The sequence below is a fragment of the Protomyctophum bolini genome, assembly GCF_963924005.1.
Source record: "Protomyctophum bolini genome assembly, chromosome: 19".
Lineage (NCBI taxonomy): Eukaryota > Metazoa > Chordata > Actinopteri > Myctophiformes > Myctophidae > Protomyctophum > Protomyctophum bolini.
In genome coordinates, this window is record NC_137880.1 from 792,768 (window position 1) to 1,081,125 (window position 288,358).

The window sequence follows — 288,358 nt, forward strand, 5'->3', positions numbered from 1 at the left end:
TTTAACTATGTGTCATAAAGTATGCTTAGGTTTCATCTAAATTCTGGTAGTTGGTAACTATGTATCCTTAGATTAGCAATTAGTTATTTTGTATAGAGTTAAGCCTCGATAGCAAGGAGGGGCCATTTCCTGGTCCCGCCTCTCTCTAAACCGGAAAGCCAAAAGGCTGTTTTCCATGTCCGGAGGAGGCGGGACCCGAAATAAGTATATAAGCAGAGGAGCGGGGTTCAAATGGGGCTGATCTGGACCGGGCTCTCGACTTTGGGCATTAGAGAGCGGTGTGTGTTTTATCCAGGAAGTCCGGGAGAGTGTTTGTCTCTCTTTGTGTTGTTTGCTGTGAGCGGAGTGACTTTTCCTGCAAAATAAAGTCTATCCTTACAAATCCGATTGGAGCTGGTCAACGTGTCTTCCTGAACGAAAGTATACCACAAAATTGGAGCCTGGACACACTTGTTTTGGGACAGCGAGAAGCGTTGGTTTTGGTGAGTTTTGTTTTTTGAATTCACTACAAGCGTCTTGCTGTGTCAACTAATTGGACCGTGGCGTTCGGGTGGACATGTTGATAGTTCGTTGGATTTGGTCATGGCAAAATGGTCTGGGTGTTGGTTTACATTTCTACCCGGGGTCATTTTGTTTAGTTTCTGGTTCCGGGTTTTTTCATAGGCTTTGTTTACATTCTGGTTTGTTGGTATGTAGGTTTTTAAGTCGGACTTGCGCGCAAAGCCGTCTGTCGTAAAAACGCCTCGTAATGGGTGGACGTCTAGTTCACAGCTATAAGGTGTACATTAATGTTAGGGGCTTTGATAATAATTTACCGTTTACCTGCATAGATTTCAGTCTTCTGTTTACACATGGTGGAAGTTCTGGGTTTAACTGCGCGGAACGGCTGTTTGTTTTATTTTTTCCTTTGTCTTTTACGCACGGTGATGGGGTGGGTATTGTGTTCCGTCCTGTTGTGAAGCCGTGATTGCTTGAGGCCTGTGTCGGGGGTGCGGCCGTGTTTTGTGGTTGGTAGCGGTGGCTAGGGGGCTTATCCTTTCTAGCTGCAGTGTACGACGTGTTCCCGTTTTCTGAAGCCTTATTTGATGAAAATTCAAGTTCGTTTTGGGCGGTTTACACTGTGTGGCCTGGGGGGTGCGATATTGGTTTCTTGTTAATAAAGGGGTCAGTTTGGCACAGGGCTACGAGTAAAAGCGTCGGGGCTTGCAAGGCGCTTTGCAGAGGACCCTAAGATAATTGCGTTATGGTGGAGTGTCTAGTTCTTCCGTTTATGGGAGAGGCGGTGTAATATGGCGTGGCAATTACGCGTTTACTGTGGTTTGTTATGTGGCCTGAATCAGGCATTTTGTGTAGCTATATTGGTTTTGCGTTTGGTCGTGAGAAGAAGCGCTGGTTTTCTTTGTCTGTGTGGGGGTTGTGTTGGTAAACGACACGGCCTTTGTTCTTTGGTGCAGGTAAATGTTGGTGTGTTTGGGGGTCGGTCGACGGGCGGCGCCATTTTGAATTTGTCTGTGTTGTTTTGGGTGGTGGGAATGTTGGCCAGCGAGGGGGGATGGGGGTTTGGAAGTGGGGTAGTGGTTGAGGGGGTTGATTTTCTTTGTTTGCTGGTCTGGTGCGGTTTTCGGAGGTGTCTGTAGGTTGTTGTGTGTGTTTGTGTTTGTGGCCGTAACATGTTTATGTTCCGGTGGGGGGAAAGATATGGACAGGTATGAGGGGGACATTTAATGGAGGGGTTCAGGTTTAAATTTTAATTGGGTTAAATTGGGGTTAGCAGATTTAGAATAAGGTTTTAGCAGGATGTAGTGTGTATGAGGTGATGTGGTTTTGTGGTAGAGTTCTCAGATTTATAGGGACATGACGCTTTAGTAATGTACAAACTAAGGTGGTGGTAATAGTTTTTGGCTGGTCCAGGATTGTCGTCAGCGTGTCAGGTTTTCTTGTAGAAATGAGAGTACTCGGTCATGTAAACTACACCAGTGATGCATTTATATATTAAAAAAGGTAGGTGATTAAGGTGAGTAAATTTCTGGGGTTTTAGTGAGTGGGTGGGATGCAGTGTGGGTTTCAGATAAATACTTTATCTTTGTCCGAGGGGGTTGAAACACAGACTGAGAAACTATAGTCATTTCAAATTTAATGTGGAGGAGTCTCTTATAAGAGTTTAATAAAGAATTTGCTTATTGGTGGGGTGTATTTCATCACCTTACACTGACTAATTAATAGAGTTAAGGTTTGACTAACATGGTGTGGCCCAAGTCTACAGAAATACAGACTTTGGGTGATGTATGGTTATTAAGTTTCTTGGTCTGGGTGTTTTCTGGTCTATCTTACTCCCCATTCTGACTCCTTTGTTGTCTGTTGTCTGGGGCGTGAACTTTTTCCATGCCCTCTGTTTTATGTGTAGATGTATGTGTTTTTCCTTCAATTTTGTATCAACTTGGACTTCCCCTGGTAGGATAGTATAACCATGAGGGTTCCCCCATTGTTTCCTCATTGTGTGGTTAACATTTCATATTCCTTTCCTGTTTAAGGTTTCCTCTCCAGTTGGCCGCTGGAGGGAGTTATCATTTTTTTTCCTTCAAAAACGTTCTCTTTTAGGTACCCTGTGGGTAATATATTGCCTCACAGGTACACCAGAGGGTGCGGGTAACATACATTTAATGATAATTACAGTCACACATTTGCTTGCAGATTGTAAATATTCTGCTGAACTGCGATTGATTACTGCACTATAATACTAGAGGTGCACAAGTGTATAATCCTACAGACTCCATAGGGAGACACCTCAGTGAGAGGTAACTTGGACAAAGGTTACGATTCAGTGACTTAAGGTCACACATATTCTATTAATAATAATGATGATTATTATCCAATATCCACAAAGGGTGGGGAATGCAGAAGGGAGGATTCAATCTGCACGGGAAAGTTTTTCATCCTTTCTAAGATGGTTCACATAAAGGATGAGCAAAGTATCTAGGGGGGAGCCTTAGATATCAATATTTTACCTTTGATTGGTGTAACAGGACATCTGTTATCAGTATTTTGTGGTGTCAGCATGACTCATTATTAAAAAGCTATTAATAGTGAGCAGTGCATGATTCTCTCCGTTTAAACAGGTATTGTACGATAATAATGTGTTGAGTTATATCTTTCAGTTTAAAGGAGGACCAAGGAACTAGGTGAGTGAGTATCAATTCGTGTAAATATCAAGTCTTTTTTCACTATTCTTAATTAACAGTCGGGATAAATTAGGTGTGTCCCAAATTGGGAGTTGCTAATCGTCAGTGAATTACATTTGGTAAACATAAAGTGATATTGTTTTGACTTGTTTCATTGGTTTAATGTAAGTTAAAAGCCAACTGCCTGAAGGAACTCTTAGTAGTTATTATTGAACGAATGCTAGGTGGTGTTAGGCGTCACTATTCCGTTTGAGGGAAACCATTCGGTTGTTTAACTCTCGCATAAAGCTGTATAGTCTTTGGTGCATGCATTTCCTTGTACTAACGAACAAAACCGAACTGCATGTCGGATTTTTTATTGTCTAAATACTAACTCTGAGTGGACAGTGGATACTTGGGGGGTGTGGTTTTTTTTTAAATACCTGTGTTTCTTTTTCAGAAAGCAGGACAGGGTGAACAAGTGGAGTTATTTTTCTGCTCGATCAAGGGAGACGTGTCGTAAGGGTTTTCTAAATTTAGGTCAAACGCTGTATCTTTTACCTTCCAACTTGACATAGTCCATTTCGTTAGTTTTGTTTAAGCTTATAGTCAGTTATAAACGTCTCTCACACGTGTCTCTGGACTCGTGTATAACATATACAGTAGTTTGTTGCATTTCACATAATTTACAGGACATCTTACATTGTTTGATTACACATCTGCCTACAGTTCGCAAGCAAGTCTTCAGTCTGTAAGTGACTGGCAAGTTTGGAGTTTCTTGTATATTTCCTGTTTCAGTGAGGTGATATTCTTTAGGAGCATTGCAAGTAGGACTTTAAAGGTTAATTGGACGTGACATTTATTGTAATTTAATATCTCTGAACTCGATATTTAAAATACTGATTATGGCGACAGCTAGTCGGCAAGCTTCCTACCAACTTGATGAGTTTATCGACAAGTTATCATCAATTCTGGGGAGGTGGGAGTCACATGGTCCCATTAATAGTCAATGCTGGCCGCAGGACAGCATATTTCATCCAGGAAACAGTGAACGTCTGGTAGCCAGTGTGCACGATTACGAAAAAATGTTGAAGTCTAGGTTCAGGGAACAGCAGAAGATTGTGAAATTGTTCCTTAAAACAGGAAAGAAAATTGGCAAAGCCTATGACCTCATCACCAAGCAGAATCGCGCTAACATGTTGAAGCGAGGTGCCCATGATTTTGACAGCTCCAGTTCCAGCTCATCGGGGTCTTCTGAGGATGGGTGCACGGATGACGAGGACTTTGTGAACGCAGTGTTGGGGAAGGAGGCGCGGGAGACAGCTGAGGAGAAGGAGTTGAGTGCAAGTCAGCGTGGCGCTGGAGGTCGATCCGAGGCTGCATCCGCCCACGAGAGGGCAGGGGTTTATTTGGCTTCACTCAGGGAGCCAACCGCCAGGGAGACCAGGGGCCTCGCCAACATGATGCCGGTGACAGAGGCTCCACTGCAAGGGCTGGCGGAGGGTAGATGCAACCGTCCCCCACCTACAACTACAAGTACCGCCACTCGGTCCACATGTGCTGAGGGTCCTGTACGAAGAGGAGCTACGTCAGAGGTCACCGACGGGGGGTCGGGAGCGGGTCCAAGATCAGTGGACATTAACCCGGCTGACGTGTTCTTTTGTCCCTTAGCGGCAGTGGAACACCCACAGGGGTTCGTGACACGCGCATATCAGGCGTGGGCAGAAATTGCAGGCTGTGAACCATCCCAGGTCGACGAGGATGGCATGTCCAAAGCTGTCCTGAGAGACATGATTGTAAGGGGTTTGCCGGACAGTGTACAGCAGGGACTGAAGAAGGAGGTAGGCGTGGCACGTGTATCCTTGTCATCATTTACAGGCCTGGTGGTCCATCATGTCGGTGTAGTCCGTGCCAAGGAGGAAACCCAGCAGCGTAAGCATACAGAAACTGTCAGAAGGATCGCGAGACTCCAGTTACAGCATCTGGAACTGCAGCTGGCGAGCCTGGCCACACCGAAGCCTCAAGACACCAGGTATCAACTAATAAGGGGGGCAGGGGCCAGGGAAATGACACCAATTGAGGGCCCTGCGGTCAGGACACGAAACCTGCCGGTGGTGGTCCGTAGACAACATCTTTACTACGTACCATTGTTTGATGAACATGACCTGGAGGAGATCACAGCACAGCTGCCCCCACTCCAGGAAGGCGCATATCCCTGGTTTGCCAAATTCGATGCTTTGATGATGGGCTCTCTGGTGGCCGTGGGAGACATGAAGAGATTGTTGGCACACCTGGTAGGGATACAAGGGTTGAATGACATTTTTGCTCAAGCAGGCATGCAATCGTACGCAGACACGGCGAGGGGGGACGCAGATCTACTAGCAGAACACAAGGGATCCCTATACCAGGCAATGAGTGAGCTTTTTTCCCACCACAAACTCCAATCAAGGGTTCCGGGACAAGAAGGGGGGGAAGGCTGTACGACCACGTAATTTCACCGGCTGTTACAGATGTGGCAGCTTAGATCATTTTGTGAGGAGTTGTGACGAGGTCCGTAGATTTCCCTAGGTTCTAACCAGAACGACAGGTGCCGCCTGGCCCAAAGCAGCCAGCGTGGTGGCTCCAGTGGGGATCACATCACCACAACTAGACTATCATCACAATGAGTCCGTCCTACTTTTTCAAGGTGCTTCCGTTGACTTTGGAAATAGGAGGGGTCGTGGCAAAAGGAGAAGCCTTTTTCTTGACAGAATGTGGAAAAGAGAAGCCCCATTCTTGCAATTTGGTGAATTAAAAAAAAAAAAAAAAAAAACTGTGAGAGAGGCAACGACAATATTTCCCTGTTGGGGTGTGCAATTTCTAGAATACTTCCTGATTCCTTGCCTTCTGGTTCAACATTAGTAAGAGTGTTCACAATATATGCTATCAGGGGAACAGTGGGACAGCGGATGGTACGGTAAAAGGGAGGTGTGACAGAAAGCTATCATTGACATGTTGACACAATGAGTATATGGATATAATCTGTCACTCTTTTTGAGTGACAGAAGGGGGGGGGATATAATAAAATCGAGTTAATAGGGGAAATCGAGTTAATAGGGGGGGTATTTTTTATTTTTCAGAGTGCATTTTCCAATGCAATTGGACTAAATTCTTTAAAAATGTATAAACATCTTAGGAGGAGGAGTCAGAGTGTCACTTTTGTTTATTTAGAGGGAACATGCAATACATTTTGAACTTGTGACTTATAAATGCTTGGAGAAATGACTTTTCGTCAACAAATGTGCAGTCTAATTTAGGATACATTATTCACATATAGGAGTAATTTGGGTTGTGCTAAAAAACAACCATGGCATTAATAAGAGGAACGGAAAATGAGACTACATTGTTAAAGTTACTAGGAGTTGGCAAGATAAAAGATACATCACAATAAGAATAATTTGATTTTAATATGAGTGGATGATTTTCAGGACTTTGGGAGTAACACTGAACGGTCTGCTACTAACTAACTAATAGTTCAATGCATGGGTGTGTTTTTGCAAAAGGATGTTTAATCTTGTGTAGGAGTTGTTTCATATTTCCAACAGGAAGCTGATGGAGAAAAAGTTGCAGTTACAACAACATCTTGGCAGAGGCAAGGGTGTGCCAGTAGACATCTGAGATCGTGTCCTAGCAGAGGCTGTCTGTCTACTTCTGCGCTACTCCATGTCGAGTCGTGATTAGCAGCTCTACAACAGCTATCCCGAGGACAGTGGTCCACATCATCGACAGATGTCGTCAAAACTACATCATCAATGGGATATCAATCTTCAGTCCATCTTCAGGTCACGTCTACACGAAGGGCTCGGATACACTTCAGCTGTGTCATGATGACTGAGGCTGGTATACAGTCGTATAAGTCAAAACCGATTTCTGATTGCTCGGAAATAGGTGATCCTACATGGAAGAAGAGTATTCGATCCAATGCTGTACAGCTTCAGCCACCCATCCGTTGCGCAAAATGCCCTGGTGACCACAATGAAGATCATTGCCATTCCTGTTGAACTACTGGGATGTACAGGACAGTCCAAAACCAGGATTCATCTGCGTTTATATTTTAGTCGAAAAAAGAAGGAGTATGCGCGTGAACCGTCATCGCAGGAGAAAGAAAATATGTCGATACTGGATTGTGATGATTTTGTGTTTATGTTTTCATATGTTTCAAATTTGCGGGTACAAGGGATTATTGACTTTAGATATGTTTACTTTGAATGTATTGACTTTTCAAATCCACAGGTGTGACTTCGTGAATCAGGACGGATGTTGTGATTCTATTCGTCGAGGTTTTATTGTACTTCAGCTTTCAAGTAGATCTGGTAATTCTTGGTGTATCATTCGAGGTTAACTTTGATGGGATTTTCAGTCATCATTCAGGGGAGGGGGGTGCAATAACTGTTTAATTTTCATTTGTACATGTTCAGTTCGATAATTGTGTAGGTATTACAGGGGCCAAGGGAGGAGGCTAGGACTCGGGTACTGTTTACATATGACTTGGGATTCGGGGAAGATGTCTGATTCGGTATTTTTATTATTACTGTTATTACTACTACCATTAGTATTATTCTGTGGGTTCATACTTCATATAATTTGACAGTCAGTTGGTCGATATAAAAGGGAGGGGGGTAGGTCACATTCAATGTTTTCACATTCAGGTTTTTACTATTAAGGTATTTTTGGGGGGTTTTAAGGATAAAAGGGAGGACCTGTTTCTTGTGGGGGTTCATTTATGTAATAGTTTATGGAGCAATAAAGCTCCATAAAAGGGAGGTTATGTCGTGTAATTTCTATAAATGAACCAAGAGTATTATCAAGAGTAAACCACAGTCTGTGATTTTCCTTAGAGGGAGTTACATGGCGCATCTTAAAACCCAGGCCTTTGTCTTAAAACCGTTTGAAGCTCCCTCCGGGACAAAAGGTTTCACACGTCACAAGAGGCCACTGGATTAACATCACTATGAATGCATCTGCTATTTTCTATGCTAGATCACTCTAGAAGGTTCCATTGTGTAAATCTTGGTTAAGGACACTGAGGAAAAACTTAACTCTGAAATTTAAGGAAACCTTTAAAACTAGTTTATAATTATTAATAGTTATAATCATACTAGATATAAGCTATAACTATTAATAAGGAGTGCAATTGATGTATTGATTGAAAACGTACTAGGAGATTATAGTTATAGCTTTTACTCGGTTTAAATGGTTTTAATCACCTTCTAGAGAAATCTGTTCAGTCATGCATAGTTCCGTTTTTAAACATTGCTTAGATTTTTAAACTATGTGTCATAAAGTATGCTTAGGTTTCATCTAAATTCTGGTAGTTGGTAACTATGTATCCTTAGATTAGCAATTAGTTATTTTGTATAGAGTTAAGCCTCGATAGCAAGGAGGGGCCATTTCCTGGTCCCGCCTCTCTCTAAACCGGAAAGCCAAAAGGCTGTTTTCCATGTCCGGAGGAGGCGGGACCCGAAATAAGTATATAAGCAGAGGAGCGGGGTTCAAATGGGGCTGATCTGGACCGGGCTCTCGACTTTGGGCATTAGAGAGCGGTGTGTGTTTTATCCAGGAAGTCCGGGAGAGTGTTTGTCTCTCTTTGTGTTGTTTGCTGTGAGCGGAGTGACTTTTCCTGCAAAATAAAGTCTATCCTTACAAATCCGATTGGAGCTGGTCAACGTGTCTTCCTGAACGAAAGTATACCACATGTTCTTGTCAGTTTCTTTCCTATACAGGGTGGTAATAAGTGTGGTGTTGTCTTTGACGACCCACATGTCAAGAAATGAAACCTTTTCCGAGCTGTAATCACAAGTAAATTGTAGGTTGCTATTAAAGCTGTTCAAAAGTAGGTGAAACTCGTTAAGTTCATCACTGGTTCCTTGATATAGGCAAAAAACGTCATCTATATACCTATACCATTTTAAAATTTTGTGCAAATGTGCATTTCGTTCTGGGTTAAAAACATACTTTTCTTCAAAGAACCCAACATATAAATTTGCATAGTTGGGCGCACAAATGGAACCCATGCTAGTACCAGACACCTGTAAATAAAAATCGCCATTGAACTTGAAGTAATTCTTTTTCATTACCCATTTTGTAAGTTCAATGATGAAGTTATTAGGCGGATTAACAGTAGCGTCACGGTTATTGAGATAATAGCCTAAAGCCTCAACACCACCGTCATGGGGTATGTTTGTGTAGAGGCTGGCAACATCAAAAGTAACCAAAATAACATCATCCGGCAAATCAGTGATACCAGAAATATTGTTAATAAAATCAGTAGAGTCTCGAATGTATGCTGGTAAAGAATGTACATAGGGTTTGATGAAGTAGTCAACAAATTCAGATAGAGGAGCCAATAAAGAATTAGTTTGGGCAACAATAGGACGGCCCGGAGGATCAATAAGTGATTTATGTATTTTAGGCAGTGTATACATCACCGGGCGGACTGGGTGCTGACAATATAGGAAGCCATGTTCAGATTTAGTGATCCAGCCATTATTTTTGGCATCCTCTAAAAAAACACTAAGTTCTTGTTGCAACGAACTAGTGGGGTCACTTTTCATTTTCTGGTAGACAGTCGTTTTTGACAATTGAGACATAATCTCAGCTTCATATTTGTTTTTTTGTCTGAAAGAGGTGGAGGCAGGTGGGCCTGGCCCTATAGCAATAGCAGTAGCAGTAGCACTCCGGTCTGTGTTGTTGGAAAAGAAGTGTTTTAACTTAATCTGTCTGAAACATTTAAACAAGTCCACTTTTAAACCAAATGCATTAACACCACTCGTAGTTGGAACAAACGATAAGCCCTTGGAGAGGAGGGACAATTGATCATTGGACAGTTCTTTTGAAGAGATGTTGATTACCGTGTCCGTGTGGAGCTGCGGGTCCAAGGCCGGGTTTGTCGTTGCTGACCGCGTCCTCTTTCCCCTCCTGCATTTTTTCTTTTTCCTCTGTTGTTGTTCCTGTGTGTTTCTAAAAAAGGAGCAGGCTGGGCAGGATCACTTGAATCACTATCAAAAGTGAAGTCGCTGTCTCTGGAGGAATTCCCTCTGTTGATGGAGCCTCTCTGGTAGGACGACACTCCTGCAGGCGGTCGGAAACCCTGACTGGGTGCCGGAGCGCTAGTGCGTAATTGCGCACCAGTAGGCAGGGAGGACTGTGTGCCGTGTGTTGGCTCCGAGGGTGCAGGGTCGGCTTTCTTCTTTATTTGCCAGTCGTAGACTTCGTTGTTTAGATAGTCTTCAGTGTCACGTTTGTATTTCTTAATCTTGCGTCTTTGCAAAAAGTCTTTGTATTGCTTCACAACTTCTTTTATGGACTTGTCAATGGTTTCAAAGTCGACTCCAGGTGTTTGTTTAAGACTCTCTTCTAGAGCCTGGATTTCAGTTTTAAACTCACTTGCTAACGAAGCTGATTTTTCGATAGTTAGCAACATGAGGTCCAGGGAGCATTTGTTCAGGATTTCTCCCCATTTGTGAACAAAAGATTCATCCGATTTCCCTATAGTTGGGCCTTTTTGCAGTCGCAGACCTTGCGGGATCTTTTTATTTCTCCAGTATTCGCTTAGAGTTGAGGCATGCATGAGGTGATTTAATTCTTTTTTATATAGTTTCTGTAGTTTGGCCTTGAGGTCGTCTGTAGAGACAGAGGTTTCCATTAGGCCTGTAGTGTTCGGGATAAGAATCCTCTCTGCGTCCTCATTGGAGAATTCAAATGTAGTAGCGCAGTTTTGAGTCAGCGCATTCAGGTCTTGAAAGGAGCTCATCTTGACGAAAAAAGCTCCAAACTGCAAGCAAATGAGTAGGGTGCCAAAAGTGGAAGCCAAAAAATAGTTTGGCACGAATCAATGAAAAGCAAAGCTTTTGCACACCTACAAACGACAGGTGCGTAGGAGAAGGGAACGGTGTCCCAAAATTGAAAAAGGAAAAAACAACCGCACACTGTCTTCAAATGCAGTGACATTTATTAGGGAAATAGCAACGTTTCAGCCTATGCAGCCTTCATCAGGCTATCTTTATGAACACAAATGAGAAAGCATCCTTTTTGTAGGCGGTCAGCAACGACAAACCCGGCCTTGGACCCGCAGCTCCACACGGACACGGTAATCAACATCTCTTCAAAAGAACTGTCCAATGATCAATTGTCCCTCCTCTCCAAGGGCTTATCGTTTGTTCCAACTACGAGTGGTGTTAATGCATTTGGTTTAAAAGTGGACTTGTTTAAATGTTTCAGACAGATTAAGTTAAAACACTTCTTTTCCAACAACACAGACCGGAGTGCTACTGCTACTGCTATTGCTATAGGTCCAGGCCCACCTGCCTCCACCTCTTTCAGACAAAAAAGCACGTTTTGTCCAAACACACCCAATGCCTCTATCAACAAGTTTTGTAGATTGGTTGAACAAGACATCATGAAAGAGATTAATCAGCCTTTTCATGTTGAAAGAAATCTAACGGACAACGAAAAGACGGCATTGAATGAACTCATTAATGACAAAAACATAGTGATTAAACCTGCAGATAAGGGAGGTGGCATTTGCATTCAGGATAAAGACAAATATGAAGCTGAGATTATGTCTCAATTGTCAAAAACGACTGTCTACCAGAAAATGAAAAGTGACCCCACTAGTTCGTTGCAACAAGAACTTAGTGTTTTTTTAGAGGATGCCAAAAATAATGGCTGGATCACTAAATCTGAACATGGCTTCCTATATTGTCAGCACCCAGTCCGCCCGGTGATGTATACACTGCCTAAAATACATAAATCACTTATTGATCCTCCGGGCCGTCCTATTGTTGCCCAAACTAATTCTTTATTGGCTCCTCTATCTGAATTTGTTGACTACTTCATCAAACCCTATGTACATTCTTTACCAGCATACATTCGAGACTCTACTGATTTTATTAACAATATTTCTGGTATCACTGATTTGCCGGATGATGTTATTTTGGTTACTTTTGATGTTGCCAGCCTCTACACAAACATACCCCATGACGGTGGTGTTGAGGCTTTAGGCTATTATCTCAATAACCGTGACGCTACTGTTAATCCGCCTAATAACTTCATCATTGAACTTACAAAATGGGTAATGAAAAATAATTACTTCAAGTTCAATGGCGATTTTTATTTACAGGTGTCTGGTACTAGCATGGGTTCCATTTGTGCGCCCAACTATGCAAATTTATATGTTGGGTTCTTTGAAGAAAAGTATGTTTTTAACCCAGAACGAAATGCACATTTGCACAAAAATTTAAAATGGTATAGGTATATAGATGACGTTTTTTGCCTATATCAAGGAACCAGTGATGAACTTAACGAGTTTCACCTACTTTTGAACAGCTTTAATAGCAACCTACAATTTACTTGTGATTACAGCTCGGAAAAGGTTTCATTTCTTGACATGTGGGTCGTCAAAGACAACACCACACTTATTTAGTATAGTATATAGTATATAGTATAGGAAAGAAACTGACAAGAACACCCTCTTAATGGCTAACAGTTTCCATCCTACTCCTCTAAAAAGAGGGCTTCCTAAAAGCCAATTTTACCGACTCAGAAGAGTATGTTCCTCAACTGATGATTTTATTAAAAAAGCGGATGATATGACAGCTAGGTTCCTACAAAGGGGCTACCCGGCTGAGTGGATCCAAAAAGCCTATGACACGGCATTGAAACAATCTCGGGCAAACCTCCTCAAAAAGAGCGAGAGAAAAGAAAAAAAGTTTTCGGTCACCTGTATTACCACTTTCGCTCCCCACTCGGGCGTCATAAAGCCTGTTTTTAATAAACACTGGCATGTCCTGACATCCGATCCTGCTCTAGCGCCTATTTTCAAACACAAACCCCTGTTTGTAAACAAGCGAGGGCGCAATATAAAAGATATGCTTGTTCATGCAGACCAAAGGCATGCGCCTCTACCGGCCAGCCAGACACTGCTAGCCCCTTTACTGCTAGCCCCTTTACCCCTTTTACGGCAATTACCGCTGTGGCAGTTGCGCTCAATGCAATAATACATACAAAACTTATAATTTTGGCCACCCGCACTCTAGCAAATTGTTTCCCATCAACCGTGTCATTACTTGCGCTTCCACTCACGTCATTTACATGCTGCGCTGTCCTTGTGGTCTAGCCTATGTGGGCAAAACCACTAGGAAACTGAAGCTAAGGATAAGCGAGCACAAAAGCTCTATTAGAAGAAATGATAGAGACTACCCAGTGGCGGTACATTTCAATGATCAAAAGCATGACATATCTTCTTTACGTTTCTGTGGCATTGAACAAGTTGATCCGCCCCATAGAGGTGGCGATCATGATTTGCTGTTAAAGAGACGTGAAGCATTCTGGATCTTCACACTCCAAACATTGGCACCTAGAGGCCTTAATGATGAACTTTTATTAAATGTCATGCTGTGATCCTTGATTTTATCCTTTAGTTTGCTCCATATAGTTTTTAACTTATTGTATTGTTGATGATTTGATTTTGTACCTGGTTTTAACCTCTTGTAAACTGTTCCCTTTTCTCTTTCACAGGGACAGTTTTTCATGAAGTTTCAACCTGCAATATGTTTGCTTGATCATGATGTTTGTATACTATATTTAACAATATTACCATTTGTATACTGTCATGATTAATTTGGATTATAATGATTTTTTCTTATTACTTTTCATGGGTGTATTGAGCTCTTTATATGACTTTTTTGTTCTCATTTAACCACATGAGTACCTGTCACCTTAAGTTGAGTGATGTCATGTCATTTCGTTTGTTCTGATAGGCTTACCTTTAGGCCAGACAGCCTACAAAAAGGATGCTTTCTCATTTGTGTTCATAAAGATAGCCTGATGAAGGCCGCATAGGCTGAAACGTTGCTATTTCCCTAATAAATGTCACTGCATTTGAAGACAGTGTGCGGTTGTTTTTTTCCTTTTTCAATTTTGGGACACCGTTCCCTTCTCCTACGCACCTGTCGTTTGTAGGTGTGCAAAAGCTTTGCTTTTCATGAATTGGAATGCTGAAAATATACTGTATATATTTTTATTTCAAATGCCTTTCAAATGGCCTTTATTATAGTTAACTTTATGAAACTTGGAATTGTAACAACTGAAATAAATAATATATCAGTATTCTGATATTAACCTGAGGGCCACATTAAGTGAAGGTGGGGGCCGCATGTGGCACCCTGGCCGCCAGTTGCCCATGTATAGCCTAGTATGTCGTTGAGGACAAACTATAGTACAGTGGATGGACATCCGTGGCACAGTAAAGGTATCATAAAAAAAGAAGTCTGCACTCAGGTGATGGTGAAAAAGCTCTGTTGTATTTTTATTGCGTCGTCAACGTTTCAATAAATCAGATATTCATCAGGACATACGTATATGTCATATACTGTACATCAGCCACACACACCAAATTAAGTGAACTTAGTGAAGCTTTGAATGCACACACACACACACACAGATATCAAACTGAACTGTTTTTGCTCATTCACTGAGTTGAATACAGACCTACAAAGGAGTACATTCTGTAAGTGACATTACATTTGAAGGGTTGACATTGTCAATATTTGTTTTTTGAATGAAGATCTAAAATGAATATGTTTTGCCATGCATTACTCATCCAGAGTGACTTCAAATTTAGAGAGGCTTTTAGAGATGTGGGGAGAAAACAACAGATCATAATAAATAAGGGGGTAGACTACTAGACAGACAGATGTGACATATTTTAAATGATTCCACTGATCATCATACAAGCTGTGTTTCACCCACCATATATTTGATGGTCAGGCGACAACTGTCTGTAACACAACAGGCTCCTCAGCTCCAGTGTTTGTGGGACCCTGGAATATTACAACAATTGGTCACCACTCACCAACAACTGCATTGGAATATGTAATATGATATGCATAATCATAGGCTACTACCTGATGAATCACTGATGAAAGCCTATAACCTAATTGTCTATTTTGACTATGTTTTTCCCCCTGTCTGTCCGTCCGTGAACAGCTAATGTTTTGCAATATTGGCCCGTTTGACTTGAAACTGTGCACACACTCCTTGCTAGAGCAGAACCTCTGCTATTCTTTTCAACAATAGCACTAGCCACTCCAACGTCTGGCTTTCGGAAATACGTCATATGGCTGCCAAGTCTATGGACACCACGGCTGTGTAGCCTTGGTCAGTGTTGTATGATATATATTTTATTTTAATATATATTTCTTATCCCACGACTTTGTAACCCATTTTTCACCCCTGTGTCAATCATCTAATGTGATCCTGGGCTCTACACACCCTCCACCAACCTAGTCCCCATATATGGGAGACAAGGGGTGAGCAACGGACTTGAACTCATGCTTCCTTCATGCCTGAGTGTCCAAGTTGCTCCTTTACACCTGACAGGGGGGAGTTTCCTTGGTTGGACGTAGCCCGTGGAAGGAACACGTTATTCCAACCAGTTCTGTAGTGTTGTATGATATCATACCACTCTGACAAAGGCTACACACTGAAACGCGTACGTTGTGATCTCTGCTCTGCAGCATACCATGCCGATGATTAATTAATAAAATGCCTTTTTTTAAAGTTACTTTCCATGCACTCTCTGTAAAAAAAAAATGCTTAGAGAGATTGAGACAAATTGGAGTCGTGCGTGCTTAGTTGATTTACATTAGTAGTTATTTCACAAGTGATGAGCGGACTGGGCAAACATTCTATGTTCATATTTAAACTATGGTTGAAGACATTGATCATTCATTGCAGGCAAAAATGAAAACATATGAGCACACAGGAAACCTACCTTCTCTCCAGGGAAAATGATTCTGTTCTTGCCAAGCATGGCCCTGAATCTATGCGTTAAGTACCCCTTGAAACAGCCCTTAAAGGTAGAGTAAGTGATTTCACTTAATTCAAATATCACTTATTTTTTTGTTTTGTTGTGATAATCCTCTCTACTATAGAGTGTGCTGACCACATAAGGAGTTCCTCCCTGTCCCCAGTTAACCCCTGGGGGTCAAAAAACCTTAGGTTTCGTTTTTGACTCTCTATCCTGATTGGACGAAGGCTTAGGTCCCACAGCCAAAAACGAAACCTACAGTTTTTTGAGTGAAATCACTTACTCTACCTTTAATAACATAAAATAACATTATTATAAAAAAGGTTGATGTTTAATATACAAAGATTTCATAGAATATGGCTCCTTCATTGTGGTATCTTGTTAAATTTGTTAATATTGGAAAAATATGTATAAAACCAACAGAGACTTATCCACTTTCTTCTTCTTTTTGTTGTCAATAAGAACTTATTAAGAACAGGTTATCATGATTATATAATTGGTAGCCTACAGTATACATTTTTTTCCTTTTATGAAAAACAAAAGAGACTTATCCACATTCAACTGCAGGTGTTTCTGTGTTAGGCATGTCATTATAGAACACATTTTCCAAAAATAGCAGTTCTACAAGCTTAGAATTGTGAGCTTGCAAGATCAGTTAATATCACTATTTTTGTGTGAAGACTGTAGTAGTGATAGTACTGATATAGTACTGATAGTAGAAACACCATCTCTGCCCTACAGCGATGACTTCCTTCAATCATTGTACAGGCCCCAGAGCTTCTTACTCAAAGTCTTACCAGAAGGCATCTCCTGCCCTGATGACCAGAGCTGCTGGGTTTTCTTTGCATTTGACATATCTTGACAACACTGCAAAAAGACAGAATGTAAGCCATCAGGGAACCAGGGAGACTCACTCATGTGCGATTGTGCGTTTTATTTTCAACTTTGTCTTTGGGGTTTTTAACATGCAAATCTGTAACAAAATATTAAAATAAAAGATGCAATTGAAAAATGAAAGGACACCAACAAGCCCACCACCACATAGTCTGGGGGTTCTAATCCACTGTGGTGCATGTTCAGGAAAGGGAAGCCAGGCGGGGAGGGTGATCCTACGGGCAGAGCTGTGTCACCCCCATCAAGCAGGGAGTGTTGGCAGGAGGATTAGGAGTAGGACGGTCACAGAGGCACTACGAACGTCCCCCCGGTGGGGGCTCATCACTGGTAGGTGAGCTAGTAGGATACAACAGCAGTGACAACACACAAATATGTGGGGAGGAAGTGCAAACTTACCCCGGAACGTCTCGCACTTCCAGCTGACCACTGTATTCTTCATCACACATTCTGCAATCTGACTGAATTTAGTGGAAATCCAGTGACATAGAGATACAAAATATATTATAAGCAGGACTGTTGTGACAATTTCCTGTTAGTTTATTATGGACACCCGAACTCTTATAGAAGGTAAAGAAGCTACCAATAAGTCAAGCAATCACTGTCCTTGGACCTTTTAATATAAGCCCAGTGCAAGTTGCAGACCCGGGGTGCCTTTGGGGATAATTGTTACAACTAGTACAGTAGATGCACTGTGAATTGTGGTGGACTGGGCGTTAAGGGGAATGGAATAGTTCACACATAATATACACAAAGTGTGTAATGGATTCGTAGGGACCTATATAGAAGAAGGACATAAGACTACTGAAACAGCTATAGTGTGTGTCTCATGTGACAGTGACCAAGCATTATCCATGGCAAACTTATTTGCAGTTTTGGCTGCTTCTTTAATGTGTATTTTGTGTATTCCTGAAGCAAGGTGGAACAATAGCTGGAACAAGTGAACACGTCAGGGTATTAAGAGAGCAAATGACAACAAAAAAATGACAACAATCTTCATCATCATAACATTGCCGTGGCTGTTAAACGAGGCCAAGGCCACCTGACGAAGACCCATAAGGGGTCGAAACGTTGTCATCCTTATACCTAATACAATTCCTGTGGGAGCTACAAACAGTGTGCGGACTACTTCTCCTTCTCCTGTAGCCTACATATCCTTATGGAACCATGAGGGAGAGGGGGAAAAACACCACGAGAGTGACGCGTGATCAGTCAAACATGTGTTCTCTCCGCAGTAAATAAAACATCTGTCTGTATGCGATAATCTGACCATTATTATTTTGATTACACTGTCATGCTCGTTTGAGGACAGGTAGAGAGCAGAGCATAGTAAAGTTCGAGGTAACACACCAGTGAATCACTGATATCTGATAGGTTTGATGTATGTAATTTCCAGCAGAGCCACGCCCACGCTTCAACATCACCACGTGTTAAAATACCTTCTTCTACCACTGGTGAATAGTGAAGAAAAGTGGGGGGGGAAAGCAGAGCATGGTCTAAAGTGCAGCAGGTAGATATATTTAATTATGAGTGAATAAATAGATGTGCAGCAGAAGCTGTCCCTCAGTCTAGTCTGTTTAGCATGCATGTGATACTCAGAGTAATCTAGTAAGAGTGGCGACACGCTTTGATCTCGCCGTAAAGCCCGGGTGCCTATGCTATATAGTTCCAAACATTGCTCCTATGGCTGGAACTATCCCATTGAGATAGGATGAGCACTTCCGCATTCCATTGTTAAACTTACAATGGGAGTCAACAGAGTGTCATTACTCTCCTACTAGATTACTCTGGTGATACCAGATTGCGCCTGCCTCATGTTCATATTCTTCCTATTACTTATGTAAGGATGAGGATGTCTCTTGTTGCTTTGTCTGTTCACAGTTCATTATGGATTATATACTGCATGTCATGCTGTTTACAAGTTTGTCCACCAGGGGATGGTCATGTAACACACTTCTAGGTTTAGCTCATGATCAGTTTAGCTGTCATGTTAGCACTAGCAGTAGTCTCTCAACAGACTGTTGACTGGCAAAGAGGGCGCTGTTTTTCCTTTATTGTTTGATGATGGGTCCTCAGATTGTGTTAGCAGAGACAGTGGTGACCCTGCTGATGTTTAACTTATACATAAAATATAACCAGAACCTACTGTACATGCCAACGCATGCATAGGCTACTAACATTATAACATAGACACAAATAGCCCTGTCTATAGTCCAGAAGACTATATCTCATTTGGCCAGGGGGACTGAGAACAAAATGCATTTATTATCAGATAGAATGAACACATGTTTTGCATATATTTTCCAGTGGCCCTCGCCTCAGTGCCAGGAACCCCCCTGAAGATGATGGAGAGGTATTATGATTATTTATGATTCTTCGTTGTTATTTGCTCTGGTGTAACGTGTGCGCTATTGTGATGTCTTCACTCTGCATTCATTGTTTCCGTGTTGCTTTGAATGAAAAAAGTTTGACGAGGCTCTTTCATGGCCAAATCCCTCTTGAAAAGGGTTAGTTTTTTTGCCAATAAAGTATTTAATCTATGTTAAAATGTCAGTTTAGTTACCATAGCAGCTTGTCTTCTGCTGCTGCTGTTGGATGCGTTTGTGTTCATGGTAACCGATGGGAGCTTCCTCTACTACACACAACACATTGTGGAGAGAACATTCTTCATTTTCAGGACCTTTGTCTTTATTTCAAAAGGCACAAAGAAAAAAACATTACATTATCTCATCAATTCAACTGTTTAAAACTGTATGAATAGTTAAGTGACAGCCGTCGACTTTACAGTAATGAAGGTGCATTCAGTTCCAATGCGCTTTGAATGGGTTTCATGCCTTCATAATGGACTATATGTACAGTATACCAACTTCAATGAGGTGTTCATCCAACAATAGAGATAAGTAACACAAAGAAAAGGATACAATACAAAGTAAAGTTGCTTAACTGTGATTTAAAAAAATCTTTAAATCTTTAAATCTTAAAGAAAAAGAACAAAAACATGGTAATATATCACATACATAATTTTTTTTATCATGAATCATACGTAAGCAAACAACCTAACAGTGGAATATCTATATAATGAAGCTATGCGCATACACTATAGAGTGCTACTGTATGTCTACATAAAATGCTATCTAAGTTACATAAGTTGAGCCTATGCAAAGGAACAATAACCTCCTATTTACACTATGGCTTACTGCTCATAACAAACACTGTTCTGTAAAAAAGATATATAAACAAAACACATATCATAAAATGGAGGGATTACACATTAGCTTGAATGACAATGCAAGATTATTCATATTACCCTAATCGCGTAAAATATGTAAAAGTAACAATTGTATAGCAACCACTGACTATAGCCCTTCATCAAGTTGACTATTTTAATTATCCTACACGACTATTTACGTGTTGCTGTTGCCTGCTTGGGATATTAATTCTCGGGGCATGGTTCCATAGAGGAACCACAGAGAGCATCCTGACTGGATAGGCGGCGGTTGAGCCTGACGTTTGGGACGGCTAATATTTGAAGTATTATACAGCGCCAGCATGGATGACTGACCGTGACACTAAATACATTGATTTAACCATAACAAGCTAAATAAAAACGCAACAAGGCTTCCGTTTCAAAATCACATCTTCTGTCTGTCCTCGCTTAGCTTTGGTCTGTGTGGACTGGGAGGAATTATTTATATTTACAACCACAAACACCAGGTAAAGTACAGTACTTGTTCTTCTGTCTGTCTGTTCCTGTCAATCATTTTTTTCTTTATTTTCTTGCCCCCTTTTATCCCCAATTTCTATTTACAACCACAAACATCAGGTCAAGTACAGTACTTGTTCTTCTGTCTGTCTGTTCCTGTCAATCCTTTTTTCTTTTCTTTTTTCCCCCTTTTTTTGCCCCCCCCCACACACATTTCTGTACATTGTCACCTCACCTGGAGATCATACCGGGATGTAGAGCTTACTACTATTTAGGATTATGTGCAGTGACTATATACAGTATATATCACCCTCCCCGCCCGGCTTCTCTACCCCGAACATGGGCCAAATGTGTTTGTGTAGATGCTCGACAAAGCCAGATGAGGTGGATTCGAACCCCCCTAGACTCCGCAATGGTGGGCACAGCTACTTTACTGTGCCACCCGAGAGTGTCTATGGGGCCTGGACTCCTGTCTCAGCACTGGGTCCAGCTTCAACAACTCCTTGTTGATCTATCTCTTCATACTGGTGGTATTCTGTCTCCTCACTGGGTCCAGCAGCTTCAACAACTACTTGTTGATCTATCTCTTCATAGTCTGAGTCGTCTGCCTCTTCAATGGAGCCAGATTCAACAACTACTTGTTCATCTATCACTTCATACTCGATGCCAGCTTCAGAATCAGAACCAACAACATTATAATACTCGATATCAATGTTCTCATTTCCGACATTATAATGAACTGTTGCAGTGTCCCACACTCCTGCATTATGTCTTCTGCTGGCCTGGAGAAACACAGAAACACCCAACGTTAAGTCACTGAATCACATCTGGCTGAAAACCCTCCTATCTCTCTCCTAACTCTGGTTTAACTGTCATTTATACACATTCCAGTCTTGTGTTGTGTAAAGATGTATTACCTGCCAGAGACAATAGAGGGCATGGATGGGTACCAGCAGCACCAACAGCACCAACAGCAGCACCACCACAGTGACTGTAACTCTGCTGCTGTCGTCCTCAGGTGTCAGAGGGACTGTAGGAGGGACTGTGAAAAATAAAACATCATCAAATCATGTAAGAACATTTGATAAACCTTCATGTTTGATTGAATCATGCCTGACGGAGATTCATATTGTGAGTTTAACCCATTTAGACCTGAGGCCGATTCTAAATCAGTTTTCTGAAAAACCTGTGTTTCTATGTCAGTGGTGCTCAGCCTTTTTCATGTCAAGGACCCCCCTCCCCCTGCCACCAGAAGCAAAGATTTGAGTTAAAAACATTCACTCTGAAAGAATATATATTCAAAGAATTGAGCCACATTTTCAAGATTCATCAAAAATAGCAGACCTGCAAGCTCGTAGCGTGGCACTCGGTGACGCGCTACAAGCTTATAGGTCTACTATTTTTCAACAGCTAAAGTATAACATTAACGCTTAAAACACCAAAAGGGGTTCCCGCCCAGAATGGTTTAAAGGTAATTTCATTCAGGTTACCTGTGATGGTGAGAGAGAGGATGTTGCTCTCAGAGGAGACATTGTAAGAAAACACGTTGGTGTGATTTATAACAACGTCGACGTGATAAGCACAGCGGTAATTCCCTTGGTGGCCGGGGCCTGCTTCGAAGAACAGGAAGTTGGCAGAGTGATTGACAGCTGGCTGGGTGTGGCTGTGTGTGCTGTTGGCTCCAGTGAAGGTGAGGTGGAAGGAGCCGTCTGGGTACTGTGGCAGGATGGAGCAGCTGATGCTGAAGTTGGAACCTTCCAACACCTGCTGCCCCTGCTGCTGGCCCTCAGAAACCCTGTTTAGAGACACCTGATGCCCCTGCAGCTGGCCCTCAGAAACCCCGTTTAGAGTGGGGAAGACGCTGATGTTTGGCTTAAACAGAAGATCTGTAACAAGACACGAGTGATTGAATTATAGTACAGCAGATATTTACATAAACAGTATAGAGTAGCCAATGAGATGGAACCAAGATTAGAGATCCAACATATTGTATGGCTTTTGCTGAAATTAGACGATGCAAAAAAATTATTTTAAATTCATTCAGAAAAAGAAACATCCTGTTTCTATGCTGTAGATAGGTATAGGTTAAGAGAGTAGGCAAGTAGACGGACGTCACTGTTTGTGTTACCTGAACAGATCACCTCCAATGTGACAGTGGAATTCTCAGACAGTGTCATTCCACACTCCCTCAGTGAAGCCTCGGTTCCAACACAGTCAGCTGTGATCCACCACACAGGTTGAACCGTTGAAGCAGGACTCCTTTGTGTTGAAACGTCAGAGCCACAGTCCATCTGCCTACACACGACAGAGGATGACTTCAGGTTCCAGTCGGACTGACCATCCACAGCTCTCCAGTCTCCCTGGTGTTGCATCTCCAGTACACCACTACAGTTACTGCTTCCTCCCACCAGCCTGACGTCATCAGGCTCTGTACAGAGACAAGACCGTTACAAACCATTTAGAGCAGACATGCCTTGTGAGCCGAAAGTGTTCAGTTCTCCCACTCCATGTTAATGGATGGTGGTGTTCTGTTGGGACGCATACTTTGTTTAGACATAGCATTGGTTAAGGTTGGTGAGGGGTGCGTTAAGACGACCGGATTAAAGTTGGTGAGGGGGGCGTTAAGGGTTGGGAGAGGGTTAAGGTTAGGTTTAGGTGTGCTGCACCAGCTCAGTGGCCTTGTGGTTAGAGTGTCCGCCCTGAAACTGGGAGGTCGGGGTTCAATCCCCGGCCGGGTCATACCAAAGACTGTAAAAATGGGACCCAATGCCTCCCTGCTTGACACTCAGCATCAAGGGTTGGATTAGAGGGTAAGTCCCTGCGACATACTAGCGTCATGTCCAGGGGGTGTACATCAAGCTGCCTCACGCTACAGAAACAGGAGTTAAGCTCCTGCCCTATGGGCCTCATGGCTCGGCAAGGCTACTTACTAGGTGTGCTGCCCCGTGGGAGGTTAGGGTGAGGGTGAGTGTAAAGAACCCAAACATGTTTTCTACTGAACTTTTCTATATTCTGGGTGAACAGAAATTGTTATATGATCTTATTGTGAAACAAGTCGTTTTCCCTAGTTTTTGAGCCAAATGCTTTTATTTTGAAGGGAGTTTTGTGGGACATAGTTACCTGCGCACCGGAAAGAGGAAGTATATGACATAATAACCAGACATGGGAGAGAGAGGAGACGCGTCTTTTTGCTGCTACTACAAAGCAAATCGCGCCCCTTTTTCTGTTTGCCATTGATACTTTCAATGTTTGTTTTAGCACCCCCCGAAGAGGCATAAGGTTGGTACACATTGATTTGTTTACATTCTGTTCAGTTGAATGAAACGTATTTCTGCAGAAAAGGCACACAAGGATAACGCACTATTGCTAATGATAAATAATGCTACTCTTTCTGTAAAAGTGGGTTGTAATTAAATGAAAGGTTATAATTGTACATGCAAAGGAAGGCTTGCTATCACTGCAGTTCATACATTTTGGATAAAAAGGGTCTTTATTTCATTTCATTATATTATACTTAAAAGGGGTTAAAAAGAGGCATTTCATTACTTTTGGAGTTAAAAACAGCTGTTAAAAAGGAAAAGCGAGTTCTTTATAATAAGTGCTTGGTGAGTTAAAGTCTATTCATTAATTGTAATGTGTTTACAGTATTTCTGAATGATGCTCAAAAGCCATCTAAAAAAGGAATTGTACTGTTTTGAATATGCTAGTTAGCTTACATTTGAAGATTGTGAGCTACAGCAATTTTATGGGAAAATATGTGTAATATTAACAGACTATTTTGTTTTTGTGTTCTTTATTTTCTTGTCAGTTCTTACGGTGATTTATGGACTAAATAAATTCATTATCATCAGTCAAGTCTTGACCTTCTTTCGGCGGGGACCGCTACAGTGAGGGTTTGAGATATCAGACCAATGGTATGTCTAACCAAAAGCATGCACCCGTTCTGTTAAAAGATGGTGGGGATCTATTCAGATTTCAGATTTTTATTGAAGGGACAGCCTCTTGAGATGCAGCATCTAATTTTCAAGAGGGACCCATAAAACCAAATACAGAAAAGCATACTTTCCTAACACTGTCCAACACTAACACATGGTGAGCTGTCACTCCCAAGACGGCAAACGGGTGACTTCTTGTAACGGAAATGACCAAACGTCAAACTCAAAACTCAAAGTTTGAGCACGGAATATCATGCTCAGCCAATCACAGCGCATAATGGGAATAACGGCACAGCTTACAGCCAATCACAACAGCCAACCACATCGCCAATGTCGGCGCCATACATGGTTAATTTTGCTGCAATTCCGTCCTCAAATTCTGGCGGCATAGATGGTAATTTTCCCTCCTCATATTTTGAGGACATTACTAAAATGATTAGATTATACCTGAGCAGGTGAGTCCAACAGTCTTGTCAGGTGAACAGGTGGTGTTTCTAGTTGAGTCTGAGGTTCTACAGTCCAGGAGAACAGACTCGTTGCCTTGACACAGGAACTCTGTGGTCCACATTGAAGCATTCACTTCTCCATAGAGCGCCCCCTGGAGGACTGAAGGAGGCCCACAGTCAAGCTCCCTACAGACCACCTCTGCATCCTGCTGGTCAAAGTCATCTTCACACACTGAGACCCACGACTGGTTAGACTGCACCTCCACTCTGCCTGAACACACACTGGTCCCATTCACCAACCTCACAGACTCTGGAGAGAGAGAGAGAGAGAGAGAGAGAGAGAGAGATCATTTTAATCAAGAACATTAATGAGAATCATTTGAATAGAATGAAGACGTGAACGAAGTATGCCATTGTTACAGGAGGCTATTGATCTGTTATCAGCTAGGCAAAGCAGTAACCATGCAGTGGGAAATCAGCTTTTGATGGGCACAGTCTAAGATGAAATAAATATCACTTTTGTGAGGCAGGTTGTCGCAGACCCCTGCAGTGAATGGGATCCAATTTTGACAACCCGTGCCCTGCACGGTCCATAGACCGTCCATGCAGTCACCAGCGATTATATCAGAATACAAACCAGACCCGCCCCACCCGTCAAATTAGGGACCCGTTGTAAGCCCTCTTACCCGTGATTACATAAATAGCCTACAGCCAGTCACTCAATTTAAAACTGTGTTAAAATGCTTTTGACACAAGACAGCAGCCGTCAACAATAGCGGTACATTCAGTGGTCAAGTTCGTTCATAAATCTACACGTCAAGTGAAGAACGGAGGATTGAGCTTTCCATATAGCCACGCGCCAGAACGTGCATACATGCAGTACGAACGTGTCGGATTGCATTGTCAGATGATTTTTATTTGAAGGTTAAACAGGATGATAAATGTGTTTTTGTGAGTTAAGTCAACTGACCGGCGTGCTGTGTTAAGTTACGTGCTAGTGCTATGAGGATGATATCCCAAAGCGCCCTCCCGCTCATAAAACATATGTTGGACTCGGGCCGTAAATTAAAGCCCTTTATAAGTTTGCAGCATGTGTGTGTGTGTGTGTGTGTGTGTTGTGGTGTTCACTGTGTGCCAGTGTCTGGCCAGCAGCTACGATCCGAATCTCTGGTGTTTACACAGAAACGCTAATAAACAACTTAAATGTTAAAAACAGGCGTTGTGGTTGTGTGTATATGCTAATGGTCAATGCCCGTGTGCAGAGCAATTGCTCAAGCCACTGAGGAGAACCATCCAGAACAGACAGGAGTGACTGACTCAGTGACCGGTTTCCTTATTATAGTAGGATAGGGATAGGATAGTGAACGTAGCAGATCTACAAGCTCACAATATGTCACATCGCAACATGTTGTGAACTTGTAGATCTGCTATTTTCACTGTATTTGAAAGTGCATTTAAGTGGTTAAACTTTTCCCTTCCTAGAGATGTCTTTGAAATGTAGTGGAGTAAAAGTATACAAAAATAGAAGTACTTAAGTAATAGTACTCAATACAAGTAAACATACTTTGCTACTGTCCACCACTGTGCATAACAGACACGGACATGAGTTTCAACAAAGACACAGACAGACAGACAGACAGACAGACAGACAGACAGACAGACAGACAGACAGACCAATTAAATGAACTGTACAGATTACAGTCATTGCTGAAGTGATTGTTAGTGTTACCTGAACAGAATACCTCCAGGACCATTTGGGAAGTATCAGACGTCTTTGTTCCACACTCCCTCAGTGAAGATTCAGATCCATCACAGGACACTGTCATCTTCCATACCGGTTGAAGTGTTGAAGCATAACTCCATCGTGTTGAAACAGCAGAGCCACACTCCATCTGCCTACACACTACAGAGGACGACTGCAGGTTCCAGTCAGACCGACCATCCACAGGTTTCCAGTCTCCCTGGTGTTGCGTCTCAAGTCTACCAGTACACTTACTGCTTCCTCCCACCAGCCTGACAGGCTCTGTACAGAGACAAGGGAGTAAGTAGTACAACAACGTTTTATTTCATCAAAAACTAAAGGTGTCGTTATCTCAGAGAGTTCAGTGCCTTTTTGAATATCTTCAATATATTTAAGTTGATACTTTTTGAGTGGTGCAACCACTCCTACAACCAGCAATGTCCGTGTCCGCCTAACTATGTGTGTCTGTGACGTTAATGAGCACGAGCATGAGTACCAGTAGGGGCGCTGTTGTGCCAGAAACAGAGAGAGAGTGCTGCAGTTGCCTGCTAATGAGAGGGAGAGGGGGGGGGGGGGGGGGGGGATTTTTTTTCTCATTTATTTCGTTTGTGTTATATTATAGTAAAATGTGCATCTTGTTTTGTCAAGCCCAATATTTCATGACATGAAATAAATTGATTTAACCATAATAACAGTCACAAAAAGGCCAATATAACTGCATGAGGAACGCTTAAAACTATTTATTTATGAACGTGGAAACCTCTCCCTCTCTCTCATCTGTCTGTGCGTAGGCTGTGGGCCTGTGGGCTGTGTGTTATTTGCAGAGCCCTCCATACCTAGCGTAATGAACTGTGATGACAGTTGCAACCATTTTCTTTTTAACAGCCAATTATGAAGTGGTCATTGTGGCAATTTATGAACTTAACTAAGGTTTATTTCATGCATGGTCCTTTTTCCATTATAGATTACGAGAAGGGATGAGGGGAGAATATTAAAGCTGAATATATATACTGTATATATATAAATTTACCTGAGCAGGTGAGTCCAACAGTCTTGTCAGGTGAGCAGGTGGTGTTTCTAGTTGAGTCTGAGGTTCTACAGTCCAGGAGAACAGACTCACTGCCTTCACACTGGAACTCTTTGGTCCACATCGAAGCGTTCACTTCTCCATAGAGCGCCCCCTGGAGGACTGAAGGAGCCTCGCAGTCAAGCTCCCTACAGAGCACCTTTGCGTCCTTCTGGTCAAAGTCATCTTCACACACTGAGACCCACGACTGGTTAGACTGCACCTCCACTCTGCCTGAACACACACTGGTCCCGTTCACCAACCTCACAGACTCTGGAGAGAGAGAGAGAGAGAGAGAGAGAGAGAGAGAGAGAGATTTAATTAAAAGAAGCTCTTGGTCTATCTATAATCTATGATGATTTGTAATCTTTGTTTACCTGTTGTTGTTGTTGTTACTGTGTTGTGTGTTTGTTCAGCCTGGAGAGCTGAAGGGAAACAAATAACACAATCAATTAGCTTCACAACAGATAACGTGGATTGTCTCTATTACATTGTCTCCACCAGGTCGGGCGTTACATTTCGACCCGTAACTCTTGAATCAAAGGTTGTACAATCACTGACATTCCCTGGATTCCTTGGATCATGACAACTATCCACACAGTCAATGCCCACCTCAGAATGAGTATCAGAATCAGATGGGAACTCGATCGCCAGCTAGCTGGCCCTGGCACTTGAAAGAAGACGCCCAGCAGGGAAAACTTGAAAACTGATTGGCTAAGGAAATCTGCATCAGGAAAGTGCAAGGCCAGCAGAGAAGGCCTTGCTGGCCCTGACGGCCCACCACTAAAATACATGTGTTTCAATGCAGCGACGTTGTCCCACTCCCCAAACTATGTGTATATTCTATTCTATTTTAAGTAAGTTTCAAATAGTGGACGGACGACACATTTTGTTTCATTGCCGTGAACAATCCTCAAATATGAGGATCATATTTGAGGATTGTTCACGGTACATTACGGTATAGTATTACTTCATAGCATGTATAGCCTATAGTTCAAAACTTCAAACCAAACGGCCACCATCAAACAGTATAGGCTACAGTGAGTAAGAAAAATCTCTGCTGTGTGTCGTCAAAGGACATTTATTATCACCTGGCTTTCAGACAGAAGTATCCTACATGAACTGATGTCTTACCAGATAAACCATGATGGCATGAGGCCAGCTGCTGTGCTAGCTCACCACTGTTGTTGGACCAATCATCACTAAACTCGGTCGAAGCATGTCGGTTTAATAAAATTTTCCGCCTTTTTAACTATTAAGTGTTCCCGTATCTCCGCTTTTTTCTACAAATGTACTGACTATAATGAATTGTTTAGTCCAAACATTACAACTCACAGGACATGTTTCATAACACTGTGTGTAAAGTTATTTTGTAATTGCCCAACAGGGGAAGCCATCAGTTCTAAATGTGTGTGTGCACTGTGCATGGACTTGACCGAAATATGGCCTTAAACCCATTCAGGACGGGAACCCCTTTTGGTATTTCAAGCATTATGTTGTACTTTAGCTATTGAAAAATAGCATATCTACATAGCGCGGGCCGCGCGGCACCGAATGCTGGGCTATACGAGCTTGTAGATCTGCTAATTTTGAAAAATCGTGAAAATGTGGCGCAAATCTTTGAATATATATTCGTTCAGAGTGAACGTTTTTAACTAAAATCTTTGCTTCTGTGGGGTCCCTGGAAAGATGGGGGTACATGGCGAAATACAGATAATTCTGGGGGTCCTTGACCTGAAAAATGGTGAGCACTACTGACATAGAAACACAGGTTTTACAGAAAACTTTTAGGATTTAGAAGCCATTTGTTTTTAATTGTTTACATTAGTAGGCTATTTTATTAATTTGTTTTTTGTTTTTTTTACATTGTTTGTATGGTCTGTTGGATGTTGGTTGTTTTAAAATGGACCTCTATTTCATTTTTACCAATAGATTGTACTCAAAAAGGACTCATAGCACGACACAGAGTGCCGCGCTATGAGCTTGTAGATCTGCTATTTTTGAAAGATCGTGAAAATGTGGTGCAAATCTTTGACTATATATTCTTTCAAAGTGAACATTTTTAATTCAAATATTTGGAACAACATATTTTCAGATGGGGGTCCACGGCCAAATGCATATTATTCTGGGGGTTCTTGACATGAAAAGGTTTGAGCACCACTGACATGCAGAAACAGGATTTTAAGAAACTGTCATGAATTAGAAGACATTTGTAGTTATAATTTAATGCAGGCGTCAGAAACAGTTAAAGGACATTGGAGTACAAAGTAATAAGTGTAATCAGTGTAAACACATGTAGTAAGATGTGTTTCAGTCTCTGAGTCTCTACTCACAGCAGTCTGCAGGTTCGTCTGAGCCGTCCCCACAGTCATTTGCCGTGTCACACTTCCACCACAACGGAATGCACTTGTAGTTCTTACAAGCAAACTGACGGGAGAGACGACACACATCTTTAGAATGACTATCAACAGCAGACACGAGACCTATAAAGACATAAACGCGTTTAACACAAGTGAACTGGAGGTGAATCACCTGGCTGGCAGTGCAGCTGGACATGCACTGCTTGTTGTCCGCTGCCAAGTAGAAGTAGGTGGGACAGGAACACTTGTAGCCTCCTCCAGGTGAGAGCAGACACAGGTTACTGCATCCTCCATTGTTGGTCTGACACGGATGAGCAGACACTGCAGGAAAACATGTACACATGTAATGAATATGAGAGCCCTGAATACTACTACTGTACTACTATGATACAATACTACTACTACTACTATTATGTTACAATACTGTTTAGGGGTGCACAGTTATGAAATTATAATGACCGATATCCGATCTCCCATTATTTGCAGGGTCATATCTGCCGATACCAAATCTGACCAATTCCGATATTATACAGAGGGCCACAATGGAAACAAGCCTATAGGTCCTCTAGGGGCTTGGCCCCAGTGTTGTTTTTGGCAGCAAATTTCTATTTTAGTCTAGTCATAGTCTTTGGACTGAAACTTCATTTAGTTTTAGTCACATTTTAGTCACCTGGAATGTCTTAGTGTTAGTCTAGTTTTAGTCGACTAAATGTCATAAGATTTTAGTCGACTAAATATATAGTTGATTTAGTCGACTAAAATGTATTTTGGCGGGTCTTGATGGCGTCTTAATGAGTGTTTTTACACTTGAAAATAGCCGATCTACAAGCTCACAACGCGTCGCAACGCGACGCGCTGTGAGCTTGTAGATCGGCTATTTTCAGCATGCAGTGTAGTGTAAAATGACTTATACTGGATCTCTTGTCCACTAGTCCCTTCCTAACATTTTAGTCTAGTTTTTATTTGTCTACGAAATTGTCAGTATATTTAGTCTTAGTTTTAGTCATCGTAGCTTAGTTTTCATTTAGTTTCCATTTGTTTTTGTCAGTGAAAATAGGTAGTCGACGAACATTTTTCGTCTTAGTTTTAGTCGACGAAAACAACACTGCTTGGCCCAAAGCCAATCAATACATAGCCTATACTCTTTTTCCAAGTGTGAATGAATTCAATGTAGAATTTTTAATTTCTTTTGCTGGTGTAAACCGATGAAATAATCCTGATTCTTTTGAGACCGATCCGATACCAATATGGCATTTTTATGGCCGATGTGGCCAATTCCGATTATACTATACTAATACTATTACTACTACTATGTCACAATATGACTATTATTATTGTTGCTGTTGTTGTTGTTGTTGTTGTTATTATTATAGGGTGTATTTATACTGTATACGTAATGCTTTTCAAAACAGATCAAATAATAATACAATGATAGACAGTTAATAGAAGTCATAAAACATTATGCAGAGTCATAATGAGAGTGTTGTGTACAGTAGGTGGTACAGACCCTCAGGTTGTTGATATGGGTGGTAGATCTTGATGTCCCTTGGAGGATCGTACAGGTTTCTGATGAGTGTGGTGGGGTTGGTTCCCTGAGTCTTGTGAGCTCTGGAGATGGAGCCGTAGCCGGAGCCGGGGCTCCAGTAGATGTACTCCTCAAACAGGGTAATACCAACGATACCGTGTGCGTGCGTGCGTGCGTGTGCGTGCGTGCGTGCGTGTGTGTAACCTGTGTGTCTGTTGGTTCCATCCAGGTTGGCAAACTCAATGCTCTCCCCCATTCCGGTGCTCCAGTATATGTGATCATTGATGTAGTCTAACGTCAGGCCCCAGGGCACGGTGATCCCATCCTTCACTATGATGCTCCTGTTGGTGCCGTCCATCCCTATCCTCCCTATGTGGGGGTTGCCCCCGTCTGCCCAGTACAAGTAGCTGTCAGAGGAGACACTGTGTCAGGTCACTATTCACAACAAATCACACATACAGTACTGTCTGTACAGCAGTGGTTCTCAAACATTTTTGTCTCAGTGCACCTCGATCGGCAAAATAACGTTTTCGTCAACCGCACCCCTGAATTGCATTGTTACTTTATAGAACCTTTATGTCATTTCACGGTACGTAAACTAGTCATTTCCATGCAGATAACTTCATACTTGACGTTTACTTTAAACACTTGAACTTCAGCATCCCTATTCTGGGTGGAACATACAGTACACCAAAAATAGCTGATCTACAAGCTCACACATGTCTCTGTGAGACGCGTTGTGTGAGCTTGTAGATCGGATATATATATACTCATACTCATGTGATACATCCTAGTCTTATACAAAAAAAGAACTAATGTGATTGAACTAGATCTGCAAGACTGTTAATTATGTTGTGTAGTAAACTAAAATAGGACTCAGATGACTGAAATAGGACTAAAACAAAATGCTGTGTTGTTCAAAAGACTAAGACTAAATCTTTAAAAATGTACATGCATTAAGAGTAAGACTAAGATTAAAATAATAAAAGACCACAATATTTTGATATTTAGTCGACTAAGACTAAACAATTTCAGAAGGCTAAAATAGGACTAAAACTAAATGGTGTTATTCAAAAGACCAAGACTAAATCAGAATTTGCTGTCAAAATTAACAGTGCTGCAAGAGGTACAACAAATACATATGATGCAATGTCATCCGTTTAGCTTTTAGATGTAAATTCAGTCTTCTTGTATCTGTGGTGTTTCACAGGACGGTTGATAAAGTCAGTGTAAGGTTCATGATCACCACACCACAGTACACTTACCCGTAGCGTACATCCACAGCCATGGAGCGTGGCCAATCCAGGCCGGTGTTGACCAGGACTGTTCGGTACGCCCCGTTTAGTTTGGACACCTCTATGGTGGCCTGCTCATAGTCACTCCAGTAGAGGTTTCCTCCCACCCAATCAACAGCCAGACCCCATGGTGCACTGAGTGACGTGTGGAGGACCTGTCAATGAGACATACATTCACTCGGGATATACTCCACTGCGCAAAAAGCTTGGAATACGGATGTGTATATTACAGGAAACTCCCGTTAATCTTTCCAACAAACAAAACCATAAACTCCCGTATTGTACCATCACACCTGTATATTACCGTATATTACATGTATATGCCCGCTAAACTTGAGGTCTACGGGCAAAATACAGTTCCCGTAATTGCCCGTTAACTCCTCTTTTCACGCAGTGCTCACCACGTTTTATTGTTCTATTTGTAAGTCATTTGTTCACAGGATATTGTAAAAAGTGTTCTAACTGCCACTACTCAACCTTTCTGCTTGTTTGCACAACTCTCAGCACTTAAGCCTTATTTCATAATTTGGCTTTTTGAAAATAGCAGGTCTATAGCTCACAATGCATTGTGACATGATGTGTTGTGAGCTTGTAGATCTGCTATTTTCTAACTATGTTGAATATTTTCAATAATGAATGTTATTATTTATAACATCATAACAATCTAAATCTACAAAGTAACTAGTAAGCAGTGGTGGACAAAGTACTCAAGCCCAGTACTTGAGTCAAAGTATAGATACTCAACTACGTATACTATAGATACGTAGTTGAGTATATATTACTCAACTACGTATAGCAAGTATACATTTATCTATAAATGTGTACTTGAGCTAAAGTACTGGCGTACTTGTAGCCTATACTGTATAATGTGTACATAAATAATTTGTATCAATGCATTGCTGTATTTAGACCCCCCCCCCCACTCCCCCATCCGGCCCAATCTGGTAGTGAAAATAGCTGATCTACAAGCATCACAACGTGTCTTGATGCGACGCGGTGTGAGCTTATAGATCGTTAATTCAGAATGTACCTTTTACCTTCCTAGAAATGTAGTGGAGTAAAAATACTTAGTTACCACCACCACACTGTCTAACAACAGTGATATTACAAAGCATTTTGAATACAAGTATAACCATTTTCTGACATTATTTCACTTCCCATCTGTGTATTTGTCACACTGACCTGGACGTCACTGCCATTGATGTGCATACGACTGATCGTCTTGGTGGGGAGACCTGATGAGAGCTCTTCTGTCCAATAGACCATCTGCTGCTCGTAGTCAAAGTCCAGAGCCCACGCTCCATTCAAGTCCTGTCACAGCACAGCAGTTAGTTAGTTAGCAGTTAGTCTCTGACAGGTCGAATACATTCCGACATGTCAAAAGCAGTGTGTGAATTGTATCAAATCAAATCATCCTTTATTTATAGCACATTTAACACAACCGAAATTGACCAAAGTGCTTCACAGGAAAGAAAAAACATTTAGAGCAAATAACATTTAAAGCAATTTACATCAAGTAGAACCAGATACATGGCAAATGAGGCAAACATGATACATGGACAATATAGGAATATATAATATGAGCACATTAAAATCAGATTACATTAAAATCCAGGTACGTTTTAAGTAAGGATTTAATAATCTTGATGGATTGGGCGGCTCTAATAAAGGGGGGGAGGTTGTTCCACAGCTCTGGGGCCGCCACCGCTAAAGCGCGGTCACCTCTTGTTCTGAGGGTTCAGGTGGTTGGCACGGTCAGCAGTGATTGGTCAGCAGACCTCAGAGCTCTGGGCTGAACGCTGTATACGTTCAGCCATATAGGGCAAGAGATTTAACCCATTTAGACCTTATAGACCTCTCAGTGTCTCTCAGTGGTGCTCAACCTTTTTCATGGCAAGGACCCCATCTGAAAATATGTAGTTCCAGGGTCCTCCCAGAAGCAAAGGTATGAGTTAAAAACATTCACTGTGAAAGAATATATTGTGGGATGTCACATGACGGCGGGCCGTCAGAGCGCCACCCCAACGAGAGTCAGTGGCGCGTCAGAGGCGGAGCACAGCTCAGAAGACAGCGACCCGCCCTGGGTCACGTGATTGACCACACGTATCTACCCGTCTTCCTCCTCAATCAGAGCAATTACGCAACAGCCGCGCTGCGCGCGTAATGTTTGAATATAGGGCACAGATGAACGCTCCGCCTCATTCTCCACTGACTCACGGAGGGAGCACCGACGTGGCAATCTGGCGGTAGGTCTCCACAAACACACATCCCCTCACTGTTGTCACTTGTTCAGACTCTGTGCTAACACACATCCCCTCACTGTTGTCACTTGTTCAGACTCTGTGCTAACACACATCCCCTCACTGTTGCCACTTGTTCAGACTCTGTGCTAACACACATCCCCTCACTGTTGTCACTTGTTCAGACTCTGTGCTAACACACATCCCCTCACTGTTGCCACTTGTTCAGACTCTGTGCTAACACACATCCCCTCACTGTTGTCACTTGTTCAGACTCTGTGCTAACACACATCCCCTCACTGTTGCCACTTGTTCAGACTCTGTGCTAATAGTGTTTCTCATTACACAGTCAACCCCGGGATGGAGGAATCCTGAAGAGGATTAACCCAGATGGAAATAACACTCCTGAAGGAATAGGAGTGAGAGGAATTATAGACTGTTTTGCCCTGGAAATAGGAAGAACCCAAGTTAACCAAGTGTGTGTGCTGGATCTGATTTGAACTGTAACATAATCCTCTCAATAAATGCCCGAGTAGGCAAACCTTGCTGTGTCTCCTGCCTATCGTTGTTCAGTGGCGCCCACAATATATTCAAGATTTGTGCCACATTTTCTCAATTAAAAAAAAAATAGCAGATCTACAAGCTTGTAGCACGGCACTCGGTGCCGCACTATGAGCTTGTAGATCGGCTATTCAATAGCTAAAGTATAACATAATCCTTAGAAACACCAAAAGGGGTTCCTGTCCTGAATGGGTTAAAAGTAAAAAAGTAGGATCTTAAAATCAATTATTTGTTTTATCGGGAGCCAATGGCGTGATATCAGGACTGGTGTGATGTGGTCAAACTTTTTAGGTCCGGTGAGAAGGCGGACAGCAGCATTTTGGACTAATTGGAGTCTTCGGAGTGAGGATTGGTTGATGCCATAGTATTAGTACAATAGTCCAGCCTTGAGGAGATGAAGGAGTGAATGACCATTTCAAATTGTTTGAGGGGGAGGCAGGGTTTAACCTTGGTGAGGAGGCGTAGGTGATAAAAGCTTGTTTTGACAACAGAGCTTATCTGCTTGTCAAATTAAAAAATATTATCGAAAATAACAGCAAGATTCTTTTGCGCCTGTGTTGATATTGGAAGTGAGGGGGCCGAGGTTGTTGACAGGAGGGGTGGAGCCACAAGAGGTTTTCATCCATCCAGGTTTTAATATCGTCTATGCAGTTCATTAGGGGCTCAAATGTGTTATTGTTGGTGGGTGTAAGCGTGTATAGGATGTGTTGTTACAGTATATGTTCAATGGTTTTCACCTGTTTGAGCACAGTGTGTTTGTAGCCGTTCAAGTTCATCTTATTCAGTGAGTTGTCGGTGGTGAAGATGAGGAAGGGCTCCACATCTAGAGAAAATTTGACATCACATTTATTTAGCGTAAAATGCAATGCTTAATTTGTTTGTTTGGGAGAGACAGAACATATTCATGAACACAGAATCATTTATAAAACTACATACAGTAGAGATGAGAAAGCAATGTAAATATTAGAGTTACCAAGAATGATAATTTACAACCGTAGATTGTATTAGACCAATAACACAAAATATTAGTACAGAAAGAAACAGATACCTGTTCCTGCCATGTGACATCAGAAAAACAAACAATAAGCCAATACAACAATAGAAAATGCAAATAAAATCAAACTCTGTATCTATGTATGTTAACCCATTTAGGACTGAGACCAGATTATTTTAAATCATGACAGTTTTCTGGAAAAAATGGTTTCTATGTCAAATTACTTCATGTCAAGGACCCCAACAATTATATGTTATTGGCCGCCGAACCACATCTGAAAATATGTTGTTCCAGGGACACCCCCCCCCCCCCCAGAAGCAAAGATATGACTTCAAAATGTTCGCTCTCAAATAATATATATTCAAAGATGTGCGCCAGATTTTCATGATTTTTCAAAAATAGCAGATCTACAATGTCTTAGCGTGGCACTCGGTGCCGCGCTATGAGCTTATAGATCTGCTATTTTTCAATAGAAGTTCAAAATTATGCTTAAAACACCAAAAGGGGTTCTCGTTAAAATAGACAAAAATAACAGTTACAAAGAGATTGACAAAAAGAGACAACAAAAAGATTCATGAATGAATTAAAATAAACAACTCAGAGAGACGTCTGCGTACTGCGTTTAGCAGCAAACCCGTTTCCCCAAAAGGTTTTGAGTTCATGCAGTATCTTCAGTAGTATAGCAGCTGGTTCTCAAGTGCACAGCATTACGTGCTACCTAACTGCTTTCAGGAAGCACTACTTAACCCATTCTGAACGGGAACCCATTTTGGTGTCAGCATCATGTTATGCTTTAGCTATTGAAAAATAGCAGATCTACAAGCTCATAGCGCGCCACCGAGTGGCGCGCTACGAGCTTGTAGGTCTGCTATTTTTGAAGAAATCGAAGAACGACTGACATTTTTAGAATCTGATCTCAGGTCAGAATGGGTTAATCAGACCAGTGTGTGTCCAGTGGAAACCTCGTATGAATCTGATCTCAGGTCAGAATGGGTTAAGTTGGTTCTCAAGAGCACAGCATTACGAGTCTTCTTATCTGGCTTCGGGAAAACACCTCCTAGATGAATGAACTTATAAGCAAAACAATTTCCTGAAAGCCTTCTTAGCTTCAGTCTACTGTCGTACGCAGCAGTTTGTAAGAGGGATCTGGGACGATCTGGGACGCTACCCTTCGTAGCGAAGGGTGTTACCCACTGATACTGATGTCGACAGGTTATTGATCTGACAGAGACAGCAGCGCAACATGATTCAAGATTCAAGATTCAAGATTCAATAATTTATTTGCCATGTCAACAAGTTGATAGGAATTTGTCTTGGTTCATACTCAACATATACACAAACAAGAAGGACAGTACAATACAAAAACCAGCAGCATATGAAATTACATTCAGTTTTTTTAAAGTGCTATATACTGTACTAGGAGTTCAGATGTCTAATGGCTACTGGGTAAGTGCTATCCCTGAAGCGACATGTGGAGCTCTGGATACTTCTATATCTCCTGCCTGCATGGGAGGAGATTGAAGAGGTGATGTGCAGGATGGGAGTTGTCTGCAATGATTTTATTTGCCTTCCTAATTATTCTGGTGGAATAGAGTGAGGAAAGTGTAGGGAGGCTGCATCCTATGTTTTTTGATGCGCGACGTACTACTCTTTCCAGCTTTGATTTGTCTTGAGAGGTTGTGTGACCAAACCAGACAAGCATGGAGAAGGTGAGAACACTTTCAATAGTGGCCCTATAGAAGTGAGTCATGGCTGCTTGGCTGACTTTGAACTTCTTAAGCTGCCGCAGGAAATAGAGACGCTGGTGTGATTTGCTTATTATGAGACTGGTGTTAAGATCCCATGATAAGGATTCATGGATGGTGGTCCCTAGGAACCAGAAGGAGGAAACTCTATCTACCTCTTCCCCATTGATGAAGAGGGGGGAGAGGGGACACGATTTATTTTTCCTGAAATCTATGAACATCTCTTTGGTTTTAGAGATGTTTAGGATTAAGTTGTAACTCTCACACCATCTCACCAGCTCCTCTACTGCTCTGCGGTAGTCGGTTTCCACCTCGTTGGTAAGACCTACTAAGGATGTGTCATCAGCAAACTTATACATCATAACTGTACTAAAGTGAGATTGACAGAAATGAGTGTATAAAGAGTACAGAAGTGGAGAAAGGACGCACCCCTGGGGGGCCCCAGTGTTTAGGAGCCTCGACAGCGAGACGAGATCACCTATTTTGACCACCTGTTTCCTGTCACATAGAAAATTAAAGATCCATTTACATAGAGGTGTACTGACGCCTAGCTCCTGTAGGGTTGAAATCAGCTTCCCAGGCACTATTGTGTTAAATGCGGAGCTAAAATCAACAAAAAGTACACGAGCATAGGTGGATCTGGATTCTAGATGTTGAGTAATATTGTGCAGACAGAGGGACACTGCATCATCTACACTCCTATTTGCTCTGTAGGCAAATTGGTGGGGATCTAGTGCTATGCTGGACAGGTGTTTACATACCAGTCGCTCAAAGACTTTCATAATGACAGATGTTAGGGCAACAGGCCTATAGTCATTAAGACAGGTGATATTATTTTTCTTTGGGACAGGAATGATAACCGCAGATTTAAAGCAAGCAGGCACAGTACAGAGTTCAAGTGACCAGTTGAAAATGGAAGTGAGGACAGGTGCAAGTTGGTCGGCACAGTGCTTTAGTGTGGCAGATGACACGCCATCAGGCCCTGCCGCCTTTCTGGGGTTTTGCTGACGGAGCAACAGTCTGACATCATGTTCATGTATGTTGGGTGGAGAGTCACCCTGCTCTCTTGGAAAAGAGGGGGACTGATGGTCTTCACTGTCGAACCGACAATAAAAATCATTAAGCCTCCCAGGAAGGGAGGGGTCCAGATCTGGAACATGGTGCTTGGTTTTATAGTCAGTGATGTCCTGCAAACCCTGCCATACACCTTTGATGTCATTTGCTTGCAGTTTGTTTTCAAGCTTCACTTTGTAGGAGGCCTTAGCCTTAGACACAGCACGCTGAAATTCATATTTCAGTCTCTTATAATTCCCCATATCTCCACGTTTATAAGCAGCATGTTTCTCCCTACAAAGCGATCTCACTTCATTGTTGAACCAGGGCTTGCTGTTGTTAAAAACCGTAATGGTCCTTGTGGGAATACAAACACTTTCACAGAATTGAATATAGGATGTAACAGTGTCAGTGTACGTGTCAATATCCTGACCGTCAGCCCAGAGGTTAGTCCATTCTGTGGACTCCAAACAATCCTGTAATGTATCTATGGCTTGTGTAGACCATTTCCTACATAGTTTGACAGTTGGTTTTGCCACCTTTAGTTTCTGTCGATACTTAGGGACTAGTAGAATGGTGTTGTGGTCGGACTCACCGAGAGGAGCTCTAGCCACTGCATGGTATGCCTCTGGGATGGTCGAGTAGCACTGGTCCAGTGTTCTCTCCAACCTGGTGGCGATGTTGATCTGAGGTTTGTATCTAGGAAGAGCCTTCTTCAGGGATACGTGATTGAAGTCCCCCAGCGCGAGCACAACTGTGTCGGGATTGTTATTTTCCACCTCCGTGATGTTCACGGACAGCTGCTGCATGGCAGACTGGGCAGCGGCGCTCGGAGGGATGTAGACCACATATAGTGTGACAGAAGAAAACTCTCTCGGTAGATAGAAAGGTTTACACTCCACCGTGAGACTCTCTAACTCAGGAGAGCATGATTGTGACAGTATTCTGGTGTCTGTGCACCAGCTCCTGTTGATATAACAGCAAACACCGCCTCCGCGTTGTTTTAGTGAGTCGGTGGTGCGGTCCGCACGGTGAAGAGAAAAGCCGGCTTGCTGTAACGTAGAGTCCGGGATATCCTCATTTAGCCAGGTCTCGGTTAGACAGATGGCGGCAGCGTCTCTAAAGTCTCTCTGTGATCCGATGAGCATGGACAGCTCATCTCTCTTGTTTGCCAGAGAGCGGACGTTGGAGAGGATCAGGCTGGGTAAGGCTGGGCGGTGGATGCGGCGTCTTAGTCGGACTAGTACACCTCCTCTCGCCCCTCTCCTCCGTGGCCGCCCGCAGTGTTTCATCCGTTCTCTGTGTAGTAGTAGCTGGTAGTCCGGTGGCAGGTCGGGCAGAAAAACGGGCATGTATGCCCGAACGTGAAGGAGTTCAGTCCTGTCGTACTGAACGAGACCAACGCTGGGTTCCAAAAACAAACAAACAAAAAAAAAAAAAAAAAACAAGAGTAGAACCATGTCGCCATAGTGCGGCGCCATCTTGTCCGATCACACCCCCTGTCGGTGAACATGAAACCAATGCTTATAAAAAGTACTATCACGGATGATCCGATCATCTTATAAAAATGTTAATCACATGCCAAGTTAATTCAAGTTAGATGATGCTGAGCTAAACATGTTTGTTTCATTTAAAAGTTTCATCAGTATTTATTATTTAAACAAGATGAAGAAAGTCTGTGAAAGTATTTCACAGCGTTGGCCGCTCGGTGTAGTGCGGCCTCTCTCTCTCTCTCTCTCTCTCTCTCCTGAGGCCGATTCTACAAATGTCTTCTAAACCCAAACAGTTTTCTGAAAAATGTCGGTGCAGGTTATCAAAAGTATTCATGTCAAGGACCCCCAAAATTATCTGTAACTGGCCCCCATCTCGAAGTATTTTGTTACAGGGACCCTGGGACCCCCAGAAGCACAGATTTGAGTTAAAAATGTTCGCTTTAAAAAAGGATATTTATATTCAAAGATTTGTCATACTTTTTTTCAAACATAGCAGAGCTATACGAGCCGGATACCTTGCAGAGGGCACCCGGGCTGGAGCAAATTTGAGGGCCCCCCTTGGGGCGCGCGACGCAGCCCCGCGACCCGCGAAAATAAATTGTGCTATTTAGTTTTGTCTCTAAAAAGAGACAATTTTATAATAAAAACAAAATAATAATATATATATGAGCTTGTATAATGTACGTATATCTGCTATTCTTGGAATAGACAACCAATGTGCTTTCAGTGCTGTTTCCTACCAGATGTGGACCTGCAGATGGTGGGGTCTTCAGGGCTGAGCTGGTAACCCTCCACACAGAGACAGTGGAAGCTGCCCTGTGTGTTGTTGCAGTGCTGGGTGCAGGGATAGCTGCTACACTCATCTGCGTCCACACACGTCTTCCCATCGTCCTTCAGACGGAAGCCGCTGGGACATGTGCACTGTAAGGAGACAGGAACAGAGCGTGATGCTGACCAGGTGTTTCATCAGTGTCTTGGTGGAATCTGTGTCAAATGGCGCTGTTGATTCCATACCTTGAAGCCTATCTTGAGGTCTTTACAGCTGAGCTGGGAGGAGCAGCCACTCAGCTCGCTGTTCGGACACTCGTTAACAGAGCAGCTGCTGAGCTCATCAGAGCCGTCGCCACAGTCGTCCTTGCCGTCACACAGCAATGTCTCCTGGACACAGTTCCCGTTGTGACAAACATAGCATTTGTTCTTTGTCGCAGTGGAAACTTAGAGAAAGGAGGAGAGAGGGAAGAGCAATAGAAGCAGAGGAGGTTTAGATGAATGTGATTCTGATCGTGTAAAAGTAAAAAGTAAAAGTATTCCTGTAAAGTATTTAGAGGTGTTAGAGGTGCTCTCATAGCTGTGTGTGTGTGTGTGTGTGTGTGTGTGTGTGTGTGTGTGTGTGTGTGTGCGCGTGCGTGCGTGCGTGCGTGCGTGCGTGGGCGTGTCTTACCTGGGTTATTACAGTGAGCCTCATCTGAGTTGTCGCGACAGCTATTGACTCCGTCACACTCATAACTCTTGGGGATGCATCGTTTATTTTGACACATGAACTGGTCGCTGCGGCACGCTGAGACACAGGAAGTAGTTGTTTAGGTCAATCCATTATTATAGAATAAGAGCAAAAAGCCAGTTCTATAGTTATGTCTATGTTTGACGTTCTCTTATTAATGTATCTGTTTATTAATTTAATGTGTTACTGATATCTTCAATATCCTATACCTTGTAATATAGAATAGTGTATTCTCTATTGTTTACATAAGACCATCCAGTCCACTTTTTGTGTTTGACTGTACTCGTGCTGTTTGCATTTCTGTCTAATATCAATCAATCAATCAATCAATCAATCAATCAATCAATCAATCACTCAACCAATCAATCAATATTGATATATCTCTCCACAACGTATAATATGTATAGGGAATGACCCCATGCACCTCTTGGGGCCATGTCTTTGCAGCGAGTATTCTTGGGAGCTTCATCTGAGTGGTCGTGACAGTCGAGCTCTCCGTCACACTCCCACGCTCTCTGGATGAGACAGCGGCCGTTGGCACAGCGGAACTGGTTGGAGCCACATGGTGGATACTCTGGAACAGGAAGTATAGAGCTTGACATTGTGAATATGTTTGAAACGTTTTAACAAGATCTCGCATTAGGCACAACCTATTTTCCTATCCGTCTGAGACCAAATTAATTCATATCCATATTCATTCAGTATGAGAAGCGTCCACTCACCACACTCCTTGGGCTCATCTGAGCCGTCACCACAGTCGTCGTCATGGTCGCACACAAAGCTCTTGAGGACACATATTTTGTTTTGACACAGGAACTCTTCGCTGTCACACTTGAACACTGAGGCACAGGAAGTAGTTGTTGGGATATTATTACACAATAAGAGGAAAAAGCAACAGTGCTATCGACAGTTATGCGTGAAGTTCATTTATGAATGTCTGTGTTTATTATTGTCAATACCACACCTGGGATATAATATCGTTAACCTCTTGTAAGTTTTGGTCTCTGTAACGCATCGCAACATCGCATCGCATGTAGATCGGCTATTTTAGCTATTTAAAAATAAATCTAAATAAACATATAAGTGAAAGTTTTATGAATATCTAACCAACCAATGCAAATGTATTAACAATATATTGTGAATGAATAATAACTACAGTGGATTCATTGGACAACAACAACAACAACAACAACAACAACAACAACAACAACAATAATAATAATAATAATGTGTTCTTTGTTTACCTGTTGTGTTGTGTGATTCAGTCTGGAGAGCTGAGGAGACAAATATCAGAATCAATGAGTTCCACTGTAACAGAGAACATGGGTCGTCTCTACTAATACATTCTGCTTGGGTCTAGTTGTGGTTTTTCTGTTGCACCAAATGCACTGGAGAAAAGTAGTTCATTTGGCAGCCATTATGCAAGCGTAATGAAGTTGACCTACTTTTGAACCTTTTTCAGGTAAGATTTCAGTATTTGAATATTATATTAAGCATTGCAATTGATTTTTGTATACTGTATACTGTAAGGTTTGCCCTTACAGATCAAAATGTCCTCATTTAAGTCTGTTTTCTTTGTTTCCTAAAATTTTGAATTTTAGACTTGTTGTTTCCCAAATAGGGGGGTCGGGACCCATTTGTGGGTCATGGACACATTGTTAATATGGGTCCCTTTATGTTTTGTTTCCTACATTTTGTTTTTAATTATTACTATTTCAGGACATTACCATTCTGAACGGGGACCCATTTTGGTGTTAGCATCATGTTATGCTTTAGCTATTTAAAAATAGCAGACCTACAAGCTCATACTGCCACTCGGTGGCGCGCTACGAGCTTGTAGATCTGCTATTTTTGAAAAATCGAAGAACGACAGACATTTTTAGAATCTGATCTGAGGTCAGAATGGGTTCATCAGACCAGTGTGTGTCCAGTGGAAACCTTGTATGAATCTGATCTCAGGTCAGAATGGGTTAAAAAAAAAGAAAATCCCAAAAAAGCAAATAAAAAATGTTAAGTAATGTCATGAAGAAATCAAAGAAAGAATATCAAAGAAATTCCATAAATTAGAAAACAAGTGTTTAGGTAGTAGTGAAAATAGCCAATCTACAAGCTCACAATGCGGTGCGAAGCCACATGTTGTGAGCTTGCAGATCGGCTATTTTAACTAGGCTATAGTTTGGGTGTCGGGGAGGGGAGACATCATATTTTTATGTTTGGGTCACGGGCTAAAAAGGTTTGGGAAACACTGGTTTAGAAGAAAACCTCTTTATTGCATACGGACGGTAACTATTAATTAATTCCAGTAAGTGGACCCTGGCCATTTTAACCCATTTAGACCTGAGCTCGATTCTACAAAATATCTTCTAATCTAAATCATGACAGTTTTCTGAAAATCTATGTTTCTATGTCAGTGGTGCAACCTTTTTCATGTCAAGGACCCCCAGAATTAGCAACAGTTAAATAATAACATAATGCTTAACGCATTTAGACCTGAGGACGATTCTACAAATGCCTTCTAAATCCTGACATTTTTCTGCCAGTCGTTCTCAAACATTTTCATGTCAAGGACCACCAAAAATATATGTAACTGGCCGCTGAGCCCCATCTGAAAATATGTTGTTCCAGGGACCCCCCCAGTAGCAAAGATTTGAGTTAAAAAACGTTCGTTCTGAAAGAATATATATATTCAAAAATTTGCACCACATTTTCATGCGTCCCGTGCGTAAAGCTAAACCAGAAACAGGACAGTCACTGCATCAGTTTTTTTTTTTTAATAGTTTTCTAATAAATATGTCTGTACTCTTTCTGTAAAGCGACTTTGGGTACCTAGAAAAGCGCTATATAAATCGTATATATTATTATTATTATTTATTATTATCAGAAAGGAGGTGGGGGGGGGGGTCTATAGTCTGGGGATAAAGTTTGCGCACTTCTATCTGTTACTTCTCTGCCACAGTGCAGTTCAACATCAGCCATTCAGCCAGTCAATATAGGGACTTTAAGCAACGACTGTTTTCAGGACGAACACAGCATAAGAGAGGTGATGGTCGGGGTAAATGTATGACAGCTATAATTTCAATAAACATGGTTATGACATGGCGTTGTAGTGTAGGTTCTCCCGTAGTAAAAAGGACTGCGACGGAGAGCAGGTTTATGTATCGAGCACTGATCCATTTCCGGTCGCCGTAGCCGACTGCCGTATCCGTCGTTGCTTAAAGTCGCTAATAGTGGGACACCGCTGAGAGCCACACACAGATGCAGTTAGGTTCTTAATTAAGGACGCGTTCTGAGTGCGCTCCGGTACGCTATGCAAAGGGAATTAGGAATGACTTCTGTCCGTCACAATAACCAATCCTACAGTTTGAATTATGTAGGCTACACACGCACACAGAGCAAAAAATATGATATGGGGAAAACAATTGAAAATATATATATTTTTTCATTCTAATTCTAATTTGAATCGACTTGTGTTAATGAAATCGATGCAACAATGCATCGATTTTTTAATGAATGAGACGTTTTATTTGTATTTTACAAATGCGTGAGCTCGTGCATGCGTGCACAATTCAATTCAATTCAATTCAATTCGATTCGATTCGATTCGATTCGATTCAATTCAATTCAATTCAATTCAATTCAATTCAATTCAATTCAATTCATTGGCATGAGAGAAAAGTGAACACTGCAGGATGTTTAAAGGGATATTTCACTTTCAAACATAGGTCTACCCCAGACAGTATTTAACCTGTTAATGATTCATTCAATATTTTGATATTTGATTTGCATTTTATCCTTATTACTTCAAACAAGATAAAAAACAACAATTAATTGTCCCTTTAATTCTAGTTCATGAGGGGCTGTGTTTTTTTAATTATACCTTTTTATTTATTTATAGAAAGAAAATGCATGGCCCCTGACGTGTTACAGTATTCAGTCACCTGAACCAAGGACGGATGTTTTAGATGAATCCATCATGGTATTCAAATTTGTGTTTGAAATTACAATTAGTGTTTGTAATTGAGGGGGCGTGTCTGACAAAATCAAATTATGAATCGAGCATCTCACATCTTGAAATGCCCCTTTAATGAGTCATGCTAATGACTGCTAATGATTTGTGGCCATATTATTGTAAAGCGTTACCAAATAATGTATCTATCGTCACTGTCGCAAATACAATATATAAAGTCACAATATCAATTTTGATGAGGCAGTGTGCATTATTTAAATTTGTTTTTTTAATGAACATTTTGGAGTTGGTTTCTCCCCGACAGCAGAGATATCATAATAAATGTCCTATAGATCTAATATCTAGACGTCATGAACATGCGTCCTGCATACCCCAGGGACATGCAGAGAGTGTTAGAGGGGCAGGGGCTGAAATCCCGTAAGAGGGCACTTTTGGACAAAAATAGCGAAAATAGCAGATCTACAAGCTCACAACGCGTCGCACCGCGACACGTTGAGAGCTTGTAGATCAGCTTTTTTGGGGGCGCAACCCAGCACTCTTTAGCTAGTGGATTTCAAAACAAATATGTTCAAGTTCAGGAGACTTCGTAAAAGAAAAGCAATTCTCCTGAATGCGCTGCCTTCCAGTTCCAGCATGTTGGAAAGGAAAGGAGTTGCATTTGCATTTCTTTCACCACAGAAAGGGCAGTTATTTTACAGACGGGCAAAAGGGCAGGGGCTGAAGCCCCCTTTGATGTCTATGTGTGCACGTCCCATGCCAGACCCACCTGTGGTGTCCACCTGGCTGCTGAGTCCTGCCTCTTCTGTGGCTAAGGCTGGGTTAGTGGTCACAGCATCCTCCTTGGCCCTTCCACCTTAGGATATTGTCAATAGTATTGTCACTTTTCACACATCTAACATGATCTCGCACCGGTGTTCGGCATTTTTCTCTTCTTGACTCTTATCTTTTCTGATGTGTTTCTCACATGTGTTATTTGTAGATTAAACTACGGTCAAAATGAACATAAGAGGACGTCGTCTGGTACTAGAATGCTTGCATTTTATATAGGCAAAAAATGGTACAGAATAATGCAATAAATTAGTTTGGTTAGTCAATTTGGCACATATACGGCCATACTAGGCTGAGCCTTTCTTTTTCTCAATGTAAAAAACAGCAACAACAAAGCCCGCCTTGGTTCCCCGGATATCCGGTGCTAAACACAAATGCATCATGGGATATGCAGTTCAACTTATAATTCGTTTCTTAGTAAGCAATATCAATCAAATAAATCATACTGTGAATTAAATCGACTTCTTTTGTTTATAATCAATTCTCCTTTTAACTGTAATGACAATAACAATATGCAATGAGCACATTTGACTGTTATGCAATATAAATATTACACATTCTTTGTTTCCCTCAAATGATTAAAAGTAGAGGTCATTCTGACAGGCAGGAAAACTTGACAGAAAAAGACTACCGGTGTATATATAGCACTGATGAAGGTTTTAGGACCGAAATATTTGCTACTTTTAATGTACTTTTATAATAAAAAGTACATTAAAGAATTTTTTTTTTCTTAAGTCTCGGTCTGTTAGAGTTTTCTTTCATTTTTTATATATTAGTGAGCGAGTCTTTTTCTGTCAAGTTTTCCTCTATGTTTTTGAGACCACTGCTCCTGTAGTCAAGTTGGGAAAAAAAGGACGAAGACAAAAGGCGTAACAGTGCTTTCTCAGTGCTTCAGCATTCTGACAGACAGACAGGCAGCAGTCTATGCTTTGTCGTACAACGGTCAACGGCGTGACGCGGCGGACATGGCAGATCTGGAGGAACTGATAATGCATTTTGAGCTTGTAGATCAGCTATGTTTGCTATATTTTAATTGAAATCCTGATTTATTCATTTATTTTTGCTATTTCTGAATTGGAATCCTGAAAAGTAACCTTTTAATTAAAAAAAGACAATAGCATTTGAATTGTAGTAATTAGCTGAAATCAATAATATATGAGTATTCTGCTATTAACCTGCGGGCCGCATTAAGTGAAGGTGGGGGCCGCATGTGGCCCCTGGGCCGCCATTTACCATGTATGGTGTCACGGGGCAACCCGTGCCCTATAGACCGATTCCGTAGCGGTTTCATGGTCGCAGCCTACGTATTTCCTGTAGGCGGACTCGACGTAACTGCAGGTTTAAACCCTCACCAGGCGCATCTCTTCCACTACAGTGAACGGCAGAGTGACTGATGTTAGTTTGCCTCAAACTTTACTCTTTTACCTGCTTTTTTACTAACACTAACATTACAAAGATGTCCAGAACATCGAGATGAACCTGTGTAGTTTATGGCTGCTCCAACAGTAGTGGCAACATAAAAAATAAATAAATACGGAATGTCAAAATATCCACCGCGGTGGCTGAGACCAGAGCCATTGAGTAATGGTTGAGACAAAGCAGTGAAAGGTCCTGAAAGATACATAATTTCAGTCTTACCCAATACCCAATCTTTCTGTTTTATGAACACAAGGCTGCTGTATTTTATACCTCATACTAAGCATTTAAAGTATGAGGTATAAAGTACAGCAGTCTTGTGTTAATAAAACAGAAAGATTTGGTATTGGGTAAGACTGGCGTTATGTATCTTTCACTGCTTCGTCTCAACCATTACTCAATGGCTCTGGTCTCAGCCACCGCGGTGGATATTTTGACATTCCGTATTTATTTATTTTTTATGTTGCCACTACTGTTGGAGCAGCCATAAACTACACAGGTTCATTTCGATGTTCTGGGCATCTTTGTAATGTTAGTGTTAGTAAAAAAGCAGGTAAAGGAGTAAAGTTTGAGGCAAACTAACATCAGTCACTCTGCCGTTCACTGTAGTGGAAGAGGTGTGCCTGGTGAGGGTTTAAACCCCGCAGCTACGTCGAGTCCGCCTACAGGAAATACGTAGGCTGCGACCATGAGACCCGCTACGGAATCGGTCTATAGACACTAGAAGACTCCACAATGTGAAACTGAACATTACAAACACACACTGCACAGCTGCTTCCATTAATTGACTGTCTTCAAGCTCCTTGGATGTGTGGCTGTGTGTAGCATCATATACTACTTATCTGTGTTGCCTAATGCTATCATAATTGTTTTGTGTTTGATGTGATGCCTTGGAAAACATTCAGACTCTATGAAGGAAATGTGTAATTGTATAGTGGGTCTAACTCATGGGTCATGGTTTACCTTGTTTGAGTAGATTGGTCCAATTACTAATCATTGTGGGTGGGGTCTCACCTGGTATATAAGGGAGGCTTGTGGAAATATTTGGGAGGGAATCCTGAGTTTTGTTTGAGACTAACAAAGGAGACAACTCCAGGGGAGAGCTGTCAGTCGTTCTCAAACATTTTCATGTCAAGGACCTCCAAAAATATTATGTAACTGGCCGCTGACCCCCATCTGAAAATATGTTGTTCCAGGGACCCCCCCAGTAGCAAAGATTTGAGTTAAAAAAACGTTCGTTCTGAAAGAATATATATATTCAAAGATTTGCGCCACATTTTCACTATTGAAAGAAAATAGCAGATCTACAAGCTCGTAGCGCGGCACTCGGTGCTGTGCTATATGAGCTTGTAGATCTGCTATTTTTCAACAGCTTAAGAATAACATAATGCTTAATTCACCAAAAGGGGTTCCCGTCCAGAATGGGTTGCATGACACATACAGTATATGTACCCAGGCAGCGCGGCGCAGCGCAGCCGAGTACACAATACAAAATATAACATTAACAGTAGTGGCAGTACAGCAGCCTGACCTTCAGAACACAATAGAAGACATACAGTAGGTCTATTAACATTTATAGCAGCCAGCAGCACAATACCAGAATACAATCTGCTCCTATACAACTCGATAACGTTCTCATGTTACTTATTTTTTGACTGAGCCATGCAAACAACCCACTCTGACCGGAGAGGGAGAGATTCATGCGTCCCGTGCGTAAAGCTAGACCATAAACAGGACAGTCACTGCATCAGCAAGGAGGTGGGGGGGGGGGGGGGGGGATCTATAGTCTGGGGATAAAGTTTGCGCGCTTCTATCTGTTACTTCTCTGCCACAGTGCAGTTCAACATCAGCCATTCAGCCAGTCAATATAGGGACTTTAAGCAACGACTGTTTTCAGGACGGACACAGCATAAGAGAGGTGATGGAGCAATCGGCGTAAATGTATGACAGCTATAATTTCAATAAACATGGTTATGACATGGCGTTGTAGTGTAGGTTCTCCCGTAGTAAAAAGGGCTGCGACGGAGAACAGGTTTATGTATCGAGCACTGATCCATTTCCGGTTGCCGTAGCCGACTGCCGTATCCGTCGTTGCTTAAAGTCGCTAATAGTGGGACACCGCTGAGAGCCACACACAGATGCAGTTAGGTTCTTAATTAAGGGCGCGTTCTGAGTGCGCTCCGGTACGCTATGCAAAGGGAATTAGGAATGACTTCTGTCCGTCACAATAACCAATCCTACAGTTTGAATTATGTAGGCTACACACGCACACAGAGCAAAAAATATGATATGGGGAAAACAATTGAAAATATATATATTTTTTCATTCTAATTCTAATTTGAATCGACTTGTGTTAATGAAATCGATGCAACAATTCATCGATTTTTTAATGAATGAGACGTTTTATTTGTATTTTACAAATGCGTGCGCTCGTGCATGCGTGCACACGTGCACACACACACACACACACACACACATGCGTACAGGCACACACACACATGCATGCACATGCACACATGCACACACAATTCAATTCAATTAAATTCAATTCAATTCAATTCAATTCAATTCAATTCAATTCAATGGCATGAGAGAAAAGTGAACACTGCAGGATGTTTAAAGGGATATTTCACTTTCAAACATAGGTCTACCCAGTGCCGTATCCAGGGAATAATCAGCAGGGGGGCATTCATATTTCTAAGGGGGGCAGTTGATTTTTCAAGTTCACATCCATATATAGCAAAGCTCTCACATAGGCCTATACAATAAAACAACACAAAAGGCTTGGAGAAGGGCTACAAGTATAGGTTCCAATTATACACCAAAACAAATGATATAGCCTAATTATTGTAGCCAACAGAACAAACAAACAAACATAGCCTATATACTGTCATGTGGAAACACGATCGCATCGCACCAACAACACAATGAACACAATGAGCATCACCACGGCGGGAGGAAAGTAGAAAAAAAAGACTATAGCCTATGCACCAACCATTAATCACCAACAAATAGTTGAGCATTTAGGCCTATAGTGTCTTTTATATGTCGCCATCCCATCTCCACGGTAGGGGAATATGAGTAAAAGTTTATGCACCAACCAAAAACAACAAGTCTATTTAGTGTATTTATGTCGGGAGGCAAAGGGGGGGGGGGGGGGATCTGCGCGTCTGTCTGTCTCCCTCCAAATGTCGGCACACGTCAAATGCTCTTTAGAGAGCGCATGCTTATTTAAGCCTTTGTTTGATTCTGTTGCGTGCTTTCAATTACGAAATTCTTTCAACGTGAATGTAGTCTCAACATTGCCATTACATGCTGCACGGAATTTCCTGCATGGGAAACAAAATGCAACATCTGTCTCCAGCCAGTCCCTGCCCTGAAACCATGCACTCATAAATGAGCGTTTTTTGCCATTATGAAGGTGTTAAGGTCCCGCTCGCAGACCATAACAAAGAAGGGAAACAAGCATGGGATAAATGTAAAAATGTAATTTATTAAATAGAATAATTAAGTTTAAAGTAGAACGAACAAATGTTTCCAACAAAAACTTGGCAGGGAAACTGAACTGCCACCACAAACTGAGAACTGAACAGTCAAACAAACAATATGCTCTGTGTGGCCATGCTCGGGTGTGGCCCAGGTGGAAGAGAAAGAACCACTGGCAAGGTGGCTCTCTTATAGTGATTGGAGGCACTGGCCAGCTGCCTCCAATCCTTGATTGCCACAACTCTCCAACCAGGTCCCATCACACTGAAAGACAGATTACTATTAGTAAAGCACACACAAACCCTGACATAGGCCCTGGGGCCGTCACACTCCCCCCCTTCAAGACAGGGTCCCAAAGGAACACTGGACAAAATTACTGCAGTTTACCGATTACTGAAAGTATACTTTTAAACATACCAGTATAGTCATAGACCTACTTTCAAATAGCCCAGAACCCAACCTCCCTCTAGCCCCTGCTCACATCCACATTAAGCCGTAGCCCACACCCCTCTCAGCAACAGGTACCTTTGAAGCAATTTAAGACAGTGGTGAAAACACAGCAAAAAAAATAAATTATGAACAAGAACTAGTCATGGCTTTGGTCAAGGCAAATGTAAACTTTATCTAGACCTCCAATTTTGACTGTGAGTGTTACCAACACACACAGGCGTTTTCCTTCTCATTCCAAAGTAGTTAGTACGGCACTGAAACTTAGTTTGCACCGGTTGTGCTGGTTGATCGGGCCAAACACGTCCCCCGGCCAAATCATTTCCCAAAATCAGCGTAATGCCCTCAATAGGAAAAGCAGAAGACACCCCCATCCTAACTTCACGTTTACAGAACGCCGAGTGAAGCACAAATTTATGCACAGGCACATGGAACTTAGACATGCCCATGCCCAACACTGGAATACAGGAGCCTGTATCAGTCTTCTTGGAGAAAGGCAAAACAGACCCAAGTACAAATGAATGTGCAGAGCCTGTGTCCCGTAAAATGTTCACTGAAACCTTCTCCTTACTCCCTACCAGAGAGACCTGTCCTGTTGACAGAAATGGCACATATGACTCAAAACCAGATTTTTGCCTGAGAGGCGAGACTTTAGTCTTTAAACCAACAGTAGCACTGGAGATTGACACAGCTAATGCCGACGGCTTTACTTGGCCATCACTGTGCTTTTTCCTAGCCATGAGCAAGTCACAAGAATCTTTCCAATGGCCTTCCTTGTGGCAGTAGTGGCAAACATTCTCATTGTTACGTGCAGCACGATGGCCCTGTTCTGTAAGATTTGCACCAGAACAGTTAGAGAAATACATCCCGCCAGCAGGATCAGTTCCTCTATCGCCCGTAACTGAATAAGAGTAGGAGTTTCCACCTCTATGAGTCAACATGAAATCATCTGCCAGTGCAGCAGCCTCTGATACAGTCTTTACCTTTTTCTCACTTATGTACATTGCCACAGTCTCTGGAACAGAGTTCTTGAATTGTTCCAACACCAACAAGTTGCACAAGTCATGAAAGTCATCTACCTCTGATGCTGCACACCAACGGTTAAAATGAGTCCCTAGATCACGGGCAAACTCCATGTAGGACTTGTTACCACTAGTCCAGGTTCTAAATCTCTGGCGGTATTCCTCAGGTACACGTTCATATATCTTCAGTACTGCAGCCTTAACTTTTCCATAGTCAGTGCTGTCTTCTACAGACATTGAGGCAAATGCCTCCTGCGCACGTCCAGTTAAGACACATTGTAGAAGGACAGTGCAATCTGAATTGTCCCAGCCTCTCGCATCAGCAACACGCTCAAACAAGGTGAAAAACACCTCAACCTCCTGCTCATCAAACTTGGGAACCAGACGTAGGCTATTTACAATGTCAGTAGGCCCAGTTTGACCCACAGCAGACTCTTGCTTCAGTCTCTCATTCTCTATGTCCAGTTTAGCCATTTCAACTTTGTGTCTCAACCTCTCCATCTCCAAATCCTTTTCCTTTAATTTTATCTGTAAGTCAGCATCCATCTCTTTCAACTTCACCTGCTCCTCGAAGGTTAGCCCAGTGGCCCCCGCGGGCACCGAGTCTACAGCTACAGTGGACTGAGGTGCCGTCAAAACATCCATATCATATAGACATGCTTTAACAATAGCTTTTATATCCGTTTTTAGTCTTTGATCACTCACATCAATGTTATAATGTTCAGCTATTTTTATCAGCTGATCTCTATTGAAGGTATTTAACCCTTCCTCTGACGGAGCATCCACAAATGCCTTAACCTCTGCCATGACAAAAAAACAACAAAACAAAAAACCCAGGAACCAGGACAGAGTATTGGCCATCCAAATGGATTCTCAAGACAGTAAATTGAGCCTCCCCTCTTACCTGCCTATCCAAAAACTTCCCTTACACTGCACACTAGTCTTCAAGGGATACTTGGGCGGGTATTTATGCACTGTAAACGCTAGCGTGGAAAAGGCGACCAGCAAACTGGCAACCCCCCCAAGACTAGAGATGTGCCCCCGAGCATATAGCTCTAACCACTTTCTCCCCACACTACTTTTTAGAATGCTCACGAGTCCCAAGGGGAAACGCGCTTTACCTATAGGGTTAGCTCAAAATACTGCTAGAGATTAACAAAGGCCAATACTTACCCCAGTGCAAGCTTTGTCCATCCTGTGACTGACTAGTAACAAAACAAAAAAACTCTCAAAATCCCATTGCCGTTTCCCAATTTAGTGCCAACGAACTACTGCGCTCTTTAACCAAAATGTATTTTTTTTAACCACCAACTACAGGTAACTGTTTGAACGAGCCCCCATTTGTTAAGGTCCCGCTCGCAGACCATAACAAAGAAGGGAAACAAGCATGGGATAAATGTAAAAATGTAATTTATTAAATAGAATAATTAAGTTTAAAGTAGAACGAACAAATGTTTCCAACAAAAACTTGGCAGGGAAACTGAACTGCCACCACAAACTGAGAACTGAACAGTCAAACAAACAATATGCTCTGTGTGGCCATGCTCGGGTGTGGCCCAGGTGGAAGAGAAAGAACCACTGGCAAGTTGGCTCTCTTATAGTGATTGGAGGCACTGGCCAGCTGCCTCCAATCCTTGATTGCCACAACTCTCCAACCAGGTCCCATCACACTGAAAGACAGATTACTATTAGTAAAGCACACACAAACCCTGACATAGGCCCTGGGGCCGTCACAAAGGCTACTTGGGTATTTGTCCCGTTTTACCTGATTCGGTGTGCCAGAACCAAGAACCTCTGGTGGAGAAGCATGCGGTGGTGGTGGAGGTCCGAAAGTTGAGCTGCTGCTGTGGAAGTTGCTACAGCAGCCCTCTGCCTCACTGAAATAATGCTATCCGACACTCGCGAACCCCCAGTAATGTGATCCGACGACCGCATTTCGTTGTGCATTTAGTTGTGCTCGGTGCTCGAACGACTCCCCGCAATATTAACAACAACAGGCGACATGGCGGTGGTTTCAGTATAGTCATCAGTCTACCTTTCTGAAGGCGCTGGTGGGTTTATAGAGTTTGGTGTTTAGCCTTTGAGCCAGTTCCTAATATCCATGATTCAATTTTACCGGTTTGGGTTTGTTTTCACTGTGACTGAAGTCTGAAAATATTTGAATTGACCCGCCCTGCGTGGCAAAACTGGTAATGACGTAGCTTTTGGTGCGCTGAATCAAAACGAATCCGACTAGGTGCCAGTGTAGGCTACTTTTTATTATTGCATTTTTATTACTATGAATTCATTAGAAAATGTAAATTTATTATAAACACAAAGAACATGAAAATAACACATTATATATATATTTTAAACCTGTAAAACATTAAAAATAATGGTGGGGTAGGGTTCTGGACTGGGGGGCACAAAGTCTATCTGGGGGGGCAGCGCCCCCTAGTGCCCCCCCGTAGAAACGGCACTGGGTCTACCCCAGACAGTATTTAACCTGTTAATGATTCATTCAATATTTTGATATTTGATGTGCATTTTATCCTTATTACTTCAAACAAGATAAAAACAACAATTAATTGTCCCTCTAATTCTAGTTCATGAGGGGCTGTGTTTTTTCAATTATACCTTTTTATTTATTTATAGAAAGAAAATGCATGGCCCCTGACGTGTTACAGTATTCAGTCACCTGAACCAAGGACGGATGTTTTAGATGAATCCATCATGGTATTCAAATTTGAGTTTGAAATTACAATTAGTGTTTGTAATTGAGGGGGCGTGTCTGATAAAAATCTAATGTTTGAAATGCCCCTTTAATGAGTCATGCTAATGACTGCTAATGATTTGTGGCCATATTATTGTAAAGCGTTACCAAATAATGTATCTATCGTCACTGTCGGGAATACAATATATAAAGTCACAATATCAATTTTGATGAGGCAGTGTGCATTATTTAAAATTGTTTTATTAATGAACATTGTGGAGTTGGTTTCTCCCCGACAGCAGAGATATCATAATAAATGTCCTATAGATCTAATATCTAGACGTCATGAACATGCGTCCTGCATACCCCAGGGACATGCAGAGAGTGTTAGAGGGGCAGGGGCTGCAATCCCGTAAGAGGGCACTTTTGGACAAAAATAGCGAAAATAGCAGATCTACAAGCTCACAACGCGTCGCACCGCGACACGTTGAGAGCTTGTAGATCAGCTTTTTTTGGGGCGCAACCCAGCACTCTTTAGCTAGTGGATTTCACACATCTAACATGATCTCGCACCGGCATTTTTCTCTTATCTTTTCTGATGTGTTTCTCACATGTGTTCTTTGTTTCCCTCAAATGATTAAAAGTAGAGGTCATTCTGACAGGCAGGAAAACTTGACAGAAAAAGACTACCGGTATATATAGCACTGATAAAGGTCTTAGGACCGAAATGTTTGCTATACTTTTAATGTACTTTTATGTTAAAATAAAATAAGTCTCGGTCTGTTAGAGTTTTCCTCTAACTCATGGGTCATGGTTTACCTTGTGACGAAGCACATTTCAATGTTTTTCTGCTTTATTTTACCTATGCATGTTATTATTTATGTAAAGAAATGTAACATGTGATGCTGAGTGTTTAAATATTATTATCTTCTATTCATGTGTGAAAGGTAACGGGTCTGGTACAGGGGTGAGTGACAGCTGTCAGTGACTGGTTGATTGTCACCACCCAAGGTTACTAGTAGAGGAAGTGACACACGGGGAGGGGAGATCTCACAACAAACAGAGTGCAGGCCTGCATAGAGGAGGAGAGGAGCTCCAGGCGCCAGATAGCGTTTACATTGAGACAGCTATTTAATGTTTAAACGAGCGTATCTGCAGCCACAGTAACTATAAGGAACAGTCGGGCCAAGCGGATTGGGCATCTCGTATGTCGCTGCCGTCGGGGATCGGCGTTGGAACTGAGGATTACCTGCCGGTGTTCGGAGGCTAACAGGGCTACTGCTACCGGTGAGACCGTTCCAAAGTTGTTCATTGAGGATTATAAATATAGGGGTACCCCGAGCATTTTTATGTTTCCATTGGACCGTTTTTGAGCAGAGGAACTTTTCGTTGCGTTGGAAGTTTGGGACAGTTGCACACTTGCGTGCGCGCGCCTCTTTTGAGGGGAACGACGGACGCGGACATTATTCTCTGCTGACTTTGGGGGGGTTTGGGAAGTAATTATTGTTTGTGGGTTTAAGTTTGTATGCCTGTATATTGTATTTAATAGGGAAAGAGACAGGGAGAGGCGTCACTAGTGAAGTGTATTGTCTACTGTTGATTCGGTCAGTGGCTATGGCTGGCTATCTCTATATAAAGAATTCTGAATATAACTCTACGATCCCGCTTAATTTTTCCTTAAGTAATAGTTGCCTTGAATGAGTAAAGGGCGATTGTTACAACCTTGTTTGAGTAGATTGGTCCAATTACTAATCATTGTGGGTGGGGTCTCACCTGGTATATAAGGGAGGCTTGTGGAAATGTTTGGGAGGGAATCCTGAGTTTTGTTTGAGACTAACAAAGGAGACAACTCCAGGGGAGAGCTGTCAGTCGTTCTCAAACATTTTCATGTCAAGGACCCCCAAAAATATATGTAACTGGCCGCTGACCCCCATCTGAAAATATGTTGTTCCAGGGACACCCCCCCCCCCCCCCCCCCAGTAGCAAAGATTTGATATAAAAAACGTTCGTTCTGAAAGAATTTATATATTCAAAGATTTGCGCCACATTTTCACTATTAAAAGAAAATAGCAGATCTACAAGCTCGTAGCGCGGCACTCGGTGCTGTGCTATGAGCTTGTAGATCTGCTATTTTTCAACAGCTAAAGAATAACTTAATGCTTAATTCACCAAAAGGGGTTCCCGTCCAGAATGGGTTGCATGACACACACAGTATATGTACCCAGGCAGCGCGGCGCAGCGCAGCCGAGAACACAATACAAAATATAACATTAACACTAGTGGCAGTACAGCAGCCTGACCTTCAGAACACAATAGAAGACATAGGTCTATATTAACATTTATAGCAGCCAGCAGCACAACACCAGAATATACAATCTGCTGACCTTCCACGTTCACGACGTGAACATGTATTCCTTCTCCTCCTCCTATACAACTCGATAACGTTCTCATGTTACTTCTTTTCTGACTGAGCCATGCAAATATACAACAACCCACTCTGACCGGAGAGGGAGAGATTCATGCGTCCTGTGCGTAAAGCTAAACCAGAAACAGGACAGTCACTGCATCAGCAAGGAGGTGGGTGGGGGGGGGGGGTCTATAGTCTGGGGATAAAGTTTGCGCGCTTCTATCTGTTACTTCTCTGCCACAGTGCAGTTCAACATCAGCCATTCAGCCAGTCAATATAGGGACTTTAAGCAACAACTGTTTTCAGGACGGACACAGCATAAGAGAGGTGATGGAGCAATCGGCGTAAATGTATGACAGCTATAATTTCAATAAACATGGTTATGACATGGCGTTGTAGTGTAGGTTCTCCCGTAGTAAAAAGGGCTGCGACGGAGAGAAGGTTTATGCACAATTCATCATGACAATTCAATTCAGTTCAATTGGCTTCATTGGCATGAGAAAAGTGAACACTGCAGGATGTTTAAAGGGATATTTCACTTTCAAACATAGGTCTACCCCAGACAGTATTTAACCTATATTTTGATATTTGATGTGCATTTTATCCTTATTACTTCAATAAGACAAAAACAACAATTAATTGTCGCTCTAATTCTAGTTCATGAGGGGCTATGTTTTTTCAATTATACCTTTTTATTTATTTATAGAAAGAAAATGCATGGCCCCTGACGTGTTACAGTATTCAGTCACCTGAACCAAGGACGGATGTTTTAGATGAATCCATCATGGTATTCAAATTTGAGTTTGAAATTACAATTAGTGTTTGTAATTGAGGGGGCGTGTCTGATAAAAATCAAATTATGAATCGAGCATCTCACATGTTTGAAATGCCCCTTCAATGAGTCATGCTAATGACTGCTAATGATTTGTGGCCATATTATTGTAAAGTGTCACCAAATAATGTATCTATCGTCACTGTCGGGAATACAATATATAAAGTCACAATATCAATTTTGATGATGATTTGATTGTTTTTTTAATGAACATTTTGGAGTTGGTTTCTCCCCCCGACAGCAGAGATATCATAATAAATGTCCTATAGATCTAATATCTAGAAGTCATGAACATGCGTCCTGCATACCCCAGGGACATGCAGAGAGTGTTAGAGGGGCAGGGGCTGCAATCCCGTAAGAGGGCACTTTTGGACAAAAATTGCAAAAATAGCAGATCTACAAGCTCACAACGCGTCGCACCGCGACACGTTGAGAGCTTGTAGATCAGCTTTTTTTGGGCGCAACCCAGCACTCTTTAGCTAGTGGATTTCAAAACAAATATGTTCAACTTCAGGAGACTTCGTAAAAGAAAAGCAATTCTCATGCCTTCCAGCATGTTGGAAAGGAAAGGAGTTGCACTTCTTTCACCACAGAAATTGCAGTTCTTTTACAGATGCACTGTTTCACACACTTTTCACACATCTTTTTCACACATCTAACATTATCTCGCACCGGCATTTTTCTCTTCTTGACTCTTATCTTTTCTGATGTGTTTCTCACATGTGTTCTTTGTGTCCCTCAAATGATTAAAAGTAGAGGTCATTCTGACAGGCAGGAAAACTTGACAGAAAAAGACTACCGGTATATATAGCACTGAGGTCTTAGGACGGAAATATTTGCTACTTTTAATGTACTTTTATGTTATAATAAAAGAAAAAAATGTTTTCTTAAGTCTCGGTCTGTTTTTTTATATATTTCAGTCAGACAACTCACGAATAGATTAAACAATATTTATTGCAGCATGAGTAACAAGTGTGCATATGATATTTGACTTGGCGTTCGGCTCTGCTGGAATTCTCCCTGCTCGGCATGATAAAGCAACAACATAAAACATAAGAGCAGGGAGATAGATATACAATAACCCCCCCATGGGGAGCATAGATAGCAGAGCCCACCGGTGGTGCTGGGGTGGTGGTGGGAGAAAACATCACATGCAGCTGGGAACCATGAGCAGAGGAAGGCAGGAAGAGCAAGGAGTCTAGTGAGCTTAAGTAGCCTGCCCAGTTAGTCAGCTGACTGCCGCATCGGCGAATGACGTGTGAGACTTGTACACACGTATACTCCCACATAGTAATGCAGCATGTTAACCCCTTGAGCATAGTATGGGCCTTTGAGCATGGCAAGAACTTCCCTTGAGGTTGACTGACTGAACTGACTCCGCAAGCTGCGTTTGATTTCAGTCAGACAACTCACGAATAGATTAAACAATATTTATTGCAGCATGAGTAACAAGTGTGCATATGATATTTGACTTGGCGTTCGGCTCTGCTGGAATTCTCCCTGCTCGGCATGATAAAGCAACAACATAAAACATAAGAGCAGGGAGATAGATATACAATAACCCCCCAACACGCATACCTTCGGTGAACCTTCACCGTCAATCCGGGCAGGTGACCCACTATGAATGCACAGTGACGAAATGCGAATATGCATTTCTGGAACCTGCACGGATAACCCCCCAACAAGCAGAACCGAGAACGCCCTACGGGAAGACTCAACCGATACACATCCGGGCAGATATCCCACTCGATAGTGACGAAATGCAACGGCTATGCAATTTCTGGATCCTGCACGGATATTTTAACTTTATGTGAGCTATGTGTGCCATGACGCCACGCTGGTAATCGTGAGGCTTAGCTGAGAAAAATAATGTGTGGGGTGAGCGCCAAACTCAAAACCATTTTTGAGTATAAGCATGCTAGACTTTAAGCTTAAGCTGAATGAGGCCTGCATGGCTGCGCTAGCCGATAGGCCATTCCTCCATAACGCCATTATGGAGGAATATTCTACGCTGCTTCGCGGGGCTTACACTCACAGTGGACAGTCTCTGTATTGAGTTTGTGCTTAAAATGTACTGTATTCCTACATTGAAAATATTTCAATCTATCAAACCTACGGGAATTCTCAACCGATACCCATCCGGGCAGATATCCCACTCGATAGTGACGAAATGCAACGGCTATGCAATTTCTGGATCTGCACGGATATTTTAACTTTATGTGAGCTATGTGTGCCATGACGCCACGCTGGTAATCGTGAGGCTTATCTGGGAAAGTTATATGTGTGGGGTGAGCGCCGGACTCAAAACCATTTTTGAGAATAGGCATGCTAGACTTTAAGCTTAAGCTGAATGAGGCCTGCATGGCTGCGCTAGCCGATAGGCCATTCCTCCATAACGCCATTATGGAGGAATATTCTACGCTGCTGTCGCAGGGCTTACGTGTAGTGCAACCATTCACCGGTATTCCTCCACAGCATATGGAGGAATATTCTACGCTGCTTTCGCAGGGCTTACGTGTAGTGCAACCGTTCACCGGTATTCCTCCATAGCATATGGAGGAATATCCTATGCTGCTTTTGCAGGGCTTACGTGTAGTGCAACCATTCACCGGTATGCCGACGTCTTCTACGCCAGTATGAGGAAACGCCATCGGCATGCTCGCCGTTATGCCAACGTCCTCTACGCCAGTATGAGGAAACGCCATCGGCATGCTCGCCGTTATGCCAACGTCCTCTACGCCAGTATGAGGAAACGCCATCGGCATGCTCGCCGTTATGCCGACGTCCTCTATGCCATAATGAGGAAACTCCATCGGCATGCGCTGTTTCTCTAGAGCCACTATAAACATGAGCTTGAGGAGAAACTGAACTATAAGCCATTAGCTTATAACGACCTGTAGGAACTTCACCCAGCGAAACAGATCTTACATGTAGTGCGACCATTCATGTTACCCCAACATCCCTCTAACGCCAGAGTGAGGAAACCACCATTACCCCGATGTTCCTTTAAAGCCACTGTAGAGGAACATCAACGAACCATTATTAACATTAGCTTGTGAAATGCCACCAATTTAACTGCCCCCAGCGACCACCGTATATGCAAGGAAATAAGATTACCATCCCTGATCGAATACAGCACTTGCACTCATTACATTCTGAATAAACAACTGAAAGCTCTTCCGATTAGATGCACATGATGATTTATGGGCAGCTGAGGACCATTGGCCTGAGTTTCAGGTGGCGACTGATGCATCAGCGTGGCGGTAGAATCGGGAGTAGCCAGGGAATGAGCTGAGGAGACCGATAGCCGATTAAGCAGGGCTCACGCCACCTGAAGGAGTCCAGAACACAGCCAGAGCAGGTTGCCCGATGCAGAACTAAAGACACAAGCAGAGACAGAGTTACTTATACTTCATCCTGACTGAATGAATGAATTAAAGAGTGAATAGGGGATCCTAGCACGGATCGGAAAACAGAGATCATGCTGAGGGTCGAGATCAGCAGGAGAGACTTCCCACACCGCGCAAGCCGAGATACCAATACTTAAAGAGAGAAGCCTTAGATCTTAATCCTAAACTATTTAAACACCCAAGTGATAGAGGCCCTTTATGAATAACTTACATAAGCGGCATATGCTCTTCATGCAGCCTTTGAGCAATTGATTATGAGCTTTAAAGAAGTTAAAATAAGCTTCATGTCATACAGACCCGAGAACTGTTCGAGACCACCCTCGTCCAGAACTAAGATGAGATACACTACTATGTCCCATGCAAGAAATCTATAATGCTGCAGGATTGACAGCACTGCAGCCTGCACGTGGGTGATGGTGATGGACTTACTTCTTCGCTAGATACTAGAACCATCACTTTCGAAGAAACCCCAACGGGCCCACACCGGCTGAAGAAGTATTGGTGAATCTCCTGACTGAGCGACCCAGGACATCTGTGATTGTGCTGAAAGAAAGCTTAGGACCAGAAGATCATCTGGGGGTCATGACCTGATGAACGGATGAGCCACAGATAACAGATAAAACATATGCTTTGAGAGAAAGCATGCCTAGATATGTGCCTGTCCTGAATAGCCACTTTTGTATAAAATATTAATTAGTATTTCATAATTAATTAATATTATAAATTAATTTAACACAACGCTAAACAGCTTCTATGAAGAAGCAATGACAAAGGTTACGGTTGTTTGACAACATCTATGCAATTAACTATGAATTGATTACTGTCATGCCATTAGTTGCAATAACTAAGATGGGCAGAAAACAGCCTTGCCGAGTCATGAGGCCCGAGGGCAGGAGCCTAACTCTTGTTTCAGCAGAGTGAGCAGATTGATGTACACGTACAGCCCCTGGACGTGACACTAGTATGACGCAGGGACTTACTCCACTCCGACCATTGGTGCCGAGGATCGAAGGAGGCACTGGGTCCCATTTTATTTTTAGTCTTTGGAATGACCCAGCCGGTGATCGAGCCGCAACCTCCCAGTCCGGGTCTAACCACGAGGCCGCTGAGCTGGTACCAGAAAATGTAGGCTTACAGTAGGATTCCACCTGAAAAAGTAGCTACCAAGCAGCCACAAGAAAATCTGCCCCATCCCTACTAACTGCAACGTTGAATAGGTTAACAAGATATACTGGCCATCTTGCACTACTATAGACTACTTTAACGTTTAATGAGCACCATGAGCCAAACATTTGGATCCGTCGTCCTGATGACACGCTGCATGAGGTCACACAACTAACCAGGGGCAGCCTAGGAATCTGGAGGCTCGTTTCGAGACCAGATATGAGGCCTCCATGTATACCATGACATAATTATCCTGTTGGGTTAAGGTTAGGGTTAGGGTTAGGGTTACACTTGGTTACATTTGGTTACATTTTCCTAATGCTGTTACTCAATACTATAGTGGCACTGAGCGACATCAAATCGATTACTGATCTGAATACAACTGGCAGAGTACATTTCCCAGACTGCACCGGGGAAACCACAACCGATAGGTCGCACAAGCACTGCGACACAGAAGCCAAGCTTGCTGCGAACATAGACATAGTCTATGGCTGCCTTCCTTCAACCCAGATCCTCTCGCAGATAAGTGATGAATTAATGCTTAGGAGTTTCAATTTAGAGCTCCTGGCAGTGGATGTTAGCTGTGCAGAAATGAAGCGACACAGCAAGCTGCTAGCCTACCACCTTCTGAAACATCTTCAGTCCCACAAAGCAACTGCCATTACCTAATCTTACTCGAGGACTGATCAACAGAACATACAATATGAATCTGAGACATTTAAAGTGACGAATGGGCAATGGGACGCACGGTGACAGGACGCTATATACGTATACGTATATTTTAATCTGAACTTCTGACCTCAAAGAGAGTGAGGAGGGTATACGCTAGAGTGACTGGACCGACAGCGGCTTGGGGGGCGGACGGAGGCAGCAGTTTGTTAAGCTTTTAGCTCTTCTCCAAGACAGCTCAACCCGGATAGTGAAGCTGAGACATGATAGAACGACAAAGGAAGCACTAATTAAATGCCCATTAAGAAATACATCCAAAATAACAGCTAGAAACAAATCTACGGAAGTAAATAAACTAGACAGAAGGCTATGACACTTGACATGAGATTACTGCAAATGCAATTTGCAATCTTAACCTACTTTAATATGACACTGCGCATGACTGAAATCCATTGAGATGAATTAACAATAACGTATGATACTGTCCTTGGAAACATGGAAAAAACTTTAAGATTAATAACTATGCCACGTATGAATTAATTGACGGGCAGAAAGCTCTTATACAGCTGCTGCTGCATAGAAGTATTAGTGTTAGCCAGGCATAAACTGAAGCATGATACATCACAGGGTGAACAGGGTGCTAGCTTTAGCATTAGTTTAGCATGAACAACCCTCATGGCAATGAGGAACCTCAACAAACCACATGGCTACAAGCAGTATTAAAGCACCAAATCTATATAGAGATTGCCATTAAGGTAGTTAACTCACAGCAATACTTTCCAAGCACATATAGAAAGTGTTAGGTAATACTTGTTAATACTTTGGTAAGCAGAGTGTGACTGAAGTCTAGCTTCAAAATGAATGAAACTGTCAGGAGACACAACAGGCAGCTGAGTTGCTAGATCTTGAGAAAGAAAGCAACTAGGTGTAGAACCATCCCATGCCCGACTAGGACTCACCACATGAGAACTTAACTTACAATATATATACACCCCAATGACTATGCTGACTTGAACAACACATTTCATTGGACAAGGTCATTTGGGCCCCTGACCAAAACCAGAACAAACAATTGACTACAGAAAACAAGCCCAACGGTGCTTATAAAAGCGCACGTGGCAACCACTGCACATGATTTGAGAACCCATAGCTGGAGGGGACAAACACTGCGCCTGAGCTGGCTTGGCAAACATCAGCTAAATTAAAACGTGGCTTTGACTGTAGACACATATACCACATACAATAGAAGGTGCAGCACTGTCTGCGCATCCGGCTTAATAACCAGAACAGGCTATTATGAAGCTTGTTGAAGCCACATGATAGAACTCAGCATCAGCAGAATCATATCAAACTCAATATTTTGCATACAACCTGCTGCCTGCAGGCCCTTATCACAGCATGGACAGTAGCTGAGAAGCATAATTTAAGCAGCAGACGCAGTAGCTGCACCCGCAGACAGCAAAAGCAGTAGTAACAACCACGAGGAACAGAAAACATCACATGCAGCTGGGAACCATGAGCAGAGGAAGGCAGGAAGAGCAAGGAGTCTAGTGAGCTTAAGTAGCCTGCCCAGTTAGTCAGCTGACTGCCGCATCGGCGAATGACTTGTACACACGTATACTCCCACATAGTAATGCAGCATGTTAACCCCTTGAGCATAGTATGGGCCTTTGAGCATGGCAAGAACTTCCCTTGAGGTTGACTGACTGAACTGACTCCGCAAGCTGCGTTTGATTAGTGAGCGAGTCTTTTTCTGTCAAGTTTTCCTCTATGTTTTTGAGACCACTGCTCCTGTAGTCAAGTTGCGGAAAAAAGGACGAAGACAAAAGGCGTAACAGTGCTTTCTCAGTGCTTCAGCATTCTGACAGACAGACAGGCAGCAGTTTATGCTTTGTCGTACAACGGTCAACGGCGTGACGCGGCTAAGGTTGCCAACCGTCCCGTAAAATACGGGTTTGTATCGTATTTGACAACTAAAAGACCTGTCCCGTAATGAACCGATACGGGACGCACTTAATCCCGTATTTTGGGGTCGTGGAAGAATGACAGCGCGTTATGGTGATTCTCAGTCGCTCACATGCGGACACTCACACATACACACACAAGCAGAAGGGGCAGCCATCTGAGCTATGGGAACAGGAGGAATACATGGAACCTGCCGTCTAGAGAGGCGCTAGGCACAGCTCATTGGTCAGTACTCTTCATAGGCATGCAGCAGAGCCAATCACTATGCAGTGTCGTATCTTAGCAACTATTTCACCAGGCTCCCGGTCCAAAACATTGAAAAAACTAATGGATGCTGTTCACAGCCAAACATCTTATCTACCTCAGAGTCAGAAAGTTCTAGTAGTGACTAGTGAGATATAACTAAAAAAGAAGAAAAACTAAGTGCAGAGCTGAGTGGGAAAAAGATTCGGTGGATTTTTATGAAACAAAAGCTTTGCAGTTTGAAAGTGGATATTCAACCTTTCCCTACAGCTGCAATGTTGGTGAGTTTAATGTCGTTTAATACAAGCAGATGCAAATTGGATGAATGGGGAGTCAATGGATGGTTTATGGCAAGTCACTTCATATCATTAGGCTATAATAAATCTAGAGTTGCAAATTGCAAAGGACTGTGCTGTCATCATGTGCCAGTTAGCCCTGACAGGGACACATATAGGCTACTGTAGTTCCTTGTTCATCAAGCAACTCTAGAGCAGTGGTTCCCAAACTTTTTCATGTCAAGGACCCCCGCTGTAAGCACTGGACCAGGGCTAAAGGACCCTCAAATTGACACTAATGAGCCTGCGGACCCCCAATTGAAAACCTAATGCCATGGACCCCCATAAGAGAAGATAAGGCTCTAGCAGTGATTCTCAACCAGTTTAATTTCAAGGACCCCCAGTTTGTCATGCATTAGTCCACGGACCCCCATTTAATGGCATTTCTAGTTTTCTACCTCTGGAACCCCCAATTTATATTGTAAAATCTATGTTAATTTAACTCTGAGAGTATACAAATGGAACCAAATGGACCTGCACTCTCAGAGTTACAGACCCATAAGGATCCATTTGGTTCCAAAGTATCATTTAGCTGGAGACCCCTTGGAACTCACTCAAGGACCCCTGGGGGTCCCCGGACCCCATTTTGGGAACCACTGGCTTAGTAACTGTAAATGTGAATTTAAACCAGGTACTGAGAAGCCTGTATGCTTTCTAAAATGGTCTGAAATAAGGTCAAGTTTATGATTTGAACATTTGCCATTTAAGGCTTAATATTTTGTATGCTGTTTGTTAAACCTATAAAACCTTATGGCATGAACTATATGTTGGAAGGGTTAGGGTAGAGCAAAGTTTTAGGTCAGTGCAGACTGCAGATTCATTCAAGTCATGTATACTTTCCAAATCATACCTTTACTAACTTTTAGATTTCGTTTTTTGTCAATTTCATACCGCTAAATGGTCAATGTAATTACTAATTAAGTACCCCAACACTGATACACTGTTATATATATTTTTTAAACCATTAAAATCAACTAAATCATATTATAATGCAAGTAGATGTAATGACTAATATTTATTCATAATAAAAATAATGCATACTATATACTGTAGCACTTTTACACTCTCAAACAGCTCATATAGGCCTACATGTCAATACAGGTCAGGTAGTATTTGATATTAATTATATAATATTATATTACAATTACAATATTACAACTAGAAATATTGTTCCTGAAAAAACAATGTGGGGTCGCTGGAAGCCAAAAGATTGTACTGTGTTGTTTAATTTAATGTAATTGATTAACGTAATTTAGACCTGAAATTGGGGGGGGGGGGGTTTGACCGGAAATTACCCAATTTTTCTATAACATTTTCAAATAAGGGACACCAATTTTTAATAAGGGACACCAAAAGCCGCGCGCCTTACGCAGCGGACACGCGGCTTCGCCGCGTGCCCGAGAAATGTCCCTTATTTAAAAATCTAATAGTTGGCAACCCTAGACGCGGCGGACATGGCAGATCTGGAGGAACTGATAATGCATTTTGAGCTTGTAGATCAGCTATGTTTGCTATATTTTAATTGAAATCCTGATTTATTCATTTATTTTTGCTATTTCTGAATTGGAATCCTGAAAAGTAACCTTTTAATTTAAAAAAGACAATAGCATTTGAATTGTAGTAATTAGCTGAAATCAATAATATAGGAGTATTCTGCTATTAACCTGCGGGCCACATTAAGTGAAGGTGGGGGCCGCCATTTACCATGTATGGTTTAGTTAGTAGGACTCCTAATATGACATATTGTCGACTACAACCTATCTCAAACCCTCACCCTAACCCTAACCTCCCACAGGGCAGCACACCTAAACCTAACCTTAACCCATGTCTAACCAATAACTAGTCGCACCCCGACTGACTTTCAGTAATTGGGTCTTATGATAAAAATAAGAACATTATGTGTGTAAAAAGAAAAAAAAACTTTTGCCACTTCTGCTTTAATATAATATTGTAGCACAATTTGCGGAACAAAAGCATTCCACTGCTCCTACAAGTACAAGTTACTGGCAAATAAAAACTTGATTATTGATTCACAACAAATTCACAACAAAATTCAAACTAATTCACAACAAAACACAACAAATCCATGACATGTGGGGCTTGTAGATCTGCTACGTTCGTCGCGTGACACTGTCTTACGACTAAGTATAAACATGACTTGTGCTGCTGCCTGCAGGCCACGTAAACTGGCCGCTCTGCTTGTTACATCACAATCAAAAAATGGGACTCACCAAACCTGGTGAGATTTTTTAACATGAACGCATCTAGACTACGACCCTGACAGGAATAAACCTATATATTTCCCAGTACATATACAGGAATGTGTTCAAACTAGTCCTCGATGACAGGACACTTAAGGATTCACAATGTAAAAGCAAGTCAGCGGTATGCATTTTAGCCAAAAACCATTGAGTGAGTTTAGTAATCAATCAACACATTAAAACAATCAACAAGTTAAAACAGAGTCCTACCTGAGGTCCAGAAAAAGGTGAACAGCACCAACATTTGGTAAAAATTCATATCTGTTTCTAGCTGTCAAAACAGATACATGGACGTTCAATCAGACTTTAGTCTTTAAATGGGCATTCAGTCAACAAGAAGCAGTGTGGTCTGGTCTCTTTGGGGTCGGCACTTCGTGTTTTATCATGTTTTCTTCATCAGTCATGTGGTTTCATGACGTCGCTGCTCTTACTGACACTCTGACAGGAAATGCTTATCAATGCGGCAGTTGGAAAACTGCATGCATGTCATTTATTATATTATTGTCAAAAATAGCTCATGTTACAATGTGATCCATCAGCAATTTTCACGTTTTTTGAGCACTGCTAATGTGTGGCTTTGTGTGTATGTCTGTACTATACTCTCTCCCTCCCTGTTTCCTGTCTGCATGTCTCCACTATACATACAATCGAAAAAAGGCATGAAAGCCCAAAACATTTCTTTAAAAATTGTTTGTGAAATGAGGCCTCTGGTATAGCCACACAGGACTATAATAGTGAAATGAGGCCTCTGGTAGCAACACAGGACTATTATAGTCTATTTTACGTCATGAATGATGATGCACGACGATGAGAGCGCCCCTCACTTCACACAGGTGTGATTGCTATACTTTTGTACAGCCATTTAAAAGTAACCAGTCATCAAGCTCTATACAAGCACAAGCTGTGAAACAAGAACAAACTAATTAAATTTCAATTCAGCAAAAATGAATAAAATTTAAGTTGAAAAAAAAAAGAAATTTCAATTCAGCAATGCATTGATATAGAAAAAAAAGTTATACCAATTATGAATTATTTGGTGCTGACTGGGCCTCACACTGCTGCAGCTGGAACAGAGCTCACTTATTAATTGAGATATATTAAAGGTATTGTAGACAAGTTTCCAGTGTTTGTACACAGAATTGATCGAGTGTTTCAAAACAAATTAAAATCTAGCTCCACCCCCCTCCCCCCGTCATTCTATTGGCTGAGCCAGGTCACTTCAGGCTATGGGGTTGTTGTTGCTGCTGGGAGGGACGCTATGGATATTGCGCTCGTATGGCTAAATATGACATTAAAAAATTATGAATTTCTATCGATATCATAGTTACAACAATGACATTGAGTTGACATGTTTTTTTAAGGGTAACTGTAGCGTAATCACAATATCACAAGACTGACACGACGAGTCCCGCAAATGAGGAAGTAGGAAGTAGTGGAGCAGACTCACTGGCTCTCAATTCAATTATCTTTCATTTGTAATCGTGCATATAAAACATATTGCCCCTCAAATGCCCCAGCCACTACAGCATCGTTCATGTGAACTACTTTGTCCACGGTTATTCATCGCTATGATGATCAGCGACGGCTTGTCACCGTTGGCGAGCACGGGTTGAATGCAAGCTTCAAGCCGGCCGGACCACCAAACCATGCGCTATACATAGCGATTCTCATAATTTCAACAGGCTTACATATTCCATCATAAACATACTATTTCACATGAACAATGGTGAAACTAAGATATGGGGATAATATTATACTTGCAAATTGCAAGTATAATATTATCCCCATATCTTAGTTTCACCAATGCGATTTCATTGCAAGTTGCAATGAAATCGCATTGCGTTTTCATTATAATACTGCTGGGTCGAACACACAGTCACAGCCTCGCGCTGCAATTGGCTAAGACTCCGCGTCACCCCCCACACAGACCCTCCTCCCAACACGACGCTTCCGTCCCGCGACATAAACAACAGTGGATATAAACAGATACAAACACATAGAGGGAGACAAAGGGAGAGTGTATGTCTACAGGGCAGCAGCTCAGCATCAAAATATAGGGGAAGATAGAGGGAATAAGGCCACAAATATAGATAGATAAATATGTTGATTTTTGGCTGAAAACTTGCCTATATCACCTTTAATGAATGCCTTTAAGACAACTGGATGGTGAATATTAGGTCATTCAGGTTGAAGGACAAATTACTGTCAATCTCCAATGAATATAGCCTCGGGTTTGTCAAGACATTTGTTATTCAATCTTGATTTCAGACTCTGGGTCCATATATCACAAACACAATGGCAATGATACAGTCCAGTCTACCCTCTCTCTTCTGTAAAACACCTCTATCAGTGTCTATCCCTCGGTCCTCTTCCCTCAGTGTCAGACAGCCTGGCTGGCGTGCGTGCGTGTGTGTGCTGCGTGCCTGCGCGTGAATATGTGTGAATGTTTTTTTTTATTAATCAGATTTTAAGTCGACAAATAAAATATGTCAATCCATACCCATCATCTAGCGGCGGGGGATTTCAATCAAGCTGACTTAAAGACACTCTTTCCATCGTAATGTGAAATGTGCTACCAGAGGGCAGGCAGGCAGGCAGGCAGGCAGGCAGGCACACACACACACACACACACACACACACACACACACACACACACACCACTAACATGCACTATTGCTCATGTCTCATCAAAAACTTGTTTTCAAAAAGTGTTTACCTGAAAGGTTTAAACCACAGGATGTGCTTACAGTCTTTAAAAAAAGATCCCATGCAGTCAAACCCCACTGTGCGCGCGCGCCAGTGGTCCTTGAAGGGGCTTCCAGGGGGTCCACACATTTATTAACATGGCATCACAACCAGTATAACCACTTTGACCTCATGTTTTACTTGTTGTACATTTATACTTTTGTACAGCCATTTAAAAGTAAGCAATCGTCAATACAAGCACAAGCTGTGAAATTAGAACAAAACTAATCTCAATTTCAATACATCAATACATTGATATATAGGAAAAAGGTAGGCTATACCTTTTTAATTTTCACCTGACTGGATTGTGAATTTGAGGTAATTCAGGTTGATAGTGTTTATGTGAGCCCAGTGGAGGTGGAGGGAGGCTGGCCGGGACCTATTTCACGAATCTTGGATTAACTAATCCAGGATATAGGCCAAAGCGAGGCTTTTTAAATCCTGATCTTTACAGCCTGGTTTATTCCGTTCCACTAAAGCCAAGCGAGGCTCAGAATTGGCGGATTTGGCGAGCCGGGCTCAGCAAGCCTCGCTTACAAGCGCGTGCACGCATTCCTTGAAAAGCCATGATGCCGATCATAGATTTCTTGAGCGAGACCAATCATGAGCGAGGCGAGCAAATCTGCAGGGAGAGCTGCGGCTTTCACCGTTGAGGAGCAAGAAAATCTTATGATAATGATATACTACGAGGAAGCCAAGGAAATAATAAAAAATAAGGGAAATACAAGCGCCATTAACAAGGCGAGGGAGAGAGCGTGGCAAAATATTGCCGACAGATTGAACGCGTAAATTGTAAAGCATATTATATATATAGGCCTATAGTCGAAGTCCATAAATATATAATTCAGTGAACCTATAGCCCCGAGTTGTGGAGGGTGAGCTATAGTTCCAAACGAGCTTAAACTTTAAGGGCACTTTCTCGAAATAGCGCACTGAGCTCATTTGTGCAATGCAAACGCCAAACTAATAGGCGAGTGCGCTCCGGATTCGGTACGGTATGGAATTATATCCTACTAATCTACATGTATTGTGCGCCATGAAATGTTACATTACATTAAGTCTTTCTGTCTAACTGTCTGCATGCACTGTAGTGTCACGATTGCATGGCATGATGGCAATACCGATTTTTCAGAATGTATTATTCCATCATAATTTGAGCCTATAAATGTCTCAAATTTGAAAGCACTATATTTCTAAAACTATGAAACATTTCAAAGATTCCTTTTACACATGTCCACCGTAGGATGAACCTAAATAGGTTTGAATGGGGTGTCTAGGTGTAAGTATGTAGGACTAAACGTTATAATGGTAATATGTTGTAAAACAATGAGTAATGGTAATATTTAGTGGTTTTCACTTTTACAAAAAAATAAAAAAAATAATAAGTCTTCTTAACCGTGCACTTGCACGACAGCAAACCTATTCATGGGGAACATTCACCAAAAGCAGCTGATCTACAAGCTCACAAGCTGTCATGATGTTGCGCAGCCTATATATTTTGGTTATTTGATTTTATACAGTGCTTAAATTAGTCCTTTAATGCAGACCGATACAAATAAGGCAACATAAACCCATAATAATTGAATAAATCTGGAAAACATCATTGGTTTGTGATCAGTTTGACTGCTTAATGAACAGTAAAGACATCAGGATTAGGTTAAACCTGGCTGTTAGCCTGGTCCGGAGCAGGCTAAATCCAAAGCATAAGTTCCCATGGTAACTTATGTAGCATCCCTTTCATGAAACCGAATCAAGCCTCAACATATCCAGGTTAACTGGTTAAGTTAATCTGGCAAGATCAACCAGCTTTCATGAAACCGGTTAAGCACTGATCCAGGATATATTAAACCAGGATATGTGTTAAAGCCCGGCTTAATCTCTAATCCAAGTTTCGTGAAATAGGCCCCTGGTGGTGGTACAGTGTGAGTGTGGCTGCTTCCGCTGACAGCACGGCACAGAGAGACACACCTGATTGGACAGATGATAAAAAAGCATATACACGCATAGGCGGCGGCCCTGTCCAGAGCCTGGGCAGAGCTAGCCTTTAGTGGCGGTTCTGGAAAACTGTGGGTCAGACCGACTCAAGGCCGGGCACTGCACTTCCCGTGGTGGAGTGGAGGAACACGTGTGTCTAATTTGAAGCATTTATGGATAGATGGTCCACTTTTGACACATTGTTTGTTGCTCCTTATTAAACGACGTTTCGGTCGTCAGACCTTCATCAGGACGGAGTAAAGAGCAACATTTTTGCCAAGTTTCCGACAGTGTGCTTTTCTGCTTTTCAAAGATTCCCTAAATGCACTTTTGTCCTACGCAGTACACACCTGCAGTCAACAACCTTATGAGGTGTGCATTGGCCTTTATCTGTAGGATCTTATTTTTATTTTTAGGCCAACACAGAAGATAACATCTCTTCACTTACAGGAAAACACAGCAGATCTATGAGAAATTACGTCTCTAACCACATCCTGCAGTTGACAAGTTTCCATTTTTCCAAAACTAATGAACATAGCCTCGGGTTTGTCATTATAGGCAAGACATTTGTTATTCTATCTTTAGTACAGACTCGGAGTCCATATATCACAAACACAATGGCGATACAGTCTAGTAGTCTACCCTCTCTCTTCTGTATAAGCCCTCTACTCAGTGACTATCCCCCTCTCCTCTTCACTCAGTGTCAGACAGACAGCCTGGCCCCTCCCACTAATTTTACGATTCAATTAAATGGTCACATCACCCCTGAGATCGTGTAAGTATTTTGGTGGGGATTGTATTGAGCCCCCCAACATATTGTTTTTTCAACAAACGGTGAGATTTTTGGCATTTGTGGCGCCCCCATGGGTGAAAATGGAATTGCTTTTTGGCGCTACATTGATTTAACCACTCTCGATATGTGATTGAAATTCTGTGTGAATTGAACGTTCCGTTCATTATTTGTGGCATTCTTTGTAAAATAGGCCCCTCCTGCTAACTTCGGAAGCCGATTGCGGCCGAACGGTATGGACTATCATAATTCTGCCAGTGTTCAAGTAATCGGATAGTGCCAGAGATGTTGTGTACCAATTTGTGTGAGATTTGGACAAAATCTGTTGGAGGTGGAGCAAAAAGTGTGTTTTGAAGAAAATGCAAATTTGGTGCAATTTCATTCTAGACAGAAATGGCCGTGGTCTATCTCGGGAGATCCGTCATGATCCAAGGAAATTTAGATTTTATGACTTAAGGTTCTAGAGTTATAGGGAAAAACGTGAAGTGGGCTGTTATAGCATAATAGAAATAGAAATAGAAAGCATAATTAGAAAACTGAGGTTATCACCTACAACATCCCACCGGAACATCCACCTCTCACAACAACAGGAGGCACTGTGCTGAAGGAAGTCAAGGACTTCAAGTACCTGGGCTCATGGGTCAACTCAACCGAGCAATATCTGAAAGTGAGGAAGGCACTTGCATGGAGGGCCCTGAATGGCATGACCAGTGTATGGAACTCCAATCCCCCCCGACAAATCAAACTCAGCTTGTGGACTCAGTGGAGTCGGTTCTCCTATACGGCAGTGAATGCTGGACCCTGAAGCCAACGCTGCAGAAGTCCCTTGACGGGTGCTACACCAGAATGCTGCGTGCAGTACTTAACATCAGCAAGACTGTACATTGTCACTAACAAGACTCTGTGTGAGGGATTACCAAGGGTGAGCCAGAAAATAGCTGCCAGGAGAATGAGACTAGCAGGACACTGCCAAAGGCATCACGAACTGCCAGCTAGCAAACTGGTGCTCTGGGAACCAACACACGGGCATCGATCACGAGGACGCCCCACGCTAACATACGTGGATGTACTCAAGAACGATGCAGGAGTGCAAAGTACCAACGATCGAACTGGCCAGATGTATGGAGAATCTGGATGACTGGAAACGATGATGGAGGGCTCGTCTGAGGACGACCTAGAGAGAGATTATTATGAACCTCCCTCCTAAGTCTTGTAAATATGGCGCTTACCGTCTCCAAGGGAAAGAATACTTAAATTGGAGCCTTAATTACTCTTCGATCTTCCCATTATACGTCTATGGAGAACTAATTAATTAATATCAATTAAACTATACAACGTATCTCTTAGCAAAATGCAAGCACACCATTCCCGATGAAGCCGGTCGATTTGATATAGGGCCTATGGCTCTAGTGCTTGAGGCAAAAACTGTGGGAGGAGTAGCGAATCAAAGTATTCCAAATTAGGGGAACAATAGTATAGTCTCCATAGGCAAATACACTAACTACAAAAAGTACCAAGCAGTGTACATTATGTGGCGTGTGTATCACACTGAGACAGCGAGAGTGAGCGTGCATGCAGTGCAGGGCTCTATACTGCTCTCTTCTCTCCGTTCTCACATGCACTCTGAAAAGTCTGACCACTGGCAAAGTTCTCTTGAACCCTGTTGGGACCTGTTGGGTAAGTAGTGTGTTATGGTGCTCAGCTGTGCCACGCATCAAATGCCAATTTGGCCTCCGCACAAACATATCATGCACAGCAGGGCAACCACATGGTCAGCAGCGTCCCTGAATGAGTGCATTTGGACTGGGGCTTGAGGGCTTCTGACACTTTGAATGTGCCAGGGCCTTTAGTGTTGCTTTTCATGGGGATTTGTATGTATGTGTTGTATGTATATGTGCAACATTGTGGTTGTGTAGCATATCTCTGTTGTCGGGAAGAAACCACCCAACTCCAAAATGGTCATTTTTCAGTAAATGAAAAATATATAAATTTTTCAGGAAATTAAGAAAACCTTATATTTTGAAAACAAAGCAATACTGCCTCATCAATGTTGGTGGTGTGACTTTATATATTCTCAATTACTTGCATGAGAGGGGGAGAGGTGGTGGAGTTAGCTGTTTGAATGTGAAGCAGTCTTTATTGAGCAGAGACATGGAGTGAGACCAAATGAACTGTGCTGAACATACACGCGCGCACGCAGACACGCACACACACACGCAAGCTCACTGCATGTGGAACACACCACACCGATTCTAATACTAAAAGTATACGGTCAGAAATGTTCTATGTTGCTGTCTCATCACAAACCTGTTTAGAAATGTTTTTTTACTTTAAACCTGAAGAAAAAAAAAACCTAAGATAAACCGAACAGGGAGTGCTGACAGTTACTGCCTCTGTGGTGTGTGTGTGTGTGTGTGTGTGTGTGTGTGTGTGTGTGTGTGTGTGCTCTACCAGTCTAATGGAAGGCGTGAAGCACGCATCTTGTCTTCTGATCTTCACAGCTCGAGTAGCGTGTGGTCTCTTCATGCTCATCTGGATTTGGCTGGTTTGGCTGCACGGTTAGTGCAGGTAGTGACACTTTACTACAGTATATGGAGACTGTGCTACTGGCCTACCGGCGCCATTTTGACTGTGATGGCCTACATATATGAAGTGTATAAAGTTGGTGTTTGAGTGTTTAGTGTACAGTGCTAGTGCTAGTTCAGTTCGCCAAAATGGGATTTATTAAGCCTACTTGAGTAGGCTACTTGTTGTGTGAAATACAATTAGTACGGAGTAAAGAGCAACATTTTTGTCACCAACTGTCACCAACCGTATGAGGTGTGCATTGGCCTTTATCTATAGGATCTTAATTTTATTTTTAAGCCAATACACTCATTGTAGATCAGAAGATAACATCTTCACTTTCAGGAAAACCCAAATGCTACACAGCAGATCTATGAGAAATGACGTCTCTATAACCACATCCTGCGGTTGACAAGTTTCCATTTAAATGCTTTTCTCCAAAACTACTTTTTAGTTATTTACTAATACTAACATTACTGTCAATCTCCAATGAATATAGCCTCGGGTTTGTCAAGACATTTGTTATTCAATATTTATTTCAGACTCGGGGTCCATATATCACAAACACAATGGCAATGATACAGTCCAGTCTACCCTCTCTTCTGTAAAACACCTCTATCAGTGTCTATCCCTCTGTCCTCTTCCCTCAGTGTCAGACAGCCTGGCTGGTGTGTGTGCGTGTTGTGGCGTCTCGGTCGAGGACCGCGCACCACGGGTTGGTAACCCCGGAGAGAGAGAGAGAGAGAGAGAGAGAGAGAGACGGCAGTCACGGCATGAGACGCTCCTTGCTGGGATTGGTGCAGGACGCGCGGCATCTCTTCAGTTATCATTATCAGACTAGCTGACACCTGCGTGCCGACACCCAGACAGCATAAAAGCCTCCTCTCTCCTCAGTCTAGTCGAGACTCTCCCGGGGGACAAGCTGACCTGCGGTGCTCGGTAAGACCAACCCATGTTCCCTCTCACCCTATTATGCCATGTATGATAGACACGATAGTAACTGTGATTCTCTCATCTCACAGGACTCTCCAGGCACCGAATGATACACCGTTGGGCTCGGAGGCTTGTGGCGAATCATTCCCCCTATCCCCTATACAAATGACTAAGTGTGACAGAGACTGTCACTATTGAATTGAGGACATGGCCCGCTATTCAGGAGCACCGTTTATTGGAACCCAGGGACGGAGAAGTCCCATAACCCCTAAGTTAACCGTTACTCACCTTTGTAGGGCTGGCTCCTCCTCCCGTCCTCTCCCTACACACCGTAGCATGTAAATACTATGATATAATTTTGGGATGAATAAAACTGTGCCTAAATAGGCTTGATGTAACGCTGTCTCCTGTGTGTGTCCTTGACATGTAACCAGAGCCCCCACAGTGTGTGTGTATATATATATATACTTGATCAGGTTTATCCCATTCTGGGCGGGAACCCATATTGGTATCTTACCCCCTCAGGCCGGGCACCCATATTTGGGTTCTGTACAGTATGTACAGTATTCAAAAATGTAATTTTTTTGATGCTGCTATATAAATATTTAAAGTTTTTCAGAAACCTTAGGTCAGGATTTAGAGGCGTTTTTAGAATCGGCCTCAGGCCTAAATGGGTTATACCAACATGTTATGTAGAGTAGACAGCACTATAATTGCATTGTATGTAGTCATAGCACGTCATAGTACATATGTATAGTTTATATGTATAGTTTCATTATATAGATATTCCACTGTTACTTTCTTAGCTTACGCATGTTTCATGATAAATGCTTTTTATGTGATGTATTCCCATTATTCTGTCTCAGATAGATGCGTGTCCCTTCTACATCCCTTTACAGATAGCGAACATCATCATGGAATCAGAGTCGAGAACCAGGGTAGCATTCCAAACTTTACTGTCCTCTTCTTAATATCCAACAATGGTTAATTTGTAAAACTGAAATAAACATGACAATGTCTTGATCAGAAAACATATACTTCAACACAAATGTATAATGAATTACAGCATAAAACAACCTCCGTGCATGTTGACAAAAAGCTACTGCAGTCTAGCATAATGACAAAAGCTATATTAGCTTAGCTTAGTAATTTTTACAGCATCAAGAAATGTATTTTAAACTCAAAACCACACATGAATTGCATTATTATTTAACTGCACACTTGTACCAAATACAGAAATGCAATTGTAGAAATAAACACTGAAAACTTACAAGCAAAGGCTTTTCCAAGGCACAACAAAAGAAAGGGGGGAGAGGAGCTCTGCCTCTGTGTCTCACATGAACAACTGAAAACTGCATGAACCTACAAACAAATTAGGGTTTCAGGTGTGCTGGAACAATTGAGCTGAGCTAACACATCTGAGATTACTAAACACTAATTACTGGCTGTTACAGAAATCGCCTCTAGAGGTGCAAAAGAGAAGGTTTTTAGAAGGCCACATGGGTGTGCCATGACACCCATGATTTTTTGTTCTTGCTTAATGTAAATCGCTCTGGATTAAGAGCGTCTGTTAAATGCCTAAATTGTAATTGTAACATAGCCCAGGTGTACCCCCATCTAGGTCTCTCTGATCATGTTTCGCTCCTCCTGCACCCTTTGGTACACACCAAAAATCAGATCTAGTAGGCCCAAAGTCAGGTCTGTCAGGACGTGGCACCACAGACTGGGATATTTGTAGTGGCCCGGCAGCGCGAGTCTCTGAAATAATTTCACAGACTCAGTGCTGGATTATATACACTAGCCCTTACCCGTTGTGAGATATTTGCCCCCCCCCCCCCCACGCGGGGGGTACTGCGCCAGGGTGCGTTTTTGCATTTTTAATTCACTAATAAATTCATTATTAATCATTAATGTGTCAAATTGAAAAAAGGGCTTCGTTAAGACCTCCATATTTATTATGGTCAATGCCTGTGTGAAAAGTCTGCATGTATAGTCACAGGCCTGTGACATTGGGTTTCTTGGGAACAGGGACTTGTCGCTGCCTTGAGACGTGCGAGGACCCAGCATGAGCCCAGAGACAGTGCTAGTTCAGCTGCACAGTCCTTGAGCATGCACCCATCCCTGGATTCTGTCTGGACCCGTACATACAGTATGTACATGTATACATGTATACATGTATGTAATCAATGCCAGAGTGTAATTGGTTTTCGATGGTGACGTAATGATGATATGTTTTAGTGTTGGGAGGATTAAAGGTAATGCTCCTATGTATACATGTATAGCAGAAGCAGCCTCAGTGGTGGTCTTTTGGTGACACTTGAGGGAAAATTAGAGGAAGCAGGCCAGTTTCAGTTCCTCATTTAGGTATCATTTAGGCCCATGGGTTCCAATGTGTTAAGAGTATGAATCCAGTGGGCCTCTCTGCATAGCACTTTCTTGATAATGTCTCCACCTCGTGAAGAGGCAGAGATCTTTTCTATACCCCAGAAGCGTAATGATGCTGGGGAGCCCTGGTTGGCTTGTATGTAGTGCCTATAGCCATGGCATATTCTAGGTCAGTGTTTCCCAACCTGTGCTACGCGGAGCTATGGTGCTCCTCTTGATGTCTCCAAGTGTTCCGCCTGATTTTAACTAAATTAACACTATCCCTCCCCCGAAAGCAAAAGCTATTGAGCTGCAGGCTTCCTATTGTTGCGTCGTTGTTGTCACACGTCTAACCATTAGACATGCGATAACTACAACACGGAACAATAGACTCTAATGACCCTCGGCCATTGAAATGTTAATGCTTAGATGCATGCAGAAGACGCTACATTTCGCTCCCTCCAGAAAGACTGGAGTGCGCAGAGTGCATATGCACGTAGACGGCAGACACACACAGTCCCGACCCAAACACTGAGGAGGTAAAGTAAACGTGACGTTGTTGTGATTAAACATAATGTGCCACGAAAAATAGCTGTCCAAAATAGCTTTCCATAGATGTCCAAACATGATCGCCTCGTTCGGCCAACAAAATATATCTCCCTCCCTTCACAGAAGCGCAGCGATGCCTGATTTATTCTTCCTTCTTCGTGGTACACGTGTTATGCTTGCATGCTGAAAATGGCTGATCTGCAAGCTCACAGCGCGTTGCGGACGCAACGCGTTGTGAGCTTGTCGATCAGCTATTTTCAGCGTGGAAATAAGCAGGCTGTGAGAACTGAGACCCTTCACAATAAAAGCATGCAGCATTCACAAGTTGGCTCATAATAAAGAAAGGAAAAGGATTAGGTGGCATTTCACATTTCATATGAGCAATTTTTTTGAAACTGAGGCTCTGTCTCTGTCCTTTTCTTTCTCTTTGAAGTTATTTGATGAGTGCTGTCATGTGTGTTTTTAAAAGTATATTTACTTTTACGTTTTACTATATATTTAATATATATATATATATATATATAATATATATATGTATATATATATATATATATATATATATATATATATGTATATATATATATACACCCCCCCCCCCCCCCCCTAGGTGTTCCCAGAGATTTTAGGGCTATGAAAAGTGTTCCCTGGGACAAAAAAGGTTGGGAAACACTGTTCTAGGTTACCAGTGCATATTGCTGTTTTGTGTTCCCCAATTCTGATTTCATGTGTAGAGTTACAATTGATGAAGGATTTAATTTTGCCAGTGCGGGGAATCGGGGATGTGTGATATATTTGGTGTTAGAGGAGTTGGAACATTGGGCGCAGTTCCCGCACTTGTAGAAACCCTGGGGGGGGGGGGAGGGTTGAAAGCCAAGAGGGGGGGGGGGGCTGGGGTGAGGTCAGAGTGCACCAGACGGTCTCTCAGGCTGCGACTGCATCTGAAACAGAAAAGAGGGGGGTCAATACAGATATTGGACACTTGTGGATCACTTTGAAGGACATGCCAATGTTTTTAAATTATATTTTTAATAGAGCCTGCTGCTGGTGTATATTGAGTGGAGAAACAGAGTCTGTTATGACTTCTTAGGTTTCTTTTCTCCTTTCTTCATGCACTCTGAAAAGTCTGACCACTGGCAAAGTTATCTTGAACCCTGTTGAGACCTGTTGGGTAAGTAGTGTGTTATGGTGCTCAGCTGTGCCACGCATCAAATGTCAATTTGGCCTCAGCACAAACATATCATGCGCAGCAGGGCAACCACATGGTCAGCAGCGTCCCTGAATGAGTGCATTTGGACTGGGACTTGAGGGCTTCTGACACTTTGAATGTGCCAGGGCCTTTAGTGTTGCTTTTCATGGGGATTTGTTGTATGTCTATGTGCAACATTGTGGTTGTGTAGCATAACTCTGCTATCGGGGAAGAAACCACCTAACTCCAAAATGGTCATTTTTCAGGAAATTAAGAAAAAAAAGCAATACTGCCTCATCGATGTTGGTTGTGTGGCTTTATATATTCCAAATGATGTGCATGAGAGGGGGAGAGGTGGTGGAGTTAGCTGTTTTCGCTCTTTACTGAGCCGGGGGATGGAGTGAGACCAAATGAACTGTGCTGAACATACACACGTGCACGCACACACACACGCAAGCTCACTGCATGTGGAACACACCACACCACACCGATACTAATACTAAAAGTATACGGTCAGAAATGTGCTCTGTTGCTGTCTCATCACAAACCTGTTTAGAAAAAAATGTTTACTTTAAACCTGAAGAAAAAAACCCTAAAATAAACCGCACAGGCTGATCGACGCAGTTACTGCCTCTGTGGTGTGTGTGTGTGTGTGTGTGTGTGTGTGTGCTCTCTACCAGTCTAATGGAAGGCGTGAAGCACTTATCTTGTCTTCTGATCTTCACAGCTCGAGCAGCGTGTGGTCTCTTCATGCTCATCTGGGTTTGGGTAGTGACACTTTATTATATAGAGACTGTATGAACACAAACAGTGGAGCATCTTGAAATAAGTCTGCTTAAAACTATATGAACACAACAAGAATGTAAAAGTCCTGCTAGGGACGTGCTGTTCCTAACCCCAAATAACTTCTACATCATTTCAGTTACATTCTAAAAATCATTATACGAGAAAAGATGTAAAGACTAATGGTTGTACAAATACATTAGGAAATCAACATAGTTAACAATAAGAGACAAAAGTCACCAGGTATACCCATCAAACGAAAAGAAGAAATGTCATATCTAGAGTCATTAAAATTGACAGCAATAGGGTAATCACGGTCGTTTCTCAGAATGGAGCTCTTATGTTCACTAATTTGTTGCTTGAGCGGTCTAGTGGTTTTGCCCACATAGGCCAATCCACATGGGCAACGGATCATATGTGTGGAAATACAAGTGATTATACTCTGAATTTTGAACTTCTTGCCTGTATGGGGATGAGTGAAAAAAGCAGCAAAGGTATTGCTGCACTGAGCACAATTGCCACAGGGATAGTTTCCCCTAATAAGTGTCAATTTGGGGGTCCTTTCCTTGGCATGAACAAGTTTGGGAACTTGCTATAGTGAATGGTGGGAGACCCTGAAAAAGAAAAGTATAGGCCTATATGCAAAACAAAGTCATTTCAGAAAGAAACAGGAGGGAAATGAACTGAGGGAAAAGCTATCAAGGGAAATTGAAAGTGCTGGTAATAATATGAATTACAATGTTAAAACATATTTGAAAATAAAGCCTGCGTTAGATGAATATGAGAAAAACAAGTGTAGCCTATGCATGCAATTGTGAGGAGTAGGGCACAATATGCTGTAGGGTGAAACATGTACTTCCTTCTTCCTATAGTGCTTGAACTAAGCAAAAGAGAAATTATATTCATGAATTGTAAAATAAAATAAAAATGGTGAAAAGTAAATGTATTCTAGAAACGGTAGAATCATTTAATAGGGACGTTGAGAATGCTTTGAACAAGGTGAAAATAAGTGAATCTGAGAAACAGCTACTGTATGTGATGATGATATATTGATTGATGCAGTTTAGAGAGGCTATATTATTCAGCCTAACAAGAGCCCAGCTGGGTCAGACTGGCTAACAGGGGACTTTTATAAAACCTTTTCAGAGGTGCTGGCACGGTGGCACCTAAGGCTTTACAGGCATATGGAGGATGCAGCTGGTGTCACAATCCATGTCGACTGGTGTAATCACAATTTTGTATAAGAATAAGGGTAGAAAACTGAAAGTAGAGAACTACAGACCAATCAGTGAACAATGACTTTATTGCTATAAGATTCTGGAAAATAGGATAAAAAAGGTATTGGGTAGCATTATATCTTCTACACAGGCATACAGAGATATAGAAGATATAATATGCACAATGCGAGATGTGATTCCCCATATGAATAATGATGGAGAAGGTGGTATAATCTTATAGACTATTTAGGCCTGACGTTGAAATAAAAAAAATGTCTTCTAGAAGTTTTCTGAAATACCTCATGTTTCTATATCTGTGGTTCTCAATATTTCATGTCAAGGACCCCAACAATTATATGTTATTGGCCACCAACCCCCATCTGAACATATGTTGCTCCAGGAACCCCCCCAGAAGCAAAGATTTGAGTTGAAAACGTTTTCTCTGGAAGAATATACATTCTAAGATTTGAGCCACATTTTCACAATAAAAAAAGTAGCAGATCTCAACTGCTATTTTTCAATAGCTAAAGTATTACATAATGCTTAAAACACCAAAAGGGTTTCCCGCCCAGAAATGTTTTTTTTTTTTTAAATAAAGCATTTGATAGAGTTCAGCATAATGTCCTTTACAAAACAATGGAGAGATATGCGGTTTTGGGCCTATGCTCATTAAATGGATTCAGCTGCTGTATAGTAGCCTAGTAATGCCAAGAGCTGTGTAAAGTGAAATGGAGTTCTGACTGACACTTTTCCATTGGAAAGGTCAGTGAGACAAGGGTGCCCCCTGTTGGGCATCTTGTATAGTGTTTCCACAGTGTTATACTCCAGGACCTGGCTAAGATATGCACTTCATTTTTCCATAAGTTAATGGCAGGGTGGAAACTAGCCACAATTTGCAAATGACCGCCCACAGCCTACATCCAAACAGACAAAGTCCTATCTAATTGTATTAAATTATGTCAAACCCACCAACATTGCAGCTGTACGAAAAGCTTTAATTATCCTCTTTCTATCTGCAAAGTTTTGTTTCATAAAAGTCCACGGTAGACATGTTATGAGCTACTTTATGTCAATAAATTCCTTGCAGTTGATTTTGGAGTTTGGAGGCGCTCGTTGATTAATCACTCAACAGTCCTGCATGCGTACCACCTGTTTTGAATTTGCACATAATGCAGGAGGCAGCAGGATGTTGCGTTACTGAAAGGGAGCGCTTCCAAACTCCAACACTTAGAAAAAAAAATCACTTGACATAAAGTAGCTCATAACATGTCTATGGTGGATTTTTGAGTGGTGCAACCACTCCAAGGAACAGAAATGTCCGTATGTGTTGTTCACCTATGTGACGTTAATGAGCACCAGCATGTACCAGTAGGGGCCAGTAGGGGCGCTGTAGTACTGCACTGTAGCCTGCTAATGAGAGAGAGGGGGGGGGGAGTTGCACCACTCGTTTCACACGGGTGTGATTTTTATGAAACAAACACTTGGCAGATAGAAAGAGCATCATTCAAGCTTTTCATACAGCTGCAATTTTAGTGAGTTTGACATAATTTAATACAATTAGATAGGACTTTGTCTGTTTAGATGTACAGTATGGGCAGTCATTGGCAAATTGCGGCTAGTTTCCACCCTGCCATTAACTTAAAGATGACCGACCGACATATGGTCTATTCAAACATGAGTATTCTGAACATTTTGAGCATCTCAGGAAATCTGTCGCACAAACAGTTTTGCAGCGGCCGGCCCAGAATACTGTATCTTTGGGGGTGCTTACGATTGCGTGGAAAAACAATGGGCTCTAGAGACAGTCGTTCACACATACCTTGTGCCTTCTCAAATATCTTATCAAAGTGGTCAGAGTCCCTTTTTGTCTTTAAAGCTGTCTTGGACTGTGGAGACTGCAGCCAGCACTGTCTGGCTTATTTTCCGTAAAAACAGCAACGCAACACTCTTCCATGGGGTATAGACCGTAAGGCTATGAAGCAATATAGTACTAACGGGCAACGGATAAGGGATCTATTAAAGGCAATGGCACGTGGACTGGTGATTGGTTAAATTTTGTTTAATTATTTAACGCCCAAACCACAACTATGCATAATATAACGGGTAACGGAGGTGTTTAAGGGATTTAGACAGGTAACCAAAATACCAACTTTAGTGGGGGAACACCCTTTCTCCACTCCTAAATCCCCAAATAGTGGCTTTAGAAAGATGAGACAAAAGTGGAGCCCTAACAGTCCATCTGGTGGGACATAAAGGCCTGATTACCAGGACTGGCCCTTCATCACTAGTTACTTGCGCAAGCAGAGCGCGCAAGTAATCATTTCGCTTGGTCTCTTCAAAGTGAAGCCAAGTTTTTTTCAACCGTAAGTCTGTGCCTGGTTTGCTGGGACCAGTTACAACATTACGTCATCGTTGAGAACTGGGACCAGAGTACATGGTGTGTATACGTATGTAACTGGTCCCAGCAAACCAGGCACAGACTTACGGTTGAAAAAAACTTGGCTTCACTTTTTGGAACCAAGTAACCACAGTATACTGCTAATCAAATTACAACTACATACTCTGTATGTAGTTGTAATGTGATTTGTAATTTGTAAATCTGTGCCTGGTCTGCTGGGACCAGACTACACAGATGACCATATCTCTTACGTCATCACTGACGTAAGTGTTTATATCACCGTAAGTCTGTGCCTGGTTTGCTGGGACCAGTTACATACGTATACACACCATGTACTCTGGTCCCAGTTCTCAACGATGACGTAATGTTGTAACTGGTCCCAGCAAACCAGGCACAGACTTACGGTTGAAAAAAACTTGGCTTCACTTTTTGGAACCAAGTAACCACAGTATACTGCTAATCAAATTACGTCATTATGTGATTTGTAATTTGTAAATCTGTGCCTGGTCTGCTGGGACCAGACTACACAGATGACCATATCTCTTACATCATCACTGAGAGCTAGTCATACATATACACACCATGTACTCTGGTCCCAGTTCTCAACGATGACGTAATGTTGTAACTGGTCCCAGCAAACCAGGCACAGACTTACGGTTGAAAAAAACTTGGCTTCACTTTTTGGAACCAAGTAACCACAGTATACTGCTAATCAAATTACAACTACATACTCTGTATGTATTTGTAATGTGATTTGAAATTTGTAAATCTGTGCCTGGTCTGCTGGGACCAGACTACACAGATGACCATATCTCTTACGTCATCACTGAGAGCTAGTCATACATATACACACCATGTACTCTGGTCCCAGTTCTCAACGATGACGTAATGTTGTAACTGGTCCCAGCAAACCAGGCACAGACTTACGGTTGAAAAAAACTTGGCTTCACTTTTTGGAACCAAGTAACCACAGTATACTGCTAATCAAATTACAACTACATACTCTGTATGTAGTTGTAATGTGATTTGTAATTTGTAAATCTGTGCCTGGTCTGCTGGGACCAGACTACACAGATGACCATATCTCTTACGTCATCACTGAGAGCTAGTCATACATATACACACCATGTACTCTGGTCCCAGCTCTCAACGATGACGTAATGTGGTATCTGGTGGGACCAGATTACACAGATGACCATTTCTCTTATGTCATCACTGAGAGCTAGACGTATACACACCATGTACTCTGGTCCCAGTTCTCAACGATGACGTAATGTGGTTACTTGGCCCAGCAAACCAGGCACAGACTTACCGTTGAAAAAAACTTGGCTGTCACTTTTTGGAACAAAGTAACCACAGTATACTGCTAATCAAATTACAACTACATACTCTGTATGTAGTTGTAATGTGATTTGTAATTTGTAAATCTGTGCCTGGTCTGCTGGGACCAGACTACACAGATGACCATATCTCTTACGTCATCACTGAGAGCTAGTCATACATATACACACCATGTACTCTGGTCCCAGCTCTCAACGATGACGTAATGTGGTATCTGGTGGGACCAGATTACACAGATGATCATTTCTCTTATGTCATCACTGAGAGCTAGTCATACGTATACACACCATTTACGCTGGTCCTATGAAGGGCTCACGTTTTAACCCGGGACAAGCCTATGTAGCATTCAGTCGAGTGAAAAGGATAAGAGATCTATATATACTTGATTTTAGTCCTAAAAAGATCAAAGTAGATAAGAATGTAGAAAGAGAAATTATACGATTACGACAATCACCTCTAGAAAATCCAAATATACGGAAGATAACTCAATTACCATTAAAACATTCATTAAAAATTGGATTGTTGAACATCAGAGGTTATCTAACACATTTACAAGGTATAAACTCAGATTCCCAACTCGAAATGTTGGATCTAATAGCTTTTACTGAAACACACTTAAAGAAAAATAATAACATTACTTTTAAATTAAAAACAATGAACACCAATTACAAAACAATCAGGAATGACAGAGAATATGATATAGGTGGGGGAGTTATGTTTGCTATAAAAGAAGATATTGCCATTGAAATAATTCAAAAAAAAATCGGGGTATATTAGAAAAAGTAGAACACGTATGTATGTATACATGTAAAAAATAAAGATCTATATATCATTCTTATGTATACAGATCACCTAAAACAAACCTTTCGGAATTAAACACATTTCTCAAAAAAATGGTAAAGTATCTATCATCTCCGACTTCCACAATTGATGATAATGATAATAGGAGATTTCAATGAAGACCATTATACTGAAAAAGATATAAATATAAAGACCTTCATGTCAAGATTAGGCTTTAAACAATTAAATACAAATCCAACTACAGATTTCGGAAGTATTTTAGATCATGTATATTTCAACAAATTTGAAAGTATTATTACAGAAATTGAAGTTAGAGACACATATTACTCTGATCATGATTTAGTATTAATATCACTATAGTACAAAATGAAATACATTTAAAACAATTGACAATTTACAATAAGTAATAAAATAATTATACTGTATAATATATTTTAATTCAGTTTATATACCTTTTTTTTCATCACATATCAATGATTCATTTTTCTGTAAAAAAGTAGTTAGGTAGCAAATAGTTACACGTAATGATTATACATTTCAAACGTTCCTTCACAGAGATACTGAGATGTGATAGTTTCCAGCGGTCGAAAGTACTTGCGCGCTCTGCTTGCGCACTAGTAGGCCATTTATGGCCTACTAGTGTGCAACAAGCAAGTATGCACTCGGCAGAGTGCAGTTCTAGTTGCCACTATTGTCACCCCACCAATAACCTTTAATAGGGTAGCTCTGTTTTTTTCTGTTGTGTTGTGTAGGCACAGCTCAGCTATGAGTGAACCGATCTGTTTTCATGCAACAGAGTTGTCATTGCAAGTTCCTGATAAATTGTACATTTTTCAATTGCTTTTCTCCAATTTGTAAATCCAGTCCTAACAAAGGCATTCTCTATGCTCTTAGCCTGGGTTGGTGTGGCCCTCTTAAAGTACTTTGAGCAGTGAAAACACAGAACACCATCAATTCCTGGAATTAAATGAAGCCAGCTGTACTTTTCATACCAGCTTCGTTGAATACTCTATTCTTCTTGGCACAAACTTGCTTTTTAACATACTTTGGATCTGGTTGGTTTGGCTTGGAAAAGGTTTGACTGTTCTCAAATTCGACCTCCTCTCATCTCCTGTGCATGTCTTCTTCCGTCTCCCCTTCACGACGTCTCTTTCGCCGAGTTTGTACTGCCGTCTCCTCTGAATCACAGTCATCAGAAAGGACCTGATGCACATACTATATGAGATAAAAGTTCTCTAGTCAGAACAATGTAAAAAAAAAAAGTGTCTATATATATGACTCATGACTTAAACCAGGGGTGGGCCAGATGGAGAGGGCTACTGTAGTTCCACACTATAGTGTGGAGAATGCCATTTGGTTTAATGTCACAGAATGCACAGGGCCATGTAGAGCAGCATGATATGGTTAACTTTATATTGTGTTTTATTGCTTTATTTATATTTTGTGCTGTGCGCTATGATAGCGATGGACAATGAACATTATGCCACAGTATTGTTTACCTGTCAGGTGCTCTAACCGAGGCGTGTGCAGCCTATCAGATACAGACTGAGTCATTCATTCGCCAGTGAAAACCTGCATAAAAGGTGCACCTAGATCCTACCTCGGGCTCTCTCTCTCTGCTCAGACAGTGCCTGCTCCCGCTGTCGTCAGATCACGCCAGACCTCTCTCTCTGTCCTCTTCTCCCTACATGTTGTAGGCCAGATGAAATATCTCCTGGTCTCTCCACGCTGTGCCCGTGGACCGGACTTCTCTCCTAGGTTTGTCCACTTCCAACCCATGCAATTTAGCCCACATGCAGACCATGTTGGACCTACATGGGCTTTCCCACTTCCAACCCATGCAAGTTAGCCTGCATGTAGACCTTGTGGGACCTACATGGGCTTGCCCACTTCCAACCCATGCCCAGTTAGCCCACGTGTAGACCACGTGGGACCCTCATAATTTGCCTAGTTCAAGCCCATTCCCACTTCGTACCCACTGAGTGTCAAAACCCTTCACTAGTAGTCAAAAATAGAAGAGGGGTAGAGGGGGGTACCTCGTCCCTGTGTACAATTTATATAGCTATGCTTGGAAACAAAACCAAAGCCTGATTAAAAGACATCCTCTGGACAGCTAGGACTAAAAGAACGTCAAAAAGTATATGAAATATATGTCAAATAATATATGTGTCTCACTTGACTGGCAAATAGGGCCACCTACTCCTTATTTCATGATTTTCCTATCACCTTTTTATTAGTGGATGGAATCGGGGTAAAATGTGATTTTCTTTTTTTGAATTTCTGAAAATTTGCTTCCTATTTTTGAAACGGCTTGATGGAATTGCAGCAAATGTCTTCAGATTGACCAGTGAGGAGGTCCTGTGCAGAAATCTAGTTCCCTGGTTGACATTTTGGATTACTTTATTTATTATAATTTTTCCAATGGAAATATTTGCCTCTAAAATACAACCCAGGCAATGAGAGGGCAGTTTGTTAACCAGTATTGTGGCTATGGTTGTAAAGACGTTTAAGAGATTATTGTGGAATTTGCTTTTGAAGCCAAGCACCCAGTAAGGGACTAGTGATTATGTTTAGTTATAGCTGTTAGGAACACAGTGGGGGTGGAGCTTAAGCAATTACAGACTGACCCTACTGTATATAGAGTGACGCAGTCCCGCCCCCTGCGAGGGCACTGGAAGAGAATTCCCCATTAATTTTCCCATAGACGTTTCAAAACGTATTTATTTAAAGACCTGTATAAGCCTCGGACAAAGCCAACAGCCGAGTTGACAAATCATGACAATAAACAATTTTTTTGGGTCGAACAAATAATTAGAACTAGATAAAGTGCCCCTCGGGGCACATGCAGGTCTCCACCAGGGCAGGTCAGGTTGTGGCCTCCTGGTGGCGCTAGAATAGGCCAATGTGAAAAAGGTACCATTTATTTTTACGCCTTGGATGACAATTTGCTTTTGTTGCAAAAATCCACCTGTTGGTGGCGCTATAACAGGCCAATGTGAAAAGGGTGGGATATATTCTTCAGTCTGTGAAAAATTGCACGCTGCGTTCATGATTTGAGTTTTGTTCAAAACGTGCCAATCCTGCAAACTTTGAAAGCCAATGTGTTAGCCAATTAGGATGGAATATGAAATATCAGACAGATCCGGCTTGAACACATGACTGATAGTGTGTAATGATTTGCGGGATTTTTGGACAGAATCTGGAGGAGTAATATCAACAAATGTGTTTTGTCGGCCTCCTGGTGGCGCTATAACAGGCCGTTCTGGAAAGTTTGGGGTATCGACCGGGTTAACCGTGATTATCTGTACACGGACGGACGGACGGACGGACACACAGACACACACACACACACACGTGCAAAACATACTCTCTCCCCATGCCTTCGGCCTTGTGGAGACAAAGAAGAAAAAGAAGGCAGGGTACCTTCTTTTTTTATTCGAGTTTTTCCTCTTTCTAATTATTTGTTCGGCCCAAAGAAATGTGTTTATTGTCATGATTTGTCGGGGACGGGACTGCGATGCTCTATTGGCCGTCTATCTAACACCACCTAAAAATGTGGGGTGTTTAGCATGCTGGGACCTGGAGTTATGCCAACAGCTGATTAATAAAATATATCAGCACCAGTGGCGGCAGATGTGTAAGGTTTTATGACTCTGCGTCACACATTGTATTACTTTCAGAATGAGTGCAAAATACTGTCAGAGTGAAATATACTGTTGCGTATTTCTTTTTTGACGGCAATCCTTTTATTGATATTGTGTTTGCTTTGGCTCAGGAAAAACAAAAGGACGAGAGATGGTTTTCAATCAATCAAGGCTCTCTTTCAACCTTTGAATCAACACTGAATTACTACGTCAACATTGTCTAAGCCAAAGGGAAGAAGAAAAGAAAGTACACTTGCAATCAAGTATTAGTACAGCACGCATGCACACACAGGCGGAACCGGTTCATATTTTCTTGCCTAATATTGAGTGTTTCCACTGAAAATGAATTGGTTCACAACCCTAAAAGTTGTTTCAGAACTGGAACCAAAAAATGGCCGCCTGTTCCGTGAAAGCCCCAAGGTTCCAAGAATCTAGAACGGAACCAGTTCTAGAACCAAAAGTTATTTGCGGAAAAGGGGCCCGTCCGATAATCTTGGATCGGATCAAAAATCTGAATTTGTACTCCAGTACAGTAAAAAATGCCTCAAAATTGTGCTTACAATTTACTACAGTACTTGAATGTACTCAGTTACTTTCCACCACTGTAGTGAACATCCAAGCCACGTGATACAGACATGCAATGATTCACATCATTTGGAACTTCCCACTTAAAAGGATACAGTTGACTCTGTTCCCACAATGTTTAGCCTACAACCATTTGGCACTTCCCTTTGATAGCACAATGGAATACCTTTGATATAGCTTTGGTATGCTATGGTGTCAATGTTAAAGCTTATTTAACCGGCAGAAATTGAGTTACAATAGCAGCGTTGGTTCACATGACTCGTCTTTCTTGATCGTCATGGCAGAACTTCACCCTGTTTTGCATACCTTGATACATCAGTAAGACGCAGAGGGCGAGAAGCGACCTAAAGGGTGAGGTCGCGTGCATGCATCCGCCTAGGTACCAGCAGACTGCTGAGCGAGCCTGGCGCTTTAAAATGGGGAGTCAGATCAACATATCTGCCTGGGTGACAGCAGACTGCTGGGCGAGCGCTGGCGCTTTAAAATGGGGAGTCAGATGAACATATCTGCCTGGGTACCAGCAGACTGCTGGGCGAGCGCTTTAAAATGGGAGGTCAGATCAACATATCTACCTGGGTGACAGCAGACTGCTGGGCATCACCTTATAAGTCATGTCTGAGGGTGACTAACTAACTGATAGTCCAGGACCTGATTGGAGCTACAGATGTTCTGAGATGCTCAAAATGTTCAGAATACTCTTGTTTACTCGGTGTGCATATAAGTTAATGGCCATAAGTTAATGGCAGGGTGGAAACTAGCCACAATTTGCCAATGACCGCCCATACATCCAAACAGACAAAGTCCTATCTAATTGTATTAAATTATGTGAAACTCACCAACATTGCAGCTGTACGAAAAGCTTTAATTATCCTCTTTCTATCTGCAAAGTGTTTGTTTCATAAAAATCCACGGAGGCAGCAGGATGTTGCGTTACTGAAAGGGAGTGCTTCCAAACGCCAACACAAAAAATCACCTGCAAGGAATTTCTTGACATAAAGTAGCTCATAACATGTCTATGGTGGATTTTTATGAAACAAACACTTTGCAGATAGAAAGAGCATCATTCAAGCTTTTCATACAGCTGCAATGTTGGCGAGTTTGACATAATTCAATACAATTAGATAGGACTTTGTCTGTTTAGTTAGATAGTTTAGAAGATAGAGCCATGTTTGAAGTAGCTGTCTGGTGTGGTCATTTCCGGGTATTTTAGAGATTTTTTCACAGTTCCTAAGTTGTTCGCAGCAGTCATATATTATCCAAGAACAGTTGAGATATTCTCCGCTAAATGAAGTGCATACATATCTTAGCCAGGTCCTGGAGTACAACAGGAAATGTACGTTTTCACCGTACAGTAAATGCGTCCTGAAGGTCACAATTATAATGTTAACGTCCACATAAACGTTCAGATTTGAAATATAAAGTGCTCACCACCACACCACGGGTGTTTTTGTTTTTGCTCAGGTGAGTATTAAAACAGTGCATTCCATATTGTTCAATAATCAGCATTTTTATCTGACCGGCGGATATTTTCTCATGTATCAGCGTGCAGTACACCTCCCAAACAATGGGACAAGGGGTGCATAGCTGAAAGCATAATGGCGAAAACATCTCTAACCTTCCGTGGCCCGGATGCATATGTTGGATGCATGTTTGGTCCGAGTCCCACACCCAGAACCCAACCCTAAACCTAACCTCACAGGAAGCCACGGGTTAGTTTTAACCTGCCATGGGTTAGTTGTAACTTGCCAAGCATGTCGGGGGGGCCACAGGTTAGTTTTAACCTGCCCCTTGATTACAATACCGGTAGTTGGAATAACATCTCATTTTCAATCACTGCCACTTCAATGTCAATCCAATACAATAGCAGACGGACAGGTTTTGTTTGTGACATCACTGGAAGCCAGAGTAACTACCACTCATGCATCTTTGACAACTGCACAATATCAGTCACGATGACCACAGTTTTTGTTTACACGGTATAAGCTTGTATAATACATGTTCTTCACAGCAGTCAATCCCTCCTATACAAATTGTTGAACATTGCAGGCCCACCCAGTAATATTTCAATAGATAGGTTAGGTTCTGTCAGATCTGCAGGGCGAACAGAGGTCAAACATTCAAACGGTGATTATTTTCTAGTACTAATATACTGTAGTGAAGTTTTAATAATTGTTGTTTTGTTTGTAATCAATGTGTCGAAGTGTCCCATTAGAAAATGTGTGAGTGTGGACTGAAATGCAGAGAGATGGGATGGGAAGGCCGACATACACACGTACTATTGTGTAATCATTTATTCCACACACAATGGCATGGAGCCATATTATATTACAAAATAGATTCCTTTGCTAAATTACAATTTGTGCATTCTGTGCAGTCTACTTACAAGTTACAATTTCTTAATAATTCATTATCAAATTTTATTTGGATTTATTAATAGTTTAGGACTAGTCCTAATATAATTCATAATTTAAACTAGATCATATATTGATGTATGAATTTTTAGGTGTACTCTACTCAGTCTGGGGCAGGGGGGGGGGGGGGGGGGGGTTAAGGGATGATTCATATTAGGTAGGTGGTCAAGGTGGTCCGCAAAACATTCTATGTATTCCTCTCAGAGGTGCGCACACACACACACACACGCACAAGCACACACACACACGCACCCACACCCACACACAGTAAAACTACAAGAAAATTTGATTTATTGGTAGCCTATTCTATACTGTGCATTGAACAAAGCTGTCAAATTACTCATTGGCGTAAATGACAATACAGAACACAATGAAAGTAGCCTACAGTAAAGAACTTGCGGTAAGCACATAATGCAAAGAAAGGTCACACAACTTACAAGCAATGATCCTGTCGGGGAAGCAGCTTTTTGCTTCTATGGGCCGTCGGCATGGAACAAGCTCCCACTGTACCTTCGTCAGGCAGCCTCTGTAGACATTTTTAAAGCTCAGCTCAAGACCCACTTCTACAACATTGTTTTTAATTGATCTTTTATTTTTTTATTTTTGTTATTCATGTCCTCACTGTATTGCATTACTGCTTGTTCTTAATGTTGTTGCCTTGCTTTTCTTTTATTCTCCATTTTTCTGTAAAGCACTTTGAGCTGCATTTCATGTCATGAAAGGTGCTATACAAATAAAGTTTTATTATTTATTATTGTAGTGATCATAAAAAAACGTCAAACTTGCGAAAGGACTTTCCAGAACATAATGAATTATACAGGTGTTCCTAACTTCATCTTAATTAGGCCCAATTTTGACCACAGACAGTGCCAGAGGGCAGAGGCCACAACATACATGCACCACCTAGTGGCTCAACAATGTAAAGCATGCAAATAAAATAGGGAGCCAGCACAGCATCATGCAGTCCCAACCAGGGGCCGTTTCACGAAACTTGGATTAGAGATTAAACCGGGATTTAACAGATATCCTGGTTTAATATATCCTGGATCAGCGATTAACCGGTTTCATGAAAACTGGTTAATCTTGCCAGATTAAGTTTGCCAGTTAACCTGGATATGTTGAGACTTGATTCAGTTTCATGAAAGCAATGCCACACTATAGTTACCATGGAAACTAATGCTGTGGATTTAGCCTGCTCCGGACCAGGCTAATAGCCAGGTTTAACCTAATCCTGATGTCTTTACTGTTCATTAAGCAGTCAAACTGATCACAAACCAATGATTTTTTCCACACTTATTCAATTATTATGGGTTTATGTTGCCTTGCTTTAATTGGTCTGCATTAAAGGACTACTTTAAACACTATATACAGTACAAAGAACCAAAATATATAGGCTGCACAACCTCATCATGACAGCTTGTGAACTTGTAGATCAGCTACTTTTGGTGAATGTTCCCCCAGAATAGGTTTGCTGTGGTGCAAGTGGTAAAGAAGAATTATTATATTATATTATTTAAAAAAAAATGTAAAGGTGAAAACATTACTCATTGTTTTACAACATATTACCAGTCTGGCCCCTGTCTGGGCAACAACCCCCTTCCCCAAAGGTAGCTCCCTCAGAGGAGGGAGTTATGGCCAAATATCACGATGTCATTATGCTTACAATATTAAGAATTTAAGTTACATTTATCATGACGATTTCATTACGAAGTTTTAAGTTAAGAGTAGTGGTAAAATGATTAAGAATACCAACTGCCATAATACATGCAACTATAATAATACATATTGAAGCGTTGAACCATTAAGTAAAGTGCTTTGAGCACTTGGAAAAGCGCTAAATACCATTCATTACTGCTGGAAAAAGGTAATTGTAGGCTTATTAGAGAGAGAGAGAGATTGGCAGGGGAGATGCATGTGGGGCACACACACACACACACACACACACACACACACACACAGAGAGAGTTTGAGTTTGAGAGATGTTTACAACATTAGACTGTTCACAACAATTTTGTTTTATATTATTATTCAATCGTTTACCGTACCTTTAATCATAGATTGGTCCGTTGATCAACGCCAGGGTATAATTGGTTATCGATGGTGACGTAATGATGACATGTTTCAGTGTCGGGTGGATTAAAGGTAATGCCCCTATGTATACATGTTTGTAATCTGACACCACTGCCATAACAGGCATACGTAATCATTACCATACTTCAAAATACTACATTTTTTCCTCCAAAAGCAAGGTACTTAGCAAATAGCTAAACCTAATGATTCAATATTGCAAACGTTCTTTCACAGAGAGGCTGAGATTTGAACGTTTGTAGCGGTCTACTCTACAGTACTTGCACGCTCTGCTTGCGCACTAGTAGGCCATGTATGGTCTACTTGTGTGCAACAAGCAAGTAGGCACTCGACAGAATGCAGTTCTAGTTTACTATTATTTTTTATTTCATTTGAAGTGAGAATTATTAGAGTTTAATATTCTTAACCCTAGAACACTAAACATACATTTTGTCACACCATCACTAAACACGGGTAGGCCTATATTTGACCTAATATTCCATAAAAAGAATTATCAAAATTTTGAAGTAGGCTCTATCATTCATAGGGGGGCAAAATTGGTGGAAAACGTGGGTATTATTTAAAAATATATATTCCTAAAACAATAATGGAGCTGGGAACTTCTACTTTGGTCCACCCATTATTCCTAAAACATGTGAGAATGGTCCAGTGAAAATAAAAGCCCATTGTGGGTGTATGGGATTTTTCTCTATCACTAAACACGGGTGAAATTCACCCGAACACCTCTCTGTAGAAAAAAAACAGGGATGTGGGCAGATGTGGTGCTCCCTACTTTTAAAAGTAAAGTGTGCAAAGGCTCATTCATGTATATAAGGAGCCACACCGTGGAACAGCCTGGGTTAAACTGACCCAATTTGAGGACATTTAAACAGAAGACTAAACAATGGCTACTGGAAAAGGTTCCCCTATAAAGGGTCATCATAGACGGATGGGTAGGGACGTACTTGTTGTGTTGTGTATGTAATATGTACTGTTATGTATTTGTGATGTATTTTTAAGTATTGTTCCTGTCGACAGGCCGGCAGTAGGTTGTGAAGTTGGCTGGGGTCAAGGGTCAAGGGCCAGTGATTTCACAGGGCAATCCTCAATAGAGGAGAGGCCGCCTCCCCAGCAGATGACGCAGTCTTCAAAGTATGAGGAAAATGTCCCCAGAATGCAGACCGGGCGATCCCAGAAGAATGAATATGGGCAGTGGGGTCGCAAGAGATATAATGCTTACCCAAGGCGTTATGAGTTTCTTTCAAGAGAGCATGTCCAGAAGAATGAATATGGGCATGTTTACATTCAAGAGAGCATGTACAGAAGAAGGACGTTCTGGCCAGACACAGATCTGATAGCTGACCACATGTCAAAAGGACCAGTACCTCACCCCAGGAGAAGATTCAAAGGCGGCGAGGCCAGGGCGGACTGCAGGAAGGGGGACTTTTGAAGTTCCACATGGCCCACTGATATATCAGGGAAGACGGCGGTTTAGTGGTGATTGATGTCATAACCATGATGAGAACTTTGGTGTTGTTCGCCAAAGTGTTTTTGTATAAATCTATTGTAAAGTTTGTATGGTCAAGTTTATATGGGTACTGTGAGAAGATATTTTATACTCATTTGGATAAAAAGAAAGGAAGCAGCTGACTTGCATGTTGTCCTCCTTATCAGGATATCAGTGAACTGTCTGGCTGACCTAGTGACCTCCCTTGGTTTGGAGATTAGCAGCCACCCCTCTTCCCCCCCCTAGTTTCACCCCATGTTGGATGTTGAAGGCAGACACTATGAGTTCATTTTATTGTGTGTTGTTTTTGTTTTCACCTCTGAAACTGATATAATGATTATTAACTGTTTTGTTTTTAATAGTTTACAAATTGAATTGAAAAGGGGATGATTGTTTTCGCCTCCCTATTAACTAAGTAGAAGTTTGATTCCAGGTTGCTCATGTGATCATATGACAACATGAGGTGTAAACCTAAACAGGTTAAGTAAAAATACAAATTTTAATATAAAGTAGGGATGATGTTATTTTAGCCTCCCTGGATTCTTAGAGACAGTATTGTGTTTTGATTTAGTTTTAATGCTAAAATGTAATGTTTGTAGGAGGTGTGTTTGTAAGGGACATGGTAAAGGGTCCTTAGATCTCTTTAGTTGATAAGTAAAGGCCCATAAATAAATAGGAGTTGGCATAAGAATGTGTGTCTGTTTTTCCCTCACTAAGCCATAGTGAGTTATTTGGCGCCAGCCATCTTCCAAAAATATCAAAGCATGGTAAAAAAAGCAGGAAAACAAACAAAGGTTACCTCCCCCTCAGGAACATACAGTATAAAACCCCTCAGGGCAGAGGGTTCAGGGTTCCAGTCTTCAGTCCGGAGGGGATAGGAGAGGTACCAGATCACAGAGGATGCTCTAAGCTTTTCAAAGAAAGTAGATAGCCCAGTTTTAGAAACTTAGTAGTAATTTGCTGAATATCTCCAGTTTTGCTAAACGACTTTATATTTTACTTTATTTTTTGGATTATATCATTTTTGTGTGCAACTACAACTGTATAATAAATCTTCACATTTTTGGAAAATCAACACCCTGGTCTTGTATCCGTCTATTTTTGGTGAGTATACTGTTGTAACTAATATTGAATTATGTTTCCAGGATATAAGTATGCAGTATTGGGTGAGCGATGTGTCAGTTGCCTCAATTGCCATGCACAGCCAGGACAAATAGAAGAAATCTACTAAAGTTTGCATTTCAACCCAACTCATGTCACAGGCGAGACGCTATGACCTCTGTGTTCAATGGCCAGACTCCTCAGGCGAAGCGCTGAGGGGCCTGAGGCCTGGGCCTTAATAACAGAGGCCGCACTATCCTTTAGGCGAGACGCTGGGGATATAGGGCGGTGCTCTCTCTTCATCAGCAGTTCAATAGATACCCAGGCCATACAGGCGAGTCGCTGTAGAGTCCTGGGATCTGAATCCACTATATAAATATACCTGGAACTCAACTTCATCGTACTATAACAGACAGACAGAGTGACCGACCGAACTTGAACCGGCAAAAGGGGGACAGAATGGTCAAGTACACTCAGACTGTCTAACATGGCGTCCCTGGATTTTTTTTGAGTGTGGCGGCGCGTTGCACGCGTTCATCCTCAAAACCGGACCGCGGGTCTTTTGGAACAAGTATGGAAAAGATGACGGGTGTCAAGCAGACCCTGGAACACAAGCAAACAAATAATCAAGCGTTGGAGGTTCATGGAGTGTGAATTTCACAGCATTACAAATGTAACAAAAGGGACATAAATGATATTTGCTCTCAATGTGCACGTGAAAATTATATTGGCTCTGGATGCTGATTTGCACTTGGGGGAAGTAAGAGACGGATTTGGACTTGGGAAAGACAAAAAGAAGAAACGGATTTGCACTTGGGAAATAAAATAGAAGGAGACGGATATGCACTCATTTCTTCCCGTGCTCCACATTTGGTGATTGACGTGTGCCAGGACACGCACTCATTTCAAACGGAGCAACTCGCGCAACAGCGTTGGTTGGGTGAACGATAACACAAAGAATGGGTTGATTGCGGAAAGTAATCACAAAAGGGGAATATGAAACGGGCAAAGCCCCAAATGGAGACACTGGTTTTGGAATGTGTGGACGCTGGGAGGAGTGTGGAACATGCAGTGCAGAAAGGGTGAAGAGCCCCAGCCTGGGACGCTCACACGACACTCACACGTTTATCCCAGCCATTCAGTCCCAACCATTCACACTCGGTGTGGTGAATTTATGCCTACTGCATGTGCGTTTTGCTATTCAAGGAGATTTGGAGTTGGACATGCAACGGTGCGTCTGGCGAACAGACCCTGGGTCATGGACCCGGTGAGATGGGCAATATACAGGTGCACAAGCCGCCTGCTACTGTTGCAGGGGGAGACAAGCCAGACGCATGAGGAAGATAAGCTGGCAGGGCCAGGCTTGGGACAGGCGTCTGCTGGGACAGTGGAGAGAACACCCGTGTAAGACATAGGTGTTGGACTAAATTAAACAAAAACTAAATGAGATAAAGATGAAGATACACCCTAAATATAAAGTATAAGAATTAAAGCAGGAATGGTGCTTTCTCCCGGGTTCCTGATTCCTGGCACAGGCAGGAGGGAGAAATGATAGTCACCAAACCTGTTAGTCTCCCTATACACCACTGAGTGTGGGGTGGTTTAAGGTATTATTTTTATTATTATTATTATTATTATTGGTGCACAGACGGATCCACCTCCCTCCTGTTGTTTCCCCCTAACTAACTAACTAACAAACTGACTAACAAACTGGAGGTGTGATCCCAAACTAAGTTTAAAGCTAAGTTGAAGGTACACTGTACTACTGTATACCTGGATTATTATTACTATTATATATACTTATATATTACTTGGCTTATAGTATTTAAGCGTGATTTCTATTTCTACCTCTTGACCAGTTCCCACTTGTAAGGAGACGCGGTCTCAGTGGGTTTTTCACTGGTTGAATAAAGGTATGATTTGAAATATATTCATACTTAGAGTTAGCTTTTATTCACCTAAAAGTATGAAACAGGGTTCCTTTGCACAAGGAGCGGTCCAGACGAAATGGCGATCCAGTAGGATGGTCACGGTTGGAACCTGTGAATTACCGGGGTGAACGATATTTGTCATCAATGATATTGGTGTGAGATACGATCAAGTGCGATTTCAGTTGATATCTGCAAGGCCAGAAGTCAACAGCAACAACACAGGAGAAGCTTGTGAATTCCCGGGGTGAACGATATTTGTCATCAATGATATTGGTGTGAGATACGATCAAGTGCGATTTCAGTTGATATCTGCAAGGCCAGAAGTCAACAGCAACAAACACAGGAGAAGAGAGGGACATGCTGGTGGAGCGGGGTCGATGACCTCCCTCCCTCCAGCCTGTCGCTGTCTGTTCGCTGCGCAAGAGCCAGTGGACATTCTGTGACTGTATTATAACAAACACCTACGCCTACGTGAGTGATGTAACAGATTACTAGATCCATTCATAAAGTCGTGAAACCGTGCCTTGGATGCATGAAGGCGGGCACATATAGGAGTATGTCGTATGTGAATCATCGACATGCATATGTGTGAAAAACATACGGTGAAGGACGAGAGGTGACAAGGAATATTATAGGTGTCGATATAGGATGTATTGTCACATGTGGATCAGTGACATGCATAGTTTTGAACTGTGTTTGTCACATGTGGATCAGTGACATGCATATGTTGGAATTTTGTTTTCCACGTGTGGAGCCGTGACATGCAAATGTGTCGGAAACGATAGGAGCCACCGTGGAGTGTTTTCAAAAGGGACAATGGGACAGAGGATCGAGTCATGGAGACATGGAGACCCGGAAATTGTCCCAGTCCCTTTTGAATCTTTTATGTGAATTGTGTGAATTTTGTTTTTCCACGTGTGGAGCCGTGACATGCAAATGTGTCGGAAACGATAGGAGCCACCGTGGAGTGTTTTCAAAATGGACAATGGGACAGAGGATCGAGTCATGGAGACATGGAGACCCGGAAATTGTCCCAGTCCCTTTTGAATCTTTTATGTGAATTGTGTGAATTTTGTTTTCCACGTGTGGAGCCGTGACATGCAAATGTGTCGGAAACGATAGGAGCCACCGTGGAGTGTTTTCAAAATGGACAATGGGACAGAGGATCGAGTCATGGAGACATGGAGACCCGGAAATTGTCCCAGTCCCTTTTGAATCTTTTATGTGAATTGTGTGAACTTTTCGTATACCTTTATATGACACTGGAGTGGCAACCTACGGCGTTGCCGTGACGACCTGTCTACTCCCTGTCTAATATAGGATGTATTGTCACATGTGGATCAGTGACATGTATATGTGCCAGAAAGATATGGTGAAGGAAAGAGATGAGGAGACTATTTATTATATCGGAGCAACCCCAAAGGTGTCTAATGGCTGCTGTGGAACACAAGGCTGTCTAAGCCATGGGATGTTGGGAGTTGACCTCGTTGGAGATAACATGTGACCCCTGACCTGGTGAAGCCAGGCTAGGGGTCCCAGAAGATGTATGAAGGGAGCTGGTATACTGGCGTGTCGCAGTGAGGAAAACAGAAGCTCCTTAAAAACCAGCCTGTGATTATTCAACAACTCTTTGCATTTGAGATTGGATTGGGCAACATCCAAACTTCATTAATTCGACCCCCACCAGCCCTCAGGGGGCTGAGGAAGCAGGGCCGACATGGAGGAAGGAATTCGACTGCAACTACTATTATTGTATATATTGAACTATGTTTTTTTTCCCCACATTTAGGTTGATTGACTAGCTCTAGTAGCTTTGACGACCCTGAAGGATACTGGACGACGTCAGCGGTCGACTGTAAACCACCGAGGAAATAACGAAAATGAATGCGTTCGGTGTTTCTACTCCGATAATGAACTGGTATTCATATGACCTACCGGAGGAGTGGAGGAGATTCAAGCAGCATACTGAATTAATGTTCTCAGGCCCACTTAAGAAGATAGCAGAAGAGGAGAAATGCAGTTACCTGTTGCTTTGGATGGGGGACAAAGGAAGAGATGTCCTCAATACATGGACGCTATCGGAGGATGAAGCTAAGGAGTTAAATACATACTACGAGAGATTTGCAGACTACGTCACTCCGAAGGTTAACCCTATATTTGCCCGGTGCAGATTCCATGAAAGGAGGCAGGGCAACGGGGAGACAGTCGCTCACTTTGTGACTACGCTGAAGCAGTTAGTCAAAGACTGTAACTACACAAATTGTGAGGAGATGATCAGGGACCATATTGTATTTGCAACCAACTCACGGAGAGTGCACAGTCATTTACTGAGCCAGGGACCAGAGCTCACGCTGGAAGGAGCTATCGATATAGCCCACTCCCATGAGCGATCGCAAGCGCATGCCATCCCCCACAAACCACGAAAGCCTCACCTCTTGAGAGGGGGTGAGCACGATGAAATTATAAAAGCCTGCGGCAGGTGTGGAGGACAACACCCCAAGTCTACAGAGTGCCCAGCAAAAGGGAGAGAGTGCCGAAGGTGCGGTCATTGTAACCATTTCGCAATAGTGTGTACACGGAAAATGAGGAAGAATGAGGAGGATAACTCTGAGCGGATTGTGGACACTCTCACTTCAGAGAGGGAGGGGGAGGAAAACAATCAATACGGAATGCAGATCCCTCAGGGGTGGTCTATACTGCAGGCTTGTCAGGAGACTGTGTGCACCCCGGGCCAGGATTTGGGGGAACAACTGGCCATGGAGTTGGCATCCCGAGTAACAACGGGGGAAATAACTTTGACAATGGCAGCATATACCTTGATAGGCCGAACACGCAGTGAAAGGCATACGTTGATGCTGGAGAAATTGTTCAACAGAGTGCCAGGGGGGATGGAACTGGCAGCTGCTGTGAGCTACTGGACAGCGGGAGAGTTAAGAACTCATCTGAAAATGTATGACGCAAGATCAATTTTGGTGAGGGAAAAGAGACAGCGGGGAGCGGAGCAGAAGAAGCAGGGCCCTACGGGTACGAGGCCCTCTCAGTCACGGCTTAACACTGACCCTCAGAAGGTGACGCAAGGTCAGCCGAGGAGTGAACCGGCAAAAAACGGCAAGGGCGGCCCACAGAGGGCCGCACAGACCACGGCACAGCAGGGATTTTCCACACCAAGACAGTCCGCTCGCGGACCCCCACGAGTGGACGACGAGACGTGGCAGAAGATGTCCCGCGAGGAACGTACAGTATTGATAGAAGCCAGAAGGCTCTGGAGGGACAATCAGCCGGGGGAGAGTACAACTCAGGTGACCACCACCGAATCAAACAAGTCCGCCGCATAATAACTATCGACTCCAGTCAGCAGCCCCTGGTAGGGCTGTTGGCGGAGAGGACCCAAGAACAGGGGGGAAAGCTGATCTGTACCATCGAAAATGAGGAATATACAGTGAACAGGAAGCTGACTTTCAAGCTGGACACAGGGGCACAAGCAAGTGTAATACCTGCAAAGGATTTTGACACACTCATGCCCGGCACACAATTAATGGCTGCGGATCGTACATTGAGGGGATACGGTGGGCATGTGCTGGAAGTGAATGGATACTGCAAGATGATAGGCACATATAAAGCCATGTCAACCACAGAGAGCTTCTATATAGTGAACTGCTCTGGCTCACCGATCCTGGGCTATAAAGCATGCAAAGCCCTGGGACTCATCAAGGTGGTGTACGCAGGAAGCAGCGACAGAGACAATACCTCAGGAGAGGAGCCATATTCACCCAGTCAGGAAATGAAGGAGTTGCTTTTTGACTCTTCGGAGGAGGACATAAATCTTTCTGACACAACCCTGAGTGAGGTTATCTCCCCATCAGATTCCTTTCTCACTTCACCCCCAAAGCGGCTTAGAACTGAGGGTGAGAAGGCAGGGGCTCAGGATATCCCACAAATGACCAAGAACCCCCAAGTGTCCTTGACCGGTGGACGAGGCTTTGAGCCTTTGATTGATACTCAAGAAAGTAAGAAACCAATACTGGACTTTGAAGATAAAGCAGCACATGAGTGCGAAGAGGGGGAGGGGTGTTTTCAAGTCTCCTGTTCATCCCCCATACAGTTTGAGTCAATCTTACACTGGCAGGATGAATCCACAGATGTGGATGGGGTGTTGGGAATTGAAATTAGGCCGGAGCTCAATGTCATATCTGAAGCGGTGGAACCAACAGAACTGTCAACGAGCGTTTCCTGTCAGCCAGACTATGAAGTACATAAGGAAACAGGGATACTGGGGCCTGTTATGGTATCAGAGACACTGGAGGATGGGTCAATTATGCAGCCCGGAGGGCAAATCCCTGTGCCATTCACATTTCCGTTTGTACGATTCTTTGATGCAGGAAGAGCTGAACTAAGCTCCTTAGAACTTTCAGATCCAAACAGTTGGTACAGGATTGCGATGATGACACCAGGCATACTACCTACCGACAGGGAGGGAGTGTATAAACAATGGAATTTGACACATAGGATTGAGATGATGAACAAGTCGACCTTGGTGAAGTGTTCGGGTTACATGATGGCCTGGAAGCAAATGGACCAGTATGATGTCATGGTCACTGTGTACTCCCAGGATAGCAAATTATGGGCTGACATTAAGGCAATCGGAGATGGTGAAAATCAAGGAAGGGTGTTACAAGAGGTCATCCTGGAAGTTAATGGGTGGAGCAAATAGAACTCTACTATGGGACAAGGAGCTGCAACTATGGAAACTGAGTAACACAGTTTCCACATCACAAAATGTATATAAGAATAACTTCACCTGTATAATGAATAATGATTGACGTTGCCTGATTGTGTCACTATAATGTCACTGGGAACAAAAGTAAGAATTACATCTGGGCTGATCATCCACATTAACGACCTCTACTGTATGTCTTTCATCCCATGAAGGCTCCTGAAATCCAAGTAGCGCTGGGAGATGGCAGCTGGGAGTGATGAGGAGAGACAGAAGACAGGAGGGAAAAGGAGGAAAGGACAGCAGGATGATGACAAGACAACGGAGGGAATACCCAAGGAGAGGCAGGGCCCGCTGCTAGTTGCATTCTCAAAGTGTTGGAAGCAGTGGAAACTGAAACTATCGGCATCAGAAAAAAGCAAGTTTAAAACACAACTACAAGAAGAACAGGTTGACAGGGATCTGGAAATCAATCCCTTAATGAAGAGGAAACACAATGGACAAGTGATTAAAGTGGATAACAAACGATCAAAGCAGGATATGGGGGAAGACAGGGAGAACTCAGGTGAGGATTCACCTTCAACGGAATATAAGGAATCGAGAGAGCAGTGGATCAGACAGCAGCGTGAATGGCAGCGTGAGTGGGAGGAGCACAACCCAAGTTCAGGTGACGAAACCATACACTATAATCCGCGAGGGGTGAACATAGCGCTATATGATCCGGAGGATCCTTCAATATTCCCGATCCGGAACAAGCCCGATGGAGTTCCCGATACTGAGAAGCAGTCTTTGGAGGAGGGGAGGGAAGCTGTCAAGAGGGGAAGGGGGCCTGCACCGATCTATGCTCCTTTTGGCCGTGGGGGCGGGCCTCCTGTGTTTAAGTCTGGAGAAAGATTCAAGAAGGATACTGACACAGATTTATGGTCGACCTACGAGCCAGGACGGCGAGTGGTGCTTCCCCCACACGGGCCGCAGTTCTTCGGGGCTAATGGAGCCAGGATCAGCATAAAGCATTTAGCTGACCACAGGAACTGGCAGGATATCGCTATGATGACGCCGGGAATTAACCCTATCCCTGCAAAGGGGGGTGGGGTGTTCAGGAACTGGACGCCGAGAGAGAGAGTAGGGGTGATAAATGCCTCTACCTTTCTGGGTAGTTTAAGTGTGGTACCTTCCGTACCCATGCTTCCTGGGCAACTTGTGGCAACGGTTACTCTATATGCGCTGAAGTCTCGTTGCACGCGATACTGGGCTGAAGTAAAGGCAATCACACAAGTAGGAGAAGTCCAGGTAGTGATACAGGAGAGCATACTGGGAGCTCAATGGGGGTCCATAAAGGAAATCAATAAAGAAGTGATGAACAGGACGGGGAACTCCCGCGAGCTCAACCTGATGAAGAGAATAAATGGATTAAAGGTCGCCAGGAAGGGCGCAGGGGAACCTGTGACCGGCAATATGAGGGAAGTGACCCCAGAAACTTCAACAGGGGGTGTCGACAGGCCGGCAGTAGGTTGTGAAGTTGGCTGGGGTCAAGGGTCAAGGGCCAGTGATTTCACAGGGCAATCCTCAATAGAGGAGAGGCCGCCTCCCCAGCAGATGACGCAGTCTTCAAAGTATGAGGAAAATGTCCCCAGAATGCAGACCGGGCGATCCCAGAAGAATGAATATGGGCAGTGGGGTCGCAAGAGATATAATGCTTACCCAAGGCGTTATGAGTTTCTTTCAAGAGAGCATGTCCAGAAGAATGAATATGGGCATGTTTACATTCAAGAGAGCATGTACAGAAGAAGGACGTTCTGGCCAGACACAGATCTGATAGCTGACCACATGTCAAAAGGACCAGTACCTCACCCCAGGAGAAGATTCAAAGGCGGCGAGGCCAGGGCGGACTGCAGGAAGGGGGACTTTTGAAGTTCCACATGGCCCACTGATATATCAGGGAAGACGGCGGTTTAGTGGTGATTGATGTCATAACCATGATGAGAACTTTGGTGTTGTTCGCCAAAGTGTTTTTGTATAAATCTATTGTAAAGTTTGTATGGTCAAGTTTATATGGGTACTGTGAGAAGATATTTTATACTCATTTGGATAAAAAGAAAGGAAGCAGCTGACTTGCATGTTGTCCTCCTTATCAGGATATCAGTGAACTGTCTGGCTGACCTAGTGACCTCCCTTGGTTTGGAGATTAGCAGCCACCCCTCTTCCCCCCCCTAGTTTCACCCCATGTTGGATGTTGAAGGCAGACACTATGAGTTCATTTTATTGTGTGTTGTTTTTGTTTTCACCTCTGAAACTGATATAATGATTACTTGCGCAAGCAGAGCGCGCAAGTAATCGTTTCGCTTGGTCTCTTCGAAGTGAAGACAAGTTTTCTTCAACGGTAAATCTGTGCCTGGTTTGCTGGGACTAGTTACAACATTACGTCATCCTTGAGAGAGTACATGGTGTGTATATGACGTAATGTTGTAACTTGTAACTTGTAACACTTTTTGGAACCAAGTAACCACAGTATACTGCTAATCAAATTACAACTACATACTCTGTATGTAGTTGTAACTAGAACAACTACATACAGTCTGTGCCTGGTTTGCTGGGACTAGTTACAAGTTACAAGTTACAACATTACGTCATATACACACCATGTACTCTCTCAAGGATGACGTAATGTTGTAACTAGTCCCAGCAAACCAGGCACAGATTTACCGTTGAAGAAAACTTGTCTTCACTTTTTGGAACCAAGTAACCACAGTATACTGCTAATCAAATTATTGTATACACTAGAACAAGTACATACAGTCTGTGCCTGGTTTGCTGGGACTAGTTACAAGTTACAAGTTACAACATTACGTCATATACACACCATGTACTCTGGTCCCAGTTCACAACGATGACGTAATGTTGTAACTGGTCCCAGCAAACCAGGCACAAACCTACGGTTGAAAAAAACTTGGCTTCACTTTTTGGAACCAAGTAACCACAGTATACTGCTAATCAAATTACAACTACATACTCTGTATGTAGTTGTAATATATCTTCTGCTATAAAAGAAGATATTGCCATTGAAATAATTCAAAAAGAAATCGAGATATTAGAAAAAGTAGAACACGTATGTATACATGTAAAAAATAAAGATCTATATATCATTCTTATGTACAGATCACCTAAAACAAACCTTACGGAATTAAACACATTTCTCAAGAAAATGGTAAAGTATCTATCATCTCCGACTTCCACAATTATGATAATAGGAGATTTCAATGAAGACCATTATACTGAAAAAGATATAAATATAAAGACCTTCATGTCAAGATTAGGCTTTAAACAATTAAATACAAATCCAACTACAGATTTCGGAAGTATTTTAGATCATGTATATTTCAACAAATTTGAAATTATTATTACAGAAATTGAAGTTAGAGACACATATTACTCTGATCATGATTTAGTATTAATATCACTATAGTACAAAAATAAATTACAAAAATGAAATACATTTAAAACAATTGACAATTTACAATAAGTAATAAAATAATTATACTGTATAATTATTTTAATTCAGTTTATATACCTTTTTTTTTCATCACATATCAATGATTCATTTTTCTGTAAAAAAGTAGTTAGGTAGCAAATAGTTACACGTAATGATTATACATTTCAAACGTTCCTTCACAGAGATACTGAGATGTGATACTTTCCAGCGGTCGAAAGTACTTGCGCGCTCTGCTTGCGCACTAGTAGGCCATTTATGGCCTACTAGTGTGCAACAAGCAAGTATGCACTCGGCAGAGTGCAGTTCTAGTTATTAACTGTTTTTAATAGTTTACAAATTGAATTGAAAAGGGGATGATTGTTTTCGCCTCCCTATTAACTAAGTAGAAGTTTGATTCCAGGTTGCTCATGTGATCATATGACAACATGAGGTGTAAACCTAAACAGGTTAAGTAAAAATACAATTTTTAATATAAAGTAGGGATGATGTTATTTTAGCCTCCCTGGATTCTTAGAGACAGTATTGTGTTTTGATTTAGTTTTAATGCTAAAATGTAATGTTTGTAGGAGGTGTGTTTGTAAGGGACATGGTAAAGGGTCCTTAGATCTCTTTAGTTGATAAGTAAAGGCCCATAAATAAATAGGAGTTGGCATAAGAATGTGTGTCTGTTTTTCCCTCACTAAGCCATAGTGAGTTATTTGGCGCCAGCCATCTTCCAAAAATATCAAAGCATGGTAAAAAAAGCAGGAAAACAAACAAAGGTTACCTCCCCCTCAGGAACATACAGTATAAAACCCCTCAGGGCAGAGGGTTCAGGGTTCCAGTCTTCAGTCCGGAGGGGATAGGAGAGGTACCAGATCACAGAGGATGCTCTAAGCTTTTCAAAGAAAGTAGATAGCCCAGTTTTAGAAACTTAGTAGTAATTTGCTGAATATCTCCAGTTTTGCTAAACAACTTTATATTTTACTTTATTTTTTGGATTATATCATTTTTGTGTGCAACTACAACTGTATAATAAATCTTCACATTTTTGGAAAATCAACACCCTGGTCTTGTATCCGTCTATTTTTGGTGAGTATACTGTTGTAACTAATATTGAATTATGTTTCCAGGATATAAGTATGCAGTATTGGGTGAGCGATGTGTCAGTTGCCTCAATTGCCATGCACAGCCAGGACAAATAGAAGAAATCTACTAAAGTTTGCATTTCAACCCAACTCATGTCACAGGCGAGACGCTATGACCTCTGTGTTCAATGGCCAGACTCCTCAGGCGAAGCGCTGAGGGGCCTGAGGCCTGGGCCTTAATAACAGAGGCCGCACTATCCTTTAGGCGAGACGCTGGGGATATAGGGCGGTGCTCTCTCTTCATCAGCAGTTCAATAGATACCCAGGCCATACAGGCGAGTCGCTGTAGAGTCCTGGGATCTGAATCCACTATATAAATATACCTGGAACTCAACTTCATCGTACTATAACAGACAGACAGAGTGACCGACCGAACTTGAACCGGCAAAAGGGGGACAGAATGGTCAAGTACACTCAGACTGTCTAACAGTTCCGTTCAGTGCGAGAGGACCTCAGTGGAAATAAGTCTTTGGACTTTGCTGTGTAATCCTTGAATCGCTGATTATAATGTATTATGATTGCTTTTCTAAATAAATCAAATCAAATCAAAAAAAGAAACAAACCTACCTTCTATGATGTCACTGAGCATCATGAAGGTACTGAAAGACCCACCCACCTCAGACATCAGCAACATTATGAAAATTGCAAAAATATACTTGTCTGTGTTTAGTGTTTTCTATAGGGTTAAGAATAGCTTTTCACAGAAACAGCCGGCAGACCAAGTGAGGTCTACTTTTTACTTGTATACATTGAGTAAAAATTACAGAGGCTCCCACTACTTTTACTTGAGTAAATAATCTAAATATATCTCTTACTAGAGTTCAGGCCATTATGCGGCACTCACACCTACGTTGCACCGCCGACCGACCGGCCAAAATGTCTAGTATAAAGATCTTTTGAAAATAGCCTAAATGAATGAAGTGGTTATGTTTTGTAATAATATCAAAATCTACAAAATAACCACCGGTTGTAACTAAAGTTTTCAAATAAATGTAGTGGAGTAAAAGTACAATATTTGGATCTGAGATGAGTGAAAGTATAAAGGTATTGGAAATTGATAATACTCCAGTAAAGTACACATACCTCAAAATTGTACTTAGTTACTTTTGACCACTGTGTATATGGGCAGTGCCCGCATAATGACACATGGCTCATTAGCAGCCAATGATTCTGCAATGGCTGATGGGAGAATACAAGCTGCACAAGCTTGTAGATTTGCGCTTACATGCAGTACTGTACTGTACATGAGAGATGTAGTGGAGTAGCTTGGATTTGAAATTGGAAATTCAATTGAAAGTAAAACAAAAACTTAAAATTGTATTTAAGTGCAGTACTTGAGCCTACTTCATTACTTTGCACCACTGCTACACTCTCAGAGTTAGAGGGCTGTATTTTGCGTGTCTTAAGTACCAGGTCTTATTCCCTAACTTGAGTAAACTAAAGACCTGGAGGCGTGATCAATGCCATTTGGCTATTCTGAGTGGCCAAAGAGCATTGACCACGCCTCCAGGTCTTAAGTTTACTCAAGTTAGGGAATAAGACCTGGTACTCAAGACACGCAAAATAAGAGACTCTTAAGTGGTCCCTTTTCGACCCGCTGGTGGTCCAGTGTTGACAACCAGCAGTTTGATGCAACGCCTGAAATGCATTTATGCTTCGACGCAAAGACAAAACAGCAATTTGTACATGCCGCAATCAGGCAATTTATGGCCCACTGCTCAGATAGGAGAAGTTATGCTCCGTGCGTTTATGCCAAAACGAGTCCAAAGTAATCTGATTTTAGCGTTTAAAGTGTCACGCTTCAAATGGCGTGGGTTCCATTATTTAAACGCGGCTTTACTGGAGTAGACCTGCTGAGGTTTGGTTCAGGAAGATCTGAATCGCAAATACTTACAGTAAATGCGTTGAGAGGATGCCTTGTTTGGCGCTACCTCATTTGTTTTTATTGACCATAGGGGGTGTGTGTGTGTGTGTGTGTGTGTGTGTGTGTGTGTGTGTGTGTGTGTGTGTGTGTGTGACTGTGTGTCCGTGTTTACACTGCTGCACACACGTGCGCACTCTCTCTCTCAAAAGTGTGTTTGCGCTTCTATGCTGCACGCTCCGGATAAAGCTACATAATGTGTACGTATATAGCTTGGACTTACATGATGTTTGTAGTATAGCATAGTCTCAAAGTATAGTATAGTAGTATAGTCTCAAACTGTATCAGCACAGGGTTGTGGTGGAAAGTACTTCTACTTGAGTACTAACATCCGGGACAATGCTCCACACGTCCCAGACTCTTCTCCCTTCTGGCTCCCTGCATGCACTCCCCATTGCAATTAGAACAGCAGACGTACTCACTCACGATCTTCCACCTTAATCTGAAGATTCACCTCTTCAGACTCGACCTTAGCCCATAGCACTTGTCGCAGCATTTGCCCTAACTTCGACGACCTTACAGGCTTATGCAAAGGCTATTTTATTTTATTTTATTTTATTTAGATATCTAGCATGTTAGGTCATTATTGAGTGTTTATAGTTTCAATGTTTCAATTCTACTGATAGACTACTGTTAGACTGATGATACTTTGTTTACTTATGATCCTAGATTACTATTTATCTGCATTTGTATTACCTTGTGATGACCTTGCTTACTGTAAATTGCTCTGGATTAAGAGCGTCTGCTGAATGAAGAAGCCATCCGATCACTCAAATAGGTGGAGGATGTGCGGTTAAAAATATTAAAGAATTATGAACCCATGTTTATTTAGACCTGAGTTGAAGTCTACAAATGGGGTCATTGACATGAAAAAAGGTGTGAGAAACTTTGGACAAAAGCATCTGGCTTACAAACCTTGGTGGAGGGTGGAAGATCCCTTTAGATTAGTGTTGGCAGAGTGGCATAAACTCGTGAACGTGGCTGGCACAGTAAAAACGTGGTACCGTAAAACTCACAGAGCGGCGAGCGGCTGCTGATGTTGGCTGTTGCGCGTCACACGGGCAAACGGGCCCGCTTGTGTTACGACCAGCAGGCCCACAGGGGTAGACCAGCAGGCCCACGGGGGTAGCAGCACACAAATGACAATACTGTAGGCATTGGTGGACCAAGTACTCACATTTCTTACTTAAGTAAAAGTATCAATACCACAATGTAGGAATACTCTACTGTTACAAGTATAGGTCCGGTATTCAACATTGAACTGAAAGTATTGAACTGAAATATAGGTTAAGTGCCAAAAGTAAAAGGAGTCATTATGCAGAATGTCCCATTTAAAAAAAGTGTTCAAAATGTTTCAAAATCTTTTGAAAATACCATATCTACAAGCAGATCTTGTGAGCTTGTAAATCGGCCATTTTCAAATAGTTGAAGTACTATATAGGGATGAAGTGGTTAATGTATGTTTTTATGTAATACAAATCTATAAAATAGCGAGTAACTAAAGTATTCAAACCAGTAAGACGCCCGCATCAGCCTGGGTGACAGCAGACTGCTGGGCGAGTGCTGGTGCTTTGGCATAACAGATTCCGATTCCGTAGTCGGGTCGCGGGGGACAACATTTAGGCAGATCCATCTCATCCTTGGTCTGCCCGGCGGTCTCCTTCCAGTGGGCGTGCATCATTGGACCAATGGGATCCCCAGTTCGAGTTCAGAGTAGAATTGTTGTAGAATTATGTGCAGGATTTTATTTGCAGGTGTGAGGGACTTAATGTAACGGTCTACATTTTTTTTTTTTCAACATTTTATTTTAAGCCTAATCTTTGTGATAGGAACTTTTTTTCTTCCTCTTGCGTTCAAAAGTGCTTTTAGTATTTCATCAATCTGTTATTATTTCTCATTACACATGCATCCATGCCACGGGCCACTACAGTCTTCTAAACTGATGTTGCTGTTATGTGTTTGGCCATGTCCTGGAAAATACGTGCTGTGATTGGCCAGTACAGTCACTTTGATTGGCAGTTGTGCCAAGCGGCAAATGCTCACTTCAAAACATGATTTAAGAGACTCCGACGACTCCTGTGGGACAATGAAGGCATGGATGTGTTTTTATTGACAACTAATGACTCATTCATTTAAAAAAAAGTAGAAAAGAAAAATAATGGAAAAAGACAGGCAACAAATATAGCATAAAAATGTATGGACTCTGTGCTATAGGGCTGCTTGCTGGGGAAACTGAACGACATGGGAAGTCATTCAGGATCAATATATAGGACAATGAGCCTACAGTATGTTATTAAAGGTGTAGTGAAATTAAAAATAAAAATTTCACACTTTTAGACCATATCCGACTCCGTGGTCATCATACCTAACAATTGATGCCAAAAAAATAGAAACATTTCTATTTTTGTGTATTTTTATATCAAAAGTCCATAAAAAATGTATTACTTCCTTAAAACAAAAATGTGCTGCGTGATGACGTGTAGAGCTACACATCTATAAAAGCCAATAAGAATGAAGCTCAACGGTTTGATTCCCATTGCTGCATCGTCCTCCAAACACAGGTGGTTTTGATTAAAGAACTCTACGTTTTTAATCTCATTCAAGATGACATCCAGACAGTGTATTATTCGTTTTAAACTTAATCATCACACTAAAATATGTATTTAGGTTGTGTACAGGTTAGAAATAATCCCCTGGCTTTGCTCCACGTCTCTCTGTCACTTTGTTTACAAACGACACTGCATGGTTGTGCATGAGACAGACTTACGTCTGATTGGTTCAGAAACTAAGATTCTGCCATTTGAGGCTGAAACTTCAAAATGAAATGCCAAACATTAACCATTTCACCATGTCTTTAAAGTCTGGCATTGTCCTTTAACTGCACATAATGGACGTATTGAGCTTATTGTAGGCAGAATGTCACGATATATATACATACCGTAATATTAAGACATCCTGTTTAAATATATTGTAAATATACATGTTATTGTATTTCTTTCACCACTGGTTTTAGGAAACCATTGACCTATTATATAGTATAACCGCAGAGCCAACATCAACAGTGTAAACAAGGAACAGGCCTTGAGGCAACATGACAGAAATAGCATACTAGAGGAGTACTTCTCTATATGAAATACAAGGTCATTTTAAACCTAATTTCATATACATTTGAGAGCTGTAAGAAAGAAAGAGAAAAAGAAACGGGTGCCTAAGGAGAAGATGGTAGAAAGGATGTATGGTGTATTAATACTAACAGCTACATGTTTCCTTCTGGCAGCTGAGATTCTATATCCATGGTTATTATAGGAAATATGTTGCGGGGGGGCGTAACTTATTTTACTTAGACAAGAACTACACACATGTACCACACACACATGCACGCACGCAGCATTCATAGACTTGCATATATATGGACATATTGTCCACACATGACAGGGGGGTAATTCCAAAAATGATGGACAGGTCAGCTCACATCTACCTGAGCCAAGACTGTGTGTGTGTGTGTGTGTGTGTGTGTGTGTGTGCGTGCGTGCGTGCGGTGTAGGCCTACATACCAGTAAATGAGATTCCTTTGTATTTCAGGGCCCCCCTCGGATAGTGATTGTATTATAGTCCCACTAACCTACATCTGTAATATGTCTTTGACAACTGGCTCATTTCCACAAAAAATGAAAGTTGCCAAAGTTATTCCGATATTTAAAGCCGGGGATAAACATCACTTTCACAAATTATAGGCCAATTTCCTTGCTTTGCCAATTCTCCAAAATATTAGAAAATTTGTTTATTTTAAGGTTAGATAATTACATTGAAAAAAATAAAATCCTGACAGACAGCCAGTACGGTTTCAGAGCGAACAGGTCAACAGCAATGGCCTTAATGAAGCTAACAGAGGAGATCACCAGCAGTATTGATAGCCAGAAATACGTCTTAGGGGTATTTATAGATTTGAAAAAAGCATTTGATTGCATTAATCATGAAATATTATTTAAAAAAAATTGAAAGGTATGGTATAAGGGGCGTGGCGCTAAACTGGCTAAAAAGCTACATGCAACACAGGCAACAGTTTGTACAGATGGGTGACTATAAATCACCATGGGCTGACATTACTTGTGGAGTCCCACAGGGGTCAGTGTTAGGACCATTATTGTTTATTTTATACATCAATGATATATGTAGTGTGTCAAAAGTGTTGAAATTTGTTTTATTTGCTGACGACACAAATGCCTTCTGTTCAGGGGAAAATCTGCAGCAGCTTTTGCAGGTCACCTCAGCAGAATTGACTAAATTAAAACACTGGTTTGATATAAATAAATGATCACTAAACTTGAGCAAAACTAAGCTTATGTTATTCGGAAACCGTACAATAGATACACAAGTACAGTTGTCTATAGAAAATGTTAACATTGAAAGAGTATATGAAAATACATTTCTGGGTGTTTTGTTGAACCACCAGATCTGCTGGAAACCCCATATAAACTATGTGAGAACAAAGCTTGCACGGAGCATTGCAGTTCTAGGGAAAACTAAACACATTAACATAAATCACTACATTTACTATATTGCTCGCTTGTCCTGCCATATCTCAATTACTGTGTAGAAATTTGGGGAAACACCTATGTTATAGTAACTGTATTCTACGTATTGGACCCTCGTCTGGTTCTGGTGTGTGACGACCCGGTTGGCATTTCCATGGTTCGGCGGCGGACAGACAGACAGGCCGGCCCGGGAGAAGAGATTAACATGACACGGAGACATGGTCACATTAAAACGTTCACAAGGTTTATTACCCATACAGCAACATATATAGCTTTGATACTTCATGTCCTAATGACGTCACAGCCTAGACATCACAATTCACTGCCTGCAGCACGGCCTTCAGCGTGCTCTAACACAGCTAAAGTATGTTACAGTTCAGACAGTGCATACATATAAGTACATTGCACGTATCAGTACCGAGTATCCGAACACAGCACCAAGTATCAGAACACTATAATAAAACAGTCCACTCTTTTGTCATATAAGGACAACGTCATCTGATACTGTATTTATAATGCGGAAAAGTGTACAATCACGTATTGATACCGAAAAACCTGGGCTCCGCCAGGGAAATTGTATCAAGCCTCTCTCCATTTAATGTGATCTCTTAATCAATACTCCTTGATTAACCTCTGAGCAAGCACGCGCACGCTACCTGATTGTACACTTGAAACACAGACATAGGTGTAGAGAGAGAGAGATATAAATAGGAAACACAGAAAGAAAAGAGGGGAAGAAATCAACAATATATACAATATATAATATATACTATATAATATACAACAGTTTGGGCCGGGACAAGGAAGATGGACGTGGGTAAAGGAAAGGGTACATTAAAATATACACTTAATATCATCTTCAGATCCCTGATCACTTAACACTAAATGGAGTTGGAACAACTGATGTTCAGGAGGCGGAGAAACACACCATGACCATACCTTCACGCAATCCTCCGCCCTCCATGACAATCTACCTGAGCCTACTTATACCCGCCTCAGACAACCCAGCATCCTCTATGCTTTTCGTATGCGCGTACACGAAAAACGCACGTACACAGACAAGCAGGAACAAGCAACAGCAACAAGCAAAACCAGCAACCAGCAACCATCGGCTCACCTTGCCATGGACTACTCCACTTCGGACGACGACCTCCCCGAGGTCTATCCGACGCCCATCCCCGACACTGCCTCATCCAGCAACGATGACAGCTGTCCCACCACCGCTCCCGAGGCCGCCGCCTCCCAGCCATCCAGGCTCAGCCTGATCCGGAGCCGGATTCGGAACCGAATCCGAAAGATCCGCTCCGAGAAGAGGAAGAGCCGTGAGTCTCGCCACCAACCACCGGCACCTACCCTCCCTCCACCCACCCAGGTGGCACTGCGCTCCAGGCGCGTACACACCGCCACTCGCAGCTCCGCCACCTCGCACCAACCCAGCCACCCAAGCCCGCCACAACCCTCCATCTCTGACTGGACTGTCGTAGGACTCCAAAGACAGCTACGCACGCTCAACATCCCGTTCATCCGCTCCACAAACAAAGCGGGCTTGTTCGCACTCCTCTGCAGCAGCAACAACAACACAGCTACAACAACAACACCACAGCCGGGACCTTCCTCTAACCGGACACCTACAGATGACGTCACGAGGCGCGCCCCCAGCGCAGCCACCAATGATGACGTCACCCGCCGGTCCAGGCGGTCCCGAGTCATCCCAACCTCTCTCCCCCCTCCCATCTCCAGTGTTGGGTATTTTACATTATATTTGAATTACTTTCTACTTGATTAATTGATTGCGGTCAGTTTACAAGCATCGAGTTACGTAGTGCTGGTTGCCTAACACTGTCCGGTGTTGGGCGTCCTGCATTATAGTCAGATTACTTTCTGCTTAATTCATTGATCGTAGTTAATTTGCAAGTATTGAGTTACGTAGTCTTAGTTACCCAACACCGTCCGGTGCTGGGCCTCTGGCATTATATTCAGATTACTTTCTGCTTGAATTAATTAATCTTAATTGATTCACAAGCATTAAGTTACGTAGCGTCGGCTACCCAACACTGGCCTCCTCTAACCGCCCCTCCACCACCAACTCCGAGTCCCGCATCATCGAATGCGGAGACCTCTCCATACAACTCCGCAACACCACCCCATCACGCTCCGCCATCCTCACCGTCGCCGAGTTCGGCCTGGCTTTCTCACTCTACAGGGATGTCATCTGCTCAACCTACCCAGCCCGGCGCCAGGAACTGGACGACTATTTCACCACCATCCTGGACCTAGCAGTGAGGTTTGGCGGCTCCCTGTTCCTTGAGTATCACCGCCAGTTTTCCGCCACCGCCGCAGCAAGGCTAAATCAACCCAACACAGCAACATACTGGGGCCAACTGGACTTGGAGCTCTACTGCCGGATATTTGCAGGAAGACTAGCCATCGCCTGCAACCTCTGCGGCAACCCCACCCACCCCGCCAGCCAGTGCGTCCACGCCGCCCCCCGCACCTCTGCCGCCAGCCAGCACCCAGCCACCAACCAGTACGCCCACGCCGCCGCCAAACCCACCACCAAACCCACCACCAAACCCACCACCAGACCAGCTTCCAGTATTCCCCCCCTCTTCGCCATCACCGCCGCCCCGCCCCCACAACGACCCCCCCAATACCCAGCTTCCAAGCAATCTACCGACGTTCGTGGCCGCCCAGTCCTGTACTGCGGCAACGAAGCCATCTGCAACAATTTCAATAGCCTAGGGTGCGCCGCATCCATCTGCAAGATGCTCCATGTTTGCACCCACTGCGGGGGCGCCCATGCCCGCACCACCTGCCCCCAACACCCCACCAATCCGTCAAAACCCAGCTGACTATCCCGGCACCTCTCCACACCCATTAACATCCCCGCCCTAGCCGCCGCTCTTTCACGCCACCCAGACCCCGCAACCGCCTGCTTCCTCCTCGGAGGCCTGAACTACGGCTTCTCCCCCGGCCTCATCACCCTCCCCACCAACAGCCACACCTGCCAAAACCTCCAGTCCGCCATCACCGACCCCGACTCCGTCACCACCCTGCTCACAAAAGAAGTCGGCAACGGCTTCATGATCGGCCCATTTTCCACCCCACCATTCCCCACCTACCGCATCAGCCCCCTCGGCATCGCCACCCGCAAATATTCTGGAAAAAAGAGGATCATCCTCGACCTCTCCTCCCCCCACGGCACCTCCACCCCCAGCATCAACAGCCTCATCCCCAGCCCCCCATACTCCATGCAGTACGCCACCATCGATGGCGCCATAAAACTTATCCGCCTCGCCGGCCAAGGCGCCCAGCTGGCCAAAGCCGACGTCACCGCAGCTTTTAAAGTACTCCCCCTCCACCCCGACAGCTGGAATCTCTTTGGGGTCTTCTGGAAGGACGCATATTATTTCGCCGTCCGCCTCACTTTCGGCTGCAGGAGCAGCCCAAAGCTGTTCGACACACTCGCTGAAGCCCTATGCTGGATCCTACTCAACAACCACAAGCTCCCCTACGTCACCCACCTGCTAGACGACTTCCTCATCGTCACTCCCCCTCACGCACCCCCAGCTTCCGGCCTCACCACCCTCACCTCCGTTTTCAACAACCTCGGCGTCCCCCTCGCCCTAGAGAAGACCGAGGGTCCTTCCACCTCCCTCAAGTTCCTAGGCATCACTCTGGACACCGTCGCACTCCAAGCTTCCCTGCCCCCCGACAAGCTCAACCGCATCATCCTCCTCCTCTCCAACTACATGAACCTCCCCCAGTGCAGCAAGCAACAGCTCCTCTCCCTACTCGGCCACCTCAATTACGGCATGCGCATCATCCCCCAAGGCCGCTCCTTCATCTCCAACCTCCTCCACCTCTCCACCTCAGTCCCTTCCCTTCACCACCAAGTCACGCTCGACTCCCCCTGCCAAATGGAGCTGCGCCTCTGGCACCTCCTCCTGTCAAATTGGAACGGCATCACTTTCTTCTACAACGATTTCATCTCCTCCCCCGAAGACCTCCAACTGTACACAGACGCGGCCCCCTCAGCAGGCTTCGGCAGTTACTACGCAGGAAGGTGGTTCTCCTCCCCCTGGCCCAGCGAAATCCACCTCCTCGACCCCGACCATACCCAATCCTCTACCCTCTACGAACTATACCCCATCGTCGTCGCCGCAGCCCTGTGGGGCACCGAGTGGACCAGCAAAAGCGTCCTCATCCACACCGACAACCAGGCAGTCGTACAAATAATCAACAAAGGCCGCTGCTCCTCTCTCCCCGTCATGTCCCTCCTGCGCCGCCTAACCTGGCTCTCAGTCACCCACCAGTTCCTCCTCCGCGCTGCCCACGTCCCCGGCCACCACAACGCCATCGCTGACTCCCTCTCTCGTCTTCTCTTACAGAAATTCAAGACCTTGGCACCACACTCCGATCCCCTTCCGGTCCTGGTCCCTCCATTTTCCGACATCACCTTCCCATAGAGCATCCTCTCCACCACCTCATCCTCCAGTCCCAGCAATCTATTCTGCTGAGCATAGCAGACTCCACCCTCTCATCCTACCGGACAGCCTGGAACAACTTCCAATCCTTCCACATCCGCCACAACCTACCCTTCCCTTCCCTCGATCTCCTCTCCCTCTCCGCCTACATCAGCCACAGCGCCTCTGCCCTCTTCACCCGTTCCTCCACAATCCGAGTCTACCTCTGCGGGATCAGTTTCTTTACTAAACTACTAACCGGTTCACCCCATCCCTTCACTCAGCACCCCCAAATCCTTCTCCAACTCAAAGGCCTACAGCGCGGTGAACCACAGCTCCCCCCTCGGCGCCTCCCCCTCACCATAGAGATCCTGGCCTCCTGCATCCATACCATCCGATCCGGCTACGCCAACCAAACCCTCAACTCCACCCTCGAGTCCATGTTCCTACTCGCCTTCTACGGCTTCCTCCGCTGCTCGGAGTTCACGGCCGCCAACCGAAACTTCGACCCCGCAATCCACCCCTGCCTCTCCGACATAACCTCCCACGACCACGACACACTGGTCTTCACCCTAAAACGAAGCAAGACCTCCCAGCATCGCCCAATTCCCATCTACCTCTTCCGCCTCAACTCTCCCACCAGTCCCTTTGAATCCCTGGCCAACCACGTCCGCCTCAGACAATCTCAGCACGCTCTCCCCCCGGACCCCCTCTTCACCGATGAACACGGAACTGTCGCCACCCGCAGCTGGTTCCTCCTCCACCTCCGCCATATCCTCACCATCTCAGGCTACCCAGCAGAAAACTTTTCCGGCCACTCCTTCCGCATCGGCGCTGCCTCCACAGCCGCCAGCCGAGGCCTCCAGGACCACACCGTCCGCCTGTTAGGTAGATGGTCATCCCAGGCATACCTAACCTACATCCGCTCCTCCCTCCAAGACATCAAGCAGGCCCACAACTCCCTAGCCTAGTGGTCGCCCCCGTAGTCCTTTTGGGGATCACGCCTCCAAGCGTACCGCGGGCTGACCGCCACGCGGCCACGCCCCCACGTGTACCGCGGGATGACCGCCACACGACCCCCTCCACAAAGACTTCAGGGTCGGCGACCCCCCCCGGAACCCACGCCTCGCTCTCCTCCTCATCATCACTCTTCTCCTCATCACTCCATTCTCTCATTCAATAAAACCTTTAAACCTTTCCACAATGGTGTGTTTATTCCAACTAGTGAAATGGAGTTGGAACAACTGATGTTCAGGAGGCGGAGAAACACACCATGACCATACCTTCACGCAATCCTCCGCCCTCCATGACAATCTACCTGAGCCTACTTATACCCGCCTCAGACAACCCAGCATCCTCTATGCTTTTCGTATCCCGCCACCATCCCCATCACCACCTCAAGACCAGCAGCATCTCCACTGCTCCATCTCCTCCATCTCTCCTCACAGTTCCCATGGGGGGGATCACGCCTCCAAGCGTACCGCGGGCTGACCGCCACGCGGCCACGCCCCCACGTGTACCGCGGGATGACCGCCACACGACCCCCTCCCCAAAGACTTCAGGGTCGGCGACCCCCCCCGGAACCCACGCCTCGCTCTCCTCCTCATCATCACTCTTCTCCTCATCACTCCATTATCTCATTCAATAAAACCTTTAAACCTTTCCACAATGGTGTGTTTATTCCAACTAGTGAACACTTAGCAACATTACTTTGTGTCTAAATCAACACTCCAGGATCAGCCTCTTCTGATCTATTCTTCAGTACATCTTACCCTTCTCCGTCATATCTTATCTAGCACACCCATCTCTGACATTTATACCTGACAGGACTCTTTTACCCCACTCTTTTACACTCGCCTGCCTCCCTTATCTCTGGAGGCCCTCTTTCCTAAGTGGAATGTGTGGGTGTCATGTATAGGGACAGTGTACAAGAAACCAGTCATTAAACAATAAAAAGAAAATGTTCCATCCGTTCAAGAACCGAAAATGTTCCCGAACTGGCTTACTCAACAGAAAATGTTCAAGACTAAGGGCCGATTCATACTCTTGTTTCGGCGCTGTAGTGCCGAAATGATTTCGGCTCGTCAGAAATTTTCAGTAGCACCAAAGAGCCGACTTTAGGACGGTACCCGCCCCCCCAAATGACGTCAAATTGTAGGCTCTACAGCGCCGAACCGACTTTTATTCGGTTCTAAAATAGGAGTATGAATCGACCCTTACTCCACCAGTCCAACACTTACTCCAACAGTCCAAGACAAACCAACAGTCCACTCTTACGACCCTACTCCACTGGAACCGATATGGCACAGAGCCCAAGCTACAGTTCTCCATACCGGCGACCGCGCGCAATTGTCCTGTACCGAATCCATCAGATAGTGCGCAGATGTATATGGACCTGGCCGCACCAGCCTGCGTCATTTAGACCTGGCCGTGCATTGTTGATGATATAGCATCCCGCTTACTCCATAAACATCGCGCGCGAACAAATCTCGCGCTCATTCTGATCCAGGATCAGTATCCATGCTTGTCTCATATAGTCTGAGCAAAATAGGTCTTCGTCACAATGTGACTACTTCCTATTTCCTTCATGAGTTCAAGACCTTGAAAATGGTCATAGGACGTTGTTCAAATGGCACACTTGCGTCACTGCGGTCTAGCCCCCCCCACTGGGTCGACACAGACCCTCCTGGCCTGCCGACGTGTGACCTGTCAGATGCAGACCCTTGCAGGACGCGGTCTGCGTCCGGTGTAGGCTTTGGCTGATCTTGCCCTCTTGCAGACATCTGCAGTAGCGATGTGATGGCCCTGCTGTAGGCCGTGCGCAGGCCCTGCTGTAGCATCCGGTGTAGGCCGTGGTCTGGCCCTGCTGTAGCATCCGGTGTAGGCCGTGGTCTGGCCCTGCTGTAGCATCCGGTGTAGGCCGTGGTCTGGCCCTGCTGTACACCAGTACTGGGGCTGGAAACACACTCAATTTCTGTATTTTTCCGTCTGCTGTCCGTCTCCTGTGGACAAACTTGAACAGCACTGGGTTCCCCCCCCCCCCAAACAAAACAAAGATACACACGCATACTGTGTGTGTGTGCTTGGGAGCTTCTAATACCATATTGGTTTGACTTCATCAATATTCCGCCAACCAATCAATCACCCATCCAAGGGGAATAATAATACAATTAAAATTTCTAAATGTGTATTTTTGAGCTTGTGATGTGTCTAATACTTACATGAATGACCCCTGATACTGGTGCTTCCTGCACCTCCGCCTCGTGTCTGCCCACCTGCTCTGTGTAAACAATTTCTACAGAGCTCTGTGTTCTCACAACAAGATAAGCTAACAGGGCCTTCTCCCACAATCACAGACATTCAATTGTTATGGGTTAATTTGTTAATTCTTTCAGACCATTTGCGTCACACTTGCACATGCAAATAAAATTAATATTTGCCCTCTTTGCAAGACTATTACACCACTTCGGCAAATTTCATAAACACGGCGGTGGGGGGGACATAAAAACATGAATGATAGTTATTCAGCATGCCGCAGGTCCTGGTTCCGCATGACTGCCTTCCTGTGTGTGTCTGTGGAAATAGAAATATATCAGGGTTAGCTTAGGGTTAGACAGTCCACTCTTAACCACGCTTGTGAAACACAACGTAGTTTTCCCACAGAATATTAATTCTGTCCTGCTGGCAAATCCTTCGCCAGGCTAAACCATGGTGGAGCCCCCTAATATTACTAATGCCCAATTCACTCATACTAGTCAGACTCTTGACCATTATTTTTCCTCTCTGGTCCTTTATACCTTGACTGACCTGACATACTGTCGATTTTCTATCCTGAATAACATTCATTTAACTCCTTGTTTCGCTGCTATCAACACTGTAGCTATTTATCACTGCTATTTATTTATTTGAACTGCACGCGGCTTCTCCCAACTTCACAACCATGCGTCCATGTGTGAAATGCAAAGAAGCACCCGTCCAGCCAAAATCTAAAGACTTCTCTCAACTGAACTCTTCTTCTCTCACTCAACTGGGGTTTCCCTACTAATTGAGTGTTTAATACAAATTATTTCAGGCCTGTTGTCTAAACCAGTGCCACTTACTATATTACTACACAAAACTGGCAGCCCTATTTTGTCTAACCTTACCATAACATTGTCCCAGAACACCAAAACAAAATCGTCTCGATTTACTCGTGAGCATATCTGCTCCTTAAAGGGGGAGTGTCCCGGCCCGAGATTAACATTGCTGATAAGGTACATCACGTGGTGTGAATGAAAACGGTTTCAAACGACACGTGACTATATCTCAGGCTCTGACGTGACCTAGCATCTAGGCGAGCTGAGTGGCTAGCGCACTAAAGGCTACTAGTTTTGAGGTCACTTTTTGCGTCATACTAGGTGGAAGTATCATCAAAAAAAAATTGCTCGAAAATCTTCGTTACAATGACATTGAGTTGACGTGTACGTTTTAGGGTAAACTGTTACATAATCGCAATTTCACACTCGGACTTCCAGAGAGCTGGGATGCAGCCCCGCTCACGGCCGTTTGTCCCCTCTCACCGCCGGGGCACAGAGAGCTGGGATGCAGCCCCTCTCACGGCCGTTTGTCCCCTCTCACCGCCGGGGCACAGAGCCTATTCTGTTCATGCAGGCTGCGCAGTGTGCACACGGTATAGCCTCTCTGCCCCGCATTGAACTGGGCATGTGTGTACATACACACACACACACACACACACACACACACACAACATTGTTTCTTCATGTGAAATGTTTGTTTATGCATAATGAATTCATGAGAATCGCGTGTCCCGGGTTTACAGTACTTACAGTGTTTGCATAATCATTCAGGCTACAGGAATGTTTTAGCCAATAACCAGGTGTGAAACAGTTGTCGCACCGTCATTGTTCTGATTGTGAGGGAGGTATTTTTTATGAGTCTAAGACTCTACTTTACTCTGTGAGTGTGAGTCTGTACGAAATAATAAATTGCCTCAACTGATCATCTGACCCGTCTGTCCTAGATTCTAAGCCATGAAAATATTCTGCATTATTTTCCATTCTGCAGCAAGGGGCGATATAATGCTGTGATTCATTCCACTTTACTGACTGTTTCATTGCCTATATGTCCGATTGTCCGTCATGAGTGACTATACTCGTCGCCATAATATAAATATGAAATGGGAATATTTAGGTCAAATTGCTGATTGATTTTGAACATGCATTAACAATAGCCCCGAGAAGATAAGAACACAAGACGGACAACATGCATTTATTTATTCCAAGTTTATTCATTACAGTCAAGTCAAGCCGATCCCTCTCTGCCCTGTCCTTGGAATTGACGTCGGCTATGGCTAAGACTGTCTACAGAATTCATGAGTGAAAAACATTGTATGGGTAATTGGGTATTATGAGGGCCCTCTCTCTCTCTCTCTCAATTCAATTCAATTCAATTCAACAGGCTTTATTGGCATGACGTTTTACAAGTGTTGCCAAAGCACAATCACAGATATTACAACATAATATCAATGACATGAAAAAATAAACTCTCTCTCTCACACACACACACACCGCGTCTCGCCGTCTTGCAGTTGCAATGGATGACGGATAGAGCCGATGCTCTTGGTAAATAAACAACTCTTCGCGTTCAAAACAGCTATACACAGGCTAAAACATATCGATATAATCAACTTGGTATGATTGCTCAGATGCCCCGCGCACTTTACCCGCGCACAGAATCTGTGCCTTTCAATTCAATTCAAAGGGCTTTATTGGCATGAGAAAACATACGTTTACATTGCCAAAGCAGAAAGAACAATACAGCAATACAATCAAAACAAAAATTATGTACTTTGAAGGTCAGAATCTTCAATAGATCAACTTCTATGTACCAAGATCACTCGATGCAGGTATAGTGCAGGAATATACACAATGATTAGTCTTTATCTCCATAGAAACGTAAGGGCTTACAGCACACATTTTCTTTGTACAGTATTTCACAAAGCCCACGTTGGAACAGATATTATACTCTTACTAGATCAAGTGGGGTGACGTTCATTTTAATACCAAATGGATTATATCGATATGTTTTAGCCTGTGTATAGCTGTTGTGAACGCGAAGAGTTGTGTTTATTATTTACAAAGCTTTGTCAAATTGTCACCCATGCGATAATCGGCCATGCCTCCCTGAACCTGTGTGTGTGTGTGTGTGTGTGTGAGAGAGAGAGAGAGAGAGAGAGAGAGAGAGAGAAAGAGAGAGAGAGAGAGAGAGAGAGAGAGAGAGAGAGTGTGTGTGTGTGTGTGTGTGTGTGTGTGTGTGTGTGTGTGTGTGTGTGTATGGAGGGGTATAATATTTGATATACATAAAATGATCACCCATACAAGTTGATCATTATAGCCTAAATAACGCTATGTCAAGTTTCATCATACTTCTGGTGGCTATTTGGAGAGCTCCAAGTTGTGCACGGATACAAGTTATTTTTTCCAGTGGTTTCTAAATGTTGTCGCGCTATATTATTATTATTAGAGAGAGAGAGAGAGAGAGACCGCCCCCCCATATCGGTGTGTGTGAGAGAGAGAGAGAGAGAGAGAGAGAGTGTGTGTGTGTGTGTGTGTGTGTGTGTGTGTGTGTGTGTGTGTGTGTGTGTGTGTGTGTACTGTGTGTGTGTACTGTGTGTGTGTGTGTGTGTGTGTGTGTGTGTGTGTGTGTACTGTGTGTGTGTGTGTGTGTGTGTGTGTGTGTGTGTGTGTGTGTGTGTGTGTGAGAGAGAGAGAGAGAGAGAGAGAGGGCTCAGGTTAGCCTGGCGCAGTGCCGCCAGACAGGCAGACCAGTGGTAAACTGGCTGTGAAGCTCCAGGGCTCCGGGCTCAGCACTTAGCCGTGGTTGAGTGCATGGGGAGCGGGGGAGACAGATAGACAAGATAGGTACGATGGAACCCGTCACGCGAAATTGCGATTATGCAACAGTTTACGCTAAAACTTACACGTCAACTCAATATCATTCTAACGAAGATTTTCGAGCCAAAAAATAATTTTTCCACCAAACTTTCACCCAGCTATGAAGCTAAAAGTGACCTCAAAACCACTAGCATGAGTTGATAGCCACCAGGAACGCTAACTCGCAGAGCCCAGAGCCGCTCTGCCATTTAGCCCAGATACAAGATCAATTTCATTGGTCAAATTGAGCTGGCCCGACCTTACGTCACAATCTAGATGCTAGTTTTAATAGCCTTAATAGCTTCCCGAGGGGCGTGTCATACCCGCTTTAACTCTACTGACTGGGACCTATGTTGTATAGGGTGTATGTTGTGCTGCAGTCCTGCATTACATTTTAACACCACTTAGGTCATTATTTAAAACTTTTCTATTGTCCTTAGTGTTCGCATTTGCACTTACTTATCCAGACTTTATAGGACTAACGTTGGACTAACCCGATGGGACACACTTACTTGTAATTCACTATTGACTGGGCCTAGGATCTATACAGTATTGGTGTTATTTCTTTTTACACTTATACCGGCGGAGTTCCATTCCAAATGGATTACAGCTGAGCTTATAAATTGCACCAACACTTCTGGGCTAAAGGATGAATTAGCCCCTACTATACACTTAGGTCCTTCGGACTTCCCTGTGAAGGGCGCAGTCCCGGGCTGGACCCCTTTCCGCCTGAGGTCTCCCCCCAGGCAACCCTGGACAGAGAAATCAAGCCTCCTTGCTTCCCGGCTCCTTCTTTTCAAAGGCAGCCGATCACAAAGAGCGCTGCTCGCCTACTAACTCAAGCGGCCTGACTGTACATCGAGCGGAGCACGGCAGCCACCAGTTCTATCTTTCAAGCAACTGGCTTGGACTTAATGCCATTGTGACCCCACCGGCCAGAGACGCAGTCGATAGCGAGCTCCTTGGTCCCGTAGTGACGGTTAGAAACCCAGGAGGAACCCGACGGTCTGATCTGAATCCCACTTAGCTATGGGTTATTCGAACTTTGACCGTTTTCACTGGCCTTGCCTATTCACAGAGGCCGTCTCGTACGAACCCTCTGCTAGGTGTGGGCTGTCGCCCACGTACCACGCATCGCCTGCGAGTTACTGCCGACAAGTGCGCTGACTAGAGGATACCACGATAGGGTGTTAATCCACCCTTCATCAGACACGGAGGCCTTCAGTAGCTCTCCCCAGCACTATATGACGTCTTTAACGTGCCCTCGGAACCTTACGGTTCCACCGTCCCCTGGTGGTTCTGGGGAGCCCAATCCCCTTCCCTAACTTTAAGTCATGATATACTTGATTTATTGACTTTTAATACAACGAAAAATGTCAAATCTACCCTAATGCACTCACGTACGCGCGTACCTCCCTTTGAACAGGCACTTCTTCCTAGACCAAACAAACCCTGTTGTCTATCTTTCTGTGTGCGTGCGTGTGTGCGTGTGTGCACATTAGTATGTGCCTCTGAGCTGTTCCTCTAAATGTGAAAAAAACTTTGCCACACTTTGCCTAATTCCACCATAACACTGGTAAAATAAATATTTAACCTTCCCATTTCACATCGTTCTCCGCAGGAGTGACATGCAGCCGTGACATGCAAAAACCACAAAATGTTCATTGTTCAATTGAGTGTGGTCTCACAAAAAAACGTAGGTCCTTCGGACCCTTCCCTCAATGTGTCCCCTGACACAAAACACCATATGTCTCACGCTCCGTGGTAAACACTGTTCAGTGATAACTTCCACAAAATGTCTTTCTGCATCCTCTCTTAATACAAAAAGAAAAAGGTCCAGGTTCTGGTTCAATCGCGCGTGTCCTCAACACACAAACCATCGCATGACATCAATGTGTCCCCCGAACACCCATGTCCCCAAAGTTCAGTGCCAAAAACAAATGTTCAGTGGTAAAACTCCACAAAATGTCTTTCGGCATCCACTCTTAGGACAAAAAGTCATTGTATTGTCTTTCTGGTTGAAGTTCACCCCCCCTTCGGCTGGGTGGGTGCTGGCTGGGTGCTGGCTGCATGGGCAGATGACGATTCAGCTTTTAGATGTGACAAAAAATGGGAATTATAAATATTTTTAATACACTGGGTATATTTTTGAATGTTTTGAATGTGGCACTAAAATGTTTTTGAACATAAATGTTGACTAAACTTACACTTCCTTTTAGTGTAGTGTGTATAGTTGTATGAGATGGAGTGTTTACTGACTGCACCTAGCATATGAACTGACCTCTCAGGCTGACTATTGCTTAAAATATATCCTGTCCTACCTGAGTCATTTCCATTATGGACTCACTAGTTTGATAAAATACCTATATCTGTTTCAGGCCTGTCTGATTCATATTCAACACACCCCCCTCCATATGGGACACTAAATATGGGATCATGGATTTGGTGCAACCTAAAAAGCTGTTTAATGATTGTATTTTGACTGGAACTCCACCAAATTACTGCATTAATTTTACTTTACATGTTGCTTACATTAAGGTAAATTACTTAAACTTGAAGTAAATGTACTTAACCTGGCCAATTTTGAGCTATGACACTTAGTGAACGAGGCCCTACCGGCCATTACCGAGCTTGTAGATCTGCTATTTTTCCGACAGTGAATGCTATTTTTCCGACAGTGAATGATATTTTTCCGACAGTGAATGAGGCCCTACCGGCCATAACGAGCTTGTAGCTCTGCTATTTTTTAGTTCTCTACGGAACACTCAGTTGGGTCACTTAAATGTTCTATCTACAGTGACTTTTTGTACAAATGATCAGAGTGGAACCACACAGAATAAATCTGTTCTGCTGGTATACCAAACACCAGACTAAATATGGACTAATACCATTTGCTGCGTGAAACACAACGCAGTCTTTTCCAAACTCTGTCAAGTCACAAGAACTACACCAGTCCAACTTTCTTTACTTTTACTGCAGATCTATTTCACTCCTGATAAATAATCAGTTTATTTGTTTACTTCACTAATGTCCAGTGGTCAATGTCTCATCACTTCTGACCTTTGGCTGAATGCCATATAGGTTATTGGTATTATCATCTTAGTCTTCACCTCACTTGGCTGTCTACCCCTTACTTACGGAATTCATTCAGTCTCCATGGTGTCTGCCTCAGCCACTAATTTGCCATACCGAATGGCCCATTATGTCTTTAGCACACATGTCTATGACCTTGGCTTAATGAGATAAGAGATAACACGCTCCGAGAAGTGACTCTTTTGCTGTGTGGGGAAGTTATCTGCGCCAACGCTCTCCCGGCTTTTTGGCCCAGTTTAATGTGAGTCAGGGAGTGCTTGTCTCTGCTGATAAGGCAGCGCCCGACGTGCGGAACAGAAAAGATGAGTTCTACTTCTCCGCTTCTAGGTTAATACTGAGTTTCAACCTGACTCTACACCAACCGAAATCCCCCCCCCCCAAAAAAAACTTTATAGCTCTTCTAATCCTTATTTTAAGGCTGTCTTTTTTACCAGGCCTATATTTGCTTTTTCAGTGACTATTAGCTCTCATACTGAGAGCTACTTGACCTTGGCTTCGCGAGGGAGTGATTCTTACTAGCTGACTGCTGTGGGGGAGGTTTATAAACAAGTTCACAACACTGCTCTTTCGGCTTTCCTCCCTTGGCCCAGTGAGAAAAGAGATAGCTTCTCCTCTTCTGATAAGGCCTGTGTGCTGGTGAAAGAAATCACCAAGTTGCCATGTTTACGCAAGCCTCTGCGCTCTCCCGTCGCGAGAGTATGGCCCATTGATCAGAAAAGATGAATACTCGTCTCTAACGGGCTCTACCAACCAAAAACGCTTACAGCTTTCTCAGAACTTTATATGCGCTTCTGGTCCTTACTTTAAGGCCTTCCTTTTCTTTCGAGTACGTTTTGGTGTAATGACTCTTCCAGCTCACATGGCAGGCTAAATAGACACTTTACTCTAATCAAACATTAGATTACTATATTCCAGCCATACAAGGTACATTTAGCCACTTAATTCTCCAGTTCCATTTGTAGTTGACTTATATAAACCCTCTATATATATATAGCAGCTTCTGCTGCCTTCTAACTAATAGGCTGGAGACCTTTCTTAACACCAAATTTTGGCTATTTATAGCACTGGTAGATCGGCTATTTTGCACACTCATTTAAGTGAGATGAAACAGAAAGTACTCGTTGTCTCACTGAATACTGATTAATATTTCACTTATTCAATCCATCAGCCCCCTTAGGTTAGGGGTTGTTTTAACTTTGTAATCGCTTAACATTCAACTCAATACACAGAGTGTAGCTCAGCAGCATGCCAGTGTTATATGAAAACCCCAGGGATAACACGTTAAACCACTCTTATATGCCCACTTCCTTATCATCCTGGCATATTTGGATGAATGTGGCAACTACTGTGTATTCTTAAAGCGTGACAGGGAAACACAACGTCACGTTACTTGCACATGTCCACCCCTCTTTCTGGGGGTAGCCTAACTTTGACTTTCCATTTGCGACAAGACAAATAACACAGAACACAAAATAATGGACAACCACATGGAGTGCTCAAACGATGTCTGTTCACACACCAGCCCTTATCTCTGCTACCTTGAAATTGGTAGCTAAATCTAGCAGTGACTTTTGACTATGACCAGAGTGTAACTAAAGTTTGCTGTGGGAAACACACCACAGGCTTAGTACGCTTATCTCACAGACGTACCCTGTTAGACAACATCTAACAGATTTATAAAAACAACAGACTGCAGCATAACTCACAGCTGTTGTGCGGACGGAAGCACTCGTCCGGCTTTGTTAACCCTAGCATGGGATACATCACTAGGACCACTGACCTACTTCAAGGAGAGTGTAATAAACACTGCTGGCGTACCAAACGTCAGGCTGAATATGGACTCTAACCATATTGCTGCTTGAACCCAAACAGTCTTATCTCTTAACTCTGTCATGTCACTAAAAAAAAAAAAAGAACTGTATAAGTCACTTAAATGTTAAATTAACCGGGTCTATATCAGTGAACTTTGGAAGCATGTACCTTTATGTGGGAACAACAAAAAGACAAGGTTTAACTAAGGTAAACCCTGCATCATAACTTATATATTACCAGGTAAGAGGAGAGACACTTTTCTCTAATGAAGAGTAAAATATGAAGTGACTCACCTCTTATCTGTCCCGATTCTGACACCATTTGTTATAGTAACTGTATTCTACGTATTGGACCCTCGTCTGGTTCTGGTGTGTGACGACCCGGTTGGCATTTCCATGGTTCGGCGGCGGACAGACAGACAGGCCGGCCCGGGAGAAGAGATTAACATGACACGGAGACATGGTCACATTAAAACGTTCACAAGGTTTATTACCCATACAGCAACATATATAGCTTTGATACTTCATGTCCTAATGACGTCACAGCCTAGACATCACAATTCACTGCCTGCAGCACGGCCTTCAGCGTGCTCTAACACAGCTAAAGTATGTTACAGTTCAGACAGTGCATACATATAAGTACATTGTACGTATCAGTACCGAGTATCCGAACACAGCACCAAGTATCAGAACACTATAATACAACAACCTATAAAAGTCATATAAAACCACTATGCATCCTGCAAAAAAAAGCAATCAGAATAGTTAACAAGGCAGGATATCTGGATCACACCAATATACTATTTTTACAATCACACATCATGAAGCTAATGGACCTTGTTGAATATAAGACTGCACTAATTATGTTTAGAGCAAGGAAAAATATTTGACCAGGTAACCTACAAAAAATGTTCAGTGATAGAGAGGGGGGATATAATTTAAGACGAGAACTCAACTTCAAAGTACACTATGTTAAATTAAAATCGAAGAGTATGGGCATCTCAGTTTGTGGAGTCCAATTGTGGAACGGACTAAGTAAGGAGGTGCAACTCAGCCCTAACATTAACCACTTTAAGAGGTCATACAAAATGATTATATTTAGGCGGTATCTAGACGAGGAGGGGGCGGCGTTGACGCATTGGTTGTCTGTCCTAGCCCCTTTGTGGTAATTCAGCCCGTTGTGGGCCTCTGGAAATATATATTTTGTATTTTTATTTATTTAGTTAAAGTACTGGTTTTACCAGTTGTATTTTTTGTTCTATTTTCATGTCTTCCTTTAAGCAACGATAAACCGAGTTGTTAAAAATGTATATATACTATTAAGTTATAAGGGTAAAAACCCAGGGGGGTAGGGGACTAATAAGTTTAACACTTCACCCTACTCCTTTTCGGACATTGTTAAGAGTATTTTCTCTTTTGTTTCAGTGTTTTTCTTTTTTTTTATGTATTTGACTTCAAATAATGTTTGAAATAAACTCATTCATTCATTCATAGTCACTGTCCATGGCGGGCTGTAGACTGGATCAGGCTTTCCACATGCAGCTACCCCACAACACAGCAGGTCTTGTTTGCTGTGCAGACAGAGCAGAAGCTCTCAATGTTTTAACCATAATACAACTAAATATACAATAACTAAACTCACTCTCACTTTAATTGGAGTGAGATTCACTTCATAATTCAAATTAAATACAAAATAAAAGCCCCCCACCCATCCTTAACTCTGATAGTGTACACATGGAACCAAATGGACCCACTAACGGGACATAGTTCCATTTGTACACTGTCAGAGTTAAATTAATATCGATTTTACAATATAAATTGGGGGTCCCAGAGATAGAAATTCCATTAAATGGGGGTCCGTAATACATGTCAAACTTGGGGTCCTTGAAAGCAATAAGGTACACCCGCACACTGTGTATCTGCTCGGCACAAGAGTATTGTCTTATTTAATGAAGCAACGTTTCGGTCCCTCCGGACCTTTCTCAGGCATAACACATCATTTTAACAGAGTTACTTATATACAAACGTTTTAAAAAGAATCAACCAATCACAATAGACAGAGTCTAATTAGAGGAAGAGGTACAGCTTGTGATGATCCTCAATTTGCTGACATCATTTAAAGGCACAAGGACCCCAAATAACTTTTACATTATACGAGAAAAGATGTAAAGACTAATGGTTGTACAAATACAATAGGAAATCAACATAGTCAACAATAAGAGACAAAAGTCACTAGGTCCTGCTCTCATGACGTACAGACAGAGTGGAAAGATACATAGAATATATATACACAAACCAAATTCACTCAACGAGGCAAGAAGTTCTGAATTAAAGTGCTAATATATTTGACGTATTAGTAAATAGCGTTAGGGGGGGGGGGGGGGTCCAAGATGCTTCACGTTGTTTGAGTAACAGGTCATGGTTACCGCCTCTGTTGGGCAGGCGAACTTGTTCTATACCCATAAAACGAAAAGAAGAAATGTCATGTTTAGAGTCATTAAAATGGACAGCAATAGGGTAATCACGGTCGTTTCTCCGAATGGAGCTCTTATGTTCACTAATTCGTTGCTTGAGCTGTCTAGTGGTTTTGCCCACATAGGCCAATCCTCATGGGCAACGGATCATATAGACCACATGGAAATACAAGTGATTTATATACTCTGAATTTTGAACTTCTTGCCTGTATGGGGATGAGTGAAAAAAGCAGCCTTAAAGGTATTGCTGCACTGAGCACAATTGCCACAGGGATAGTTTCCCTTGGGCAAGGGACTCAGGAGGGTCTGTATTTGAGTGACCCAGGGAGAATGAAAGTCAGCATGCACAAGAGTGTCTCTCAAGTTTTTCCCCCGTCTGGATGAGAATAAGGGGGGGGGGGTCCTTGAAATTAAACAGGAATCATTGCTAGTCCCTGGCATATTTTTCATATTGGGGGTCCGTGGGCTAATAAGTGTCAATTTGGGGGTCCTTTCCTTGGCATGAACAAGTTTGGGAACTTGCTATAGTGAATGGTGGGAGACCCTGAAAAAGAAAAGTATAGGCCTATATGCAAAACAAAGTCATTTCAGAAAGAAACAGGAGGAAAATGAACTGAGGGAAAAGCTATCAAGGGAAATTGAAAATGCTGGTAATAATATGAATTACAATGTTAAAACATATTTGAAAATAAAGCCTGCGTTAGATGAATATGAGAAAAACAAGTGTAGCCTATGCATGCAATTGTGAGGAGTAGGGCACAATATGCTGTAGAGGGTGAAACATGTACTTCCTTCTTCCTATAGTGCTTGAAAAAACTAAGCAAAAGATAAATTATATTCATTCAATAAAAATGGTGAAAAGGAAATGTATTCTAGAAACGGTAGAATCATTTTATAGGGACTTAAGGTCATTACACACTGGCGAATTAGCGACGCGATGCGAATAAGCGATCTGAAAATGCGAAATATTTGCCCGGCGAATTTATTCGCGTTTGGCTATACACCGTACACATCTATGCGACGCGTATTGTGCGATTATAGCTCCTCTCCTCTCCCTCCTCGATCCTCTCCTCTCCTCCCCCTCCCGCTTTGGTATCCTTTCTTTAATAACCCCGTATCCAGTACTTCACAGATGGAGGGGTCCAATTAATTCGTACCGGCCCACATAGGTATACAATTGGTACCGGCCGCGCCCGTGCATGTGGGCATATATTCCGGTTATAAAGTCTTTATTTTCGGGTCAAAAACGGGTCTGCACAGTAGAAATAGCCTAGTGCAGATCTTAGCTTTTTGATGAGCCTGTTCACTGGTCATTTTAACTTTTTTATATATTTTTCTTTGGTGTTGGTGAATAAAAATCCACATGGATGTCTTCATGCTTATGTTCTTCATTAGTTTGCATCGTGTTTAGACGGAATTCACGTTCATTCTGGTCTGTAAGCAACGGCAAAGAAAACTTCGGAGGGAGGGTCAATTGTAACATGTGTTACAAATGGTCCGCTTCCATTCAATGCCATTATAAGTAATATTTACATATTTGACATATTGGCCAATATTATATGTTCTAAAATTGTATTGTATTGTGTAGTGTATTCTAAAATTAGTTTCGGGTTGTATAACATTGTACAACTCAATCAATCAAACGTTTGTTTAATTGATGTATTTCCCCATTGAACTGAAAAAAAAGCCCAAACTGGTAGGCTACACCCGATACTATTTAATATTTCCCAATATGTTTGATACATTTTCTTATCACATCCATGGTATGAAAACAATGCTAAGGAGTTGCTTCAATGAAATATAATTGCTTTAAGCTGAAAACGATATGTTTAATGGTGTTTTTTTAGCGTTGTTACATTTATACTCCATGCTGTTACAATTAGTCCGACAGGCGCAACAAATGTAACACTGGAACAGCGTCCACTTTCGGTTTAATAACTCCCGACCTGTTTGATCAATTGAAAAATAAAATGGTTTATGGAAGCAGACAAGTGTAGGTCCGTTGCCTGAAAATATTACATATGTAGATAAACGGATCTCAGAGTAAAAAAATGAAACGTGCAAAATGTTACATCCGTGGCGGCTCTCCCCTACTGTTAGCACACCCATGTGCCATGTCCACGCTGCGCTATCCCGACCTGCGTAGCCGGACCGACGGCTGCTCTGTTGCACACCCATGTGCCATGTCCACGGCACGCACGCACGCTCGCGCAATGCGCATGCACACGCGAGCGCACACACACCCAACAGAGTTGTAGGAGGGGAGGTGTGCAACAGTGTGCTGCTGTGCTATCCCGACCTGCGTAACCGGACCGGCGGCTGCTCTGTTGACAGCTACTGTACGGTACGCCGCTGTTTATACACAGCAACAAGTTTGGGCTGCATTCTGATTGGTCAGAGCCGTTGAATTTCGCCTGCGAATGTCTGCAAAATTCGACACCAGAGCGAACAAATAAAGAGCGAAAACTGTCGCATTTTCGCACATTCGCACATTCGCCACTGATGTGGAAGCTTCCATTGACTTCAATTGGTTTAAAAAAAATGCGAATTATTCGCGTCGCCAATTCGCGTCGCCAATTCGCGTCGCCAATTCGCCAATTTCAGGAAAAGTGATGTTGACAATGAGTGTGTTGAGACTTGAGAATGCTTTGAACAAGGTGAAAATAAGTGAATCTGAGAAACAGCTACTGTATGTGATGATGATATATTGATTGATGCAGCTTAGAGAGGCTATATTATTCAGCCTAACAAGAGCCCAGGGTCAGACTGGCTAACAGGGGACTTTTATAAAACCTTTTCAGAGGTGCTGGCACGGTGGCACCTAAGGCTTTACAGGAATATGGAGGATGCAGCTGGTGTCACAATCCATGTCGACTGGTGTAATCACAATTTTGTATAAGAATAAGGGTAGAAAACTGAAAGTAGAGAACTACAGACCAATCAGTCTCTTGAACAATGACTTTATTGCTATAAGATTCTGGCAAATAGGATTAAAAAGGTATTGGGTAGCATTATATCTTCTACACAGGCATATAGAGATATAGAAGATATAATATGTACAATACGAGATGTGATTCCCCATATGAATAATGATGGAGAAGGTGGTATAATCTTAAATATAGACTATTTAGGCCTGACGTTGAAATAAAAACAATGTCTTCTAAAAGTTTTCTGAAATACCTCATGTTTCTATATCAGTGGTTCTCAATATTTCATGTCAAGGACCCCAACAATTATATGTTATTGGCCACCAACCCCCATCTGAACATATGTTGCTCCAGGAACCCCCCCAGAAGCAAAGATTTGAGTTAAAAACATTTTCTCTGGAAGAATATACATTCTAAGATTTGCGCCACATTATCACAATAAAAAAGTAGCAGATCTACAAGCTGCCATGCTATGAGCTTGTAGAACTGCTATTTTTCAATAGCTAAAGTATTACATAATGCTTAAAACACCAAAAGGGTTTCCCGTCCAGAAAATAAATAAAGCATTTGATAGAGTTCAGCATAATGTCCTTTACAAAACAATGGAGAGATATGCGGTTTTGGGCCTATGCTCATTAAATGGATTCAGCTGCTGTATAGTAGCCTAGTAATGCCAAGAGCTGTGTAAAGTGAAATGGAGTTCTGACTGACACTTTTCCATTGGAAAGGTCAGTGAGACAAGGGTGCCCCCTGTCGGGCATCTTGTATAGTGTTTCCACAGTGTTATACTCCAGGACCTGGCTAAGATATGCACTTCATTTTTGAGTGGTGCAACCACTCCTACAAACAGCAATGTCCGTGTACCTGTTTGTGCGTATGTATGAGCACGAGTATGTTACTTATTTATACCAGTAGGGGGCGGCAGAAACAGAGAGGGGTAGTGCTGTGTCTCTAATGAGAGAGAGAGAGGGGGGGGGGGGGATTGCACCACTCAGTTCACACGTGTGTGATTTTTCCATAAGTTAATGGCAGGGTGGAAACTAGCCACAATTTGCCAATGACCGCCCACAGCCTACATCCAAACAGACAAAGTCCTATCTAATTGTATTAAATTATGTCAAACCCACCAACATTGCAGCTGTACGAAAAGCTTTAATTATCCTCTTTCTATCTGCAAAGTTTTGTTTCATAAAAGTCCACGGTAGACATGTTATGAGCTACTTTATGTCAATAAATGCCTTGCAGTTGATTTTTGTATCGGATTTTGTATCGGATTGATTTTAAGTATTGGAGTTTGGAAGCGCTCGTTGATTAATCACTCAACATCCTGCATGCGTACCACCTGTTTTGAATTTGCACATAATGCAGGAGGCAGCAGGATGTTGCGTTACTGAAAGGGAGCGCTTCCAAACTCCAACACTTGGGGGAAAAATCACTTGACATAAAGTAGCTCATAACATAAGTTATGTCTATAACTATGGATCTATGAGACCGAACGATGACCGTCACTCGGTCAGAACAACGAATCTCTCTCATCTTCCTCTTTTCGAGATCAAATATATCAAAATAGTCATGCCCACATGACCCGTAGGAGGCGGTCTCACCGTATAAGTTCCAGCCGGTGCGGCCGGCTCCGCCTCCAGCCTCGAACGCCTCATAACGTTCCGAGAGACAGGAGAGAGTGACGGTCATCGTTCGGTCTCATAGATCCATAGTTATAGACATAACTTACGATCTATATCGACCTCACTCTGACCGTCACTCGGTCAGAACAACGGATGACTTATACCAACCGGGTCGCGAGGAACGAGGTACTCAGCCCCATCACCATCTCGCTGGGCAGCTGCAAGCAGCACGGTGGACCCCAGCGATAGCTGGGATTCCACGTTCAGTCTGTAAAACCTTGCAAATGTGCAAGGCACAGTCCATGACGCCGCTGCACAAATGTCCTCCATGGACACTCCTTTCAGTGCAGCCCAAGAAGTGGCCACCCCCCTTGTGGAGTGGGCCACCACGTCCTCCGGGACCGGCTGGCCTAGATCGACATAGGCCGCCGAGATTGTGTCCACAAGCCAATGCGACAACCGTTGCTTGGACAAGGGAAGTCCCAACCCCCTGCCCCCATAACAGACAAACAGCTGCGTGCCTGTGCCTCGTATGGCCTGTGTGCGATCCACATAAGCACGAAGTGCTCGGACTGGACACAATGTAGACAGGCCCTCCCCAGTTTCCTGGGGGTCCAGAGCAGAACGCAATGCCGTAATGTCCAGCACTCGGTTCACCGTCTGCAGCGTGATTACCTTGGGCAGAAATGCCGGGTTAGGCCACAGTGACACCCCTGGGCCATCAGGTTTCCACCTCATGCAGTCTTGACTGACTGACAAGGCCTGCAGCTCACCAACGCGTCTGGCAGAGGAAAGTGCCAAAAGAAGTGCCGTCTTACGAGAGAGGGATTTCAGATCGGACTGATCCATCGGCTCATACGGGGCTCCCATCAAGGACCGCAGTACCAGAGGGAGATCCCAAGCAGGGGCCCTCAAGGTCCGTCCGGGGCGTAGCCGCTTGACACCAGCCATGAACTGAGTGACAAAAATATGTCTACCAACTGGTAGCCCCTCAACCTCCTCATGCCGGAGCGAAATAGCGGCGGAATACACCCTGATGGTGCTGGCTGCTCTGCCAGCATCCAAGAGGGACTGGAGAAAACGTAAAACCAGGGATACGTTGCAGGTGACAGGGTTCGCCTGCTGGGCAGCACACCAGGCCGAGAAGCACTTCCACTTGTGGTCGTAACAGGCACGGGTGGATGGCGCCCTGGCATTACGCATTGTGTCAAGGACGGCCTCATCTAGCCCCTGAGGGAGGGGCTCAGAAGAGGCCAGGCCCAGAGCTGCAGAGTCCTCGGCTTGGGGTGCCAAATCTGACCCTCTGCCTGGGACAAGAGGTCCACTCTGGCCGGCAGCGGCCATGGAGACCCCTGAACCAGCTGAAGGAGGTCTGGAAACCAATGTCTCCCTGGCCATTGGGGTGCAATCAACAGGATTCTGTAGCAACCCCGCCTCACCCGATGTAATACCTGAGGAATCAGGGGGAGTGGAGGGAAAGCGTACAACAAGCCGTCCGGCCACTCTCCTGACAGCGCATCCAGGCCCAAGGGGCCCCCCTGACCTGTCAGGGAGAACCATTGCTCGCAGTGAGCATTCTCTCGAGAGGCGAACAGGTCCGCTCGGGCCCGCCCGAAGCGGGTCCATATCTGCGCGACCACTTGTGGGTGAAGTCTCCACTCGCCGGAGAGGGGGCCAGACCTGGACAGAAGGTCTGCTGCAGTGTTCGCCACTCCCGGCACATAGATTGCCCTGAGGGAGGCCAAGCGAGGCGCGGCCCACCACAACAGACCCTGAGCCACCTGTATAGGCAACGAAGTGACTTCGTGCCTCCCTGGTGATTTATATGATAGACCGCTGAAGTGTTGTCCGATCTCACCAGGACATCCTTGTCGCGGATAAAAGGGAGTAGGGCCCTGAGGCCGAGATGAACAGCCCTCAGCTCCAACACATTGATGTGTTCGGACGTCCAGGGAAGCGCCCACTGACCCCTCGCTGTCCTGCCCTCCCATACGGCTCCCCAGCCGGTCTGGGAGGCATCTGTCGTCACCACAGTCCTCCTGAATGGAAGGTCCCGAAGCGGGACCCCCCGTGTCAGCATTGCGCCGTCCTTCCATGGCCGTAGGGCGTGAAGGCAAGGCCTTGTCACCACCAGCTTTACATGCCGGTCCCGCTTGGGATCGAGGCCGAACGAATTCAGCCACCTCTGGAGCGGTCTGGCCCTGAGCAGGCCGAGTGGGACGACTGCCGTGGCGGATGCGATCATCCCCAGCAGCCGCTGGACCCGAAGCATCTCGACACGCGTGCCGAGACGGAAGTGGCGTAGGAGCGTTTGGATCCGTAGAACCCTCTCCGGGGACAGAGAGACCACCATGGTCACTGAATCGAGACATAGGCCGAGAAAACCTGTCTGTTGCCTGGGTTCGAGGTTGCTTTTCTTTAAGTTCACTCGGAAACCCAAGGACCGGACATGAGACAACACCTGCTCTGTGTCTGCTGCCACCTGGCTGCGAGACGGAGCTACGATCAGCCAGTCGTCGAGGTAAGGTAGGATCTTCATGCCTGTAAGTTGAAGAGGGTACAGAGCGGCCGCCACTACCCTTGTGAACACCCTCGGAGACAATGACAGCCCGAATGGGAGCACTCTGAACTGGTAGGCCTGCCCCTGAAAGGCAAAGCGGAGAAAAGGCCTGTGACCCGGCCAAATGCGAACATGGAAGTACGCGTCTTTCAGGTCGAGAGTGGCGAACCACTCTCCCTGGCCAATAGACTGACGTATGTGTTTTGTCTGTAACATCTTGAAAGGTAGGACCTTCATGTACCGGTTTAGCCACCTGAGATCGAGGACGGGCCGATACCCGCCGTCCTTTTTTGGCACCAGAAAATATGTCGAGTAAAAACCTGCTTTCTGATCGGTTGAACTCACCTTTGTAATTGCGCCTTTCTGCAGCAGGGTGGAAACTTCCTCCGCCAGCGCGCATGCTTGGATAGGGTCCCTGACCAGAGTCATACGGACCCTTGAGAAGGGGGGGGGACGCCATCGAAATTGGAGTTTGTAGCCTCTGGCGACTGTCTCCAGTACCCAGGGGTCTGATGTACGCTCTACCCAGCTGCCCAAGCAAAGCCGGGCGAGACGTTCGACGGCCGGCCCCGAACTCTCATGCAGAGCCCCCTTGGCGCCCTGTGCCCTTGCGGGGGCGACGCCCTTGAGGGCCACCTCTGTTAGTGGCTCGCGATCTAGAACCTTGCTGCCAGTGAGGCTGCTGCCGGGCGGCCGAACTGGGGGCCCGAAACTCCTCCTCCTGGTGCCTGCCACGCCCCCAGGACCCTTGGTGGGGACCTGGGCCTTGATAGGAACGCCGTGGTCCGCGTTTGGAGGCAACAGACCGGCGAAACCGCTGAACGCTCTCCCGTGTCTGAGCACAGCGTTCGGTTCTGTCCAGCGTGTCCTGGAAGTCTGGGTTGAACATTATGGCCAGGGACAACGGCTTTCACCGACAGCTCCTTCTTGATGTTCTCCGGGAGACGCATCTGAGCCAGCCAGACGTGACGCCGAGTCAACATGGCTGATGACATGGTGGCGCCAATGTCCCGTGTGAGCTGAGAATGAGCTAACACCGCAGCATCTACCAGGGACCGGCAGCGACGGTAATCCCTAAGCACCCCCTGCCCACAAACCTAACTGTGATGAAAAATATTCATGGAATAAATAAAATATATGAAAGACAGAATTGACTTACTTTTATATAAATCATCAATCAACTCACACTATAAAATCATACTTTTTATTTTTGGAATGCTGAAATAATCCATAACCTGACTTTTAGTGCCGCTCTGTTCTCCTGCCCAGTGCCCAGCGCACAGTACAGTCAAACAGCCCCCTCCCTCCTGAGCCTTGGAAGCGGAGGGGGGAGTCCTCTCAGCCCGCAGTGCTCACAGTCACATAGGCTCAGTACAAGACTACAAGTCTGTCTCGTTCTGTCACTGTGACTTCTGTCCCCACGCTGTGTTCTTAACTTCTTTAACAGGTCGCTCGTATTTCTTTATGTAAGATAAATAATCCGATGAACACGGAGAGCCAAAGAGGACTTGTTGTTGCTGTTCCTCATGTTAGCGATAGCTGCTAAAGCTATCAACAGTAAACACAACCTTGCTAGGCTAGCAAGCTAACGTTGCAACAGGATCGTTGCGGTGTGTGTGTGTGTGTGTGTGTGTGCGCGCATGCATGCGCGGGGGGATTCCGGATATTAAAATAATAATCTTAGTTTGAGTATGCTGGCCATGATGCATTGAATAATATCTGAATAGAACATTATCTAGAGTTATAAATAAGGAATAGAAACCAAGATGATGTGGTTGACATCATCCATAGTTACTATGTATAATAATAATAATATTATACATAGTAACTATGGATTATAAACCTATAATAATTATTAAAATAATTATAGGCATAATAATAATAAAAATAATAAACATTTTAAAAACAATGAAAGTGCACAATACTGCACAGCTTTTATTTGTACTTACAATGTTAAACCCTCAGAAATTGCCGTGGTTGCGTGGTATCGAAAATGGTATCGAAATATCAATACTTTTCCAAATATCATATCGAAGTTGAAAATCCAGTATCGTGACAACACTAGTGTGTGTGTGTGTGTGTGTGTGTGTGTGTGTGTGTGTGTGTGTGTGTGATCTCTGCAGATCTCTCAAACTGCGGTCTGTGTATGCTGTGCTGTCACTGTGCCCCGAAGAGCCCAAGGAATGTAAAATTAGGCAAAGTTCATTATAATTGATTAATTGGATGAAGGTGTTGCAGAATAGTTTAGAGTTCTCGGAAGAGAAGAGAAACAATGGCTGTTTAATTGTTATTTTGTCTGAAGGACAATTAAAGTGCACACCTCTTTGTCTCCGTCAGCTTGTAACATTAATAGGGAATAAAGTTGAACTCAACCTTCTTTTCTGTCTCGAAAAATTAGCCGGTGACGGTGTCACAATAATGATTTGCATTGTTGTGTCACACTTATTATGTGTATTTACGTTATGTGGCCTATAAACTAGGACCACTGAATCATTGGAATGTCATTTGTCGTAGTATATATATATTCATATTTTTTGCCCAAATCCAGTAGCCCCTGCTAAAAAAAACCCAGCCCCCCCATAGCTCCCCCATGCACAAATGTCTGGAGCCGTCGCTGGGGACCGGGAGTCTGTGTCCTCCGTCGCTATTGTCTTCCTTAGGGCAGCCAAGAGGAGGACCACTGCATTCCCCGAGCGAGCTGCACGGGCTGCTGAATTATATGTGCGACACACTAGACGATCAGTCTTCTCGCACTGCTTACTGGGGCAACGTGGGACAGTGGTAACTCGGTCAGGGCCAAGATCGGTCAACGCGGCCATGCCCTGCTCGACCGGTGGCATGTCTCCCAAGCCGGACTCGGGGGGGTAAGACATCTTTGCCAGGCCCTTGCACCCAGCATTAAATAGGGCGCCCCTCTCAGGCTTCCCCCAGTTAGTCATTAGCATCCCCGCATACCCCTCTGCTTCCGGAACAGTGGGGGACGAGCGAGCCTGGGACACCGCACTGAAGACACCCGCCGCCGAGGCGGACTTCGGGGCCGTAAGTGTCATACCCAATAGTTTAGCCGCCGATAGCACGTGCGACACCAGTGTCTCAATAGCAGCGACGTCTGGAGCGGACTCCGTGTAGAGCGCCGATCCGGTGCTGCCTGAGACTGAAGCGTGGTCCGATCGTGGACCGCTAAGAGTAAGGGAACCAGGCGCATGGATGGAAAGCACATCTGGGTCATCCTCCGGGTCAGGCACCCGCCTGACGGGAGATGCCTGCGTGGACGCAGTATCATGCGACACCCCAGTTGAGGAGCACTGAATAGCAGCTAAAATCTCCCTCTGAGTGGCGCCCTGCGTCTCCCCGACCTCCTGGGCGTGAGCAGCACGCTTAGGGGCCCGAGAGGTGTGCTCACGGGACCTCCTATAATCATGGTCACCTGAGCGACGTCGATGGCGCTTTCTAGAATGTCTGTCCCTATGGCCAGGCCCCGGTTCCTGGGCAGGGGGCGCTGACTCCCCCCCCAGCGCTGCACGCCGAGCCCTCTCTGCATAGGGCAAGTCGATGGCAGCAACACAGGGGTCCTCAACGTCCCGCTGCACATGGGCCCTGCCCAAGCACACGGGACATTCCCGGTGGCCGTCACGGGGGTCCATGGCTGCCTGACAACAGCAGCAGACGTAGGAGGCCATAGTAGCTCAGTTACCGCCCACTCACAGTACGCAACGTACCTATGTGGGATAGGGATAGGGATATGCAGGAAACCCCAAACCGCTTGCGAACAGCAGTATCAGGGGCCGCAATATATATATATATCGGTAAACAAAGCCTACTCACCGTACGCGCACGTACTTGAGGGAGCAGAACGCCGAACCCAACCCGCTGAACAGGTAACAGGGTAATACTAGCCAGCCCTGCCAGCTGCGGACAGCGTAGCACCAGGGGTAGCGAACAGCAATATGTACAAATCACAGTATTCAATCAACGTCTACTCACTATACGCGAACGTATGCGAGGGACTAAACGTCACAAAGACTCAACCCTGCTAGCTGCGGAGAGCGTAGCATCAAGGGTAGTAATAGCGGTATGCAATAATAATAGCAATGTTAACAAACGTACACCCACTATACGCGCACGTATGAGGGGAACTTAGTTGTAACAAAACAAACCCCGCCCGCTGCGGCCAGCGTAGCACCGGGGGTATTAATAGCAGTATGCAAAATAATAGCAATATTAATCAAGTACTCACCATACGCGACGTATGAGAGGGGAATTAGCAAAACCAAACAAAAACCCTGTAGGCTGCGGACAGCACCAGGTGTATCAAAGGCAGTATGTAGCAAAGTATAACAATCCCACTCAGTGACTGAAGGGATTCAGTATGAAGTGAGGACAAATTAAAGAATATCACTTAGCGACTCTACTAGAATCAACTAGTGTCTACAGTCTACATCGCATGTGAACCCACGCGGAATTGACCGGAATGCCACCCACTTGGATGGAATCTGTCAGTCAACTCCAGCAGCTGCGAACAGCGCCGCAATGGGTACAAAACAAACAATAAGTCGCCGTATCACGGCCGTCCCGCAACAGCGGAACCCTTAAGGTAGCCTAGCTGGAGGGCACCGCCCTGTAGGCAAACAAACAAGTATACAAACAACGTGTTTACAGTTTAGCATCAGCAAACAAAAACACAGTAGGCTAAATTCACAACACCGCAACCCACAGGGACGCCAGGCGCCTGCACCGAAGTGTACGGGTTTCCAAGCAGTGAGTGTGGAAAAAACAAAAAGACTACTAGCCCAGCAGTCAGTATTAACAGTATAGAAATCTCAAGGATACCATACTATTATACCTACCTTCCCGATCTCATGAGGCGAGAGAGGCAAAGAGGCGGAGCCGGCCGCACCGGCTGGAACTTATACGGTGAGACCGCCTCCTACGGGTCATGTGGGCATGACTATTTTGATATATTTGATCTCGAAAAGAGGAAGATGAGAGCATCATTCGTTGTTCTGACCGAGTGACGGTCAGAGTGAGGTCGATATAGATCATGAGCTACTATGGTGGTATTTGATTGGTGAAACCACTCCAAGGAACAGAAATGTCTGTGTTGTACACCTATGTGACGTTAATGTCACATAGTATGTACCAGTATGTACCAGTAGGGGCCAGTAGGGGCGCTGTAGTCCTGCACTGTAGCCTGCTAATGAGAGAGAGAGGGGGGGGGGGGGGAAAGTACATTTGTACATTTTTCAATAGCTTTTCTCCAATTTGTAAATCCAGTCCTAACAAAGGCATTCTCTATGCTCTTAGCCTGGGTTGGTGTGGCCCTCTTAAAGTACTTTCATCAGTGAAAACACAGAACACCATCAATTCCTGGAATGAAATTAAGCCAGCTGTATGTATACTTTTCATACCAGCTTTGTTGAATACTCTATTCTTCTTGGCACAAACTTGGTTTTTAACATACTTTGGATCTGGTTGGTTTGGCTTGGAAAAGGTTTGACTGTTCTCAAGTTCGACCTCCTCTCCTCTCCTGTGTCTTCTTCCTTCACGAGGTCTCTTTCGTCGAGTTTGTACAGCGTGCGTGTGTGTGTGTTGTCAGGGTTTTAAAGTGTCCCGGACTGGATAATGTGGATCGAACTGAACTTAACTAGCTGTCTCGTCACGGCTGTGGCGAGGCGCAAAACCCGGATCGGATTCACTACTGGACTGGACTGTGGTATTTCTAACTCTCCTGACTCACTGACTCTCTCCCCTACAGTTTTATCAATTGATGCTTGCTATTTTAAATGCCGATGAAGTGATTTATTAATTAATTGATTTATTGTTTTGTTTAAAAAAAGGGTACCCTTGAATTTAATTATTGCATTGTTGAATTCATGATATGTTTAGATTGTAATACATTTATTTTGTACTTTTATACCTTATCCCTATTGTGTTTTACTCTGTATTGGTGTGAACTGGAGTCTGAACTTTATAGAAACAACTCTCCCAAAAACCTGTTACACTAACATTGCATACTGTCATATTAAAAATAGCATAAAATAAATAAATAAGGCGGGGGGCGCATGCGACCCCCGGGATGCCAGTTGCCCATTTATGACTTTAACAAAGCCGTTTTGGTGCACCTGCAGTCCACGTCTGGTGTGTGGATTCATCCACCCGGCTTGAGCCTCCAGTCTCCTCTGACTCACTCAGTTCCTCCACACGGATTGAGCCTGCTGTCCCATCTGACTCACATAAAAATGTGCGTGGACAAAGAACCCATAAATAAACAAAAAAAAACATTATTTACAGAAGGTTGGTATAGCTGTCATTTTAAAAGTAGTTCTCAAGTCAAAAAAGGTGTGGGCAGCCCTCGTATAAAGCTTTTTGAAACATAACAGCAATCTTTTGCAGTCAATAAAGTGTGGGCAGCCCTGGTGTCTTTTGCAGTCTTTTTTTAGACAAGTAACAGCATTACTCCCTATGCTATTTGGTCACATAAAAATGTGTCGACAGGCCGGCAGTAGGTTGTGAAGTTGGCTGGGGTCAAGGGTCAAGGGCCAGTGATTTCACAGGGCAATCCTCAATAGAGGAGAGGCCGCCTCCCCAGCAGATGACGCAGTATTCAAAGTATGAGGAAAAGGTCCCCAGAATGCAGACCGGGCGATCCCAGAAGAATTAATATGGGCAGTGGGGTCGCAAGAGATATAATGCTTACCCAAGGCGTTATGAGTTTCTTTCAAGAGAGCATGTCCAGAAGAATGAATATGGGCATGTTTACATTCAAGAGAACAGAAGAAGGACGTTCTGGCCAGGGACACAGATCTGATAGCTGACCACATGTCAAAACGACCAGAACCACACCCCAGGAGAAGATTCAAAGGCGGCGAGGCCAGGGCGGACTGCAGGAAGGGGGACTTTTGAAGTTCCACATGGCCCACTGATATATCAGGGAAGACGGCGGTTTAGTGGTGATTGATGTCATAACCATGATGAGATCTTTGGTGTTGTTCGCCAAAGTGTTTTTGTATAAATCTATTGGAAAGTTTGTATGGTCAAGTTTATATGGGTACTGTGAAAATATATTTTATACCCCATTTGGATAAGAAGAAAGGAAGCAGCTGACTTGCATGTTGTCCTCCTTATCAGGATATCAGTGAACTGTCTGGCTGACCTAGTGACCTCCCTTGGTTTGGAGATTAGCAACCCCCCCCCCTAGTTTCACCCCATGTTGGCTGATTGTGGCAGACACTATGAGTTCAATTTTTTGTGTGTTGTTTTTGTTTTCACCTCTGAAACTGATATAATGATTATTAACTGTTTTTGTTTTTAATAGTTTACAAATTGAATTGAAAAAGGGATGATTGTTTTCGCCTCCCTATTAACTAAGTAGAAGTTTGATTCCAGGTTGCTCATGTGATCATATGACATATGGTGTAAGCCTAAACAGGTTAAGTAAAAATACAAGTTTTAATATAAAGTAGGGATGATGTTATTTTAGCCTCCCTGGATTCTTAGAGACAGTAGTGTGTTTTGAATTAGTTTTAATGCTAAAATGTAATGTTTGTAGGAGGTGTGTTTGTAGAGGACATGGTAAAAGGTTCTTAGATCTCTTTAGTTGATAAGTAAAGGCCCATAAATAAATAGGAGTTGGCATAAGAATGTGTGTCTGTTTTCCCCTCACTAAGCCATAGTGAGTTATTTGGCGCCAGCCATCTTCCAAAAATATCAAAGCATAATAAAAAAAACAGAAAACAAGCAGAGGTTACCTCCCCCTCAGGACCATACAGTATAAAACCCCTCGGGGCAGAGGGTTCAGGGTTCCAGTCTTCAGTCCGGAGGGGATAGGAGAGGTACCAGATCACAGAGGATGCTCTAAGCTTTTCAAAGAAAGTAGATAGCCCAGTTTTAGAAACTTAGTAGTAATTTGCCGAATATCTCCAGTTTTGCTAAACGACTTTATATTTTACTTTATTTTTTGGATTATATCATTTTTGTGTGCAACTACAACTGTATAATAAATCTTCACATTTTTGGAAAATCAACACCCTGGTCTTGTATCCGTCTATTTTTGGTGAGTATACTGTTGTAACTAATATTGAATTATGTTTCCAGGGTATAAGTATGCAGTATTGGGTGAGCGATGTGTCAGTTGCCTCAATTGCCATGCACAGTCAGGACAAATAGAAGAAATCTACTAAAGTTTGCATTTCAACCCAACTCATGTCACAGGCGAGACGCTATGACCTCTGTGTTCAACGGCCAGACTCCTCAGGCGAAGCGCTGAGGAAGCAGGGCCTTAAGAACAGAGGCCGCACTATCCTTCAGGCGAGACGCTATGACCTCTGTGTTCAACGGCCAGACTCCTCAGGCGAAGCGCTGAGGGGCCTGAGGCCTGGGCCTTAATAACAGAGGCCGCACTATCCTTTAGGCGAGACGCTGGGGGTATAGGGCGGTGCTCTCTCTTCATCAGCAGTTCAATAGATACCCAGGATATACAGGCGAGTCGCTGTAGAGTCCTGGGATCTGAATCCACTATATAAATATACCTGGAACTCAGCTTCATCGTACTATAACAGACAGAAAGAGTGACCGACCGAACTTGAACCGGCAAAAGGGGGACAGAATTGTCAAGAACACTCAGACTGTCTAACAAAATGTGCGTGGACAAAGAACCCATAAATATACAAAAAAAAACATTATTTACAGAAGGTTGGTAGCTGGTCTTTTTAAAAGTAGTTCTCAAGTCAAAAAGGTGTGGGCAGCCCTGGTCACTTTTGAGACAATTAGCAGCATTACTCCCTATGCTATTTTGTCACCATGTCACTTATTTGGATGTGAGCAATTTCTTTCAACATAATCTGCTGATCTGTGGTGCCCAGCCAGCCTTGTTTTTTTTTAATCAAGGCGTAAGAGTGATCATGGCCACTCCTCTTCCGCTTTGACACACCAGACAGCCACCCCTTAACCCTTATCCCTAAACTAATTTGCCATTTTTTACTACCTTACCTTTTAAAATAGTTCAAATTAAATTAAATCTACAAGCTCACAATGTCTTTCAAAATAGTAAAAAATGGCAAATACGTTTAGGGATAAGGGTGGCGCAAGATGGAGCCCCTATATAATTCTTACCCTCTTCATGATTCAGCACCGGTCGGTCAGCAGAACTTCCAGTTGAACATTCTTTTTTTTTTTAAGATTTTTTTTTGCGGCTTACGCCTTTTATTGGTTTTTATAAGGGACAGACAGTAGGCTGAGAGGAAACGGGAGAGAGATGGGAGGATCACATGCAGTAAAGGCCGTGTTGGGCTCGGGAGTCGAACCCGCGGCACACTGCGACTGGATCACCAGTTGGGTGCCCAGACGGTTATGCCACCGCCTGGGCCCAGTTGCACATTCTTGACTGGTCCTGGTGTTTCCTTCACTTGCATGAGGAGTGGATACAAGGAGCGGACGTCTTGCACTTGGAGTAGACGCTCGCGGGGTGCGGATGTCTACAGATGGTGGGCACAACAGCACTCCTGTTATTACAACGCTACCACCCACCCATAGGGTGAATTATTGTTATTAGTATTTTTGACATCATGTGACATAAATACCTTTTATGTACAGACAGGCCACTTCAGGTTAAACAGCACAAGAATCCCAGAGGTCACTGGCAGATCTAAAGGGCTTGCATGGAGTCAGAGGATTTGCAATCTGTCACGTCACCTACAGCCTCAAACGTGATGCAGAGTTGGGGTTGGGCATGGGGGTTGTTGGACCTAGACAAAGTCTGAGGATTTGCAATCTATGTAATGAAAACAGAGTGGGAGATGAGTATATTATATTATATAGATGCATTGCTGTGGTGTGCTGCATGTGAGTTGTGACTTACTCCCTCCAGTGTCTTGAGAGGTGTCAGAAACAAGCTGGGCATTACTGCACCTTCGGCACCTGAAACAGTGAATATAATTGCATTTGTGTTACTATACTAGTTCAATAAAGGAGAGATCACACCAATATGATATAATAATGTTTATTAAAGGAATCTTTTGGCAGCATGGAGCGGGCAGGATAACACATTTATTGCAAGATTATTTTGGCGATTAGACTCCATGAGCATTTTAGCAGGTATATGAAATTGATAGGGAATGAACCCCCCATGGAGTCTAGACGCTGATGGTGGTGGAGCATGATGCAAGGCCCACTTCCCCTTTGGCTCCTGGATTTTAGCAAGGTGGAGCTGGGGATGGAGGTGGGTTGGTCGCTGGCTGAAAGGAGAATGACAGGTTAGAGACAGGGCATTTTAAAGAACGAGCCTAATCGCTGGTTGGCTGCTGCGAAAAGTGCTCGCTTGGTTTTGTGAATGAACGAGCTTTGACAGCGTGGGAACGGAAGTGACGTAGACTATTATGATACTGAAGATGAAAGCCGAATGGAATGGTTAGGATCTTCCTTATTGAACCTACGCTAAAAGCTACATTTCAATAAAGGAGATATCACACCAATATGATATAATAATGTTTATTAAAGGAATCTTTTGGCAGCATGGAGCGGGCAGGATAACACATTTATTGCAAGATTATTTTGGCGATTAGACTCCATGAGCATTTTAGCAGGTATATGAAATTGATATGGAATGAACCCCAAAATATGAGGAGTTAAATTAGCGGTATGAATTTACGCCTGAGAAGGCAGATAAATGAAACTATACATTTAGCAAGTTAAAGCAGAGGGCGGTCAAGACGGAGCGAGAAGACGGCATAACTTAGCCGCAGAGAAATAAGCAATTACCGTAAATCCTCCAATAAACTCCTCCTTTCTATTAATTACCGGGCCCCTATTAATCACCGGTGATGGCGTTGAATTAAGTAAATAAATTCCGGCCTCCTTTTATGAGCCGGGGTTTTTTGTGTTGTTTTTTTTTTCAAGTGCCGTATCTGTTACTTTCGCTACTCTGGCTGGCTGTGCCTGTCACGTCAGCGTCCACTGTCCATGCCGTGGCCGCGGTGCTCAGCTCGCACACAATACAACTACAAAGTTACTGGTAATAACTTCGGGAGAGAGCCCCCACAGATCTGCCCTCATTTTATGGAACGAACGTAGTACCACCGGTATACTGTTAGCTTGTTGCTAACGGGACCCCGTTAGCAACAAGCTAACAAGCTAACAGCATACCGGTGCTACTACGTTGCTAACGGGACCCCGTTAGCAACAAGTCTCTCTCTCTCAGACGTTCTCTACGTCTCTCTCTCTCTCTCTCTCGCGCGCGCGCTCGCGCGTTAGAGAGAGACGCTCTCTCTAACACGTCTTTCTTTCTCTCTCCCTCTCTCTCTCAGACGTTCTCTCTAACACGTCTCTCTCTCTCTCTCTCTCTCTCTCTCGCGCGCGCGTGCGTGCGTTAGAGAGAGACGCTCTCTCTAACACGTCTGACGTCTCTCTCTCTCTCTCTCTCTCTCTCTCTCTCCCGTTGAATGAAGCACTGCAGTGTTGCACTGTTCTGATTTGATATTACCGGTATATGAAATAGCCTATCATACATTTTATTTTTATGTTATTATTTGCATCTGAACTTGTCAGTAGCCTAACTGTAGGCCTTTACCACAGTACTGTGGTAGTCTATCTCAGTTGAAGTTATATACCATTGGTTATTCATTGGTTATTCAAGTTAAATTGATGTGTTGATGTTATTATGGTATTTACCATAGGCAATATGCCAATAATGGAAAAATAGTTAAAATGACCATTGAGCACCTGCAACTGCACTGTTCAATATTTCACGAGGACTTGGTTTCAATAGGCTATGAGCCCAATACATTTTACTGTGTTCTAACTGACCCAAAATGTGATTTGTTAATTATGATCAGTTTGAAAATTAGAAATAAAATTCCTCCTTCTTATAGCTGCCTCCTTCCAATAAAAGCCCGGTATCGGGATCGGTTGAGACAAATAATAGCCCGGGTTCCTAAAAGAGGATTTACGGTATGCAATATGCGACCAGCGTAGCGGCACGTAGACAGAGGACCACCATCAGCTATATGCAGATTAGAACTCACCGAGATCAGGGCTGAAATGATTTTTGAGCGGAGAGAATGGCATCGGCGTCTGGGCGGATGTAGGACGCATAGGCAGACGAGGACCACCGTCCCAGCTGCTGGAGGGAAGCCGAGGAGATCCCTTGGCTAGCAGCAGAAGTAGCAGCGCCTATTCTAAATGAGTGGCCAGAGTAGAGCTGAGGAGATAACCTACACTGGAGAAGAACTAGCCTTAAATGCCTGATGAACCAGGATTTGGACATGGGCTTAAACTCTGGCGTTAGAAAGAGGGGGCCTAACTGATAGGCTGGGTTTCTTAATTTGAGATACTTCAGCATGGCAACGAATGGGCAGAAAGGAGAGTTGATGCGAGCTATGATGATAGAGCAAGCGCCTTTTGATTTGGAATGTTTAAGCATTAGAGTGTAATAGTCAGGGTGGAAATTTAAGTCAGAAAGAGCCAAATCATTATCAGGATTGAAGAGGGAGCTTGAAGAGGTAAATTCGCCGCTTCTTAAAAACCCGTAAAAAGCGAGGAGGAAGGCACTTTCCAGTAGGGAACCCGCATAGGGGGTAAACATGCCAGACCTTAATGCATTAATCATCTTGTGAATAATGGAAAGAGTAAAGGGGCGTCTTTTATCACGAGCCAGGGGGGACTCTTTAGCAATGCCTTTTAATATCAACTTTATTGAGGGATGGGAAAACAAGCTAGGAAATGAGGGATCATGACACCTGGCATTGAACTGAACCCCTGCGACCAAAATGCGAATGTAAGCTGGACTAAGCTTTTTCACATCCTTACAAAAGCAAATGAATATACAGACGGTCGTGAAATTGACAGGCAAAATAGGCATGCTAACAGATAAGCAGAAAAAAGCAAAAGTCTTCCAGGCAAAATCATAGGAAGCGATAGTGCTAGCAGCTAAACCATTCCTCATATAGGATTTAGCGGATTTAAGCAAGCTGTTTAGGAGAGGATTAATGCCGAATAAGGGGGCAGAGCAATGGGAGTCGAATCGGCCTCCGGGCATAGCCTGCGGAATACCTGAAATTTGAAGCGAGACAAAGAATCAGCAATTAGATTCACGTGGCCGGGGACATGCCGCGCCGTGATAATAAAATTATGAGTGACAGACAGCCATGTCAGTCGCCGCATGAACAACATGATATCGGGGATAGCAGAACGCCCTTTGTTAATAATTTCGACCACGGCTTGGTTGTCGCAGAGAACGGCTATGCGCTTACGGCTCCATAACGCGCCCCAGACTGAGCAAGCTACGACGATGGGGTACATTTCATGTAGAGCGGAGGAGGGCGAAAGATCAGCAAATTGAATTGGCCATTTACTGGCGAACCACTGACCTTGGAAATATCCCCCAAAACCCACGGATGGTGCTGCATCCGTGAAAAAATGCATTGAATCGGATGAATGCACAATGTCGTCGTAAAAGAACGAAACCCCATTCCACTCGTCTAGCAGAAGCGACCAAAAGCGCAAGTCGGACCTGCAGCCATCATCTAGAGACACGCGATCGAATAGATTTGGCACGGAGGAGGCCAGGCACAGCAGCCTAGAAATGAAGGACCGGCCTTGAGGGATGACGCGCATGGCAAAATTTAAATGACCTAGCAGGGATAGCAGTTGGCGTTTAGAAATTGAGGCGCAAGAAGTGAAAGATTGCGTAATCTCTCGAATGCGCAGCAACTTTTCCTCTGGCAAAGAGGCTTTCATGGCGCCGCTGTCCAGCATGATGCCGAGAAATTCGAGGCAGGTGGCAGGGCCGGTAGTTTTCTCCTCTGACAGAGGGATGCCCAAATGCGCGAATGAGGCCTTTAATTTGACTAGAGAAGCGCCCAAATTATCGCCGTGGGGGTCGACGAGGAGAAAGTCATCGAGCAGATGCAACACGGATGGCAAGTGAACCCTGTTTAGCAGGATCCAGCAAAGCGCTTCTGAGACCAAATTAAAAATGGCTGGGCTACTCCTGCAACCAAATGTTAGTCTCACGGCGAAGTAGAATTGGGATTCCCATTTGATTCCGAATAGATGCCACTGGGAGGGATGGATGGGCACTATTTTAAACGCATCCGTGATGTCTGCTTTAGAGAGCCAAGCGCCACGGCCGGCTAGTTTAATTAGCCTGATAGCGTTGTCGACCGTGGAGTAGTGCAGGGAAAAAGGTACAGGCGGAATTAAGCTATTAATGCTTGGCACGGGGCCTGAACGAGGGGCAGATAAATAAAAAATTAGCCACTTCTTCCCAGAATACTTGCGGGTGGCGACGCCAACGGGGCTAGTGCGGAACGGGGAAAAAGGTGAACGAGTGAAGGGCCCGATTAAATACCCCTTTTTTAGCTCTTTCTCAATGAGCTGCGTAGCAATTTCGGGCTCTGATTGCAAATTGTTAGGCACGAAATTCTCATGAATATCAGAAACAGTGCCTACTCTAAAACCTTGTGACAAGCCAGTGAGCAAATGATCGACGAAAACATGGTCTTGATGTTCGGCCAGTTCGCCGGCCAACGCGCTGATGTTTATTGGTGTAGATGGGTGGGAATGCAGCATTTCTTCGAACCATCCTATTTTTCTTTTCGGGGGCGGGATGGCATGCGGGGACACCTGGGATGAGCTTCCCTGCATTCGCTACAAATATGGAGAAAGTTGCAATTGGGATAGGTGCATACATGAAAATTGAAATTATTGCAGATTGGCTTGTTGTTGTAGAGGAGCACCTTTCGGCCACGGACATCGGCCTTGGTGCGGACCGTAGGGGGGGCGGTGAAGAGCCCTGGCGCATCTCCGGCAGCCGCCGGTGGGGGGGTTTGGTAATGGTACGGCACTCTGGGGCAAAGCGGGGCGGAGTGACCCAAATCGCCGCATGTGGCGCAGGAGAGGGCCTGTTGCCCCCCGGTTAGCAGCACGAGCAGCTCGGTGTCGAGGACGGACCAGTTGATGATGGTGTTGTACTGCGCAATGTATAGCGCAGACTTGCTGGACAGGGCCTTGTGATACTGGTAGAAAATGTTCCTCCCATATTTTAAATTAAGGTCGCCGATCAAGGCCAGGTAAATATCAAGCTCATGCCTTCTCTGCGGGTAAACCGAACACATTACGTCACGGTAAATGCCGAAGGCCACCATGAATTCACCGATAGATAGATCCCTCGATAGGCGAGGGTCGGAGGCTTTCACGATAGCCGTGAAGTGATCACTTTCAGCGATTTTTTTGTCACACTCGGGAGAGGTGAGCAGGAGGCTGATCAGATTGATATCCTTGCCTTGGACAATTTTAGCTCTCAGGCGGGGGGAAACATTAGCAGCTTGAGGGATATAAGCTCTACCTTGACCGGTGGAGCTGACGGCAGAGGCCAGGGAGTACTGAGGCGGCTGGATGGGAACTGCGACAGCGGGGGCACTAGGCGCGGCAGGCTGGTACGCTGCGGGGTAGACTGGAGCCGGTGGAGGGAGCATGAAAGCCTGAGAATCTGGGCGCGCCGGGGGAGCAGTGGCTTTCTCCAGGGACGACAGGCGTGCATTGATGGCGTGGATGTTGGTGAGAATGGCCTGCATGTCGCTGGGCTTAGGCTGGAACTGGAGGCCGGGTCGAGGATCTGGCTCAGAGGTCTTCTTGGACCTCTTCCTTCCGCGAGTGGCCACGGGAGGATGAGCCGTGGTGGCGGTGAAGAGAGCTGCGGGAGCAGAGGCGGTGAAGTCGGCGGCGATGGGAGCGGTGATGGTGTCGGCGAATGGAACCGCTACTGCTGCGGAGACGGGAGGCGCAGCGAAGCCGGGTGGAAATGGAGCAGCTAGGGCTTGGTCGGCGACATTCATCAGGTTGAATACTTGGGCAGCAGACAGCCCTGGTGCTGGAAAAACGTTGGCGGCGGCCAGGTGCTGTAGTATATCGTTCGCCTCCTGCCTATGAGCTGGCTGTCTAGCTGACAGCCTGTGACTCCTCCTAGGAGTAGTGCCATCATCCTGGGTCTGGGAGTCGAAGACAATATCTCCGTTAAGAGATAAATCTTCTATTTCCCCGTCAGAATCGGACATGATGAGGCGAGCGAGCGCAAATAGCAAGAATGTACAACTGAGATGGTTAAATATCATGCCGGGAGCAATAGCAAGGTTGTTGCTTGGTCGCTGGCTGAAAGGAGAATGACAGGTTAGAGACAGGGCATTTTAAAGAACGAGCCTAATCGCTGGTTGGCTGCTGCGAAAAGTGCTCGCTTGGTTTTGTGAATGAACGAGCTTTGACACCGTGGGAACGGAAGTGACGTAGACTATTATGATACTGAAGACGAAGGCCGAATGGAATGGTTAGGATCTTCCTTATTGAACCTACGCTAAAAGCTACATATGCTACCATAGATTTAAAACAGTATAAAAGCAGAACACAAAATACTTCAAGTTAAGTAAATATTTGTTGGACAGTTGCACTGCCCACACAAAGTATAAAAGTATAAAAGCAGAACACAAAATACTTCAAGTTAAAGTAAATATTTGTTGGACAGTGTTGGACAGTGTGTTCCGTCAATATGAACATCAGATCTTAAATAAAAAGCTATTAAAATAAGCGATCTAGCGCAAGGCACATTGGCACCCGTGTTTAGCTGTGGCAGACCCGGGATGGAGTTTTTCAACTGTACCATTCATCCTAGGATATCACATCATAGAAGAGGTAAGAAAACCGAATTCCCCTTTAAGAAATGGTGCAAACATTTGCAAAGGTCAAAGTGCAAACAGAATGTGCAATTTGAACATTGCATATAATCCCCCCCCCCCCCCCAACGTTAAAGTGCCTTTAAAATCCAGGTACAAAACATGTGCAATTTTAACATAGATATCAAACATGACAATTTCCCATGAACCGTATTCCTCCCCTCCCCCCCCCCCCCCCCCCCCCCCAGAAAAAGTACCATACTTCATAGCAGTAAGGAAGGTATTCTTAAATGACTCATAATCTTCCATATGGGTTGATGGAAGAGTTATGGTGTCAGTGCATGCACTAACAATTGGGAAACACACCGTGTGGCCTGGCATGTTCACAAGACAGTTGTGGTCAAATTGTACAGTAATTTGGAAATCCTCCCTCTCTGACACCAGCATATGTCTGTGATTTTGACCTGTCAGCCACTGCATCACTGTAGCCACAGATGGTGCCGCTTGTTCAGCCCCATCTTCTGGTTGTGCATCTTAGAAAAGATAAGAGATCAGAATCAACAACTTCTGGTGACTGGTTTAAATAAGTCATGGAGGAGCACATGTGAACGGAAACGGTATTATGTGGCTGACATCAATATCCAGATAATGAAATAGTGTTTATGCTACAAGATACACATTGCTTGCCATGTATCAGTTACTAGAGCCAGGTTAACATTTGTTCCAATCTGGAGATATATCTATATATGCATTATTAGCGTAGGATCTCCTAAACTATATAACAATGTTGTAAGTTTTACCTACCCTCAAGCTCATGCAAAAAGTCCTGGAAGTGATCCATGATCTTTGCCTCTTTCACATGGTTTGTGGAGCCTTTTGGACTCATTTCTGGGATCAGGTGTGATGCCAGGTAATGGGCGTCTACCTAAGAACAAAAAAAGTATTACAGTTGAATCAATGTGATCCAATATCACTCACACACTGGTACCCGCCCAGTGGCAATTTCAATACCGCTTGTGCAGAGGGTATATTTCTATCCCTGCTCCCTTTGATGTAAATATTACAATTTGTGTCATGAATGTACAATTAAATTAATTAAAAAAAAATATATATATATATACCTGAAAACTCCACTGGGTATGACAAATGAGAATACCACTGCGAACTTCAGGAAAGGATATAGCAATAAAACTAACGAGAACATATCCACTTGAACATACCTTGTCATCTTCCCCAACAACGAAGAGACTGCGACATTCTACAGGCTTTTTCTGCATGACCTTGATGAGGTCGTACACCTCCAACCCCTCCCGCAGCTGTTGCAGCATTGCAGTGCAATGAATGGTGATATGCAAGACAATAGCCCTAGAAGGAAAAGGATAACAAACAGCAAGTTTTATGTCAGCCATTTCAAAACACAATGTAAACTGTACAATTAGCTACCGGTATATAACATTTGTTTATAAAGACCCCTTCAAAGCAGCATATTACTACATAGCTAAAATACCATTGACCTATACACATGTAATAAATCAATAGTATAATATTTCTCCATACTAGTGAAGACATCAAAATGCAAAACAAACCTTAAGATGCTCTCTTTACGGTCCACGTCGATTCTACCAGTGTAGCCACAGTCAGCGATTCTTTCGCCGAATGGAGATAGGTCAGATGCATCCTCGATCTGAAATTATTTACAAGCAACAAGGATTAAGTTTACAACTTTTGAATTATGAGTCTACAGCACCATACATATTCACCCATCTCACAAATTAAATAATTTACAGTTAATTCCTGTTAAGCGACTGACTTGCCAAAACGAATTAAGTTAATGCAAGAACCAACCTTATTGATGAATTGTCATTTAGTTAACCTACAGTCATATTAAGGTATGGCCTAAAACAGCTGTTCAAAACTTGGGGTCAGATTACTTTCTATGCAACTTGTCACGGGGCAACCCGTGCCCTATATACAAAGACACTTGAAACGGCTTTCTATAACATGCAAGGACTAATGTTTTAAACTTGTGTATGGAAAACTGCGTGTTCACTGATTGTTTGCTAATTGTCTCTCCTGCACTGCTGGTGGCATTGCCCTTGATTTAGGAAGGGGCCAAGTGTTATGCAGGGGAGGGGGGGTACTTCTTATGCTTTGAGTATTTGTCATTGAGTGTTCATGCTTATTTATATTTGTTTAATGGTAACGCATCTTTAGTAGGTTTAGGTTACTTTTATACAAGGGATTATTTATGGCAGTATTTATTTATAAGTATTTATTGAGAAGAAAGGTTGCTAATTGCTCTGTGTCCTGTGGTATGATCCACCCCTATTTAAGGGAGGCTGCAGGGACGAGTGAGTTAGTTAGATGTGGGCAATGACACAGGTAACATCCCTGAGGGAGAGCTACAGGGCCTTGTGGGATCAAGGTACAGCCTGAAGAGAGCTCTTATCCATTTGGGTTTTGTTCAGTAGTGTTTGCTCAAGTGTTTATTTAATTTTGTCATTTTTCAGTATTATTGTTATTGTCCTAATCTGTACTGGACTTTGGCGGAGGAGTTTTGGGGGCGAAATAAATACCCTGAAACGGCATTTCTGACTGTTCTTGGAGCCTTGGCCGTTCGGGCAACTTCACACAACTAAAGAAACATTTTACACATGAACCTGAAGCAGTTTACCAAACATACCTCTTTGATCAAGGGGTAATGCATAATCTCAGTTTTGTCCACGACGCCAGTGACGAGGTAATTGTAACACCACTCCTGCAGGAACCGTGGTGCTGGTCCTCCTTGGGCAAGGCTCACTGCAAATATTTCACCTGCAGCTCTGGATGAAACACAAATAAATAGACAGTTTTAAGTACTGATCTAACATGACTGACAGCAAGAAGAATTTATCAACTTTCACACACACCGTTTACAAAATTAAAGCAGCAAATAAAGCTCATAGTAGGCAGGATTCAAATCTGTGTCCCCTACATGTACACCAAATTGTATACCACTGAACTAATAGAGCAAGCCATTTGCTTAGGGGATGAATTAACTTTTGTCCATCAGGCAGTACCACCTGTCAAACTAGTCATGGACCGCAGATATGCACAAACAAAGCCTATATGCTAACTTTCAAGTGGTTAAGAGATAGAACAAACTTGAACAGGTCATTGTTTGCTTCATTTGTAGAGTACTTGGGCATTTTTCCCTTCTCCCCTTCGAACAGCCGCTTCTCGAGCGTAGAAATCATTGCTACAGGCAAAAACACAAAACAGCATTAGTCTAGCTCAGGGGTGCCCACACTTGTTAGACTAGAGATCTACTTTCAAAATGACCAGCTCAACCAGATCTACCCACCAAAAAAAATATATAGGCCTATTATCCCATTGCTGAAAATAGTTACATATTAGACAAACACACTTGGAATGGGAAATAGAGGGGAAAAAAACAAAAAAACAAAAAACAAAGTATTGCATTTTGGGTTAGAGCTTCCTTTTTTTTGTCTATTAATCAAATTAATCAAGTGAAGTCACTTTAATTCAAGTGGGAGATGACAAAAATAGTTTGTTTTTATTTAAATTATATATTTTAGGCTGCATGTCATGTGGTGTGGCACAGCCTGTGTGATCTACTGGTAGATCACAATCTACCTTTTGGGCAGCCCTGGTCTAGCTAAACAGAAAAAAAAAACATGCAGTTATTCTATACTAGGGGTTCATTCAAATGAACTAGACTGCATGGCCCTTTCAAAAAGTATTGAAATGCTACAATTGCTTACCATGATATATGATCCAGATCGGAGCGAATGCTGTCATGGTCGAACTGTGAGAGATCTTCTCGATCGGCGCATTCTGTGTCAAGCTGGCATACTAATGTAAATAGAAAAGTAACACATTTACACTTGTCATGTAAATAAATATACACAGATTACCATCTACTACCTCATATCTGACCTGTGACATAAATCAAATAATCACCTTTCACAGCAGAAGCTCTCATGTCCCATATTGTCTAACACAGGTAACCCTCTGGTACAACCCTCTGAACTTTGGACCCCATCCATCTAGATGCAGGCACATGGAAAACATTGACAATCAGAATTGTGAGGAGCACATTTAACAAAAAGAAACGCTCACTCACCTGAGCCCCAAAATGTCTACATAAATAAGTGCATGTTAACATACATAAGCACCAATAAGCAGATTACGGTATAAACATCATTGAGACATTTTGAATTGCAACTAAGACCTAAAACAACTTAATATGAATGTTATGTTGCTCTCCATTTAAAATGAGGAAGTACACAACCATGCGCCACCTAGATGTCCATCATCATTTGACCCACCTGCTGAAAGCAATTTTGACCTCTGGACTCTTCCTCTTCCAGCAACACCACATCTGCATCCTGAGCAGAGGAGTAAAACATGTTAAGTTAGCAGAGGAGTAAAACATCAGAAAAGGACAATCTCAAGTTACTTAAGAGGCAAAGTAGGAAACATTTTACCTCGTTTTCTGAGCCGGATGAGTTTCCGCACTGATCGATGTGCAGTTCCAACATCTGTAGTGGCATTAAGGTCATGCAACGTTTGCATGCCACTTTTGGCATCTGTGCGAACTCTGGAGCATCAGGTGGCAGTGGAGTTAGGTCCAGTTCATCTTGGAGGGGCACTATGTAGAGTGTTTGTTTGCCTCCACCTCCGGAGGCACTTCTGAGGGCAGAACCAGAGTATCCCCTGTTATGGCTGGATTTCGGACACTAAACGCGTGAGACCATCTTCCCTTGTTGATCATTCTTTATTAACGTGCACTCAGTATACACGGATGCTACTGGCTCGCAGGCCGGTCCTCCCAAGAAGCATAACATAACAATCACAGAGGTATACCTTATATACAGTCTTAGTCCCACCCACAAGGCGGACCAGAATGAGAGCAGACAGGATGGGGAGGTGAATAAGCAAAGGACCATTTGTTTACACACAAAGGAAGAGGAAGGGGGGGGGGGGGGGGGGGGTGGGACGGAACAGGTGAGAAGGGAAGGGGGGGGGGACTTGCTCTCCCAACATGGACAGGAAGAGACGGGGGTTGTGAGGTGGAGGTGTGGAGAGGATCTAAGTGACAACCGCCAAATGTTGCCCACAGATCACAGCATGGTTACAGCATGGTTCAGTGTTCCAAGGCCCGTCTAGACTAATTTAGTGTATTCAATTAGCTTCAAATGAGCTTTGATGATGGAAATTCCTCGTCAAATCCTTCCTCTTGTTAATTAAAACAGCTTAATTAAACAATAATTTGAATTTTCCATCAATATCAAAATAATACATCATAATACATTTGAACAAAATACATTGTAAGCATGGTTTAAGCAGCTGCGTCAATGCGATTTTTTTGTTGAACTTTTGTGCATGTTGTCGTGAAGTTCAGTCCTCGTTCTCGAGCAGCTTCACATAACTTCTCAAGTCAACTTGTAATTGTAGCAATACATAACTTCAAGTCAACTTGTAATTGTAGCAATACTTTCCATAAAGTTATGTGCAGTGTCTATGTCCCCACATTTATAGACAAAATACACATACTCCTCTATTTTTTTTTTTTTTTTACATGGAGACTATATATTTTGACTAATAAGAAAATCCTGTAGGCTTAACAATCCAAATCTTATCTAATTTACAAAGGATCCAAGAAATCCCTAAAAATGATACTAATACAGTACCCTGTTGATTTAGCACGGCAAACTATAACATAACAAATAGCCCAGAGAACATCATATATTCCAAACAATATTTCTTTCCAGGTATTGCATTAGCTTTTTTAGCAACAAACTGGCATGCCGCAGGTGTCGATTTTCACACCTTACACCTACCTACCTTAACTGAAGGAAAGAAGTTAACATGGTATAGACATTATTTTCCATTTCATCCTATGAGTCAGGTCATCTTTGGTGTGCCTGATTTTGGTTAGGAGATTTTGTACTTGGTAATGTTATTTTCTATATAACACAATTTACACAATACAATTGTTTTAACAACACAGATCAATCCCACTGCCTCTCACTGTTTTGACAGCTGCAATGGGACACTTTTCCCCTGGCTGCATCGGCGGCCATCTTCTGATAGGGGTGTGTGTGTGTGTGTGTGTTGTTGAGGCGGTGGGCAAGTCACATGCTGCTACTTTTTAGCAGACTTACGAAAAGTGTCTTTCCATTTCCATTTCACCTTCTTTTTCTTCCCATCGGGATCGGAAAATAAAGGCATCTTTCTGGCCTTAGATTTAAGGAATGGAGGCGTGAACCTCTCCTTTCCTGCCAACTCTGACAGTGCGTGTAAAAACTTACAGAACGCAACTGCCGGTACTTTGGTCGTCCTCCCCTTCATTTGCCGGCCCGCCGGAACCTTCTCATGGCGCATGAGTGTGTGGACGAGTAGACTCCCGGCCACACCCTCGACGTCCGTCGCTGCTTTGACGATTAGGGTCGTGTAGGTAGGCTCCAGGGCCTCCGAAGGAGATGTCCCCTTGTCCTTGACGTCTTCCGCTGGCCCGTCTCCGGTCCCGAAAAGGTCCGCCCCTGCAGTCAGGAGCCTTCTTGCGCTGTGCACAGGAGACGTCCCCTTGTCGTCGACGTCTGTCGCTGGCTGCTCTGCTCCTGCTGGTTCTGGTTCTGTTCTCCCCACCTCGATGTCCGACGATTTCCTCCCGGCTGAAGGCTGTGGACCGTCCGCACGGGCTCCCGCAGGCACCGTCTCCTCTCCGTCTGGGCATCGACTGGCCTCCATGCAGCCCAGGTCGAGAGTCAGAGGCTGTGGACCGTCCGCACGGGCTCCCGCAGGCACCGTCTCCTCTCCGTCTGGGCATCGACTGGCCTCCATGCAGCCCAGGTCGAGAGTCAGTGCCCGCTGCGAAGACAAAGGAGACCTCCGAGGAGCCAGCGGTCCGCTCTCTGCCCTTGGAAGTTCCTCCATACGATCCTCCAGTTGTCTCTTCCTCCATCCACCTTGAAAATACTTTTTTGTGGCGGTCATATTTGTCTTAAATGACTTTTTCTTACTAATTTTCTTCTCATATTTTGCAACCATCTCTTTCTTTTCTGTGGCCGAAGGGGCACTTTTTTTATTCCCCATAATGAAATACTGTCAGCTTGACGTTCTTTTCTTTACTTTAAAGCAAGCACTGTATCTTTATGTCATTCTGTGACTTATGCCAACAGTGAAACAAGGTGTCTTTGTGCTTTCAACTTAAAGGTCTCTTTTCTTTACTTAATGCAAAACACTGTATCTTTATGTTATTCTTTATGTTGTTTTACAACAAGGTTTAACAAGGTGTCTTTGTGTTTAATGCAAGGTAATGCAAGCACGGTACTTTATGTTGTTTTAAAACAAGGTTCTTTGTGCTGCTACTTGACTTAATGCAAAACAAGGTCTCTCTTTATGTTTTACAAACTTGACTTTATGCAAGGTCTCTCTTTTCTTTTTTTTTTTTCTACTGGGCTAGATTTTATACAATAGGAGATAGGTTTTGCAAAATATGAGAATTAGCACTTAAATTGTCTGGAAAACTGGAAGGTTCTCACCGTTTCAGTGTAGCCACAGGGTTTTTTTTAAATCCAGGCGTTGAAACTCCATAGATCTGTCCTTTGGAGCCGTTTCGTTGACGTGATGGACAAAGATGCATGCAGCATTGACTCCTTCTGTAGTAGATCTGTCCTTTGGAGCCGTTTCGTTGAGATCTGTCCTTTTGGAGCTGTTTATCTTCCGGAGTTTCAGACGACACAGGATCCCACTTCTGACACCAAATGTTATGGCTGGAATTCGGACACTAAACGCATGAGACATCAACTTCCCTTGTAGATCATTCTTTATTAACGTGCACTCAGTATACACGGATGCTACTGGCTCGCAGGCCGGTCCTCCCAAGAAGCATAACATAACAATCACAGAGGTATACCTTATATACAGTCTTAGTCCCACCCACAAGGCGGACCAGAATGAGAGCAGACAGGATGGGGAGGTGAATAAGCAAAGGACCATTTGTTTACACACAAAGGAAGAGGAAGGGGGGGGGGGGGGGGGGGGGGGACGGAACAGGTGAGAAGGGAAGGCGGGGGGGACTTGCTCTCCCAACATGGACAGGAAGAGACGGGGGTTGTGAGGTGGAGGTGTGGAGAGGATCTAAGTGACAACCGCCAAATGTTGCCCACAGATCACAGCATGGTTACAGCATGGTTCAGTGTTCCAAGGCCCGTCTAGACTAATTTAGTGTATTCAATTAGCTTCAAATGAGCTTTGATTTCAAAGCTCATTTTCACCTCCCCATCCTGTCTGCTCTCATTCTGGTCCGCCTTGTGGGTGGGACTAAGACTGTATATAAGGTATACCTCTGTGATTGTTATGTTATGCTTCTTGGGAGGACCGGCCTGCGAGCCAGTAGCATCCGTGTATACTGAGTGCACGTTAATAAAGAATGATCAACAAGGGAAGATGGTCTCACGCGTTTAGTGTCCGAAATCCAGCCATAACACCCCTTGCGTCCAACACGACTCATGACATTTTCCTCCTCCCATTTCCACCTTTGAAAAGCATGTAGCACAACTGAAATGATGCAGTATATAGTGCATTATTTTGTATCTATTGGATGAATTACTTTGTTGGAATACGTCTAGTGACAACTTAAAAGTGCACCTGATGCTTTGTACAGAAGCCATCTGTCCTGAAGGTTGTTCATCTTTGGAAATGCTGTCCTTAATAAACTGGATAACTGATAAGGGAAAAGAAAAACTTCAACTGCTTGCTTGCATTTAGACAGCATAGCTTTGTTGCACACAATCCATACTCTTGAGTCTTGATACACTTGGGAACAAAATGCATTTTGAATTAAACATTGCACCTCTGAATGACTGAAGTCGTTTGTAATGGCCAATGTCCTCTTTCCCATGCCTGCCTGCATGAGCTCCAGCTCATCACGGGGTGAAGGTGTAGTGTCGTGTTTAGAGGCTAGTAACAGGAAGTTCAGTTGGAATGGCTTCCACGACTTCTTTGACCTCTTTTCTGGAACGTGGCAAGGGGGACCTTTGTTTTTGGCAAGGCCTTTTAGAAAGGTTCCAGGGAAGGCACTATAATAATTACAATTTTAAAACAATGTTAAACATATTTTTATGAAGCCAAACAGTTGGGGGGAAAAATAAATAAAAACAGTAAATTAAGTCATTTTCCTTTAGGACCCCTGGTCCCCACACTGATAAACACTGCTGTTATTAATAAAGCCATTAACTGCAATTCATATCAAGTGCCTTGAATCACAATACAAATGTACAACAACATTGTGTAATAAAAAAAACAATTTGCTTTTTTACCTGTGCATCTCATCATCTACAGTAAGCATTGCCGTAGTAGCACTCTGAAACGGTCTAGGCTCCTCGGGAATGGCTCTGTTGAGCACTAACAGACATGTCTGAGCAGCTTCCACGGCTGCTAGCTGGTCATACTGGAATGACAGTTAAGGAGTTATCAGCAACCAAAAATTGATTCCAGTCACACGCATGCAGGACAACATTGGAAAACAAGTTTATATTTTGTCCCCATTTCCCCCACTATAACCACATGGTGAGCAAATGTATATGCATGAGCAAATTATCCTTACCTGGTCCTGAGGTTGGCCTGACTGGGCTTGAGGTCGGCATGGCTGGTTTAGCATTCTGCAAGGGTGACAATGAGAAGTTAACGTCATGGACCCCTGGTCCCCACACTGATAAACACTGCTGTATGACAGCGCTGGTGCTATTAGGAATGATTAAGCCACTAAATGCAATTCATAGCAAGTGCCTTGAATCACAATACATATGTACAACAACATAGTGTAAGACTACAAAAACATTTTTTTACCCGTGCATCTCAGTAGTGACTGTAGGCCCCCCCTCTCTGTGGAGCATGGATAGGAGGTGGTGAACTGCCTCTGTGGCCGATCGCTCATCATGCTGGAATGACAGTTGAGGAGTGACGGTTAATTCAAATAGTGTTAATATGAGAGCACGGAACATAAGACCCACTAACAATTGATTCCTATAGACGTGAAAATACCAGGTAAATGTTGTTGCACTACGTTCTGTATTAAGTCAGAGATGTTCAAGACACATATTGGGTTTAGCTCCTCCGCTGATATTGACATCACAGCAGAGAGCTAGTCAGACTGTCTAGTACAAACATCTTAAATAATACTTTACATTAAATGCATTCAGATGTCTTTTTACAATGGTTATTTTTAACATGTGATCGTGTAGTGGTTTTAACTGGGTTTTGACATTAATGCTTTACAATGAATTCAAATACAATCTGTTTTTAACTTGCTTTTAACTTACAACATCCTTTTTATATAGAAATGAAATAGAAAATACATAAATACATGATGGTAGACAAAATCAATGTTAAACTGCATAACAGCATCCTCTGGTGGTACACAGTAAATAAAGCCGGCAGTTTAGGCGCGATTATTCTAAAATGGCGTCCGTGGTCCAGAATACAATATGAACTTGTAAAGATCTGACTTAATACAGAACGTAGTGCAACAACATTTACCTGCAAATGAGTTTCAAGACACAGAACATATTGGGTTTAGCTCCTCTGCTGATATTGACGTTATTTTCCTGGTATTAAAGTTTATATTTGAGACTGTTCCCAACAACCCCGAAAGTACTCGACACGCGTTGCCCGTGCATGCGCGCGCGCGTGCATGAGTGTGCACGTGTGCGCGCGCGCGTGCATGCGTGCGTTTTGCTGCCTCTTTGCAACCAGCATGCAGCGCCAGCTGGTGCCACAGGGTGGTGCACCAACTCTCTCAAAACGATATTTTTATCCAGGGCCAGATTGGGTACTTGGGTACCCCTGGCGGCTGGCCTGGAGCCAGGGGGCCCCTGTATAAATGGGGGGGCCTAGCTTTAAATTTTTTTAAATGTTTTTCAGTAAAAAAAAAAAAAAAACTTTTTTCTTTTTTTTCCCCTTTTTTTTTCTTTTTTGTGAGAACAAGTACTGTGTGATATCACTGACATAAAAAATAAAAGTCTTTAGTGAGAATTCTGAGTGAGAAAGTACCTCACACTAAAAGGCAGTTTTCTCAGCTGTTTGTTTCCAAGATGGCCGTTTTTATGAAACCAAGCTTCATTCAAAGGTCAATAACTTCAGAACGGTGAAAGCAAACGACTCACTTCTTTTTTCTGGGCAAAGTAGAGTAGTAGATCTTTCATTTGAGATATGTGACATCATATTTTGGTATAGCACAACATATTCTGTGGGCCTTCAAAGATTTCTAAATCGCATGTAAAAAGTGGCACCTGTGACAAAGATGGCTGACTGACTGTGGCACTGGTGTTTGTTCAGTTGTGTTGTTGTTGTGCGGAATGCTGCTGCTGCTGCTGACTGAAGTCTGCCCTGACCAATTCCCGCCCGTGAGATTCTCTTCCGTGTTCCGGTGGATAGGGAGGGTTTAAGAAGGTGGCCAATGGAGAGGTGTCTTACATCTTTTCAGTGTAGGACCCGCCTTCTGAACTTTCAGTTGAACTTTCACCTCACACAAATAATCCGAGAGAGAGAGAAAAAAAATCGAGACCAAAGACATAGGTTTTGAGAGAGAAGGCGTTTTGCAATCAGAACAAAAAAACTTTCATTCGCAAACGAGGAAAAAAAAACATAAAAAACATTTTATTTAGCACAACACATATTATTATTACCCAAACATTTTAATAAGTATTTTGTTTTATGTAGTTTTTCCATATTTTTTTAACTCTTAAACAGTTTTTCCTTATTTTTTTACTCTTGAATTTTTATAAGTTTTGTTCTCAATTATTTTTTCTTTTCTTTCAAATCTTATTTTTTTTGCTTGCAAATATATTTTTTGATTGCGTTTTTAATTTGTTTGAATTAAAAATAGTTTTTTGTTCCGTTTAGATTTTTTCTCTCTCAAATATTTTTCTTTTGTTAATAAAGCATTTTGTTTGGTTAATAAAGACACAAATGTAACTCCATAGAACGGGTACTTCCGTGGGTCCGTCAAATATTGTAACATCTATGGCCTTGGTATAAGCAAGCATGAAGATGAACGTTTATGTAGTAAGGACCAAATATGGAGGAAGTAAACGATATCAGCTTGGATCATTTCATTTTGATTCACAGAGGGAAGTCAGGGGAAGTCACGTGACAGACGTGGCCCAGCCACATTACATAATATCAAATAATTAGATCTATTAATTCAATACGGTGCTCTTGTCATTTTGGCCGGCACAAAATAATACATGAATGAATAAATAAATACATATTTACATCAAAGATACATATACTTAATTTTATATTTAAAATAAAAGTTTGCCATGAGCGGGATTTGAACCACCTGCGAGATACAGCAATAAATTGAAAGGCAACAACACGGACCGCTACACTATGAAAAGGCATTATTCACTTTAAAGAATTGTTCCAATGGACTAAAAGATCCTTTGCAACGAGAGCAGAAAAAAAAAATGCTTGCATACAGACAACGACGTAAATCAGCGCCGTTCATTATGCATTTCCAGAAAGTAGATGGAAGGCATCAAATTAATTCTCACTAACGAAATAATCAAAACGGGATTTATAACGCAGGAACTATTAGAAAGTAGCTATATTATATTATATATTCGTTTAATTCGTATGCAGCGCAAGAAAGCCAGTGGTCACGTGACTTGACACATTTACCCCCAGGCACCAACTCATCACCTTTAGCCTACCGTAGACGTCATACATTTGACAGGTCGGGTACCCTGACAGCCCTTCATAAAAAGACAAGTTGGTGTTGAGAAGGGGTTGTTGTCCGCCCTGGCACTTCCTTGCAAAATAAAAAATCCTCCAAAATCTTTCCTTCCCATGGATAGCGAACGAAAACAGCCAACTCAGCAGCATTGGCAACGTCTGTTGACTCATCCAATTGAATTGAAAATTGTTGACAGGAACGCAATCTATCCAGTAGCTGTGACTGAATGTCACCCGATAGCTCTTCAATCCTCCTCTGCACAGTGTTATTTGAGAGAGGTACAGCTTTAACTTTATCAGCAAACTCTTTCCCAAACATAACTTCGTTAATTATGACTGCTGATGGAAGTATGAGTTCTTCTCCGATGGTGTGTGCTTTTTCTTTTTTTTGCTATCTGTTGAGCGACCAAATAAGACGCCCTTTGTGCTTTCTCAGGAACTGTGGAAATGTTTTCCATTCGTGTTTTCTGGTGTGTGTATTTCTCACTCTGTCGGCGGAAGAATTATTTTGTTTTCCCGACATGTTCTTTGTGCATGCTTTGCAGATGCCTCTTCACGTTGGCTGGCTTCATAGCCTCCTTTGCTAGGCACCGAAGACACAGCACACACTTTGGTCTCCCGTCGCTGTTCTCAATGAAACCAAACTCGAGATAACTGTCATTATATTTTCTTTTTTTGCCGTGTTTGTCATTGGGCATATCATCACTTACACTTGATGACGTGGACGCACACACATACCTATCCATGCTCGAATGTTAGTTGGCTAAAAATAGCCCAACATGAAGCAGCCGCAGAATCCTTTATTTTTGTTGGTTCCGCCGCATGCGTCCTGCTGTTACTGTTTGGGGTCACGGCAGGTTGACTGATGTTGTAGTTTTAGTAATCATGTCAGCTATTGGCCCAAAGCAAACATGGGAGAAACACAATGAACAACACAAAACTACGTTTATTGCGCATCTTGGCAGAAATGACCACGTAGATAAAAATGCATTTAATACATTTAATTTTTTTTTTAAAAAACACTAATCTGGGAATTATTTCGTGTACACCCTGGCTATGCGTCGCGTACCCCTAGGGGTCCGCGGACCCCACTTTGGCAACCGCTGCCTTAGACCACTCGGCCACACTACCTGGTAATACTGTGTTTAGCTGATGGCTACTCTTTGCTCTTAACTAAAAGCAGGCAACGCACTGCAGACAAGGGCACATTTGAGGAGGATGTCAGGAAAAGTGATTAGTGTTCCCATAGTTAAACTCTTCAGAAAGAATGGTAGGTGGTCTACAGCCTTGGCAAAGGATGGATTATGTACACAGGCACAGAATATGCCTCTTGTGATAACTCGCCAGTGGAGTGAGCTAGTGTTGAAGTTTCGGTACTGGAATTTGGCACCTAAAACCTCAACAGGCAGCGGTGTGATTTGAACCCACGCCTCCAGGGGAGACTGCGACCTGAAAGCAGCGCCTTAGACCGCTCGGCCACGCTACCACAATCGGTTAAGAAGTACTTAATAGTTAATAGTTTGTTGATGACCTTCAATATAAGCCATGTTTCCAACTCATCCTACTTTTCTATCGTTTGTGAAGTGAGTCGTAAATCATGATTTAAATAGCTTGTTCATGGTCTAATACATAAGGCATATCCATGAAGCAGTGTTGGCAGTGGTGGCATTTGAGGCCACAACTCCATAAAGACATAAACTACATGTATTTGACATCAATAGGAAACATCATGAAATCGGAACGATAGCAGATTGATGTTGTAGTAAGTTCTGAGAACTAGAATACATGATTTGCCAATAGAGATAGCAGAGGATGGTTTCCATCCATCGACCTCTGGGTTATGGGACCAGCACGCTTCCGCTGCGCCACTCTGCTCTGAGTTATTATGCAAGATGGAAATTGAACCTACACTCTTTATAGATTAGGTATTTATGCAGTGCAAATTGTTAGCCATATGTACAGAATGTATAGTCAAGTGAAACCTGAGGGTAGACATCTATTACGAGCAAAGTCATATTACGGTGAATTCCTCTCCAGAGATTAGTGACTTTCTTTCTTGCCCCCCTAGTGGCCAAAATGTCTGGGAACTCAGATTAGTTCCTTTCTGACTTAGCTCTTGGGCATCTGCAGAAGTCCCAGACATGTGAAACCAAAGTTTGCACATTTGTGGCAGTGGTGGGATTTGAACCCACGCCTCCAGAGAGACTGGAGCCTAAATCTAGCGCCTTAGACCACTCGGCCACACTACCTGGTTATACTGTATTCAGCTGATGCCTACTCTTTGCTCTTAACTCAAAGCAGGCAAAGCAGAAAAGGCCACAATTGAGGAGGTTGTCAGGAAAAGTGATTGGTGTTCCCAGAGTTTAACTCTTCAGAAGGAATGGTAGGTAGGCAGAGGATGGATTATGTCCACAGGCACAGAATATGCCTCTTGTGGTAACTCGCCAGTGGAGTGAGCTAGTGTTCAAGTTTCGGTACTGGAATTTGGCACCTAAAACCTCAACTGGCAGCTGTGGGATTTGAACCCACGCCTCCAGGGGAGACTGTGACCTGAACGCAGCGCCTTAACCGCTCGGCCACGCTACCACAATCGGTTAAGAAGTACTTAATAGTTAATAGTTTGTTGATGACCTTCAATATGAGCCATGTTTCCAACTCATCCTACTTTTCTATCGTTTGTGAAGTGAGTCGTAAATCATGATTTAAATAGCTTGTTCATGGTCTAATACATAAGGCATATCCATGAAGCAGTGTTGGCAGTGGTGGCATTTGAGGCCACAACTCCATAAAGACATAAACTACATGTATTTGACATCAATAGGAAACATCATGAAATCGGAACGATAGCAGATTGATGTTGTAGTAAGTTCTGAGAACTAGAATACATGATTTGCCAATAGAGATAGCAGAGGATGGTTTCGATCCATCGACCTCTGGGTTATGGGACCAGCACGCTTCCGCTGCGCCACTCTGCTCTGAGTTATTATGCAAGATGGAAATTGAACCTACACTCTTTATAGATTAGGTATTTATGCAGTGCAAATTGTTAGCCATATGTACAGAATGTATAGTCAAGTGAAACCTGAGGGTAGACATCTATTACGAGCAAAGTCATATTACGGTGAATTCCTCTCCAGAGATTAGTGACTTTCTTTCTTGCCCCCCTAGTGGCCAAAATGTCTGGGAACTCAGATTAGTTCCTTTCTGACTTAGCTCTTGGGCATCTGCAGAAGTCCCAGACATGTGAAACCAAAGTTTGCACATTTGTGGCAGTGGTGGGATTTGAACCCACGCCTCCAGAGAGACTGGAGCCTAAATCTAGCGCCTTAGACCACTCGGCCACACTACCTGGTTATACTGTATTCAGCTGATGCCTACTCTTTGCTCTTAACTCAAAGCAGGCAAAGCAGAAAAGGCCACAATTGAGGAGGTTGTCAGGAAAAGTGATTGGTGTTCCCAGAGTTTAACTCTTCAGAAGGAATGGTAGGTAGGCAGAGGATGGATTATGTCCACAGGCACAGAATATGCCTCTTGTGGTAACTCGCCAGTGGAGTGAGCTAGTGTTCAAGTTTCGGTACTGGAATTTGGCACCTAAAACCTCAACTGGCAGCTGTGGGATTTGAACCCACGCCTCCAGGGGAGACTGTGACCTGAACGCAGCGCCTTAACCGCTCGGCCACGCTACCACAATCGGTTAAGAAGTACTTAATAGTTAATAGTTTGTTGATGACCTTCAATATGAGCCATGTTTCCAACTCATCCTACTTTTCTATCGTTTGTGAAGTGAGTCGTAAATCATGATTTAAATAGCTTGTTCATGGTCTAATACATGTGTATAAGGCATATTCATGAAGCAGTGTTGGCAGTGGTGGCATTTGAGGCCACAACTCCATAAAGACATAAACTACATTTATTTGACATCAATAGGAAACATCATGAAATCGGAACGATAGCAGATTGATGTTGTAGTAAGTTCTGAGAACTAGAATACATGATTTGCCAATAGAGATAGCAGAGGATGGTTTCGATCCATCGACCTCTGGGTTATGGGACCAGCACGCTTCCGCTGCGCCACTCTGCTCTGAGTTATTATGCAAGATGGAAATTGAACCTACACTCTTTATAGATTAGGTATTTATGCAGTGCAAATTGTTAGCCATATGTACAGAATGTATAGTCAAGTGAAACCTGAGGGTAGACATCTATTACGAGCAAAGTCATATTACGGTGAATTCCTCTCCAGAGATTAGTGACTTTCTTTCTTGCCCCCCTAGTGGCCAAAATGTCTGGGAACTCAGATTAGTTCATTTCTGACTTAGCTCTTGGGCATCTGCAGAAGTCCCAGACATGTGAAACAAAAGTTTGCACATTTGTGGCAGTGGTGGGATTTGAACCCACGCCTCCAGATAGACTGCAGCCTAAATCCAGCGCCTTAGACCACTCGGCCACACTACCTGGTTATACTGTATTCAGCTGATGCCTACTCTTTGCTCTTAACTCAAAGCAGGCAAAGCAGACAAGGCCACAATTGAGGAGGTTGTCAGGAAAAGTGATTGGTGTTCCCAGAGTTAAACTCTTCAGAAGGAATGGTAGGTCGTCTACAGCCTTGGCAGAGGATGGATTATGTCCACAGGCACAGAATATGCCTGTTGTGGTAACTCGCCAGTGGAGTGAGCTAGTGTTGAAGTTTCGGTACTGGAATTTGGCACCTAAAACCTCAACTGGCAGCGGTGGGATTTGAACCCACGCCTCCAGGGGAGACTGCGACCTGAACGCAGCGCCTTAGACCCCTCGGCCACGCTACCACAATCGGTTAGGAAAGTACTTAATAGTTAATAGTTTGTTGATGACCTTCAATATAAGCCATGTTTCCAACTCATCCTACTTTTCTATCTTTGTGAAGTGAGTCGTAAATCATGATTTAAATAGCTTGTTCATGGTCTAATACATGTGTATAAGGCATATTCATGAAGCAGTGTTGGCAGTGGTGGAATTTGAGGCCACAACTCCATAAAGACATAAACTACATGTATTTGACATCAATAGGAAACATCATGAAATCGGAACGATAGCAGATTGATGTTGTAGTAAGTTCTGAGAACTAGAATACATGATTTGCCAATAGAGATAGCAGAGGATGGTTTCGATCCATCGACCTCTGGGTTATGGGCCCAGCACGCTTCCGCTGCGCCACTCTGCTCTGAGTTATTATGCAAGATGGAAATTGAACCTACACTCTTTATAGATTAGGTATTTATGCAGTGCAAATTGTTAGCCATATGTACAGAATGTATAGTCAAGTGAAACCTGAGGGTAGACATCTATTACGAGCAAAGTCATATTACGATGAATTCCTCTCCAGAGATTAGTGACTTTCTTTCTTGCCCCCCTAGTGGCCAAAATGTCTGGGAACTCAGATTAGTTCCTTTCTGACTTAGCTCTTGGGCATCTGCAGAAGTCCCAGACATGTGAAAACAAAGTTTGCACATTTGTGGCAGTGGTGGGATTTGAACCCACGCCTCCAGAGAGACTGGAGCCTAAATCCAGCGCCTTAGACCACTCGGCCACACTACCTGGTTATACTGTATTCAGCTGATGCCTACTTTTTGCTCTTAACTCAAAGCAGGCAAAGCAGACAAGGCCACAATTGAGGAGGTTGTCAGGAAAAGTGATTGGTGTTCCCAGAGTTAAACTCTTCAGAAGGAATGGTAGGTCGTCTACAGCCTTGGCAGAGGATGGATTATGTCCAAAGGCACAGAATATGCCTCTTGTGGTAACTCGCCAGTGGAGTGAGCTAGTGTTGAAGTTTCGGTACTGGAATTTGGCACCTAAAACCTCAACTGGCAGCAGTGGGATTTGAACACACGCCTCCAGGGGAGACTGCGACCTGAACGCAGCGCCTTAGACCGCTCGGCCACGCTACCACAATCGGTTAATTGAGTACTTAATAGTTAATAGTTTGTTGATGACCTTCAATATAAGCCATGTTTCCAACTCATCCTACTTTTCTATCGTTTGTGAAGTGAGTCGTAAATCATGATTTAAATAGCTTGTTCATGGTCTAATACATGTGTATAAGGCATATTCATGAAGCAGTGTTGGCAGTGGTGGCATTTGAGGCCACAACTCCATAAAGACATAAACTACATGTATTTGACATCAATAGGAAACATCATGAAATCGGAACGATAGCAGATTGATGTTGTAGTAAGTTCTGAGAACTAGAATACATGATTTGCCAATAGAGATAGCAGAGGATGGTTTCGATCCATCGACCTCTGGGTTATGGGCCCAGCACGCTTCCGCTGCGCCACTCTGCTCTGAGTTATTATGCAAGATGGAAATTGAACCTACACTCTTTATAGATTAGGTATTTATGCAGTGCAAATTGTTAGCCATATGTACACAATGTATAGTCAAGTGAAACCTGAGGGTAGACATCTATTACGAGCAAAGTCATATTACGATGAATTCCTCTCCAGAGATTAGTGACTTTCTTTCTTGCCCCCCTAGTGGCCAAAATGTCTGGGAACTCAGATTACCGGTAGTTCCTTTCTAACTTAGCTCTTGGGCATCTGCAGAAGTCCCAGACATGTGAAACCAAAGTTTGCACCGTGGCGCCGTGGAGTATTCTTTAGCTAAACGGGCTCCAATGCATTGTCTATGGTAGGGAAAATTCACTACGGGCGCAGTACCCTTTCCGGCCGCAACGTGGGTGCGGACGGGCCGTGGCGCTGTCCTAAACTTCGCTACCGATGCAATATATATCTGGCCACAGAGTGGTTGCGGACGGGCCGTGGCGCTGTCCTAAAGTTCACTACCGATGTAATATATATCTGGCCACAGAGTGGTTGCGGATGGGCCGTGGCGCTGTCCTAAACTTCACTACCGATGTAATATATATCTGGCCACAGAGTGGTTGCGGAAGGGCCGTGGCGCTGTCCTAAACTTCACTACCGATGTAATATATATCTGGCCACAGAGTGGTTGTGGATGGGCCGTGGCGCTGTTCTGAATGTCACTGCCGAATGACTCTGTTCTTCTTCTATTGTTTTTCTGTGTTATGATATTATTTTTCCTGCACGAGTCGTCATCATGAGCATTTTGTTACTTTATCGCAGCTAACGATCACATCGAGGTCCGTGGAATACTTTGTAATGAACAGCTGACTCTCTCGCGATTTTGGCGTTTAAGTTTTATATATTGTAGCGAGAGCAGACCTGTTGGTGACAGCTATATGGGTCACGTGGTGTTGTGTGCTACTAGCCTACGTCACTCATAGAAAGTGCCTCACTATGATGCACAGTTGCACACACGTAAATGCTGTCGTTGTATGGATGCTTAATCATAATATAACGTTCTTGGGATCGTTACAATACAGTTTAAGTGTACACTTGAATGGAAGCACCTTAAGGAATACAAATCATTGTGTTGTGGGAGGTCGGGTGGGAAATACAACTCAGAGTGCAGTTTCAGGGGTTAGACACACGATGGCGCCCCTTGCTTTATTTCTCCAACAGGTTCAAACAAAGTCAGTTTTCACAAACAGAACTCAGACAGTAATATTCTTTGCATGAGGTCCCGGTTCCGAGGCGGGAGTCGTCACTGCAGAGGATGAGAGGGGATGTTAGCATACGGTCAGAGCACAAGGTAAGTACAAAGTTGGGGCCTGAGACACCCGGTCTAGGCAGTCTACCAACTAGACCTTTGTATAACTCTTTCTCTTCTTCTTTTCCAGGTTCCAGAGGAGGCCAGGAGGCTCCCCCGGAGGTAGGTAAGGGGGTGCGTATCTTTCTCTATCCACAAGGCACAGAAGAGTACTTTAGAGTAGAAGTACTCGGATACGGGGTGGTGAGTAATTAGAGTAAAAGTACTTGGTATGGTACCGGGCGGGGATGGTACGGAGGGCCCCTTAGGCTCGGCCAACAGGAAGATACACAAGCATTTATATTCTTATTTCTCTCTATCTACTGGGTGGCCGTGTCGGTACGACAACGGCAGTCAGGGGGTTAACACAAAGTAAGCGCTCTAGTTTCTAACGGTCTTCTTTCACCGGGCCTGGCGGCGCAAGCCAACTTAAAGTCTCTTCAAGGGGAGTCACTATCTTAATTCATAAACATTTACCTTTAAAGGTGGAGTATCATGAATCCGATCCGGATGGTTGTTTTATATTTTTGCATGGGTCTCTGTATGGTGAAATGATAAGTATTTTAAATGTATATGCAGCTCCAAATATTCAACTGAATATGTTCACTAAATTAACTTCCTTATTGGTGAAGTACAGTTGCCCTAATATCATCTGTGGTGGTGACTGGAACTCTGTTCAAGATGGGAATTGGGATAAAAAGCCAATTGCCACCTCAACTATACCGAGCCCCAGGCAAAAGGCTATAAGCCAAATGCTAAACGAGGTTGGCCTGACTGACATTTGGCGAATGTTAAACCCACACAATAGAGACTATACATTTTATTCGAACCCGCACAAATCCTACAGCAGACTAGACTATTTCCTTGTCCCACGAATCTCTGTTGAACTAGTGGAGAAATGTTATATTGGCTCTATTCATATATCGGATCATGCACCAGTATTTTTAATTAGCTCAATGTCCAGTAGCAATGCACAGAAATACAGTTGGAAATGTAATAGATCAATACTATCTGATCCAGATTTTTGTCAAATGGCCCAAAGTGAGTTGGAAATGTTTATCCAAGAGAATGATAATGAATATACAGACCCCTCAAATTTATGGGAAACAACTAAAGCCTTTTTAAGAGGTATAATTATATCATATTGTGCAACTAAAAAGAAAAGAAAACTAAAAGAACAGAAACGCCTCGAATTACAATTACAGGAAGCAGAATTAGAACACAAGCGGAGCGGAGGAAGAGCCAACTGGGATAAAACCTTGAGAACTAGAACAGCACTGAATACACTTTTGTCACAGAATGCAGAAAAGTCCTTGTTTAAACAAAAACACAAGATTTATGAACATGCTAACAGAGCTGGGTGCTACTTGTCAAACCTAATAAGTAATACAACTTTAAATAATTCAATCTCAACAATCCGAGACAAGAGCGGTAACCTACACCACAGAACTCAAGAAATCGCTAAAGTATTTAATGAATTTTACTCATCGTTATACACTTCAGAATCAACCGGAACAGAGGACAGGATTGAATATTCTTTTCAACGCATTAAACTTCCAAAAGTCTCTGAAGAGGACAGGAATAAGACTGATCAGGATATTACTAGCAATGAAATCGAAGAAGTAATAAACACTCTAACATCTGGGAAAGCTTGTGGGCCCGATGGCCTCCCACCTGAAATATATAAAACCTTTAAAGGTATTCTGTCCCCTCTTTTAGCTAGAATGTTTAAACATTCTCTATCAATCAACAAACTTCCCCAATCATTGCGGATCGCTACTATCAATGTACTATTAAAAGAAAATAAAGACCCAGAAGACCCAGCCTCATATAGGCCAATAAGTATTCAAAATACAGACTGTAAAATATTAGCAAAGCTTCTTGCATCTAGACTAAACAATATAATACCGACAATTGTAGGACTCGACCAGACAGGCTTTGTCCAAAACAGACAGTCCTACACAAACATTAGAAGATTAATGGGTGTTATACAGTATGTCAGGATTAAGAAAAGTAACTCGTTAGTGGTAACGCTGGATGCGGAAAAAGCATTTGACCGTGTCGAATGGAAATATATGTTTAGAACCTTAGAAGAGTTTTCTTTTGGTGAGGGATTTATGAAATGGGTCAAGTTGCTGTACGTGGCACCACAAGCATCAGTCTCAGTTAATGGAGCAATGTCTTCACCGTTTACAATTAGCAGAGGTACAAAACAAGGCTGTCCGCTGTCCGCTTTATTATTTGCGTTAGTAATGGAACCCTTAGCAGAAATGATCCGATCAAGCACCGCAGTTACTGGTATAAAAACCAAGCAAAACACACACAAGATTTCTCTTTATGCTGATGACATCTTATTATTCTTAAATAACCCTTTATCCTCAGTCCCAGCTGTTATTGAGATTATTAATGAATTTGCAGTATTCTCTGGATATAAAATAAACTTTGGTAAATCCGTAGCACTTCCTCTTGGAAGTACAACATACACAGAATTATTAGGACACATCCCGTTTCAATTGACTCCCAGTGGTTTTAAATATCTAGGTATACATGTCACCCTCAAATTTGAGGAAATGATAAAACTTAACGTAGACCCAGTGGTAAACAAAATAAAAATTGATCTTCAAAGATGGAGCCCCTTACAGATATCTCTACTTGGACGGGTTGCTATTGTTAAAATGAATATATTACCGAGGCTTCTTTATCCAATGCAGATGTTGCCTAATTATTTTCCAAATAAGTATTTTAAACTAATACACAGTATCATTCGCAAATTTGTATGGAAAGGCAAACGCCCCAGGCTTAAACTAGAGAAACTACAGGTACCAGAGATAGAAGGGGGATTAGCACTCCCAAATATAATGTATTACCACTGGGCATCACAAATTAGATATATAGCAGAGTGGGTAAAAAATGATACAAATTCATCCTTTCTTGACTTGGAGGGTGTTGGATGTCTGTCTGCTCTTTCTGAGTTGCCATTTATAAACGGAGCTATTTCACTCCACGGGTTAAGAGAAAACTTTATCGTGAGAAATACCTTGAAATCTTGGAATCAAATACGTAAACACTTTGGTATTACTAATACATACTCTGTTCTTGCTCCTGTTTTTTGTAATCCTGACTTTGCTCAATCATGTTCAGATGTTGGGTTCAGAGCCTGGAAAGAGGCTGGCATTTTAAAAATACAAGATCTCTTTCTGGGTGGAACCTTAAAATCCTTTGCCCAAATTAGGAATGAATTTAATTTGTCTCAAGTACAATTCTTCAGGTATCTACAAGTTAGGAGTTATATCCAATCTGTACCATTATATAAAAGAGAAACGAGGGAAAACAACCTGGAACAAATATTAATGAAAGCCTCTTCCTTAAAGAAGACGGTGATAAGCTATATATACTCTCAAATGTTCACTAAAATCCCAAATATAAGTAGTAAAACATTTTGGGCAGAGGATTTTGGGCACCAAATTGATTCTAAAAAGTGGAAAAGAATCTTACTAAATGCAAAACAAATTACATGCTCTAACAGAACTCATGAGACACAGTATAAGATCATTCACAGGTTACATGTAACTCCAGCTATACGCAGTAAATATGATCCATCATGTTCTGGGCAGTGCTTTAAATGTAAAAATAATGCTGGTACATATAGCCATTTAATGTGGTCATGCCATAAAATCAAAACATTCTGGAAAAGCGTTCAAAGTGAGATATTGAAGATCTTTGAGATCAGGATACAGTTAAACCCAGTGAACCTGATACTAGGTCTAGACTTTGATTATGATTTAAGATATAGATACATATTACGAATAGCCCTTTATGTTGCACGGCTCACAATTCTACAAAAGTGGTTAGATGAGGATCCCCCTGACATACAATTATGGTATGAAAAACTCATGTCGATATTGCCAATGGAGAGATTATCATATGTATTAAAAGGCAATCTTACTGACTTCGTCAGAGACTGGTCACCTATTGCAAGATTTTTAAAAGAGGAATGGAAAAGAGTAATATGTATGGGGGTAACAGTATGAGAAGAAGTTATAGGAGTATGTGAATGTATATATGAATATGCGTATGTATAGGTATGCAAACATATGTATGTATATATATGGAATATATTTGTGTAAGTATATTTATGTATATATAATATATTTATTTATATTTATATTTATTTATGTGAATGTATATGAAATACCAACTGTATACCTGACTACCTTTCTGTACTATTTGCTGGCAAGTTGTTGTTGTTTTTGTTTTGTTTTGTTTTTGTTTTATGTACGTCAATGTGATCCATGTCAAACACTTAAAAACCAAATAAAAATCATTGAAAGAGAAAGTCTCTTCAAAGGGTGAAATAAACATAACACGGGCCTGTCTTCTTTCACAGGGTGGACGTGACACTTTATCTAGAGCCTGCTAGCTTCCATTAGTCTCTACGGGGTTATCTTCATTCAACAATCTTCAGTGTACAACACCACGGTGACACTCTTCATTCACAGTCTTCATTTAGCATCGACAGGGTGACTTCCTTCATTCACAATCTTCGTTATTATCCTTAGCTGCTCATTTGCCACTATGAGTGCCTCTTCTTAATAACACGGGTGATAGATAGTGAACGGTTTGTCTTACTGTGACCTTATGGAGCTGTTGAGCTGCCGTTTCCATACGAGGGTCCCGTCTCCGCACTCGTCCCCGATACGAGCCAGGTGGGTCTCCAGCATGTATGCGGCTCTCCGTGTATATTTGTCTATGGGGGGCACACGCTCCTGCGTGTGCTTCCAGCCCCACTCCTACAAGCCTGGTGATGTGGGAATATAAGAGAGCAATTGAGTGGTGATACAAGCGATCAAACAATAAACATAGTCCATACGTGAGAGTCCATAAGTGAGAGGAGTGTGGACTTACCATCCAACGCCGAGTGGACGGCATATGCTGCGCGAGCGTCTGTGTGTAGCAGGGATCTGATACTGCTAGGTGCGCAGGTTGTTTATAAAGGGCGCGGCTGACAGGCTGCGGCTGTCCTTAATTGCTAACCAGGGCGGCGGCCGGAATGAGGCGCAGCTGATTTAGAATTGCTCTGGGATAGTACACTGAGTCTATGACACGGCCGTGGGCGTGCCTGGTTGTCATGGTAACGCGCCCCTCCCCCTGAGGTGAGACCTGACACACTCCACAGTGTGTACACTGTTTATACCCCTACACTGCTTACAGCAAAATACATCTGTTTAAATAAATTCTGTTATATAAACAGAGCAATACATTCTACATTTGTTCAAATTTTAGGATAGGATTTCAACTGCTGCTAGCCGATACATTTGCACTATATATTGTATCCCACAGTTTTTTGATATTGTATCCATTTTCTAATTATCTTTATCTTTGTATATAAGAGTTGTGTCATTTCACAGAGTTCAACTGAAATGTTTAAAAGTAATTTGTTGTGATGTTACATTGAATGAAAAAGGGATGGTGTGATGTGCTTATTGCTATGATTTATATAGACCAGTGGTTCCCAAACTTTTTCATGTCAAGGACCCCAAATTGACACTAATTAGCCCTTGCCCCCCCCCCCCCCCCCCCCATTTGAAAACATGCCAGGGAACCCCATAAGGGAAGATTTCTTTTTTAATGGCTCTAGCAGTGATTCTCAATCCGTTTAATTTCAAGGACCCCCATTTTGACATGCATTAGTCTACGGACCCCCATTTCTGCGATTTCTATCTCTGGGTCCCCCAATTTATATTTTCAAATCAATGTTAATTTAACTATGAGTGTACAAATGGAACCATTTGGTTCCATTCTTCATAATCATCATAACTAAATATAAGCAGTATAGAGTAGAAAATCAAGGTCAGAGAAATGAGTCACAATCACACTGGTACCATTAAACTCAACATATTTTATTATTTTACATCCAGGTATGCCATTACCAGGCAGTTAACTGATCAATAACTAACTTTAACTATGGATACATCTTCCATGAGGGGGAATCGAACTACAGTCTCCAAATCGCCTGCAAAGAAAAGTGAAAAATTGTGATTGGTTGAAAAAGATGGCAAAAAAGATGAACTCTACATGGCAACAAAGGCAAGCCTTCGTTTCATTGGCTGTCCCGCTGTGCCGACTATCCGCGACCGGCCACCGTGTGGCAGTGGTGGGATTTGAACCCACGCCTCCAGAGAGACTGGAGCCTAAATCCAGCACCTTAGACCACTCGGCCACACTACCTGGTTATACTGTATACAGCTGATGCCTACTCTTTGCTCTTAACTCAAAGTTGGCAAAGCAGACAAGGCCACAATTGAGGAGGTTGTCAGGAAAAGTGATTGGTGTTCCCAGAGTTAAACTATTCAGAAGGAATGGTAGGTCGTCTACAGCCTTGGCAGAGGATGGATTATGTCCAGAGGCACAGAATATGCCTCTTGTGGTAACTCGCCAGTGGAGTGAGCTAGTGTTGAAGTTTCGGTACTGAAATTTGGCACCTAAAACCTCAACTGGCAGCGGTGGGATTTGAACCCACGCCTCCAGGAGAGACTGCGACCTGAACGCAGCGCCTTAGACCGCTCGGCCACGCTACCACAATCGGTTAAGAAGTACTTAATAGTTAATAGTTTGTTGAAGACCTTCAATATAAGCCATGTTTCCAACTCATCCTACTTTTCTATCGTTTGTGAAGTGAGTCGTAAATCATGATTTAAATAGCTTGTTCATACATGTGTATAAGGCATATTCATGAAGCAGTGTTGGCAGTGGTGGCATTTGAGGCCACAACTCCATAAAGACATAAACTACATGTATTTGACATCAATAGGAAACATCATGAAATCGGAACGATAGCAGATTGATGTTGTAGTAAGTTCTGAGAACTAGAATACATGATTTGCCAATAGAGATAGCAGAGGATGGTTTCGATCCATCGACCTCTGGGTTATGGGCCCAGCACGCTTCCGCTGCGCCACTCTGCTCTGAGTTATTATGCAAGATGGAAATTGAACCTACACTCTTTATAGATTAGGTATTTATGCAGTGCAAATTGTTAGCCATATGTACACAATGTATAGTCAAGTGAAACCTGAGGGTAGACATCTATTACGAGCAAAGTCATATTACGGTGAATTAATCTCCAGAGATTAGTGACTTTCTTTCTTGCCCCCCTAGTGGCCAAAATGTCTGGGAACTCAGATTAGTTCCTTTCTGACTTAGCTCTTGGGCATCTGCAGAAGTCCCAGACATGTGAAACCAAAGTTTGCACATTTGTGGCAGTGGTGGGATTTGAACCCACGCCTCCAGAGAGACTGGAGCCTAAATCCAGCGCCTTAGACCACTCGGGCACACTACCTGGTTATACTGCATTCAGCTGATGCCTACTCTTTGCTCTTAACTCAAAGCAGGCAAAGCAGACAAGGCCACAATTGAGGAGGTTGTCAGGAAAAGTGATTGGTGTTCCCAGAGTTAAACTCTTCAGAAGGAATGGTAGGTCGTCTACAGCCTTGGCAGAGGATGGATTATGTCCACAGGCACAGAATATGCCTCTTGTGGTAACTCGCCAGTGGAGTGAGCTAGTGTTGAAGTTTCGGTACTGGAAATTGGCACCTAAAACCTCAACTGGCAGCGGTGGGATTTGAACCCACGCCTCCAGGGGAGACTGCGACCTGAACACAGCGCCTTAGACCGCTCGGCCACGCTACCACAATCGGTTAGGAAGTACCAAATAGTTAATAGTTTGTTGATGACCTTCAATATAAGCCATGTTTCCAACTCATCCTACTTTTCTATCGTTTGTGAAGTGAGTCGTAAATCATGATTTAAATAGCTTGTTCATGGTCTAATACATGTGTATAAGGCATATTCATGAAGCAGTGTTGGCAGTGGTGGCATTTGAGGCCACAACTCCATAAAGACATAAACTACATGTATTTGACATCAATAGGAAACATCATGAAATCGGAACGATAGCAGATTGATGTTGTAGTAAGTTCTGAGAACTAGAATACATGATTTGCCAATAGAGATAGCAGAGGATGGTTCGATCCATCGACCTTTGGGTTATGGGCCCAGCACGCTTCCACTGCGCCACTCTGCTCTGAGTTATTATGCAAGATGGAAATTGAACCTACACTCTTTATAGATTAGGTATTTATGCAATGCAAATTGTTAGCCATATGTACAGAATGTATAGTCAAGTGAAACCTGAGGGTAGACATCTATTACGAGCAAAGTCATATTACGGTGAATTCCTCTCCAGAGATTAGTGACTTTCTTTCTTGCCCCCCTAGTGGCCAAAATGTCTGGGAACTCAGATTAGTTCCTCTCTGACTTAGCTCTTGGGCATCTGCAGAAGTCCCAGACATGTGAAACCAAAGTTTGCACATTTGTGGCGGTGGTGGGATTTGAACCCACGCCTCCAGAGAGACTGGAGCCTAAATCCAGCGCCTTAGACCACTCGGCCACACTACCTGGTTATACTGTATTCAGCTGATGCCTACTCTTTGCTCTTAACTCAAAGCAGGCAAAGCAGACAAGGCCACAATTGAGGAGGTTGTCAGGAAAAGTGATTGGTGTTCCCAGAGTTAAACGTTTCAGATGGAATGGTAGGTCGTCTACAGCCTTGGCAGAGGATGGATTATGTCCACAGGCACAGAATATGCCTCTTGTGGTAACTCGCCAGTGGAGTGAGCTAGTGTTGAAGTTTCGGTACTGGAATTTGGCACCTAAAACCTCAACTGGCAGCGGTGTGATTTGAACCCACGCCTCCAGGGGAGACTGCAACCTGAACGCAGCTCCTTAGACCGCTCGGCCACGCTACCACAATCGGTTAAGAAGTACTTAATAGTTAATAGTTTGTTGATGACCTTCAATTTAAGCCATGTTTCCAACTCATCCTACTTTTCTATCGTTTGTGAAGTGAGTCGTAAATCATGATTTAAATAGCTTGTTCATGGTCTAATACATGTGTATAAGGCATATTCATGAAGCAGTGTTGGCAGTGGTGGCATTTGAGGCCACAACTCCATAAAGACATAAACTACATGTATTTGACATCAATAGGAAACATCATGAAATCGGAACGATAGCAGATTGATGTTGTAGTAAGTTCTGAGAACTAGAATACATGATTTGCCAATAGAGATAGCAGAGGGTGGTTTCGATCCATGGACCTCTGGGTTATGGGCCCAGCACGCTTCCGCTGCGCCACTCTGCTCTGAGTTATTATGCAAGATGGAAATTGAACCTACACTCTTTATAGATTAGGTATTTATGCAGTGCAAATTGTTAGCCATATGTACAGAATGTATAGTCAAGTGAAACCTGAGGGTAGACATCTATTACGAGCAAAGTCATATTACGGTGAATTCATCTCCAGAGATTAGTGACTTTCTTTCTTGCCCCCCTAGTGGCCAAAATGTCTGGGAACTCAGATTAGTTCCTTTCTGACTTAGCTCTTGGGCATCTGCAGAAGTCCCAGACATGTGAAACCAAAGTTTGCACATTTGTGGCAGTGGTGGGATTTGAACCCACGCCTCCAGAGAGACTGGAGCCTAAATCCAGCGCCTTAGACCACTCGGCCACACTACCTGGTTATACTGTATTCAGCTGATGCCTACTCTTTGCTCTTAACTCAAAGCAGGCAAAGCAGACAAGGCCACAATTGAGGAGGTTGTCAAGAAAAGTGATTGGTGTTCCCAGAGTTAAAGGTGATATAGGCAAGTTTTCAGCCAAAAATCAACATATTTATCTATCTATATTTGTGGCCTTATTCCCTCTATCTTCCCCTATATTTTGATGCTGAGCTGCTGCCCTGTAGACATACACTCTCCCTTTGTCTCCCTCTATGTGTTTGTATCTGTTTATATCCACTGTTGTTTATGTGCCGGGACGGAAGCGTCGTGTTGGGAGGAGGGTCTGTGTGGGGGGTGACGCGGAGTCTTAGCCAATTGCAGCGCGAGGCTGTGACTGTGTGTTCGACCCAGCAGTATTATAATGAAAACGCAATGCGATTTCATTGCAACTTGCAATGAAATCGCATTGGTGAAACTAAGATATGGGGATAATATTATACTTGCAATTTGCAAGTATAATATTATCCCCATATCTTAGTTTCACCATTGTTCATGTGAAATAGTATGTTTATGATGTAATATGTAAGCCTGTTGAAATTATGAGAATCGCTATGTATAGCGCATGGTTTGGTGGTCCGGCCGGCTTGAAGCTTGCATTCAACCCGTGCTCGCCAACGGTGACAAGCCGTCGCTGATCATCATAGCGATGAATAACCGTGGACAAAGTAGTTCACATGAACGATGCTGTAGTGGCTGGGGCATTTGAGGGGCAATATGTTTTATATGCACGATTACAAATGAAAGATAATTGAATTGAGAGCCAGTGAGTCTGCTCCACTACTTCCTACTTCCTCATTTGCGGGACTCGTCGTGTCAGTCTTGTGATATTGTGATTACGCTACAGTTACCCTTAAAAAAACATGTCAACTCAATGTCATTGTTGTAACTATGATATCGATAGAAATTCATAATTTTTTAATGTCATATTTAGCCATACGAGCGCAATATCCATAGCGTCCCTCCCAGCAGCAACAACAACCCCATAGCCTGAAGTGACCTGGCTCAGCCAATAGAATGACGGGGGGAGGGGGGTGGAGCTAGATTTTAATTTGTTTGGAAACACTCGATCAATTCTGTGTACAAACACTGGAAACTTGTCTACAATACCTTTAAACTCTTCAGATGGAATGGTAGGTCGTCTACAGCCTTGGCAGAGGATGGATTATGTCCACAGGCACAGAATATGCCTCTTGTGGTAACTCGCCAGTGGAGTGAGCTAGTGTTGAAGTTTCGGTACTGGAATTTGGCACCTAAAACCTCAACTGGCAGGGGTGGGATTTGAACCCACGCCTCCAGGGGAGACTGCAACCTGAACGCAGCGCCTTAGACCGCTCGGCCACGGTACCACAATCGGTTAAGAAGTACTTAATAGTTAATAGTTTGTTGATGACCTTCAATATAAGCCATGTTTCCAACTCATCCTACTTTTCTATCGTTTGTGAAGTGAGTCGTAAATCATGATTTAAATAGCTTGTTCATGGTCTAATACATGTGTATAAGGCATATTCACGAAGCAGTGTTGGCAGTGGTGGCATTTGAGGCCACAACTCCATAAAGACATAAACTACATGTATTTGACATCAATAGGAAACATCATGAAATCGGAACGATAGCAGATTGATGTTGTAGTAAGTTCTGAGAACTAGAATACATGATTTGCCAATAGAGATAGCAGAGGGTGGTTTCGATCCATGGACCTCTGGGTTATGGGCCCAGCACGCTTCCGCTGCGCCACTCTGCTCTGAGTTATTATGCAAGATGGAAATTGAACCTACACTCTTTATAGATTAGGTATTTATGCAGTGCAAATTGTTAGCCATATGTACAGAATGTATAGTCAAGTGAAACCTGAGGGTAGACATCTATTACGAGCAAAGTCATATTACGGTGAATTAATCTCCAGAGATTAGTGACTTTCTTTCTTGCCCCCCTAGTGGCCAAAATGTCTGGGAACTCAGATTAGTTCCTTTCTGACTTAGCTCTTGGGCATCTGCAGAAGTCCCAGACATGTGAAACCAAAGTTTGCACATTTGTGGCAGTGGTGGGATTTGAACCCACGCCTCCAGAGAGACTGGAGCCTAAATCCAGCGCCTTAGACCACTCGGCCACACTACCTGGTTATACTGTATTCAGCTGATGCCTACTCTTTGCTCTTAACTCAAAGCAGGCAAAGCAGACAAGGCCACAATTGAGGAGGTTGTCAAGAAAAGTGATTGGTGTTCCCAGAGTTAAACTCTTCAGATGGAATGGTAGGTCGTCTACAGCCTTGGCAGAGGATGGATTATGTCCACAGGCACAGAATATGCCTCTTGTGGTAACTCGCCAGTGGAGTGAGCTAGTGTTGAAGTTTTGGTACTGGAATTTGGCACCTAAAACCTCAACTGGCAGGGGTGGGATTTGAACCCACGCCTCCAGGGGAGACTGCAACCTGAACGCAGCGCCTTAGACCGCTCGGCCACGGTACCACAATCGGTTAAGAAGTACTTAATAGTTAATAGTTTGTTGATGACCTTCAATATAAGCCATGTTTCCAACTCATCCTACTTTTCTATCGTTTGTGAAGTGAGTCGTAAATCATGATTTAAATAGCTTGTTCATGGTCTAATACATGTGTATAAGGCATATTCACGAAGCAGTGTTGGCAGTGGTGGCATTTGAGGCCACAACTCCATAAAGACATAAACTACATGTATTTGACATCAATAGGAAACATCATGAAATCGGAACGATAGCAGATTGATGTTGTAGTAAGTTCTGAGAACTAGAATACATGATTTGCCAATAGAGATAGCAGAGGGTGGTTTCGATCCATGGACCTCTGGGTTATGGGCCCAGCACGCTTCCGCTGCGCCACTCTGCTCTGAGTTATTATGCAAGATGGAAATTGAACCTACACTCTTTATAGATTAGGTATTTATGCAGTGCAAATTGTTAGCCATATGTACAGAATGTATAGTCAAGTGAAACCTGAGGGTAGACATCTATTACGAGCAAAGTCATATTACGGTGAATTAATCTCCAGAGATTAGTGACTTTCTTTCTTGCCCCCCTAGTGGCCAAAATGTCTGGGAACTCAGATTAGTTCCTTTCTGACTTAGCTCTTGGGCATCTGCAGAAGTCCCAGACATGTGAAACCAAAGTTTGCACATTTGTGGCAGTGGTGGGATTTGAACCCATGCCTCCAGAGAGACTGGAGCCTAAATCCAGCGCCTTAGACCACTCGGCCACACTACCTGGTTATACTGTATTCAGCTGATGCCTACTCTTTGCTCTTAACTCAAAGCAGGCAAAGCAGACAAGGCCACAATTGAGGAGGTTGTCAGGAAAAGTGATTGGTGTTCCCAGAGTTAAACTCTTCAGAAGGAATGGTAGGTCGTCTACAGCCTTGGCAGAGGATGGATTATGTCCACAGGCACAGAATATGCCTCTTGTGGTAACTCGCCAGTGGAGTGAGCTAGTGTTGAAGTTTCGGTAATGGAATTTGGCACATAATACGTCAACTGGCAGCGGTGGGATTTGAACGCACACCTCCAGGGGAGACTGCGACCTGAAGGCAGCGCCTTAGACCGCTCGGCCACGCTACCAGAATCTGTTAAGAAGTACTTAATAGTTAATAGTTTGTTGATGACCTTCAATATAAGCCATGTTTCCAACTCATCCTACTTTTCTATCGTTTGTGAAGTGAGTCGTAAATCATGATTTAAATAGCTTGTTCATGGTCTAATACATGTGTATAAGGCATATTCATGAAGCAGTGTTGGCAGTGGTGGCATTTGAGGCCACAACTCCATAAAGACATAAACTACATGTATTTGACATCAATAGGAAACATCATGAAATCGGAATGATAGCAGATTGATGTTGTAGTAAGTTCTGAGAACTAGAATACATGATTTGCCAACAGAGATAGCAGAGGATGGTTTCGATCCATCGACCTCTGGGTTATGGGCCGAGCACGCTTCCGCTGCGCCACTCTGCTCTGAGTTATTATGCAAGATGGAAATTGAACCTACACTCTTTATAGATTAGGTATTTATCCCTTGACCTCCACCAGGCCTCCCACCACCAGGTCCATGGCGCTGATCTGGTCCTTCTTGCCGTCGCGGATCACCACCGCTTGCTGTTCGCAGACAGCAGACACTTTTTATTTATTTTTATCCCACGATTTTGTATAACCCATTTTACCCCTGTGTGTCAATTATCTAATGTGATCCTATGGGCTCTATACCACACCCTCCGCCAACCTGGGGAGAGCAACGGACTCATACTTCCTTCATGCATGAGGGACGGCACACGCATTTAAAGATGTGTGTGCCGGTTGTTCTGTTTTGCATGTGTCTATGGACGTCAACGTTACTCAAATAGACCCACAGGTGTGGTGAGAAATATTCAAATATGTCTTCCCTGTGTATTTTTGCCTTTCTTCCTGGAAGCTGAGAGCCTTTTGAGCCAAAAAGGCCCATTTGAAAATACACCATTTTTGTGACATCATAACCCTAACCCCTCCCCTAACCCCTACCCCATTATCATACAACACACAGCTGTGGGCGAGGCTTATACGTACAGGTGGGTGGTGCTAAGGTGAAAATAAGGTATACTTAATTAATTATTTCCCATGTCCCATGTTTCAAACTCCGACTCTTAAAGTGAACGCGTATGGTGGCACCTGGAACTGGGATTTGCAATAAATGAGTTTAATGAACTGGTGGGTGTGGCCACATAAAAACATAAATTTACACAAGAGACCTCTGGTCAGGTGATTGGGGACTATACGGATTTGTGTATGTATTTACACGGCATTGTACGGTATGTGTGGTGTTCATTAATTAATATGCTATTGTCCAAATGGACGCATACATAAACGAGATGTGAGGCTCACCTGTGGCACCAGGTTCTTGAAACTGGCAATGATGTTGGTACTCTTGAACTCCTGGTAGTAACCAAAGCAACCGGTCACCACGACCACAGCAATCAGGGTGATGGCCAAGTACAGCTGAATGGGGCACACGCACACATGCACACGCACACGCACACGCACACGCACACACACACACACACACACACACACACACACACACACACACACACACACACACACACACACAGTACAGCTGCTACAAGTATCATTGTATTATTATAGGTGTGTGTGACACCCCGGCCTATGGGAAACAAACGTCTACCGACTACCGGCGCTCACACTTCCAAAGAAGAGACTAAATCTACAGTTGATTTAGTCGACTAAAATGTATTTTGGCGGGCCTTGATGCCGTCGTAATGAGTGCTTTTACACTTGCTGAAAATAGCAGATCTACGACGTGTTGTGAGCTTGTAAATCGGCTATTTTCAGCATGCAACCAAGTGTAAAATGACTAACATTTTAGTCTAGTTTCTAGGCTATTTGCTGACGAAATTGTCAGTTTTAGTCATCGTAGCTGTAGTTTTCATTTCATTTTTATTCCGTTTTCGCCAGTGAAAAAGGGGAGTCGACAAACAACCAATGGGTCGCCATGGCGACTCAACAGTTTATATCCCACGGCCTGAAAGGTTTAGGCGTATAGTATGTCTTGTCCTCCAAAAAACTCACGTTGTCAAAGCAGGTGAAGTTCCCCCTGGCCAGTTCGATGCCAAAGGCGATGAAGCAGATGCTGGCGGCCACCCACATCAGACACTGCAGACCCCCGGCCAGCTGCCGGGCGAACTTCACGTACTCCGGGGTCCCCTTGGGGGGCTTCAGCTCGTTGGGACCGTCCCGCTCCAGGACCTGCCGGGCGAACGTGGCGGTCATGCCCTGTGTGGACGACGGAGAGGAGAGAACAATCTTTATTCACTGCGCTTTTTGAAAGGTTTTTGTCACTGTTGCCATATATTTATACTTTTACGCTTTGTTGTCAGTCATGGTTGCAAGTTTAAAGACGGATCAAACCATAGTTTGTGGAACATATAAGCAATACTTTCATTCCATGCATTTTTTTAAAAGCTCTATATGTATGTATTATTTTCCTTTTTTATTATTCCTTTTCATCACAGACCCAAAAACTTTGAATATTTTGTTGCCGTTGGATAAGACTTTGACCAAAATTCCATGCTGTATTGATGTTGGTACCACAGGAGAGAGAACAGGCAAACGTTAAGCAAAAAAAACAACTATTCTACATTCTCTAATATTGTGTAGACTTCTTGTATATTAAGTAATGCAGATGTTTAACAACAATTGAACTCTTGGGAGCGTGACATGAAACCAAAATGGATTCATGTTATGCTCTCAAGAGTTAAAGGGTCCATTTGGTTATACCAGCTCTGCATCATTTAGCTGGGGACCACCTGGAACCCCCTCAAGGACCACTGGTGGTCCCTGGACCACTTTAACCCATGTATATAACGGTATTCTTTATCGAACACAGCTGTACCTACCGTGGTCACGTTGGTGTTGTATCTCTGCTCAAGGTCTTCTATTGGAATCTCATGGTCATCCTGCAGGGGGAGACAGAGGACACTTAACGGGACTAAACTCACGCCAGCAGGCTGCAGTTGTTTAGCTATACCTGTGAAAGCCTATGCTTTTTATTCCACATGAACCATTGTGATCGTGTCCTATAGAGGTCGCCTTCCGTATCCACTAATCTCCACACATATGGCAGTTTTCATATCGACTATAGTTCCAGACAAAGAAGAATTGACACTAATGACCAACAGTATAGAAGACTTTGTATTTACTGGTCAACTGACTCCCATTGGTCAACAGCAAAAGGGCTGTGGTCGTACTGGTCAGAAAATAAGGGGCGGCCTTACGGATCTATTCTGGAGGCCCGTTTCAAGACCAAATATGAGGCCCCCATATCACCCCCCCCCATCACTCTTGACAATTACGCCAGCAACAACAGAGGCTATTATGTCAGTAATAATAATTAATAATAAACCAGTGGAGCCGAGTATTACCAGTGTTGCGGACTGTGCACGCATGTGCATCACCTCTGTCATACTGGTCACTTCCCATTAGTCAACAGCACAAGGCTAGTGTGTTGTAACTGGTCAGCACCCAATGGCCAACAAGACTGTGGTTGTGGTGGCATAGTAGTTAGAATATGTATGGTGGAATGCCAAGGGTGAGCCAGCAAGGCAGTGCCGTGGGAACCAACACACACATGGGCACGAGGACGTCCCACATTAACTTTATGTAGCACCAACGAGCTGCAGGGCCAGATATATATGGAGAACTGGGATGACTGAACCGCAACGATGGAGGGCTCGTGTGAGGACGACCTAGACTCTAGGTCGTCGAGCCCTCCATTGTTGCTTCCAGAGAGTATTGCAAAGTCTGTGGTTGTGCTGGTGAGCCCTCAGCCTCTCTCAGTGACCAATAGAAAACTCTCTCTTTCTCTCTCTGTCTCTCTCTCTCTCCACTCACTATGTCCATCTCTTTCTTCATTCCTTCTTTTTCTCCTTCTTCTTCTTCTTTCCTCCTTTCACCTCCACTTTGCCGTCCACCTCAAACATGTCGTACTTGTCCTGAACACAGACAGACAGACAGACAGACAGACAGTCATTAGTACTACAGAATTGGTGCAGTTTGTGAAGTTCAGCAGCTGCACTATAGACGAATCTACAATGGTGCCCTGGATGCAGGCATTCCCAGGGTGTACTATTTACGTAGCTGATTAGCTGCACCTGGCTGGCCTACAGGACTCTGCTCCATGGCACTGCAGCTAGTGCGCACATCCATGGAGCACTGAGACAGTATAGTATAGGCCAGGTGTAGCAAATCAGCTTAATGGTGCACCCCTCTGTGGATTCATGTGACTATACCGGTATGTCTCATCTGGACAAATCAAAATAGTAATCTTTATTCTTTACAGAATAATGTTGGTGGAACAAATGCACTGATACATGCATATTTTCAACGGTGATCCACCACACACGGCAGACCGTATAACATATGGGCTGTAAATCAATCTATATTTGAGGATACAAAGTAACACATTAGCAGTTGTAGACATACTATGTTCTGGATGGCTTGGAATTTGGCCTTTAATGTATTTGCCTGATGAAGACCACGTCACCTATGAGCTTTAAACCAGATGTTTTGCCTTCTCCTTGGATTTTGGCCTCGCCATAACAATGAGATTAGCGTTATTCTTGCCCCTATAGGGCCTATGAGCATAAATTAGTATCTTGACGTTATCTTGGTGCAGATAATCTATGTACGGTATAAGTATTTTGTCTCATTACTGCCTGACCACGATTGACATAGATCTTTTCTAACCTCTTTCAAAGCACTTTTCTAATTTGTTTGATGTTCAGTCACACAACATTGATCCATATTTTAATGTTGCTGTGATTCTACAAAAGATAACATCCGTTCAAGGATTGTCCTTAACAACAAATTTGGTGTAAAATGAAAAGAAAAAATAGAGGAAACTGATTGATTTACTTTACCCAATAACACAGTGAATGTTAACATGTGAATTTGATCAGATTCAGTTTCAGTAAATATACTGTATTTGTCAACTATAGTTTCTCAAAATGGAAATGGCTGCACTTTGCTGAAATCTAAGAGTAAATTACGTTTGACTGTTTTAACATAATACTTGAATGTGACATTTTGACGGCAAAACCTTAAAATTACAACTAGCTTTATTACAAAACCAACAGCGAACCAGGGTGAAATGTATATATATATCTTATATTCCATATTAGTGGCCTGTCTGCTGGAGGGTCTCTTAATTTAGTTTATTGCACATACACATTTAAATGATATGATAGGAATAAAATAAAAGGTTAAAGTATGGGATAGGAAAGCCTTTCTAGAGGGGGAGAGTCAGATGGCTTTTCCTGTGATTCCTTAAAATAGGAAACATCAATGAATGAAGCATCAATAACAATAATCATAATACTACTGTATTTTATGTACTACACAAAAAACAACTATTAATATATAATATTAATATACATTGTGGAGTCTCAGTGGTCAAGGAGCAGGCGGAACAGGGGATTGCAGCAGTTTCAAACGGCTCTTTATTTGTTTAGCAGCAAAGTATACAGAATGCATGCAGGATAAACCCCACGTAGGTTCAGCATAAATTATATTCCATACAATTTAAGTTTCACAGGCGTCGTCGCCAGCCTGGAGAAGGATGAGAACAGAAGATTAGATTTCAACTCAGGTTTGTACAGTCTCTGATAGCTCGCTCCTCACTGGAGGGCTGTGGTTTTAATAACGATAAGAGGTGACGGCGCTGCCTTGCTTCGTGACGTCATCGGTCTTTATCTTTAACTGTAGCGGGTCTTCTCCCCTAGCGGGTTCCAGCTCCAAGAGAGCACTTGCCGTTTTGCCACCCTGGCGTATATAATGAGCGCCTGTTCGCTAGACAGGCCTCAATAGTAGACTCAAGAATTATAGGTTTCTTTCCGACCTTATTTTGGGTAGTGTCCTTGTCGCTGTCACTGTGGCGGGGCTGCCACCCTCCCGCCGCGCGATATGCGGACTTGGAACTCCCGTCTCTATATTTTACTCATACAGTCCGAGTGTCTCTGTCCCTCGGACATTTCCTGGACCGTTCCTAAAAGCCTGTGATGAGAGGAGAATGACAGTTAAGACATGCAGAGCTATTCACATGAATGTGTGTTCGGTGGAGGTGGGTGTGTGTCTTACCCCCCGACGGTGTGCCGTGCGTGCCTCCGTGAGCATATGTGTGTGAACCAGCCGCTGTCAGACGTAGACTGAGTCTTCCTTTTTATATGACGGGTGTGGCCGCTTGCTGATTTGGGTGCGGTCGATCCATCAGCTCCAGCTGGCGGAGGAGGAGATTCGGGACGTATATATTCCCTATCACACGGCCGAGGGCGTTCCTAACGGCCCGAGGCTTCTTCTGTCTGACAGCGTGTCTGGTTGCCCTGGCAACGCACTTACCATCGCGGGGTGTCGCTCTCGAGACCCCACAACATGTAAAGTGTCATTGTATGTACAGTGCTCCCAATGTGACGTGACACGTTGCAAGCTTGTATTTCTGCTATTGTTGAACTGTCACAACTGAAAAGGCAATTATTGTCAAAGTATGATATTATGATCACAATATCGTTATCGAGTTATTTGGTGAAAGATATTGGGATATTCGATATTGTCGATTTCCGTTGGCCTATACATTAGCCACAAATTCTGGCCTATGATCTTTTATTCAAAGTCTCGTGTTAAGTCAACCGGTTTGAAAATCCTACCGTTTTACTAATTTCTGCTGGTGTTCCCCGGGACCCTAAGTCAATGGAGGTCCAGACCACTCGATCCTTCTTCCGCCCCGAAATTTTGGATATCTTAGACTCACACTCTCTCTCTTTCTCTCTCGCTCACACACAACAAACACAACGAAACAGGACAGTCATAGAAAAAACATTTATATAACATGAATTATGAACCTCCCCTATTCCCTTACACACACATGCATACGCACACATGCATACGCACACACACACACACACACACACACACACACACACACACACACACACACACACACACACTTGTCCCATGCCGTACCCTTCCTACTACCTGAAGTAGCAGCAATGTCACCCCTTTCCAGGTCACTCACAACACACACACACACACACACACACACACACCCACACACACACACCCACAGAGACTCCTTCGTGTTGACCAGGTTTGTCTTATCTTCTTTCTGCACGTTTCTGCCGCTGATAAACTGATTGGAGTAAACATCGTAGGTACAGTGAAGGTTATTCTTAATGCACCAATGTGACATTCACCAACACACTCATTCTGCCCACTACAAATCCACCGAGCGCCACTGGGATTTGACCCGTAAACTATTGTTTTCTTCTGTTGGTCATGGAGCTATAGCTGACCAGTATACAACTGTGGGCTATAGGGTGCTGCGTTGCTGCTTGGTTCCTAATTATCATTTAGCTGGGGACTCCCTGGAACTCTCTCAAGGACCCCTAGGGGTCCCTGCACCCCACTTTGGGAATCATTGAGTATGGGGGACAACTAGGCTAATGGGTGCTGCGTTTCTGCTTGCCTGCCTATCGGGGCCAGCTGGGCTCTTTAGCCGACCGGGTAACGTACCGGTATGTGTGCTTTTCGGATTCATAGGTCCCGGGTTCGCCTCCCAGGCTCCCAGCCGAGGCTATACACAAGCACAGTCTTCTATAGGTAGAAACTCCCTTTTGACTGATACATGTCCATTTAAACTCTAGACAGACCTGCCCCAAAGTTATTAGTGCCCGGCGAAAACTAGAGTTCTCAACAGGCCCGGCCCTACCTGCGCCCTCATCAAACCCTGTACACTCAAGACACTGACCCGGCTGCCACCCTTAGATCTCCATATATGGAGCTGACCTGTTCTGACATTCCATAATGTTGGTCTGACCTCATCAAACCATGTACACTCAAGACAAGCTCCATATGGCCAGTACAGAATTCATTCCATAATATGTTGATCCTCCCAACACTAAAACATATCGTCATTACGTCACCATCGAAAACCAATTACACTCTGGCATTGGGTCATTTAATCCACATCTTCATTACGTAAGCATTGAGAGCTAGTTATACATATATACAATTATGTATATGTATAAAACCAATGGTTTTTTTCGATGGTGGTGACGTAATGACGATATGTTTTAATGTCGGGAGGATTAAAGGTAATGCTCCTATGTATACATGTATGTATTCTGGCACCACTGCCGTATCAGGCACAATTAGTCATTACGTCATTTGCTGGGACGGTGCATACGCATCAAAATTGGCGGGACGGCTGAGACGGTGCATACGGTGCAAAGTAACCACAGTGTACCGCTAATCAACTTACAAATTACATATACATAGTATATGTATAACTAGCTCTCAATGATGACGTAATAAAGATGTGGATTAAAGGACCCAATGCCAGAGTGTAATTGGTTTTCGATGGTGACGTAATGACGATATGTTTTAGTGTTGGGAGGATTAAAGGTAATGCTCCTATGTATACATGTGTGTAATCTGGCACCACTGTATCAGGCACAAGTACTCATTACTGAGATTTGACAGTTTGTAGCGGTCGAAAGTACTTGCGCGCTCTGCTTGTGCACTAGTAGGCCATTTATGGCCATTTATGGCCTACTAGTGCGCAACAAGCAAGTATGCACTCGACAGAGTGCAGTTCTATTTTTTTCTGTTTTCAGTGTCTGTTTGGTTGTGATTAGACAGTGGACACCACTGTTTCAGAGTAAATTACCATAAACCTCAGAGCAACTAACTGCTTGCTCATTACCAACTAAGCAACGACAACTGACTGACTTCTAATTCGATTGTAATTTCAGTTGTCATTCAATTGCTGAAGTCCATCAGTTATTTGGTGTATAATCGAGGACAGCTTTGTCCACTGTCCAATGAAAGGCTCTCTCTGTGCGGGCACGCTGTGGTCTGATAGGCTGTTTACAAAGCTACTAATGACGTTTCATCTGCGTCAGAGAACCCTGCTCAAAAGATATGAGTGGCCGTTGACAACGGAGAACCACGTCATTAACCCTTGGCGTCCACCTTCTGGGCCTGTCAAGATATTCAAAGATATTTGCCATGCAAATAGCAAACATTTAGTGCTTTAAACAACAAGCCACCGTGGTGCCAACATGCCCATAGTGGCATCATCATCAATGTTTTTTTCCCCCTTTCCGCCATTGTGTTCATACTCTTTCATATAAAATCATGAACACTATATTTGTCTAAATGTTGTGCTTTATGTCTCATGTATAACGTAGCTACCAAAGTTTTAATTGTATGTAAAGCTGTAACCTTGTGTATATAAATTAAATCTTAGCATTTTACCACTTTAAACCTGGCATCCCTAGTTTGGGTATATGTCCTCATAGGTAAAATGTTCAATTACTTTCATTTTAATCTTCCAAAAATGATCTACAAAAGCACACAACGCGATGCGCTGTGAGTGACGCACTGTGAGGTATTTTTTCTGCCCTTATAAGTTGCTTCAATTGTTCAATGAACATTTTCCTGAGGCCTCACTCACACGCACACCTAAGACCACGCAAGACACACACTTGTGTCCTGTGTCTTCTGTGTGTCATGGCCGCCTCAATGCATTTCCAATGGGAGTTACACATGGTTTGAAGACACAACCTTGTTGCATCTGGGGGGGGGGGGGGGGGTGGCAGAAGACAGCCATGCAACAAGGTTGTCTCATGAAACCATGTGACTCCCATTGGAAATGCATTGAGGCGGCCATGACACACAGAAGACACAGGACACAAGCGTGTCTTTAGGTGTGAGTGAGGCCTTCCTTCATCCTTCTGAAGGAAGGGACGAGTTGAAAGTGGAGCTGGGGTCACCCCTGTCCCTTCCCGGGCCTGCCCGGCAAAGTGGCGGCCGGCCCCGGGTCTCACAGCAGAGCTGTTTAAATAAGGGCCCTGCATGCAGCAGAGATAAGCTGTATATGTGTTTAACAGACTCCCTGTATACTGTGCGTTGTAGTGCAGAGTCACAGTGTTATCAAGGTAATGTTATCAGCTCACACGTTACTGAACCACGCGTTCATGGGAGGAGAGAAAGGGTCTAACGTAGGGTGGAAGGTTCAGGAAAGAGATCAGAGAAAAGATTATTTCCCCCAAAAAAGGCCTATACAGATATAATGTTTGTATTATTATCATCACCCAACCAGGCCTCCTTCATTAGACAGCTCAAATTCACCCTTTCTCAGCCATCTGATTGGTCCCTGACTGACTAACCAGCAAGCTCTTTCTGCCTTGTTCCGCCTTGTTCATATTGAACAACATGTTATTTCAATGGTAGTGGATGGAGAGCGAGGATTTTTGTCCAACCACGAAACGGCAACCAATAGGTGCGAACACAACCATGGGCGGGACTTGACAAAGGGTGAATTACGTCAGAAGGATGTGGAACAGGGCGTTCGTGTGCTACAGGGTCAGGAAGTCAGGCATGGAGGGTGATCATGAAGTGCTGCATGCGGCGCCGGTGGCAGTCAGTATAGTGAAAAGGACGTGTAAAGGACGCTAACACACCTGGGAGGCCTCCCAGTGGGGACTCCTCACTGTGGCACGTGAACTAGTATAGTAGGCTACAACAGCAATTGCAACACAACACACACATGCGTGTGGGGAGGAAGGAAATGATAGGCTCTATGCACACCGAATAATTAACTCTTCCTGCTTCCAGGCAAGGACTATCTAAAGAGGACGGGAAGTAAAGACCCTATGGTGGACTCCATGTTGCTCCCTGGAAGGAAAGAAACATGCAGTTGAGACCAGGAAGTTGTACATGCCCAAATTTGGGCATGTATTTGGGCATGTACAACTTCCTGGTCTCAACTCCGTCCTCTTTAGATATAGTCCTTGCTTCCAGGCCCCTTCACTATACTTCCTTCACAGGTGTTATGGTTATACGGATGATGCTAGTTATATTAAGGCGCTGTTCCATTCTGGTCAGAGTCAGGGTGCTGCTATTGTGCGCGTTGTCTCACTGGAAACAAACGACGAGGCATTTCAAATGGTTTAACATGATACATTAATTTTTGAATCATTAAGACACGGACCATTAAGAACTTAAGTCATCTGTTTTATTATGTTCAAAATGTCCACGCAGAAAATACACGCAGAAAAGAGACTAAAATGTAGAGTGTGCAAAGAAAAACAAATTAAGGCTAACTAACTAGGATAGCAGGTAAACGATAAACTTAGTATCTGTCTCTCACGAAATTATAACTATCAAATGTTGAATTTTAAAGGTATATCCATAGATTCTATTTGACTCCAAGGAAACATTTTCAACCCCGGCTCTGTACGACACCCATTTGCACCCTATATATAACAACAAACTGGGGACATATGTCAAAGGTTTTTGGTCTAGAGTTTCAGAAGTATTATCTGAGGTAACGGGAACTCGTATTCCTCTCTTGCTTGCCTAATATTTTAATGTTGAATGATGATTCAGCGACCGGGTTGACAATGCCACAGAGGGGGACTTCTGCTCTTATAGGGCTGACAGCTGCAAAGGAGCTGCCGAGTGCTGATCACAAGATGGAAACCTCCCCACAAACTCGAGGTCTCACAATGGATCGTCCCACTAGGGAACTGCCCATAGATCCGAAGTCCCGTTAGTCCGAACATGCACTGCTCCCGTGCTTGCGGTTAGGTTTAGGTTAGAGATAGGGATAGTAATTTCGGAACAATGAACCTTCTGACTAATGACATGTTACCGTCTCACTAATGGTCCGGACAGGATCTCTTTGGAACTCTCTATAGCTCGATCCAATGGGGCAAAAGGAAACACACTTGACATCTTACCCACACAGCATTGGAAAGACTGAAATCATGCCATTAACAGTATATCTCCTCATGGTCTCGATTATTGTCTTACCCTGGTCATTTTTTTTAATTTGTTTGCTTAGTTATCCTTTCTGTCTATGCTGTTTTGTAACAAAAAATAAAAATAAATAAAGTATGAAAGCATCTGTGTCATTTAGGATTTTTAGGCATTGTCTATTCAAAGAATAGCACATCTATACAAGATCACGGTATATGTCTCTTCATGCCAACTTGTACAGAATCATGTTATTTGAGAACGTCTTTTGAAAAATCTTTTAAGTGTGAGAACTATACTGACTTAGAAGACCTCTTATTGCACTAAGACTAGTGGTTCTTAAACTGTCGGTCCGGGAACCCCCAAGGGTCCTTGAGGTGGTAATAAAACAACAGTTGTAAATCACACAACTATTAAAGGTTAGCCCATAAGATCACTAAGAATAAGCATTCAGATCATAATGGTTTCACTCTCTCCACTGTCGTCTCCACACATACAGTACACCGTAAGTAGAATTCTCTAATGAATCTTTTACAACGGAAATATTCTCATAATGGAGTTCCTGGCACATAAATATCAATCACATCCTAAAAGAATTGCTTTGTGGTCAAGAAAACAGTATGTTTATCTAATCCGTCTGTCCGTCCATACATCCATCCATCCGTCCACCCATCCATCCATACATCCATCCATCCATTTTTTGGACAGAATCTGGAGGAGTAATATAAAAAATGTGTTTTGCAAAAGTCGGCCTCTTGGTGGCGCTATAACAGGCCGTTCTGGAAAATGTGGGCCAGAGGTTCATTGTTGGCATCCAGGGAGTGTGTGTGCACAATTTGGCAACGACCGGGTTAACGGGGTAAGATTAGCTGTACACAGACGGACGGACGGACGGACGGACGGACACAGTCACACACGGACACACACACGGACGGAGTTCTAAACATACTCTCTCCCCATGCCTTCGGCCTGGTGGAGACAATAAAGTACATTATCTATATTCTGCATAGTAGCCTACTAATCTGAATACTAATGACCACAAATCCCAGCTGTGCCTGACTACTCGTGCTCTGTCTATCCTGCTGGGGATTTGATGCAGAGGAAGTTCCTTCTCTCCATGCAGTCCCTGATCTGCCACTGGGTGCTGTGGTCTCTGGGTAGGGTTCCACAGTGCCGCCCCCAGGCCGGACACAGTGGCAGGTTCTGGTACTGCTGTGGTTCCCCGTCCACCCAGAGCCACTGGCCCGCCAGGAAACGCAGAGCTGTCCACACCTGGGGACAACATGGAAGGCAAAGGAGGTCAAACATCTTCCCTCAAGTGTAACTGTGTTGAAATTAGTACTATAGTATATGTAATATGTTGGCCTATACATATGCATGTTAACTGCTTGTTATTAAATACAATTTAATTTTGGATTCAGAATGAGACAAACATTACTGCCAACAGAGTTTTCAAAGTTGGGAAAGTGATGAAAAAGTTTTATACTGCCCCAAGGCAAATAAAGGCAACCTGTATGAATGAGGCAACAGCTACAGTATATGAATATGATATGAAGTAGTTCACAATTTGTGTTGATTATGACAATCCAACAGAAGACAATTAAGACTTAACAAAGGACTTTGATTTACAGTATATTTGAAATGATAGAAAGAAGAAATCAAGTTTCCTGCTTTGTTCAAGCCACAATGTGACCCCTGAACCCAAACCTCATTGGTCGTGGCCTCCTGGATCTTGTCCCTGGCGTAGTGGTGGTCGTCCTCAGACTGCAGGCTCACCAGGTCATACTGGTGGTCACGGTAATGATTATGTTGGCTGGAGTCGACGCTGCCGATGGCCCTGCAGTGCTCCAGAGCCTCCTCCCATGTCTTGTTCTCCTTCACCAGGATCACCTCACTTGTAGTGTTTGGGGTAGAGGCAGGGGTAGGGTAAGGGTTGGAGATCACCAGGTTCACGTTGTCATCGACACAGATAAATGGAAGTTTATTAGAGCAACGTACACTGTTCCACTTTCTAGTAACAGTGGAAAGGATGGCACAGTTCTCAAGATCTGGCTGTCCTGTAAACCAATTCCTATAGTCTGAGTCATTTCCAATCCACTTCCAGACGTCTTTAGACGTGTAACTTCCAGGTGTGTTAGGGGGGAAATGCAGTCCAATCCAACCACCGCTAGTGAACTTGTGCTGGTTGCTCTGTGTGATAGTGGCTAAGACCATGGACTTCTTCTTACAGCTCTCCTGGGCATCAAACCAGCTCATGGGTTTAAGCTGATGTAGGACACTGTCCCCATTAGAGCAGTAGAACCAACGTTTAACAGAACATTTATCATTCTTCCACCGTTTATTAGCGAGCACACGGGTACAATTCTGAAGTTCAAGTTCTCCTGTTGCCCAGTCTGTGTCAAGTGAGGCATCCCGTCTGTGGAATATAGTATACAATATTCAATAATCATCAATAAATGTACTGTATGTACACGCACACATGCACATGTGCACGTGCACACACACACACACACACACACACACACACACACACATGCACACACACACACAAAGGCTACACACCTTTCTCCTATCAATCTCCAGACCGAAATGTCCCCAGGGTCTCTGTACAGACCGATCCACATCCACTTCACTCTGCCTCCGTTCGTATCAATCTCATTCAGCAGGTCACCACCAGAAGCCAAGTCAGTGAACTTCTCCTTGCAGTACTGTCGAGCATCAGACCAGGCTTTCTTCTCATCCACATAGTGAAACGTTTTCTTTATGACAGACGCCTCCAATTGAAGAGCAGCAATGATGATGAGGAGGAGGAAGAGGAAGAGGGAGAGGGGGGTCATGAATGAGCTCCTCTTCACCATTTTCACAAGTTGTTTCTTCAGTTCAAGCAGAGAAGAGTTCAGTTGTTGTCATAATGTCCACTCTGTAGCTGAGTCCTCTGTGTGACCTGGTTGTCGAAGTAAAGCAGGACTCACAGAGCAGGATAAAGATGTCGTTAGTTGTCTGGTGAGGAGCAGGCTGTCACACTGTTCTTATGACAGCCACACACCTACATGCACCTGGACACACCCACCTACATGCACCTGTCGTGTAATTTCTATAAATGAACCAAGCCTTAGAGGGGTAAAAGTTACATGGCGCATATACAAACCCAGGCCTTTGTCTTGAAACCGTTTGAAGCTCCCTCCGGGACAAAGGGTTTCACACGTCACAAGAATTGTCATCACTCTGAATGCATCTGCTATTTAAATCAGTCTAGAACTTTTACACTGAGTAACTTAACTCTGAAACTTAAGGAGACTTTTAAACTAGTCTAAAGTATTAAATAGTTATAATCATAATAGTTATATAAGCTATAACTATTAATAAGGAGTGCAATTGATGTATTGATTGAAAACGTACTAGGTTAGATTATAAGAGTATAGCCTTTACTAGTTTGGGTTTTAAACTGTGTTAATCACTTTCTAAATGATTTGTTCGGATTCATGCATAGTTCCGTTTTTAAAACATTGCTTAGATTTTTTAACTATGTGTCATAAAGAGTAAACTTAGGTTTCATCTAGTGGCTGACATGTTTAACTATGTTTGCCTTAGAAGTAAGCAATTCATCACATTTTTGTAAAAGGTTGTAAACAGTAAAAGGCAGTTGTAAGTCCCGCCTCTCTGCAGACCGGATGGGGAGGGGGGAGGCGGGGACTGCAAAATGATATATAAACGGAGTACCCGCGAAAATTCAGGGTAGCTCTTTCTCGGATCCGTGGTGCTGCATTTTCCTGACTACAAGCGCTGCTAAGTGTGTTATTATCCGAAGAGCTGCCAGGGAAATCCGTTTGGTGATTCCTTTGTTACACTGTGGTTGCCGTGTGTGGACCGTCTTTGCAAAATAAAGGACCTCTTCTTCCAAGCCAACTGAACCTCTCCTTTGTCTGCTTCCTGTACGCCGTTACACGCTGTGAGAGCGGGTGAGAGATACGTCAAAACTTGGAGCCTGAATATTACGAAGCGGGGTGACCGAGGCGTTGTGGGGTGAGTTCATTTTTTTCCTCTGCAGCGTTTTCGTTGGTCCGTTAAAATGGACCTTGGAAATTTTGGTGTGTACTGGCGTATAGGTGACGTACGGGTGGGTTCATTTGGTTTGGCCACGGCGGGCGGGTCTGGGTAGTGTTGGCTTACATTTCTACCCGGGGGCATTATGTTGTGTAGTTTCTGGTTTGGGATTTTTTTTCATAGGCTTTGTTTACATTCTGGTTGGTTGTTTGTAGGTTTTTAAGTCGGACTTGCGCACAGCTGTCTGTCGTGAAAACGCCTCGTAATGGGTGGACGTCGTGTTCACAGCTATGAGTACATTAATGTTAGGGGCTTTGATAATAATTTACCATTTACCTGCATAGATTTCAGTCTTTTATTAACACATGGTAGGAGTTCTGGGTTTAGCTGCGCGGAATGGCTGTTTGTATTATTATTTTTCCTTTGTCTTTTAAGCACGGTAATGGGGGAGGGTAATGTGTGCCAATCCTGTTGTGAAGCCGTGAATGCTTAAGGCCTAGCTGTGTCGGGGGTGCGACCGTGTTTTTGTGGTTGGTAGCGGTGGCTAGGGGGCTTAACCTGCTAGCTACAGTATGAGACGTGTTCCCGTATTCTGAAGCCTTATTTGATGAAAATTCGAGTTCGTTTTGGGCGGTTTACACTGTGTAGCCTGGGGGGTGCGATTTGGTTCCTTGTTAGTGAAGGGGTCAGTTGGCACAGGGCTACGAGTAACAGCGTCTGGGCTTGCAGGGCGCTTTGCAGGGACCCTAAGATAATTGCGTTTTGGTGGAGTGACTAGTTCTTCCGTTTAAGGGAGAGGCGGTGTAATATAGCGTGGCAATTACGCGTTTGATGTGGTTTATTATGTGGCCTGAATCAGGCGTAGTGTGTAGCTATTTGGTTTGCGTTTGGTGGTGAGAGGAAGCGCTGGTTTTCTTTGTCTGTGTTGGGGGTTGTGTTGGTGAACGACACAGCCTTTGTTCTTTGGTGCAGGTAAATGTTAGTGTGTTTGGGGGGAGGGTCGGTCGGCGGCCATTTTGAAATTTGTCTTTGTTGTTGTGGGGGGGTGCGAATGTTAGCAGGTGGAGGGGGGATGGGGGTTTGGAAATGGTGTGTGGGGGTTGGGGAGTTTTCTTTATCTGGTGCGAATTTTCGAAGTTGTCTGTGGGTTGTTGTGTGTGTTTGTGTTTGTAGCCGTAACATATTTATGTTCCGGTGGGGGGAGAGATATGGACAGTTATGAGATGGACATTTAATGGAGGGATCAGGTTAAAATTGTAATTGGGTTAAATTGGGGTTAGCAGATTTAGAATAAGGTTTTAGCAGGATGTAGTGTGTATGAGGTGATGTGGTTGGGTGGTAGAGTTTCTCAGTTCTATATAGGGGCATGGCGCCTGGTGTGTACAACTAGGTAGTGAGAATATTGATGGCTGGTCCATGATGTTCGGCGTGTCAGGTTTCTTGTAGAAATGAGAGTTCTCGGTCATGTAAACTTACATCAGTGATGCATTTATATATTAAAACAAGGTAGGTGATTAAGGTGAGTACATTTCTGGGGTTTTAGTGAGTGGGTGGGATGCAGTGTGGGTTTCAGATAAATACTTTATCTTTGTCTGAGGGGGTTGAAACACAGACTGAGAAACTATAGTCATTTCAAATTTAATGTGGAGGAGTCTCTTATAAGAGTTTAATAAATAATTTGCTTATTGGTGTGGTGTATTTCATCACCTTACACTGACTAATTAATAGAGTTAAGGTTTGACTAACATGGTGTGGCCCAAGTCTACAGAAATACAGACTTTGGGTGATGTATGGGTATTAAGTTTCTTGGTCTGGGTGTTTTCTGGCCTATCTTTACTCCCCATTATGACTCCTTTGTTGTCTGTTGTCCGGGGCGTGAACTTTTTCCATGCCCTCTGTTTATGTGGAGATGTATGTGTTTGGATAGTATAACCATGATGGTTCCCCCATTGTTCCCTCATTGTGTGGTTAACATTTCATGTTCCCTTCCTGTTTAAGGTTTCCTCTCCAGTTGGCCGCTGGAGGGAGTTATCATTTTTTTCCTTCAAAAACGTTCTCTCTTAGGTACCCTGTGGGTAATATATTGCCTCACAGGTACACCAGAGGGTGCGGGTAACATACATTTAATGATAATTACAGTCACACATTTGCTTGCAGATTGTAAATATTCTGCTGAACTGCGATTGATTACTGCACTATAATACTAGATGTGCACAAGTGTATAATCCTACAGACTCCATAGGGAGACACCTCAGTGAGAGGTAACTTGGACAGAGGTTACGGTTCAGTGACTTAAGGTCACACATATTCTATTAATAATAATGATGATTATTATCCAACATCCACAAAGGGTGGAGAATGCAGAAAGGAGGTTTCAATCTGCACGGGAAAGCTTTTCATCCTGTCTAAGGTGGTTGACATGAAGGATGAGCAAAGTATCTAGGGGGGAGCCTTAGATATCAATATTTTACCTTTGATTGGTGTAACAGGACATCTGTTATCAGTATTTTGTGGTGTCAGCATGACTCATTGTTAAAAAGCTATTAATAGTGAGCAGTGCATGATTCTCTCCGGTTAAACAGGTACTGTACGATAATAATGTGTTGAGTTATATCTTTCAGTTTGAAGGAGGACCAAGGAACTAGGTGAGTGAGTATCAATTCGTGTAAATATCAAGTCTTTTTTCACTATTCTTAATTAACAGTTGGGATAAATTAGTATGTCCCAAATTGTGAGTTGCTAATCGTCAGTGAATTACATTTGGTAAACATAAATTGATATTGTTTTGACTTGTTTCATTGGTTCCTGAAGGAACGCTTAGTAGTTATTAGTGAACGAATGCTAGGTGGTGTTAGGCGTCACTATTCCGTTTGAGAAAAACCATTCGGTTGTTTAACTCTCTCATAAAGCTGTATAGTCTTTGGTGCATGCATTTCCTCGTACTAACGGACAAAACCTAACTGCATGTCTGATTTTTTATTGTCTAAATACTAACTCTGACTTGACAGTGGATACCTGGGGGGTGTGGGGTCCTTTAAATACCTGTGGTTCTTTTTTCAGAAAGCAGGACAGGGTGGACAAGTGGAATTATTTTTCTGCTTGATCAAGGGAGACGTGTCGTAAGGGTTTTCTAAATTTAGGTCAAACGCTGTATCTTTTACCTTCCAACTTAACATAGTCCCTTTCGTTAGTTTTGTTTAAGCTTATAGTCAGTTATAAACGTCTCTCACACGTGTCTCTGGACTCGTGTATAACATATACAGTAGTTTGTTGCATTTCACATAATTTGCAGGACATCTTACATTCTTTGATTACACATCTGCCTACAGTTCGCAAGTGAGTCTACAGTCTGTAAGTGACTGGCAAGTTTGGAGTTTCTTGTATATTTCCTGTTTCAGTGAGGTGATATTTTTTAGGAGCATTGCAAGTAGGACTTTAAAGGTTAATTGGACGTGACATTTATTGTAATTTAATATCTCTGAACTCAGGGTTTAAGAATACTGATTATGGCGACAGCTAGTCGGCAAGCTTCCTACCAACTTGATGAGTTTATCGACAAGTTATCATCAATTCTGGGGAGGTGGGAGTCACATGGTCCCATTGATAGTCAATGCTGGCCGCAGGACAGCATATTTCATCCAGGAAACAGTGAACGTCTGGTAGCCAGTGTGCACGATTACGAAAAAATGTTGAAGTCTAGGTTCAGGGAACAGCAGAAGATTATGAAATTGTTCCTTAAAACAGGAAAGAAAATTGGTAAAACCTATGACCTCATCACCAAGCAGAATCGCGCTAACATGTTGCAGCGAGGTGCCCATGATCTTGACAGCTCCAGTTCCAGCTCATCGGGGTCTTCTGAGGATGGGTGCACGGATGACCAGGACTTTGTGAACGCAGTGTTGGGGAAGGAGGCGCGGGAGACAGCTGAGGAGAAGGAGTTGAGTACAAGTCAGCGTGGCGCTGGAGGTCGATCCAAGGCTGCGTCCGCCCACGAGAGGGCAGGGGTTTATTTGGCTTCACTCAGGGAGCCAACCGCCAGGGAGACCAGGGGCCCCGCCAACATGATGCCTGTGACAGAGTCTCCACTGCAAGGGCTGGCTGAGGGTAGAGGTAACCGTCCCCCACCTACAACTACAAGTACCGCCACTCGTTCCACATCTGAGGGTCCTGTACGAAGAGGAGCTACGTCAGAGGTCACCGACGGGGGGCCGGAAGCGGTGAGGTGTCCAAGAGCAGTGGACATTAACCCGGCTGAAGTATTCTTTTGTCCCTTAACGGCAGTGGAACACCCACAGGGGTTCGTGATACGCGCATACCAGGCGTGGGCAGAAATTGCAGGCTGTGAACCATCCCAGGTCGACGACGATGGCATGTCCAAAGCTGTCCTGAGAGACATGATTGTAAGGGGTTTGCCGGACAGTGTACAGCAGGGACTAAAGAAGGAGGTAGGCGTGGCACGTGTTTCCTTGTCATCATTTACAGGCCTGGTGGTCCATCATGTCGGTGTAGTCCGTGCCAAGGAGGAGACCCAGCAGCGTAAGCATACAGAGACTGTCAGAAAGATCGCGAGACTCCAGTTACAGCATCTGGAACGGAAGCTGGCGAGCCTGGCCACACCGACGCCGATGCCTCAAGACACCAGGTATCAACTAATGAGGGGGGCAGGGGCCAGGGAAATGACACCAAGTGAGGGCCCTGCGGTCAGGACACGAAACCTGCTGGTGGTGGTCAGTGGACAACATCTTTACTACGTACCATTGTTTCATGAACATGACCTGGAGGAGATCACAGCACAGCTGCCCCCACTCCAGGAAGGCGCATATCCCTGGTTTGCCAAATTCGATGCTTTGATGATGGGCTCTCTGGTGGCCGTGGGAGACATGAAGAGGTTGTTGGCACACCTGGTAGGGATACAAGGGTTGAATGACATTTTTGCTCAAGCAGGCATGCAATCGTACGCAGACACGGCGAGGGGGGACGCAGACCTACTGGCAGAACACAAGGGATCCCTATACCAGGCAATGAGTGAGCTCTTTCCCACCACAAACTCAAATCAAGGGTTCCGGGACCACATGGGGAGGAAGGCTGTACGACCACGTAATTACACCGGCTGTTACAGATGTGGCAGCTTAGATCATGTTGTGAGGAGTTGTGACGAGGTCCTCAGATTCCCCTAGGTTCTAACCAGAACGACAGGTGCCGCCTGGCCCAAAGCAGCCAGCAGGGGGCTCCAGCAGGGATCTCATCACCGCAACTAGACCATCACAATGAGTCCGTCCTACTTTTTCAAGGTGCTTCCGTTGACTTTGGACATATGGTTGTGGCAAAAGGAGAAGCCTTTTCTTGACAGAATGTGGAAAAGAGAAGGCCCATTCTTGCAATTTGGTGAATTAAAAAAAAAAAAATGAGAGAGGCAACGACAATATTTTCCTGTAGGGAGTGTGCAAGTTCTAGAATACTTCCTGATTCCTTTCCTACTGGTTCAACATTAGTAAGAGTGTTCACAGTATATGCTATCAGGGGAACAGTGGGACAGCGGATGGTTCGGTAAAAGGGAGGTGTGACAGAAAGCTATCATTGACATGTTGACACAATCAGTATATGTATATAGTCTGTCACTCTTGTTGAGTGGCAGAAGGGGGGAGGATATAATAAAATCAAGTTAATAGGGGGGGTATTTTTTTATTTTTCAGAGTGCATTTTCCAATGCAATCGGACTAAATTCTTTAAACATCTTAGGAGGAGTCAGAGTGTCACTTTTGTTTATTTAGAGGGAACATGCAATACATTTTGAACTTGTGACTTATAAATGCTTGGAGGAATGACTTTTCGTCAACAAATGTGCAGTCTAATTTAGGATACATTATTCACATATAGGAGTAATTTGGGTTGTGCTAAAAAACAACCATGGCATTAATAAGAGGAACGGAAAATGAGACTACATTGTTAAGGTTTCTAGGAGTTGGCAAGATAAAAGATACATCACAATAAGAATAATTTGATTTTAATATGAGTGGATGATTTTTAGGATTTTGGGAGTAACACTGAACGGTCTGCTACTAACTAACTAATAGTTCAATGCATGGGTGTGTTTTTGCAAAAGGATGTTTAATCTTGTGTGGAGTTGTTTCATATTTCCAACAGGAAGCTGATGGAGAAAAAGTTGCAGTTACAACAACATCTTGTTATATGCAAGGGGGGCCAGTAGACATCTGAGATCGTGTCCTAGCAAAGGCTGTCTGTCTACTTCTGCGCTACTCCATGTCGAGTCGTGATTATCAGCTCTACAACAGCTATCCCGAGGACAGTGGTCCACATCATCGACGGGTAACCAGAAGATGTCGTCGAAACTACATCATCGATGGGATATCAATCTTCAGTCCATCTTCAGGTCACGCCTACACGAAGGGCTCTGATACACTTCAGCTGTGTCATGACTGAGGCTGGTATACAGTCGTATAAGTCAAAACCGATTCCTGATTGCTCAGAAATAGGTGATCCTACATGGAAGAAGAGTATTCGATCCAATGCTGTACAGCTTCAGCCACCCATCCTTTGCGCAAAATGCCCTGGTGACCACAATGAAGATCATTGCCATTCCTGTTGAACTACTGGGATGTACAGGACAGTCCAAAACCAGGATTCATCTGCGTTTAGATTTTAGTCGAAAAAAGGAGTATGCGCGTGAACCGTCATCGCAGGAGAAAGAAAATATGTCAATACTGGATTGTTATGATTTTGTGTTTATGTTTTCATATGGTTCAAATTTGCGGGTACAAGGGATTATTGACTTTAGATATGTTTACTTTGAATGTATTGACTTTTCAAATCCACAGGTGTGACTTCGTGAATCATGACGGAGGTTGTGATTCTATTCTTCGAGGTTTTATTGTACTTCAGCTTTCAAGTAGATCTGGTAATTCTTGGTGTATCATTCGAGGTTAACTTTGATGGAATTTTCAGTCATCATTCAAGGAAGGGGGGGCAATAACTGTTTAATTTTCATTTGTACATGTTCAGTTCGATAATTGTGTAGGTATTACAGGGGCCAAGGGAGGAGGCTAGGACTCGGGTACTGTTTACATATGACTTGGGATTCGGGGAAGATGTCTGATTCGGTATTTTTATTATTACTGTTATTACTACTACCATTAGTATTATTCTGTTGGTTCATACTTCATATAATTGGACAGTCAGTTGGTCGATATAAAAGGGAGGGGGGTAGGTCACATTCAAAGTTTTCACATTCAGGTTTTTGCTATTAAGGTATTTTTGTGGGTTTTAAGGATAAAAGGGAGGACCTGTTTCTTTTGGGGGTTCATTTATGTAATAGTTTATGAAGCAATAAAGCTTCATAAAAGGGAGGTTATGTCGTGTAATTTCTATAAATGAACCAAGCCTTAGAGGGGTAAAAGTTACATGGCGCATATACAAACCCAGGCCTTTGTCTTGAAACCGTTTGAAGCTCCCTCCGGGACAAAGGGTTTCACACGTCACAAGAATTGTCATCACTCTGAATGCATCTGCTATTTAAATCAGTCTAGAACTTTTACACTGAGTAACTTAACTCTGAAACTTAAGGAGACTTTTAAACTAGTCTAAAGTATTAAATAGTTATAATCATAATAGTTATATAAGCTATAACTATTAATAAGGAGTGCAATTGATGTATTGATTGAAAACGTACTAGGTTAGATTATAAGAGTATAGCCTTTACTAGTTTGGGTTTTAAACTGTGTTAATCACTTTCTAAATGATTTGTTCGGATTCATGCATAGTTCCGTTTTTAAAACATTGCTTAGATTTTTTAACTATGTGTCATAAAGAGTAAACTTAGGTTTCATCTAGTGGCTGACATGTTTAACTATGTTTGCCTTAGAAGTAAGCAATTCATCACATTTTTGTAAAAGGTTGTAAACAGTAAAAGGCAGTTGTAAGTCCCGCCTCTCTGCAGACCGGATGGGGAGGGGGGAGGCGGGGACTGCAAAATGATATATAAACGGAGTACCCGCGAAAATTCAGGGTAGCTCTTTCTCGGATCCGTGGTGCTGCATTTTCCTGACTACAAGCGCTGCTAAGTGTGTTATTATCCGAAGAGCTGCCAGGGAAATCCGTTTGGTGATTCCTTTGTTACACTGTGGTTGCCGTGTGTGGACCGTCTTTGCAAAATAAAGGACCTCTTCTTCCAAGCCAACTGAACCTCTCCTTTGTCTGCTTCCTGTACGCCGTTACACGCTGTGAGAGCGGGTGAGAGATACGTCAAAACTGAACACACACACATGCATGAACCTGGATTGTAATCATTCCCTTTGCTTCAGATTTACAGATTATGATGTTTCAGTTGCCCCCATTTATCAAAATCACGTCACATCTGAGCTTATATGTATGCAAATGTTTTACATTATAGACTTGTGGTGCAGCACAGTCAGATAATCAGGCAGGCTTTACTGACACCTTGTCACACACACACGCACGCGCACGCGCACACGCACACGCACACGCACACACACACAGATTTGTATATAGCTCATCACCCTAAGACCCTATCTGGGCACGAAGGTGGCCGATTTTGAATGACAAAGTTGTAAACAATTTGTTTATAGGCTTTAGTGTCAGGAGTGTCCTCACGCGACCCGGCCATCATGGAGTCGTACAGGTGCACTAATCACAAACAGGTTTAATGCTCTCTCCATTGGGATGGCCCAGGATTGTCCTCACTTTATAAATGTGGTCATCGGCCTGGGCCGTGGCTCAGAGGTCCATGAGGCACCTTGACCGGTATAGCCCGAGTCTGGCAGTGTGCCCGCGGGTTCGAATCCCGATCCCGACGGCCTTTACTGCATGTCAATATTCACGTTGGCTGTCCATCAAAGCCCCTCGTCAAAGACTTCCTTACCCTTATTGAATCCTTAACCTCACTCAATCCGTCACAAATCCCACCCATGAAAAAGGACACATTCTGGACCTCATTATATCAAAAGGGCTAACCATCACCATATCTGATATATGTTCCCCCCCATGCCCCTCTGACCATTTCCCGATTCTCTTCACTGTAACAATCCCCTGCCTACCTCCTAAACCTACCGATCCTGTGCGCCACACGCGCGCTTTTAACCAGTCAACTGCATCACAATTTTCCACTATGTTCAATACTTCTGCGCCCACTACCACGTTCACAACTCCCACCGCGGAAGCGCTCCTCTCTGACTTCAGTACAATATGCACTTCAATTCTAGATTCCATCGCCCCCCTCAGGCAAAAACGCACTACTGCACTTTCCGAGCCTTGGCTAAATGACACCACCAGATCCCTCAGACGCGCATGCAGGCGCGCTGAGAGATCCTGGAATAAGAACAAGCTCCACGTCAACCGCGAGATTTTAAATGGCTGCCTGGTCACATACCAACGAGCTGTTAAAAATGCCAAATCGGCCTTCATTTCCAACACAGTCTCAAATAATAGCCATAAACCCCAGGTACTGTTTAACATTTTTAATTCCCTTATAAATCCCCGTGATGCCTCTCCCCTCATCCCATCACTTCCTCTATGTGAGAATTTCCAACGATTTTTTATAGATAAAATATCAGACCTCAGGGCACTGCACACCTACACCCCCCCTCCCCCTGCAATCTCACCCTGCCCCGCTGTACTTGACCATTTCACTCCAATATCTCTCCCCTCACTTCTTGAAAAATTTCAATCTGGTTTCAGACCCGGCCACAGCACGGAAACAGCCCTCCTGAAAGTTTTTAACGACCTCATTTTAACAGTGGACTCCGGTAGCCCTGCCATTTTAGTTTTGCTGGACCTATCCGCTGCCTTCGACACGGTCGACCACCGAATCCTAATCTCAAGACTGGAACAGCAGGTTGGCATCTCCGGGATGGCCCTAACTTGGTTCAGATCCTACCTGACTGATAGAACTTTCTCCGTCCAGCTGGGTGAATTTTCCTCATCCGCTGCCCCCCTTACCTGTGGGGTCCCCCAGGGCTCGATTTTGGCCCCACTACTGTTTTTATTATATATGCTGCCCCTCGGACCCATCCTCTCCAAACACGCCATCTCCTTCCACTGCTACGCGGATGATGTCCAAATTTACATGCCTCTCACATCCGCCAGCAATAACTCACTCAACCCCCTAACCAACTGTTTAGAGGACATAAAAATCTGGATGGACGCAAACTTTCTTCACCTTAATGACAATAAAACTGAAATCATCATCTTTGGACAACACCCCACCCCCCCCTCTGTCACCAACCTCGGCCCCCTTACATCTAACATCCATACCAGTGCAAAAAATCTTGGCGTTATATTCGACAACCACTTCAACTTCGACAAACAGATCAGCTCGGTTGTTAAAACTAGTTTCTTCCATCTCCGTCTACTTGCCAAGATCAAACCCTACCTCCCCCTCAAACAATTCGAAACTGTCATCCACTCATTCATCTCCTCCAGACTAGACTACTGTAACGCCCTTTATTATGATATCCCCCAATCCGCTCTCAGACGACTCCAACTGGTACAAAATGCTGCTTCCCGCCTCCTCACCGGTACCAAAAAATATGACCACATCACACCAGTCTTAATTTCACTTCATTGGCTCCCCATAAAACAGAGAATTGATTTCAAGATTATTTTATTCACCTTCAAATCCCTCAACGGCCTGGCCCCCCCATATATGGCCGAACTCATCCACCAATACTACCCCACCAGAGCTCTGAGGTCTGCGGACCAGTCATTGCTGACCGTGCCAACGTCACGCACCCTCAGAACAAGAGGTGACCGCGCTTTTGCGGCGGCAGCCCCTAAGCTCTGGAACAACCTCCCCCCCCATATTAGAGCTGCTCAATCTATCAATATATTCAAATCCCTTCTCAAAACGCACCTTTTTTCCCTTGCTTTTAATGTGAACTGATTTTAAACTTTTTAGCCACTGCATATTATTTGAATTTGTTTATTGTTGTTTTTGTTGTAAAGCACTTTGGTCAACTTCGGTTGTTTTATATGTGCTATATAAATAAAGTTTTGATTGATTGATTGATTGATTGATGTCACTCCCCCATCCCCATAATACGTGGGTCGTGGGTCCACGGTGGCGGTGGTGTTGTTCATGCCAGGTGGAGCGAGATCAATTCGTGGCGGCGGTGGGGACTCGCCACGACCTATTTTTTTACGCCATGGCGTATTCTTCATTATCCGCCATGGCAGAACAGAATCCGCCGTGGCGAGTACAGAATCCGCCGTGGCGAGTTGATCAATTCGTGGCGGTGGCGACTCGCCACGACCTATTTTTTTACGCCATGGCGTATTCTTCATTATCCGCCATGGCAGAACAGAATCCGCCGTGGCGAGTACAGAATCCGCCGTGGCGAGTTGATCAATTCGTGGCGGCAGCGACTCGCCACGACCTATTTTTTTACGCCATGGCGTATTCTTCATTATCCGCCATGGCAGAACAGAATCCGCCGTGGCGAGTACAGAATCCGCCATTGTTTTTTTTTTTTTTGCGTGCCGTGGTGCAGGTCCTAGTAGTACAATTCTCGGAATTATTTCATCCTCTTCTAGCGTAACGGTTAGCGCTCTCGCCCCTATAGTCAAGGCACTGTGCCGACCCAGGTTCGATTCTTGCAAAAAGCTAACTTTTTTTTTTTAAAGTTATTTTTTTACCCGTACATACAGTGTGTGTGCGTGCGTGCGTATACAGTGTGCGTGCGTGTATGCGTGCGTATACAGTGTGTGTGTGTGTGTGTGCGTGCTTCATCTTATTTATTAGTATTATTATTATTATTAATATGCAGGTAATAATAATAAATACGATGAAGCACGCACGCACGCACACACACACTGTATACGCACGCATCCGCCGTGGCGAGTACAGAATCCGCCATTGTTTATTATTTTTTTGCGTGCCGTGGTGCAGGTTTTATTGTCCTAGTAGTACAATTCTCGGAATTATTTCATCCTCTTCTAGCGTAACGGTTAGCACTCTCGCCCCTATAGTCAAGGCACTGTGCCGACCCAGGTTCGATTCTTGCAAAAAGCAAACTTTTTTTTTTTAAAGTTATTTTTTTACCCGTACATACAGTGTGTGTGCGTGCGTGCGTATACAGTGTGCGTGCGTGTATGCGTGCGTATACAGTGTGTGTGTGTGCGTGCGTGCTTCATCGTATTTATTATTATTAATATGCAGGTAATAATAATAAATACGATGAAGCACGCACGCACGCACGCACACACACACTGTATGTACGGGTAAAAAAATAACTTAAAAAAAAAAAAAGTTTGCTTTTTGCATGAATCGAACCTGGGTACGCACGTACCTTGACTATAGGGGCGAGAGCGCTAACCGTTACGCTAGAAGAGGATGCAATAATTCCGAGAATTGTACTACTAGGACAATAAAACCTGCACCACGGCACGCAAAATAATAATAAACAATGGCGGATTCTGTACTCGCCACGGCGGATGCGTGCGTATACAGTGTGTGTGTGCGTGCGTGCGTGCTTCATCGTATTTATTATTATTACCTGCATATTAATAATAATAATAATAATAATAAATACGATGAAGCACGCACGCACACACACACACACACACTGTATACGCACGCATACACGCACGCACACTGTATACGCACACACGCACACACACTGTATGTACGGGTAAAAAAATAACTTAAAAAAAAAAAAGTTTGCTTTTTGCAAGAATCGAACCTGGGTCGGCACAGTGCCTTGACTATAGGGGCGAGAGCGCTAACCGTTACGCTAGCAGAGGATGAAATAATTCCGAGAATAGTACTACTAGGACAATAAAACCTGCACCACGGCACGCAAAAAAAAAAAAAACAATGGCGGATTCTGTACTCGCCACGGCGGATTCTGTTCTGCCATGGCGGATAATGAAGAATACGCCATGGCGTAAAAAAATAGGTCGTGGCGAGTCGCTGCCGCCACGAATTGATCAACTCGCCACGGCGGATTCTGTACTCGCCACGGCGGATTCTGTTCTGCCATGGCGGATAATGAAGAATACGCCATGGCGTAAAAAAATAGGTCGTGGCGAGTCCCCACCGCCACGAATTGATCTCGCTGTCTCTCGTTCATGCGCCGCGGTGCGCGCCGTGGAGAGGGCATTATATATGCACGCTGCTGGCTGGTTGGAACAGCCTTTCTGTCCAGTCCTACGTGTATAGGCTGGCGATTGTGGCGAATTATATTCGTTAATAAAGAGAGAGCTGTAAAGGGGATATTGTCTATATGGTCAGTTCATGGTGTGTATCATTCTCGTTTTAAACCATATAGAGTTAGGGCCGTAATAATGCGGCAGTAGCCTAATAGCCTACAATGTACTTGCGCAAGCATAAAAAAATGGCTTTTAATTGTCGGGTAACGGAAAATAACGGAAAATAATCGAACTTGTTACTTTTCTCAGAAGCTAATCTGTAACGGTAAGGGGTTATTTTTATGGGCAGTAATCCAGTAACCTAACATTACGTTACTTTAGAAAGTAACGATGCCCAACACTGCATCTTGTGTACATTACGTAAAGTAACTTATGCAGTTACATAAGAGTAAAACTTATTTTGGTTTGGCTTCCTTCAGACAACAGCAGCATAGACAATAATAACAGTAGAATATTAATAAATAAGACAAAAACTAAAACGTAAAAAAATTAAAGAAAAGGAGAGAGTGCAAAAAATATGAAATATATCACTAATCTTTATACCGGTATATACTGTATGTAACGCTGCCTCTGTGCTGACGACCATAAAGGAGAATTTCAGACTAGAAGGCTTTCTTACCTTTATTTGTAGTTGTTATGTCCGCACCAAAGAGGTCCAGGTGTTATTTTGTGCAAAATTAAGCCCATAATTGGCTATTTCCCCTACCATAAGGCCTAATTGAATTGAATTGAATTGAATTGAATTGGATTGGATTGGATTGGATTGGATTGGATTGGATTGGATTGAATTGGATTGGATTGGATTGGATTGGATTGGATTGGGGTGGTTGTTAGGGATGTCCCGATCACGTTTCTTTGCTCCCGATCCGATTCCGATCATTTTATTTTGAGACATAGGGGAGAGCCGCCAAAGATGTAACATTTTGCACGTTTCATTTTTTTACTCAGAGATCCGTTTATCTACACATGTAATATTTTCAGGCAACGGACCTATACACATGTCAGCTACCAGCTACTTTTTTGATAAAACAGGTCGGGAGTTATTAAACCGAACGTGGACGCTGTTTCAGTGTTACATTGGCTGCGCATATCGGATTAATTGTAACGGCATGCATGATAAATGTAACAACGCTAAAAAACACCATTAAACATATCGTTTTCAGCTTAAAGCAATTATATTTCATTGAAGCAACTCCTTAGCATTGTTTTCATACCATGGATGTGATAAGAACATTTATCAAACATAAGGGAAATATTAAATAGTTATGGGTGTACCAGTTTGGGCTTTTTTTTCAGTTCAATGGGGAAATACATTGATTAAACAAACGTTTGATTGATTGAGTTGTACAATGTTATACAACCCTAAACTAATTTTAGAATACACTACACAATACAATACAATTTTAGAACATATAATATTGGCCAATATGTAAAATATGTAAATATTACATATAATGGTATTGAATGGAAGCGGACCATTTGTAACACATGTTACAAATTGCCCACTTTTGCAAGTTTTCTTTGCCGTTGCTTACAGACCAGAATGAACGTGAATTCCGTCTAAACACGATGCAAACTAATGAAGAACATAAGCATGAAGACATCCATGTGGATTTTTATTCACCAACACCAAAGAAAAAATGTTTACGCCTTTTGAAAAAAGTCAGATTTTCGCCAATAGCTCCCCGCAGGATAAAGGTAAACACTTCAAACTTCCTGGGCACGTAGAGTACGTTGCTGTACACATACTGACGCGATGGCGTCATGGTGGCGTTGACCAATCAAGAGATAACGTCCATGTTACAACCGTGAAGCGTTACATCCTTGGCGGCTCTCCCCTACCGATCTTTATATTTTTTATATAACACTCATGCCATATCACAATAACAAATATCCTAATGTATGTCACTCTAGTGTAGTCTGTTGTGTTGCCTTTCAATTATTAAAAGGCAAAATGTGACTATCATTTTATTAGAGTGACTGTCACTGTGGGTTTTTTTTTCTTTCTGCGAAAGCATGGAATCATAGCAAAATAAGAGTGCAGTCAAGTTAAAGCTCTTAAAGAGTATCTCTCTCATTCAGAGAGAGTACTACAGACACCTATGCCTTCACAGCGGAGGTTGCATTTCCTTTTGTTTTCATCATAGGTGTTTTTCACGCCTCTGAGTGTGACTAGTCTTTTTGTTATTTGTTTGATGAGCAAATCTCATTGCTTATGCATCTTTCTTTGAGATTTACATTAGACAATTCAAAATCCAATCTTTTCTCCCCAATTCCGATCTTTTGAAAATCATGAGATCGGAGCCGATTTCTGATCTCCCGATCCGATCAGGAGTACAATCCTAGTTGTTGTGCTAATTTGCTTATTTCCATTGCTCAAAAATCTTTTTTTTATATATATATCCTCTCTTCATAATGTAAATAGTATCCCAAGCGGCACTTAACTTAATTTGTATATTATTTTAATGGACACCCTATACAGTCCTACCATACAATACTGTTAAAACTGGGAGAGCACCGGAGGAAGTTGTGAGACACGGCAGCTTGACGGAGTGATGTTTCCTCGTTGTTTATTCAGCAAAGTACAGCAAAGCACACGGCATATAGGCTCACGCAGGAGCCAGCTGGCCATAGGTATAGTGACCATCCCAAACACTGCATACAAATTCAACTGTTTATAAAGAGTTACAATAAGCATTTACTCCAGACAGTGGCCGGCCACCCCCCTGGAAGGTAGAATTGGGATCACTGGTCGCCAGGCCCGGCGCCACGGGGGGGCAAAGGGGGTGTTTGCCCCCCTAAATCAACCTCTTTGCCCCCTTAGATCAAATAGTTACAGACAAAACAATGGTACATTTCCCAGGCATTCAATTAAATTCCATTGCTTGAAAGGAAGGAAGCCAACGAAATCGTGCACCTCTGCTTCTCTATAGATATGCAAATGTAGCGCATTGTCTTCATGTCCAATACCGGCCCCCCGATTGCCCCCTCTGTCATTTCATCCTGGCGCCGGGCCTGCTGGTCGCCCTTTGCTTATCTCTATGTAAATGTCCTTAAGGGTGTGACTCAGGAGGAAGGCTCAGAACAAAAGGTACTAACATGGTAAATGGTGCCTTTATATAGCGCCTTTATATAGCGCCTTTATCCAAGGCGCTTTACATAGATTGTGCATTACATTCACCCGTTCACACACACATTCATACCCCGATGGCAGCGGAAACCATGCAAGGCGTTGCAAGGCGTTGAGCACACCAGGAGCAATTAGGGGTTCAGTGTCTTGCTCAAGGACACTTCGACACTAACTATGGGGGAGGCCGGGTTCGAACTGGCAACCTTGCGGTTACCATCCAGCCACTCTAACCCTGAGTGGCCCACCGCCGCCAGGGGTACTAAAAACAAGCCATCACCCTGGGGATCCCCTGAGATGGTCTCAGGCAGGCTGACATCCATGTAGGTCAGGGATACTCAAATAGATTTACCTGTGGGCCACATTACAAAAATGGCAAGGGGCCAGGGGCCAGTAGATAAAATTACGACATTAATGATACTTGATAACTTCTCTCTTTCAATTGCTTTATTTTCGCAAAATGTATCAAAGTACAATGTGCATGCACACAATATGTAAATAAATAAATGTGTTACATTTTCTTGCATAAACACAAAGAGCTGTTTCCATAACTGCACAAATTATTGCACATAACATGAGTAGCTGTTATAATAACATAATAACATAACATGAGTAGCTCTTTGCCTGCCTGCCTGCCTGCCTGTCTTACTGTCTGCCTGTCTATGAGTAGCTGTCTGCCTGCCTGTCTATGAGTAGCTGTCTGTCTGCCTGCCTGTCCAATTGTCCATGAGTAGCTGTCTGTCTGTCTATGAGTAGCTGTCTGCCTGCCTGCCCAATTGTCTATGAGTAGCTGTCTGTCTGTCTATGAGTAGCTGTCTGCCTTACTGCCTGTCCAATTGTCCATGAGTAGCTGTCTGTCTGTCTATGAGTAGCTGTCTGCCTTCCTGCCTGTCCAATTGTCCATGAGTAGCTGTCTGCCTGCCTGTCCAATTCTCCATGAGTAGCTGTCTGTCTGCCTGTCTATGAGTAGCTGTCTGACTGCCTGCCTGTCCAATTCTCCATGAGTAGCTGTCTGTCTGTCTGCCTGTCTATGAGTAGCTGTCTGCCTGCCTGCCAGCCAGCAAGTTGGTTAACAGAAAATAAATTGTTATGGCTGAGTAAAATAAAATACAATAAACGCAATTTGCCTGAAAATAGATTACCCAGCTATGACCTTTTTCATGAAACAAAATGAGTAGTGATATGGCTGACTGAGTAAAATAAAACAATCTACCTGAAAATAGATAGCTATAAGTGAAGAGCAATTTCCGCAATTACCATTTCCGCAATTTCCATTTCCGCAATTTCCTCAATTTCCATTTCCGTAATTTCCGCAATTTCCATTTCCGCAATTTCCGCAATTACCATTTCCGCAATTTCCACAATTTCCATTTCCGCATTTCCGCAATTTCCGCAATTTCCATTTCCACCATTTCCGCAATTACAATTTCCGCAATTTCCATTTCCGCAATTTCCGCAATTTCCATTTCCATTTCCAACTATTAATGGCAGCTGGGTTTCATCATTCAAATAAAATAGAATTCTGTCCGTTTAGCTATAAAATGATGTCAGGGAATAGGGATACACAGTATATGTCTTTCATTTGCATTGCATCTCCCCCCCCCCCCCCCAAGCTTTTATTTTCGTTCGAGTAATAGTACAACTCTAATAGTATTTCTTATAATAATGTAATTAAAGATAACTTCATTCAGATTTATTTATTTTTATTTCATTTTCCAGATTTTTTTTTCTTCTTTTTTTTAGATTTTCATTGGTGGGCCAGTCATAATGGTCCTGCGGGCCTGATGTGGCCCGCGGGCCTGAGGTTGAGTATCACTGATGTAGGTGACAACAACTTCTCGTGCAACCTTATGTTCCAATTCACTAATCTAAAAACGAGGTGTACAAATGAGTTATGGTTCCCTCATATTTCTCACGAATTAGCACAAAAACCCAACCCCCATTGAGGGTTTATGGTAGGGGAAATAGCCAATAATGCACTTTTGCACAACATAACACCTGGACCTCTTTGGTGCAAATAAAGGTAAGAAAGCCTTCTAGCAGGGAATTCTCCTTTAAGAGACGTACAGCGCCTGAGTTCTGAATTGTAACTCTTAAAACTTCTAATTAAAGCTTATAGCTTTTGATCATATAATGTGTGGTATTTTACTCCTGCCAGTAACACCTTACAACTGTAAATGTGACAATGTGGGAATGTACAGTATGTAATGTGGGAAAGCACATGGGAAAGCCCTTTTTTGTACGATTCGTGGAAAAAGCTTAGAAATGTAACTCTTTTTTTTCCTGCTTTGATTCTCACTGTGAGAACTGAACTTGGAAAACTACTGTATGCTGCACCATTCACTTGGAATGTTCCTAAATGTTTTTTACGCTGTTTCTAGATTTTAATTTGTACAAACTTGTATTATATAATATTATCATTTGTGTTAATTTGGTTTAATCCTGGTTAACCACTTAAACCCTATACAGTACAAGTACATTATCTGGGGGTCCCCCAAAGCCCTATTCTTGGTCTGCTCCTTTTTACCCAGTCTTCTCATAAAAAATAGCCGATCAACAAGCTCACAACACGATGTGATCAACTTAGAGATCTTCGTTCGCTACGTCCCAGAATAGGAACTGTTTTGGAATAATTCAGCACAGTGTGAAATAAAGTCAGTTCTGGAACTTGGTCTCAGGAATGGATATTTATTGAACAGAAGTTATTTAAGTCGACTGATGAAGATTCAACGACCTCTTAAGGAGACAGTTGGATGAGCATAAAGCATAGAAGCAAAATACATTGGTATATGTATGTGACAAACAGTTTGTGTGAAAGAGGTGTGTTCTTCTCTGGCCCTGTGATATAAATCCCAGACAGGGAGTCTTATTCACGTGAAGCCAGAGAAGGCATTTTTGACCTTGACGGGTCTAGGGAAAATAAGGGAGTACCCAGGGCCCTGATATGTACGTACAGAAAGCCCTGGTGCTCACCTCCTCTTCCTGAGTTTAGCCAAGCGCAACCTGGAGATAGAGGGTTAAAGATAAGACATGCCTAGGTAATTAAAAATGTATACCTATGCACTACCACTGAACTTATAACAAGAGAATCCTTATAATTCTCTAACAATCCTCCCTTTTGTTTCTTTAAACACATTAAATGAAACAATCAAACAATCAAACAATCAAACAAAATTCGTGAACACATAACAAGAATGGAGATTTAGTGAGGGTTAAAATAATGATTACGCACTCCTGACAGGACATTACAACTGCATAGTATAAATCAAAGTGAAAGCCCCGGCTTTTAAAGCCGAGGAACGCCCAAAATACACATAACCTACAAGTAGAAGAGAGACACAGAATGCTGTTTTTACTGCAAGTGGGAGCACCTGCATGGATGGGTGTAGCGAAGCAAAAGATACACACAACAACAATAATAACACAAAATACACAATAAAAATGATGTAGCATACTCAAGCAACAATGTTAAAATCAAATGCAGCATTATCTCAAGCAACAAAACACAATCATCAAAACCTGGAAACGAGACATAAACACTCAGAAGTCATGAAATTCACTACTGATGAAAATGGGAGGCAGTGAACAAGACAGAGTGTTTATTACATAAAAGGATTGAAGTCCCGATCACCCCCCTCCCCGTCATCCATTTGAACGAGCTGATATTGTACCAATTGACCGTGAATCAGCTTCCCGACACAGCCGCGAACAAGGGGGACAATACAGCAGATGAAAATGAACAGGAAGATGAAAATCAACAGGGCAGGCGCTGCTAGTCTCATCAGCCATGTGGCCAACGAGCTGTTAGTGAAGTAAGCCCAGAAAGACCAGCCGGTCGGTTCTGGAACTTCTTCCTCCTTCATGTCAACAAGAAGAGAATTCATGTGACTGATTACAGTGGTGAGATTACCGGAGACGTCAGGTATGAACGTGCAGCAGCTGTCCGCCAACACGTGACACAACCCAGACTGGGCGGCAAACACTACGTCGAGGCCAAATCTGTTATTTAGGATCATTGATCTCGCTGACCTTTCAAACGGGAGCAATGATTCAAAGCCCTGAACAGTCCATGCAGTGAAATTCTCGAGCTCTAAGTGCAGACGGTCTATGTGGTGTGCCAAATTAACAGTACCCCACCAGGGTAGAAGGCCTCCCAGGAACTTTTCCCCCCTCCCAACCATCAGGTGCCTCTGGTCACGCTTGGCGCGGTCTAGAGAACCTTCAGGAGCCCGGTAGTGTGTGTAGTGATGTGTTGTGTACAGCAGTTTGTCATAGACCTGAACGTGGGGGACAAGGAAAGCAGGAGAGCAAACCCCATCCCAGTTAGGGGGCAGGACCTGGTAGGAATTAACACCACATTGCCAAACCATGTCAGTAGTCGCCCCAAACCCATCATCCCCGGGCCACGCTATGATAGAAGTCAGAGCAGGATTCAACAGTGATGCGTCTGCTCGATCAGAAAGGCCAGGGAGGAGACATGGAGACTGCTTGGTGTGGAAAAAATGACCATCACGCGTAGTGGAGAGGGAACAGGTGGCGTCAAAAGTGATTACACACCCTGACAGGGAGCCAACATTCCGGGCCACAGAATCGCCAGTGCGTTTAAAACACACAGGGAATGAACCAGCAATGAGGCGCTCATCTATTTGGCTCACAGGGTTGTAAATCTGCCATCCTACAGCCTCAGTGTAGAGAGACGTGGCGTTATAGGAGCGGATCCTGAAGGGAGTATTAGCCTGCCTAAGCGAGACATTAAGTCTCGCGCATTGGGACAGGATTTCGGGGTCAGAGGGCAATGTGAGCGCGGCAAATCTACAGAAAACCTGCATTGCGTCCATGGGGGTCGGTTTCACTGGGACGGAATGTGTCTGAGCTGTGGGGAAAAGTGTGCATGCATAACAAGATTTATTCGATTCTAAATCAGCAGCCCTAATCATCATGTGCAGGGAGTTGTACCAGACGTTATCAGTAATGCTAGTCCTGTTAAAATCGTCATAGTGAGGATGGTCTGCTGGGTATGTCAGAGGGCGGATGTGTGACAAAGTCTCAGTCAGTTTCGTCAGTCGGTGGACCTGTGTGTCCTCCCCAGTGTGATTAACAAGGCTGGGGAGGGGGGTGGGCGCTATCTCTAAAAATAACGGTCCACACGGATCTTTACCCGGTGCCCAGATGCAGACAATGAACCAACCTTGGTCACTCCACACAGCAGACTGTAGCGTCAGAAGAATGGTCGTGGTGTGCTGGTTGACTTTAGTGATGGACAGCCTACGTCTCAGCTCAGTGAAATCAGAATGTAGGAGGTAACCCCAGCTACCCTCAGTGTTCCACACGGCTTGGCTCCAGGAAGAGCAAGATACGTCAGCCCCCCCCTGTACATAGCAAAAATAAACGGGGTAGTAAGCCCATTCTTCTGGTCTGGGGGCACATGAGACAAAATCACATACATCAATCATAACAGTGGAAGTGGCAGCGTTAAGGAGTGTGACATTATCAGCCTTGATTGGAGTGTGTTGTGCATACAAACGTGGAGCTGCTGTTGATCTCTTCCTTCTGACAGGCTGTGCGCCAGGCAGAGAGAGATTGAGAACGGCAGGCAGAGAGACATTGAGAACGGCAGGCAGTACCCCAGTGCACAGGGGATGGCACATGTGATCATTGGTGCTGTAGTTCCGAACGGCCTCCGTTTGTACAGCTGGAGCCCCAACTCTTAACCACAGCCATAGCAGTGTGAAGGTCCAAAGCAACAACACATAGCATATGAGTGTTAGGTTAATAGTTATCGGCAGGAACCCCCACCTCCTGCCCCACCGCCTGGCAGGAAGATAGGGAGGGGGTGGCTCAAGAGTGTTATTGGGGGGAATCAAACCATAGGCGGGCGGGGGACGGTAGTCCAGGAAGCTCTCATCACTGGACGTTGTATGGACGACCGCGAACATTTCCATGGTCTCCATATTTTCCATATTTTCCCTCTCTGCCTGGGTGACCTCAACGCCCATGAGGTCAGGAGTAGGGCCCATGTTGATGTAGACGTCGTCATCGGCCCCACTCTCATTGAGGGGTATTGGCAGCAGACCAAAGGGCTCTACTACACGAAGGGACGGCCTCTCCGGCCGCGGCGTTGAAAGGGGATTGGCCGGAAGCATGGCCGTGGAGGGTGGAAGCCGGCCTGTGCGTGGGCGTTGGCCGGAGGCCCGTCGAAGGGGAACGGCACCGGCACCTGCACCTGGAGGTGGTACGCCGCGTCGCGCCCTGGGCGGGTAGAGAGGGTGACAGTAGTAGTTGACTGTGTCGTGACCGTGGTGCTTTGCTGTTTCACGGGGCAGTAGGTGACTTCCGTCGTTATCTGGTGTGTGCTCGTGAATGCTGGTGCCTCCATAGAAAGCCGCACCCTATTCAGTGTCACTCCTGGAAACTGGAGTGACTTGTCGTCTCGCCCCTCTGCGCACTGTCGTGCCTCCGCTCTTCTCCTCCTCGTCACAGACACCACCCTTTTTGCTCTGCTTTTTGTCAGAGGACCCTGGCACTGGCTGTAACACCGGTGGATGTTGGAAGCGTTTGCAGTGCGAGACGTGAAGCCAAGCGTCCTTCTCTTTCACTTTAACTGCCAGGTGAGTCGTGAGGAGGACTTGAAATGGACCTTGGAAGCGTGGTGAATTCCACGTGGACCGCTTGTTATCACGGTAGAAAATCCAATCACCTGGCAGGATGTCGTGCAGTTTAACCCCAGCTTCCAAGGGCCTGGGGAGAGCGTTTTGAACTCTGTTGGAGATAAAAGCAAGGTTCTTAGACATTTCGTTACAATAAGAAATCAACTCGCCGGAAGCGAGCGTGAACATGTCACCCGGCTTGTTGCCTGGGCCTCCCCCTCCCGGAACAGCCCACCCAGTCCTGGGGGGCCGTCCAAACAATATCTCATATGGAGACAAACCGATAGAGCTGCGTGGCCGCATGCGCATGTACATGAGGGCTAAGGGCAGGCCTTTGATCCAAGTTAGACCCGTCTCTTTGCCAATTTTAGTGAGTTTTGACTTCAAGACGGCGTTGGAAATTTCGACGGCGCCTGCAGCGCGAGGCCAGTAAATACAGTGTTTCCTGATATCTATGCCCAGAACCTTTCCTAATTGAGTGATTGCATGATTAGCAAAGTGAGGGCCAGAATCACTGGAGATGCGCGCTGGAAGGCCAAATGTTGGCACAATGTGGTTAAGAAGAGCTTTTGCTACTGTGGTTGAATCGGCAGAAGAGGTAGGAAAAGCTTCAACCCACTTTGAAAACATGTCCACTATTACTAAGAGGTGCTTTTTCCCCTGGCAACTGGACAGAGTGACGTAATCCATCTGTATGTGGTCGAACGGCATTGTTGGCATGGGGTGGGCGCCCCTTGTTGTAACATGAATGGCACCTTTAGCATTGTTCTGTTTGCATATGACACATCGGCTGCAGAATCTCTCCGCCACCGTAGTAAAACCTTTAGAAAACCAGTACGTACCTAATGCTGCGGTCATGGCCTGTTTCGATACGTGATCCTTTCCATGTACTAAGTGCGCCATGGCGTTGTGAAAATGCCTTGGCAGGCAAGGATTCTGTCTCCCCTGCTCGTCTGCGGGGCCCATCCAGATTCCTGAAATGACATCACACTTACCTCCTGCTACTCGCCACTTTTCTCTCTCTGCTGCGGAGGAGAAGCCCTGCATCTGTTGAAGGTCAAGGCCCTCTCTGTCACCAGCTGTCTTATCAGCAGCGGGCTCAACACTGCTTAATAAAGAGGGGACAAAAGGGAGTTGCGATCCGAGCTTCGCAGCCGCGTCTGCTCGGGCGTTACCTTTGGTGATAACGGAATCATCCTTCTGGTGTGACCTGCAATGCATTATTGATATAGCTTTTGGGAGAAGAATTTCAGTCAGGAGTTCAGCCACTAATTTGCCATTTAGTATGGGCAGACCCGCTGAGGTTTGAAAACCACGCAGACGCCAAAGCGCCCCAAAGCTGTGACAGACACCCCATGCGTATTTTGAGTCAGTATAAATGTTGACAGATTTATTTTCTGCCAGACGACACGCGGTCGTTAGTGCGTGCAGCTCCGCAGCCTGGGCGGATAAGTTCGCTGGCAACGAGCCAGAGGCCAACGTTTCAAAGTCTGTACATACCGCATATCCGACTTTATTCAGCCCCGTTGTTTTATCACGGGAGGCGGAGCCATCAGTGTAAAGCGTCAAGTCGGCGTTGTCTATTGGGACGTCCTTGAGGTCTGGTCGGGGTAGGCAAACAGCCGCCACCGCGGCTAAACAGTCGTGGGGCTGTCTGGATTCGCCCTCCCCCTCCACCGGCAGGAGCGTCGCTGGGTTAAGTACGAGACAGCGTTTCACGGTTATGTGTGGCATTTCGACAAGATTACAATAATACCTCTGATAACGGGCTGCCGTCATGTGTGAGGTCCTTTGTTCAAGCAGTAGATGGGAGACAGCGTGAGGCACTAAAAGTGTTAACTGTTGGTACAAGACAAAGTCTCTGGAAGCCAGCACGGCAAGGTCACAGGCCGCTACACTCTGTAAACAATATGGCAGGCCGCGGGCCACACTGTCTAATTTTCCTGAGAAATAAGCGACCGGTTTCAGGCTTCCGCCCGCCGGCTGTGTTAATACTGACCTCATATGCCCGTCCTTTGCGTCGACGAATTGAACGAAGGGCTTTTCCTGGTCTGGGAAACCCAGAGCTGGACAGCTGGACAGGGCAGATTTCAGGTCATTGAAGGCCTGCAGCGCAGCGGGATTCCATTGTAGCTTGGAAGACATAGTGGTTAAGGACCGATCATGACAAATATCATTCAAAGGTGCCATGAGGGCACTACAGTCTGCTATGAACATTCTGCAAAAGCCAACCGCGCCCAAGAAAGACATACATTGCTTTTTGGTAATGGGGCGGGGAACTGCCTGTATCGCAGCTATACGTCTTGCAGATAGGTGTTTACAGCCATGGCTTATGTCATGACCCAAGAATGTGACACGCTGCTGCACAAACTGTAGTTTCTGTATTGAGGCCTTTAGCCCTGCGTTGGCTAGGAGACAGAGCGTGTCTATTGTTGCTTCCTCACACAACTCACGTGTGGGACCAAAGACACAGATGTCATCTACGTACGAGATAAAGCCACATCCTGCGGGCAACTGTAACTTGTCCAGCACGTCTGTCAGCGCCCTATGGAAAAGATGTGGGCTATTATGGAAACCTTGACAAAGACGTGTAAAAGTCCATACTTTCCCCTGGAATTGAAAAGCAAACCAAAATTGGGATTGAGCTTCCACTTCCACTGTGAAGAAAGCGGAAACCAGATCAATACAACTGAAGAACTTAGCGTCTTTATCTATCTCACTTAAGATAGTATATGGGTTGGCCACTATGGCAGGTATAGCTTCTGTATGCAGATTGACGTTCCTCAAATCTTGCACAAAACGATAGCCTTTAACTGACCCATCTGGGGCCAGCTTCTTGACTGGTAGGATGGGTGAGCGTACCGTTGAGTTTGGACATTCAACAATAATACCCGCTTTAACCAGAGCCTGAAATACCGGCGTTATGCCTAGCACACTGGATAATTTAAGAGGATACTGTTTAGCTGATGGGCGGTAGTCTGATTTGGGTGTAATAGTTACCGGTGCACAATCCTTGATCAATCCAATATCACAGTCATGTTTTGGCCATAAAGAGGCGGGCACTCTACTAAGGACTGGATCAGTTATGGAAAGCAATTGGCTTGCTGGTATTATACTCACTGCTCTGTTGTTCTCCCCTGCAGGTGCGGGGGGAGGGGTGGTGGTGTGGAGAGGCACAGGCTTGTGCATTTCTCCATCTTTCTCTGTCCCTGTGTGCTCGGCTCCTATGGGGGAAGAAAGGAGGAGGGGTGCATTTTCACACACACCAGGCGCGTGTGTAGGGTCTCGTGACTGGGCAGCCTCAGTCAAGCACACAGAGCGCTGAGACAGCATTTTTACAGATAAGCGTGTGCGCCAAGCGTGCACACTCGGTGAATAGAGGATATTCACACTTCCTGGAATGAAGTTGAAATCTTTAGCTTCAAAACATTGTGAAGTCAGTGTAGTGTAATTCTCACATGGGAGTTTACAAAGTGGCACATGTAGTCCAGTCAGTTGTCTGTCACATAAATCTGTCAACTCTTGTGCAACTTGGACAGAGAGGAAGGCAGCCGTTTCTGTCCAGTAGAGATATTCAATGAACAATTCATCTGTCTGATCTTTTGCCTGGCTAAACCAGACCTTTTCAAACTCCATGTCCTGACCTGCAGACGTATATACAGTACACCCTAAGTCTTGGCTAGGCGCGAACACTGTATTCTCATCAAGCACGTAGGTTTTAATCAGACATGACAGCTGTTTGGTTTTCTCTCGTTCACTGAGCCTAGACTGATAATTGTACATTAATGAGTCTAATTTCACGCTCTGGTATGGGGTGTGGGATCTAATGTATACATTTGGGTCAGCCAATACGTCTTGTACCAGCTGAGCGTCGTTTTCAGTGGGGTCAGTGAGGGGACTGTCCTCGCCAGTTTGACTTGACACGTGCGTCACTGCCATACCTCTGTCTGTGGGAATTAATGCGAGAGACATTGCACACAGCAAATCTCTAGCTAACAGGTTGACAGGGCACGCATGTGAGATAATGAATGAATGCTTCAAGGCCTGCACACCATTAGTTACGCGCAGGGGTGTGCTAAATTTCTCTCTAGTCACCTGGCCTGAGCTACTGATCGTGCACACGGTTCTAGCTCCTAATTTAACGCGACCGATGTCACACGCACGCAGCGTGGAATAAGTAGCGCCTGAATCGGCAAGGAATTCGATTTTCACATCATTGACAGTCATTACATACATAGGCAAATTATTTGAAACAGAGGGATCATATTTGGCAAATTGAGATGCAGGTGGGGACCATTTCTGCTCTAGATACACAATGCATTCTTTCAGTGTGATGTAATCAAGGGGAGAAACATTGCTGTGTGCTTGTTTTTCTGTTTGCGTGTGCAGTGTTTCTGTTTGTGCTTGTAATGGGATTTGTTGTAATGGCACGGGGGGTGTGTGGGTGAGTGATGTGCAGTTTAAGGTTGTGGGTTCATCAGTGACGGGTTCTGTTGTATTGCTCATGATGTGTGGGGTGTGGTTCAATATTTCAGCCTGTGTTGTTAGTTGCGCTGTATCTGTGTGTAATATGTTTGTGTGTGATACGTAACCTTGGTCGGAAGGAGACAGGGTGTGACGCCGATCCGGTTCAGACCCATCGCGGCCCAGTCATCGCTCCCCACGGCGGTTTCCCCCTCTCTCTGCTCGACCGTCCTCACCCTCCTCTCCCTCCTCTCGGCGTCTCTGTTTGTGCTTTCGTCTGGGCTCTGAATCTGAGTCTTCCTCGCGTTCAGAGTCATCTTCGTCTCTCTGCCTTCGTGGCATCCTCTTCTTTGACCCGGGGGGTGGTCTACGAAAATGGCGTTTGGGGTACGGGCAGTCATTTCTCCAGTGACCCGTTTTCTTGCAATTGAAGCAAGCGTTGTCGTCAGTTTTTTCAGGGGCTGGCGCAGCGCCTGACAGCAGTTGAAGATGGACCGCGTCAGCTCTTTTCACACGCGTCTGAGATTCTTTATCCTTCTCCTCTTGCATCGCGCCCTCGGCATGGATTGCGTGTCGCAGAATTAGTCCTGGTTCACTGGATGAATAATCCAGGAGTCTAGATTTCACTTTCCTGCTAATGTCTTGCCGCATGTTGGACAGTAACAGGGTGGTTTGTAGAGCTTGAGCGTGTCTGTCAGTCATGTCAAAGCCACCATGAGATGTCATAGCGTCTTCCAGTCTGAGGAAGAAGGCCCGCACCTTCTCATCTTTCTCCTGCACGATGCGAGTCACTGCGCCCAAGTCTCTCTTCTCTGGGAACATCTGGACCACCTCAGCACAGATAAGGTCTAAGGCGTTCTTGAAGGTGTAATTGTGAAGCCAGTTTGCTTGGCTTGGTCTGAGATTCTCGTAACGTGAGCAGCTCTGTAGAAGTGTCCGCATCTGGGTAGAATCAAGATGTCTCCCCAAAATCCCAAAGACCTCGGTCATAGTGGTCCTATAGGTTCTGCAGAATGTCATAAGTTCTCTTGCAAACACAACCCCTCCCACGATGCGGGGGTTTTTCAGCGACTCGGCATATGATTTGATGTCATCTGGGGACCAGAGACGCTGGACCATCTGGATGTCACCGTCAGCGCTAGCTACCTCTACCATAGGCAATTGGAGTGGGAGGTCATCATCTGCTTCATATCCTTCTTCATTCGGAAAAGTCTCAATCCTTGTCCTGGCGCGCGTCACCGGGCCACGTGGATTTGTCTTAGCCGGGGGAGCTGGCGTGGCGCTCATTAGTGTGAAAAGTTCTTGAGCCACACTCGCGGCTGAAGCGTGCGGTGACATCATCGGCGTTGATGTGGTCATCTGTTGAGGTGTCATTAGTGATGCCGCTGGCCTCTCCATCTGTTGTGGTGTCATCAAGGAGGTCGCTGCAGGCATCTCCTGTACGATCAGCGGAGCAGGTGTTGCCGTCTGTTGTGAGGTCATCAGCGGCACTGGAGTGGAAAAAACGGTCTGTGGAGTGACAGCCCTAATCCAACTCTGTGCTCCTGCTAGTGGTGCTGGAGGGGTTAATAGCTCATGTCCAGAGTTCTGTGGAATGTTCGGCGAGGCGAGGCCGGGTGTTGAAGCTGGGGGGGTGAACAGATTCTGGATGCTGTAGGTATGGCCGGCTTGAGGAGAGGCTCGAATCGGAGAGGTGAGGAGTGCCGAGCCGGGGTCATGCCGCCGCGAGACGCGTGGTAGGGTCGCGGGAGCCCTTCCATCGAGATCCGGGTCAACCCCGCCTCCTGTTGTGCTCAGAGCCTGCAATAGAGGAATTAAAAAGTCGTGTGTGTGTGTGTTCATTGTGCTCATTTGTACATTCGCTTCTGGGGGCAATAAATCTGTCATCGCATCAGTTTTGGGCAAGCTGTTATCAGATTTGCGCTGCCTGCTTTGTGCTTCTTCTAACCATAATCCGTGGATTCTGCGATGTAATGCACATTTTGCCAACATTTTTCGGCTGACTTTATGGAGGCCCTTTTTCTTAATTAATTCATTTTCTGCCTGTGTCAATTTATCACCTAAATCAGAAAGTTTTTGAACACTCATTGATCCCTTTTCAGGGAAGCCCATTAAACACCATTCCGACATGCAGCTCACTGCCTCCGGGCCATGCTTGTTAGACATGAAACGCATACTTTGTGAATAAAAACGCTCCTCCATGTGGAGGACTGGCATGGTGGTAGATGAATGGTTGCCCATTCTGACCTTTTTATCTTGCTCTCTACACGAGCCCAGTTCTACCGCTAAAACGTCTTCTAACGGGGCACTTCTTCCATCGGGGTGAAAAGCGCATAAAAACCCCAGAGTGAGTTAACACACTCAAACTCTCTTAGACATGGGAAGCTTATTTCCTTTCGCAGGTCTCTCTATAAGACTATAGGAGAGACAGAAACCACCTAACCTTTCGCAGGCCTCTTCACTCAGTGAGGCAATTAGGGTCCCATATAATGTCTAATGCATCAGTACAGTGATAGGTCACTTCTACCTGTTTTAACACCTATAGTACATTAACACATGTCACACAAGCATGGCCTTAAGAATGAGTTAGTACTCAATTTTAACTTTTAACACTATTCAATTTCCCTTCCCATCCCAAATTCACTATAATGATAATTATTAGAGTTTTAGAAAATATCTCACCGTGTGCTTAATTCCGGTGTTCTTTTGGAGGTCTGTTGCTGTGTCAATTCCCCGTCCGGGGGTCCGTGGAGGATCCCTCCTCGCAGTGGCTAATCGCGGTTTGAGGTCGACTTTTGACGGCCGAGATGATATCGGTCAATCCCGTCCGGGCCCCCGGACCGCGGTTAGGCGACAGCTGACAGACGACCCTGCTCGCAGCGCCAATTGTTTTGGAATAATTCAGCACAGTGTGAAATAAAGTCAGTTCTGGAACTTGGTCTCAGGAATGGATATTTATTGAACAGAAGTTATTTAAGTCGACTGATGAAGATTCAACGACCTCTTAAGGAGACAGTTGGATGAGCATAAAGCATAGAAGCAAAATACATTGGTATATGTATGTGACAAACAGTTTGTGTGAAAGAGGTGTGTTCTTCTCTGGCCCTGTGATATAAATCCCAGACAGGGAGTCTTATTCACGTGAAGCCAGAGAAGGCATTTTTGACCTTGACGGGTCTAGGGAAAATAAGGGAGTACCCAGGGCCCTGATATGTACGTACAGAAAGCCCTGGTGCTCACCTCCTCTTCCTGAGTGTAGCCAAGCGCAACCTGGAGATAGAGGGTTAAAGATAAGACATGCCTAGGTAATTAAAAATGTATACCTATGCACTACCACTGAACTTATAACAAGAGAATCCTTATAATTCTCTAACAGAACGCTGAGATTTATGTGGTTAAATTACATCCATTAATTTGCACTGAGCAATTAAGGCCGTATAGCAGGCAGAAAGTGAATCATCCATGTGAGATCTGCTGCTTGGGGCTTAAATATGTAAGATCCTACAAGGACCAAGTGAGTGCTGGTGATCATTTCAAACATAATTATGAATTAAATCCGATTTAATTAATGTTTCAGATGTAAAAAAAATAAAAAATAATCTGAGATGGTGGAATGATGATGGTCATGGAAGGGGAACCTTCTGAAAGCTTCATGGGCTCAAAGATAATCAACTTCAAAATCGAAAGAAAATTGGTCAAAATGACCTCTGTCCTGCAAGTGTAGATCTGAATTGTTGCAGTCGTACAATGTAGTGCACTCGATATTTCATTTTGATGATGCTTTGTGTTGGCTGACTTGTGTTGATCAGAATCCACGATGATTGTAAATGAATGATCAATAATTCACTCAGATCTTATTACACATTTCAATCACACACATTGTTACACATTTCATAAGATGAGATACATTAAAGATAATAATGATCCCAGGAGGTAAATTCAGGTGTCATAACTAAATATAGGTGAGAGGTAGCCTACAGGTGAAAGTAGAGTTAAGAACCAAACCAAATAATGAATATAAAGTAAAACAATATCAATTTGTGAAACTTTATTTATACATCACAATACGTCATACCGTACACCTCATGCAACTCCATGTGCTGAACATGACACATTGAAATAAAGGCAAACATATAAACACAACTACTGTAATAATAAAATAAGAAATAGTCAAAGTGCGCCAGATCAAATGAACACAGTAGATATAAGGCAGTCATGAATAAATAAATATCTCTCTGTGCCAGCCTCACATTCTCCAGTAATCTGTTGAATTTGACTGAAAGCAGCCCCACCGACCCACACGAGGCTGCTTTGAGTGATTTATTTTCTTTTCTATTTTTTACCACATGGCAATAACAGCAGATCTACAAGCTCACCATAACAAAAGTCACACTGTATCGCAAAAAAAGTATGAACTGATCAAATTAAAACAAATTCCCTCCCTAGCCTTATTAATCTCTCACTCCTGGACAGCTTATCGAAGCGGCCGGAAGGCTGGCCAGCTCTTTAGGATTTCGCTCTTGCTGGGATTTGATGCAGAGGAAGTTCCTTCTCTCCATGCAGTCCCTGATCTGCCACTGGGTGCTGTGGTCTTTGGGTAGGGTTCCACAGTGCCGCCCCCAGGCCGGACACAGTGGCAGGTTCTGGTACTGCTGTGGTTCCCCGTCAACCCAGAGCCACTGGCCCGCAAGGAAACGCAGAGCTGTCCACACCTGGGGATAACATGGAAAGCAAAGGAGGTCAAACATCTTCCCTCAAGTGTAACCGTGTTGAAATTAGTACTACAGTATATTTTGGCTTGTTAATAAGTGTATTAAATAGATACTTGTTATTAACTACGTGTTATTAAAAACAATTACATTTTAGATTCAGAATGAGAACATTACTGCCAACTGTGTCAAGGACAAGGTTAGTGTTTTCCGTTCTGACAGGGCTTGCCGATACGAAGAAAGTTGGGAAAGTGATGAAAATGTTTGATACTGCCTCGAAGCAAATAAAGTCATCAACCTGTATGAATGAGGCAACAGCTACTACAGTATATGAATATTGTGGGGTGTCGCTAGGCAACCAGCCGCCAGGTGAGCGTTATGGCCCAGACAGCCAGTGGGGAGGAGGCAGAACACAGCCGAGGAGAACACGCGTCCTCGGCCTCGTCATCGACCAGACATATTACCCAGCCCACCTATTGGACCCTAACGCAACCCCCCGCCAGAGAAGAGGCGGAGTTTAATTCTGTTAAAAGACATTTTGAGTTGTAGTCTATGCCAAGCGCGTGAAAGCGCAATTATATATAATAAACGGCCGTGGTGGCCCTGTTTCAAAGTGCCTTGTCTGTTGGTGTCCGCTCAGTGCTCACAATATGATATGAAGTAGTTCACATTATGTGTTGTTTATGACAATCCAACAGAAGACAACTAAGACTTAAAGTGGCTGTAAAGCAAATTATGCTATTTTCTTATAGACATATTACACATGTAACACGGTCATCTATGAAACCCTGAAAAAAAAATTGGAACTTTATTTTACAGCACTGTGGAATAAGACCATTTCGCGTTTTTTTATCATATCTGCGGGGGGGTCGAGATTACTATATCACCGCGTGACGTATCACGGTGATAATTAAATATGTAATGAGCCCACTGCCAAAGCTCCGCCCCATACCTGGCTAGCTAGCTACTACCAGAGCCTATACTACTAGCTACTAGCTTTAGCTTAGCTTGCTGTGCTGCTGTTGTTGTTGTCGTCCAGACTCCCCACGCTCCCTCTACCACCACCACAGCACCAATCCCTACAGCTAGTAGACGGTACTTTTTCCAGTTTGTTGGTTTAGCTTTTGGCCTTTTTGCTCGTTATCATGGCTCCTTGCGAAAATGCGTTTTACCTGCCTGCCATGCTCGCCAAGGGGGTTCCATTTGTTTATTCGCGTTCCCCAAAAAAGAGGAAATGAGACAGAGGTGGATGGAGTTTGTAATGCGCCACGGCGGGAGAGATGTGCTATACACCACCTCCACTGCCTACCTATGTAGCCAACATTTCACCGCCGAATGTTTCTCAAACTGGCAACGGAGACAGCTCGGTTTTACAGACAACCCACTCATGTTGGTTAGTGGTGCCGAGCCGAACATATATGTCGCCGCTGGGGCTCCTCTCCCCCCACCTGTATCACTATCTACCGTCGTCAACAGGCCTGTTGCTTCTCATGTAAGTTTCCAGCAGTACTTTATATTATAATTATACTTTTTTATTTATGTGTAGTAGTTTGGGCTCTATTTTCTGCTAAACGACAAAATGGTCAATATGTTACGTAGCGTTTGTAGTGTGTATCGTATCATCCACTGTAACATAGTGCATAGTCCATGATTTGACCATCGACCAAATACAGAAAGTATTGCACTGTACCGGAAAGTGATGGTAGTAGCCTAGTCTGGTTGCAGTGTTTCCTGGATTTGAGTAATTTGGAAATATCACGTTCTGCTCTTTGATAAAGTTATGCCTGTGTTGTGTTGTCCACTGAAATAATTTGCCAAAGTCTCCAAAACATTTTTCTGGTGATGATAAACAGAACACAATAGAACATGTGCAAATGCAATGCATCTTCACTGACTGTCACAAAACACCATGTGCATTTCATGTATTGTAGGTAAGGGTTTACCCCCCTAAGTGTACAGGGGCATAAGGGGCGGTCTCAAGACTGATGCTACAGTTATATAGGCCATTACAAGTGGACATTCACATTATTTTATTTTCTACATACAGATTTACGAGGGTGTTATTGATCAAGTCATAGCCTGCACTATTGTTTTCATGAGCAGAAGTAGGCTATGTCTGAATAAGTCATTTATACTGTCATCTTATCTGTTCACAAAGCAGACCCTTCCATCCACAAGAGAGACACAGGGTCAGCGTGACAAAGTCACTACCCGAGAAATTGGGGTTCAGACTGACCGCTCTGTGGGGAGAAGAACAGTTGCAACGCAACTTGCCAGAAGAACCCTCATTAGCAGCAAGAGTGAAGGTTGGTCAAGTTATTATGGTAGTTTGTAATTGTCTGACAGATTCTATTGATGAACAATATAATTTTTGAAGGACAACACTCCTGTCACTTATTGATTAAAATATAACAGAACCTATTCATTAGTCATTCGACACAGACAGTACATTATGCTGCATACTGATGTTCATTGTCAAAGTATTTGTATACTATGTGCAGTGACAATAAATGTAATCTAATCTAATTACTGCTGTCACAATATCCTATAATCTATTATTCGGTCATTGGACACAATGTACTAAAGCTTGGTAAAATCACTAAACTAAATATTATGTCAGACTTAGGGTCGATTCATACTCCTATTTTAGAGCCGAATAAAAGTCGGTTCGGCGCTGTAGAGCCTACAATTTGACGTCATTTGAGGTTCGGGGGGGCGGGTACCGTCCTAAAGTCGGCTCTTCGGTGCTACTGAAATTTTCTGACGAGAAATCATTTCGGCACTACAGCGCCGAAACAGGAGTATGAATCGGCCCTTAGTTGATTACCACTTCTTATTGGCTTAGAGACAGTAATTATTTTGAAATATTGTGCATCTGCTGCCTATGTGCTGGTTGCCAGTGTTTAAAAAAAGGGGGGGGAAAAGCCAGCCACTTGAACAATGTAAAATGTGATCTTCTAGCCATCTAAAAACTAACTTGGGTTCATGATATAATCCCATTCTTCTCATTTCAGGCTTTACCTCGCTGCATTGCATTTCAACGAAAATGCTGGACGTCTCCAAGCGGTAACTGCGTCAGGAGTTCCGCAGCACAAAATAACGTTTCCCAAGGCCAAGAAAGGGGACCACGTTGTCAACAGGGTTAAGACCAACTATACTACAGGTCAGTTACATGCAATACCATGGTCATCAGTGAAACTTTGCATTATAAATGCTCTAGTTGCAATTGAGACCATATGAATTACTCAAACTACTGTACATGCTGTTATGTGCTCTTGTGTATTTTAGAATATGTGACAGAGCTTACAGACCTCCTCTTTGACGAGGTGTTCCCCAACCCTGCACATTTTGTGGCTGAGCTGGAAGAGGTCCCTGTCCCTGGATTCCTGTGCTCACAGTACGAGCATCCAGAGAAGACTGCTGCAGTTGCTGCACATGTGTCCCGCTTCATCCACCCAGAGCCAAATTAAGACGTCAAATAAATACAAAATAAACAAAGCATTTTGCCTCCAACAATCTGTAATTTTATATTTTAGCTATATATACACACACAGCAACCCTTTTAAAACAAAAACCTCTTAGGATTTAGAACAGTGGTTCTCAAAAATATAATTTTAGGATATTTCCATTGGAAAAAAATGTCTTGTATTCAGGCAAATTAAATGGAAGGCCTAAATCCAGTGTCTTCGCCATCCTCATCTGGGTATTCATCGTGTATCCGGTGCACAATACAGGATGGCAAAATTCTCCGGTTCCCTGCATCCCCAGCACCATGACACGAAAGACCTGTAGGCCAGGTAGCGAGCACGCCTGTAATGAGAGAATTAATAAAATGACTTGCAGTAAAGCAATTTTTCTAACAGAAATATCAGAACTTTTATCTATCTGCTCCACTAACTATGATAGAACTCTTATCTCTGGCGATCTTAATCTTCATCTGGATGATGTTACAGATACTGTGGCTATGGGCTTCCTAGAGTTATTGCACTCCTTTGAGTTTATCCAACATGTTGTTGGGCCTAATCATAAACATGGGCACACTCTGGACCTGATAATTTCTAAAGGGCTGAACATCATTGTGGAAACGATTACTGAAAGGCCTGAGTTATCAGACCACTATTTGCTGTGTTTTAATATGACTGTCTCTGAGCTAGAGAAAAACATCACTGAATATACCATAAAAAAAGCAAACTCACCAGCCAACTAGAGATTCTTAAAAAATCAACAGCCGCCTATAACAAAGCCTTGCGTCTAGCAAGACAGGCATATTTCTCTGGCATTATAAATGAGAACAAGAAAAATGCCAGAGTCCTTTTCTCTACCATTGAACGGCTTATAAACCCCCCCCAGTCCTACAAGCAGTCTTTCCCGGCCTCTAAAGCTAAGTGTAATGAGTTTGCATGCTTTTTTGATAACAACATTTTTAACATTAGAGCTGATATTATGAATGGTGCTGCTGCTAGCACAAACCTTCAAACAGCAGTTAATGATCCCAGGGTAGATCTCCCCAGGGGGAGCCTATTAACGTTCTGCGAAATTGATGAAGACGAACTCCGCAAAACCATATCACAGATGACATCATCCTCCTGTTCATTGGATACAATTCCCACCACCTTTCTCAAAGAGGTCTTGGACAGTGTGATTGGAGATATATTAAAAATCACACCTGTGTGAACCAAGTGGTGCAATCCCCCCCCCCCCTCTCTCTCTCTCTCTCTCTCTCTCTCTCTCTCATTAGAGACACAGCACTACCCCTCTCTCTGTTTCTGGCGCCCCCTTCTGGTATAAATAAGTAACTACTCAGGCTCACGGACACAGGTACACACACACACAGGTATGTACACGGACAAAGCTGGATGTAGAAGTGGTTGCACCACTTAAAAATCGTAAACAGCTCTCTACAATCAGGTGTCTTCCCAGACTCACTGAAGACTGCTGTAGTTAGGCCCCTACTCAAGAAACACAATCTTGATCCCTCCGTTTTGGGTAACTATCGACCAATTTCAAATCTACCCTTTCTGGGCAAGGTTTTAGAAAAATGCATTTTTCTTCAATTGGATATGTTTCTACAGAATAATAATGTGCACAACAAATTCCAATCTGGCTTTAGGAAAGGCCACAGCACAGAAACAGCACTTGTAAAAGTAATGAATGATCTTAGGATGTCTGCCGACAAGAAACATGTATCTATTCTCTTACTTCTAGATTTAACGGCTGCATTTGACACGATTGATCATTCAATTTTAATACAGCGTCTGGAGCACTGGATAGGCCTGTCTGGTACGGCCCTGTCCTGGTTTTCCTCCTACCTATCAAACAGAAGTTACTTTGTCAATCTAGCCGAGTTTGACTCAGACAACCACAACATCAGCTCTGGTATTCCACAGGGCTCGATTCTTGGCCCCTTGCTTTTCTCCTTGTACATACTGCCATTGGGCGAACTCATTTCCAATCACGGAGTCAATTTTCATTTATATGCTGATGATACCCAACTTTATCTTTCTGTTGCTCCAGATGATCCCTGTGCTTTAGACCCGCTGTTGACCTGTTTGTCTAGCATTAAATGTTGGATGAGTGAGAACTTTCTCAAGCTAAATGAGGATAAGACAGAAGTTCTCATAATCGGTTCTAGTGAGCAGAAACAATCAATAATAAGCAGACTTGGTAACCTGACTGTAGAAAGTAACAGTACAGTAAAGAACCTGGGGGTTATTATTGATTCTGAATTGAACTTTAATTCTCACATTAATCATGTTACCAAGATTGCCTTTTTTCACCTTAGAAATATTGCACGAATCAGAGCCCATCTGTCCTTGGACGATGCAAAAACGCTAATCCACGCATTTGTTTTCTCTCGGCTGGACTACTGCAATGCACTTTATTCAGGACTGCCTAAGAAAACAACTGACAGATTACAACTCGTCCAAAATGCAGCAGCCAGAATTTTAACTAGAACTAAAATGAGAGAACATATTACTCCAGTTTTGGCATCACTGCACTGGCTTCCGGTTGTTTTTAGGATTGATTTTAAAATTATTTTACTTGTCTATAAAGCTCTCAATGGCCTCGCACCTTCCTACCTAAATGACTGCCTCCCTAAATATGTCCCAAACCGCCCCCTAAGGTCTTCCACTGCTGGCCTGCTCGCGTTGCCAAAAAAAATGGCAACTAAAAAATACGGGAAAGCAGCTTTTTGCTTCTATGGGCCGTCTGCATGGAACAAACTCCCACTGTACCTTCGTCAGGCAGCCTCTGTAGACATTTTTAAAGCTCAGCTCAAGACCCACTTCTACAACATTGCTTTTAATTAAATTTTAATTTGCTGCATGTGGTGTTTTTATTATTATTTTATTTGTTTTTATTTATTTTATGTTCTTATATTCAATGTTGTTCTTTGCCATTGTTTTATCATTTTTACTACTTATGTTTTATTGTATTCTATTTTTGCCCTGTGAAGCACTTTGCGCTACATTTATGTATGAAAGGTGCTATACAAATAAAGTTTATTATTATTATTATTGTGTGCTGTTTTCTTTCCCTGCCTGAGGGTGGTGCTGTTAGCTCTGTTTTGTGTTTCTCAGTTGAGTTACAGCCAGGTGGTGAATGCACTGGAGACTAACTGCATGGCGCCAACTTCAAAATGACACCTGCTAATGCCAGTTCCATTTCTCTTCTTCCGGGTTGTCAACAAGGAAGCTTTGAGAAGGAAGATAAGTGGTCACGTGACTGGGCTGCGCCATGTTACTTTCATGGGAGCCCAACTCACACCAGCAGTGCAATGAATACATGGCAGTGAATGGAGCCGGCTGGACCAGCTCATAACAAACATTATTTATGAACGATTGAGACCTTTGTCATATAATCGTTTCAGGAATATAAAACAAGACATATCACAGGTTGTTTTCGATGTGCATAGTATTGTAGGAGTGCCGATGTAGGCAGAGAGAAAAGGGAGATTTATTCTCGTATTGGAAAAGCCAACGATGGTGGCACTCCGTTTATTTTAACAGAAGAGAGAGACAACAACCAACTTGTCGCATAGATAAAACGTCAACTTGTTACTACGTCAAAGCTCCTAAGGTAACACACTATGCCTTGCATTAAGGTGAGAGGAACAACCATATATAACATGGACAGGAACGCAGTGAATTATAAATGTCATTAATAACTGTTCAGTGTGTGTCTATCCACCACACACGTCCCCCCAGAATTCACAAGAACTGGCCCAGTGAAACGACCAGGGACCCGAATGACCCGCCCAAAGCTATTCCGAAGCTCCTGGGCAGGCAGAGGGGGCCGCAGCGGGAGGGCGACCGACGGGTGCTGACGGCAAGCAGGCGCCGGGCGGCCGTGTGGGAGATCCAAAGGTGGTCGGACCGGTTCCAAGGGAGCCCCACCCGGGGGACGACCGCGGCGCGGTGCCTGAGCCACTTCAACCGGGCGGCTCAAATCCAGGTGGGCTGGCTTCAGCCGGTCCACTGAGATGCGATCCAACCTGCCCCCAACATCAACAACAAACGTCTTGTCGCCAGCCTCCACCACCCGGTAAGGACCATCGTAAGGCGGTTGCAGGGGTCCACGATGGGCATCATGGCGGATAAACACATACCCCGCCGCTCGCAGGTCAGGGGGGATGTGCACCCGGGGCAGGCAGTGGTGTGAGGTCGGGACGGGCAGGAAAGTCTTGGCAGCATCCAGGAGAGTACGGCGTTGGTCAGAAGCAGACCAGGGGACAGTAGTGCAGGGAATAAAATCCCCTGGGACCCTGAGGGTCTGGCCATAAACTAACTCCGCCGAGGAAGAAAGGAGGTCTTCCTTAGGCGCAGTCCTAATCCCCAGCATCACCCAGGGGAGTCTGTCAATCCAGGTGTCGTCCTGGAGAGTAGCCTTAAGCGCAGCCTTCATGTCCCTGTGAAAGCGTTCACACATGCCGTTGGCCTGGGGGTGGTATGCCGCCGTGCGGTGGAGCGAGACACCCAACTGATGAGAAACAGAAGTCCAGAGTTCGGAAGTGAACTGGGGGCCACGATCGGAAGACAGATCAGAGGGGGCACCGAACCGGGCGACCCAGGTACCGATGAAGGCCCGTGCCACATCAGCCGCTGTTGTTGCCGACAGTGGGACTGCCTCCGGCCAACGGGTGGTCCTGTCCACCATAGTCAGGAGGTGAGTAAATCCCCTGGAGGGAGGAAGGGGTCCCACAAGGTCAACATTGACATGGTCAAAACGCCGTTCAGGAACAGTGTAGGGCTCCAAAGGGGCCTTAACATGACGATGGATCTTTGCACGTTGGCATGCCACGCAGGTTCTGGCCCATTCGCGAATGTCCTTCTTCATGCCATGCCAGACAAACTTTGCCACCACAAGACGTTGTGACGGCTTACTGCCTGGGTGCGAGAGCCCATGTATGGCGTCAAAAACAGTCCGCCGCCAGACCTGCGGCACCACAGGACGTGGTAGTGCCAGAGACACGTCGCACAGTAGTGTCGTGCCGTCATCGCCAAAAGGTACGTCGGCCAACTCGAGGCCAGTGACCGCTGTCCTGTAAGCCTGAATGTCAGGGTCCGAGGCCTGGTCCACAGCCATCCGGGTATAATCGATCCCTAGATGCACAGCTCCAATGACTATACGAGAGAGGCAGTCAGCCACGGGATTGTCCTTGCCTGACACGTGTTGGACGTCCGTGGTGAATTCAGAGATGAACGCCAGGTGGCGCTGCTGCCTGGCCGACCATGGTTCCGACACCTTGGCCATGGCGAAAGTCAAAGGCTTGTGGTCAACAAAGGCAGTGAACGGACGAGCCTCCAGCAGGAAACGGAAGTGGCGAACCGCTAAATACAGGGCGAGGAGCTCACGGTCAAAAGTGCTATATTTCTGCTCGCTGGAACGAAGTTGGCGGCTGAAAAAAGCGAGCGGTTGCCAAACGCTCTTGACCAACTGCTGAAGAACAGCACCCACAGCATAATCCGACGCGTCCGTGGTGAGAGCAACAGGAGCCCCCGGCACTGGGTGAGCCAGCATGGTCGCCCCCGCGAGGGCATGTTTTGTCGCAGAGAAAGCCGCCAACATCTCTGCGGACCAAGAAATGGGGTGCTTAGGAGGGTTTTTCCCCTTGAGAGCGCTGTACAGGGGCCGCATCAGGTCGGCAGCACGAGGCACAAAACGGTGGTAAAAATTTACCATGCCACAGAACTCCTGTAGAGCCCTGACCGTGAGAGGCCGTGGGAGCTTCAGCACTGCCTCCACCTTCGAGGGCAGTGGAATCGCTCCGGCTGTAGTGATGTGGTGGCCCAGGAAATCCATAGCAGAAACTCCAAACTGGCACTTCGCCGGGTTGATGATCAAGCCGTGCTGCCTGAGACGACTGAAGAGAAGCCGTAGGTGCGACAGATGCTCCGCTTTCGACGAGCTGGCCAGACAAATGTCATCGAGGTAGACAAAAACGAATGACAAATCGCGCAGAACCGTGTCCATCAAACGCTGAAAGGTTTGGGCAGCATTTTTTAGTCCGAACGGCATCCTGAGAAACTCAAAAAGCCCAAACGGGGTGATTACCGCTGTCTTTGGGATGTCCTGAGGATGCACAGGCACCTGGTGATAGCCTCGGACAAGGTCCACTTTTGAAAAAATAGTTGCACCCGCCAGATGGGCCGAAAAGTCATGGATGTGTGGAATAGGGTAGCGGTCAGGCGTAGTGGCAGCATTAAGGCGCCGGTAGTCGCCACACGGGCGCCAACCACCATTGGACTTGGGCACCAGGTGAAGGGGGGAGGCCCAGGGACTGTTTGACCGACGCACGATTCCAAGGCGCTCCATTGCATCGAACTCCGTCCTAGCGATGGCGAGCTTGTGTGGGTCAAGACGACGGGCCTTGGCGTGCACAGGTGGGCCCTCGGTGGAGATGTAATGCAACACGCCATGTTTGGTGGAGCGGACGAAAAAGTAGGCGTGGTTATGTCTGAGAACTCGTTGAGGAGGTGAGAAAAGTCATCAGCAGGTGAGAGGGCACTGGACAGCCTTGTCGGGGCAGTGCCACTGTGCTCACACGGAAATGAGCTGAACGTCTCGGCATGGACGAGGCGTCGGTTCCTCACGTCGACCAGAAGTTTATTGGCAAAAAATAAATCAGCGCCCAAGAGGGGGGTGGAGACTTCCGCCGACACAAAATCCCATGTGAAACGCTGACCAGCAAAACACACCGTCACAGTGCGTGTGCCAAAGGTGTGGATTGTGCTGCCATTGGCTGCCACAAGGGGGGGGCCGCGTGGCCCTGTGCGAATGTCTGTGGCTGAAGCTGGCAACGTACTCATGTGGGCGCCTGTATCACACAGAAAACGACGACCGGAGAGGGCGTCAGTGATAAACAACAAGCCGCTGGTATGGCCGTCACCCACGGCTGCTAATAGGTGGCGGCCGGTGCGTTTCCCGACGCACTGAATGTACAGGGAGGAAGGCATTTCTTGGCTTTATTGCCAAACTTGGCATGGTAGAAACATAATCCTCCTGACTGCTTTGCACGTCGGGGCATAGAGTTAGTGGCAGAGATGGAGTATGGCTGATATGCATTGTCATCACTGGAGGTAGTAGTGGGCGTGGCTGCAAAACATTTCTTGCCGGCTGAGAAAAATGTATCTGCCTCCCTGGCCAGCAGACGAAAATCAGTAATAGCAGAATTTGCGAGTGCCAAACGAACCTGGTCTGGAAGCTGTTGCAGGAAGAGTTCCTTGAAAAGAAAACAAGGCTGATGGTCTCCCAGCAGAGCCAGCATGTGATCCATCAGCTCCGACGGCTTACTGTCGCCGAGACCGGGAAGCGAGAGGAGTTGGCGCGCACGCTCGGATTCATTAAGTCCAAAAGTCTCCAGTAAATGCGCCTTCAAAGTGCCGTATTTATTCCTCGCCGGCGGACGTTCTAGTAGACTCACCACTCTCCCTGCAGTCGCGCTCGTAAGAGCTGCCACCACATGATAAAACTTTGTTTCATCAACTGTGATCTCTTTGATGGCGAATTGCGCCTCCGCCTGTGCGGACCAAGCGCTGGAATTCTGTTCCCAAAAGTCGGGCAATTTGAGCGAGGCTGACATGTTCAGTATATAATAAAACTCTGGAAACGTCCAAGAGTATCGGGGTCACCAATGTAGGAGTGCCGATGTAGGCAGAGAGAAAAGGGAGATTTATTCTCGTATTGGAAAAGCCAACGATGGTGGCACTCCGTTTATTTTAACAGAAGAGAGAGACAACAACCAACTTGTCGCATAGATAAAACGTCAACTTGTTACTACGTCAAAGCTCCTAAGGTAACACACTATGCCTTGCATTAAGGTGAGAGGAACAACCATATATAACATGGACAGGAACGCAGTGAATTATAAATGTCATTAATAACTGTTCAGTGTGTGTCTATCCACCACAGTATATAATTTTATCTGAGAATCTAAACAGCAGCAGATATCTGACAGACAGGAAACGGTGGGAAGTCTTGTGATACTTGGTACGTTCAGAAAGGTACTTTGTGCTCTTTAGATACCATACCTCTATAAAAATTACACAGTGTACATACACATCGAAAAGCAACACAGCAGACAATGTGTTACATGTCTTGTTATTTTCCAGAAGTGATTACTTTACAACAGGTCTCAGTCATTCATAAATAATGTTTGTTCATGAGCTGGTCACTGAGCTCTCATTGACTCCAGTGCATTCTGCCAAACCTCCGGGTAGTTTGGCTCCCATGAAGGCGTCCATGAAAGTGTCATGGCGCAGCCCAGTCACGTAACCACTTCGCTTCATTCTCAAAGCTTCCTTGGTTGTCAAGCACACTGCTGTGCTGCCATTTGATCACCAACCTTACTTCATTTACTGGTCTCTGATGAGTATGAGTCTTCTGTCATCTACTGTATATACTATATGGGTTGCAGGATCACAATCTGCTTCAATGATTGCGTTGATCAGTTTAGTCAGTGTAGTCAGCCTGCTAAACAGATCACCCCAAAGTGGCTTATAATAACACCAAATTGGTTTGGAAGAAAATACTGCAATGTCTCTGAATTGCATACAGTATATAATGGAACCTACATAACCTACTGTGAAGCTGTTCACAAAGTTTACCTAACTTTTGCTACTACAGGGAAAACATGTACTTATTTTATTTGTACTCTTTGAATGCTCTTGCACTCAATATTCTATCCCTTTGTTTGCTGTGTTTTGTTGTTTGAATGTTATGCTATATATATGCTGCTGCAGTCTGTAAGGAAGCCAAACAAATAAGTTTTACTCTTATGTACCTGGTACACAAGATGTAACAAAGTATAACCTTGAACCTACTGGTCAGACAAGTACTGTGCACATTTGTGTACAAAACACTTGACAATTGTCATCTTGATCGGTGTCCCAGAGATCAAATGGGTCTGTGGCCTAATGCATATACAAATGGAGGTTCTTGAAATAACATTGAATGCCTATGACCATACAGCTAAGTGACCATAGTTTATTTTGTATAATGATTATATAACATATTTTTCTTGTCCTACATCTTACCAGTTTTTGTGTGCCATTTGATAAAAGTAATCTATATACATTCCAAATAAATATTTGATGGTCTAACATACTCAGCTCTCTTCTTCGTCCTCAGTCTTCCATGCTCTGCCTCATATTGTCTGAGGGCATTCTGCAGGGACCAGGGGTTCAGGCAGACAGGTTCTAGTCCTGGATGGAGAGTCATGCACTCCAGGTCCTCTGGAAGCTCGCTAAACATATTCTGAAGCTGTTGGAGTATGATATATTTTAGTACTTTACTGGTTCTGTGGTGATCATTGTTGCATTGTTGAAGATGTTTCTTTACATACCACATTGATACTCTTGCAGCAGATATTGTGATTCACATCGGTCATTGGTCTGCATTTCCCACAGATGCACCTGTATGATTACAATTCACAGTGATGTGTACAATTTACAATGTATGCATTTAGCAGACCCTCGATCATCTCCACTATACCGTACATAGACAGCAGAGAGACACTAGTGCCTCAATAACTAGTGTCAATAACTACTATCCCAGGTAAATCAATAACCATAGCATCATGTCGGTATACTATTACAAACAATGAAAAAAATGAAATGAAATCTAGCTGTCATCATGCTACCCAAAGGCCAGTCCACTCGATGCAACTCCATGATGCAACTACTTGCTACCATTATCTCCAAATGGCAGTTGCATGCATTGGTGTGGATTGCCCTTCAATTGGATTATATATTTTGTCAACCATTGAACTAAATTGAGTCATACAGTTTACAATAAGTACAGTTCAGAGCATAATCTTTTGTAGCAATATTTTCTGCTAGGCTAGGCAACATAACTAAAAACATGATGGCTGGCTGCCAGTTTGATTTATACAAAAAGAATGAACTGGTAAAATGACAATGTTTTTTGTTCTATGCTACTTATAAATAGCATAGGGTATGCTAATGGTATGCACTCCGGACCAGTGCTTGTTGTTCAATTCGTTGATCAGACAGTGGTAGAATAATAGAGTAGAAGTATGGGGGAAAATAACCCACCATTCTCCTTGAGGTTGAGTTTGAGCTGGTTCCTCTTCATCTGGTTCCTCTGGTTCCTCTGGCTCAAACATGTATGGCTGTACATTGCCGATGGAACTATTTGGTGCATACATGTTTCTCTTTTTCAAAAGACCGGGCGACACGATCTAATACTTAGATTGTTGTCTTCCGCGAATGGGCGTGGCTTAGACACGCGCACACACGCGCGCGCGCACACACTCACACACACACACACACACACTCACACACTGTCAACACACGCACGTGGCACACTAGCGACCAGCGAGCAACTTCATTGAAACGAGTACAGTCCGTGAGGAAAGCTTGTCGACATAACGTTTGGACGAAACGGGGAGAGATATTTCCCGCGAACTGTACAATGGACACGCCCCTACAGTCCTTGCCAGAGAGGCCAGAAAATATTGCATTGTATTTCATCCATTTTTAAACATCATTCCTGAAACGAAGCGATTTTTTTCATCATTCAAATTTGGTGTGTTGGTTAATAACACATTACTCTGTGGCGTGACAAACTGGGAATACAAATTGTATCATCTTTTAATTTTGCTTTACAGCCACTTTAACAAATTACTTTGATTTACAGTATCTTTGAAATTATAGAAAGAACAAATTAAGTTTCCTGCACGTTCTAGCCACAATGTGACCCCTGAACCCAAACCCTCAAACCTCATTGGTCGTGGCCTCCTGGATCTTGTCCCTGGCGTAGCGGTGGTCGTCCTCAGACTGCAGGCTCACCAGGTCATACTGGTGGTCACGGTAATGATTATGTCGGCTGGAGTCGACGCTGCCGATGGCCCTGCAGTGCTCCAGAGCCTCCTCCCATGTCTTGTTCTCTTTCACCAGGATCACCTCATGGGTAGTGTTTGGGGTAGAGGCAGGGGTAGGGTAAGGGTTGGAGATCACCAGGATCACGTTGTCATCGACACAGATAAATGGAAGTTTATTAGAGCAACGTACACTGTTCCACTTTCTAGTAACAGTGGAAAGGATGCCACAGTTCTCAAGATCTGGCTGTCCCGGAGCCCAATCCCTATAGTCTGAGTCTGTTCCAGTCCACCTCCAGACGTCTTTAGATGGGTCACTTCCAGGTGTGTTAGGGGGTAAATGCAGTCCAATCCAACCACCGCTAGTGAACTTGTGCTGGTTGCTCTGTGTGACAGTGGCTAAGACCATGGACTTCTTCTTACAGCTCTCCTGGGCATCAAACCAGCTCTGCTGCATGGCTTTAGTCTCACGTAGGACACTGTCCCCATCAGAGCAGTAGAACTTACGTTTACCAGAACATTTATCATTCTTCCACGCTACCACCAATCCATCCACACAGGTACAATTCTTAAGTTCAAGTTCTCCTGTTGCCCAGTTTGTGTCAAGTGATGCATCCCGTCTGTGGAAAATAGTATACAATATTAAATAATCATCAATAAATGTACTGTATGTACAAGCACGCATGCACACGCACACGCACACGCACGCACGCACACACACACACACACGCACGCACGCACGCACGCACACGCACACGCACACGCACACACACACACACACACAAAGGCTACACACCTTTCTCCTGTCAACCTCCAGACCGAAATGTCCCCAGGGTCTCTGTACAGACCGATCCACGCAGACCTGGCTTTATTCGCCAAAATCTCATTCAGCAGGTCTTCTTTCTGATAACCAGCAGAAGCCAAGTCAGTGAACTTCTCCTTGCAGTACTGTCGAGCATCAGACCAGGTTTTCCTCTTATCCACATAGTGAAACGTTTTCTTCATGACAGACTCCTCCAATTGAAGAGCAGCAATGATGGTGAGGAGGAGGGAGAGGGAGAGGAGGACAGAGAGAGGGGTCGAGCTCCTCTTCTCCATTTTCACTATAGTTGTCTCTTCAGTTCAAGCAGAGAAGAGTGCAGGGCAGAGTTCAGTTGTTGTCATAATGTCCACTCTGTAGCTGAGTCCTCTGTGTGACCTGGTTGTCTAAAGTAAAGCAGGACTCACAGAGCAGGATAAAGATGTGGTCAGTTGTCTGGTGAGGAGCAGGCTGTCACACTGTTCTTATGACAGCCACACACATACATGCACCTGGACACACACACACACACACCTACATGCACCTGGACACGCCCACATGCATGAACCTGGATTTTAATCATTCCCTTTGCTTTTCAGATTTACAGATTATGTTTCAGTGGCCCCCATTTATCAAAATCACGTCACATCTGAGCTTATATGTATGCAAATGTTTTACATTATAGACTTGTGGTGCAGCACAGTCAGATAATCAGGCACGTTGTCACACACACACACACACACACACACACACACACACACACACACACAGATTTGTATATAGCTTATCACCCTAAGACCCTATCTGGGCACGAAGGTGGCCGATTTTGAATGACAAAGTCGTAAACAATTTGTTTATAGGCTTTAGTGTCAGGAGTGTCCTCACGCGACCCGGCCATCATGGAGACGACTCCATGATGGTACAGGTGCACAAATCACAAACAGGTTTAATGCTCTCTCCATTGGGATGGCCCAGGATTGGCCTCACTTTATAAATGTGGTCATCGGCCTGGGCCGTGGCTCAGAGGTCCATGAGGCACCTTGACCGGTATAGCCCGAGTCTGGCAGTGTGCCGCGGGTCGACTCCCGATCCCGACGGCCTTTACTGCATGTCACTCCCCCATCTCTCTCTCTCCCATTTCCTGTCAGCCTACTGTCTGTCTCTCTATAAAAATATAAAATAAAGGCGAAAGCCACAAAGAAAACAAAAATAAATAAAAACATAATGAGGTCATCGAGGCTTCCACAGAATCCATCAGGCGAACAAGACCTGGCCCCAAGAGGCCCTGGATATCCCTGAACACACTGGACATTGTGAACAACAGACGTGCCGCCCGTTTGTAAGGGGATTTGGACCTATATCGGCGCCTCAACAGCCGACGTAATATCTCTATCCGACACGACAGGGAGAACTTCGGGAGCAATCAGGCAACAGCCATGGAGACAGCCTCCCAAAATAACAACCTGCGGCAGCTTTTCAACCTGCTCCGCCAAGGGAAAGCGGGCCCCCGCCAGCACTGCTTCCTACTAGTCAAGGACCAGGCCGACAACGTCCTCTCAACTGAAGCCGATTGTATCAGTCGTTGGAAGGAGCATTTCAGGGTAGCTCCTAAACCACCCCCCCTGTCCCGGAAGACCCCAGTCTTAACCAGGGGGGCAGTCAGACAGATATTTTGTGAAGCCACTATGGATATCGGGATTTCCTGAAAATTCATATAATGGCCTGTTGTGGCGCTGTCATTGGGCTCAAATAGAGATCCATGTATTTGGGCCCAACTTCACCTAGACTGTATTACCTTAATAAACATGGTCATGAATACTTTCTGATTCCAAAGGCCCGACACGGAACACGGGCAGCCGTAAAAAACATGACGGCAGAGGACAGGATAACACTACAGCATGTGCTAAGCCAAAATGAGGAAGTATTCAAGGAAGAGATGGGCACCCTTAAAGGTACGAAGGCCACTATACATGTAAAGTCTGATGCGACCCCCAGGTTTTTCAGGCCAAGGTCTGTCCCTTATGCCATGCGGGCTAAGGTGGATGAGGAGATAGACAGGTTGTTAAATGACAAGGTCATCACACCAGTGAAATATTCAGAGTGGGCTGCCCCTGTGGTCCCCATCCTGAAGCCTAATGGGACTATACGACTATGTGGAGACTACAAGCTCACGGTGAACACAGTCTCATCACTGGAGCAGTATCCCATTCCCAGAGTGGAAGACCTGTTAGCTGCCCTGTCCGGAGGGAAACAGTTCTCTAAATTGGACATGAGTCACGCTTATCAACAGATCCTAATGGATGATGAGTCAAAGAAATACCTGACGGTCAACACGCACAGAGGACTGTTCACGTACAACCGGCTGCCGTTCGGGGTAGCCTCAGCGCCAGCCATTTTTCAACGGACTATGGAAAGTCTGTTGAGAGGAATTGCCTTTGTGGCCATTTATCTTGATGATTTGCTAATTACGGGGGAAACTGAGGCTGACCACCTGGCAAACCTAGCCGCTGTGTTGACTAGGCTGAAAGAGGCCGGACTGAGGTTGAGAAGAAATAAGTGCACTTTCATGCAGGAGGCAGTGGAGTATTTGGGCCACAGAGTGGATGCCCAGGGGCTTCACCCTGTACAAAAGAAAGTGGAAGCCATAGTGGACGCCCCGGGTCCTACGACTGTCACTGAGCTGAAGTCCTATTTAGGGCTGCTAAATTATTATGGCCGTTTCTTGCCAAACTTGTCGACCCTGCTGGCCCCGCTGCATGAACTATTGAGGAAGGATGTGCAGTGGACATGGAAGAGGAAGCAAGAGGAGGCTTTTCAGGACTCCAAGGCCCTGCTGACCACGGCTGCAGTCCTGGTACACTACTCAGCTGATCGGGAATTAATTATTTCCTGTGATGCTTCACCTTATGGAGTGGGTGCTGTTCTATCACACCGGATGGAGGATGGAGGCGAGCGCCCCCTGGGGTTCATGTCCCGCACACTGGCCCCTGCGGAAAAGGGATACTCGCAACTGGACAAGGAGGGCCTGGCAGTGATGTTTGGGATACGGAAATTTCACAAATATTTGTATGGACGTACATTCACTATCATTACGGATCACAAGCCATTGATCTCTCTTTTCGATGTGAGGAAGGCCATTCCTCAAATGGGCTCCCCCAGAGTCCAGAGGTGGGCAGTTCACCTGAGCGCTTATGAGTACAAAATAGTGTACAAGGAAGTCATGAAAAGTCATGCAAATGCAGATGCATTAAGCAGGCTGCCCCTGCGTGGGACCGGGAGGGAAAAAGAGGAAACGGAGCAAGTGCTGATGATGGATTTAATCGATGATTCACTGGTAGACAACCAGCAGCTACGACGTTGAACAGCGAAAGACGTGATTTTAGCACAAGTCCACGAATACGTCTTAAAGGGCTGGCCAACCAAAACAGACACTCAGTTCCAGCCATATCACCAGCGTCAGATGGAGCTGAGCGTGAGGGACGGCTGTGTACTCTGGGGAGCCAGGGTGATTATTCCCACTAAAGGAAGAGGGAAGATTCTAAAGTTGCTGCATCAGTCCCACTCAGGCATGTCAAGGATGAAAGGTCTGGCGAGATCATATGTATGGTGGCCTGGTATGGACCAGGAGGTGGAAAAGGAAGTGAGGGCGTGTGATGAATGTCAAAAACACCAAAAGTCTCCACCCAGTGCGCCACTACATCCATGGGAGTGGCCTGAGGCCCCTTGGTCAAGGATCCACATGGACTATGCAGGGCCTTTCCTCTGAGAAATGTTCCTGGTGATAGTGGATGCTCACTCAAAGTGGATGGACGTCTACCCCATGAAAACATCCACATCCCACGCCACCATAGAGAAGCTGCGTCAGAGTTTCAGCGTTTTTGGTTTACCCAAAATGGCTGTTTCGGACAATGGCAGCTGTTTCACGAGTGAAGAATTTGAGTCGTTCATGAAGAACAATGGCATTCAGCATGTGAGGTCAGCCCCGTTTCACCCCTCCTCTAATGGGCTGGCCGAGAGGGCAGTGCAGACTTTTAAAGACGGCATGCGGAAGATCAAAGGTGAGACCATACAAACTCGAGTTTCAAGGTTTCTATTCAGTTATCGAATCACACCACATGCCACGACAGGTGTGTCACCCGCAGAGTTGATGATGGCTCGGAGGCCCCGGTCCCTATTCGACCTGCTCATGCCGGATGTAAAGGCAAAGGTGCAGCAAAAGCAGCTGAAACAAAAAGAGTACCATGACACAACCAAGGCCCTGAGGTGTTTTGCACCTGGAGATGAAGTGTACATCAAGAACTACTCCTATGGTCCTAAGTGGATCCCTGCAGTCATCCACAGCTCATCAGGCCCAGTGTCCTATACGGTCGTTGTAGGAAATGGCCGTGTCATGAAGAGGCATGTGGATCAGGTCCGTGCAAGGCTGAGGGACACGGTGCCCAGCGGGATGCCGGAGGAGGAGGCGATGGTGTCATCGGACGAGGAGGTAGGCGCTGTGGGCCCCCGGCCTACGGTGATGGACGTCAACGAACCTCAACTCGGCGACCCGATGGACTCACAGCCTGCTCCAGAGTGTGCGCTGCAGCAGGACACCCCTGCGGTGACGGAGTTGAGGCGGTCGGAGCGGGAGAGGCGTGCGCCAGCGCACTTCAAAGACTTTGTTAGTTAAAGTGAGATCGTTCCAGGAATAGAGCAACAATGCGCTCTGATCTCACTGGAAGGGCGTTCCTTCCTAAGAAAAAAAAAAGAAAGAAGGAAGAGAAAATGTGTTTTGATTGTTTTGATATTTTCTGCTTAGTTTAGGTTGTGAACTTAAAGGGGAGGAAATGTGATATATTGGGTTTAGCTGACATTCTAATAACCGACAATGCAGCCAGGCCTTTAGGGGGCAGCAACGGACCATCTTGGGGCTGTGGGTTACAGGTCAGTCAGTAGTGGGTTACCCGGATGTGCTAGTATATTATGATGATGCAATCTTAAATGCTTGTTGTTGTTATGTTCCGAAGCTGAAGTAAAGTACAGATTGCCAACAACTGTGTCATTCTTTCTGATACGATATAACACAGTCACTAGTTTAAAGTCTCATTTATAATGTCATAATATTCACTGGGGTTCACTCTGGTCCCGAGGAAGTCAAGGCGAGTACACACTGACCTCGACTATGCAGACAACATCGCCCTAATCTCGGATACAGTTGAGAAAGGAAGGGAGTAGAAAAAGGCAGTAGAAAAGGAGTGCAGGAAGATCGGCCTCAAGCTCAATGCCAAGAAAACAAAGGTAATGACAGTCAACACCAAGGACAAAACCATTGCCTGGAAAGCCTTGCACGGTATATGAGGAGAGTGTGGAAATCAGACATGGGTGAAGACCTTAAGAGGCGGCTGTTCATAGCTACTGTGGAGTCAGTACTGCTGTATGGGGCCGAGACATGCACCCTTACAATACAACAGGAAAAAGCCCTGGATGGAGTCTACACAAGAATGCTACAACACCTTGCCTACGACAGACCCAGATGGAGAGACCTGGTTTCTATGGTTGGCTCTACGCGCCCTGAAGTGCAAGAGGACTAAGTAAGTAATTCAGGAGTGTGAAATGAGGTCACATTGATGATATGAGTGCCGCCTGTAATTGCAAATTGTTCCTGTTTGCAGACGACTCAGCTCTCCTGATATCGGGAGAAGAGAAAACTCAGGGTTGAGGAGATGCTCAGTTCGGAACTCACCAAAATCAGAACTTGGCTTACTGATGACAAACTCTCATTACATCTTGGTAAAACAGAATCCATTCTCTTTGGGTCTAACCACTCCCTTAGTAGGGTAAATTATTTCAGTGTCAGAATTGATGACATTATAATTGCTAGTAAAGTAGAGATTACATATCTGGGCTGTATCCTGGACAACAAGCTGACAGGTGAGGGCATGGCAACAAGGGCGATCAAAAAAGTAAATCAAAGGACAAGATTCTTGGGGAGAATCTCCTCCTTTGTTAACAAGAGGGCTCTCAGGACATTGGCTGGAGCTCTTATTCAGCCCATATTTGACTACGCCTGTACCTCCTGGTTCTCGAACAGGTCACAAAAGATTAAGCTTCAAACCTCCCAGAACAAACTAATCCGACTCCTGCTAGGCCTAGGGCCCATGGCCCACCTTTATGCAACGCATTTTGATGGCATAGGATGGCTCCGGGTAGAAGACAGAGTCAAGCAGTTGAAAATGGGGCTGACTTTCAAAATTGTAAATTCAGCCCTGCCCTCTGTGCCCTCAGTCCCCATTTACTTAACCGATTACCTCACAAAGGTGAGCAACTCTCACAGCCACAACACTAGAGGGAGTATAAATAATTTAAATTCCTTTAAAACCTGAAAAATCACCTATCAATGTCAGCGGATAAAAAGGAGAGAAGCTCCGTATACCTCCGTATAACCGTAGAACCTCCGTATACCCCCCCCCCCTCTGAGTGATTTATTTGTATTTAGATTTTTTAAAATAGTTATCATGTTTTTGAGGTAGGCCTATCTCAATTACTGCCATCGTGTTGTGAATGAACGCATGGGACCCGAATGGAAACAAGACCGCAAGTTATTTTTCCGGTGCTATATCCTTTTGGATAAATGTGCTTTGACTGTAGCATGTACTGTTTTGCATTTGTTATTGTCTAATAAAATAATCAATCAATCAATCAATCAAAGTCCATGGTGTACTGAGGCAGCTCAAGGTTCAAGGTCAACGTTCAAGGTTTTACTTTAGGGTATGCACGTGATTTCCTCATCGAACCCGGAAGTAGGCCTACTGCAGGAATGCCTACTGAGTGGCAAAAAAAAAAAAATTCTGGCCTTGACAGCTCATACATCCAAACAGAAAGGTCCTATCTGTCCTATTGCATTAAACGACATTAAACAATGTTATACTCACTTTCCCTGTCACTTTGCCACTCGATTTGCCATTCACTTTATGCATGTGCATATACCCTCTATTGTTACATCTCGTGTACATTACTTATTTTGGTTTGGCTTCCTTCAGACAATACAGCAGCATAGACAATAATAACAGTAGAATAGTAATAAATAAGAAAGAAAAACTAAAACTATCCGCTCATCATATCATCATACTATACTATCATCATACTATAATTCAGCAAATGGTGGCCGTGGGGGGTACTGCGCCCGGTGCTTTTAACGAGTTATCTCATCATTAACTGCACGCATCACTCCCACTTTTCACACAGGCATGGACCATAATTATATGGAGGTCTTAACAGAGCCCTTTTTTCGATTTCACACATTAATGATTAATAATGAATTTATTAGTGGATTAAAACAGCCGTTTACAGCCGTTTACAGCCGTGGTCTTCATTCGTGGTCTATCTCCGACCGAGCCACACTATTAGCACACATCTCTCCATGCCAAAACAATTCTGCACGCTCCCAGAAGTGACCTAGGCTACTTTTTACAGACGCAACTGTCATATCTACTGTACAAATATTGTTTTTACATCACCACACGATCCCATGGGCAATGCGCCTGGGTGCAGTACCCCCCGCGGCCACAAGATGGGGCAAATATCTCACAACGGGTAAGGGCTAGTCTTTATAATATACTGTATGTAACGCTGCCTCTGTGCTGACGACCTCAAAGGAGAATTTCAGACTAGAAGGCTTTCTTACCTTTATTTGTAGTTGTGACGTACCCACCAAAGAAGTCCAGGTGGCCCATAATTGTCTATTTCCCCTACCATAAGCCCTCAATGAATTGAATTGTACAGACCGCTCTCAAAGGGCCCCTTGCGGACGGCTGGCTCTTTGTATTGAGTTTGTGCTTAAAATGTACTGTAATTCTACTAACTGTTAATAAATATTTCAATCAATCAATCATGTCCTTATAAGGGCATCTCACTGTGTCCATGTGACTCCATATTTGGATGAACCTGACGTCATATCTAATGAGGTGATAGATTCCATGCATTTACACGTATTTACAGTCTGATTCCACACAGTGTGATGAGAAGAAGCTTGACTGAGAGAGTCGAACCGAGGAACCAAACCCAGTGAAGAGATGGAGAAACTGAGTGATTTCTGAGGTGAGGAGGAGAATTCAGCAGTACGCTGTGAATTTAACTCTGGACCCTGATACGGCACATCCACACCTCATCCTGTCTGAGGATGGGAAACAAGTGAGTGAGGGAAACGTATTGAAGAATCTGCCAAACTACAAAGTGAGATTCTCATATTACGTCTCTGTCTTAGGAAAACAAAGCTTCTCGTCGGGAAGGTTTTACTACGAGGTTCAGGTTGGAGGGAAGACTGCCTGGGAAATAGGAGTGGTCAGAGAGTCCATCAACAGGAAGGGAGAGATCTCACTGAGCTCCAACAATGCAGGTTACTGGAATATATGGTTGAGGAATGGAGATGTGTACAAGGCTCCTGCTGAGCCTATTGCCCTCATCCCTGTAAGAGAGGAGCTCCAGAAAGTGGGAGTGTTTGTGGATTATGAGGAGGGTCTGGTCTCCTTTTACGATGCGGAGACCAGGGTTCACCTCTACTCCTTCACTGGCTGCACCTTCACCGAGAGACTCTACCCATACTTCTGTCCATGTGTGAACCAAAATGGTAGAAATGCCGCTCCCCTGATCATCTCTCCTGTCAATAACACAGATTAGACTAATCATTACTATCTGCAACGGGGGCTGATTTTCGTTGACAAGAGAATATCCATCCATCTTCAACCGCTTATCCGTAGTCGGGTCACTTATACGCGGCCTCTACCTGTAAAACACAATGAAACATCTTATACGAGGCCTCTACCTATGTAAAACGCAATGCAACATTGTACAAGAAATATAGTCTATCCAGAATACATGATTGTGGTATATAAAACAAGAACAAAACAAAAAACAACATGATTAGAATACTTGGTTATCTATTCTATACAGTATACATGATTAGAGAAAAGAAGAGATGATACAAATAAATATAATTAAGTGATCTGGTCAATTAAGTGGGTCCTAAACTTATGTTTGAAATTATTTAATGAAGTAGAATTTGATGAGATTGCTATAGGTGTTCCATAGCTGGGCCCCCCTGTATCTGATGGAGAACTGACACAGACCAGTACGGCACTTTGAGAGATGTAAATGATTTGACTGTCTCGTATTGAAGTGGTGCACGTCACTGTTGAACTGGAAAAAGTCTTTACATGGCAAAGGAAATTAAACTAGCTGGAACAATACTTTGAAAATAAAGTTGCAGGTTTGGTATGTATTTAAATAAAATATTGGTCAAATCTGGTACAAGGCCTAGGGGGGAGAACATGCAAACTCCACATAGAAAGGCCCTTAATTATCTTGATTGATTTAAGAGAACTTTCCTGTTATCTCTCATAATGGCACAAACATCAATACAGCATGGAATTGTGAACAACAACTTTGTCCACGATTCCATGCATTTACACGTATTTACAGTCTGATTCCACACAGTGTGATGAGAAGAAGCTTGACTGAGAGAGTCGAACCGAGGAACCAAACCCAGTGAAGAGATGGAGAAACTGAGTGATTCTGAGGTGAGGAGGAGAATTCAGCAGTACGCTGTGAATTTAACTCTGGACCCTGATACGGCACATCCACACCTCATCCTGTCTGAGGATGGGAAACAAGTGAGTGAGGGAAACGTATTGAAGAATCTGCCAAACTACAAAGTGAGATTCTCATATTACGTCTCTGTCTTAGGAAAACAAAGCTTCTCGTCGGGAAGGTTTTACTACGAGGTTCAGGTTGGAGGGAAGACTGCCTGGGAAATAGGAGTGGTCAGAGAGTCCATCAACAGGAAGGGAGAGATCTCACTGAGCTCCAACAATGCAGGTTACTGGAATATATGGTTGAGGAATGGAGATGTGTACAAGGCTCCTGCTGAGCCTATTGCCCTCATCCCTGTAAGAGAGGAGACAGGTTTGGTATGTATTTAAATAAAATATTGGTCAAATCTGGTACAAGGCCTAGGGGGGAGAACATGCAAACTCCACATAGAAAGGCCCTTAATTATCTTGATTGATTTAAGAGAACTTTCCTGTTATCTCTCATAATGGCACAAACATCAATACAGCATGGAATTGTGAACAACAACTTTGTCCACAATTCCATCGTTGGCAACGACAACAACATATTATTTAGTTTTGGGCCTGAGAGTCAATGATCTAAATAAGGACCTGTTTGCTCAAAAATGTCTCTCTATGGAAAACATTCCCCCCACAGGCTGCACTGCTACAACATTCAAATTGAGCAGTTTACCAATCTGGCTTTTGGTCCAGAAGTCTGAAAGCTATATGCAATCTCTACCATCCCCTGAAAAATATGGACGGAATAAAGTAGCTGATTTGTGGACACTTTTATGGACACTCTTGCCAGAGGCTGCCAAAGTTAGTAGAGAATTCCTCAAGTGTTGCTTCATAGCTAAGCCCCTCTGTTCGAGAAAGTGTATAGGTGCCGGGATGCTGGGTATTACCGTGCACAGCATTATGTCAATGTAGCCTACTGATAATTGTGAAATGGCTACTAGACTAAAATGGCTACTATGGTTACTAGACTAAAATAAATATGAAGATAGAGTCCAACATAAGCAAGAATCAGAGAGTAAAATAACAATATGCAGAGTAAGATGAATAAAGATTCTAGGAGTAAAGTAAAGAAAAGGAAGTAAATATGATGATAAATGTAAACATAATATGCCAGGTTATGCATTCTGCAGTTGTCATTTATTCTAATTTCTTCAACATACAGTATATCACCTTTAGAAATAATAGGTAATTTCTGGTGGGCATTTTGGATTTTTCCTTTCCTTTAAAAAATACTTTAATGTGTCAAAAGGTTTGGGCACCCCTTATAAAATGGTGAGATACAGTACACCCTTAAAGAGTGCGTGTACAAGATGTGTTGCTTGTAAAATAAATAAAGATTGTCTATGAAGTTAGATGAATAAAGAAGATTCAAAGAGTAAAGTAAAGAAAAATAAATAAATATGATGATGTAGTGTAAATGTAAACAGAATATGCCAGGTTATGCAGGTTATGCAGTTGTCAACAGCCATTTAGAATTTCTTCAACATGGTCCCTTAATTCCTAAAAAGTGTAATAAACAAACACAAACAAACAAATAATTCCTTTTAGGAAGGAGCACTATACGCTTTTCTGAGCTCTTCTTTTGCATAAACTGCTTTAGGCAGTTATTTTGAATTTAGCAAAAAACTCACATCCCTGTTTAAAAGAAATGTGGACACCCCTTGTAGGACGACGCAATGGACATTTGTACCAGATTCCATTCTTGCATGAGATTCTTTGTCTTTTTCATCATATGTCAACACTGTAGGGTAGGCGGTCATTTTAAATAGTCAATAACTCACTTCCTGTTCAAGATTGTTTTTGGCACCCCTTCTAAGATGTCTTAGGGTGACCCAAGGGACATGTGTGCCAAATGTTATGCCTGTATCGATTGTATCGATTGTCATGTTTGTATCGATTGTGTCATGTAATGTTTTGGAGATTATTTTGGTGTCTTTTGAGTCAACTGTCAACCGTTTTGGTGGCCATTTTGAATTTTGTCCATAACTCACTTCCTGTTAAAGATCTTTTTGGGCACCCCTTCTATGATGATTTGGGATGACCCAATAAGGGACATCAGTACCACATGTCATGCCTGTATCGATTGTATCGATTGTCATGTTTGTATCGATTGTGTCATGTAACGATTTGGCTTTTTTTTGACAATAGCTCCTGAGTTGTGCCCCAATAGAGGGCTTGATCTCTGGTCACATTAAGCTTTTTACAGTATATTATCTAATGGTAATCATTCATAGTGTCTTTTACAAGTTTTTAAAAACAATTATGTATTTTTGGCATTGACAATTATATCACTCAGAAGGGGATTAATGTGGAAGGTCATCTCATTCCGAGTGGGTCCATGGATTTAAGTCCATTGTTTGGCATTTTCCATGGGTTATTCTTGACAAATCCTTTAATATTAGTCTAATTACTATAATTGTAAAGGGTATACATGGCACAATCAGTCAGAATCTCAGAATTATATCACCTTTAGGAATAATAGGCAATTTCTGGCGGCCATTTTGGATTTTTCCCTAAGAAAAGCCTTTAATGTGTCTGAAATTTTGGGCACCCCTTCTGAGATGGTGAGATACACCCTAAAGAGTGTATGTACCAAATGTGGTGCTTGTTTCCACCGCGTAACGATTTTAGCCGTTTCGTGACGATAATACCCCCTACTAAACCGTGGATTTCCTCCTAATGCTGTCAGTCTCTCTCTCTCTCTGCTCTCCCAGATTGACACGCTGACAGATTGACTGACTGGTCAGAGATGTGTGTGATAACGGCGTGCGCTCTCCTCTTCACATCATGGCTGCTCTCTCTGGACTCACTGAAGGCTGAAGGTAAGACTAGATCAGTGTTTTTCTTTAGTATAGCGCGCCCCCTATGTCCAGCTGTGGGTGTATGTATGTGCTGTAGCACAAACGTTGTCCTAAACACAAACATTAAATCCCATTGACAATTAATTGACAATGTTAAGGGTTTGTGTGAACACAAACATTGAAGACGAAGGTGAGGACGCAAATTTCGATTGGCCGGAATGAGATGATGTTTGATGATGTACGATGATAAGTTCGCCCCTCACTTCACACGGGTGTGATTTATTTATTTTTATTATTATTATTTATTTATTTTTGCGGCTTACGCCTTTTATTGTTTTTTTTGAAGGGACAGACAGTAGGCTGACAGGAAACGGGAGAGAGATGGGGGAAGACATGCAGTAAAGGCCGTGTCGGGCTCAAGAGTCGAACCCGCGGCACACTGCGACTGGATTACCAGTCGGGTGCCCAGACGGTTACGCCACCGTCTGGGCGTGATTTATTTTTTGTTATGCACGTCAGTGTCCTGTTTTATAATACTACTGCGTTCTACCAGCATGACACCACGGTGTGGTACTGTGTTCTACCAGCATGACACCACGGTGTGGTACTGCGTTCTACCAGCATGACACCACGGTGTGGTACTGCGTTCTACCAACATGACACCACGGTGTGGTACTGTGTTCTACCAGCATGACACCACGGTGTGGTACTGTGTTCTACCAACATGACACCACGGTGTGGTACTGTGTTCTACCAACATGACACCACGGTGTGGTACTGTGTTCTACCAGCATGACACCACGGTGTGGTACTGTGTTCTACCAACATGACACCACGGTGTGGTACTGTGTTCTACCAACATGACACCACGGTGTGGTACTGTGTTCTACCAACATGACACCACGGTGTGGTACTGTGTTCTACCAGCATGACACCACGGTGTGGTACTGTGTTCTACCAGCATGACACCACGGTGTGGTACTGTGTTCTACCAGCATGACACCACGGTGTGGTACTGTGTTCTACCAACATGACACCACGGTGTGGTACTGTGTTCTACCAGCATGACACCACGGTGTGGTACTGTGTTCTACCAGCATGACACCACGGTGTGGTACTGTGTTCTACCAACATGACACCACGGTGTGGTACTGTGTTCTACCAGCATGACACCACGGTGTGGTACTGTGTTCTACCAGCATGACACCACGGTGTGGTACTGTGTTCTACCAGCATGACACCACGGTGTGGTACTGTGTTCTACCAACATGACACCACGGTGTGGTACTGTGTTCTACCAACATGACACCACGGTGTGGTACTGTGTTCTACCAACATGACACCACGGTGTGGTACTGTGTTCTACCAACATGACACCACGGTGTGGTACTGTGTTCTACCAGCATGACACCACGGTGTGGTACTGTGTTCTACCAGCATGACACCACGGTGTGGTACTGTGTTCTACCAGCATGACACCACGGTGTGGTACTGTGTTCTACCAGCATGACACCACGGTGTGGTACTGTGTTCTACCAACATGACACCACGGTGTGGTACTGTGTTCTACCAACATGACACCACGGTGTGGTACTGTGTTCTACCAACATGACACCACGGTGTGGTACTGTGTTCTACCAACATGACACCACGGTGTGGTACTGTGTTCTACCAACATGACACCACGGTGTGGTACTGTGTTCTACCAACATGACACCACGGTGTGGTACTGTGTTCTACCAGCATGACACCACGGTTTGGTACTGCGTTCCCCCTGGGGTTTCTTTACCCCAGGGGTTAACTGGGGACAGGGAGGAACTCCTTATATGGTCAGCACACTCTATAGTAGGGTTGATTATCACAACAAAACAAAAATATAAGTGGTATTTTAATTAAGTGAAATTTCACTGAATATACTGATGTGTCTTTTCTTACAGGGCTCTGTGGATTAATTTACCTAATTTCTCTGTTGAAGTTGCTGTTGAAATGAATAGGAGATCCAAGCCGGCACATTTCCTTCTTTCCATTTATTGGACAGCAGTCAGTTACAGGTTACAAGCATTCGTTCCATGGTTACAGCATATTGAGGCCTTCGTCCCAGGCAGAGCGCCTAGGTCTCCCCCTGTCTCTCTGCTGTCTCTCACTCACAGCTCTAACTGATTCTCTGTTCCCTGTGTGTGTGTGTGTGTGTGTGTGTGTGTGTGTGTGTGTGTGTGTGTGTGTGTGTGTGTGTCAGTTGACCCTTAAGGCTCTGTCAACAGGTTACCACAGGTCTATTCTAAAGCACTCTTGAGTAATAAAACCTCACAATGTCCACTATATAGCAGGATCTCACAGCTGTTGCAAACTTCGACAGATTGTTATCTTAAAGTGCCCCTCGGCTATCTTTAGTGACTTGCTGACCTAATGACCTCTTCACTCAGGCTTCCCTGCCTGTGAACTATATAGGCTGAAGTGTTGGGCTATATGTGTACAATTATGACATATGTAGAGAGGCATAAGCTATCAAAATATACATCAATACCGTTAAATTATTATTTTGTAATCCACAGACAAAACGATCTGGATTATGGGAAGCAGTTGCATCCGGCGTGGCGAGGAGAGAGCCGAGCAGACCGTGGGTACCAATCTGGGACTGGATGCCCAGGTCCGGTGGTACCAATCTGGGACTGGATGCCCAGGTCCGGTGGTATGGACCGGATGCCCAGGTCCGGTGGTATGGACTGGATGCCCAGGTCCGGTGGTACCAATCTGGGACTGGATGCCCAGGTCCGGTGGTATGGACTGGATGCCCAGGTCCGGTGGTATGGACTGGATGCCCAGGTCCGGTGGTATGGACTGGATGCCCAGGTCCGGTGGTATGGACTGGATGCCGACAGATCACTGAGAGACGCCAGTGGGGCGCTGCAAACCCGGGGGGCAATTAACAAGGCCAGAAAATGGGTGAACTATGAGATAAGTGCATTTGTTAGAGGTTTGGGAGGGAGCACTGTGGCTCACCCTGACATATAAGTTTGACCGCCCTGACCGCTTTCTGCGTGATGGAGATAATTTTTCTCTTTTGGGAAATTATATATTTTTTATGTATGTATTGTTCAGTCCCTTAAAGATACTAATCTAGATTAGGTGAAGTTGCCTCTTAAACACAGATTCTTTTGACCACTATTGTCCAGGGCTCCAAGCATAATTGACATGCTTTACCTAAACTACATCATAGCTTTGGAGACTAGATTCTTTTTTTAGTTTTGTAAAACAAGCCCAGAAACGGGCCAGGGAATATTTCTTTGTGTGAGGATTTAAAAATAAACTGTACTCATCCCACTGTTCACTCATATTCTGGCCTTGTCAATTGTCAATGTTTGTGTTGGCATGAATAGCCGACTTTTGTTCAGACACATAATGGCGTAAATTCTCCTTTCATCCTCTTGTACTGCTGCTTTTATGTCCTACCATTAATTAACAAATGTGTAGCTGTGGTTTATAACTAAATAGTTTGTAATATAGATTTGTTGGTTGTCTGATACATATTTAATATTTATTATCTGCATTCACTAGTAGGAATAAACATGCCATTGGGGAGGTTTAAGGAATTTATTGACAGTGAATAAATGGAGGGATGAAGGAGGGATGAATGAATGCGGATGTGTAGGTTCCGGGGGGTCGCCGACCCTGGAGTCTTTGGGGAGGAGGTCGAATGGCACTCGTCGTGTGGCGTTCGTCGTAAGGCGTTCGTCTTACGGTGCGCATGGACGATATCCCCCCGCAGGAACCTGATAAGGAGGGGAGAGAGTTTGTTTTAATCGTTTGATCCACTTTTGGCGAGGTGGATGTAGTAGCTCCTTTGGGGGGAGCGGGGAGAGGAGCTGCTATATGGAGGTGAAGGGGTGGGGGTGGGTTGCGAGAAGCCTGTAGGAAGGCGGCTAGTGTGCGACGCTGAACACTGAAGACACTGAACCCCTAATTGCTCCTGATGTGCAGGTTGGTGCCTTGCATGGTTTCCCTCTGCCATCGGTGTATGAATGTGTGTGTGAATGGGTGAATGTAATGCATAATCTAATTTCTATATATTTACCAAATTTACCATTTATATTGGAATGACCGAGTTTGGAAGCACACAGCCCATGACAACCGCACACACGCAACGCGTTGTGAGCTTGTAGATCGGCTAAGTGTAAAATCAGTCATTACGACAGCATCAAGGCCCGCCAAATCCGGTTAACACACACTGGATGCCAACGACGAACCTCTGCCTCAATTATTTCCACAACGGACTGTTATAGCGCCACCATGATGCCGACTTTTGCAAAACACATGTCGTATATTGGCGCCCAGACATAGGCATTATACAGTAGGCATATATATATATATAGATAAATAGATTTGGGGACACAATCTGGGGTAGAGATGTGGAGAGACCCAGTAATCTGACTGCCTCCAACTAAAACAGCTGGAGGAACTCAAATTGGGCATGCAGAGGGATCACTTCACAAACCAAGCCATGCACCCTTCCCCCTCAGAGGTAGAACAGAAGTTAGTAGCCTACTATGTTAAGATGTTTTCTGTTCTCATCAAGTCATAAACATACACATATAGTACACCTGTATTTACATCCACAAACACAATGTCATATGCTATGTCATGTATTTCACATTGAGATATAAGGAGTTGTGGGTTAGATGTAGTCTTATAGTCCATGTTTAAAGTGAGCCCAAGTTCTTGAGATTGGGTATGAGCTAAGGAAGTGATACTAGGGGTGGACATTCCCAAACCCTCTGTCCAGGCCTGGGTCATACAGGTCAGACGGATGGCTATAGCAAAGGCTTCAAACGATGACTAACATCTGCTTATCATTAGGGTCTGAGCCAGCAGGGTCAAATAAGTCATGCCATTTCACACACACACACACACACACACACACACACACACACACACACACACACACACGGGATTTAGTGCATGCATGTAGACACTATCAGTATATGAAGTGCTTCGTGTTGGAATAGGACTTTGCTTTCAGGAAACCATTCCTCCTGTCTGTCATGATGATTTTGGCTGATCTGGAAATAAACGACATTGGAAAGAAAGGGATGCGACTGGACTTCACTTTGTTCTTTTGAACCGGCATGGTATATTCTCCACCATTATCAACATTAATATACTATACACATTTCTTTATATTCCTCGTACACATTGTATCCATACGTCACGCAACTCGGTATACACCATCTCTATGTAGTCATGTGATCAACACGGATCAAATGGTGGTCCGTGGCTCAAATGGGCCTCGATATGAAAAAAAAAACACTTATCTAGACTATAAAATATGTAAATCAATCAATCAATCAATGAGTCTAATCTAGAGTGCTGATTTCATCACGGCTCACACAGTATAGGTCATGAGACAGTGGCCCAATCCCAATCCACTCCCTTGCTGACTCAATGAGCCCTCACTGACTTAGCTGCGCGTTCATGTGAAGTCTGCGAGGGCTTGAGGGATGTCCCGCTTGAAATCGGTAAGTCAGTGCAGGGCTCAGCCCCGCCCCTTTATGTACCCTTTGCCAAAGTCAGCGTCGATGCTGACTTTGGGCTGACTTTAGCAAAGAAATTACCCACAGTTCATAGCGTTACCAGGGGAATGAGGGGGATCCTCCGAACGTCAATCATTTAAATATGCAAATTAGTTCGCGATTAGAATGTCAACAAACACAATAGTGCTTTCTCACTGTTCTCAAAAGGAGACGGAATGGAAGGATATAGGCTATATATTTAATAACAATAATAATAAGGGAAACATGAGAAATGAGAAAAGTAAAAGAATATGGAAATTAAATGTATAATGAATATTATTATATATGAATATTACAACCCATATCACACAGGAAAGTGTATTTATGAAACTAATAATATAACGATCAGCTTAAATACTATAGACATGATAGACATGTATAAATAGGCCAAGCATGTAGGTAGGCACTGGCTGTGAATATGGACAGTTTTTAGTGTCATGGACTCATGAATGGCGGACTCATCTTCAAAGTGCTGTCCCATTTCTTTCACAACAATTTGGAGCCCTTGCAGCCTCTCACCCTCAAGCACTTACAGCTGACGTCATTAAAGTCAATGAGGGTCCAGGCCAGGGCTCAGGGCTTGAGGGAGGCAATTGGGATTGGGCCAAAGTGTGTGTGGTGTCACCTGCACCTTTGACCGTCCTTGTGCTGGAGAGGGTCAGACTAGACTGGACTCCTAATGCAGTCAGTCTCTCTCTCTCTGCTCTCCCAGGTTGACGTGCGGACAGGCTGTGCAGAGATGCGTGTGTTAACAGCGTTGGCTCTTCTCTTCACATCATGGCTGCTCTCTCTGAACTCACTGAAGGCTGAAGGTAAGGAAAGAACCACTCACATGTTTCATGACATTCATGGTTTTTTTTGGCATGGAGAGATGTGTGCTAATAGTGTGGCTCGGTCGGAGATAGACCACGGATAAACTGCTGTAAACGGCTGTAAACGGCTGTTTTTATTCACTAATAAATTCATTATTAATCATTAATGTGTCAAATCGAAAAAAGGGCTCCGTTAAGACCTCCATATTCATATGGTCAATGCCTGTGTGAAAACTGGGAGTGATTGGTGCAGTCAATGATGAGATGTCAGTGACATTCAGACAGACAGACAGACATTGTTAGAATTATAGTATGATGATGTCATGCCATTTTATTAACAGTGGTGTAGAGCAGGGATACTCAAGTAGATTTACCGGTGGGCCGCATTACAAAAATGGCAAGGGGCCAGGGGCCAGTAGATAAAATTACGACATTAATGATACTTGATAACTTCTCTCTTTCAATTGCTTTATTTTCGCGTGCACACGCGTGCACACATATTGTGTGCATGCACACAATATGTAAATAAATAAATGTGTTACATTTTCTTGCATAAACACAAAGAGCTGTTTCCATAACTGCACAAATTATTGCACATAACATGAGTAGCTGTGATAACATAATAACATAACATGAGTAGCTCTTTGCCTGCCTGCCTGCCTGCCTGTCTGTCTGTCTGTCCATGAGTAGTTATTTGTCTGTCTGTCAATGAGTAGCTGTCTTACTGTCTGCCAGGCAGACAGACAGCTACTCATGGAGAATTGGACAGGCAGGCAGGCAGACAGCTACTCATAGACAGGCAGTGCCTGTCTATGAGTAGCTGTCTTACTGTCTGCCAGGCAGACAGACAGCTACTCATGGAGAATTGGACAGGCAGGCAGGCAGACAGCTACTCATAGACAGGCACTGCCTGTCTCTTCATTTTACACTCTCAAGAGTTAAAGATTTACAAGGGTTCATTTGGTTACCAACTCTCATCATTTAGCTGGGGGCCACCTGGAACCCCCTCAGGGCCCACTGGTGGTCCCCGCACCACTGCTTTTCAAGTTTTCAAATACTCTTATCAATATGGGAGAATGCTTGCTTTATTGCAAATGCCATGGAAGAGAGAAACGAAATCATAAACTCAACTCAACACACACACACAGTCTCTCTCTCACACACACACACACACACACACACACACACACACACACACACACACACACACACACTTCCAGACGAGTGGCCCCCTTCCCTGCCTCTCTCTCTCTCCTGCAAGCACGCACGCAGTCATGCTATGTCAGTTTGCCACACAGACCATGCTAATGCTAAAGCTAATGTTGACAGTCAACATTAGCTTGTTAAGCATTAGCATGGTCTGTGTAGCATCAGGCTTTTACAACTGACTGCTATATTTATCAACCAAAACGGCCAGAGTTTTGCTTTTGCCCAATTCTGATCTAACACATTGTGGAGCAAATTAATTAATAACGAGTCCAAAGGAGGCATTCAGCCTAGCTGACGACTGACGAGTGCACTGCTCACATCTCAACTCCCCCTGGTCCCCCAGTGCGCACAGGCTGACGGGAGAGAGAGAGAGAGAGAGACAGAGAGAGAGAGAGAGAGAGGGGGGGAGAGAGGCGGGGCTCACTGACTGCCTGCATTCACATTCTCAACCATTCTGTCAAACTTCACAGTGCGTTAATCGCGCGTCAAAAGAAAATAGTGCCGTTACGACTTAAGAGGATTGTAAATTAACTAGTTAATAACGCGTTAACTTTGACAGGCCTAAATTAAAGATAACTTCATTCAGATTTATTTATTTTTATTTAATTTTCCATTGGTGGGCCAGTCATAATGGTCCCGCGGGCCTGATGTGGCCCGCGGGCCGGACGTTGAGTATCACTGGTGTAGAGTAACTGACGTTAGTACATTTACGTTAAGGGTAGGCCTATTTGAAAATAGCAGATCTACAAGCTCACAGTGTTTCACAATATGAGGCCTTTTGAGCTTTGTAGATCGTCTTTTTTCAAAAGAGTGTGTGGACTAGATTAATAGACCACTTGTCATTAATCTAGTAGTTGTAAAGGTATTCATTGATTGGTTGAGTCCCGTGGTGGGAGTTCTGATTGGTTGAGTCCCGTGGTGGGAGTTCTGATGGGTTGAGTCCCGTGGTGGGAGTTCTGATTGGTTGAGTCCCGTGGTGGGAGTTCTGATGGGTTGAGTCCCGTGGTGGGAGTTCTGATTGGTTGAGTCCCGTGGTGGGAGTTCTGATTGGATAGATCAGATAATATCTAATCTTTATTCCTTGGGTAAATCCCTGTCCTGACTCCTGTGTCATACATGGTTCGCTATATTAGCCCAATGTTGCTGTTAGTCTATAAAACCGTGTGTGTGTGTGTGTGTGTGTGTGTGTGTGTGTGTGTGTGTGTGCGGGCGGGCGGGCGGGCGGGCGTGTGTGCGTGCGTGCGTGGGTCCGTGCGTGTGTGCGTGCGTGTGTGTGTGTGTGTTATACTTCTACAGAGGCACCTGTTCCTGTTCTCAGCAGACACCCTGACTGGCCTGAGACTTTCATTGGAGAGACTCTTATTCTGAAGTGTACGCTACCAGGAAGGTCTTCTGACTGGACATACAGGTGGTGGAAGGATAATATACCTGTGTCTTCCAGTGAAACTGAATACATTTTAGGTCCTTCTGGAAACCCCAGTGGTGAATACCAGTGTGAAGGTCAACGCAAAGATGACCAACAATATTCCAAACGCAGCGAAACCAACACAGTGTCCTCTAAAGGTAATTTGGGATACTAGTATTCTAGATTATCAGATATTTTTCATGTGTCTCACTATTCAAATATGTGTTTAAACAAGCATTTCATTGTATAAGATTTTGTTCCAAAAATATTGAGTCAATCTAAATAAGAAATGTTGTTGCTATGCTCTTCATATGAAAAGTGCAGCCACATTTCTACGGTGTATGTATGTTGTAAATGTACTTTCCAATCAAATGCTCCATTATGTCCTAATGTGAACAACAGATCAAGCTAAAGCCACACTGACAGCTGAGCAGACAATCCCAGTGTGTTGATCATTTACAACACATGTTTATTCACTGTGGTTCTGTATCCATAAAGATTACATATAATCCTAATAATTTCATTTTTTTCTCTGTCATAAACCACACAGCTAAACCAACGCCTACACTGGTATCAGACAGATCCAGTGTACTGGTATCTGACAGTGTGACTCTCACCTGTACTGTGGAAGACGGTACAGCTCCATGGAACATCTACTGGGTCAGAGAGTCTAATCTAGTGAAGGTGACACATGGATCAACCTACACATTCAGGCCCCGTGACCCAGGGACACTAATCTACAGGTGTCGAGGAGGGAGAGGAGACCCACCATACTACACACAGTACAGCAGCTCAGTGTCTATCACTGTCTCTAGTGAGTTATAAACACAATATTGTTTTCATAGGGTTAATGTTTTTGTCTCCCCACAGAATCAAAGGTTTTATCCTTTGCTGGATGGCTTGATTCTATAGACTTAAAAATATGTTTGTATGTCCATATGAAAAAAAGAAAAGGCAGACTTTTCAGTGGAACCAGAAAACCACGCCCACTGCTCTACTCTGTTCCACTATATTCCACTGCATGCATGGTCTTAATCATAACACATTATTGATCCATGTGTTTGTGTAGAGAGACCTCCAGCTGTTCTGACCGTTCTGCCCAACCCAGCATTTACTGGAGAGACTGTTACGTTCACATGTGACATGAATGAAGGAGAGAAGGACTGGTCTTATACAATAGACAGAGATGGTGCTGCTTCCAATAACTACTCTGGTCAGAATCCTTATGCATTTACAATAACACCACACGGCACAAGGTTCAGTGGTGAATACCAGTGTACCGGTCGTCTTACAGAGGATGACCTGATTATTGTGAAACAAAGTGTTAAAGTCACCTGGACGGTATCAGGTAAGTCAAATCATCACTTACTCACTGACATTATGTTCATGATAATAACATGACATTAATATGATGGTTTAACTATGGTTCTGTAGTACTGTAGCCATAAAGAGATGAATGTACTGTAAGGATGTGGGAAATGGGACTTGATAATCAGCGGTGCTTCAGGGCAGAGGGGGTGGTATCCTAACATTACTCTCTGTCTGACGTGTGTGTGTGTGTGTGTGTGTGTGTGTGTGTGTGTGCGTGCGTGCGTGCGTGCGTGCGTGCGTGCGTGCGTGTGTTTGGTGCGTGCGTGTGTGCATGTTAAAAAAACACTTGTCTGCATGGTGATTGCATTTATTTGTGAAATAATATATATATATATATATATATTAATTTTTTTGAGGGGCGCTATGCACAGCTTTGTGTCTTTGTACCACGGAATGTGATTATTTGATTGGCTGAGCAGCACGGAATGTGATGATGCATGATGATAAGAGCGCCCCTCACTTCACACAAGTGTGATTTTCTTTCTCTGTCATAAACCACACAGATAAACCAACGCCTACACTGGTATCAGACAGATCCAGTGTACTGGTATCTGACAGTGTGACTCTCACCTGTACTGTGGAAGACAGTACAGCTCCATGGAACATCTACTGGGTCAGAGAGTCTAATCTAGTGAAGGTGACACATGGATCAACCTACACATTCAGGCCCAGTAACCCAGGGACACTAATCTACAGGTGTCGAGGAGGGAGAGGAGACCCACCATACTACACACAGTACAGCAGCTCAGTGTCTATCACTGTCTCTAGTGAGTTATAAACACAATATTGTTTTCATAGGGTTAATGTTTTTGTCTCCCCACAGAATCAAAGGTTTTATCCTTTGCTGGATGGCTTGATTCTATAGACTTAAAAATATGTTTGTATGTCCATATGAAAAAAAGAAAAGGCAGATTTTTCAGTGGAACCAGAAAACCACGCCCACTGCTCTACTCTGTTCCACTATATTCCACTGCATGCATGGTCTTAATCATAACACATTATTGATCCATGTGTTTGTGTAGAGAGACCTCCAGCTGTTGTGACCGTTCTGCCCAACCCAGCATTTACTGGAGAGACTGTTACGTTCACATGTGACATGAATGAAGGAGAGAAGGACTGGTCTTATACAATAGACAGAGATGGTGCTGCTTCCAATAACTACTCTGGTCAGAATCCTTATAAATTTACGATAACGCCACACAGCACAAGGTTCAGTGGTGAATACCAGTGTACCGGTCGTCTTACAGAGGATGTCCTTATTGTGAAACAAAGTGATAAAGTCACCTTGATGGTATCAGGTAACTCATATGATTTACTCATCACTGACATATTAATAATTATGATGGTTTAACTATGGTTCTGTAGTACTGTAGCCATAAAGAGATGAATGTACTGTAAGGATGTGGGAAATGGGACTTGATAATCAGCAGTGCTTCAGGGCAGAGAGGGTGGTATTGTGTGCGTGTGTTTAAAAAACCCACTTGTCCTAAGTTATTTATTTGTGAAATAGACTATAATTCTTTGAGGGCCTCCGATGCACAGCTTTGTGTCTTTGTACCACATAATATGATGATTTGATTGGCCGAGCACGGAATGTGATGATGCATGATGATAAGAGCGCCCCTCACTTCACACTAGTGTGATCCTTTTCTCTGTCATAAACCACACAGCTAAACCAACGTCTACACTGGTATCAGACAGAACCAGTGTACTGATATCAGACAGTGTGACTCTCACCTGTACTGTGGAAGACAGTACAGCTCCCTGGACCATCTACTGGTACACGTGGTTTAAACCAGTGAAAACAGGTGGATCAACCTACACATTCAGTCCCTCCAGAGTCTCAGAGAGTGGACGATACCGATGTCAAGGAGGGAGAGGAGACCCACCATACTATACACGTTACAGCAACTCAGTTTATATCACTGTCTCTGGTGAGTTATAAACACACTATTTCACAACTACATCCCACTTTATTCCACAATGTGTTGCTGTAGATTCATAACACATTGATCCATGTGTTTGTGTAGAGAGACCTCCAGCTGTTCTGACCGTTCTGCCCAACCCGTCATTCACTGGAGAGACTGTTACGTTCACATGTGACATGAGAGAAGGAAAGCTCTGGTCTTATACAATACACAAAGATGGTTCTAACATTAACAGATACTCTGGTCAGAATCCTTATGTATTTCAAGCAACGCCACCCAGCTCAAGGGACAGTGGTGAATACCAGTGTACCGGTCGTCTTACATGGAATAACCTGGTTGTGAAACAAAGTGATAAAATCACCTTGATGGTATCAGGTAAGTCATATAATTTACTCATCACTGACATTATGTTCATGATAATAACATGACATTAATATGATGGTTTAACTATGGTTCTGTAGTACTGTAGCCATAAAGAGATGAATGTACTGTAAGGATGTGGGAAATGGGACTTGATAATCAGCAGTGCTTCAGGGCAGAGGTGGGCATTAGTGTGTTTGTGTGTGTGTGTGTGTGTGTGTGTGTGTGTGTGTGTGTGTGTGTGTGTGTGTGTGTGTGTGCATGCATGTGCGTGCGTTTTAAAAAACACGTCTTTATTTATTTGTGAATTTTATATATTTATATATTATACATTTTTTCACAGCTTTGTGTCTTTGTACCACGGAATGTGATGACTTGATTGGCTGAGCACGGAATGTGATGATGCATGATGATGTATGATGATAAGAGTGCCCCTCACTTCACACTATTGTGATCCTTTTCTCTGTCATAAACCACACAGCTAAACCAACGTCTACACTGGTATCAGACAGAACCAGTGTACTGATATCAGACAGTGTGACTCTCACCTGTACTGTGGAAGACAGTACAGCTTCATGGACCATCTACTGGTACAGAGACTCTACTAGATTAGTGAAGACAGGTGGATCAACCTACACATTCAGTCCCTCCAGTGTCTCAGAGAGTGGACCATACCAATGTCGAGGAGGGAGAGGAGACCCACCATACTACACACATATCAGCAACTCAGTTTATATCACTGTCTCTGGTGAGTTATAAACACTATTTCACAACTATATCCCACTTTATTCCACAATGTGTTGCTGTAGATTCATAACACATTATTGATCAATGTGTTTGTGTAGAGAGACCTCCAGCTGTTCTGACCGTTCTGCCCAACCCGTCATTCACTGGAGAGACTGTTACGTTCACATGTGACATGAGAGGAGGAAAGCTCTGGTCTTATGCAATAGACAAAGATGGTTCTAACATTAACAGATACTCTGGTCAGAATCCTTATGTATTTCAAACAACGCCACCCAGCTCAAGGGACAGTGGTGAATACCTGTGTACCGGTCGTCTTACAGAGAATAACCTGGTTGTGAAAAGTGATAAAATCACCTTGATGGTATCAGGTAAGTCATACCAGTAAGACGCGCAAACGCGGGAAGCGAACGCAGCTCGTACATATTTAAGTTAAGTTATTTTTAAATTAAGTTTTTAACTCAGCCATAACCATATAAGGAGTCCCCAAAGCAGCTCCATATATGGGCACAAGTTGGACCACGCCATCACACTCATGTCACCATGACTCAGCCATAACCATATAAGGAGTCCCCAAAGCAGCTCCATATATGGGCACAAAAGCGTGACACACAGACACACAGACAGACATGATCTGCTAGGTCTCATAGTAAGTGCTCACTGCATTCGCAATAATTTACTCATCACTGACATTATGTTCATGATAATAACATGACATTAATATGATGGTTTAACTATGGTTCTGTAGTACTGTAGCCATAAAGAGATACATGTACTGTAAGGATGTGGGAAATGGGACTTGATAATCAGCAGTGCTTCAGGGCTGAGGTGGGCATTATTGTGTGTGTGTGTGTGTGTGTGTGTGTGTGTGTGTGTGTGTGTGCGTGCGTGCGTGCGTGCGTGCGTGCGTGCGTGTGTGTGTGTATGTGTGTGCATGTGTGTGTGTGCGTGCGTGCGTGCATGCATGCGTGTGTGCGTTTTAAAAAACACATCTTTATTTATTTGTGAAATAATACTTATTCATTTTTTCACAGCTTTGTGTCTTTGTACCACGGAATGTGATGACTTGATTGGCTGAGCACGGAATGTGTTGATGCATGATGATGTAATGTATGATGGTAAGAGCGCCCCTCACTTCACACGAGTGTGATTTCTTTCTCTGTCATAAACCACGCAGCTAAACCAAGGCCTAAACTGGTATCAGACAGAACCAGTGTACTGGTATCTGACAGTGTGACTCTCACCTGTACTGTGGAAGACAGTACAGCACCATGGAGGATCTACTTGGTCAGAGAGTACTATAATGCAAGACCAGTGAAGACAGATGGATCAACCTACACATTCAGTCCCTCCAGTGTCTCAGAGAGTGGACGATACCGATGTATAGGAGGGAGAGGAAACCCACCATACTACACACATTACAGCAACTCAGTTTATATCACTGTCTCTGGTGAGTTATAAACACTATTTCACAACTACATCCCACTTTATTCCACAATGTGTTGCTGTAGATTCATAACACATTATTGATCCATGTGTTTGTGTAGAGAGACCTCCAGCTGTTCTGACCGTTCTGCCCAACCTGTCATTTACTGGACAATTTACAATTTACAATTTAGGCATTTAGCAGACGCTCTTAATCCAGAGCGACTTACATTAAGCAAGAACAAAAGCATGGGAATACATCACATAAAAGCATTTATCATGAAACATGCGTAAGCTAAGAAAGTAACAGTGGAATATCTATATAATTAAACTATACATATGAACTATACATATATACAACTATGCTATACATTAAGTACTATGGCGTGCTATGACTACAATGTAATTATAGTGCTGTCTACATAACATGCTATAAGTCTGTATCAAATACTATGTAAGTCTACAGAAATGCTATCTAAGGGGTAGGGTAAGTGCTATGGGCCATGATGGAGTCTGAAAAGGTGGGTTTTCAGACTACGGCGGAAGATTGGGAGTGATGCTGCAGTGGAGAGACTGTTATGTTCACATGTGACATGAGAGAAGGAAAGCTCTGGTCTTATGCAATAGACAAAGATGGTGCTAACATTAACAGATACTCTGGTCAGAATCCTTATGTATTTCAAACAACGCCACCCAGCTCAAGGGACAGTGGTGAATACCAGTGTACCGGTCGTCTTACAGAGAATAACCTGTTTGTGAAACAAAGTGATAAAATCACCTTGATGGTATCAGGTAAGTCATATAATTTACTCATCACTGACATTATGTTCATGATAATAACATGACATTAATATGATGGTTTAACTGTGGTTGTGTAGTACTGTAGCCATAAAGAGATGAATGTACTGGATGTAAGGATGTGGGAAATGGGACTTGATCATCAGCAGTGCTTCAGGGCAGAGAGGGTGGTATTGTGTGCGTGTGTTTAAAAAACCCACTTGTCCTAAGTAATTTATTTGTGAAATAGACTATAATTATTTGAGGGGCGCTAGCCCCTCCGATGCACAGCTTTGTATCTTTGTACCACATAATATGATGATTTGATTGGCCGAGCACGGAATGTGATGATGCATGATGATGTATGATGATAAGAGTGCCCCTCACTTCACACTATGTGATCCTTTTCTCTGTCATAAACCACACAGATACACCAACGCCTACACTGGTATCAGACAGAACCAGTGTACTGGTATCTGACAGTGTGACTCTCACCTGTACTGTGGAAGACAGTACAGCTTCATGGAACATCTCCTGGTACAGAGACTCTACTAGCCCAGTGAAGACAGGTGGATCAACCTACACATTCAGTCCCTCCAGTGTCTCAGAGAGTGGACGATACCGATGTCGAGGTGGGAGAGGAGACCCACCATACTACACACATTACAGCAACTCAGTTTCTATCACTGTCTCTGGTGAGTTATAAACACTATTTCACAACTACATCCCACTTTATTCCACAATGTGTTGCTGTAGATTCATAACACATTATTGATCCATGTGTTTGTGTAGAGAGACCTCCAGCTGTTCTGACCGTTCTGCCCAACCCAGCATTTACTGGAGAGACTGTTACGTTCACATGTGACATGAGAGAAGGAAAGCTCTGGTCTTATACAATACACAAAGATGGTTCTAACATTAACAGATACTCTGGTCAGAATCCTTATGTATTTCAAGCAACGCCACCCAGCTCAAGGAACAGTGGTGAATACCAGTGTACCGGTCGTCTTACAGAGAATAACCTGGTTGTGAAAAGTGATAAAATCACCTTGATGGTATCAGGTAAATCATATAATTTACTCATCACTGACATTATGTTCATGATAATAACATGACATTAATATGATGGTTTAACTCTGTGTGTGTGTGTGTGTGTGTGTGTGTGTGTGTGTGTGTGTGTGTGCGCGTGCGTGCGCGTGCGTGCATGCGTTTTAAAAAACACGTCTTTATTTATTTGTGAAATAATACTTATTCATTTTTTCACAGCTTTGTGTCTTTGTACCAAGGAATGTGATGACTTGATTGGCTGAGCACGGAATGTGTTGATGCATGATGATGTAATGTATGATGGTAAGAGCGCCCCTCACTTCACACGAGTGTGATTTCTTTCTCTGTCATAAACCACACAGATAAACCAACGCCTACACTGGTATCAGACAGAACCAGTGTACTGGTATCTGACAGTGTGACTCTCACCTGTACTGTGGAAGACAGTACAGCTCCCTGGACCATCTACTGGGTCAGAGAGTCTACACTAGTGAAGGTGACACATGGATCAACCTACACATTCAGGCCCCGTGACCCAGGGACACTAATCTACAGGTGTCGAGGAGGGAGAGGAGACCCACCATACTACACACAGTACAGCAGCTCAGTGTCTATCACTGTCTCTAGTGAGTTATAAACACAATATTGTTTTCATAGGGTTAATGTTTTTGTCTCCCCACAGAATCAAAGGTTTTATCCTTTGCTGGATGGCTTGATTCTATAGACTTAAAAATATGTTTGTATGTCCATATGAAAAAGAAAAGGCAGATTTTTCAGTGGAACCAGAAAACCACGCCCACTGCTCTACTCTGTTCCACTATATTCCACTGCATGCATGGTCTTAATCATATAACACATTATTGATCCATGTGTTTGTGTAGAGAGACCTCCAGTTGTTCTGACCGTTCTGCCCAACCCAGCATTTACTGGAGAGACTGTTACGTTCACATGTGACATGAATGAAGGAGAGAAGGACTGGTCTTATACAATAGACAGAGATGGTGCTGCTTCCAATAACTACTCTGGTCAGAATCCTTATACATTTACAATAACACCACACGGCACAAGGTTCAGTGGTGAATACCAGTGTACCGGTCGTCTTACAGAGGATGACCTGATTGTGAAACAAAGTGATAAAATCACCTGGACGGTATCAGGTAAGTCAAATCATCACTTACTCACTGACATTATGTTCATGATAATAACATGACATTAATATGATGGTTTAACTATGGTTCTGTAGTACTGTAGCCATAAAGAGATACTTGTACTGTAAAAGGATGTGGGAAATGGGACTTGATAATCAGCGGTGCTTCAGGGCAGAGGGGGTGGTATCCTAACATTACTCTCTGTCTGACGTGTGTGTGTGTGTGTGTGTGTGTGTGTGTGTGTGTGTGTGTGTGTGTGTGTGTGCGTGCGTGGGTGCGTGTGTGGGTGCGTGCGTGTGTGCATGTTAAAAAACCACTTGTCTGCATGGTGATTGGATTTATTTGTGAAATAATATATATATAGAATTTTTCGCCGGCTTGGCGGCCACTCATCCCAGAGTTACTTCGCCACGCACTATGGGAAGAAAGAAATTGCGGGAGTTGACTCCACATGTAGTAACGGATGGGTTATTAGTTATTATTATAGCACAATGACATTAGCACCCCTGGCTAGTTACAGTTGCTGACCACTTAAGCACCCTGACCACACACAGCACAATGACAATAGCACCCCTGGC